General features: G+C 39.8%; 2 protein-coding genes across 5 annotated transcripts; both read left to right on the top strand.

The window, feature by feature from the left end:
* The first annotated feature begins 18349 nt into the window (after nt 1-18349).
* On the top strand, nt 18350-45298 carry ZDBF2 (zinc finger DBF-type containing 2). Of its 2 annotated transcripts, XM_081141882.1 has the most exons (7): nt 18350-18645; nt 23212-23268; nt 23960-24033; nt 25109-25211; nt 30017-30147; nt 33026-36749; nt 36861-45298. In XM_081141882.1, exons 4-7 carry the CDS (start codon nt 25152-25154, stop codon nt 40098-40100), a joined length of 7155 nt encoding a protein of 2384 aa, XP_080998008.1. In that variant the 5' UTR covers nt 18350-18645; nt 23212-23268; nt 23960-24033; nt 25109-25151; the 3' UTR covers nt 40101-45298. The 2 variants fall into 2 exon arrangements, with proteins under 2 accessions (XP_080998008.1, XP_080998007.1); XM_081141881.1 differs by having other exon boundaries at nt 33026-45298.
* Nucleotides 45299-113903: 68605 nt separating this feature from the next.
* On the top strand, nt 113904-249900 carry ADAM23 (ADAM metallopeptidase domain 23). 3 transcript variants are annotated; one of them, XM_081143479.1, is made up of 26 exons: nt 113904-114400; nt 115541-115758; nt 147614-147690; nt 182728-182791; nt 190993-191075; nt 192163-192226; nt 194602-194674; nt 195503-195579; nt 197290-197355; nt 202292-202363; nt 204434-204597; nt 205519-205603; nt 206541-206631; nt 208906-208954; nt 211159-211258; nt 214399-214470; nt 215076-215165; nt 216583-216663; nt 222618-222668; nt 223259-223322; nt 224566-224671; nt 226176-226295; nt 227817-227985; nt 229621-229732; nt 238956-239046; nt 246436-249900. In XM_081143479.1, exons 1-26 carry the CDS (start codon nt 114187-114189, stop codon nt 246482-246484), a joined length of 2502 nt encoding a protein of 833 aa, XP_080999605.1. In that variant the 5' UTR covers nt 113904-114186; the 3' UTR covers nt 246485-249900. The 3 variants fall into 3 exon arrangements, with proteins under 3 accessions (XP_080999605.1, XP_080999606.1, XP_080999604.1); XM_081143480.1 differs by lacking the exon at nt 238956-239046 and adding an exon at nt 235059-235149; XM_081143478.1 differs by lacking the exon at nt 238956-239046.
* Nucleotides 249901-262792: the final 12892 nt, after the last annotated feature.

Genomic DNA, 262792 nt, shown 5'->3' with positions numbered 1-262792 from the left:
CCGCAGGACTCTTTTATGATGAACTGGCTTTGCTTCAGTTGTACATTTTACTCAGGCTCGCTTCCTAAACTCCAACCCTCGTCTGTGCACTGCGTTGTAAAATCCAGTTGTAGCAAGCAACATGCTAAGCTAATTTCACCAGAAGCTTCATACAAAACCACAGGTGGACTTGGCACGGTTCCTGGTGTACCCCATAATGTACCGCTGGTGTACAACAGCGCCTTACCTCGGATGTAGCCGGCACCGTACTTCAGACCCACTGAGCACTGTGTCGCAGATAGACTTCAGCTTTATTCAGTGTGTGCACTTCAGAACCCAATTGCGATTGTTCTCAGCACCTTAGTACAAATGCCCCCTGCACCACACTGCGGGCGAACCTGGCGCTTCCAGGTCTTACCGCCACACTTTTATGACGAAGATTGTTTCATTATACTTCTTAGTCATGCTCACTCCTTAAACTCCAACACTCATCTGTGCACCTCCTAGTAAAATCGAGCATTGGCAAATATAAGTCCATTTCAGCAGGACCTTCATACCAAACCACAGATGGCCTTCTCAGGGTCCCTGGTGTACCCCATAACTGCACCGCGGGCGGACAACAGCGCCGTAACTCGGATGTAGTCGGCACCGAACTTCAGACGCACTGAACACTGTACCGCAGACTCCAGCTCTCTCTGGTGCATGCACTTCGGAACCTAACTGCGATTGCCTGTCCGCGCCTTAGCGCAAATGCACCCTGGGACTTACTGGATTACCGCGGCGCTCTTTTATGACAAAGATTGTTTGCTTCATTATACTTTTTAGTCGGGCTCGCTCCCTCCCTAAACCCAAAGGCTCATCTGTGCACCTCGTTGTAAAATCCAGTTTTAGCAAAAATGTGCTAAGTCCATTTCACCAGAACCTCCACAACAAACTGCAGGTGCACTTGGCACAGTACCTGGTGTACCCCAAAACTGTACCGCTGGTGTACAACAGCGCCTTACCTCCGATGTAGCCGGCACCGTACTTCAGACGCACTGAGCACTGTACTGAAGACTGGCCTCAGCTCTGTACCCTGCGTGCGCCTCGGAGCCTACCTGCGATTGTCCCTCAGCGCCTTAGTGCAGCTGCTCCGCTGCCACGCACCGCGGGCGAACCCGGCACTTCCAGGTCTTCCCGCGGCTCTCTTATGACGAAGATTCGTTGCTTCATTAGGCTGTTTATTCACGCTTGTTCCTTAAACTCCAATGCACCTCCTTATAAATTTCTGCTTTGGCAAAAAATATGCTATGTCTGGTTCACCATAACCTCCATACCAACCACAGGGAGGCTTGGTACGGTCCCGGTGCCCGCCATAACTTTACGCAGGCGGACAAGAGCGCCGCACCTCGGACACAGCACTGTACTTCACCCACTGAGCCCTGTCCCGAAGGCCGACTTCGGCTCCACACAGTGCATGCACTTCGGAACCTAATTGCAATTATCTGTCCGCGCCTTAGCGCAAGTGCACCCCAGCACCTTACTGCTGGCGAACCCGGCACTTCTCGGTCTTCCCGCGGCGCTCTTTTATGACGAAGATTCTTTGCTTCATTATACCATTTAGTCATGCTCGTTCCTTAAACTCCAACGCTCATCCATGCACCTCCCTGTAAAACCCAGTTTTAGCAAAAATGTGCTCAGTCCATTTCACCAGAACCTACATAACAAACTGCGGGTGCACTTGGCACAGTACCTGGTATAACTGGATTGGCACAGTACCTCGCACAGTATCTGGTGTACCCCAAAACTGTACCGCTGGTGTACAACAGCGCCTTACCTCCGATGTAGTCGGCACCCGAACTTCAGGTCCACTGAGCCCTGTCCCGAAGGCCGACTTCGGCTCCACACAGTGCATACACTTCGGAACCTAACTGTGATTGTCCATCAGCGCCTTAGCGCAAGTGCACCCCTGCACCTTACTCCTGGCGAAACCACACTTCTAGGTCTTCCCGCGGCGCTCTTTTATGATGAAGATTCTTCGCTTCATTATACCATTTAGTCATGCTCGCTCCTTAAACTCCATCGCTCATCCATGCACCTCCTTGTAAATTCCCGTTTGGGCAAAAAATGTGCTAAGTCCATTTCATCAAAATGTCCATACCAAACCCCAGGAGGACCTCACACGGTCCCTGGAGTACCCCCTAACTGCCGCAGGCATACAGCAGCGCTGCGCCTCAGATGTAGTACGCACTATACTTCAGGACACCTGAGCCCTGTACCGCAGACTCCAGATCTCTCTGGTGCATGCACTTCGGGACCTAACTGCAATTGCCTGTCCCCGCATTAGCGCAAATGCACCCTGGGACTTACTGGATTACCGCGGCGCTCTTTTATGACAAAGATAGTTTGCTTCATTATACTTTTAGGTCAAGCTCGCTCCCTCCCTAAATGCAAAGGCTCATCTGTGCACCTCCTTGTAAAATCCAGTTTTAGCAAAAATGTGCTAAGTCCATTTCACCAGAACCTCCACAACAAACTGCAGGTGCACTTGGCACAGTACCTGCTGTACCCGGCGTACCCCAAAGCTGTACCGCTGGTGTACAACAGCGCCTTACCTCCGATGTAGTCGGCCCGGAACTTCAGGTCCACTGAGCACTGTACCGAAGACAGGCCGCAGCTCTCTACCCTGCATGCCCCTTGGAGCCTACCTGCGATCGTTCGTCGGCGCCTTAGCGCAGCTGCTCCGCTGCCACGCACCGCGGGCGAACCCGGCACTTCCAGGTCTTCCCGTGGTTCTCTTATGACGAAGATTCGTTCCTTCATTGTACTAGTAAGTCATGCTCGCTCCTTCAACTTCAACGCTCATCCATGCACCTCCTTTTAAATTCCTGTTTGGACAATAAATGTGCTAAGTCCGTTTCATCAAAATGTCCATACCAAACCACAGGCCCTGGCAGTCCCTGGAGTACCCCCTAACTCCGCCGCGGGCGTACAGCAGCGCCGCGCCTCAGATGTACAGTCCGCGCTGTACTTCAGACCCACTGAGCCCTGGACCGCAGACAGACTCCAGCTCTCTCTGGTGCATGCACTTCGGGACCTAACTGCGATTGCCTGTCCGCGCCTTAGCGCAAACCACCCTGGGACTTACTGGATTACCGCGGCGCTCTTTTATGACAAAGATTGTTTGCTTCATTATACTTTTAGGTCAGGCTCGCTCCATCCCTAAACCCAAAGGCTCATCTGTGCACCTCCTTGTAAAATCCAGTTTTAGCAAAAATGTGCTAAGTCCATTTCACCAGAACCTACATAACAAACTGCAGGTGCACTTGGTACAGTACCTGGTGTAACTGGATTGGCACAGTACCTGGCACAGTATCCGGAGTACCCCAAAACTGTACCGCTGGTGTACAACAGCGCCTTACCTCCAATGTAGTTGGCCTGGAACTTCAGACCCACTGAGCACTGTACTGAAGACTGGCCTCAGCTCTGTACCCTGCGTGCGCCTCGGAGCCTACCTGCGATTGTCCCTCAGCGCCTTAGTGCAGCTGCTCCGCTGCCACGCACCGCGGGCGAACCCGGCACTTCCAGGTCTTCCCGCGGCTCTCTTATGACGAAGATTCGTTGCTTCATTAAGCTATTTATTCACGCTTGTCCCTTAAACTCCAATGCACCTCCTTATAAATTTCTGCTTTGGCAAAAAATATGCTATGTCTGGTTCGCCATAACCTCCATACCAACCACAGGGAGACTTGGTACGGTCCCGGTGCCCGCCATAACTTTACGCAGGCGGACAAGAGCGCCGCACCTCGGACACAGCACTGTACTTCACCCACTGAGCCCTGTCCCGAAGGCCGACTTCGGCTCCACACAGTGCATGCACTTCGGAACCTAATTGCAATTATCTGTCCGCGCCTTAGCGCAAATGCACCCCAGCACCTTACTGCTGGCGAACCCGGCACTTCTCGGTCTTCCCGCGGCGCTCTTTTATGACGAAGATTCTTTGCTTCATTATACCATTTAGTCATGCTCGTTCCTTAAACTCCATCGCTCATCCATGCACCTCCTTGTAAATTCCCGTTTGGGCAAAAAATGTGCTAAGTCCGTTTCATCAAAGTGCCCATACCAAACCCCAGGAGGACCTCACACGGTCCCCCTAACTCTGCCGCGGGCGTACAGCAGCGCCGCGCCTCAGATGTAGTTCGCACCCACCAAGCCCTGGACGGAAGACACATTTCAGCTCTCTCTGGTGCATGCACTTCAGAACCTAACTGCAGTTGTTTTTCCGCGCCTTAGCGCAAATGCACCCTGGGACTTACAGGTATTACCGGGGCACACTTTTGTGATGAAGTAGTTTTGCTTCAATTATACATTTTAGTCGTGCTCGCTCCTTAAACTCCAGCGCTCACCTGTGCACCTCCATGTAAATTCCTGTTTTAGCAAAAAATGTGCTATGTCTGGTCGCCATAACCTACATACCAACCACAGGGAGACTTGGTACGGTCCCGGTGCCCGCCATAATTTTACGCAGGCGGACAAGAGCGCCGCACCTCAGACACAGCACCATACTTCACCCACTGAACCCTGTCCCGAAGGCAGACTTCGGCTCCACACAGTGCATGCACTTCGGAACCTCACTGCGATTGTCCATCAGCGCCTTAGCGCAAATGCACCCCTGCACCTAACTGCTGGCGAACCCGGTACTTTCCCGCGGCGCTCTTTTATGACAAAGATAGTTTGCTTCATTATACTTTTAGGTCAAGCTCGCTCCATCCCTAAACGCAAAGGCTCATCTGTGCACCTCCTTGTAAAATCCAGTTTTAGCAAAAATGTGCTAAGTCCATTTCACCAGAACCTCCACAACAAACTGCAGGTGCACTTGGCACAGTACCTGGTGTACCCGGCGTACCCCAAAGCTGTACCGCTGGTGTACAACAGCGCCTTACCTCCGATGTAGTCGGCCCGGAACTTCAGGTCCACTGAGCACTGTACCGAAGACAGGCCGCAGCTCTCTACCCTGCATGCGCCTCGGAGCCTACCTGCGATCGTTCGTCGGCGCCTTAGCGCAGCTGCTCCGCTGCCACGCACCGCGGGCGAACCCGGCACTTCCAGGTCTTCCCGTGGTTCTCTTATGACGAAGATTCGTTCCTTCATTGTACTAGTAAGTCATGCTCGCTCCTTCAACTTCAACGCTCATCCATGCACCTCCTTTTAAATTCCTGTTTGGACAATAAATGTGCTAAGTCCGTTTCATCAAAATGTCCATACCAAACCACAGGCCCTGGCACAGTCCCTGGAGTACCCCCTAACTCCGCCGCGGGCGTACAGCAGCGCCGCGCCTCAGATGTACAGTCCGCGCTGTACTTCAGACCCACTGAGCCCTGGGTCGAAGACACATTTCAGCAGTATAAGGGTCATGTATTTCAGAACCTAACTGCAGTTGTTTGTCCGCGCCTTAGGGCAAATGCACCCTGGGACTTCGAGGTATTACCAGGGCACTCTTTTGTGATGAAGTAGCTTTGCCTCAATCATACATTTTATTCAGGCTTACTTCTTAAACTCCAACCCTCATCTGTGCACTGCGTTGTAAAATCCAGTTTCAGCAAGCAACATGCTAAGCTAATTTCACCAGAAGCTCATACGAAACCACGGGTGGACTTGGCACGGTTCCTGGTGTACCCCATAATGTACCGCTGGTGTACAACAGTGCCTTACCTCGGATGTAGCCGGCACCGTACTTCAGACCCACTGAGCACTGTGTCGCAGTTAGACTTCAGCTTTATTCAGTGTGTGCACTTCAGAACCCAATTGCGATTGTTCTCAGCACCTTAGTACAAATGCCCCCTGCACCACACTGCGGGCGAACCTGGCGCTTCCAGGTCTTACAGCCACACTTTTATGACGAAGATTGTTTGTTTCATTATACTTCTTAGTCACGCTCGCTCCTTAAACTCCAACACTCATCTGTGCACCTCCTAGTAAAATCTGGTTTTGGCAAAAAATATAAGTCCATTTCACCACAACCTCCATGCCAAATCACAGATGGCCTTCGCATGGTCCCTGGAATATCCCATAACTGAATTCCGGCCGTACAACAGTGTGGCACCTCGGATGTAGTACGTAGTATACTTTAGATGCACTGAACACTGTACCGCAGACTGACTCCAGCTCTCTATGGTGCATGCACTTCGGAACCTCACTGCAATTATTTGTCCGCACCTTAGTGTAAGTGCACCCCTGCACCTTACTCCTGGCGAACCCGGGCTTCTCGGTCTTCCCGCGGCGCTCTTTTATGACGAAGATTCTTCGCTTCATTATACCATTTAGTCATGCTCGCTCCTTAAACTCCATCGCTCATCCATGCATCTCCTTGTAAATTCCTGTTTGGGCAAAAAATGTGTTCAGTCCATTTCATCAAAATGTCCATACTGAACCCCAAGTGGACCTGGCATGGTCCCTGGAGTACCCCCTAACTCTGCCGCGGGCGTACAGCAGCGCCGCGCCTCAGATGTAGACCGCACTATACTTCAGACCCACTGAGCCCTGGACCGCAGACAGACTCCAGCTCTCTCTGGTGCATGCACCTCGGAACCTAATTGCGATTGCCTGTCCGCGCCTTAGCGCAAACCACCCTGGGACTTACTGGATTACCGCGGCGCTCTTTTATGACAAAGATTGTTTGCTTCATTATACTTTTAGGTCAGGCTCACTCCGTCCCTAAACTCAAAGGCTCATCTGTGCACCTCCTTGTAAAATCCAGTTTTAGCAAAAATGTGCTAAGTCCATTTCACCAGAACCTCCACAACAAACTGCAGGTGCACTTGGCACAGTACCTGGTGTACCCCAAAACTGTACCGCTGGTGTACAACAGCGCCTTACCTCCGATGTAGTCGGCACCTGAACTTCAGGTCCACTGAACACTGTACTGAAGACAGTACTGCGGAGCGTAACTGCGATTGTTCGTCGGCGCCTTAGTGCAGCTGCTCCGCTGCCACGCACCGCGGGCGAACCGGGCACTTCCAGGTCTTCCCGCGGCTCTCTTATGTCGAAGATTCGTTGCTTCATCATACTAGTAAGTCACGCTCGCTCCTTAAACTCCAGCGCTCATCTGTGCATCTCCTTGTAAATTCCTGTTTTGGCAAAAAATGTGTTATGTCTGGTTCACCACAACCTTCATATCAAACCATAGGTAGACCTGGTACAGCACCTGGTGTACCCCATAACCGTACCGCTGGTGTACAGCAGCGCCTTCCCTCCGACGTAGTCAGCACCATGCTTCGGACCCACTGAGCAGTATGCCAAAGACAGACCTCAGCGCTATGCCCGGTATGCGCTTCGGAACGGGAGTGCCATTGGCCTCTGCGCCTTACTGCAGATGCACCGCCGCACGTACCGCGGGCGAACCCGGCACTTCCAGGCCTTCCTGCGCCCCTGTTATGGCAAAGATTCTTCGCTTCATTATATCATTTAGCCATGCTCGCTCCTTAAACTCCATCGCTCATCTGTGCAGCTCCTTGTAAATTCCCGTTTGGGTAAAAATATGCTGTTTCATCAAAATGTCCATACCAAACCCCAGGTGGACTTGGCACGGTCCCTGGAGTACCCCATAACTGTACTGCGGAGGTACAACTGAGCCGTACCTCAGATGTAGTCCGCAGTATACTTCAGATCCGCTGAACACTGTACTGCAGGCAGATTTCAGCTCTATGTGGTATATGCACTTCAGAACCTAACTGCCATCCTCCGCGCCTTAACGCAAATGCACCCTGGGATTTATGGGTCTCCCGGGCACTCTTTTGTGATGAAGTATCTTTGCCTCAGCCATGAATTTTACTAAGGCTCATTTCCTAAGCTCCCATCCTCATCTGTGCACTTTGTTGTAAAATCCAATTGTAGCAAGAAACATGCTAAGTCAATTTCACCAGGAGCTCCCTACCAAACCACAGGTGGACTTGGCACGGTTCCTGGTGTACCCCTTAACTGTATTGCGGGTGTACAACATCGGATGTATTCACACTGTACCTCAGACCCGCTGAACACTGTACCGAAGACAGACTTCAGTCCTATACAGTGTGTATGTACTTCAGAACCTGAGATTGTTCGTCACCGCCTTAGGGTAGATGCGCCCCAGCACTGTAAGGCAGGTGAACCCGGGCCTTCCAGGTCTCACCTTGGCACTCACTGGTTCATTATAGGTTTTAGTCAGGCTTGCTGCCTGACCTCCTAGGCTCATCTATGCACTTCCTTATAAAATACAGTTTTAGCAAGAACTCTCCTAAATCATTTTCACCAGAACCTCCCTGCCTGCCTCCATGTCTGATCACCCCAGATATCTATCTGATCAGGATTCTCATCCTTCATCATTTCTCTGGTGATATATGATTACCCTGCCCCATCTTCTGCAAGAATATTGTTAGGTTTTTTTAGCCAGAACCTTCCTTTTCCCTGATGCAATTTTCTGTTCCTTGGCTATATATTCTCACCCATTCCTGCTGTATCTGGGGTTGAGCCCAGTCTCTTCCTCACAGTGAAGTCACAGTGGCAGTGGTCCCAATACCTATGGTCTGTCTTACTATCTTTAACAAGTGTCACTAAATATTTTTTCGTTAATAGTGGCACTTGAGGCACCACAGGTCAACACCATAGTCGGCACGAACCCCGCCTTCGTGTGCAACTTCATACACAACATCTTAAATGGCACCGTCCTTTGAGTGCCTCTAGTGGTACCATAGGTGGTGCCACAGTTTGTACCTTGGCCGATGTATCTTGGCACTATACCCTGTGGACTTTCCATAGCACTTCTTGTGAATTTTTTATTTCAACATATTGTGGTTAGGTTCCTGAATCTCTCCTAGGCTCCTTTGAAATCTTCCTTGTAATATCTAGTTTTAACAAGAATCCTGCTGAGTCAGTTTCATCACAGACACACACCCGTCATCCCTTTTTGCACAGCTTGGCACTCCTTGCAGCACTATTTTGGGCAGCTCTATGAGAACTTTTCTTTTGGAGCGCCCCCATTTTAGGCTGGGAAATCATGGCATTACCCGACAAAAAACAATATCATGCAGCAGCCATTGAGCGACATGTATGCTGATAACCAGAGGTGCCTTTAGGCAGTGGCAGCTGCAGTTGGGTCCAGTTGGTGAGCCCAAGCAGTACAATGGTGCATCATCTCCGTTGGGTGTCAATATCCTGCTTGCTGCACCAATTGTTCTGAAAGATTCTCTGGACTTCTGAGCAGAAATAGGCAGACGCAAAAATAATTGCCATGAAAGAAGATGGTTTTTATTATAAAGAAAGCATTCAGAACTGAAAGCAAGGCAGGCTATGCAAGGCCATCAGGGAAGTGTCCTGCAAGATTAGCTGAGCGAGAGAGAGAAAGAAAGGGATCCTTTATGAAGGTTTTACTGGAAAGGAATGAGCAAAGCAAATAAACATGGTGTATGATTTTACGATTGGGGAGTTTGAATAGATTTGGTGAACTCTGGGGTATAACATTGGTCAGTTGCTGTATAAGTCCTTGTCATGGGAAGACTAAGGATCTTGGAGTAAATCTTGAATCTTAGTACCAATTTATAGTGGCTAATTGCTGTTTCTCCTGGGCAAGTGAGCCTTAGATGATAGTCCATGACACAAACCCATACAAATTCATAGTCCCCTCATTCTCTGTCCATTATTTCTTTCCAATACAGTATTTTGTTGTGTAGAGGATAATGTTAATTCTACCGTCTTAGGTATTTTTAAGTGCATAGCTTATTAGTATTAACTACATTTGCTTCCACTAGATCTCTAAAACTTTTTGATCCTGCAATCCTGAAACTGTATAACCAATTAACACTAATAACACTTCTCTACTTCCACAGCATTTGGTAATCTTCATTCTACTTTTCTTTCCATGATTTTGACTACTTTAGATACTTCATACGGTATTTTTCTTTCTTATGACTGGCGTATTTCTTTTAGCATACATCCTTGATGTGGCTGCATAATGTTCCATCACGTGTATATACCCGATTTTCCCTCTCCACTTATCCAGGCATCGACATCAGATTGTCCCCATCTCTTGGGTATTGTGAATACTGTTGTGATGAACATGGGGTCCAAACATTTCTTTGAGATCCAACGTTGAGTATTGTCGGATAAACGTCCTGAAGTGAGATTGGTAGAGAATATAATATCCTCTTTTATATTTTTTGAGGAATCTCCATACTGTATTTTTGTGTTTTTGTTTTTTTATAATGGCTACACTGCTTTACTTTCTTACCAACAGTGTTCTTGGGTTTCAACTTCTCCATTTCCCTTGCAACATTATTTTTTTCTGTTATTTTGATAGCTGCCACCGATGCATGTGAGGTGATATCTCATTGTGGTTTCCACATATATATTTCCCTGATGATTAGTGATGATGAGCGTCTTTTCGTATACTCGCTGGCTACTTGTGCTATTCAATCGCCATTTCCCTTTTAAATGTGGTTATTTGTTTTGTTGTTTTTCATTTGTATAAGTTTTTTAAGTATGCTGGACAGGAAACCCCTTATAATTCACAATTGTTTTCATTCCTTCCATAGGTTACCATTTTTTCTATTGTTTTCTTGGACTTGCGGAAGTTTTAAAGTTTGATGTCATCCCACTTTTCTATTTTTCAAAAAATTTTGAGGATATATTTGTGAATTTCTTGTGTGATAAATATAATTGAATCCACAGTGATTACTGTAATAGTTTTCTATTGCTGTTTAACAAATTGCCACAAACTTAGTGGGTTAAATTAAACCCATTTATTAATTCTCAGTTCTGTAGTTAGAACTACTCATGCTGAATTTGGAGCTGAGCCCAGTCTCTCCCCCACTCTAAAATCCCAATTGCAGGGGTTCCCATACCTATTGCTATGGCCCTGAATAAAGCCTGTCTTGCTATTTTAATGAGTGTCACTGAATATCTTTTTCTTTGCAGTGGCAGTGTATGGACACTTCCTGCCTCTTTGTATCCAGTACTTTACCTCTGCTTTGTATGCGGCACCAGGAGCGCCATCAAATGCAGTACTATAGTGTACCCAGGCACTCTTAGGTGACAGACACTTTGCTTCACCATACTTTAGTCAAGGTTCCAGACCTCCTTCTAGGGTTGTTTATGTACTTCCTTGTTAAATCTAGTTTTAGCAAGAACTCTGCTAAATCATTTTCTTTTTTTTTTTTTTTCAATATGTCTTTATTTATTTCAGAAAGAGGAAGGGCAGGGGGGAGAAGAGAGAGAAACATCAATGATGAGGGAGTCATTGATCAGCTGCCTCCTGCACGGCCCCGACTGGGGACGAAGCCCGTAACCCAGGCATGTGCCCTGACCAGGAATGGAACCGGGATCTCCTGGATCCTAGGTTGAAGCTCAACCGCTGAGCCACGCCCGGCCGGGCTGCTAAATAATTTTCATCAGAATCCCCCAGCCTCTGGTTCTGATAACCTTGGTATCAGATCAGAAACGCACGCTTCACCATTCCCAGGCAGGAACTGGTCACCCTGGACTGCCTCAGCAGGAACGCTGCTGGGCTGGTTTAGGCAGGACCTTCCCTGTCCCTGATGTTTCCTCTCAGTCCTTTTTCATGCCCATCCTGCTCCTGGCCTGCACATTCCCACTTGCCCTTGTTGTATTAGGAATGAAGCGCTGTATCTCTCCCACCACGAGGTACTAATTGCAGACATCCTGGTACTATTGCTGTAGTCCTGAATAACACCATATTACCATTTTAACAAGTGCTTTTTCACGCTGCCAGGGTACCAAGGCTGCAGGGTACTGCGTCGTGGGTTCCGAGTCCTGTAGCCGAATCAGAGCGTCACTGGCACTGCGGGAGCCACAGTTTGGGCTCCCTGGCGCTCTGCGGGCGCCCAAGGCCCTCGCTCTTCAGAGCAGTAAAACAGAGGACTGCACTGTAGGAGCGCTCTCGTGTAGTCTGGAAGTCATGGCGATATCCGACAAAATAAACCCCAAGCCGACCAAACAGAACAATGCAGGACCCATCAAGAAGTTAGTATTGTACTACAGCCAGCAGTGCCCGCTAGGTGCGGTCTTTGCTGCAGGGTCCACGTGGAGAGCCCAGGCAGTCTCAGGCCCCAGCCTCGCCATCTGGGGCGCTCCGCTGCGCGCCCCGGCGCCCATGGCTGTACAAACGTGCCCTGGACTCGGTGCAGCAGAAGAGTGAGCTACGCAGACACAAAAATGATTGCCCTGAAGGAAGAAGTTTGCGTTATACTCACTGTCTCCTGGAAACCAGAGGCCTGGCAGGTCACACAGGGCCACCTGGGGAAGCGGCCTGCTGGGTTAGCAGGCAGAGAGAGAGGAAGAGGGGACCTGCGAGCGAGGGAGCGAGCGAGGGAGCGGGGCCCTCTCGGAGTTTTTCTCGGGAAGGAGCGTGCGAAACAAAGAGTTGCAAACTTAACGATTTATCCGCTTCTTCCAGGCTGCCCTGGTTTCTTGGTGTATATTGTTTTAGCAGTCTCTAATGGTGCATTTCCCTGGTAAGAATGGCAATGTTTCCTCTTTCACTTCTGACTTTATTATTTGAGTCTTGCCTCTTTTTATCTTGGTTGTCTAACTAAAGGGTTTCGACTTTATCATTTCAAAAAGGCAACTCTGATTTCGTTGATTTTTTTTTCTAATGTCTTTCCAGTTTTTATTTCATTGATTTCTGCTCTAATCTGTATTATTTCTTCCTGCTGCTCCTTTTTGCCTAGTATGTTGTTCGCCCTGTTACTCCTTGAGGTTACAGTTAGGTTATTTGAGATTTTTTTCACTCTTAATATAGCGGTTTTCCTTATAAATGTCCCTTTTAGAACTGCTTTTGCTGCATCATAGTAGCTTTGACTTGTTTTTTTCATTTTGTTTTTTAATCAGGATACCTTGTGATTTCTCTTATGATTTCCTCTTAGACCCATTAGTTGTTCTGGAGTTGTGGTTTAATTTCCACATGCTGTTAATTTTCCAATTTTTCGTTTGCTAGTAATTTCTATCTTCACACTATTGTGGTGAGAAAAGATTCTTGTAGGAGCCCAGTCTTGATATTGCAGTCTACCTTCCAGGCCCTCTGCTGCAGTGCTCCCACTGCAGCGGCATCATGCTTGGCTTCTCACCACAGCTTCCTGAGCTCCCCAATTTTAGGCTGGAAATCATGGCTATACCTGAGGAAAAAAACAACACAGCACAGCAGCCGGCAAGCAGCAAGTATGACCACAACCAGCAGTGCCCTTTGGCAGCGGCTCCTCTGTTGGGTCCAGTTGGTGAGCCCATGCCGTCTAAGGATATACTATCGTTTCCTCTGGTGTGAAAACATTCTGCTTGCTGCTGCACCAGTTGTTCTAAAAAACATACCCAGACTCTTTTTGAGCAGACAAATAAGACACACAGACATGAAAATTAATGCCATGAAGGAAAATATTTTCATTATAACTGTGGTCTTCTAGAAACAGGTCAGTCCAGGAAGGGCCACTACTAGGGAAGCAGGGAAGGAAAGGGCTAAGCAAGGTGAGCAAAGTGTACAAACTATAACAGGACAGTCTGAATAGTCTCTGCAGACTCTGCACTATAGATTTGATCTCCAGTTGTCTGGTACCTGGCCCTGTATTGAAGGGCTAGGGACAGGGTTCTGGACAGCTGAGTGGGCGGTATAGACTCAGGGATTGGTTCCTTTGCACATCAAAGCTTTGCTGGCAGGCAAATTGTTTTCTTATGTCTTGGAATTAGTTAATCCTGGGAAGGTAGGTTCCCAGGGTCCCCCAGGCTTCAAATTTCAGAGCATCAGGAATACATAAAATAAGAAAATATAGCTAATGCAATTGACCCTGTGGTACTCAGGTATCTTGTAGAGGCTTTGGTGGTAAGTGTGGGAGATACCTCAGCAATGAAATAATTCTGTATTGTTGCAAGTCAATCAGTGAAGACATTTGGGAGTTGAAATAGAGGGAAAACCTCAAGAATATAGTTCTCATATTGATGACTTCATTGTATGAAAACGGAACAATAATTACCTTCTTTAAAGTTAAAACCCCAGAGGACATAAGCTTTGAAATGACTTTTGAATTAAAGGAAGGAGCAGGTGTGAGGTAAGTAACATTGCCAGTCCTGATTTTCACCAGAAGTTAAAAGCACTATCTTTAAGGGCTACAAATTGTGTTTTTACTAGCAAGAAAAAAAGAAAGGAAAAAAATTTAAAAATGGGTGGGTAGAAACAGAAGAGGGGAAGGAGAGAAAGGAAAAAGAGAAAGGAATGGAAAATGGTAAGAGTTGGTGAAGAATTACGTATTGGAAACAAACTGTGTTAAACTATGCCCCACCTATGGCTTTTTTTTTTTTTTTTAATATGTCTTTATTGATTTCAGAGAGAGAAAGGGAGAGAGAGAGAGAGATAGAAGCATCAATGATGAGAGAGTCATTGATCCATTGATTGGCTGCCTCCTGCATGGCCCCCACTGGGGATCCAGCCAGCAAACCCAGCATGTGCCCTGACGGGGAATTGAACCACTATCTCCTGGATCCTAGGTGGATGCTCAACTGCTGAGCCACGCCGGCTGGGCCCAGCTATATCTTTGTATGTTGTATTATAGGTGTATCTACAGAATGTAAAAGTGGAAAGGAATTGGTTTGATTACACTGATGGAAGAATAGGATGGGAAAACTTTAACAGAAGTTAAGTCTCATTGTGCATAATTTTGTTTATTTATTTAATTCTCACCGGAAGATATGCTCCTTCTATTGATTTTCAGAGAGAGAGGAAGGGAGAGAGAGAGAGAGAGAGAAACATCTATGTGTGAGAGAAACATCTGCCAGCTGCTGCCTCCCACACGTGCCCCCACTGGGAGGCAAACCCGTCACCTCTTGGTGCACAGGACAATGCTTGATGCTTTAACTAACCGAGCCGCCAGCTAGGGCTCGTTGTGCATAATTTTAAATCGGAGTGCAGGCGCTGTTACTAGCATTGCAGTCGCCTGCTCCACCGCCTTGCCTTTGCTCACATTTGCTCCTGACAAACAGAAGCAACCATTAAAAACATACTGTCTTTAGTTCTGGTGGATCATCTGTAGGTTTAGTTAATAATAGGCTTATTTTGCTAGTTAGTGATTCTCCAACTTCACACGTTGTACATTAAATTCTTATGTGATGGGTGAGGATTTAACCCATTTACACAATGTCCCCCTGCACTCTCGCCTGTCTCCACATTTATACTGCCATTTTCCATACGTCCACCACTTACCTCTGCAACCTTAAGCTGTGTCCTTTAGCTTGCATTCTTTCTTCATGAACCTCTTTTTTCCTTCTTGTTCCAACGATCAGTAAGATGAAGACATTAGCATTACCATCCTTCCTTCTTTTGAATGAAATTTTTGTCAAGGATGGAGATCATCTTATGGGGAGGAATCAAGAACAAGACAAAATGAATGGAGATATTTTGTAATCCTTCTAATTTTAAAATTATGATTTGAATGGGGCATATGAGTGAATCCCTTTCCTTTAACATTATACTTTTTAAAGAGTTGAAGTGCCAGGCTAATGGGTAAAAGCTTCATAATGATCTCACCTGACTGTGAGTAGGTAGATGTGTACAGTAATAGAATTTTGTGGAAAAATAATCCAAACTCTAAATGGATGGAATCTAAATTCTTTTATGACTCAGGAATGAGACCTCACCCTGGCCAAATAGCTCAGGTGGTTAGAACATTGTCTGGCAAGGTTTCCCCAGTCAGGGCACATGCAAGAATCGACCAATGAGTGCATAAGTAAGTGGAACAACAAATCAGTGTTTCTCTCTCTTTCTTCCTCCTTCTCTCTCTAAAGTCAGTAACTAAAAATTAAAAAAAAGGAGAGAGAGGTTTTCCCTATAGCCTTTTCCCTTAAGACATTAGCCAAACGTTAGCTTAAACAGTTTACAAAATATAAGAATTATTGTAATGATTTCTATACATAAAAAAAGCAGTTTGTTTTTCTGTTGAAGAAAGAAGAATGTGAAATAACAAATACATAGGATCGTTTTTTTTCTCTCTGGGGGACGGAATGAAATGCAGATGAAACCAACCACGATTCCTAGAATGCTTTAAATAAATATTTGCTGAATGAATGGGTTTTGATCTATAATGGGTTAACAAAGGATTGGGGAGAAATTTTAACTGGTAGGGCTCACCCTTATAGATGATAAAACTATGCTAGAAAAGTCCCCAATGCCACCGGACAGAAATCTGGTCTGGAAGGACTGCTCATCTGATGCAGGATGGCACTTCCTCTAAGTTTATGATAATGTTGGGATAAAAAATGCTTCCAACTAAACTAAAATGCAATGATTTCTTGCAATTTAGTATTTTTGTTTCATACTTAGTGAAAGAACTCTTTCAAACTTATAAACAGATTATTATGTATCAATCTGGTACATACATAAAAAGGGAACTATAAAATTGGTTGGGGTGTTCCAAAAACTTGACATTTTTCTAAATCACTTTTTGACTCAGTTGTTGAATGGCTGCGGTTTTTCATGCAGTATTGTCTCCTGTGCCACCAAAAGTAGTGGGGGTGCATCAAGACTTAAAAGTGCTCCGCTATTGAACCCAGGGATTTTTTCCCAAGCAGCTGATCCTATTCAGAAAGTTTTCATGCCGGCACTTTCTTGATCTAACCTGAAGAGGTTAATGGATTCTTTTCAGGTTACATTCGGGATTCATTTTCCTTTTTCAACAATTTTCTTGATTAAAACTTAGAGGGGCTGTAATTGGCTAACCATACCATTGGGAATAATAACTCAGATATTTTCACTTTTTGGGTGTGTGTGTTAGGCTTACTATTTAAATGTTCAGATATAGGTTTCCAAATTGCATTAAGAACTAATGTACTTGGTGAGTAACTCAGGGGGCTAATAGCTTTTAGCCAGTCCCCTATCTCTCTTAGCTAGGTGCTGGAGGAATCTCTCTTTTTGGTCTTAGGAAAATCTTCCCTCTTCTCCTAGGAAAAACCCTCTTTAAATCAGAGACTCCTGTATTTGTTAACTCACCTCTCTTAGGGGTTGTGGGTTTTATTAAACACAGTGCACTTGATTCAGTTGAAATAAGGACAGTGTGAACAGCTAGCTATATCCAAGTTTCTATATGTGGAGGCAGTGCCAGCTACGATAATACAGCCCCCTGGCCAATGTTAAGAGCCCAGTTTGTAAAACGTATCCTGTTTTCAGAGACGTTAAAGTGTAAAAAATGTGTGTCTTAGCATCTGTGAAATACATTATGTCATGGTGGCTGGGTTAATGTATAATGAGTTCTCTTTCACCAATTCCAAGGTTGAAATGTGAAAAGAGCTCCCGCAAAAATAAATAAGTAAATAAAAAATACATTTTTGTGTCTTAAAAAAGTCTAAAAGGGGTGATAAACCAAACAGTTGCAACTGCACAGATTTAAAGTGGGAGAAAGATATAGTACGGAAGGCAGGAGCTGAAAAATACACAAAGAATGTAACTAACCTATGAATGCAGAAGCAATGGACAACTTTAAAATAAAGAGGGGGGGGGGCAAAGCCACACGTTTATAAAAAAAGTGTAATGATAATTATAGCAATAACCAATGAGCAGAGTAGCTCATTCTGTGATTATTTACCTAAGACATAAGCTCTCCAAACTGGCTCTCTCCATTTTAGGTGTGATTATTTTCCTTGCCACAGAGTAGAATACATTCAGTAGCGTGATGAAAACAGGTTTGTGCCGCTCCTTGCACTAAAGCTGTTTTTGCACAAAACTCTATTTGCAGTGGGTAGTAGAGTACCACTGAATAGCTGAGTGTATTTCGGTTCATATTCGTAACCCTTTCATGTGCAGTTAGGTTTTTGAATACCTAACCTTGCCAAGCCTGGTTTTTCTCGTTTGTCCGAAGGTATAATAGGATTCATCGCAAGGTCCTACCTAGAAGGGTGGCGTTGAGGATGAACCGCAGGCAGCCCACATGGACCTTAAACACAGCGCCAGCACCAACCAAGCGCTCATTAAACAGCAGCTTTTGTTAGATGCAGCTCACTGCGGGGAACACACCGGAACGGCGCAAACCGCGAGCCCCTCTGAGCCCCATTTTCCTTTCTGCAGCTCATGTGTTGCTTTGAATTGCAAGCGTTCTCTCTTTGGCCCCTCAGATAATAAAACCTCGGTGTCTCTCCCGCGCCCTAACTGCGCTATAAGCCCGGTCATTTTGCTCGGAACAGGTTTGATTTCACAAGCTCGGAGTGGGGCCCTGACCCTGGAGGAAGTGTTCGCTTTAAAAGATGTAGGGGAGGGGAGCGCTGGGGGCGGGAGGAAGGGGGCTCGGGCGCCGGGTGGGGGTGGGCTGGGGGCGGTCCCGCTCTTCCTGCGTCAGAAGGGGCCTTGTTTTCGCACCTTCCCTGACGTCAAACCTCCATCGGGGCTGCAGCGCGGCGTTGCCCCTGGAGGACTACGTGGGCTGAGTCGTGACTGGGGGCCCAGGTCCTGCGAGTGACGCTCTCACTTCGCTTCTCCGCTCGCACCGGCGGGAGAGGCTGGCGGCTCCTATATCTGGCTCTGCGGGCAGCGGGCAGCGGCGCGGCGGCCGCGGCGCTCTGGACGGCGCGGGGGTCCGGGCTCCGCCATGGAACCGGAATAGGAAGGGAGCGCACCCACCGGTCCTCGGCCTCCACCGGGGCCCGGAAGGAATCCGGGCGGCCTCCACGGAGGTGAGAACGGCGGCGGCGGGGGCGGGCGCGGGCGCGGGCGGGCCGGCCGAGTCGGCGCGCAGCCCTGGCGACGCCCGCGGGCTCCGTGCGCGCGGCCGGGGGTGGGGCCTGCTCGCCTCGCGCCCTGGGCGCCGTCTTCTTCCCGGGGGACCCGCGGACCGCTCGCCAGGCTCCCGCGCCCGCTTCGCAGGTCCTCGGCTTCCCCTCGCCCAAGCCCCTTCCCGGCCCTCCTGCGCGAGCGGGGCCGGCGTCTCCGGGCCGGGATCGCGGCGGCTGGGGCGCGGGGTGGAGGTGGGGCGCGGGCTGCCTGGCGCTTCTGTCGGGGGCCCGGGGTCGGAGGGGCCGGAGGGGCCGGCGGACGGGGCTTTGGGCCGGAGCCCGGAGGGGAGGGGGGCCCCGCGGAGGTCGGCGTTAGGGCTTGGGACCCGCGGGGACTTGCACGGGCACCTGTGGGACCGAGATCGGGAGCCACCTGTCTATAAAATCCCCTTCCCCCCGTGCCCCGCGCTGTGGCCAGCGGCCCCCGGACCTAGGCCTTCACTAGCCTCCTCCGATTAGAATTTGGGAAACGTTAGGTTTCTTGTTTTGTTGGCTTTTTTTGGTTAACGATCATTTTACTATCGCCGTGCAACAGTTGTGTAAATCTGGTCAAATTACGCCGGCGTCACTACGTGCTCCTAAAAAGGCCGTTTCCAGCTCCTCACATTGTCCGACGGGATGATTCTGGTAGCGCGTGGAAGAAATGCGTAACGAGATACTGGCTCTCAAGGAACTAAAACGTTTTTTACCCCCCAGAATTGAATTTCATATATGTATATTTTATAGCAAATATGTACTAATAGGAAAAAAACCCACTGAAAAAGCCCATAGCAACCTCATGTTCAACAGTGAGTCACTGTTAACAATTTGGAGTTCATAAATTATATTCGTGTGTTGCATATTTGGGGTCCTGATATGATCTTTTTGTACTTAATACATCGAAGACTTTTTCTATATCGATGCTTAAACATCCCTCCACTGCCTTCTCAACTTGCACTGATTTAGATCCAAAGCGTGGTAGGCAGTGATTTTCTCCCTGCACCTTGGCCAACGGGTCAGCCTTAGTAAAGACACTCGTTAAAGATTTGATAAAGTATCACTGTAATGGCCAAGATAGTGGATGGAAAGAAATTGAATTAAGGGTAACAAACAACCATTTTCTATAAAATATTGTTTGCTCTGCTTAAGAATTTGAGGCAGTGTTTTTACAAATTGCAGTTTTCAATCCATTGGTAAATTGTGAATTAACTTGGTGAGTCGTAACTAGCACTTAAAAAAAAAAAGGAAATAAAATAGCATAGAAAATACCAGAATGCTTTACATTACGCATCATGAAGGTATTGTTTTGCAAAACTGTGTGTTCGTGGGTGCCTTCATGTGTACCTACGGGAGCGTACTGGATTGTGGTATAAAATGTATTGCTTTCTTGTGCCACGATATTTAATTTTGAAAGTCACTAATCCAAGATACTGTCAGCACTCATCTCAGTGGGAGCAGTGATGCATTTAAGCTAAATATTAGCTTTATTTTACTCTTTTCTTTGGAATATGTGACAGTGTTTATTGCAGCGAATTAGATTTCTAATTATTTGTTTTCACCTAATATTAAAATAAGTAATTAGCATTCCCGAAAATACAGAGAGGAAGCATTTTATAACAGTTAAGAGGATAAGAGCATAAACTGCTAGGGTCAAATCCTAGCCACACTGGTTATTGGTTTGTGACCTGGAACAAGATACCGCTGCTTCTCTCTAAACCTCAGTTTCTTAGATTTGTAAAGTAGGAGCTATTATAACCCCAACCTCAGGAGGCTGTTTGATACTCAGATGAAATAACGCTTGTAAAACTGTTGACATAGTGCCTGGGTCAGATTAAGTACTCACTAAAAGCTAGCTATTATTATTTTAATACGACTGAATTGAGGTGTCCAGGATAATGCTTGTCACCAGAGCTACACCAGCATAAAGTGGATAATACAGAAAAATGGGAAGTTGAAAGTCAGTTTAACATTGTAAAGAAAGAGACACTGAATTACAATTAAAAAAATATTATTTGGCTATTGTTTTGTGATTACTTCTTAATCGTATCCGTATTCCTAGAGGTAATTTAAATTATTTTATTCAATAGACCAACTGCCCTTCTTTGTCTTTTCTAGTAAATCGGTGTCTGTCAGGCTGTTGACAAATATTTCCCACAGGGATTCTGGATTTTGTTAGCTTTTATTTCAGCACCAAAGTGAACTTAAGAAACTTACACACTACAGCTCTGAACTAATTTTAACAAAACAGGTACAGGTCTCAGGTGTGCAAGAAATAGCCTCAAAAAAACACACAAAACATTTTTAGTTTTTAAAGTCCTTTCAGACAATTCAGTCTCTGTTCACTGCCCCAGGTAGCTTTATGCAGTTTTTAATGTTACATAAACCAATGAAATAAGAGTGTAAGCATTGTCATTTTATAGCATTGTTATATTTATGAAAAATAAATTGAATGCTTTGGACTAAAAAAAGGCATTTACAAAAATACTTAATTGGGTATGACAACTTTAAAAGGTTGGACAAAATCCTAAACAGTCGTAAAGGTGCTCTCAGTTTTGAATCTGTCTTTTTAAAGTTTTTGTTCTGCTTTAGAGAATGAAAATGGAAACTTGTTGAGTGTAAGGGTTTTGAAAGAATGAAAAAAAGATGACTTGGAACTCTAGCTGTCCTATGTACAAAAAAAAACCCTCAGTGAAACAAGCCTAATTTGACCTAAAACCTATATGCAATTCTATATTTTAAGTTAGATAAAATAGTAAGATTATGTGTATATGTATTTTTTAAATCATCTTACTGGCTAATTTTTTAGAAGTTCACCAATTATTGGTTTCTGTCAGGTAAGAGGGCTTTTATCTTACACTAATAAAATGAGAGAAATACTATGCAACTATTAAACATTCTGTTTTGGAATTATGTAATATATAGAGGTGCTCTATCATGTATGGTTAGGTGACAGAGGAGGCTACAGAATAAATAGATCAAATCTATTCCATGTTTATAAAAACATGTTTAGAACAAAGAAGAATATATGGCAAATGTTAATTAATGGTGGATGGTGGGGTTGTGGCTGATTTTTATGCTCTTTATTTCTTTAGTTTTATAATTTTATTATAATAAGTATGCTTTACTTTCATAATAAAAATAAAAGTAGTTTTTTAAAGAAAAAAATTTGTGAGTGTTTTCCTAATTTGCAAGCATAATGGGACTAAATTTTTGTTTTAAGGGATAACTGATTCTTTGAACTTGAATATTTTGGGTATAAATTAATTTCTCCAGTATTTTAGGAAGCGGTGCTGAATAGTTTAACAGTTATATTCCTTACCTTGTGAAAAGCTCCTTTGAGTAGGAAAGAACCATTGTTCCAGAATTTTCTTAAAGTACTCTTTGAGTATAATACATTGCTTTCCAAAATATTACCATACTGCCTAAAAATATGGTCTTAGAGTCTTTAGTCTGCTTTTAAACACTATCATGTCAAAACTCAATCTACTCTTTTTGCTTTATTGCCTCTTAAATTCTTAAATGAAACCTTAGCTCCATCTGAACTTGTCAACTTAATATCTCCAAATATACATTGTGCTTTTCCTGCCTTTGTACTTTTGCTTTTTTGAACTTGGAATATCTTTTCCTGACCTTTGTGTAAGCAAATTCTACCTATTTTCCAATTTCCAGTTAAAAAAAACCTCGTATCTACTGTGCATCCTGACCCCTCTGGTTAAAACCTATTAGCAGTTATTATTTGTGCTTAGGCATTTCTCAGATACCACTTGGTATTTTTGCATTAATTTCTCAATTCCATTTTAAACTTCTTAAGGGCAAGAAAGCTTGTCTTATCTTTCTGTCTATCCCTTAAAGCTTCTACCTTGAAACCTTACACAGGATAGGTGCTCAATATCTATTCCTTCAATATACAGGGTGTCACCAGCTCTTTTGAGTTAAAGCATTGGCATTTTTTGTTAACCAGCAATTCTGGGCAAGAGTCAACACTTTGTCCACAGCTGTGTGGAAAAATAAAAAAATTGGTAATTTAGCTGAATTTTCAATAGAGATGATAAAGAATTGACAGTATCTTTCATTAAAACTAACACAGGAGCTAGGAGTTGGGCGGTTAGTGCAGAGCCTAAACTGAATTTCAGATAAATATCTCTTTTATAAGTTTCTCATGAAGCTTATTTTGGGTTTGATGGTATCTTTGTTCCTAACCTTAGAGGCACGGTTTTGCCTTACATTCTTTTAAAGCTGCTGTTCTCCGACCCCAGAGATCTGATGTATTTGATGGGGGTCATATGGGCTATCACAGTTAGTCTGCTCCAGAGCGTCTTAGGAGGCCATGTGGAGTGCTTTGTGTTCAAAAGTTAATATTTTTTCTTCTTATTATTGGGAACTTAATTGTGTCACTTTTTAAACTTAAATATAACTGGGAGGTGTTTATTTGACAAATGGTAGACACTTCTGGAGCTTATCTTTTAAGAAGATTGTTTTAATTTACAGATGATTGCCGGGACTAATACAGCTGATGAAATAAATACCTGCCCTTTTCTGCTGAAGGTAAATGATTTGCTACTTCTTAAAAATGTCAGGTACCAGTAGAATTCAGAGTGCAACATAACATAATCCTGGACCCCAAAGAAATGATCCCTTTAAGTAATAATTTTATTAGTACATAAAAAAGGTGATATGTTATTGGTTCAATCTATATCAGAATCACCCGGGAGCGTTTTAAATATGCATGATATGCATCGGCCTGTCTCCTCACCTTTGGATTTTAATTCAGTAAGTTTTTTCAGTGGGTCATAGCATGTGAGTTTTAAAAAAATACCAACAAGTGCTTCTGATTCATTGTAGCTCATTGTCGTAGCATGTATATGACCTTAGAGATGATGGAAATGGCAGGTAATAATGCCTTGGGAGTTGAAGGACATACGGGTTAAAGATTTAAAAAATATATAAAGCATTTAAATTTTGTGTATGTGTGATATTAGACTCATACTTTCACTTTGCCTTTCATTCAGTGAATGCTTTAATTGTATTTTAAATAAAGCACAAAAAGTTTTTTATTCAATGACTTTCATAGTTTAAGTTTAAGAAGTTCTAGGGTTCTCTCAATCTGAAAATGTTCATATCTATAAGTACAGCTTAAAGCTTGTTTCATTTGTTGCTTCAGATTACAAATGAAGTAAATTAATGGAAATAAAACCACATTATAAGTAAATAACTTCTTATATATTCTTTATTTCAGAGGCTGGTTTAATTGATTCACTTTCCTCCTAAGTGTGGGAAGTAAAAAAGTCAAAGTTTCTCAAAAAGTTATAGGTAAGTGAATGTTACAGCATTTTCACGATGAAGCTTTTTTTCTATTCTCATCTTACTGGTTTTAAGGTTCTGATACCATTTTTTAAACATTGATTTTAATAAGTAAACTTTTCCTGTTGGAGGGTCATCCCATCCTTCTTATCAGAAATATTCCTAACACTTGTAGGATCATTCTGTTATGTATTTAACATACAGTGTTTAAATAATTAGAATTAAAAATGTGATAAAATTGTTTCTTCCAATTCTATTTTAACATTAAGAAGATGCAGCAGAAACTGCGTTGTATTGAATTTGTTATTTAAAATAATCATAAACTATATACATATTGTGTTAGTGAATGCATTGGCTGTGTATCAAAATTACTTGGGAATTAAAAATTCTAAATTCTAGACTCTGTCTCAGCTCTACTAAGTCAGAATTTTGGGGGATGACTTTGTTACTCATTCTGATTTGAAAACCGCTGCAGTATGTAATGTTGAAGGAGTATAGTTTTAAGGGGTAGAAAATCGGAAACTGTTTGTAGAGAAACCTCATTACACCACTTGGGGGGAAAAAGTCCTTATTTATTTGGTTTATGTAATTATCAGAGAGAAATGTCTTGCGTTTGTTATTTTGATTTTTAGCAACTTTGTTGGGTAAATTATTTCAAAATCTGTCTTTTTCTGGACTAAGCACAAAATACAAGTGGTATCTTTCCTCTCAGGACAGAGAATTAGATGTTATATATGAACTGGCAATTCAAGTAATCTGGGATTTTGTATAGAAACATGGGAAAATTCATGCGCTTCATTGGTGTAGAGTAAATATACTATAGTAACAACTTAGAAATAGTAATTTGTCTTTAAAATGGAGTATGATATTCTTCAATACTGTATCAGTCCTAATAATGCTATCATCTCCACTCCAGGCTCACTGATTGATTCCAGAGCTCAGGGAAAGAAGCCTATCTATTTCCTTAATTGTGAGATATAAGGGTGGTTAGGACTCAAGAATGAATTTCTGTTCTCTGATATCATCATAGTACTTTCCTTGTGATGGTAAGGAATTATTGTGATTTTGCTGTTTTTTTTTCCAGTTTGAGCATTCAACGACAGTACCTTTTGACTTTGATCTTCAACATGCAGGGCAGACAAGGATATTGCAGCTATTGCTGTGTGCCCTATACTAATCTGGATCAGGTGAGAAGATCGTATTAATATGGTTACTATACCTCAAAGGACTTAGTAGTGACTTCCTCTTCTTTCACATTTTATTCAATTTATTTATTCACTCCTTGAATAGATCATAATAAGAACCTACTAGTTGATAGACACTTGTTTAAGGTTCTAGGGATGTGACCATGAACAAAACCAGGTCCCTTTATTTATGAAGCTTACATTAAGATACAATAAAACAGAAAATAGTCATATAAATTTAGTACATAATACGTCAGATTGTGATAAATATTATGAGGGAAATTAAGGGAGGGAGTTTAATTTTAGGTAGTGTGGCTAAGTAAGGCTGGGATTTGAATGAAGTGTGGGAGCCAGGCTTGCTTTTCTCTGGGGAAGAATTTCTAGGTAGAGGGAAGATAGAGCAAGCACAGACATCCTGAGACAGATGGCTGGTTGGCATGCTAACCAAAATCCAGCAGGCCATTGTGGCTATAGTAGAGGTAGGGTGCGAGGTGGGCGTGGGTGTTGAGTGATAGGCAAATAATTCAGAGCATTAGATTCTGTAAGACATTGTAAAATAAGGTAAGGACTTTGAATTTTATGCTTTGATGCACAAAAGTTTTATAAATTTTGCAATAGTTGAATTTAACTTCTTTTCCTTTTGCTGCTTATGTTTTGGGTGTCATCAAGATTGCCTTATCCAAGGTCATGAAGATTTATGCCTGTGTTTTCCTCTAAGAGTATTATAGTTTTGGCTCTTACATTTAGGTCTTTCATTTACTTTGAGTTCATTTTTCTATATGATGTGATTTAATTACCTCTTAAAAGCCCTATGTCTAAATATAGTCATATTGGCAGTTAGAACTTCAACATAAAAATTGCTTGGGGGGAGGGTAACAGAATTTAGTCTTATAAACAGTTACAATTGACTAAGTTTCAGATTTTAAACCAGTTTTGCATTCCTGGGAAAAATTTCACTTGATCATGGTGTAAATCCTTTTTATATGTTACTGGGCTCGGTTTGCTAGTATTTTGTTGAGTATTTTTGCATTTATCTTCATAAGGGAATTATGTCATAGGTGAAACTATAGTATAATGAAGTTCTGGTTCTACTAGTGCTAACTGTTTCACCTTATATCAAACACAGGTTTATATTTATAATGTGTAAAATTTCTGCTGTTTGGTAGCATTTGCTTTGTTTAATTATCTAATATTAATCACTTAAATTCACACTAAGGAAAAGTTTTTATTATTGTAATTTCCATACCTCCACCTTTTAAAAAAGAAATACTTTTTTAATGTTGGTTATAAACATGAAGCAGATAATAAATCTCAAAGCTCTTTTTAATATTTTTCTCAAATTATATCATCACTTGACTGGGAGATTATTTGTTGAACCTTTGATAATAATAAAACACATTAACCCTTTAACAAGTTTTATGCAATAAGCTTTCATATAATTTTTTTGCTTAAAGTTTAAAATAATTTTTAGACATTTGGATATTCCTGCACTAAACTGACATTTTAAAAGACTGTTAATGACAGCCAAGGTAATTTGTACTGACTGTAAAAGCTTGAAAATATATGTGTGTATAGATACATATTTTTACTTCAAGGCTTTGGAGAACTATTAAGGCAGTGAAGAAATAAGGGGCTCAGATGTAGCTGAATATTCAACAGAAACAGTGGAAGCCAAAAGAAAGAAAATAACACTACCTTAGAATTCTGTATTTAATAAGTATATCATTTAAAAAAGAAGGTTCAATAAAAACATTTTCAGAAGACAAAAATTAAGGAAATTTGTCCAGCAGACCCATACTAAAGGAAATAGCAAAAGTAGTTCTTCAGGTAGAAGGAAAGTAACTCCAGTTGGAAGCTCAGAGAGATAGGAAGGAATGAAGAGCAATGGAAGGGTAAATACGTAGGCAATGTAAATGACTAATGTCTGCCCGGCCGGCGTGGCTCAGAGGTTGAGCATCGACCTCGGATCCGGGAGATCGCAGTTCGATTCCTGGTCAGGGTACATCCCTGGGTTGCAGGCTCGACCCCTAGCAGGGGGCATGCAGGAGGCAGCCGATCAATGACTCTCTCATCATTGATGTTTTTCTCTCTCTCTTCTTCTCCTTTCCTCTCTCTGAAATCAGTAAAGGTATATATAAAAAAAAAAAAAAAAGACTAATGTCTCATGGGATTAACAGCAGTGGCATATAAATTGGAAGGAAAGTAAATTGAGTTAATTGTTGACTTTGCATTGCTCAAGAAGAGAGTAAAGTAATGAGTAATTTTAGACTTTGATAGGTCAGGTTGCTTGATATAATCTCTTACCACTAATGGAGCAGAAAAAGAATCTAACTACCATAATAGAAAGGGACAAATTGGAATAATAAAAAATAGTTCACAAGAAGGCAAGGAAGAAGGGAAATAGGGACATTGTATTAGCAAGAATAATAAAAACAGATTTAAAAATAAAAACAAAGATTAAATCCAAATGTATTAGGGGAAAATAGATTTGATGCTTGCATTAAACTATATGCAATATTTTATTAGATATCCAGTCAGATAAATAAGGAAAGGAAAAGAAATAAAATGATAAAAATTAGGTAAGAATAAATAAAACTATTATTTGCACACTATGTGATTGTGGAATAGGAAATTCTGAAGTTACCTAGATAAACAGAATTGAGTTGAAAAGGCTTGTTGGGCCAACATAAAAAGAAATTGTATTTTTATATACAAACATCACACAGAAAATGATTTAAAAAAAAATAGGTATGCCCTGGCCAGTGTGGCTAAGTTGGTTGGGCATCATTCCCTGCATGGAAAGGTTGCTGGTTTGATTCCAAATAGGGGGCATACAGGAGGCAGCTGATGGGTGTTTGATTCTCACATAGATGTTTCTCTCTGTCTCCCTCTCCCCTTCTCTCTCTCTCTAAAAATGAGTAAAAAAAAAAAAAAAGATATTTACAACAGCTTCAAAGGACACAATTCTTAAGGAATAAATATAACAAAATAAGTATATGATCTTTATAAAGCAAATTATAAACATTGAGAGAAATTTAGGAAAAATTACATAATTGGTGTGTTATACCATGTTCATGGATTAGAAAAATAAATATTGTAGCCCTGCCGGGCGTGGTTCAGCGGTTGAGTGTCGACCTAGGATCCAGGCAATCGGGGTTCGATTCCCGGTCAGGGCACATGCCCCAGTTTTGGGCTGCGGCCAATCAATGACTCTCTCATCATTGATGTTTCTCTCTCTCTCTCTCCCTCTCCTTTCCTCTCTCTGGAATCAATAAAGATATATTAAAAAAAAAAAAGAAAAAGAAAAAGAAAAATAAATATTGTAAACATGTCAGTTCTGTCCAAACTGGTATTGATTCAATGACCTTCCAATAAAAATTCCATCAAATTTTTAAAATGAAAACTCTAAAAATTTGTATAGACATGCAAAAGGCTAAGAAGAAGCAGAGTACTAATCTTAAAGATGAGCAAAGTCAGAGGATTTACTGTAGCAGATATCAACTTTTAAGCTATAGTCATTAAGACAGTGGTGCCAAATTAGGAAGACCATGGGAATAAACCAGAAACTCCAGGAAGAGACACATACATGCATATTTGATTTGTGACAGAGGTCGCATTAAAGAGCAGTGATGACTACTATACTTTCATCAATAAATGATCCTGGTTCAGTTGGATATCCATATGGGGGGAAAATGAAACTTTATTACTAAATCATCCTGGATATAAAAATCAATTCCAAGGACATTCTAGATGTAAATATTGTAGGTAAAACAATATAGCTTCTAGAGACAAATAGGTGAAAGTCTCCATGACTTTGCGATAGGAAAAGGTTTCCTAAACTGGTCACAGGAAGCACTGACAAAAAAATTGGTAAACTGGACTGCAGCTAAGAAATAATAGAAGATGATTAGGAAAGCAAAAAGGTACCCTGTAACTCTTCTTGGATGTACTTTATGTGGGTACACACCAGTAAAACTTTATTTATGAACACACACATGCACAGACACACAAAGTGAAAAGGCAAGCCACAGAGAGGGAGATAATACTTGAAACACATGTAATTGAACAAAAGAGCTCATGTTCAGAATAAATATTTTCTATAATTTGTTTAAAAAAGAACATCTATTTGAAACAGAGGAAGAGACTTGAAACAGACACATCATGAAAGAGGGTTATCCACATGGCCAGTAAATATGAAAAGCTATCACAAATACTGTAAATTAAAGCCACAGTGAGATAATATGAAAACCCCTCTACAATAGTAAAAATTAAAGAGACAATATCAAGTGTTGATGAGGAAGTAGAGGAATGGAGACTATGATACACCACTGGTGAGGGTATTAATTGGAATAACCCCTTTGGAAGATTAGTCATCAATGAGTACTGATCATATGCAAACGTCATGACCCAGATGAAAGCATACATGTGATTGTTGCATTTCCTAAAACGTAATAATTCGCTATGTTATTAAAAGTCTTTGTATTATTATAGGTAGCTGCATGATAATTTAAGGATTTGAGGAGATTTTCAGCTTTTTTGTTATCATGCTGTAATAGCATCATTTTTTGCACAAATCACCCACATTTAAGATGATTCTCTTAGGAGAGATTTAGAGATATGTAATTATTATATCTAAGGGAAAGATAATTTTACATATTTTAGATGCATATTTTAGAATTGCTTTATAGAAAGGATATTTCAATTTATACTTCTACCAGGGGTATATATATAAATGAATCCATTTTGTGAAACTCTCACTACTGAATATTACCCATTTAAAAATACTCAAGTTTCTTTCTTCTTTATAGCATATGTCCAGTCCTCAGCATATGTACTTGACCACACAGAATAGACAACGGATGGGTGGTTCCAATAGTTTGATGGAACGTTTCTTGCAGGATGTACTGCGGCACCACCCATATCATTATCAAGAAAGCAGGTAAATTAACAGTGGGATAATATGAGTACATAGTTATTATATGTCATAGTAGATATTTGTGTTAATGTTTCAGTACTTCTTAAAGTGCATCTTTGAATCTGGGAATATAATGTGAAATTTTATCTAGTAACTTCCCTTTGCAATTATTTTTTAAATTTTCCCTAGCTAAAGTAGCACATTTCACTATAAAAGTTCTGGACTGTATAATGCTTCTTTCCCAATAAAAGTTCTAGGCCAATATATAATTATATATCAAGATATTTTATAACTATGTCAGGATTATAGCACGGGAAAAATGTGGCAACAAAAATCGCTTTTAAAAGACTAGTCACAGGAAAACTGGTGACAGTAAGGCTGGTCAGTTTTGTGTATTTATAAAACTGGTGTTTAGACATACACACCAATAGTATATGAGAGTGCTCCTTTCTTGTCACTCCTGCCAGCACTGGGATTATCAATCTTTTTGTTCTCCCTAACATAATAGGCCAAAAAAGTGTCTCTCTTTATTTGTAAGTAAAATGGAACTTCTCTCTTTATGTAATTATTAGACATATATTTATCCTCTGAATTGTTATAATACTTTGCCTGTTTTTCTATTGAATTGTTTGTATATTTTGAATTTGTATGCAATATTTATGTATCCTATGCCTTTGTATTTTAAATGTGTTGTAAATGTTTTCTCAGAATTTGTTATATGTCTTTCAATTGTGTATATCTCTTATGATACAGAAATTAAACATTTTGATATAATTAGATCTAAGGGGAATTTCCCTTCATGACTTTTTTCATGTCTTTTCTTATGCCCTTGTTTCTTCTTTCAAATACTTTTAATCTTCCTGGAATTTTAAAAATATGTGCTGTGAGGCAGGACTTCTTATTTTTTATAAATGTGTATTAATTATCTCCACTGGTATAAAATGTCATCTGCAACATAAACTAAATTCCTAAATTTGCGTATCTGTATATTTGATTTTGAATACAGTTGTTTTCCTTGAGTTGTTTAATCCCATGCCAACACCGCATTATTTAATTATGTTTATAAGCTTTCTAAATTATACTTTTAAAAAAATTTCTCTCTTGCCTTCATGTCTGGACAGTTTAGCCTTCTTAAAAATCAGCTCTTGCTTTATTTTTGTTTCCTATTTTTTGGTTTTTCTTTTTCTTAATTTATTTCCTCAACTCTTTTTGGGGGAGGAATTTGGTTATTCTATCTTCTTGAATTAGGTGTTCATTTAGTTAACTTCTGTTTACTAATTCTTTTTTTAATGGAAGGTTTAAAAGTGTGAAGTTTCTATTTTGACGTCTCATAGATTTTGATATATAGCTTTGCTGTAATTATAGATAGTTTAAAAAATTTCCCTTTTAAGCAAAAGAGTTTCAGAAAAGCGTGGTTTTTAACCTTTAGTCATTAGGTTTTTGGAGGGCTTTTTTGTTGTAAAATTAGTTTTAAATGAGTATAAATACAGATAATGATTTAGTTGTTAACTTTAAACACACACACACAAATATCGATGCAAATCAAAGCATGTAAATGAGGATTCCTAACCTTTTTGGAATTTTGCTATTTTTTGTATTTTATGATTCTGCTTGTCTGTCTTTTCTTTCTCTCTTTTCATAGCCAAATGATACAAAATTGATTTTATTTTGAGAACGTTGTGAATGTTTAAGACAAATGGAGATACTCTACTAGGGTTCTGAAAAACTAGGGCAAAGTGATTATTGTACTGCAATTTTATTGATTAGGGTTCAGAGGTATGAAAAATTATGGAAATTTTTTGCCCATCATGATACTATTTTGATACCAGGGTTAACATTTTTATTTTACAAATACCAAAAACATTATCTTGATATTAATTGTGATATTTTTTTACGGGAAAGAGAACAATAGTAACAGCTATGACATGTTTAAAAAAAGTTACATGTGGACAACACATGTATGCGTATTCTCTCAGGCAATTATGACGTCTCTCAAATTTAAAAACGCTTAATAAAGGTATTTTTTAGGTGTCAATATATTTAAAATTTTTTATTTATCATTTTAAATGGACTATTTTTAGGTAGTTTTAGATTTACAGAAAAATTAAGATAGTGCAGAGAGTTTTTATATATCCCCTCATCCAGTTTCCCTATTAATAACATCTTACATTAGTATGGTACATTTGTTACAATTAATGAACCAATGTAATACATTAACTGAATTCTATAGTTTACTTAGATTTCCCTAGTTTTTGCTTAATGTCTTTTTGTGTTTCAGGATCCCATCCAGGATAATCATATTACATTAACTTGTCCTTAGACTTCTCTTGACATTTTCAATTTTAATAGGCATTGCCAAATTGTTCATAGAGATTAATCTATACTCCTGCCAATAATGTATTAAAGTGTCTGTCATTGCACCTTTGCCAAAACAGTGTGTTAAAATAATAATAGTTAATATCTGTGAATGATTACTGTTTTCCAGGATTTAAAAAAAATGCTCTTTACATGTAACAGCTAATTTATTTCTCAAAACAATCTCACAAGGGAAATATTATTATCTGCTTTTTTTTGGAGGAGGAAACTAAAGCCTAAAAGGTTAAGTAACTTGCATTAAGCTTTTTGCTATTTACTGCTCTGATAACTGAAAAATAATGTATGACTTTACATTTTTCTTCTGTTTAGGAGCCACTTCTGTTTATTGAGTAGCAATTGGTGGAGCTACCTCCATCTGCACTGATTACTTTCCTGAAATGCATTATATAGCCTTGTGTGATTGGCTTAATTCTTTATCCTCTAAGAATCTGACCCAGGATAAAAAGAAAACAACATTGTGTCTTTATTTAAATATTTTAAACAGTAATATTAGAGTATTTTTATGATTTTCCCCTTTTCTTTTTAGATCAAGACAAAATGAGAGACCTCTTAGGAATAATGCGGCACCTTCTGAAGTGGTTCCAATTGATGATTCTGTTTCTGAAGAAATGGCTAATAATGCTACTGGAGTCAGAGGAGAGATAGCCACCAGAAGTTCTGAACCTATTGAAGAGTTGTATTCTAGACCTAGTAAATCTCAGGAATGTATACAGGGTGTTCCAATTCGACCTTCAGTTATTCAAAAATTGGAGAAGGGGCAACAGCAGCCCTTGGAATTTGTTTATAAAATTGGGAGTGGCTTGAAAGAATTTAATCCAGTAGGTGTTGGTCAAGATACAAATAATGGAACAAACCTATTATGTCCCTCAGTGATTTCTACTGCTCCTGCTCGTCATTTACCTGAAAGTTCTTATGCTCGACCAGTTATAACTAGTACTACTAGCTTACCACTAGTGGCCAATTTGGATTCAGGTAACAAATGTGATCCAAACAAAGTTGACAGATATCTTGAACAGCGAGACGGGGGCTCTAGAAATCCTATGCTCTCATCCCATCTAGAAACTTCTTCACTTTTACATCTGAAACCTAAAGAATCAAATACAGAATCTATATGTATAAATTCAGATAAATTGATTATACAGGAAGATGTAAAATCTCGGGGTAAAACTTTGTCAACTGGCTTTAAATCTCATACATTAATGGGTACTGAAGGCTCCTTAAAAATTGAATCTCTTTCCAAGTTAGCAGATAACCCAGCAATCAATCTGAGTAAAACTGATATGCTTTCTAATAAAGGAATCTTTGAAGGTGCCATTCCAAAGCACCATGAGAAATTCTTTCCTAATATGGATCATACCCAAGAAAAAAAGCATTTGGTTTTTAACAAGCCAGCCTCTTTGGAACAGAAAAACGCAGTGAGTTCTAAAATGGAGTTTGCTTGTGGCTCTCAGTCAGTGTCTGTTCAACCTGAAGCGGCTGTACAAGACCTTCAGAGTGAGGAGCAAATTGACCAAGAAGATAAGACCTATGAGTCAAGAGGTTCTGAAATGAGTTTTGATTGCAGTTCCTCTTTTTATTCACTGACTAACCAATCTAAAGTGACTGCCAAAGAAACAAACCTTTCAAAGGAAGGATGTGCTGATTTGCAGCATAAGAATAATAAAGCTTATGTTTCTGAAATAAGTTCTGATTGCAATGGCCCTCTTCAGTTGGCTACCAACCGAATTCAAGTGATTGTTAAAGGCATTAGTGTTCAGAAGGCAGTGCGTGTTCGCCTGGTTGATGAAAGCTATGATTCTAGTGATTCTGAGATGAATTTTGATGGTGATACCTCACTTCAGCCAACTGATGACTATGCACAACAGCCTGCAAAAGAAGTAGACCTTCCTAAGGAGGCACACATTGAATTGGTGGATAAGAACTATGGATCTAGTAGCTCTGAAATAAGTGCCGATTCTGTTTTACCACTTCAGTCAGTGATTGACCGACTCCCAGTGACTGTCACTGAAACAGAACTTCAGAAGAAGGTTCACACTGGCTTGGTTGATAAGAACTATGGATCCAGTTGTTCAGAAACAAGTTTTGATTGTGATGTACCTCTTCAGTCAGTAATTGTCCATCCCAAACTGGCTGTCAAAGAAAGAAATCTGAAGGATAGGCCTGTCTACCTGAAAGACAACCACAAATCCAGTAGTGCTAAAGCACATCTTGATTGTGGTATCTCTCCCGAGGCAGTGACTGATGAACCTCAGAGGGCTGCTGAAGAAATAAATCTTCCAAAAGAGAAGAATGACCTTGTGGATATGAACTGTGAATATTATAGTCCTGAAATGAATATCCACTCTGATGCTCAATTAGTGGCTGATCAACCTCAAACAGTTCAGGAAGTAAACCCTCAAGAAGTAGCTATTGACCTGCAGAATAAGAGTGCTAAATCTAGTGTTTCTGATCTAAGTGTTATTTCTCATGCTTCTCTTTATCAGTCAGCTAATGAACAACCTCATGGAGCTCTGGGCGAAATAAATATGAAAGAAAATGTTGACATGGAAGTTAAGAGCTATGGGTGCTCCAGTTCTGAGTTGACTTTTGATTCTGATCCCCCTCTTCAGTCAGTTCCTGAGCATTCTGAGCTGAATGTTGAAGAAATAAGAAAAAAGCACATTAACCTGGAAGATGAGAGCTGTGGGTCAAATAGTTCTGAAATAACTTTTGATTCTGATATTCCTCTTTGCTCAGCAGTTGACCAGTCTCAAGTAGCTGAGGAGGAACATACTGATCAGGAATATAAGAAGAATGAAACTTGTGTTTCTGAAACAGTTTTTGATTCTGATATACCTCTTCCTTCAGGGACTGATCAACCTGAAGTAGCTGTTAAAGAAGTAATCATTCAGAAAGAAGACTATGTACCCTTAGGAAGGAAGAATGATGAACCCAGTGGTTCTGAAATAAGTTTGGATTCTTATGTCCCTCGTCTTTCAGTGACAAATTCTTCTGGAGTACTTATTAAAAGGCCGACTCTTCAAAAAGAAGAACAGGTGCCCTTTGAAAGTAAGGAAAATGAACCTAGTGTTTCTGAATTAAGTCTGAATTATGATAGTTTTCATTCAACAATTGGACATTCTGAAGATCCCATTAAAGAAGTAGACCTTCAGAAAGAAGAGCACGTGCAGTTAGAAAACAAGAGTAATGAACCTAGTGTTCCTGAAATCAGTTTGAAATCTTATATTTCTCATTTAGTGACCGATCATCCTGACAGAGCTGTGAAAGAAATAAATCAGAAAGAAGAACGAATAAACTTAGAAGATAAAGGTAATGAATTAAGTGTTTCTGAAACAAGATTGGATTTTGGTATTCCTCTTCAGTCAGTGATTCAAAGAACTGATGTAGTACTTAAAGAAATGTGGCTTCAAAAAGAAAAGCATGCTAAATTCAAAGGCACAAGTCCTGAATTTAGCAGTTCTGAAATAAATTTGGATTCTGATGTCTCTCATTATTCAGTGACTGAACCTCAAATAGCTGTTAAAGAAATTAATGTTCAGAAAGAAGAATGTGTTTTAGAAAACAAGAGTGATAAATATAGTGGTTCTGAAATAATTTTGGATTCTGATGTCCTTCCTCAGTCGATGACTGAAAAACCTCAGATAGCTGCTTTGGAGGATGTCCATGTTGACCCAGAAGATGAAAGTACTGAATCTAGAGATTTTGAAATAAGTTTAGATATTGGTCCCCCTCATCTGTCAGTCATTGAGAAATCTCAGCTAGCCCTTTTAAAGGAAAAACATGTTGATCTGGAAGACACAAGAAGGGAACCTAGTGATTGTAAAGTAAATTTTGAGTCTGATGACCCTCTTCAGCCATTGACTGAACAATTTCAGGAAGTGACTAAAACAACAAACCTGTGGAAGGTAGAGGATAATGGCCTAGAAAATAAAGTCGATAGACCTAATGATTCTAAATTAATACAGGATTCTGATGTTTCTCCGCAGTCTGTGCCTGATCAACCTGAAGCAGCTGTTAAACAAATAAACCTTGAGAATGAAGGTCATGTGTACTTGGAAGATAATAACAGCCAATATAGTAGTTCTGAAATGAGTTTGGATTCTGATTTCTTGGTTCAGTCAACAGTTGATCAATCTCAAATAACTATTTTGGAGAAGGAGCATATTGAGCTAGAAGATAAACACAATAAATCTTGTGGTTCTGAAATAAGTTTTGACTCTGATGACCCTCTTCAGTCAGTGGCTGACCAGGTTAGAGAAACTGTTAAAGAAATAAGCCTTTGGAAGGATGAAGATGTGGAAGAGAAGAGGGATAAATCTAAGGGTTTTGAAATTATGTATGATTCTGATGTGCTTTTTCAGTCAGTGGCTGGCCAAACTGAGGAAATTGTTAAGGAGATCAACCTCTGGAAGAAGCCTGTAGACTTGGAAGGTAAGATTGTCGAACCTAGTGATTCTAAAATAAATTTTGACTCTAATGAACCTTTTCATTCTGTGGCTAATGAAATTCAAGAGGCAACTACAGAAATAAATCTGAGGGAGGGACATGTCTATCTACATGATAAAGGCTATGAACCCAATGATTCTGCAGTGATTTATGTTTCAAATGTCCATCTTCAATCAGCAGTTGAGCAACCACACATTTTGGAAGAAGAACATGTCAATTTGGAAGATAAGAGCAATGATCTGTGTGTTCCTGAAATAAGTTTTGCTTATGATGATCCTCTTCAGTCTGTGACTGACCAGCTTGAAAAAGCTGTTGAAGTAAGTCTTTGGAAGGAAGACCATATTTACCTGGAAGATAAGGGCTATAAATTAGGTGATTTTCAAATAAGTTGTGATTCTGATGCTCCTGTTCAGTTAGTGGTTGATCAATCTCCTGTGGCTCTCAAACAAATAAACTTGGAAAAGGAGGATCATAATGACCTAGAAAATCAGAACTGTGAACCTAGTGTCTCTGAAATAAAATGTGATTCTGGTATTCATCTTCAGTTAGAAGTTGACCAACCTGAAATGGTTTGCAAAGAAATGAACCTTCAGAGGGTAGTGCATCTTGGCATGGAAGAAAAGACTAGTGATTCTGATATAATGTCTGATTCTGATGTCCCTCTTCAAATAGTAATTAATGAATTTCAAGTGTCAGTCAAAGAAGCAAATCTTCAAAAGATGCTGCTTGTGGACCTGGTGACTGGTGATAGTGATTGTGAAATGATTGCTGATTCTGATATCCAATGTCAGCCAGTGATTGACTCACCTCAAGTGACTGTCGGAGGAATTGACTGTATAAATGCAAAAAGTTTTGCTCTAGAAGGTGAGTGCTATGACTGTTGTGATTCTGAACTAGGATATGTTTGTGAAGCCTCTCCTCAATCAGAGTCAAACCAATCCCGAAAGACTTTCAAAGTGGTAAACCAGAAGAAAGACTACATTATTCTGGAAGAGTCAGCCTGTGAGTCTTACGGTTCTGAAGTAAATTTTCAAAATGATGCCTCTCATCAGTCTATGACTTACCAGTCACCAGGGTCTGACAAAAAAAAGGCAAAACATATTGATAAGAGCTGTGAATCTAATAATCCTAAAAGAAAATATAAAGGGAAAGACACTTCTCAGCCAGCGACTCGTCAACTGCAGAAAGCTGAAAAAGTAGACAACATTTGGAAAAATCGAGAAACTAGTGGCCTAAAAGATAAGAGCTGTGAAGGCAGTGTTTCTGCAATAGATTGTAATGCCTCTTCTGAATCAGCGATTCTTCAAATGGCTGATGAAGATAACCTTTTGAAGTCAAAACATACAGATCCAGAAAGTAAGAGGTGTGAACCTAGTGGTTCTGTGGTGAGTTTGCAGTGTGTTCCCTCTCATCAATCTGACGCTGACCAGCCTCAAGAAGGTGTTAAGAAGGTGTCTTTTAACCTGAAAGAAGTGAACCATGATTCCCATTCAAGCTCTGTTCCCAAGGTTGATTCTGTAAGGAACCTGAAAAAAACAAGGGAGGCCATAGAAGATAATACTGATGAACCAGTTCTTGAAGCCTTGCCTCATGTCCCTCCTTCATTTGTGGGGAAAACATGGTCTCAAATAATGAGAGAAGATGACATGAAAATTAATGCTCTTGTGAAGGAATTTAAGGAAGGTCGTTTCCACTGTTACTTTGATGATGACTGTGAGACCAGGAAAGTAAAAAAAAAAAATTTGAATGAAGAAAAAAAGATGACCTCGGCTGACCTTAATGATACTGCTTTCATTCAAGTCCTGTTAGAATGTGATTATAATATTGATGACTTTTCAGTAGCCTTAGATAAACCTAGCCATCACCCTACGGAAAAGAGGCCTTATGAACAAACATGGCGAGTGGCTTCTAGATGCCAGGCTGTAAAAGTCAGCCATGGAACTCAAACCAATCTCATGAGTTACCTAGTGACAAAAAGAATAAGTGGACAAGAGGAAGACTCGCCAACACTGAAGCGTTTACTTTTACACAACGACAGAAAACCAAAAAAAATCGAAATTGGAACAGTTGAATTTCTTGAATCATATACTAACATTTTGAAGCCTTTGCACCCCAATGCCTTAGTCTATGTTCTTTCTTCAAATATTAAGCTGAAGGAAGGTGAATCCTTCAACTTCTCTAAAATAAGGCGCCGTAGCGATAAAAACAATCAGGATTTTAGCATCCAGTACAAATACAAACAGAGTTCCTTTAATTATTATGACCCATTGAATAAACAAATCGTGATTAATCCTCCTCTGAACATAGAAGTATCAGAACCTGACAGGAATAACTGGGTTCAGATTCATTTTAGTGACCTGAACTCCAGTGCAGGAGATGACGATGCTCATGTACAAAGCTCTACTTCAGCGCCTTTTATGACAGTGTCAGTAAGACATGAATTAATGTCACACCAGGGGCCCAGTGGGTCTTCTGTGTTTCTGGCAAAATCAGAGACCTTGAATTCTGGTGAAGTTCCGAAGAAAAGTAATTTCCAGTTAACTCTCTTAAATGGTGATGCTGCCAAAATCTCGCCAAAATCAGTGAGAAATAAGTATTTAGAAAGTAAAAAGAAAGTTCAGAGAAGGAAGGCGACAACTGATAATAAGCCAGGTTTACTTAAAAAGGTTTACAGACCAGTTATTCTCCAGCAAAAATCCAGAATCACATCAGAAAAACAGTCCATTTGGATTCGGACCAAACTAAATGATATAATTAGAAAGTATATTTCAAAATACTCTGTTTTTTTGCGTCGCAAATATCAGTCCAGGAGGGCTTTTATTGGAATGCAACTTAAGAAGACAAAATCTGATGTCAGTAGGTTCGAGAAGGCAAAGAGACCAGCTAAAATACTTTCGAACTCAGTTCCATCAACTGGTGCTGAAGAGCAGTTAAGAGCTATAAAGAGCTCTTATCCCAAGCAATGTGTGCAGGATTCTTCCAGCATTGTAGGAACTAAGAGGAATGGTAATAAAAAACGCCCGAGAAAAAAGCAAAAAAAGCGTCCTAAGCCTGTTAGAATATATGAATTGAGAAGTTTATATTCTCAGGTGCCATATACTGATAGAATGATGACTCGACTATTACACAAATTGTTGCTCAGTAAGGTCAACTAGAACTGTTTGTGTTGAAGGTTGTTGAGGATTCAGGACTTCAATTGAAATATATTTGGTAATTAGTGAACATAGCTCTCCCAACTTTGGCAAAAAAAATTAACCTTCAACTATTTTGCTACAGACATCATTTTTCAGAACTTTTATATTATTTTAAAATTAGTGTTTAAGGTCCTTTTTGTTAAAGATTCAAAAGACCCTTTGTCCATTTGCTATAGAAGAACTTCATCTTAATTTATGTCACATAATTTAGCACAGTATATATAATTTTCTCCCCCAAATCAAGTCGTCCTCATTTATTCTTTATGATTGTATTTCATGTCAGCAGGTTATAATATTACAAGAATTAATATGGCAAACATTTATTGCTATCTTATTTTTACTTTTCAAAAATTGGAACAATGAATGTGTACTTATATTCAGTGTGTTTCAGAGTGGCACTATTAATATTGTATTCTGACTGGATAATTAAAAAGAAGAAACTATAATCTCAACTTTTGAGTGAGGTCGACTTAATCACAAATGAGATATAATTTATCTTTCTTTTAAAAGCATTCCAGATAATAAGATTCCATAATCTTTAATCCAGGTTTTAAAAACTGCCTGGTAATTTTATATACATAGCACAAACTCCTTCTGCTTTATTTAAAATGGATCTGCAAGTCTCTAACTTTCCACATTTCAACACGCACATATACAATCTCTGTAATATACAATCTGTTTTCCTTTAGCATTATTGTATCTTAAGGGGAAAGTGATCTTGCCAGTGTGAGTATACTTTTCTGTCACCTTTATTCCCCTGCACCTGAAGGGTTGGTGGTTTGATAGGAGAATCCAGGTTATTTTATGGCCTTATCGCTTTAAAATGTTTTAGGCACTACCATATTACTTTTTAATAGCTTGAGCTGAAATTATTGGTTTGGTAATTTGGGCAGACCATTGATTGTTGTCATTAACCAATTATTTATAATCTTGATACCAGAAAAGATCTAATAAAATTGACCCCTCAAGTGGGGGCTGGTTTTGCAAGTGAGAAAGTATGTATTTGTACATTATTTTGGTTTTCCTTAAACTTGTTATTTTTTTGTTGTTGAACTGAATGAATGAATGGGAAGCATATCCTGTTTTTAAAATATGTTTTTATTTTTAGAGAGAGAGGAAAGGGGAGAGATAGAGAGAGAAACTTTATCGATGAGAGAAAGATCATCGATCAGCTGACTCTTGCTCCCCCCCACTGGAGATCGAGCCCAAAACCCGGGCATGTGCCCTGACCAGGAATCAAACCGGTGACCTCTTGGTTCCTGGGTCGATGCTCAGCTGCTGAGCCAGGCTAGCCAGGCAAACTTGCTAACCATTTTAATGATCCAATAGAAGATGTTAAGATATGCAGATTAGGTCTGAGATACTCAGAATATGTTTAGATCCTTTATTCAGGGACACTGCTTGAGCTAGTACAGATGTGTCCAATAATCCTTAAGCCAAGGATTCTGGATTCTTTTGTATCGTTAATGTTAAAGGAAAACATGAATTTCAACTCTATTGTATAAACCATATTTCATTGAAACTATATCAGTGTACCATGATTTCAGAGATAAAAGTGTGTTGTTATCTTAGAATTAATGAAATATAGTGTTGTAACAGTTGATTTCTAAATGTAGTTTTATTTCAGGGGCCATTATTTAACCTGTGCGTATGTTACGATGGTGTTATGTTCTGATTTCTTTACTTCTAAATTTAAAGCAGTAATTATGTTGAAAAATGGACAAATGTTTATATTTTTAGTGGTAAAGCAACTTTAACCTTGCCTCATATAAAAATACTTTAATTTCCTTTCTTAAAATATCACTGTGGATTACTGGCTTAAAATAATTCTCCAATTTTAATTTAGGAAGAATACTGTCCTACTGATTAGGAAGTAAACAAGAAGCTAATATATAAAAATATTCTACTTGTGAGTATTGGTGTCTTTTTTTCTACGAAGTAGATGTATAATTCCCTTAAGTACTATCAGTAGGCATTCTGCACACTTTTAATGTAAATTTAAAAGCTAGGGATCATATGGAAATAATGTACTGTGTAATTATGATATATCGTATCTGTTGTGATTACATCATGCAAAGAGGACAGTTCTTATCATTCAAATGATCAAACACAAAAATTCACTAGCTTTTTCACATTGGAAACTCTTCTAAGTTCCATTTTTTTGAGAGGAAAAAGGTTTATATTTAAAAATTTATATTACTAAAAATATTAAAATATACAGTACTGATGTTTTTTAAAACATTTTGGAAATGTTTACTTAAGTTCTTGTAATCATTATTTTAGACAAGCTTAAAAACTTGAAATTGTAAAAATTATAATTTCAGTTAAATTAGAAATGAGTTGTTTTCAGAATTTGGTAGGTTACAAGATGTGCCCCTTTGTCAAAATACGCTTCGGCTTCATTTGCAGATTAGATAAAACAGTTGGATGTTTTTTGTGTATTCAAGAGTGCATTAATTTCTTTTAATAGTGAAAATTGAATTACCGCCACAATGAATATTTTATTAATCTTGTACTCGTTCAGTATCTTGCATAGATTTTTATTATAATTGTCCCAAGTTAAGTAGTATGTGGACAATATTGTGTAAAGTGTGTTTGCATTTGTGCATTTAAATTATTTGTGTAAGTAGGGCTTTGAGTGACACTTTTTTGGTAAAGAGAAGCTATATTTAAATATTCAAACAATTATATATTTCCATGTAAAATTAATGTGAAGACTAATGTATTTTTTATAATGCAATCTAAAGAGTAAATTTGTTTTCAAAGTTATCGAGATAAAATTTATCAAATATTGAAATTTGTCTCTACTTTCTCATGTAAGGAAATTTTTCTGGGAATACTTAAGGAATTAGAGAGTAATGAAAACAAGCTCATTTTATAAATGGTCTTAGAGATAATAAGAGAATGTAAATGTTGATGCTGGTGAGACAATATTGTTTAACCAAAGATATACAGGTTATGTTCAATGGAGTAGTTATTTCAAAAGATTAAAATTAAGCAAGTATTTACTTGTCTGGTGGAGTGGTGGTTAGCAACTTTTCACTTTGTATACCTGTATTTAAAGAGTCAATGGACAGGATTGAGTTCTGGAGGCAGTATCTATATCATTATTTGACATCTGATGGGAAGAGACCTTTGATTCCTCCAGTACCATAGTGTATGTTATGAAGGACAAGAAAACATGGAAGAGTGTATGTATGTCAATGAGGTAGGTGCCTTTGGCCTCAGCAGTAGTGACTTCTGGGTTTTTTTGGTCCAAGATTATATTAAGATGAATGACAGCCTGCTCTATAATAAAAAAATTACTAGAGTAAAATTATAAAATGGAAGTCCCATATCCATAAAGGACTTTTATGTATAGAAAAAATGTGGAAAGTACTGAAAAATTATGTAATTAGGGAATTGCACATCAAAATGTCAACTTTCGAAGATGAGAGGCTGAGGAAGAATCTCAACATTTCTTTATACTTTATTTAGGTCCTAAATATTAGGGAAATAATACATTTAGTGTGTTTCCTTTGTTCTTACCATTTATGTGTATATTTTAAAAGTTCTCCCAGTGTATTTTGAGCTATTTACCTTGATTAAGGGATAGGTCTAGGTTGAACTATAGTTTGTTGCTGAATCTTTTTTTAAATTCTAACCCGAGGATATGTTTTTATTGATTTTTAGAGAGGAAGGGAGAGAGAGACAGAAACATCAATGTGAGAGGGAAGCATCCATCAGTTGCCTCCCACACGTGCCCTGACTGGCGATTGAACCTTCGATCTTTTGATGTACAGGACAATGCTCCAACCGAGCCACCTGGCCAGGGCTGTTGCTGAATCTTTAAATAAGTATGAATTGACTTTTTTCCTATGTCTGTAATTTATTACATGCATGTTATGTTTTTACATGCATTTTATTTTTTAAGTTTTTTTAGCTGGACATGTGTGTGTACATCTTGAACCCTTACTAAGTGCCAGACATTGTTCTAAGCTTTTACCTGAATTATCTCATTTGATCTTCAAAGAGCCCCTGTAAGTTAGGTACTATAGTTGTTATGAATAGCAAATGAGAAAACTTGAGGCGTGAGCCTCAATTTTGGGATTACAAATGAATTGTTATGTACTGTAATCAAACTGGGATTACAGCTAATCCCCATTCCCATCCTCAGTCCCAGGCCACCAGTTACCTTCTGTCCTTACAGTTCAGCCTTTTCTGGACATTTCATATAAATGGCATCATGCAATATGTGGTCTTTTGTGTCTGGCTTTTATTTACCATAATGTTTTTGAGGATATTTCTTGTAGCATGTGCCAGTATTTTCTTTTTTATTGCTGAATAGTATTTACAATTAGTTTTTAATAAAGGGTAACAGAATGCAGGTCTTCTGTTAACAAATATGATTGAAGCTGTTAGGCTTGAGGCTCATGGTTTGTTTATACCTCTCATACCTATTGTCTGTGATTACTACCCCAGTTCCTAGGCCAGCCGGCTATCTGCCTTTTTGAGTGCTCTTATCTAATACTTGAATGCTTTATGCTTCCTCTGACTCTTACTCCCTTTACTGCCCATCTTGGCATTCTTTTTTACTGTGCTTTGTGAATTCTCATTTTTAGTGTCAACACATTACTTTGTGTTCTCAGTCCTTTCACAACTGATTGCTTGCAGGTGACCGAGTGGAGAATCATATCCAGGTTGCCTATTATCCTAATCTACTTGTGCTATAGAGCCAGGAAGTATTGATGGTACTTGTCATGGTGGACGTTCTTTCTTAAAATTACTCTCCTATATTACCACCATCACATCACCAAAATCCTTGATATAATTAACATCGATACGCTATAACCCTCTACTCTATATACCTTATTTGGATTTTATAGATTGTCCCAAAATGTCCTCTGTAGGTCCAGAATTTGATCCAGCATCACACACTGTTAAGACTTGAGTTTCTATCAGTGTGGAGCAGTTCCTCAGCCTTTCTTTGTATTTAATAACTTGACATTTTGAAGTGTACAAACCAGTTTCTTTGTGGAATGTCCCTCAATTTGAGTTTGTCTGGTGTTTCTTTATAATTAATGCTTTTTGTGGTGGGGGCAGTAATTTTGTGGACTTCTCAGTGTATCATAACAGCAGCCATGTGATGTCTGTTTGAATAAAAGTGGTGATTAAAGATATCCAGTCTTTGTCCTTATCTTAGAAGATGAGTGTTTAATAATCTGAAATGGGGGGCTTTCATGGAGGATGAGTTAAAAAATAGTTATATTTTCTCACAAATGAATTTTGAGGCAATTATTACTGAAAGTTTTATATATTTACTATCTAACTTGTCATAGGTAGGACAGTAGCTTCTTCATACATTTTATAAATATTACTTGTACCCCTACTATGTGCCTGGCTCTCTGGTGGGTGCCAAGGCTCCAAGTATCAACTAAATGGATCTCTTGCTTCCTTTCATTAAGTGGTAAGAGTGGAAGAATTTCAATAATGGTTAAGTCAGTGGACTTACAACATAATTCTTATGCTTTCAAAAGATCATTAGTAAACCTATATAGATAACACAGGATACTGCTATTGGGCACTAAAAAATTCCTCAGTGCACTGAGAACCATTGCAAGGCATTTCTCATCATCATCTGAATAGACTGTTATCCTGTGTTTGCATTATTAAGAATAAGAATATATGCACCTCCATGATCATAGCAGCGCTGTTCACAATAGCTGAGATCTGGAAACAGCCCAAGTGCCCATCAGTAGATGGTTGGATAAAAAAAGCTGTGGTACATTTACACCATGGAATACAACGCAGCTGTGAGAAAGAGGGATCTCTTGCCCTTTGGGACGGCATGGATGGACCTGTAGAGTATTGTGCTAAGCAAAATAAGTCAGAGAAAGACAAGTATCACATGCTCTCACTTACACATGGAATGTAATGAATAAAATAAACTGATGAACAAAACAGATCCAGAGACATTGAAACATGCAACAGACTGATATATCTCAGAGGGAAGGGGGGGAGGGCGGGAAGAGATTAATCAAAGAACTTATATGCATATATGCATAGCCCATGGACAAACAATAGTGTGGGGAAGGCCTGGAGTAGCGGCAGGAGCGGGGTGGAAGGGACCAACGGGGGGAGGGAAGAGGCATCTGTAATACTTTCAACAATAAAGATTAAACCTATTAAAAAAAAATCTTGTGGCAAAAAAAATTCACCAATTTAAAGAGTACAATTCAATGATATTTAGTATATTCAGAATTGTGCAACCATCACCACTATCAGTTTTAGAACATTTTCATCAATGAAACCCCATGCACATTAACAGTCAGTACAGTTATGTTCATTTGATTTATTATGTATTTGAAACAAAAAGGAAACCTGTACCCATTAGCAGTTGTCCCCACAACCACCACAACTCCCTTTCACTTCCTCAACCCCCCTCCATCTTAGCCTCTGGCAGCCAATAATCTACTTGCCATTTCTATAGATTTGCCCGTTCTGCCAATTTTATAAAAATGGAATCATCTAACGTATGGCCTTTTGTGAATGGCTTCTTTCATTTAGCATTATGTTATTAAGGTTCATCTACGGTGTAGCATGTATCAGTACTTTTATTTTTTATTGCCAAGAAACATTCCATTGTATGGATATGTCATGTTTTATTTACCTGTTCATCAGTTTGGTGGGTTCCACCCCTGATATTTAATTACAGTTCTGGTGTCACCTCCTCCAGGAGGTCTTTCCTGGCTCACCTCTATCATAGAATTGTGAATATTTCTTTCCTCTACCACTTCAATATAATACTGTAAGGGCAGGGATGTGCTTTTTTCGCATTCCTGCAACTTGGCAACTGGCCTAGCTTGGTGTTGCCCAACTTCAACTGTCCCTTCTGGAGGTCCCCTTTTGCACATTTGCACACCATCTATCTTATTGTTTATGTTGAGAGATTCATAAAGGAAAAAGCAAGAATATTTAGTAAACATCATGTTTCCATCCAGCTGCTAACACAGTGTTGTATTTCCTTCAAGTTACTTCCTCTTAAAAAAAATTAAAAAATGTGTTTTCCTTTGATCATCAATCTTAGCCATATCCTTTCTCCTCTTCCCTTTCCGTTTTTGAGGGAGATTCTTTTTAAGGAAAAGTGGCAAGAATGTGCCATGTGATTGTTTCTAAGCAACCATCTCTGAAGGCTTCTGAACAAAAACACAAAGCCCACAGAAGACATCAGGATGGGTCCTGCTGGGCACTTTCTATGATTCAGACAAACCTTATATTGGAAATTCTTTCTTTCAAATAGAAATGTATAAAGTTTCTGCTGAATTAAAGATGTTGAGAATTATTTTGAAGAAAAATGGCCACCTTAAGTGTTAATCAAGGATGACTAGGTTCTTCTCAGGTAATGTTGATTTTACTGTTTCCAAATGATGTGGCTTAAGTTATGTAAATTTAAACTCTCTGGAATAGGCACATTTTTTTTCTATGTCCTTTTCAATCATGAAGCAGCTAATTTTACTTGCCATAGGTGAGACTGGGCAAAAAAAATGTTTTTAGTTATGTGCAGGTGTACTGTGGCAACAGATTTTTTAATATAACAGAGTAAGTGCTTACAAGTATTTTTAGTGCAGATTCTATAAATTAAAATTACTCTATGGAATGATCATGAATCCTGACATCCTTTCTCAACCCCTTTCCCATGGGAAAACTTCTGATTACATCATCAGTATGTCACCTATCTTTCTCTTGGACATAGAGAAGGGTTTACATTATACAGTACTTAGGGCTTAGCATTCATGACAAGGTAGTTTTCCTTCTGAACCACAATAAAACCACATGAAAATAATTCAAACATTTGCTTGAGATGCAAGTGTGTGGTGTTAAGTGGAGGCGTTGAAAGCTTATCCTGAGTAAAGGAAGCGGGCCCATTCCTTAAGCAGAGTCCATTCTGGCTGTGAACCCCTCAGCCTCTGAATGAATGTAATGACCCAGCAGTTGTGTCAGGGTTGGCACCATCTCTGTCTCCCACTTCCTTCTTGGCCACCATGTCCTAATATAATGTATTAAATATTTACTTACAATTTCTCCAAAGTTGGTCATCTCCACTTCTGTGACCAGTAACCTGGTCTAGAACTTCATCATCTCCTGCCTAATTTATTCTAAAAGAGGTAGAGGCTCCTGGAATAATGGAATAAATACCTCTAAATCTTTCCCTTCATAAAAACATGGCAAAAATTGTCAAAATCAACTTTTCAGACTCTGGAAATTAACAAAGGCTTGCAACAATGTGAGAAATGTTTATTCAAGAAAAACTACTGGGAGATTAAAGATGATGGCAGACTGAGTGGAAGCTACACTGATACTCTCCCGGGACCAAACTGGAATTATAACTAAAATATAGAAAAACCGTCCTGAATAATCAACTGCAACTGAAGATGAGCTGGAGAGCACCCCCATAACGAAGGAGGAAAAGTGGAGACCTCATAGAGACTGGTAGGAAATGCTGAGGTGTGAGAGGGCTGGCTGGTGCTCCCACAGGCAGAGGCTGAAGCTCCGGAGGGATATCTCAGCTGTGGGGGGTTCCCACTGAGGTTTCTGGGGCCTAAACCACAGGCTGGACTTTGCAGCCAAGAGCACCAGACTGAGAAAGTTGCCCACATAACATCTGGCTGTAAAAAGCAGTGCGGTTTCTGTCTGCCAGGGAGAGGCAGCTGGAACTGCAGGCACCCTCTTAAAGAGCCAATGCACAGAGTTTTGTGTGCAGCAACTCACCTTGGGCTCCAGCAGATGAGGGCAGAGTGGACTGGAGCTGTGTGAGGAGAATCTGGGGTTGTGGACTCTGGAGATAGAGTCGCCTCTGGATTCCTGTGCCAAGTCATTCCCCCTTACAGCATGAAAAAAAATATGGAAACTATGAAAAATGACCAGTCAGGAATGAAGAATGACATAGCAGGAATAAAAATACATTGGAAGGAATAAACAGTAGATTAGAGGAAGCTGAGGATTGGATCAGCGAATTAGAAGACAGGGTATTAAAAATCAGAGATCCAAAAAGAGAAAAAACAACTAAAAAACAGGAGGACAGTCTAAGGGAGCTGAGGGACAACATGAATGTAACAATATTCGCATCATAGGAGAACCAGAAGAGGTCGAAAGTAAGCAAGGGTTTGAGAACCTGTTTGAAGAAATAATGGCAGAAAACTTCCCTAACCTGGTGAAGGAAAAAGTCACACAAGTTCAGGGGGCACAGAGAGTCCCAAGCAAGAAGAATCCAAAGAGGCCCATGCCTGGAAACATAATTAAAATGCCAAAAATTTAAGACAGAGAATCTTAAAAGCAGCAAGAGAAAAGCAATCTGTTACCTACAAAGGAGCTCCCATAAAGTTGTCAGCTGACTTCTCATCAGAAACTCTGCAGGCCAGAAGGGAATGGCGTGAAGTATTCAAGGTCATGAAAAGCAAGGATCTGAAACCAAGACTACTCTATCCAGCAAGGCTATCATTCAAAATAGATAGTGAAATAAAGAGCTTCCCAGACAATAAAAGGCTAAAGGAGTTTATTACCACCAAACCAGCATTGCAAGAAATGTGAAAGTGACTGCTGTAATAAGAAGTTGAAATAGAAACATAGGCATAAAGAAATAAAATGGCAATAAGTAAGGACCTATCAATAATAACCTTAAGGACTTTAAGGGAGAGATCAACAGCAATACTGTCATAGTCGTGGCCTTTAATACCCCACTGACTTCACTGGATAGACCTTCCAGACAAAAAGTCAACACAGAAACAGTGACTAAATGGGACACTAGATCTGATAGATTTAATTGATATTTACAGAACATTTCACCCCAAAGCTGCCAAATATACATTCCTCTCAAGTGCACATGGGTCATGCTCAAAGATATACCACATGTTTGGACACAAAACCAGTCTCTACAAGTTCCAGAAGATTGAAATCATATCAAGCATCTCAGATCACAATGGCATGAAATTAGAAATCAACTACAGTAAAAACACTCAAAAACATTCAAATGCATAGAGGCTACATAGCATATTATTAAACAATGACTGGGTTACCAATAAGATCTAGAAGGAAATAAAAAATTTCCTGGAAACAAATGAAAATGAACACACAATAACCCAAAATCTATGGGACATAGCAAAAGCAGTCCTAAGAGGGAAGTTCATAGCACTACAGGTCTACCTCAAAAAGCAAGAAAAATTTTTAGTAAATTATCTAACCCTACAACTTAAAGGATTAGAAAGCTCCCCTGTGAAGCCATCCAGACTATGGTGTTTGTTTGTTGGGAGTTTTTATTTTTTTATTACTGCTTCAGTATCATCAGTTGTTATTAGCCTATTCAGGTTTTCTGATTCTTCCTGATTCAGTTATACATAATCTCATTCATATGTGAAATCCAATAAACAAAATAGACTGAGGAAAAAAATAGACCCAGATACATAGAAGCATGGAACAGAGTGATGAATCTCAGTGGGAAGGTGGGTGTGTGGGTGGGGAAAGATAATCAAAGAACTTATATGCATATATGCATAACCCATGGACACAGACAATAGCGTGGTGAAGGCCTGGGGCAGGTGCAGATGCGGGGTGGAGGGGATCAATGAGGAAAGAAAAAAGGGGATATCTATAATACTTGCAACAATAAAGATAAATTTAAAAAAAAAATAAAACAACAACAACAAAGAAAAACTACTGAATCTCAGAACAATGGGCTTTGTGGCATTTAACCTGTCCTGCTCCCATCACCCCCTCTCCAGAAACCTTGCAGCTACCAGAAGGGACAGGCTGTGTGTGAAGCTCCTCAAAAGTCCTGTCTCCAGAACACTGACACTTTGATATGTCTCTGGAAAAGCTTAATGAGGGGAGCTGTTAATTTTGTCTTGGCTTTGAGTTTAACCTGTGGAAAAGCTCCATCATCAGGTCATTTGTTGAAAACAACCCAGTGGCAGTTGTTTAACATCACAGCTATGATATCAGTTGGGAGAAACAGGAGCCTGGCCAAAACTTAAAAGGCAGATCTGCAAAATGGGGTGTCCATAGGGGGATCTGAAAACTCTGATATAGTCCTGGGGATCTAAAGGGCTCTACAAATGTGCAAGGCTATGTACATTCCTGAGAAAACTTGAGAGGAAGCCAGTCTCGCACTTCTGGCTGATTAGAGGTTCTGCACAAGAAGGAAGCGATGGCTAAGGCAGAGCTGTAAACTGCCTGAGTGTCAAGGTCATGCCATAATATACCTATACACAGAGCTTCTCAGTGGAGGATGGAATACTTACCAGTTCAAGGCATTTAAGAAAAGTTCTGATCAATTATACTAAGCTAACTGATTAGAGAATTCAGTGACTATACCCTACAGAGAGTAAATAATTTATAGAATTAGTCCAGGATAGTCATCAAAGTAACAAATAGCAGCAGCAACAATAAAACAGCAATAACAGACCTGAGGGTGGGGGAAATCTGACTTCCAGAGTTGTCACATTATGTTATCTATAATGTCCAGTTTGCAATTAATAAATTTAAAATATGTTAAAAAAAAAAAGTATGGTTGATACATAGGAAAAAATCAGTCTGTAGAAGTTGTCCCTGAGGGTCCAAATGTTGTACTTACTAGACAAAGACTTTAAATCAGTCCTAAGTATAACATAGATATATAATTTATGACTTACATGTAGAAATAAATATTCATAAATATTAATTTTAGAAACATATAAAGAACTAAAGGAAACTATGTCTAAAGAATTAAAATATGTGAAAAATGTTTCACCAAACAGAGAATACCAATAAAGAGAAATTGGAAAAAATGAACCAAATAGAAATTCTGGAGTTGAAAAGGTTTTCATATATTTTCCTATAGAAGCTTATACATCCTGTCCTCTTTACTAGGTTATGTAGGCTCCTTTAAGATGTAATAATTATTGTGTGCATTACATTTTTGTCTCCCTTAATATCTCTAGTGTAATATATGATTTTTCTGCTTAGCACTTAGCATACATAATTTGTGAATATATGTTTATTGTGTGCCTGTCTTCCTTACTAGCTTGGAGATTTTATGAGAATGGCGCCTTGTCCACTTTACTCACCAGTATTTATCCAGTATCTGACTTAATATCTAGCTGACAGTAAGTTTTCACAAAATATATATTGAATAAATAAATTACAAATTAATGAGTGAAAGGAACTATCATTTGATGAATATAAAAATTAGTCTTCACAACCACTCTAGGATGGGTATCATTATCCCTATAATTCAGTTGCTAATTTACTTATCTTGGAGGTGGGAAAGAACATTAGTAAAATTGGTTTAGTTAGCATACTGTTAACAATCAGATGACCTTTAGGCCAGGAAATTCTGGACCTCATTGGTTCCCCCTACTGAGCGATTGGCTGAGTGGTTTCCTCCTAACCTTTGCAAATGAGCATCCACATAAATCCAATAGTTTGTTTGAGTCTTTACGTAAGATTCACAATAAAAGCCCAGCCAGTGTGGCTCAGCAGTTGAGTGTCCACCTATGATCTAGGAGGTCATGGTTTGATTCCTGGTCAGCTCACATGCCCAGGTTGCAGGCTCGAACCCCAGTGGGGAGCGTGCAGGAGGCAGGCGATTGATGACTCTCTCATCACTGATGTTTCTCTCTCTCTCTCCCTTCTAAAGAAAAAAAAAAAAAAAGATTCACAATAATAGATTCCACGTGGGGCCTGTAGGGGACCAATTCCTTTTGGTGTCCTGGCAACCTTACACATACCTACATAGGTCCTGCAGGCAAAGGCCTAAGACAGTTCATATGCATCTTGGCAGAATGTCTTATTTTTCTCCCAGAACACAGGAGGATAGAAGGTCTGTGATGAGCTAGTCCAAGTTCATCACCCTCGAGTTTCTCATTGCCTTGGGGTATTGCTGAGGTATGAAGCTTTTTGCCTTGCCCCTTTGGAATATAGGTGCAGACTATAAAACTACCCAGCTGCAGTCTAGAATTAGTTCTGCAGCAATGGGATGTCCCACAGCTTGTGTTGCAATAATCTGGTCTTTATTTTTGGGGGGGTCATCTCTTTTGTTGTGTGGGTCAAGGATAACAGGGAGCTGGAGTTTTGGCTACTCTTTTGCTGTCAATGTAAATAATAAACTGTCTAAATCTAAAAAGGCCTCCTGTGACTTTACCAGTTGAATCTGTCAGCCAACCGTGGCCTTGGCCTTCCTTGCTGCCATGTGCTTTACAAGGCCCTGATCCAGAGTGGGAATCTTCTCAACCCGACCTGTGGGGTGCATCTCCTTCACCTGGCTGTGCCTCCCCTCCTCTGTGGGACTCAGCCCATAGGCTGTGAACTGAAGATCTTGGTTATTTGCCCTAGATACCTTTTTGTTTTCAAGACTGTTGCGGAGTGTCACTCTTTTTTTTCAATTTTGAAAGTGTAGAAAAATATCGAGGACGGAGAGGAGAAAATTCATTTAGAGGCATATATATGGAGTGTCAGCTTGCTTTTTTTTTATGATTGGCCTTGAAAAAAATTATATGTATATAAAATAATTTGTATACTGCATATATAAATTATTATACATAATTATGTATAATAAATCATAATTTTAACTATTACATATAAATCAATAATTTATGTAATAAACTATGTATAGATTATATAACAGATTATGTTATAAAATGATGATTTATTATATATCAATATATAATATTTATAATATATATATTTATAAAAAAGATATTAAGATTCAAACCCTAGTATTGGGGTTCTGGAAGAGCTAATCTCTTGTCAACTCCCATGCAGCTTTTGGTTTATTATGCAGAAGAGGCTATTTTCTCCTTTCTTCCTTGAATTTCATTAAAAATCCTCTCTAATAAATTGCTATTGTAGGATCCTATGAGAGAGAGAGAGAGAGAGACAGAGAGAGCGCGAGCGAGCATATGTGTTCACACGTGTTTTTTCTTAACTAGGAGAGGTGGGGGGGAAGGTCCTATTATATGGGAGAAAATTGTGACATAGAAAGGTTAGATGGATTGTAGCTATTCAGTAATCACTAAGGGTTGAAGGAACATTGCTCTCAGCAGCAGCATTTCTTTTTTTTAATATATCTTTATTGATTTCAGAGAGAGGAAGGGAGAGATAGAAACATCAATGATGAGACAGTCATTGATCAAGCCTGCAACCCGGGCATGTGCCCTAGACTGGGAATCGAACCCCGATCGCCTGGATCCTAGGTGGACGCTCAACCGCTGAGCCACGCCCGGCCGGGCAGCAGCAGCATTTCTGATGTGCCTATTCTGCATCTGTGCATCCTGATTAGAGGCTTCTGAGGACACTGTGTTTGGAGACTAGTTTTCCTTTAGGCCAGTTACTGGGGAGCTAAGCACACTTTTACCTCTTTCCTAGCTAGAGTGCTGTCGGGGAGAGTTGTGGCCATCAAAATATTTATTTCCAGAATATCTCCAACTACCTGAAAGTCATTTGAAAAGTTTACTTATTGATATTCAAGTGACAGATAGTGACTTTTCCTAAAACCAAAACCAAAACCACAACTTTAAGAAATTTAAGTTAGCAGATAAAATTAATTTACCTGTTTATTGTAAAAAATTTTGAAGCTATGCCCTTGCTGGTGGCTTAGTTGGCTGGAGCATCATCTGGTACAGCAAAGGTTGCTGGTTCCATCCCCAGTCAGGGCACCTATAGGAGGAAACCATCGATGTTTCTCTTTCACATCAACGTTTCTGTCTCTCTGTCTCTCTGTCTCTCTGTCTCTCTGCCTCTCTCTCTTCCTTCCTCTCTTCCTAAAATCAATAAAAACATATCCTCGGGTGAGGATCAAAACAAAAATTTTTTGAAGCCATGGACAAACAAACTGAGAAAATTAAGATTATCCATAACCCCATCACCCAGAAATAACACACTTGGTATTTTTGTCTATGTCTTCCAGATACACATTTTAATGGGATGATCCTGTAAATGGCGTATGGAGTATTATTGCTTTGTAACTAGCTTGTACTCCCACTAAATACATTATGAACATCTTTCCTTGCCATAGTTTTCTACATTTTTAAGTGGCTGTGCAGTATTCCATTTCATGGATGACAAAATGTTTATTTAAATGGTTCTAGATTATTGTTTGCAGTTTATTTTTTCAAGTATAAAAACTCTGCAACTAATAATCCTGTGGATAAAGCTTTTGAATATTCATGATTATTTTCTTCAGATAAATTCCTAGAAATGAAACTGTTGGAACAAAGCCTATGTGCATTTTTAATAAGTGCTTTTCCTAGTATAGACTAAATTGGTTTTATAATTAGTTGTTCTACCAAAAAATGCAGCAGAGATTTTTCAAATGGCTATTTCTTATATTCATCCATAACCCAAAGCTGAGGCTTTCATATTGTCATGTCGTGAAAGGCAATTCATTGAAGAAAGAAAGCAATATAGTACAGATTTGTGTTTTGCTGGTGGTCTATATTTTAAATTGTCTGCCCCATCAGAATATAAGTTCCATAAAAGGAAGGACTTTTTAAATGGTGTGTTTATTTCTGTGTTTCCAGTGCCTGTATCTATCAGAGAGTAGATCCTCAATAAATAATTGGTGAATGAATAAATTAATGACTCTGGGCTTTTTATAGGTGCTGTAGCTAACGCAATACACAATTAGGTTATCAATGTGTGCTTGAATTGCATGGTGTTAGGTAGAGGTCCATTGGTGGGGTAGTGGTGAGACAGGAAATGTAAGTTAATTTTATTGTATTGGTTGGTAAGAAAATCTTAATTATCGCATGTGTCCGTTCAGGTCCTCTAGGAAGAAACACAGGGAATGAAAGAATCCAATTGTGAAACATACCTGTCCCATAAAATGCCTGTGTAATGTAAAGAGAAGAGGGAAGCAAGAGTAGGTAGAGTCTTCAGGTGCAGTGTACGTCTGATACCTGTGAAAGGAGAGGGGGAAAGAAAGAGGGTTGAGTGGGAAGAGCCACGGACTATGGTGCAGTCTGATAAACTCTTGGGCAGCCCCAAAGAGAACTTCAGTATGAAGATGACTCATAGAAGAGTTCCACATTGGACAAAAATGACTCAGTTATTGGCTGGGGGCTGTCCAGGAGGCTCACGGATCTTGAAGGTGTTGCAGCTGGAGGTTGTCAGCTAACTGCACTCCTAACTGTGGACCAGAAGCTTCTTCTTAAAGGGGGATCCAAGGGATGTGCCTCCATGGGTAATGTTTACGATAGTCCTCTCCTTGAACCAGGCAGATCCACACTTCTCCATATACATTTAAGGAACAGCTTCACCAGGGTTTGTTACAGGGTTACTACCTCTAAGCTTGTACCTTATCAGGCCATTTCATTGCTCTTGCAGGCTGGTTGCTTTCTGGATGGTATTGTGTATAACATGACCAGTGGATCCCATGGTCATGGGTCCATTACTGTACTTCCTTTACTGTGAAGGAGGTTGGATGCTATATTGTGTGATTTCATAGCTGCAGATTAGTCACTCTAAGCACCCAGATCATGACACTGGAAGAAAGGTGGAGGCAGGAAAGATGACCACTTACTTGAAATAAGTATCTATTCCTAATAGAATGAATCACAGGTCCTTCTAGGACATGAGACATCAAAAGTAGTTAACTTGCCATCAAGTGACTAGCTGGTCCCCTTGACAAATAGTGCCATATCATGGGTTCAAAATTGGTCTCTATTATTGGCAGGTTAGACATTCAGAGGTGACAGTACTTAGATTGGCCTTGGTAAGTAAAAGTCCATGCTGTAGGGCCCCTGTGCTGCTTTCCATCTCTGACATGGTGACTAATCTACTTAAGTACCCATTTTTAAGTTCTCACATTATTGATGCTGAAGGCTCCCTGATGTCAGCTGGCTGAGCCATTTTATTGTTTTGTTTTTTGTGTTTTTTAAAAAATTTATTTTTATTATTTTTAAAAATTTATCTTTATTGTTGAAAGTATTACAGGTGTCCCATTTCCCTCCCCAATTGACCTCCTCCACCCTCTCCCCAGACCTTTACCTTGTTATTGACTGTGCCCATGGGTTATGCATATATGCTTGTAACTTCTTTGGTTAATCTCTTCCCATCCTCTATCCCCCTTCCCTCTTTCCTCTGAAATATGATCATCTGTTCATGTGTCAATGTCTCTGGACCTATTTAGTTCATTAGATTCTTTTGTTTATTAACTTCTTCTTAAAGAAGACCCTTCAACATTTCCTGTAGTGCTGGTCTGGTGGTGATGAACTCTTTTTGCTTTTCTGGTTGGGTGTTTTTTGTTTCCTCATGTTCCAAATTGCTGATTTGATTCTCAGCATCCTCTACTCTACTGTTGATTCCCTGTAAATTAGTCTTCATTTCAGTTTGTGTAGCCTTCATTTCAAATTGGTACTTTATTATGTCATCGATGGTCTCAGTTGTTTTTGTAATACTCTTACTAATAAGGTTGAGCATCCTTATAAGCAAAATTCTGAACTCTGTATCTGTTAGCTTGCTTGGGTCTATTTCATTTAGTTCCTCTTCTAGAGATTTCTCCTGTTCTTTCCTTTGTGACATGTTTCTTTGCCTCCACATTTTGGCTGCTTTTTTCTATGTATTAGGTAGAGCTGCTATGTCTTCTGGAATTGGTAGAGTGGCTTTGTGTAGTAGGTGTCCTGTAGGGTCCAGTGGCTCAGCCTCCCCAGTCACCTGAGCTGGCCTTCTAGGTGCTCCCCTGTGTGGGCTGTGTGCACTGTCCTGTTGTACTTGAGCCTTGGTTGCTGTTGGCGTCACTGGGAGGAATTGACCCCCAGGCCAATCGGTTGTGAGGACCAGCTGCAACTACAGCCAGAGAGCTGCTGTGCTGGAGACACCCCTATGGAGCAGGATTTACTTCAGTGGAGCTTTGGTGTTCACAAAGTGCACCCCTTGAGTGTGTCACTCGTGGATGTGGAAGGGTTGTAATCCAGCATGCATCGACCACCAGGTGCACTGTCTCTGGGGCCTCCCAGGAGGTGCCTTGCCCAGGGCCACCCAGCATGAGCTACACAGCAACCTGTACTGCAACCTTGGCTGCTACTTGTGCTGGGCTTGTCCAGGAGAGGCCCAGCTATGAGCCAGTGCAGCTGCTGCTAGTGCCAGGCCTGGGGCCGCTGATCAAGCCGTATGGGGCCCGCTGCTGCTTGTTTGAGAGATTTTTAGGAAACTCCTAAGCATGAGGCTTGAGAGGCCACTTGCACAGAAAAGCCCCTGGAAATGGCCTGGATGAGCCTGCAGGTGGGGAGGGGCGGGGCCTCCGGGAATCATGGGGCGGGGCCAAAGGTGTGAGTCAGGTGCTGGCGATTCAAACATGGCGCCTGCCTGCGGCTGTGTGCGGGGAGGACTCGCCAAAGGAGCCATGGCCTCTGCCAGCTCTTCTGCCTGGAGGAAGCCGCCCCTCCAGCTCTCTCCCTGATCTCAGGCAGGTTAGTTCCTCCCCGAGTGTCCCGGGTCCTTTCAGGCTGCTCCCGGCGCTGGGCTCGGAGGGAGTGTCCGAGTGAGTCCGTGCCGGGCCCTTTAGGAGGAGCTGCTGGGGCTCCCACAGCCTCCAGGACCCTCAGAGACAGTCCCTGCTGGTTTCACAGCCCGGAGGTGTGGGGGCGTCTCTTCTCGGCCCTGGAGCCCTGGGCTGGGGGCCTGTTGTGGGGCTGGGACCCCTCCCTCCTCCGGGAAACCTCCGCCGGGGAGATTCCCTCCCGGGTTTACCCTGCGGCACTGGCTGTGGGCCCGCGGCCGCGTCTCCAGGATCCAGCCCCGACCCGCCCGAGTCTTGGCCCCTCCTACCGGTCTCGGTCTCGGTGCTTCTTCAGGTCCCTGGTTGTGGGGCTTCTGTGCAGCCAGATCTCAGGAGGCTCTGAGTGACGGTGGTTCTGTATTTTAGTTGTAATTTTGATGTGGTTGCGGGAGGCGGCGGGTGCAGCTGCTACCTACGCCGCCATCTTGTTTCCTCCACTTGTTTGTTTATTGCTGCTTTTGTGGTGGATGCTTTCTGGTGGACATTAACAGGTGATACAAAAATCTTTACACTTTGCGCTCATTCCCATATATCCATCCACTTGCCTCAACTCCAGAACTCTTTGCTCCAAACTCCCAGAATATCCCTTTTAGGCCCTTGACTAGATTATTAGGCCATTCATTACTGTGTTTGATTCTATGTATATTCTCATGGTGAACTATTTCTCCGGCCACACAAAGTAAATGATCAGGTGTGCCAGTTGACAGCTCTAGCCATTGTAAAGATTTCCCCTGTCTTTAAGCATCACCCCTGAATGGGACTGTAATGCAGCTTCCATCTATTTCAGCTTTCTCCCACATTCAGAGACAATCCATTTGTAAAACAAACTCAGGTTTTCTCCTCCTGCTTCAGTTGGTTGTGTGGGGCTTTCCATATGAGCATGAGGTGTAAGCTCAAGGAGGAGCATTGGTACCGCTGTGGAAGGTAAATTGGGGTCTGGACTGTTTCCTCATGCAGCTTACACATGCTCTCTGGTCCTGCATGAGCTTGATCCCAGATGTACCTTTTCCTTCTTATAATGGGCTTCTGCTGGGCAGTTATGTTCCACTATCTGGTGTCTACTGTTTCAGGGACCCATTATCACCATTGCTAATAACGAGCCATTTTCTGTGACTGCCTCTTCTATGGTCAGCCCTAACCTGTGGAAGAGGACCACCACTGAATTTCTTAGTGATGTCGGTGCCCCTCTCACCAGTACATTTCTGATGCCTTTGTGAATGATGTGTCCTCTAGGTCTTCCTGTAGAACTTGATTCTCTGATGGGTCTTCTGGACCCACATAATATATGCATCCCAGGGTGCCCAGTTCCCTGAGTCTTTCAATTACTTTGACCACCTCCTGCCATAGCAACTCATGCATTTCAAATTTACTTAACATGGGCCATTGCTTTGTCCAGGTTTTTAAAGACACCCTACCAGTGAGTTTGCCCCATTCCTTTGGGTTCTTCCTTGTCAGGTATTAACTGTTGTGTTCTGAGAGAGTGACCCTAAGTAAGTAAACTCTTGCTTGTACAGGAGTTGATCAAGCACACTCAAAATCCAATCCTGTGGCTTCTGCTAGTACATCCTGGTGAATCCTTGCAGCTCCTTTAGGGTGTAATCTCCTCTTCCCTCATTATTTCTGCCACATGCCCAGTTGTGTTACCCTGGGATTTCATCTTAGCGATTGATCTGGCAGCCACGTGAGAAGATGGAGTCAGCTTCTGAGGGGGGACCAGTTGTTTTGCAGGGGACAGGTGTCTGCAGTATCTTTCTGCACAGGGCAAGTCCCAATTCACTATAGGGCCTCATGGAGGAAATGCTAACTCTTAATGGGGAGGCATAGGTAGTGTCTGATGTTTTTAAGGGTTCAGGGCCAAAGTCTTTTAGGGATCCATCTCTATCCCATGTGTCAGGGTCCTGTATTTTTTATCCAGGGCCCTGATCTTAGCATAACACACTTGCTTGGCCGAGTATTCAATAGTCTTTAAAGTTTGCCTGTCCTGAATTTGTTCCACAGCTGTGGCTGCTCTCACTGCAGGAGATAAGTCTCTTTGTAAGTTGTCAGAGAGGTCCTTTGGCTCTCACACTTAGTTTTTAAGTATTCACTGCCTTCAGTTTCTAAATATCCCTTCATATCCCTTAATAGTAACCAGCCAAGTCCACTGTCCTTGTATACTTTGTTCACTCTTGAATGCCTGAGTCATTGCACTGACCAGAGAAGTGTCCTCCACCAGAACCCACTCCTGAGTCACCACTGGTAAAAGTTTAATGAATAGGCTGCTACCTTGTGCCAGTGACCATCAATGCATCTGGGGCAGAGGGTCATTCTTTGCAGCCAGGCAGTGAGTAACATAGTCCTGAAAAGTTCACCTTGCTATCTGCTGTCTTGGACCACTCTCAGTATCAACTGACTGAGCTTGGATCCTCTGAGAAGATGTCAGGCCCAATTTGGCAGCACAAGAGATTCATGGGAGTCACCCTGTGAAATATTAAAGGAAGAGGGATAGGAATGGGTAGGTAAGGAGAAGGAAAAGGAAGACGAATTAAGTAAAAAGAGCCAAAGCTCAGTCAACTCAATGGAGATCTCTGGCATAAAGACTGCTGGTAGAGGGAACCCATCCATGTTGTGCAGATGACAAGCCATGTCCTGAAGGTGCTGTAGCTGGAGGATGCCAGCTAACTGTATGCTTTATGCTGATTGGCAAGTTCTTTTTCAAAGACAGAGTCAATTGGCACACATCTATGGCTGCCATACCACATCAGTTATTTACATGTACACCCAGGTGTGGTAGGTTGATAATGACTCTGAAAGATATATTAAGCTCCTAATTCCTGGAACTTGTAAAGTACCTCTTTTGTAAAAGGAGTCTGTAGATATGATGAAGTTAAGGATCTGAGATAATATTATGGGGTGGATCCTAAATGCTATCACAAGTGTCTTCATTAGAAAAAGGCAGAGGGAGATCACACACACACACACACACACACACACACACACACACACCCCGCAATGTGAAAACAGAGACAGAGATTGGAAAAATGTGACCAAGGAATGCCAGCTACAACCAAAGCTGAAAGAGACAAGGAACGATCCCCTTCCCCCCCCACCCCAGTCTCCAGATCTCCAGAGGGAGTACAACACTGCTGACACCTTGATTTTAGACTTTTGGCCTCCAGAACTGTAAGAGATTAAAATTCTGTTGTTTCAAGCTACAAATGTGTGGTTGTTTATTATAGCAGCCATATGACACTAATATACCAGGTTTATAATATTTTATGTAATTTTTATTGAGATATAAATCATATGCCATAAAATTCACCCTTTAGAATGTATAATGATTTTCCAGTATAGTCACAAAGTTGTACAGCCTTTACCACTACTTAACTCCAGAACATTTTCATAACCCCATATCCATTATCAGCAATTCCCCGATTCTCCTTACCCCAGTCCTTAGCAATCACTAATCTACTTTATGTCTTTATGGGTTTAGCTGTTCTGAACCGTTCATGTAAATGGAATCATACAAATGTGGCCTTTTGGCCTGACTTCTTTCACCTAGCATAATGTTTTCAAAATTCATCCATGTTTTAGCATGAATCAGTACTTCATTCCTTTTTATGGCTAAATATATTCCTTTGTATGGGTATTCCACTTTTTATTTCTTCATCAGTGATGGATGTTTGGGCATAATTTCTTGAAATCAAATTTCTATAGGGGTAATTTTGCTGTTAGAACCTTGTGTTACCCAGATGTCAGTTTGAATCACCCTTCCTCTTAATATTTTGAATAAATTCCAAATCTGAGCATCCTCAATATTTCTACAGATCCTGAAGTAAGGGGAGTGAGGAAGGCTTAAATTTTCAGTCACCTCTGGCTTCTATATCCTGCATTGGCTGAATTCTTGCTCTTTGTTTTGAATATTGAGGCTGATTCTTATCTCTGTGTTGACGTGACACCACACTTGGAATGCAACTCCTCTCTTTTTCCTCTATTTCATATCTAACTTTTGTTGCAAGTGACAAAAAACAAACCAAAAAACCTCAAACTGGCAAAGCTTTTAGCATCTTGAGCAGTGGTTTTCAAGCTTTTTGGATCCAGAACTTCTTTATACTCTTAAAGAGTATTGAGGATACCAAAGGGCTTTTGTTTGTTCATATGGGTTATATCTATTGAGATTTATTGCATTAGAAATTAAAACTGAGAAAAGTTTAAGATATTTATTAATTCAACTGAAACAGCAATAATAATCCCACTATATGCTAACATAAATAATACATTTTAAACAAAAATATAACTATATTTTATAAAACAAAAACATTAGAAGAGTGGCATTGTTTTACAATTTTTCAAATATTTCGAGTGTTTAATAGCAGACAGCTGGATTTTTGTATCTCCTCCTGCATTCAATCTGTGGCTGTCACTGAATTATGAAGAAAATTTGGCCTCACAGAGATGTCAATTGGAGCAAAAGAGGAGTATTTTAATAGCCTTGTCAGGTAGTTGTGGATATTTGTCTTAGAAATTACATCAAAATTTGTCAAGTGATTTCTTAGAGGATAGTTGCAAAGCGGAATCTAAAACCATACCAATGATCTCTTTATACTTTGTTACATTAAGATCCATTGGCCTATTTTGCACTTTGAATTGATCTTTTACCTATGCGTGATTTTGCTACATTATGCATTGGTCATTTGGAAAATACCATGTTGCTGAGTTACGTAGATCTTTCAAATGTTTCATTATACAATATAAAAAAATCACACTTGTTTATATTGCTACCAGTTTCATCAGAAAAATCTTTAAGTATTGGTAACCGTTAAACTCACAGTATTGGATACAGATTTCCAAAATCCTAATTTTTACTTGAAAGCTTGTATTTTATCCTTGGCAGCAATATTGTCAGTTGTTTTCCTTGAAGCTAAAGGTTCACTTTATTTTCAGTAAAGTGTCTGCCAAAGATTCCAATCTGAATAAGCATGCTTTGCCTGCCAGCTGTTCTTTCAAATAAAACGGTATTACATGAAAAAGCAGCTAGTCCAGTTTGTAAATCAATGCACAGTCGCTCTTCTTAGAGACAACTATTTTACTTTATACAGTATACAGTAGTTTTGCATGTGCTTCTTGTTTCATCGTACAGAATATTTAACAGATATGTACTCAACTGCCCACGTTTAATAAACTTAATTTGTACTGATTTATCAAGGGAATTCTTAAGTGAAACCTATTTTCTTGTTTCAGGAAGTGCATTTTGATAAAGAATGTAATGACCCCTATTACAGTTTGGTGCCACTGTCTTGATATGTACTTAGGGGCCAGCAGATTCATTCACTGTTGTTTTGTGCTATCAATAGAAATGTTAACATAGTGGGGCAAAAAACTCAATGTCTTAGTAATATTATGAAATTGCCTTTTAATCTCATGGGTGCCACAAAAGGCTCTCTGTGATCCCCAGTGGTCCACGGGTCATGGTCTGAGAACTGCTGCCTTAGAGTATCTTTTTTCCCAAATGCAATACTCCTAGGAGCTTCCCTAGTCGTCTCAACCAAGGAGCCCTGATAGTGCAGGTAGGGGGCTTCGAACTTCACAATTTTGCATTGAAGTTAGGTGTGAGACAAAAAAGCTTTGACCTGTTTAATCTACCAGCTACCTATTTATCATGTTTTGCTTGCTATTTATATTGCTTGGTTCACATGGTTTATATTATAAGCTATAGCAGTGAATTCATCAATAGCGTTTTATACATATTTTATAGTTGGCATGAAATAGATTGATGAGATAAAGATAATCTTTCAGCTTGACAAATGAAGCTGTTCAGCTTCTATAGAGCTCTAGGTGGTCCAAGGATAAAAGTCACTTATAAAAGCAAAGAACACAAGCAGAAATCAATTCTAGGATCGCATACTGGCAAAATCCATGTTCATGTTCCAAAAGTAATTATCATTATACCAGCATCTAACAGGATGGCATTTTCCACATGAATTCTGTTTCCACGAATTGCTGTTCAAAATGGATAACATTTAGTATTGATAAGTAACTTCACAGGACTCAGAATTTCCTTGTTTTTTAAAGCATATGTTTCAATTTAGGCCAGTTTCAGTTTAAGCATCAAGATCAAAAAGCTGTTACGTGGGTGGGAGTTATTCTAGAATAATTCTTATTACGGCCCGAGGATATACAAAAAGGGGATTTCAGTGTTTTCAAGTGATATTAAATGGCTTGCTTTATTCCACCAGTAGCCACAGAGGAAAAAATAGAAATCCACAGAAAATACTACATTAAGGAAACAAAGATGTGATATGCAGTTGCCTTGAGAGAGAAATTGGAAGGTTTGATCAAATCCTTGCTGGGGTTTCTTAGAGATAAATTGCTCTGATCCTAAGAATTTAAAGTCTTGTCAGGGAACTGGTCTAAGACAGGGACCCTGACAATGGCAGGGTCATTTATTCAGGCACCATTTTGTAAAAAATTGAGGGTCTGCTATATTCCAAATACAGTGTACTTGATCTGAAGGAAAATTATGAATAGATGCCAAATCTGAGTGTTGGAATTTACCAAACATTAATGATAGTTCAGTAGTATAGTGATGTGATATAGGAAAGTAGACACATGGTACAGAGCTGAAGGCATACATACAGTCCTCCACTCTTTATTTACTTCCACTCTGACTGACCTGCACTTGACCCTCTTCTTAGTCTTTTGCCCTCTTTTACCTGTCTCCTTCCTTCCTCCTTCATTAATTTATTCCACAAATATTCATTGATCATTGCCTGCATGTGGGTTCTCTGCTAGGCACTAAGGGTACAACCCTGAACAAGGCAAATTAGTTCCATTTGGCTCATTGCAGTCTGGCTAAGGAGACAAAAATTAGACAAGTAATTGCATAACTAATTACAATTCTGATAAGTCTTACAAAGGAAAAAAATAAAAGGGCCATGTGGGTTGGGACTTACATTCTACCTTGTGTATAGGTCAGGCAGCCAGTGTGCAAGCCCAAGGACCAAGGGACATATGGAACCACATTAGGGTGACAAACTGTTGAGGTTTGCCTGGGACTAAGGGGCTTCCTGGGACATGAGACTGTTAATGCTAAAGCTGAAGTCCTGGGTAAATGCAGATGAGTTGATCACGCTAAGCAACCCCTCTCCCAGTACATTTTCTCTCCAGAAAAACTCCATAGGCTCCTTTGGAATTGATGAACCTAAAACAGGCACCTGGTAGCGATACAGAATTTCCCTTCCTTACCATCTAACGGGGGTGGAATACAAAGGGATGGGTTGTAAAATGTATGAAGTTTGTCAGAGCAGACCCAAGAGCAGGTCTCTGCCACCACAGAACATTGTTCAGTGTGGCGCTGGGGATTTCCAGTGGCCTCAAGCTCAGTAAGACTTCTTCAATTACAGACAGTGGTATGATTAAGTGACTTTGCTATGGTTACAGAGCTAGTTGAGAGAATAGGTGATGCGGGTCTGGTTTCCATGGAAACAGATTCTGCAATGAAGATTCTGTTGCCAAGGATTTATTAGAGCTAGCTAGTTCTTTGGGTGGGGGAAGCAGGGTTGGGCAGAGAGAGGTTGAACTGTGATGCAGCTGTATCACAGGCAAGCCTTAGCCAGGAAACTAAAGCGGGGATGAACCTTCAGAGATGTGTGGACTGAGGCAAGAGGTCTGGATCCACCAGTCATTATATGCAGCCTGACCCTGGGAAGAAGCATAACCTTTTGGCTGAGGGCTCTTTTTTTCACTCAGCTGAGGCAATGAGTGCTTAGTCCTGAAGAGGGGATTGGAGTGGCACACGGTCTAGCATATCAGGTCTTTGGGGTTCAGTTCAATGTTTCCATCACACCATGTGTCAATGCTTATCAAGAATTGCCTGTAGACATTTTTAGGCTTTTGATTTAGCATGTAATTAAATAAATTTTCTGCCTCCACAAAGATGCTGTTTGGTAATGTAAAATCATAAAGTTGTTAATAATGAATGAATCTGTAGGTGCAAATGGGATGTAATTACTATGTAGTGCTTTCACTGAGAAATCCACTGATTATTTCAGGTAGAAGCTGACATTTACAATATAAACTGTGATGTGCCCATGAGCAAAGAATCAGACATTTTATAATGCCAGCATTTGCCAGGCACAACGTGAGATGGCATTTCCCTGCTGCTTAGGAAGTGTTCTGTGGACTTTTAAGAGACCTCAACACAAAGTTAACAGGGAGTTGAGAAAATGTGTCTAAAAACTTAATTTTAAAAGATTAACATCAGTCCATTTTTTTGTAATAAATGAAGTGGAGGTTTTAGACTTTGATGTAATCCATTTGGGCTTTTCTTGAATATCAGTATAGCAATATGTAACGAAACAAACAAGAATCTATGTTTTGTTATGTAAAATCAGTACATTTAGAAGTCAAGTTTATTATAAACAAAATAATCACTGCATTGCCTCTAAATGTGAAATGGCAGAATAGTTACCGTCACACACAGCTGCGTCTTAGAATAGCCTGGGGGACATAAAAAATGTTCAGGCCCCACCATGCATATTATAAGTTAGAGTCTTGATGTGAGCCCTAGAGTTTGCATTTTGTCCAACCTCTTAAAGCATTTCCTATGTAGCTAGCCAGGCACTAGTCTAGTGTCCTGATAGACTTGTGGGAGGTGCTGGTGTAGCTGGCTACCGCTGCAGGCCATGTTTTGTTGTAGATGACTTTTTAAAATTTATTTTAAATATATCTTTATTGACTTCAGAGAGAGGAAGGGAGAGGGAGAGAGAGAAATAGAAACATCAATGATGAGAGAGTCATTGATCAGCTGCCTCCTGTATGCCCCCCACTGGGGATTGAGCCTGCAACCCAGGCATGTGCCCTGACCGGGAATCAAACAGTGACCTCCTGGATCCTAGGTCGATGCTCATCCGCTGAGCTATGCCCAGCCGGGTGACTTTTTTTATTATGGTAAAATATATAACATAAAATGTACATCTGAACCAACGTTACGTGTGCAGTTCAGAAGCCCTAAGTACGTTACCTTGTTGTGTAGACATCACCACCATTCATCTCCAGACGTTCTCATTTTCCCCAACTGAAACTTTGCTCCCATTGAACAGTAACTCCCCATTCTCTCCTATCCCCAGCCCCTGGCAACCACAGTTCTATTTCCTGTCTCTGTGAATTTGACTAGTCTAGGTACCTCATATAACTGGAATCATACAGTATTTGTCCTTTTGGGACTGACTTCACTTAGTGTTAATGCCTTCAAGGTTCATCCATGTTATAGCACATGTCAGAGTTTCCTTTCTTTTTAAGACAATAATATTCCATTGTATGTATGTACCACATTGTAGATGGACACTTGGGGTTGTTTCTGCCTTTTGGCTTTGTGAATAATGCTGCTTGACAATGGGTCTACAAATATCTATTTGAGTCCCTGCTTTCAGTTCTTTTGGTTATATACTCAGAAGTAGAATTGCTTGATCATATTGTAATTCAATTTTTAATTTCTTGAGGAATCATCATAACATTTTCCATAGCCATTGCATCATTCTACATTCACAGCATCATTGGGCAAGAATTCCAATTTTTCCACATCCTCACTAACATTTGTTATATTCTGTTTTTAAAATAATAGCCATACAAATGGTGTGAAGTGATAACTCATTGTGGTTTCGATTTACATTTTCCTAATGATTTGTGATGGGGAGCACCTTTTCATGTGCTTGTTAGCCATTTGTATTATCTTTGGAGAAATGTCTACTCAAGTCCTTTGTTTATTTTTTCCAGCTTTATTGAAATTTAATTGACATATTTAAAAAGTATATTTTTAAGGTATATAGCATGATGTTTTCAATAAAGTATACATTATGAAATGATCATCACAATCAATCCAATTAACATATCTATCACTGCACATAGTGAAGTGATAGTTATTTTGTGTATAGTGAGAACACTTAAGAGTAATCTCTTAACAAATTTTAATTATATAATACATTATAATCAACTATAGTCATGAGGCTGTATATTAGATTCTCAGAACATATTCATCTTATAATTGAAACTCTGTACCCTTTGACCAACATCTCTCCATTTCTCTCACCCTTCAGCCCTGGCAACCACCCTTCTACTGTCTGTTACTTTGAGTTTGATTTTTTTTTTTTTTTAGATTCCACCTGTAAGTAAGATCATGCAGCATTTGACTTTCTGTGTCTAGCTTATTTCACTTAGCACAATGTCCGTCCGTTTCATTCATGCTGTAGCAAATATTAGGATTTGTTCTTCTGCTTGGTCGAGTCTGCTGTTGAAGTTCACTAAACTTCTTTAAGAGAATAATTCTGAATTCTTTGTATTAGTTTCCTTTGGTGGTGTCATGTTTAACTGATTTTTTATGATCCTTGATTTCCTATCTGTGCATTGAGTAAGAAGTCCTTTCTTCCAGACTTCATAGGTTTGCTTTGGCAGAACAGTCCCTCAACTATTCAGCCTGAGGTTTTGGACTGGTCAGCTGGTAGCATTCTTGGCCAGGTGGGGCTGCTATAGGGTCTATTTTGGGCCAAAGCCACTGCTGGAGTTCTGAGGTGTGGGAACAGTTGGCTAGGACTGCTGGCTTGGTTCCCTGTCCAAGTGCAGCTATAGGCTGGGCTCTGCAGTGGCCTAGATTCCCTGGCCATGCTTACTGATTGGTGGGATGGCAGGGAGGGGTGGGTGTATTCTCAGCAGTGGGCAGGGTTATAAATTAGCTTCCCTTCCCTAGGTAGGGCAGAAGAGCAGACTTCAAGGTTTCTTGTTTGGGGTCTTGAATCAGGCAGGACTGCTCACTAAGTTTCCTAGCCAGACAGGGCCACTGTCTTGTCCCTGCAGATGGGCAAACCTCCTGGTTGGGATTTCCACTTGGGTGCAGCTGCTAGTAGAAACTCAATCTGCAAAGACCCAAGTGCCAGTTGCTGTAAGGCCTGTTCCCTTCTCCGTCACAATCTGATCTCAAGTACTCAAGTCCCACAGATTCCCCTTGAGATCCCTGTGAAGAGAAACCCAAATGGGCCTCCCAGGAAGTGACCCACAATGCTGGGGGAGCCAGATGGCTACTTTGGGGTCTCTATAGACCTGAGGGCCCTCTTGGTGTGGTGCTGTGCCAGCCCAGTTGAAGCAACCCCTCCTCTTACCATTCTAATGCAGTCCTTATCAGTCTCTGGTCTAGTGAGTGCTTTAGCCTCACTCATGCAATTTTTACAATGGTGTTTTGCCTATTGATGGTTGTTAGTTCACTTTCTTGTAAGGAAGACTGAAGTCAGGAACAACCTACGTCACCATCTTTACGATTACTTTTTTCTTTTAATTTATTGCATTCTTCAGTTCCAGAATTTCTATTTTATATTTTTTAAAAAGATTTCTGTCTTTGTTCAACTTTTTATTTTGTTCATGTATTGTTTCCTGATTCCCTTGGGTTGTCTATCCGTGCTCTCTTATAGCTCACTGAGCTTTCTTAAAACAATTATTTGGAATTACTTGACAGGCAATTTGTAGATCTCCAATTTTTTTTGGAATGGCTTACTACAAAATTATTGTATTCCTTTGGTGGTGTCATGTGTCCTTGACATTTCATATTCCCTGAGATTGTGTGTTGCTATCTTCATGTTAAGAAGCAATCACTTCCTCTAGTATTAGTGACTGGCTGTGGGAGAGAAATTCCTTTATCAGTCAGCCCCATTAGGGATTCTGAGGCTCTCTCAGACCTTTTCTATGGATGTGCCCACTCCACACCTCTTGCTCTTTCTTGGGGAGTGAGGGGAGAATTCTTAAGATCATATCCTTTTTCTTGATTCCACAAAGCCAGGCTGGGTGCTGTGAATCTCTTGTTTGTTTTCCCTAGGACAGTGCTCTGAATTGCTCAAGTTTGTGTGCCTTTTCTTAAACCCGATGATTCAGGCTGGCTTTCTGCATAGGTTTGCATGCCATCTGTAAAGGCTCACTCTTGCTATCCCCAGGGCATACATGGGAGCCGACCATGGTAAGGTGTATGGGTGAGGCATTTGGAGCATTCAGGGTGCCATGGGCCAGCTGAAAGTGTCTACAGGCAAAGTGTCCCAAGTGGCTATGGGCTGGCTTCTTTTTTTTAAAATCCTCACTGGAGGATATTTTTTCCATTGCTTTTCAGAGAGAGTGAAGGGAGAGAGAGAGAAATATTGATTGGTTGCCTTTCACACACTCCCCAACCGGGGCTGGGATTGAATCCTTCAGTCTGCAGGCCAACACTCTAACCACTGAGCCAAACCGACCAGGGCTATGGGCAGGCTTCTTGATGGAATCCATGAAGCAGTTAATACAATCCATGTTCCTTTGATGAATTATGAATCCCATGTGCTGTGCTCCCAGCTTCTTCCAACTTTTCACTTGTGTCAATCATCTCAGTATTCAGTGTGGAGCAAGAAAGAAGTGGGGCTCTTGGGCAGTGTTCTGCATAGCTAGGGAAACGGGTGCTCATACAGTATGCTCTCACTTCTCCTTCTGGGAGAATTGCAGACTGAGGGGTTGTCTCTTGGCACTGAGCTGAACTGCCTTGGGGAGAGGTGACAGGTAAAATGAAACTATTATCTACTTCAAAGCACTTATTCTTGGATTTTTTTCTCCAGTGGTGTACTAGAACTTCTTCCCTGGACTCCTGAACTCTCACAAAGGTACTTCTATCTGTGGGTGTTTATCAGAATCAATGTTCTGTGGGGGAATGATGGTAGAAAACTCCTATTCCATTACTTGTTGATGTACGGTGATCCTTTGGCCATTTAAAAAATGAGGTTGTTTGGGTTTTTGTTGTTGAGCTGTAAGAGCTCTTTATATATTCTGGATATCAATCTTTTATCAGATATATATTTGCAAATATTTCTCTCATTCTCTGAGTTGCCTTTTCATTCTTTTGTGAGAGTTTTTTTAATGAGCTAAATTTGACATTTTACGTAATGCTTGTGATTTCTGTATCATAGATAAAGGAATTAATATAAAATTGAAGCTGGGAAACACTTCTCTTCCTTTATATGGCTAGGCAGGACAGCCTTGGGAAAGAGATCACCATTTCTTGTTCAAAATATATTTCTATATCTCTCCCATTTTATTATTTTATTTTTATTTTTTGGTCAAGATTAAGTTATTAATTTCTTAAGCACCTCTTGTTTTATTAATGGAATTTCACAGTATGTACTCTTTTTTACCTACTCTTCTTTTGCTGGACATTTGTCTGTGAGAGTCATGCATGTTTTACACGTCATAGTTCCTTTATTTTCATTGCTATAAGACTTGATTACTTACATGCAGTCTTTCTTCTAATTTTTACAAAAGCTGAGAACTTGTTTTACTTATATCTCTTAAAAGCCACATATTTATCAATATGCATACTCTCTTGGCTTAGGCATTTGTAGATCAGTCAGAGTCTGTAGGCTTTATATATTCACAGAATTATCCCAGGCAACTGGGGAAGCCTCAGTCATGCTCAATAGAATACCTAGGCAGGAAGGTGACAAGATGGTCTGACAGTAGGTACCAGGCATAAGTACTAATATTAGCATTTTCCCAGAGGCCTTCCAGAGAATGATATAATTTAATGGAAGGGTTGTAATAGGATTTCAGGTCCTATGTCAAGCCGGAAGTGCAAAAATTTATGGGCAAATGGACCTTTTGGTATCTCTTAAATCATACAGTATAGATTGATGACTACTAGTTTTGAATTTATGAACAATTGGTTTCAAATCTGAAAAAACAATGTCTCACTGGGAGTCAGAATACTTCTCATTTTATGAGGAACACCAAATTGAGCTTATCTGTATTGAAGAGTTCATTGTGCTGCAGAAAAGCCAGTGAATGGGCCTGTGAACCCAATTCTGCTTCACACTCAGGGCCCGCCTTTTTCCCAGCTAATCCCCCCTCCCCTCCTCTTTCTCTTTACCTCCCTTCCCACTTGCTCTCACATCTGCTGGAACTATTTTCAGAATTCATTGTTCAGGCCAACTCATTTTGACATAACTGGCAGGTTGATGACTCATGTGACTAGTTAAGTTAATCACCGGTTAGAAGTCTGTCATTATAGTACCACATTAAAGCTATCAAAACTCAAATGTCTTTTGAACAAATTTTCTTCCCCTTGTCTTCAGCTTAACATCTCATTTCCATTTGAAATGAGAGGTTCCCTGAAATTGTCTTTTCTGTCTTGCTCACTATTCTGGCTTAATTCAGTATCTTTACTGCTGAGCTAATTGGACTTGGAATGTTATTTCCTCTATTTTGGAAGAGATATAAAATAGTTGGAATATGGTTTAAAATTAAATAATATAGTTTCTGCAAGATGTACCTATTTTACAGTAAACACAATTATCGTAATCATTTTTTGGGCATATAAACTGTTCAGATCATGGTTGGGTCATAGGTCTTTGGAGCTTAAAGAAGCTTAGTTATAATTTAGTTAAGAGACCAGCCTGTTCTGGAGCACAGTAATTTGGTTACATTGGAGAGCTTTTCAGTAGCTATTTAGCAGCTATACTATCTGATGGGACTAAAAGAAAACTAAAACATATTATGATGGATATAGAATATGAGATTCTTGAAACTGGAACCTATGCTTATTCATTAAAAATATATATATATTGGTTTATAGAGAGAGAGGAAAAGAGAGGGAAAGAGCAACATCGATGTGATTGGCTGCCTCCTGTACACCCCCTACTGGGATGGAACCCAAAACGCAGACATGTGCCCTGACCAGGAATTGAACCAGCACCTTTTTGGTGCACGGGATGATGCCCAGCCACTGAGCCACACCTGCCCAGGGCTATGTTTATTAATGTTGATGTATGTAAGTATTTGCTAAATATATTATTGATCTAAGGAAGTCCCCCCCCCTCTTATTTTAAATCTCCCTTCACTTATCAGTCACCTATGTATATGGTGTGATTTAAGAAATACTGGAAAGTTTATTTGTTTCCCAGTTTTTGCCGTTCCAGTTTGACATGGTACCTGAAACCCTCACCATGATATCCTCTGCATAAACTGAGTCATTCTCTGGAGGGTGTCTGGGAATACGCAACTACTGATACTTCTGATTAGTACCTACTGCCATTCATCTCTAGTAAAATTGCTACTACTCTTGATGTTACTCTCACTTTACCAGTCAAACTTTTCATACCTCCTTCCTCAGAGCCTTCATAGCACGTTGTATATTTGACCAGATGGTGGTTATCTCTGCCTCTGGCATGACTCTCATCAACCTTGAGTAGAAATTAGTATTCTTCACATTTCCGCAAGAAATATATACTCCATACAGATAAGGGATTTTATTCAGGATTTCATAAGGTAGACTGAGGAATTAAAAAAGGGAGATTCATAGGCTTTGAAGAAGAAGCCTCCCACTGGCTTCTGATATCTGATCGGAGAGGTAAAAACTGTGAGTCATACTTTCTCATAAAACATCCAATATTGGCAGACTATGATTTTCTTGAGATAATTTAAATGGGTTTTTTGGATGGATTTTATTTTTATTGGAGAAGTCAGTCATTGGATCTTAATCTTTTTTTTTTCAATTATAGTTTACATTCAATATTATTTTTTTTATTAGTTTCAGGTGTACATCATACACTGAACATCGTATACTGAACAAAGTGTCAGACCTGATACTTCTAAGTGGGTTTTAAGATGAACTATCAAATCTTAAATGAAAATGTTGTTCTATCCTCTCACCTCCCACATCTGCATTAGGGGTCCCTCTATCATGTTTCTGAATACTTCAGAAGTCCCACTGTTTGGAAACAAAAAGTCAGTCAAAGGTTCTCACTTTCCCATCACGAAATGCTTGTTGAGAGTTCAAAATGTTTCAACAGGAGTGGCAGAACGAGGAATTGCCTAGTAGAGAGTGACAATCAGAGAAGTTGAATTACAATTACAAGACTTTTGTGAGTACCCCTCCCTCCCAAGGATTTTTATATGCTGTTGACATCTCAGAATGTTCCTGGACTCCTAAAAAGTATGGATCATTTCTCTTTGTTTTACATTTCTTTTACATCTAACTCCACAAGCCTGTTATTCTAAAAATGCCAACATGGATCTTAGCAGCCTGTCTCAAAAGTATTCTTTCATTTGTCACACTGTGTCACTTTGTTCCTGCTCATAATTTAAGACAACCATTGCGTTTTCTTCTTGGTCATCTTTGGCACTTTGATTATAAACAGGTTGTGAATACAGTGCAGATATTACTGAGGATAAAGGGAGAAATGTAATCTGCATAACATCATTGGAAGAAATGTCATTGTCCCATAAATAGCCCCCAGCACTTCTAGTCTCATAAAGACTCATTAGGGGTTTTGAGATTGTTGAGATTTAATGTCATATAAAAGCCTTCTGATCCAACCTTAAAGACATTGTGTCTCTGTATCTTTGAGAAAATAGCCTATCAAAAAAAGAGTCAGACTACTATGAGCCATGTAGAAGGGTTGTAATCCTGGTGATGAGATCACCTTTAGCCATCTTGATAGAAGTGGCAAAGGCAATATCACAGCAATGGATGAGAGTGGCAGCTGCTGTGGAAGCTGCACCTGCTAGTTGTGACAACACTGTGGTAGAGCAGAAGGCTGGTGGGGCCCGGGCTACAGAAGCAGCAAGAAAGCTGTAATGACTTCTCATGAGAAAACCACCAGAGACTCTGCATTGTCAGTAGAGAAGATTAGAGGCACCTAAGGACCCTATACGTCGATTGGAGATGAGGTCCTCTGGGGTCCCTTCCACTGGCCTAGAATTTCCAGAATGCCCCAGAGTACTGACAAGTAATAAGACTTACCCACCATTTCCTAGTAAGAAGAAAGCCAACAATAACAATCCTGATGATGTGAGTAGCTAACACACTGTGCTTACTATGTGCCAGGCACTGTCCTAAGGGCTTCACATATATATTGACTTATCCCTACTACCACCCTCTCAACCCCCCAAAGGCACCTATTGGCTGCTGCCAGCCTCTGAAGACTGGAAGGGCAGTGAGGACTGTGTGAGGAGTAGAGATCTATCTTGGGGAGAAAGCCTATAGGTCAGGTCTTTGTTCCTCTGAATCTACTCTATCTGCTAAATTTTGAAAATTGCTAAGAAAACTATTTCTTTGCTCAATTATTCTCTTCTTATCTTAAATAAGGAAGTCATTCTCATTTGGGAATGGCATTTCTAGGTCCCAGTGGGGAGCAGCGAGGATAATGGAGCAGTGCTGGGCAGTCACAGCTTGTAGGACACATAGTTTATGCATTGGTGGTTTTCCACAGGAGTAACAGGGTTAGATGAGATCCACAAAAGCAAGCAGGCTAATCATGCTTCTAGGGCCATAGGCAGAGTTTTCAATAGTAGCTGGCCATTTCTGCTTCTATTCCTATACTGGGAAAATCTTTTGTTTTTTAAAGTGAAGTTTTCCCTACAGACTACTGGGCAATTATTCACTGCTATCTGATAAAGCATGACCCTTAGTATATTTGGCAAGAAAAGCAATTTTTGCATTTCACAATTTTGACACAATATCGGTCATTGCCTCCTTGTTATTTGATTGTCAAAAAAATGGTCAAAACACCATATTTTTCAATGTAATAAATCCTAGAGCTGGTGCTAGGGGAAAGCCAGATAAAGCCTGCGGAAAGTTAGCTGAAGAAATTGATTGTGTTCCTGAAGGTGCCCCACACTGCATGAAACTGAACATTTTAAGGGTGTGGAAGTAGATTCTGTGGCAGTGGGGGCAAAGCAAACATGAGGGAAATCATTGTAAAAACAGTCATTTCCATTTTTTTTACAAAAAGCATCACATATGAAAGAATCAATATAGACTGATACATAGGAGATGGATAGAAATAGTAATACCTAACGTTTATCCTGAAGAAGTGTTATTGTGTGGTTTCCCCATAGACATCTTAGATTTTTAAAAAAATCTTTAGGCAAATTTTCATAGATGTGAAGGATAAACCAAATTAGGTAAAACTATATAAAATAATCATCCTTTTTTTTTTTTTTTTTAGAAAGAGAGAGAGAGAGAACCATTGATTGATTGCCTCAAACTCACAACCCAGATATGTGCCCTGACTGGCAATCAAACATACCACCCTTTGGTATATGGGGTGATGCTCCAATCAACTGAGCCATACCGGTCAGGGTAGCATTCTTCTTTTTTTGAAGATTAGTATCATTTTGATGATTTTTTGATGATGGTTATTATCCTTTTTGGTTGAAATTGTTGCTGTAGAGTTAATATATCTAAGTTTTAATGACTTTAAATAGAGATATAAGTTCTAGTTAGTTGTAAGTGGACAATTTAAAATGATTGATACAAATTACATTTCTTAATCAAGTGAAAGGGAACTCTAGTGCTTTAACTACTATTTTTAGGTCTAAAATGGTCCTAAGGGAAATTATTCCGAGGTTGGACGGACTGTCAAAAAGACATTAAAGCTCTTTAGAATGTGGGACAATCAGCACACCAATTAGAAGTAGAGTGAGCTTGGCTTATTTTCACAATCAGAAACAAAGTAAAGGAAGTGTTTTGTTTTTAAAAGTTTGACTATAAAATATATTCGAGCATTTGTGTGCTTCTTGCTACTTCTGCATATTTCTGCATAATGCAACTTTATGTGGACAGAAAACATCTTGAGTCCTCTGTGCTTCAGTCATCTCTACCCAATGACAGCGGACACCACATGATGTCTCCACAATGGTAGAGGGAGATATGGCTCCAGGTTTCTTCAACTTTGTGGTTTATTTATGGTGATTGTAAGGCCTGTAGGGGCCTCGCTTCTTTTCTGGTTGTCTGGTGGCTGGGTCACTTAATGAAGCCTTCTCTCTACTTTTTACCAGGACCCTAACAGCTGCACCTGGACTGCCATAGTCCCATTTACCCAGGCCGAGGTATGACACCTGTCTTTCCTTTCTAAACTGCAGATTTGATTATGTCACGGCCTCGTTTAAAAACCATTCACATCCAGCCTCCTGGTGAAGATGCCAGTTTGTATGTCTTTTGAAAAGTGTTTGCCAGTATTTATCAAGAATTTAAAAACTATATCTGTCTTGTGACTCAGCTCTATTTCTCAACAAGTAGCCCTAAGCAAGGTGCTGCTTTATATAGAGATGCTTAATGCAGCATTATTTAATATAATAAATAAGTGGAAATAAACTTCAGGTACATACACATAGGGGAATAGTTAAGTAGCCCCTGGTATACCCAATGAAATATTTTTTAACGACTAAAATACTTAATTGCACTATTTTATAGTATAAAAAGTGCTTATGCAATAATGCTCAGTAAACATATTAAAATATAGAACTATGTTAAATACCCAAAAACATAAAATAGAGGAAAAAAGTTTCCTTTCCACGTCCCATCTCGACCACTGCACCCTCAGTTGAGGTAGGGAAGCGGTCTCCACAGGAGAGTGATAAACTTCACACTGCTTCCACCACTGACTGACAAAACAGTCTTGGAAACCCCCTGCATAAGAAAGCAACTTGTTATAATAAGAAAGAAACAGGGATTTGCAGGGCTTTGCCATTTCTTTGTGGAACCAGAGTGTGGCCCTCAGAGACGGGTGGCTCTGATGCGTGAAAAAGGCACAGGAGTGGTCCAGTTAAGCACCAGCAGGCCTCTGAGAAGAGGTTGGAAGCAGCAGTGTAGCAAAAAGTTGCGAGGTGGAGAGGTTGGTGCTGCTTTGCATCAGAAGGGTAAAATGTTATCTTCAATTTCCGTGAGGACCATGTGAACTCACATTTAGGAAAATGTTTCTCTAAACAGAAATCTGAGGAGGTGTGTGTGTGTGTGTGTGTGTGTGTGTGTGTGTATGTGTGTGTGTATTTGATCCAGAGGTTACCTGCTGAATCTACCAGGAAGAAAGAAGAGGCATATTCTTACCTCACAAGGGTAGATAGACACCTTCCCGTCTTTCATGGAACATTATTCTAGACAGAGGAGCTCAGGTTTGGCAAATGCTGTCCCGAGGGTGTGCCCTGTGGACTGGCTGAGGGAGGTGGAAGTGGAAGCAGGGTTCTGGGTCTGTGCTCAGATCCGTTCAGTGGTGATGGTTCATTTTCTGGACTGTTAGAGCATCACATCTAGCGCGTGGTTTGCATTTTTCTTTTGCTCTGTGATTCCCTTTCATTGTCTCCAATCTTCCAGAAAGCCCATTCTCCCGCCTGTGAGGTGCTGTTGAGGGAGTGTTAGGGAGTTGGTCAGTAAAGGCACTATGAGGCCCTTTTCACCTCACCCCATCCCCTGAGGTCAGTGGCACAGAGAACAGCATTGGGAAGGATCCGAGGCCTGAATCCCAGGCCCTGGCCGGCAGAGGAATGAGCCATGGACAGGCGGAGCTGGGAGTGGGGAGCAGTCCTCCACCGGCAGAGTTGGCTGCCAAATGGGTGGCTCCAAGGGGCACTGAGACCATTAGCTTCTCCAAATAGATTAAACAGAGGTCCCACCCCAGGTTGCTCACTGGAACCACCTGGGAGCTTTTAAAACTTATATGCATATGTGCATAAGCCCTGGACACAGACAATAATGTGGTGAAGGCCTGGGGGTGGAGTGGGTACGGGAGTGGGGGTGTCAGTGGGGAAAGCAAGGTGACATCTGTAATACTTTCAACAATGAAGATAAATTTTGAAAAAAATCACTACCACCACCACTACATCAACAAACATTAAAAAAATTTAAAAAGCTACTGGCGCCTGATTTACCTCATAACAGTTGAATCAGGATCTCTGGGGGTGGGGTCTGGCATCGGTGTTTTGTAAGAGTCCCCAGCTGATTCTGATGTGCAGCAGGCTGAAATCACTGCCTTAGAGAAGGTGATTGAGAGTGGGAGAAGCTGACCTTGAGTAGTAAATTTAGCATATAAATCTCAACAAAAACATTGCAAAACATTTCTGCATATTTAAAAGTCTAGAAGGAAACAGTCAATTCTCATGATGGTAGTTATGCTCTATAAAGTCTGGGAACCACTGAATGAGCTAATACTGATTCATTGCTCCTAGGGGAAATATGTACTATATATATGTAGCTCAAATTGATTATAATCTTTAATCCTAAAGACACATCATCCGGGTAGATTCTATTTTCTCTTTATCTTACAAAAGAGAAGAAATGAGGTTCAGTGATGTTAAGTGATTTGCCTGAGACCATCCCAATAATAGGTGCCAGGGCTGAGTTTGAAACCCTGTCCAGCGGCCCCCAGTGCTGGTGCTTCTTGCACTGCACTGCACTGCCCCCTACTGACTCCATCCTTGGCCACCTGTGCGTGAGAGCTGAAACAGAAGAGCTGCAAACAAGTGCAGGTCTGACGGGCCACTCAAAATTTTTCACTGCTGTGTGTATGTCCACAAGTATTGATTTTGGAGTTACAAAGAAATTTTAGGGAGTAGGTGAATTTGTAAATACAGAATCCACTAGTAGTGATCACCTGTATATAACTGACGGTAGTTGTATTTGGATAGAATTAAATGTCCTATTCTTCCCCATTTCTCTCTAGTCTTCTGAAATTCCTTTAATAAGCATATGTTACTTTTATAAGGAAAAAGTGTGAAAAACAAACTTAAAATCTTTTCCATGGTATCTCTCTCTCTACAGCCTTATTTCTTCTCAGTGTGGCCTTGACATATTTATATCAGAATCACTTTAAGTGATAATTGAAAAGTCATGTTCCTGTTTTGCCCCTCCCAAAACTACTTAAAAAGAATCTCTAAGGAACCCAAGAACATGCAATTGACAAATTTCCCCAGATAGTCTTATGCACCCTAATATTTGAAGAACACTTGCTCTTGCAGCCTCCAAAGAGTTAGAATGAAATAAAGGTATTTCAGCTAAAGTGGCTGAAAGAATTTACCACTCATAGACCGTTGCTGAAAAAGCTACTGAAGGATATACTTTACTGTCAGAAAGGAATGAAACCTAGAAGAAAGGACTGGAATGCAAGAAGCAGTGGCGAACAAAACAATTGGTAAGCATATGGTAAATCTGAATAATTGCCCAGAGTAAACAAACCAAAACAAAGGGAAAGGAAATAAAAATGAAGTTGAATTAAATTGAAATAAAGGACAACCATAGCACAGAGAAAGAATGTGTGGTTGGTGTTAAAGCATTCCGAAATCTTTGGCGTTTGGGAGAAGAAAGGAGATACTGATTAAGCTTTTAGGGGGAGATCATAAGTGTCACTTAAGGATAACTAATAAGTGAATAAAAATATAAAGTATAATTTTGAAATCAGTAGGAAAAAAGGAATAAAAAAATGTGATAACTATATAAGAAAGGAAGGAAGAAGAAACAAGCCAAAAGAGGAGGAAAGAGTAGTTCAAGCAAAGAGAATATGTGGGTAATAGAAAAGAACTGGAAAGAGGCTTCATTGTCAGGTCTGAAATTTGTTTTTACTCTACTTACACCCTAACAACTTAGCCTGTTATGGTTTCATGGATGTTAGCAGAAGACATAAAATTCCTGGGCAAGATACAAAGGACTGTCTTACGGTCTGGCAAGTAGCATAAGCATCAATCAGCAAATTTGTGTCAGTTCCCTTGTTTCCTAAGCCCCATGACAGTGACCCAGAGCACAGATGGGTGTTTGTGCCTGCAGTGAGTTGTGTTACAGGAGAACACTAGCTTGGGAACCTGTTGTGTTGTAGCAAGCAGTAAGCAAGCCTGCAACTTGTCCCAGAGAGAGAGAAAGAGAGAGATTGCCTCGTTTCCAAAAGTTGCTTGCTGCGGACATCACTCTAAGAATAGTCCTGGTAGAGATCAGTCAGGGCTTTGCATTCTTGGCACGTCCAGCACGATACATAGGAGCACAGGAGACCCATGGAGGAGTATCCCCCAACACTCATAAGTGAGAATCTGTGAGAGAATTGGTTTGCTGAGCCATATGGTGCATCGGGTTGGGGAGGAGGAGGAGGAGTGGGGAAGGAGGAGGGAGAAGTAGTTTAAAGCCCCATTGCTAAGGACCTTGTATGGCCACTAGGGATGCTCTAAAAAAATTGCCGCGGCCTGGGTGGCTGAAACAACATTAATTTCTCACAGTTCTGAAGGCTGTGAAGTTCAAGATCAAGGGGCCAATGGGATTTATATGGCATCTTAATAAAGAACAATAAATGTTTAGAGAAGTGGCAAGACAAAGGAAAAGGGCTTTGAGCTTGTAGGGGGTAGCAAATTGTTGAAATGTAAATATATGGGGGGAACTAATGGAAGATAAAGGCTGTTCAGTGAGGTTTGTTATGTAGCTTCTCTGAAGCCATCTCTGGGCTGATAAGAGTCTAGAGTTGTCTCCAATGATTAAGAATCATCTTGAACTCCTTGGTGGAGAGGTGGATGGTAGAGAGTCTTACTTGTGTCTGCGTCTCCTCAGTTGCTTTCAGTTCAAAATAATTCTTATGCTGGAGTGGCATATTCTGGGGTGCCATACTCTAAACCGCTTTAACCAGTACATTCATTCATTATGTACATTTTATTTATTTATTTATTTATTTATTTATTTATTTATTTATTTATTATTTAAAAAATATATCTTTATTGATTTCATAGAAAGGAAAGGAGAGGGAGAGAGAGATAGAAACATCAATGATGAGAGAGTCACTGATCGGCTGCCTCCTGAATGCGCCCGACTGGGAATCGAGCCTGCAACCTGGGCATGTGCCCTGACCGGGAATCGAACCACGATCACCTGGATCCTGGGTCGACACTCAACCACTGAGCCACGCCTGGCCGGGCTGTTATGTACATTTTAAAACATACATGAAAATTGATGTAAGAAGAATGAGATAAACTATATAAATATATATTCAATATTCTAATATTTTCTTCCTATAACACACTAGATCGTTTTATGTACCCCTGGTGCATAAAACTCAATTGGGAAACCATTGGAGTTTAGCATAGATATCTTTGGGAATGTATTCATGACATCATAATTTATTTTCTATAATCTACTTACCTCTTTGCCCCCCAAATGTTGCAATGAACATCCTTGGACAGATATCCTTGTTTAATTGTCTGACTAGGTCTGTAGAGTAGATTTTTTTGTAGTAGTAACGTTGAGCCAAATGATATGCACATTTTACATTTTGGTAAATACTCTCAAATTGCTCTACAGAAAAAGCTGCACCAATTCCCATTCTAACTGATTGTCTGTAAAAGCCTCTTTTCTCAAACTTTTTGCAAAACTAGGTATCAATCTTTAAAAAATGTGTTCAAGCTATGAGGTGAGAAATAATATATTGTGGTATCAAACAGCATTTCTTTAATTATGATTAAGTTCAAACATTTTAAACTGGACTTAAGCCTCTGAATTGCTTGTCAATTGACCATGTCAATTTTTCCTGTTTTGTGGGGGACATATATCTAAGAGCTCTGTGTAAATTAAGAAAATTAGATCTTTGTCACGTAGGCTATAAATATATTCTTGGGTTGCCCTTTGTTGAATCATTTGTGATCATGCAGAAAAAAGTTTTCTATAGGTACTTATGCCTGGAGCAAGGCTATAGACTTAGCATCCACTTTGAATGACAGTTTAGGAGCTAGTTCGCAGGGAGACCTTAGGGGTTATGATGTGAAGGGTCAGGATATGGAAAAGACCAGCAAAATGGAGGCAAGTTAGGAAACTCTTAGGATAGCTGGGGGGTTGGGTCACATGGGGAAAATGAATAAGGGCTTGTTGGGTCACATGGGGAATATGAATAAGGGCTCTGGGATCAGGCTTTGTGGGTTCAAATCCCAGGGCTGATATTTATAATATGACAGACAACACACATTTCTGTGCCTCAGTTTCCTCATGTAGAAATTATCAATATTTTATCTGAGGCTGAAAGGAGATATGGTACTGACATAGTGCCTGGCAGATACTCAGTGCTTCCTAGAAAAGAAATAAAGAGAACTTGAACCAGGTTGTAGGAGAAACAGAAAATAATAGACATATTGAAAGACTTGTAGAATGAAGGCAAGCAAGAGGGGAATGAATGGCCCCCTTTCTGTGATTAAAATCATGACCGTATTAATGAAAACAACAATAAACACAGTGATGCTGTGGCATGGATGTTCAACAAAGAGACTCTAGAACCAGACTTGTTCCAAATTCCAGCTCTACCCCGTAACTAATCACTTAACTTCTCTACCTTGGTTTCTTCACCTGAAAGTGTGGAATAATAATTATGCCTATCTTATAGATGAGGAAATGAAAAGTAAGCTAATATATATAAAGCACTTTGAACACTATCTGGCACAGAATATATACTTTTAAAAAAAAAAAATATTGATTTCAGAGAGAGGAAAGGAGAGGGAGAGAGAGAGATAGAAACATCAATGATGAGAGTCATTGATCCAGCCCGCAGCCGGGCATGTGCCCTGACTGGGAATCGAACCCCGATTGCCTGGATCCCAGGTCGATGCTCAACCACTGAGCCAAGCCCGGCCGGGCCAGAATATGTACTTAAAAATATTAGCTATTATTATTTATCTTTTTTGCACTGTCCCAGGTGCTTTTTTTTCTATCATCTCATTTGAGTTTTCTAAGATCCCTTTCCTTTCAATATGCATCCACCAATTGCCAAGATGCAATTCCTGATTTCACCAGGTTCTAAATTATGGGGCTGATTTAAGTCTGCCCTTCCATATTCTGGATCTTTCTTATTCCCTGCTAAACTAATAATATTCTATGTTATTAATATGCATCGATAACTTCATGTTATCCTTCTCCAATGACATTTGCATTTTAACAAGAATTTTCAAGGCCTTGACTCAAAGGAGTGAGTAATGTGGTTATTTTAGGTATCCTGGCAGAGAAACAGTCCTTGAGCTGGGAGAGCTCTCCTAAACTCTAAATTTATATCAAGCCAGCAGCTGCCTACACTGCTCACTCAGAATGTGGTGTGGGGGTTGTATTGGTGATCAGGGAGTGATTTAAATCAATTAACCAATATTTTTGTAACTTGTTATATGCCAGGAACTATATTAGTTAATGTGGAGAAGAATATAAAGATGAATAATTCTTGTTTCAAGAAATTTATAATCTAGTTGATCAAGATGTAGAAAAATGAAAAAGAGAGTTACTCTCATTGTCAAGGTCAAAATAGATCTGAGAATGCTGCCTACTGGTCTTCAAGGCCAGGTCAAACCAGGAAGAAAATTACCTAGAAAGCAGCCCATAAGATCATTTTTACCATAGAGTCCAAGCATGAGCAACTGCTTAGAAATGGAGCTGGCTTTACAGTCAGAATCATTGAAGGGGGGATACTGCACTGAGTTATGCATCAACTGGAGAGTCTGGATGAAGCATTAACAGAGATTGAGAGCCTGGGGCAAGGACTGGGGCCCAGGGCGAGTGAAGGTGTGGGAATCATGTAACCTAGCGGAGGGCCTCTTTCACATGAATTCTGCATACCTTGCTGAGGTGGGGATGATGAACAAATAATAAGGTGTTTCCTCATTTGCAAAATGAGGAAGGTTGAAACATGAGCACTAAAGTATTTTCCAGCTCTGATGTCTATAAGTCAGTCATTCTAGGACCAGACAAAAGGCAACAGTAAGCAGTATTCAAATGAGCCATATAGACTCATGTTTTCAGTCAGAGTTCTTTCATTTATTTCGTGAAATCATTCAGTTTTCTTATACTATCACTTGAATATGTTAAGAAAACATAGACACCTTAGTTCTTCAAAACTGAAGTGGTCTCCTTTACAAATTCCTGCAAGGTAGGAAAAAGAAGAAAAAAACAAATTTAGCCCAATCTGATGATTTAAATAGTCGTTTTGATCTTTGGTCTTTTAGTTTTTATCCCTGGCCAATCAGTTATCAGAGACCCCCAATATTTGATCTACTGGGTCCTTTTTACCCATCGTGGCTCCCAAGGCTTGCGTAAGTAGCTCTTAGAACAGGTCTAAAGCTCCTGCCATGGGGAGTGGGTAGCTGCTACTGCACCAAGAAACACAATTGACTGAAATTGACCAGTTTATTGTCCAAGATTTCCCTTGAAAGCTGCAAACCATTAGTAGGCTCCAGAGTTCCAAAATGGTGCATCAGATCCTGCCAGTGCAGTTGTTGTCTAGGTGAGGAAACTGACTCCTGGTGCTTCTTACTCTGCCGTATTTTCAGAGTCCTCTATCCAGTTAATGATTACTAAAATTTGGAACTCATGAAAGGGGATGATTAGAATTCCCATAATATTTGGAAGAACTGATTCTTATGAGTGCATCAGCAGTGTTGACTTGAGTTGGTAATGGCTTTTTATTGTATTCATTTAATACATATTATTAACATACATGAGACAGTACCATTAGATTTTTCATTAGTTAGGTTTTTATTTTATTTATTTATTTATTTATTTATTTATTTATTTATTTATTTATTTATTTAAAGTTTTTTTATTGTTTAAAATATTACAGATGTCCCTTTTTCTCCCCAATGATCCATTCCACCCCGTTCCTTCCCCCTCCCCAGTCCCTCTCCCCACCATTGTCCATGTCCTTGGGTTGTGTATATATGCACATAAATTCTTTGATTACTCTCTCCCCCTCCATCCACCCGCCCTCCTCCATCCCTCTGACATTCATCAGTCTCATCTATGCTTCCATGTCATTGAATCTATTCTGTTCATCAGTTTATTAAGTTCTTTAGATTCCACGTATAAGCGAGATCATTAATTAGGTTTTTTCTTGTATCATCATCTTGATTAATCTTCTTAAATTCTTTTTCCATTGGAAAGTCAGAATAAATGGAGTAAATGGGCTGCCATAAAAAATGTTTTAGATGAGCCAATATAGCCTACGAGTCAATGGCTGAATTGGCCTGGAAAAGCTTTATGGTAATTTAGGGTAGAAAGATGGTATAGAGACTTAAGCTACTATCTGATTAATTCACCACTTGGAAGAACAGTGACCTGGCCAGGCTGTGACCATAAGGTTGAGCGATGGAGTGGGGACTTCCAACCTAAATCTGTGGTGAATCTAAAGTCAGAGATGGAAATAAAGCTGAAAACAGTTGCACAGTTCTGAGATTCAAAGGGTCGTAAGGTAAGCCTTGGGGATAGTCACAGTTGAAAAGAGCTGGAGGCAGCTAGGGCAACCAGTGTTTAAAACAAGAGTCACCACTTCTGTGATTTCACTTCTTCTGGGTAGCAGTCAGAATCTCTGACTAGGCTGGGTGCTGTCAGTATATTGAGAGTAGAATTAGACAGTATCACCCAGTTAGTCTCCTTCAGAACCATCTGAGCTATCACCTTCTTTTGCTCTGTCTCCATGCCTTTGCTCAATTGTACTTAGAAAGCCAAGTTGCTACAATCAGGCTAGCTCTAGAAAGGGCAGGTAGACCTCCTGGCGAATTCTTTACCAACTTCACCACCTGACACTCAGCTTGCTGCTGACTCCCCTTTTCCTGGACTGCTGACCTATCTCCACTGGGTAATCAGAAATTCTGAAGTATTCCTATAGATAAAGACCTTAGATATCAGTTGGTCAGTTTCCAGAAAAAGCAAGACTCAAGAAAGGCCACTCCCTTGATCCTGTGTGTCCATAGGTAATTATAGTTAACCTAGAAAGCCTGGGAGTTGGCTAGTTTTCGCCTGGAAACACAGCTGCAGTCCCTGAACCCTTGATTCCTAATGCTGTGCTGAGAGTGAGGCCACCTGTCCCTATATCTGTATTTTTTTCTCAAAGAGCTGAGTGATTGCCTAGAACAGCTGTGGGTATTTGTGTTTTATTTTTATAAGCCCTAAGCAACTGAGTGAAAAGCAAAGCCAATTATGTCATCGAGTTCTTCAATATGTATGAACAGAATAGCAGAAAGCCGAGTGAGCCACGGCAAATATGAGGTTTACACGGAGGAAGAAACACTGAATTTTACTGGGGAATCAGTGAACAAAGGAGGCAAATGTTTGTTTTGGGAAAGACTATTTTTATTTTGCTTATGTTCATTTAGACAAACTCTCTTTAGACAAGATCTTTTTAAATCTTACAAATACTGAATTTATCAATACAAGATGGCAGAGGAAGCCTAGTGGAGGACAGACTACATACAAGTCTAGCAAAGAGAGTTAGGTTTTAGGTGTAGTAACCCGTACAGATTTGTTTGTTTTTAGGGCTGTTTAACTTTCCCTTTTTCTTTGAATTCTATGGCATTTAAATATTACCATGAAGTTCAACATTCACCCTGAAAACTCACTTGTAGAGTCATAGCATTAAGTCAAGAATTTGGATAGCTGGAGCTCAATTTCTGACAGTCATATCAAATGCCAGAGGGCCTTTGGCCACTGGCTCTCGTCAGAGTCATCAGGTCAGTGTAAGTGAGAAGGCAGTCTTACTTAGGATGTGGAGCATCTTATTTGGAATTACAAGTCTCTTGGGTCCTTGGACCCACCGCTACATTTTTAGTGGTGGTGGTGATGGTGAGTGGTGACATTTTGGGACGTTAGGTGGAATTTCTAGTCTTAATATGAAAACGCATAGAATTCTTCTACCAAAAAAAAAAGTCACAAAAATCGGGGCATTTTGCTCTTTTTCTTCTTATTTTCCTTCATATTTTAAGGTGAATACAGTTTGTCTCAGTTATGATTTTTTTCTTTATTATGGAAATGCTACTTAATTATTGTTTTTAAACTTTGGAAATTAGCCCATGGAATAAAGAATGAGATTCCAGTTTTGATGTTTGATTTCTGACAACTTTCAAATCATTCCTTTCTCTGCTCCTGCCCCACACCTGGGTAAGCTAATTTAAAAAGGCCAGATGATCACTCCTTTTGTGTAAGTGAGAAGTTAAAACCACACAACCCCTGGCCCTTGCCTGGGAACCATCACCAGAGGCCCCAGCCCTTAAACAAATAAAAGCCCAAACCAGTCATCCTCCAGTCAGCATTCTCCAGTCAGCTCTCTCAACCCATGCTTGTGAGCCTGCCCCACTCTACCCCAAAATGTGAGTAATAAACCTTTTTCTATCCTCTTAATGTATGTGATGTGTGTGTGTGTGATCATCTGAACCAACTTTGGATAGGTGATCCATCTCACCTCTAAAAATGTCTTGTCACCAGTGGTGTTAATTTAATATGGTTAAGACATAGTCGCGTCCTTAAAGTGTAAAGCTAAGTTTTCCCTTTTTGTAATCAATAAATATTTTTGGAGAGATAATTTAACTATGTAAAATCTCATTCATCACCTCACTTTTACCCACTAATTGTGACATCCATTAATGTTAATAATTACTCTGACCTTTACCAAATGGAGATTTTTCTATTATCATCAATTCTACCTTTAGTAACTGGCTTTCTATGCTAAGAAAGACCAGTCTTCTTATTTATTTAGTATTTACATATTTTTCCAACTTTATTGAGATATAATTGACATATAACATTGTAAAAGTTTAGGGTATACAAAGTAATGATTTGATACACATACAGACTGTGAAATGATTACTACAATAAGGTTAGTTAACACCATCACCTCACATAGTTATTTTGTGTGGGTAGTAAGAACATTTAAGATCTACCCTCCTAGCAACTTTCAGTTATATAAGATGGTATTAACAATAGCCAGCATGCCGAATATTCTATCCCCACATTTTACTCATAACTGGAAGTTCATCCCCCTCAACCAACATCTCACCATTTCCCCATGAGCTCTAGCTGCTGTGGTCCCCCTTGGCTGCCATCTCCCCCTAGACTACAGGGAAAACTCAGTCTCTATTCTGTCTTGTCCAAAAGCAAACTTTTCCTTAATGATATTTTGATGGAGAAAGAAGGAAAAATAACAACAAATACTTTTAAAAGAAGAGAATGGGAAGAAAGAGAAGGATACGTAAAAGAGAAAGAGAGAGGATTTTTAATAATATTGGAGAAAGCCTGTGACTTAATTTTTTTTAAGAACACAAAATGATTCATACAATATGGTCTCAATTATGAAAACACTCACACACACATACACACGCACAGGCCTGGGCCAGCACTAATAGAGATACTAATGTGAGCAGTGCCGAGTGAAAGCTTTGGGCACGGAGTCTCTCCTAAGCTTCCCGGTAGACAGTATTTCAAAGGCGTCATCACAATTCGTTGCTGAAAGAGTTAAGTGTGTTCTGTGTGACTGCCCTGGGAGAGCATTCTTGGAAACTTGCACATGGTTTTCCCTAGAGTTTGTCTATTATGCCTTTTTTTCTTTGCTTTGTGTCCTTTGGCTACAATAAATTATAGCTATAAGTATGACAATATGCTCAGCCCTATGATTTCTCCTAATTATTGACCTGGGTGTGATCTCGGGAATTCCTGACACATCCACATTGATAGACATTCTATAAAATGATTGCCCTATAATCTTAAAAAAATGTAAGCGACGGAAGTCAAAAAAATCATACCATCAGGGAACAATATGAGATCCTGGACTGCATCCTTCACTAAAAACGGTAGTTTTGAGATACAGAAATAGATACATACAGTGGACTTGTATATCCATACTTGGCCAAACTTGAATGGGGCTTCTGTGTGATGGGTCTATAGAAGTTCTCTGTGCCAACCTTGTGATTTTTTTGTTAAGTTTAGAACTGTTTCAAAATAAAATAAATCAAAAAATTCCGAAAGCATATTTATTGGCTGCATAATATTAGACTTAATCCTTAGCCTAGTGGTTCTCAATCCTTCACATGAGAATCACTTGGATAGTTTAAAAATATGTATACCTGCTCAGATCCCACTCCAGAGAGTTTGATTCAGTTGTTCTAAATGAGGTCAAAACATCATTATTGCAAAAATAAAATTCCAGTGATTCTAGTATAGTACCAGAAATGAGAAACACTAAATGAGAAAAGCTATGATAGTAAGCAATCCCTTAATATTAGGTTATTTCTATCCATAATATTTCAATACGAATCTTTGTACATAGAACTTTCCCCTTATTTTATATTATGCTCTTAGCATCAATCCCAGAAGTCCAAGGGTATGAATATTTTTAAGGCTCCTACTGATATTTTTTCAAATTGTTTTCAAAAACAAATTGTCCAGTGCCTCTTCTACTGTATGTAAACACATCATTTTAATATTTTAAACACCTTTGTTAACATGATATATAAAAGATGTGATCTTGTTTTAATTTTCATTTCTTTGGTTATTTTTAGAGGATGATGCATTTCCAATTCTTGTTGCCCATTCATTCTTCCTCTTTTGGAACTAACCCTCATATCCTTACCTGTCAGGGTGACAGTCTTTCTCTGATAGTTTCATGTAAGTGCTTTATCATTGTAGTTGCAGTATTTCCCCGGTTTGTGGTTTTCCTTTCAATTTTGGTCATTTTACTCTTTAAGACAAAGAACATTTTCTTGGGAATCAGAAAACATGCTGCTGCAGCAAGAAGAATTGCCAAATTCAAAGCTTGTTCTATATCTGGAAGGAGTTCCTAAGACAGAGGAGGAAGGAAATACTGCAAGCTGGAGCTAAGGGGCTGTGTTTTGTGTTCTTGAGGTATTTTTGGGGTTGAAGACAGGTATCAAACACTTTACGGTTTATTTGGTTCTTAATCGTAGGACTAGATTAGCCCTGTTTTGAGGACTACAGTAGAGTAAATGACACATACTAGAGCTATTTTTCTCCTCGGTCATAGAATAGTTGAAAAATAAGATACTAAATTAATTGCAACATAGTCCTGAAAATAAAAAACTTGCTCAAAGAATGAGTTCACATAAGAAGCGCCGTGTGGGTTGGCAGAAATGTAGGAATAAGCAGATTGTACTGTTTGTAATTGAGAAAGATATTCTGGGCTAACCCAGTCATAATCACTGCACTATTCAGTGTTTCAGGACAAGAACCTATCAAATAATGATGTTATTTCAGAAAACACTATAAAAAACACATCAAAAGAAAATCAGGATTGCACACAGACCTGAAAAATCTGGGATAGCCTGCAAAAAAAACCTATTCACCCCATCCTGGTTAGTAGAAGGCTTCAGCCACGTGGGGGAGCTCAAATCTCACTTCCCTTAGCTGTTACTCCACCCCCCAAAGAGGTGGACCACAGACCTTGGATTGGTCAAGTCCCAGAGCACAGTTTAGGGCACAGAGTTAGGACCTGGAACTTTCTGTGTGTTGAAGGAAAGGTTAAACCTGGTGGCAAAATTTCTTTTTTGCTCAGCATTTTGTAGGATTTTTCTCTTGAAGAAAACTGGTTTTCCATACAGTTAGGTTGATAAAAGAGGGCTCTGCTTAGATGGAGGTGGCTGCTGCCCCCTTGAAGGTCTTGGGGGGCAATGAATAGTTTCTAGAAACTAAGAAAAGCTTTTCATTCCTTCTTGCTTTAATTGTAGTTTGATTGGAATTGTCTTTTCCCTCCATCAGAGCCAAACAATGAGGATAACTGCAGGCCAGGCAACATCCTTTGGGTAATGAGACAGAACTGATTGTAATGGGTTAGGAATTAGTTCCAAGGGCAAAGAAAGGCTAGTCTCAAAACAGAGCATCTCTGAGGAGAATTTTGGACCAGTGGTGCTGGCATTTGTGGACAGGAGAGTGAATTCACAATCCAGGGGTTTGATTTTCTTTTTATCTCCTGTGTCTCAAGCTGGCTGACATAAATCCTGATAATGGTATGGATTTTGGAGCAATAGTAGTGTCCAATAAACCAGAGCTATGAAATTCATCAGTAACCAGATGAAGAGGGGTGAAAGCCCTTCTCCTTGTTACCTCCCTCTCCCTTCCTTCTTTCCTTTGAGCTAGAAAACACGTGGGGGAAGACCTCCTTTCTTCCCCTCTCTCCCCCCTCCTTCCCTCCTTCCTGCCTTCTTCCCTCCTTTCATTTTTCCCTCCCTCCCTCCCTCCCTCCCTCCCTCCCTCCCTCCCTCCCTCCCTCCCTCCCTCCCTCCTTCCTTCCTTCCTTCCTTCCTTCCTTCCTTCCTTCCTTCCTTCCTTCCTTCCTTCCTTCCATTTATTCTTCTTTTCCTTTTGGAGATAGTTCCTTGTATGATATATCAGTAATTGCTTTTCTATTTAAAATTATTTTAAACTATATAAGTGATTCTTGAATACATTCTCTTTCCAAAACACCAGACCCCTATAGCTAAAGCCGCTGTGAGGTCCTCTGGGGCACCCCCCACCCCAGTGTGGCATTCCAGACATTGCCAGAGTTTATCACCTAACTGACTGTGCAACTTTAGGCAAGTTACTTCACCTGTCTGTGCCTGAATTTCCTTGTTTGGAAAATGGACCTGTTATTAATACCTACCTCATAGGGTGGCTTTAAGGATTAAATGTAATAATATATGCAAAACACTTAAACACCATGTATCACTTAATAAATGTTAGCTACTATGATCTCACTTCTCACTGTGCCATATTCTTCTCCCCAGTTCTCGGAGCTAACCACTATTACGAGTTCTCAGGCTGTCGGTTTAGTATCACTTGAGTGTGAGTGTGTGTGTGTTTGACAAAATGCTGCACCATTATGCATATCACTCTCCAGCTTGCCTATTTCAATTAGCAAGGATGTTTTGAGATTTACCCATGTTGACACAAATGGGTCTGGCATATTCCTTTGAACTGCTATAAAATACACAGTGTGTGCCTATAATTTCTTTAGCTATTTCCTTGCTGACGGGAAGTTATGGTGTTACTACTTTTTGTCTATTATAAACATGCATGGAACCTTCACAAAGGCGTCTGTGCCATATTGTGCACATGTACCAGGGTTTCAGATAGAAATCTGTGGAGCCGCTGCGGGGCAGGGAATGCACAAATTGGTTGAACCAACTTACATTCCCACTAGCAATATCTGAGTACCCACTTTCTCAAAACCTTGCAAAAGCTCATTAGTAAAATTAAACAGTTTTGCCCATCTAATGGAGAGAAATATTATGTTATTACTGTTTTAACTTGTATTTCCATGGTTTCTAGTGAGACTGAGCATCTTTTCATATGAGCCATTTGCATTTTCTGTTCTGGAAATCATCTGTCCATAGCCTCTGTTCCCATTTCTGTTATATTGTTAGTCTTTTTCTTATAAGTCTGTGAAATAATCTTTTGTCAAATATGTGGCAAATAATTTCTCTCAATCAGTTCTGCTTGTCTTCTAGCTTTGTCCAGGGAGTCTTGGGTAACACAGGCCTAAATTTGGATGTAACCAAGTTGATCAACCTTTCTTCATGCTTTTTGTTTATCACTTTGCTCTTAGCATTTTATTTAAGAAACCCTCTTTACCACAAGTTGTTGAGGATATCTATGTATATAAGAATACACATGTACAAATATCTATATGTATAACTATTTTTTTCCTAATGGGCCCTTTCTACACAGGGATGTGTCATTCTCTTGGAAAATATAAAGGCCTATGGTGCTGGAACACTGTGATTCTAGTTATCATGTTGTGCTGGGAAGCTGGAGCTGGTTATTGAATTAAGAATGGGCAGGTTATAAATGCTGAATGAGGGGGCACAAGCCACCTACATGGGGCTGGCCAGTAGCTCCCTCAGCTCATCTGAGCTCCCACTTTGGGGAAGTGAAACCATGGGGTCATTTTGATTGAAGGCACAGTTTCAATATGCCCACATAAAGGAAGCAGTCACAAGATTTATTTCTTACAGATTCTAGAAGCAGTGTGCCCCCAACCCCTGTGCAATGAGCTGGGGAAGGGCAGTCCTCCATCCTAGGACATAGAGAGCAGGTGGCAAGCAGTTAGTACTTACAAGGTGATTGGGGTAGTGGTGACTAACTTTTCAGGGTCTGAACTCTAAGTGGTTGTTTTAAAAGTGCCTGAGGAAAAACAAAACAAGAACTTATGGCAAGAATTCTTAACTCAAGTCTTTCTCTAAATGTCTAGACTCTGCAATGAGCAGGGTTATCATATTGTCAAATATGATAGCAACAACTCAGAAAATAAAAGTTGTTTTTTTTCATCACACATGTTTGCTGAGGGGCAGAGGAAAAACTGTAAGACAATGAAGAAGAGTGTTTCACATCTTCTGTGGGATCAGAAAAGTATTGCTTGGCCTTTGGAAGCAGCAAGTCTGGAGCTTAGAGAGGAACAGGACTAACTCTCAAAAGCTTTTTGTTTTGAGATCAAGTGGGAAGTGAGCACATTGGTAAGGGTGACATCAATCAAACAAGCAGTGTAAGCCTACGTATTGTAGAGGAGGAATGGAATTAACTTAGGAACAGGTGGAAGTTTGGAAAGAAGATTGACTCTACTTAAAAAAAAAAAAGGGGATTCCTTGGGGGGACATGAAATGGAACACAACAGTGAGGAATTAGGCTGAGCTGCTGCAGAAAAAGAGTATTTCTGTTGGCCTGAAAGAAAGCTGAAATACGCATGGGGGAAGACATAGTGATTGCATTTCTTCTGAATGTCAGGCCATGGGGGTTGGTGGGATGGATGGATGGACTTTGTAGAGCCATATGGGTTGTCCTGGCAAGGTTTTTTTCTCTTTTCCTCCTTCCTCTTTCAAATGTGTCTGTATTAGTCGTATAGTAAATATGCACTCGAGCATTCTTCATTCCTCAGCTGACACTCCTGCTGCCTTTGGTTAAATTAGTTCTGTATCTTTCGAAGCAGGGCCATGCTTAAGCAAAACTCGAATGTTCTTCAACTTCTGACCCCACATTTATCTATAATTACGCCCTACCTTATTTTTATTTCCAGACTTCCCCATCAAGTGGTACTGTGAGTGTATCCTTAAAAATTTCCCCTCTGCTCCAAACTTAAAAGACAGCTATGGGGGGGGGAACCCCAAAACAAACAATAGCTAAACATTTCTATGGACCAGAAATAGAAATATTCAGCAGTAAGCTGGGACTGCAGCATAGGCCTGCTGGGCTGTAGCTCCAGAAATAGGCAGAGTTAAGAGTGTGACTCCTGCAGGGGAATGAAAACCAAAGTGGCCCACATGTGGAGGGGCACCCGGGCCAGCATCACAGTGTAAAAACAAAGGCCAGGTGGGCCCGCCCTGACCATGAAAGGAGATTGAAACAGTTCCGATATTTGCTTGAAGCTGTGACTTTATAAAGCCGAGTCCCTGCAGGGGACAGGAGGAAGTAGAGCAAGCCCAGCAACAAGACCTGTTTGGCACAGTAACTGGATCTAAAATAGCCCCATCTCTCTGTGCTTGGAGTTGTCCCTACTGGAGACAGTGTAAGACTAGGTTATAAACTTGGGTGATGGTCTCCCTGGGGGCTGAGTGAAGGCAACTGCAAAACTTAGACATAGAGAGGAATGATCACACAGAGAGAAAACAAGACAAAACAGCAAAGATCAATACCGCCCAAGGTCAGCCTGACAACCCAAATACAAATTCACCATTAGGAAAACTACCGCTAAGAATATTTGTAACAAAATTATCGATCAGATCGATGCACTGTGAACGGAATGCAAAATAATAGAAACATATCAAATGATTTTAATAAAATGATGCTCCAGATCTTCAAAGAGATTGAGAACAAGAAATTACAAAATAGAAGTAGGCAGATGTGATAGACTACAAAAAAAGAAAAAGGAGGTTGTGAGATTTAAAATAAAGTAAATGAAATAAAAAAACAGTGTAAACGCTATATTGGATACAGTAAAAGAACACTCTAGTGAACCGGAGCTAAATAACATTATGTTTTCCTTCTTTGTCTGACAGTCTTGAACGTGAAGGTGCTCTTTAGATCGATCCCTGTTTCTCACCATTCTCCCTGGGTTACTGCTCTATGTGTTCTTATACAACTTGTTTTCTGTGGCTTCAGTTTCTTCCTATAGACTAAAGACATGAAAATATTAGTCACAAGAATAATTGTGCAATTATATATAACTGCATCATGGTAGATGATACATGGGCCGCTGTAGCTTTTATTATTGCATAGTTTGCTAGAATAGTAAGGCTGTTTCCAGCCAATATAATGCATTACACTTGGTACAAATTGGCTTCCAAAGCCTCTCCTGACTTTCTGCAACAGGCACTATGATGAATAAGCTGAACAGGCTCCAAGTATTCATATGACAATAAATTACAGTTATAGAATTATTCTGACAAGCTCACTTCTCTTTACCAATGTGTCCCCTTCATAAAATTTTAAGTTTTGAAAATTGCCTATAAGACTCTGACTTTAACTGACACACATCTACTTTGAGGACACTTCATCCTCAGAATTCAATTAAGGAGGCAGACCAACTTCCAAGAGCTAAAGTGGTTGAGTGACCCAGAAAATAACTTCAAGTGCCAGTAGAACAGGCACAATGTGCTGGACCACATATTCACTTGGAGCTGACTAAGAAAAGGGAATTTGGTTAGCAGGTAGAGCTTTATATCAAATTAAATGAATAGGTGTTCTCTGGACTGTAACCAATAGTCTGGTGACCTGGGAATCTGTGGCAGATGATTCTGTCACCTTTCCAATCTTCCTCCTCCCTCCTCCTTTTCTAACAGAACCCTGATTTTGTTTAGGGAGGCAATGTGCTCAGTCTTAAGCAAGAAGGATTCCCAAATAAGACCCATTGTCTAAGAGGCCAGTTGTGACCATCCTGTCTCTGCTTTCCCAGCCTCCCCTACTGTTCCTTAGGGGTGACTATGTGACACAGTTCTAGTCAATAGGATGTAAACAGAAGCCTACTAAGAAGAAGAGAGTGGTTAGTGCTGCTCCTACATCTTCCCTCCTGCCTTGAACTTGATGTTTGAAAATGTGACAGCCATCTTGCAACCATGAGGCAAATACCAAGAAAACAATAGAAACACTGGCCCTGACATCAGTGAGCTGAGCAAATGCTGGCGGTAGCCCACAACTTGACACTGTGTTAAGTGAGAAAAATAAGCTTTCATCAACCTACTGTTGGCCATACACAGTTTTAACACAGTATAAAAATAAAATAGTTGGCTTCTCTAATCTGTATTTTGAAAGACTAAAATGACTCCATCAGTTCTAGGTTGGAATAAAAGAAGAACATGTTAACTGACCTGCACTGGAGAAGAACATCCGCTCATAGAGAAGAGAGTGGGAAACGCTCCCCTTGGGACTATGGGGAGGGGTTGGGAAACCTTCCCCTTGGGACTATGGCTAGAAGAGAGTTGAATGGATGTACCAATCAATGTGAACATTTGAACCCCAATGATAATAATATCATTGAATTAAATGAGTTTCTTAAATATTCAAACCACTATATTTTACAGAAAAATGTCCTTCAGAATGGGAGAAGCATATGATAACTAAAGAAATGAACTGAATGTAAATGTCCTGGGCCGTCTTCCTGGCCACTTCTTATGGTCACCTATTGGCTTGCTTAGTATTTTAGTTTTCAAACAATTTTAAGCTTACAGAAATGTTGCAAGATTAGTACAAAGAATTCCCATATACCCTTTAACTAGTTTCACTAACCGTTAACATTTTGCTCCATTTGCTTTACCATTCATTCTATATAATAGGATAGATATAGATGTGAATATTTTTTCTGAACTATTTGAAAATAAACTGTAGACCTGATGGTGTTTTTACCCCTAAATTGTCCAGTTTATATTTCTAAAGGATATGAATATTCTCTTACATAACCATGGTATAGCTATCAAAATCAGGAAACAACATTGATAGAATATTATTATCTAAACTATAGACCTTATTCTCATTTTGGCAATTGTTCCAAAAATGTGACAGATGAAAGATAGGTAGATACCTGATAGATAGATACTTTTAGTTCAGGATCAATTCGGGATCATGTTTTGTATTTAGTTGTCATGAACTTGCTAATTTTATAATTGAAAATATGCCAGTCAGCCCAGCCAGACGTGGCTCAGCGGTTGAGCATCGGCCTGGGATCCAGGCAACCGGGGTTCGATTCCCGGTCGGGGCACATGCCCGGGTTGCGGGCTCGATCGATGACTCTCTCATCATTGATGTTTCTATCTCTCTCTCTCTTGTTCTCCTTTCCTCTCTGAAATCAATAAAGATATATTTAAAAAAAAACACAAAAAAACACAATAGTACCTGCTTCACAGAGTAATAATGCATATTATTAAAAACAAAACAAAACAAAACAAAAAACAAAAACATGACAGTCATGTGCTTATTCTCTCAGATGACTATACATAACCATAAATAAGAAATGCCATGTTGAATCATATCCACCGTCCAGCTCATTGCTATGTTGAGGATTGAGGGAGATGATTTGTAAGAGTATGGGTATTGTCCTTAATGTAAGTTATAAATTTGCTCTGAAGTTTTAAACACATTTGTTTAAGGAGTCAAATAATTCCACAAGGTTTCTTATGTAAAAGCAGTGGCCTCTTCCTTGACTTTTTAAAAATCTTCTCCATTTCTCCTTTCTCAGAAGCAAATATGTTAACTATTTCAGCTGATTGTTTTCTCTTTCTTTCTTCCTTACTTTTTTGCTAAGATATATACTATTGTTTATGCTTAGGTTTTTACCAAATTATTATCACATTATTAAAGAATGAAATATTTTAAAGAATTAATGGAATTTACCCAATAAGTTTCAGCAGAATTAGCTAGAAAATATTTTTACTAAGCCAAATGAAGTATCTTTCATTTATTAATACAGAACCACAGGGCGTAGTTGGACATCAGAGGCTCATTTATCTAAAAAGAGTTCCTAGGAAAACAAAAAACTTTCCAGTTCTTTCTGTAACTGCTCCTCAGTGACAGAAAGCATTCTTTCATTTTTGACCTTCTCTCTACCCCAGGACATATGGACAGATGCTCTGGCTGCGTTACAGACATGCTAAAAGTTCTTGCTGTGGTTGATCAAAGTTGGAATGCCTGAGGAAATTACTCAACTTAGACAGCCCGGAATTACATCTCGCCAAATAGTTCCAGGGCTCTGCTTTTCACATGTGTTAAAGTAATATTGTAGCTATCCTGGATGGAAGTTGAGGAGCATTTGTTTGCCTCACGTTCTGTGAACACTTGAATTAAATAAAATATGTTGAATGCCCAGCTTTAGTGTTTGTGACAGTTCATTTTCTTAACTGTTCAATTACACCAAAGGTAACCTACTTCATGTTAAAAAACAAAACCTCACACACAACAGCATATGTATTAGTAACTAGACTTACATGACCTTTTCGAAGCATCCAAGTTCTTCCGGAAATGTCAGAATAAATGCCGCAAATGTTGATATTTGTTCATTAGAGCATTTGTTGATCTGGCATGCAATCCTCTGTCAACAAATAGAACCACATTTTCTCTACTTTATTATTAAAATTTTTAAATAAAAATGCACTGTACATCTGTCCTTACCTCTTTTCTATTGATCTGCCTAATTTTCAAATAAACATATAGTTAAGCAGAAAATGACATCATAGCAGTTTATTTTCATGCTTTTTAAGTGAAAAGTCACAGAACTGCAGTACAGAGACTTACACAAATCTCTAAAATAAAATATTGGCTTTGCTAGGCTTGCACATCTGAAATGGTTTTAAACTTTGTTTTAGTTGGATTCTTTATGATGTCCAATGAGAGGTTAGCACACGTGGTACCTGAGATTGTTTCTTCACATGCACTGCAGGAGAAAAGACAAATGCAGCTGTTTCCCTAGTAAAGCCAAATCTGGCATCCACTCACACTTCCCTCAACCTAAATAATGACACCTCTCACCCATGTTGACGAGAATATGGAAATATCACTAAAAAACCCACCCCGAACAGCCATGAACTCATAATAACTTAAACCATCCTTCTATCAAATGTGGGGTGAAGACATGGTCAGAATTGGGGAGGAGAGGGGGGTAATACTAACGTATTAGTAGTAATTTATAACTATGCTCCTTTTTATTAGATTGAGTTCTGCCCCACTTTAAAATGTTAACATTGGCACATACTCCAAGAAAGGATGATAGAAGTAAGTTTCTCGCTCTGCGCTTTCTGAGAAACCCCAGTGTGAAAGGGTTGATGGTCTGGGTCAGGGATCTGCACTTTAGGAACTGTCAGGAGACGCGTGCGTCATGCAGGAGGCTGGGCCGGGTGAGAATGAGGCCAGTGGGAACGGCCAGGAAACGCTTGGCTGCTGGGGTGCCTCGGATTCACTGTTCTGCTGTTCACTCTGCTCTAGTGAGATGCAGTGCCTCATGCTAACACTGAGTAATCACAGCCTGATACCCGCGTAAAAACTGGCGGGAGAGTGGCTGAAAAACAATTAAGCAATGTTTGTCCTTCTTTGAAGTGGTGTTTAGGAGGTGATCTTGATGGGATTCCTAAAAATTATGTAACTTCACTTTCTTCCTCATTTCTTTCCAGATTCTGAATAAAGGCCTGGGCGGGAGAGATGGACACAAACTTAGTCAAAAGGCAGTCTTTCAGAAAACATTAGCCTATGATTTTGCTGAACACAGAAATATCTTCTTAACCTAGCTCCTTCATTACCAAAAAAACACACCACCAAACAAAAAACCCACTCCCAAACCAAAAATGCAGTAGATGTTAGATTATAAAATTGATGCCCCAAATGATATAGATACACACACACACATTCAATAGTCATAACACTATAAATCCAAGGGCCAATAAATCTAATACCTCTATTAATATAGGAAAGGAAGACATTTTATACTCAATCCAAAAATCTAAGTTGCTTCCACATAGCCAAAATACAGGATTATCTACTTACCAAACTACTAAATATAGCTTTAAGTAGCTCAGAACTGAACTCCAAAATGTAATATATTCTTGGAGAGAAACAACTCCTAGAGCTAAATATGGCTCATATATAAAGCGATATGCTCCTCAGGAGCTATTAAGTCTGGACTTAGACCTGTCTTCGACCAGATTCAGCCAAGATGAACACATCTAGTCAGGTCCACGTAGGTTGTCAAGAAATGGCTAGAAAAGGGTGAAAAATTTTTCATGTTCCTGTCAGTACAAAGTAAAATGTAATGTGCTCTGTATTTAAGTGTTCTGACTTGGTTAAAAATTAATACAATGCACAGTTTTAATGCAGTGTAAAGTTAATCTAGAATGTAATCATTGATTCATTTTTCTTTTTTATTCTAAAAAAATTAAAAGGAAAAAAATCATGACTTTTCCATTGAGCATGTACTTTGTGCTGGAGAGCATGTCAATTTCTAGGGTGTTAGATAAGGAGGAGATCTACCCGATGTGTAAACACAAACAGTAAGTTATAAGCTTCTCCTTCCTACCAAAGACAAGAATCAGTATCAGTATTCAGAAAAGTGTTTTAAAAGGGAGTGTAACTTTTACTGTCCCCGGCTAACTGGGCTCTGCCTGGTGCTTCTTTGTTTGCGCATGCCCACCCACAGCCTGTCTTCTGATTAAATTAATGTTCTAGCAGCAGACCAGGCAAACAAGTTGCCTCCGCCTGCATACAGCTCTTCAGGACACATTTCCCTTGGTCAGAGTAGAAATTCTTGGGAGAGGTCATTTTCCCTGCCTCCTAACCAGAACATGGTTACTTGGCTGGATGCAACTCCATGAAGTGTAGCTGTGTGTGTACATCTCAAAAAAAACACACAACAAAAAATTCAGAGAAACATGAAAACTCTATAAACAGCTGGAATGCGCAGAAATACTTAAACAACACTGGAAATACTGCTGGACAGAAAGGCAAAATAGGATCTTTGATGGAAATAATATCAGGTTGGAAAAAAAGTAAAAGAACACCTAACGTCAAAACTCAAGTTTCATGCAATGAAAACATTTAAAGCACTACAAAACAAAAAAGGTAAAACTCCTTGCTTCACACAAAGAAAAACTGGACCTCGCCCTTTACAGAGAATTAAAAGGTATTATCAATAGAAGAGACAAAATCAGACTTTCAAAGGTAGTAGGTCTAAATTTAGACTCATTAGCCGCATTATGGTTAATGGCTCTTGTGTATATGTGAGCTAAATGCATCAAGCTTTCAAATGTGTTCAGCCCACCGGGGAGGGGAGAGGAGGAGAGGAGAAAGCAAGGAACCATTGACACTCAGCTACCCTCTGCTTGGGAAAAGACGGTTTCTGCAGAAGGGTGAAGACGCTCATTTATTTAAATACTTTTTAAATCTTCCAAATAAACAGAAATGACTGTAAAGCAGATGTTCCTACTTTTTTGCATTAAAAACCAAACACTGAAGTAGAGTAGGGAGCAGGGTGTAATTAAGCATCTACTCACGAAGAAACCCCACGAGGGAACTTGTTACAGGGTTCGTGAGGGAAAGAGGGTTATATCAGCCCTTCCTACTGTGTCTTTCCATCTAGAAATGCCCATATTCTAGCAACGAGCCACACTATCTCTAGGACTACTGCTAGCTGATTTTTTTTGTATTTACCTTCATATATCCAAATAACATGCCTACTATTACACATAATCTATTGATTCCCTGCTATAAAAGTTGCTATGGCACATGAGAACACACTCATGTATATATCCAGCCTCTCAATATAGTCATATTATAATTTTGGTTACATTAATATTTGTAGTTTATATTATTATTGCTGTAAAATGCTATTAGGCATGGACAGTGTGGCTCAGTTGTTGAGTGTCGTCCTGTGCACCAAGAAGTTGCCGATGGGTTGGAATTCTGGGCAGGGCACATGCCCGGGTTGTGGCTCCATCCCTGGTGGGCGGGTGTGCAGGAGGCAGCTGATTCATGACTCTCTCGCATCGATGTTTCTATCTCTCTCTTTCCCTTTCTCCATAAAATCAATAAAAATATATTAAAAATACTATTGGTAGCTGATATTATATGATGACTTTTCCTTTCCTGCCTTTTGCTTTTCTTGGACTTAATAATAATCTTGCTTTTCATGTTTGCTATTTTTTCTATGTATATGTTGCTAATTCAAGGCTAAACTCTTCCAGCTGTCTAAGTCTCTTTTTAATATATTCAGATATATTAAGTCTTTTTATCAATTCATCTTCTTGACAAAAATCTCCCCCACCCCCTCCACCAGCCCTCTGACCTTCTCTGATCTGGATCAGTTACCTCCCTCTATCTGGGCACCATTGTCATTCAGGCATCTCTGGACCTTAGTGAAACATGTTGCAAATGAAAAGGACAACAAAGAGACATTGTATTTTTACTGTCTTTATGTCTGTTCAACAGAATCTTGTTTTTAGAAATGTTTTAAATTAAAAAATTGACATAATTGAAGTTGTTTGGGAAGGAGAGAGAAGTCACTATCTGTAATAGTACAGAAAATGTCAAAGTTTAACTGCTGCTCTCAAGTCTAACAGTGACTGCAGCCTAGATTCTGAAAGTGGAGCTGAATGAAGCTTTTTCAAGCTTACAATGAATCTGTTTAGTCTCATTGATGTTTTTGCATAAGGTTATTCTCTTGCATGCTAGTCAGACCTTCCTCCGACTTAGCCTTACTTAACCTTCTACTTTGAACAAATTTTATCAAGTATTGCCCAATGGTTAAATTTTGAATAAAAAAATTAAAGAGTTTTATTGCTGTTATCAATAAAAAATTAATAAATTTTTATTGTGTGGAATTGAAAAATGCAGAAGAGTAGAAAGGAGGATGATAATTCCCCAATCTAATTACCCAGAGACAACCACATTTATCATTTGGGAGTTTTCTTTTCTAAAAATATACTTTTTTAAAAAATGTGCTTTTTACAAAAGTTAAATAGTTGTAATTATACTATACATCTTGATTTTTTATTTACTATTATAAGCACTTTACATCTCACCATAGATCCCAAAAATATAATTTTACTACAATATGTTATTATAAAAATATATCAGCATTACTGTAAAAAATTTAGAAAATACAGACAGGCAAAGAGAAGCAAACAAAAATTGCCCCAAATCTCATCCCCGGTGGATGAGATTTTAAAAAACACATAATTTTAAAAAACACACCTTTGGTCATTTTTGGATGTGAGCCTTAAACTTCTCTAAAAACATTGTCTTACTTTCAAAAAAGTCTCAAGTGAAGACTTGATTGACTGCGCTGAGCCAGTCAAGTGTACCTGGAAGATGAGACGCTGTGAGTGGTCCATTTGGAGTCAGGTTCCGGCTGAAATGAACAAGCCATTGGCTGGGTGTGGGGAGGAGCTGGGCGAGTAGGACCGTGAAGTACAGGCATAGTCATGAGGACCTGCTTCTCAGAAAGTTTTCAAAAGTGGGGAGGTCTCTGAAGGTTCCCCAAGAGGTGTCTACTACAAATGAATTTAACACAATATGTGGTATTATCTGCCCAAAATTTATCTCTCGAACTTGATGCTATCTCTTCATTAAAGTATTTTAAGATTTCAATGGTATGTTCACCTTATCTACACTGTTTATGATTTTAAAGTCTTAGAAAATATCCTTTGTCATGCTTTATCTTACCAGATGGTATGGTTCTTTATCTTCTTAGGTTGTTCTCATCTGGCAGCAGCTTGGTCATTTAAAATGCTTTTTCCTGGACCATGCCTAATTCATTTATTGTGCTTGTAGCTCATAGTTTGGTGTAATTTTAATCATATTTTCTATTTGGTCATCCATATTGTTTTGTTGACATTTTTAGATGAAGTTGTTTCATTCAAGGAACGGTCAACTCCATAGCCTGTTTCCCATATTGGTGTTGAAGGATTGTGTGTGTGTGTGTGTGTGTGTGTGTGTGTGTTATTGCCAGCTGTAATTTGGATAAAAATCTATGTGTACAGTGATGTTTGAAGGTGGTAGGATGTATGGCTATGTTGATATATAAATAGTTTAGATTACTTTTGCCAAAACTTACTTTTGATATTGAAATTCTTGTATCAGTTTTTAGGCCATGTCACACAGCCCCAGAAAATTTGTTTATAGTTTATCTTGGTTTGCCCAAACATTTTATTACACGGAAGAACTTAATGTTTTCTGAAAGACAGGGCATTTCAACATGCAATTTATCCTTCAGATAATTTATGAGAATAGCAAATAAAACTTCTTAGAACCGGACTCTGGAGAGCCCTAGAGTTTATCTTTTCCTTCTGGAGAAGTGCTCGTCTGTCTCTGTTATTTGTTTTCTATCTCTAAGCCATGTCTATATCCATGACATGAATAATCTAACAGTCTGGTCCCATGATAATCTAACAGAAATAATATGGCTAGTTCAGCTTTAACTTACCTGCTTACCATGTATAGTAGATGATAAAAGGTGTAGAAAAGCATGTTATATGATCTAAGGAGCTATAGAAATGTTAGCTGTTCTTTTTGCCTTAGAATAACAGAATAAAAATAATTAATGACAGCTGATCAGGGTTTAAGCTTTCAAAATATGTCTTCAGAAATCTGAACATGTTAATATGTTGGCAAAGGCCAATATTATCTGATGGGGTAGGTTAGTAAATGTTGCTAATTTTAATATGATAATTAAACTAAATTTAATGGGTAGCTATGTTGGCTAATTTAAAACTTAGAAAAAAGTAAATTATCTAGTAAGTGAGGACCATGGCCTTCTCTTGTGGAGCAGTACTTCAATGAAAGAAACAAATGTTTGGATCATAATTAGGTGGGTTTTTTTTGAATTATAAAATAATTGCATAAAATCTCTAATGGGAAGTTGGAAACATAATTCAGAACAATCCTACTTGTGGATCAACGTGTCAGACAAAAATAAAATTTAAAGTTGTATTTATAGTCAAGTGCCATGATATCTAAATATTATAGGCCCTTTGAAGACACTGTGCCCGGTGATTTGTTTTTCATCTCCAGTTATAAACACAATTAGTTGCTAATTAAATGTGGAATGAGCAGGGGATTAAATTTCAGTAATTTTGGGTGAATTTTATTTTTACACTTGATAGATTAATGGTGTTTGTGAGTCAGTATGGTGTGGTTGGGAGTTTATGCTTTGGAGTCAGGCAAACATGGTTCCTGGCTCAGCCCTGCTTCATAGTAATCATATGACCTTAGACAAGTTATTTAACTTCTCCAAGCCTCAGTTCCCTCAAAATGGGGGTAATAGTAGAATTATTACTTTCATAGAGCTGCATGAGGATTAAATGAGATCATGCAGAAAAAGTGCTTAACACAGTATCTGGTGCATAGTGGGTGCCGCATAAATAATTTCTCTTCTTCCTCTTTCTTGTCATTGTTGCTATTATTTCATTTTTTATTATTTCCTGTGTTCTTTTTTGCTTCTCACCAAATTTGCACTACCTAAAACAAGTATTAAGCAGCTGTAGTTGTTGAGTTCTTAAGATATACTGAGGGTATTACAAAAAACTCATTGCATGAAAAAACTGTCCCTTGGAAATATTTGAGACACAAAAGACAAGATAAGTAGGGGAACAATAGGTATTCCATGTGGATGGGTCACCTCCAAAGATGTGTGGGATGTCTCTGACAGTGCTTTTCTTTCATATTAGGCTTATGCTGCAGTGGGAGACTGTTTTATGCTGCTAAACTATGGAACTGGGCTTAGAGGAACCGAGGATGTTGGGAGGCAGACCTCATAGCTATAACCTTCTTTATCTTTACAAATCAATGTCATATGTGAGACCAGAAATGGAATTGTAGACTGACTAGAATTTTTGCAAGTCATTTTTTTATTTATTTAAAAAACAAACCATGTACAAAGCACAGTGGAAAGTACAGGAAAGCTGGAAAAGTGAACCCCGAATTCAGTCCCAGTTCTGTCACAGATGAGTGTGACCTCGGGCAGCAAGCATAAATTCTGCACTGTTGTTTCCACAATTGTACAACAATGCGTTTGAACTTATATGATCTCAAAGAACTTCTGGCTCAAATGTTTTCTAATTCTATATTTTCTTAGATCCTGAAGCAATTATACTAAACTAATTTTCAACTCTTTCCTAGTTCAAGGTTGACTTGTTATCAGAACAGAAATAGAGAAGAAAACCTTGGGAATAGCACAGGACTGGAATTTAGGGTCCCAGTTCAAGTTCTGATGTTGAGCAGCTGTGTGATCTTGGGAAATCTCTTTACCCAACGTATCTTAACCCTGGCTGCACATTTCAATTAATCTGGAGGATTTTAAAAACACTGATGTTGGATCCCATTCTTGAAGATTCTAAATACTCAGACATCAGTGGGTTGTCATTGCTCTCCGGGTGACTTGAACATGCAGCCAGGAACGTGCAAAAACCAGTGAGCTTTAGTGTCCTTGCATCCCACAGGGAGCTCCTAAAAAGAAAAGTAATAACTGCCCTCTCTGTGTCACTGAATTGAGGATCAAACAAATAAAATGGAGAAAAGTACTTTACAATGTGTAAGTGCACAGTAATTATTAAAGTAAGCATTACTAAAGGGCTTAGCTATTGTTAGCATGCAAATGGTAAGGATTAGCATTAGTATATTAATTCTGTTGCTGGAGTTCTAACCTTTTCAGATAAAATCCACTTGCTGTAAGCGGCAATTTACTTCTGCAGGAACTCCCAGTGCTGCTCTGTGACCCAGTGAGGACTTAATAATTAATTACATGTTGACTCTGATTATTCTTAATAAACACAATTTAAGTTTTTTGTACCACGTATCATCACCACAAATCATCCTGACGTACCTGTTTATCCCTTTGTGCCACAGCTTGTAAACGCATCAAACTGTGGGATAAACTATCCTAATGTTTACATAGTGGGGGGGAAAAATCAACTGTTTCTCAAATTTATCTTATCCCATCAGGAATTCCTAATTACCTTTCATATAACATAATATCTTTTAAGAACTTAATTTATCTTTCTCTTTCTGACTTATTTCATTTAGTATAATGCCCTCTAGGTCCATCCATAGGATCACAAATGGTAAGATTTCATTCTTTCTTACGGCCGAGTAATATTCCATTGTATATATGCACCTCTTATTCTTTAGTCAGCATCTACCGATGAGCACTTAGGTTGTTCCATATCTGGCTATTGTAAATAATGATGCAATAAACATAGGGGTGCATATATCTTTTTAAAGTAGTGTTTTGGATTTCTTTGGATAAATATTCAAAAGTGAGATTGGTGGGTCATATGATCTCACTTATATGTGAAATCTAAAAAATAAACAATCAAAACAGAAAGAGTTCATGGACACAGAGAACAATCTGATGGTTGTCAGAGGGGAGGGGGTTGGGGGCTGGGTGAAAAAGGGGAAGGGATTGAGAAGTGCAAATTGGCAATTACGAAATAGCCACGGGGATGTAAAGCACAGCACAGGGACTATAGTCAATAATATTGTAATGACTATGGATGGTGACATGTGGGCACTAGACTTATATAGGAGATGACTGTGTAAGTTATATGAATGTCTCATCACTAAGCTGCACACATGAAAGTGATATAATATTGAATGTCAACTGTAATTGAAAAATAAAAAATATTTTAAGAAAGAACTTAATTTTCGGTTTCTCCAGTGGTTATCTTCAGATATTTTCAAGCTTTGACACTTTGATACGTTTTTGTCTCTTCAACTATTCCACTAGAAATGCCTGTGACCCTTGCAGTTTGGATAATAAATACTTTATTATTTTCCCAGTAGTGTTGGAATAAGTCACATCTCGGCTTCTGAAATTGGCCCACTGTGGTCTATCCTTTAGGATGAGCACAGGCGTATTTAATATAGACTTGTGGACTTATTTTTCATGAACTTGAAGTTTGTCTGAGACGTCTCGGTGTCTAGAGAGTGTGCTGCTTCCTCGCAGCTGCTCTTCAGGATTGAGTTTGAGGAACACAGGCAGATGACCGATGGTGACAGGCTCCTGGAAGGACTGTCACTGCATGTGTTACTCCATCCTCTGAACTCTCACAACTTTGCATCTATTCAGCATCTCCGTGCTCACCAGAAAATACATGTTGGCAAAAGAAAACTCTGGAATCTTTCAGGATCTGTATTTTTTTTGGCAAATGATTGCTGACATTTCTCTCCATTGTCAAAGTCTGGGAATGATCCCTAAATGGAGAAATGCTTCTTCCCTTAGTAATCCTTTCAAGTGATGAACATCTACTAAGAATTAAGCAACTACTTATTCATTAAACAAATAGTTAAATTTCAATGAAGAGCTAGCTCTTGGAATTAGAGCATGTAGACTGTTGCACTTATTTTTCTGCTCACAAGCATAGGAGATAATGCAGCTGATGAAAGATTTTAAATATATATACAAGCATATATATATATATAGTTACATTTATACAGGGTGTCCCAAAAATGTATACACATTGTAACAGCTGATAGTTCAATTTTGAAAATGAAGTGTGTTTTAATAAATACTGCCTTTATAATCATTCAAAGTGTGTGTATACATTATTTGGGACACCCTATATAATTGTAATTAAAATGGAATGGTAGGTTCACAAATAAAATGGTAGGTTCACAAATGAGACCCTGGTTTCTACATTTTTTAAAGGGTTGCTTAAAAAAGCACCAAAGAATGTGTGTTAGGAACCACAAGGCACACAAGACCTAAAATATTTACTAGCTGGCCCTTTATAGAAAATATCTGCTGATTCCTGAACCATGTGGAAAGTACCAATAATAGAGCTCACTCATTTTTTACTTTCACCAAGAAGTAGTACATTGCCTTCTTTCCTTGGAGGTATTAATTTCCACTTGTAAAATCAGTCTTCACAGCCTTTCTAAAAAGAGAATGAGAAGCCTGGGGTAACTGAATCTGTAACAGCCTTCTCTGCCCGCAGCCAGCTCTGCTGTAGCTGCTCTTGAATCAGAGCTGCCGCCCTGGGCCCCTGCTCGCTGTTGCTCTCACTCCCCCAGGCCGCTCCCCAGCCTAGTGGCCAGCCACTGACGCTCCGCACACCTTCTCTGACCTTGGCTTTTAGCCAAAAGATGATTCCATTCTAATTGCTCTTGTGAATCTGCTTTGCTACATTGCCCTAATTTTCACTTGCTTTCACACTTTAGGGATCCTCTTCTGTAACCCTTTCTCACTTTCTTGCCCAGAATCTCAGCTCTGTTGAGGCAGGTCTCTTCCAGATCTAATATTCCTGTCCTTACCCTTCAATTGTTCTTGTCCAGGCCTGGTTTTCTTGCTGGTTTCAAAGCAGGTCCAGTCCTGTCCCCGGCAAAAGGTTATAGCAAAGAGAGGATTTCTAGTGGCTTCCTCACCAGACCAACTGAAGCATTTTTGTAAGTGGTATAGATACTTTCAGGACACTGCTTGCATACATCCTTTATTTTATTTAATTAAAAAAATTTTTTTCCATTACAATTTACATTCCTTATTATTTTGTATTAGTTTCAGGTATATAGCATAGTGGGTAGACAATCTTGTACTTTACAAAGTGCCCCCCTGATATTTCCAGTACCCACCTGGCACCATTCATAGTTATTACAATATTATTGACTATTCTCCCTATGCTGTACTTCACATCCCTGTGACTATTCTGTAACTACCAATCTGCACTTCTCAATCCCTTCACCTTTTTCACCCAGTCCCCCAACCCCCTCCTCTCTGGGAACCATTGATCTGTTCTCTGTATCTATGACTCTGGTTTTGTTTTGTTTGTTCATTTATATTGTTTAGATTCCACGTATAAATGAAATCATATGGTACTTGTCTTTCTGTGACTGACTTATTTCACTTAGTATAATACCCTCTAGTTCCATTCATGCTGTCACAATGGTAAGATTTCATTCTTTTTTATGGCTGAGTAATATTCCATCGCATGTATGTACCACTTGTCTGTTGGTGGGCACTTGGGTTGCTCCCATAGCTTGGCTATTGTAAATAACGCTGCAATGAACATAAGGATGCACACACTCTTTTGAATTAGTGTTTTGGGTGTCTTCAGATATAGACCCAGAAGTGGAATTGCTGGGTCATAAGGCACACACCCTTTATTGCATTCACTTAGTGTCCAGATCTCTTGGCGGAATGTCTTTCCCATGAACCTTCTGGCCTCTTGCCTTCACCTATGGTTGCAGCAGTTTTCCATCTCCAGCCCTGTGACCAGGCCCCTTCAGTGGTCCCTGGTGCCCCGGGGATCCAGCACACACATCTAACCAGAGCTATTGCAGCACTCAAACTTCTGGTTTATTCCTTTCTTCATTCCCTTCCAGCTTGCTGAATCCCCTCCTTCTTATCTGTGTGCATCCCCCTACTCAATGCACATTTACCCAATGGTAAATCCATTCCAAACTATTTAACGAGAACAGCACTAAATCTAACAAACACACCACTTAAAGAATATTTAATTCTGTTTTTAACCTCCCAGTAAATACATGGTTTAAGGACCAAACTCCCGGAAAATTTTTCTGAGCAATTACTTCTTTTTCTGACTCACTAACTCATTTACTGACACATTATCTTGGCTTCAGGCATGCCTATAATCGTTAAAACTCTGTAAATAAATGCAGCCTTTTGATTACAGTGCAGGAGACAACAGCCTTCTTTGTAAACACGCCCACATGGAAATCTAGCTTATAATGGTGGGTGGTCAGTTGGTCCAGGCTGACTCAGAGCTTTAATTTTTGGAATAGGCTTTGAGAGGTTGTCAACTGCAACAGATGCCTTTCAAATAACTTTGTATCTGGACATCTCTTGCCTTTCATTTCCTTCTTCCCTCTCATTTCTTGTATACTTCCTTTCTCCCAAGCCCCTTTTCAATATCATATCATTATATCAAATGTAATTTGGGAATACCTAGCCAGGACACACTTAGCGCCCCCAAGAACACTGACCTACTAGCAGGAAGTACAGGGAGGCGGGCGGAGTGTTCATTTATTCATTCATGACATATTTTCTGACACCCTTCTTTGTGCCACAGACACCATGCTTGGTTCTAGGGAAACAATACCGAGTCAAAAGGAACACACTGCTCCCTTCATTTGGGGGAGGTAGCATCGATTACAAGTTTACATTAATAACTGTGTAATAAATTAATATCCTGGCTCTGGTATAGAGAGGAAGAACTAATGGTAGTGTTTAGCTCCCTAACAGCTCTGTGATCTCTGGTCCCTGTCTGTATTTCTCTCTCTCCCTCCCTGCCTCCTTCCCTCCCTCTCCCTCTCTCCCTCCCTCTTTGTTAAGTAGGGGTAAAGAAAGTGGCTAAGACACCGAGTCCTGTCATTGCTATAGTGCCTTATACCGACATTCTTTCTTTTAATTGTGGAATTCTTGCTCCCTCAAACTAGATGTTATTATCTCCATTTTAATACCAATAATGGAGTAAGACAGCATTGCTATTGCTGAGACCGTCATTGGAAGGGTGAATAAACGAATGTTTGCATTATGGTAGTTTGGGGGCAGAAACATGCCACAGTCCCTAACTTGAAACCATCAGATTTAGTGGCTGCTAATCCACCTAAACCAGGGACTCTGGATTTCCTTTTTTTTTTTCCTACAACAGGGAGAGAAAAATCTCCCCTCTTCTCTGCAGAACTCAGGACTGGATCTCGAAATTGGAAATGTGCCCTCCCCATGCATGCCCACATCGTTAGAAAAACGAAGCATTTCCCAAGATGGGAACACGCTCAGTTTCTAATCTCCCTTCTTTCTCCCCCGCCAGAATTTCTAAATCCTTTACGAATACGCCCAGTCATACTTTCTGAACTTTTCAGCAAACCTCTCCCGCTTCTGTTTTCCGTAGAGCCCGGAGGCACAGGCCCCGGCGGAGGCCCCCCCCCCCCCCCGGGGACCCTGGGAGGGGTCCGGCGCGCCCCACAGCCCGCGACGCTGCAGCCACCCGCGGCCCTCGGGCCGAAGGAGGAGCCGCGCTACTTTCACCTCCCCCCGGCACTCCTTTATAGTTATTGGCAGGAAAGAAAGAAAGAAAGAAAGAAAGAAAGAAAGAAAGGAAGGAAGGAAGGAAGGAAGGAAGGAAGGAAGGAAGGAAGGAAGGAAGGAAGGAAGGAAGGAAGGAAGGAAGGAAGGAAGGAAGGAAGGAAGGAAGGAAGGAAGGAAGGAAGGAAGGAAGGAAGGAAAGAAAGAAAGAAAGAAAGAAAGAAAGAAAGAAAGAAAGAAAGAAAGAAAGAAAGAAAGAAAGAAAGAAAGAAAGAAAGAAAGAAAGAAAGAAAGAAAGAAAGAAAGGATTGAGAAGGAGATGCTTGGCCTTCGTCCTCCCGGCGAAGGAGGGGCTGGAATAGGAAGGGGCGCGAGGTGCGGGGTGTCGGAGGAGGCAGGTCGATTTCCGCGCGGATCGCCCAGGTCTCCGGCCTGGAAGCCGCCTTCTTCCCTCTGGCTAATCCCCGCCTGACATCTCCCCCTTCCCGCACCCCTGGAGGTGCCACGGTCGCCTCCGAAGCGGCCAGGGTTGCTGCATCACTCCGCTGCCCCCCCCCCCCCAAAGCATGCGCAGTGCGTCCCGCGCCGGGCAACAGCATCAGCATCAGCATCAGCATCAGCCCCGAAGCCGCGCTCGCTCACGCGCTCCCGAGGGGGGCGCTCGCCCGCCCGCGCGTCCCCGCCGCTCGCTCGCTCCCGCGCGCCGGCTCCGCATCCTCAGCCCCAGCAGCAGCCCCCGCAGTCGCCGGAGCGGCCGCGCCCGCCGCAGGGAGGGAGGAGCATCTGGGGAGGTTCCAAGTTGGCGGAGCCACTGGGACCCCCCCCCCCCAGACTCTTCAGCGGCCGCCTGGGGAGGGCCTGAAACAGCAGCAGGGGAGGGGGCGCCGCCTAGTCCCTAGTCCCCGAGCCCTGACCCCTGCCCGCGGCGGCACCATGCGCGCCGAGCCGGCGTAACCGGCTCCGCCCGCAACCTCCCGCAGCCTAGTCCGGCACTCTCCCCGACCACAGCGAGCGGCGCGGCGCCCGGGAGCTATGAGCCATGGAGCCGCCCGGCAGCAGCTCCCGGCGGCCGCCCCTCGCGGGCTGCAGCTTCCCGCGAGCCTCCAGCGACCCTCGCGGCGGCCCCGCCGGCCCGGCGCCCGCCCGCGCCCCGGCCCGCGCGCCTCCCCGCCGCCTGCTGCTCGTCCTGCTCCTGCTGCCTCCTCTCGCCGCCTCGTCCTGGCCCCGCGCCTGGGGGGCTGCTGCACCCAGCGGTGGGTATGGCCCCGGTGCCCTTTGCATTGCCTTGCCTGCGGGGCCCTGCAAAGGAAAACGAAGGGCACGCGGGTCCGTGCGCCCCGGACACGTCCCAGGCTCGGCCTTTCCGCTCCTCCCTGCCTGCCTCTCTACCTTCCTCGTTCCCAAACCCCTGTTTATTCCACTTCACTTTTTGAAGTTCGTTTCCGTTGCATTCACTAAAAACCCCTTCTAATGACCGTGGGTCCCGCTGGAAGGCATTTAGTGGATGCTGCGTTCCTCTGTGCAACTTGGCTGAGGGGAGCCAGGTGGATGGAAACGCAGCGAGGGAGCAAGTTGCTTCTTGGGTGGTGGAGCCTGGATGCGAATGCGGAAGGATGTAATGATAATAGTGATAATGTGTTGTTTCCTCAAATTACCTTCTGGGTTTATTCCCTGCTGGTGGACTAAAAGTGGGGAAGAGAAACTTCGGGGGATATAAACCTTTGGTTTGTAATTTCTCAAAATGCTTGTCATTATAACGAACAATTCAGATACTATAATGTCCAATACAATTGGAAATCAGTGAAAGCAGAAAGCTGGCCTTTGCAGGAACATAAAAAGGAATTGGAAAGCTGCCAGTGTCTGCATCCCTCTATGGCAAAGGAGTTTTGCTCGTCTCAAAGTTAGAAGAAAAGGGAATTGTCCATTTTGTTAAATGAATCAGTTAATAGGAATTCAGCACTCAAGTTATCTTAGGAGTGTTCTTAGCTCTCAGATGGGATACTCCTAGTCAGAGTTCCTTTGAGCTTCTGTAGACTCAGATGAGGGTCACAGCCCCTGAACAGGTTCATTTAATGACTCTTCCTTCAAGTCCATTCTGCTCCCCACCCCATACTTAGAAGTATAGATTTGAGACTGGTTAGAAATGTACATACAAAACATAAATCAAAATAAACAGTACATGATCGTGTAGGCCTTATTGGCTGTTAATTTATCCAGGCCATTTCATTGTTGCAATAACTTGCTTTCCTGTGTGTCCACTTCTTACCTGTTTATAAATAGGAAACTGTTTTTACTATTAATGGAAAAGTGCATTTTGGTATTTATGTATTTATACGGTATATATGTGTGTGTTTGTATATGTTTGTGCCCCCTGCCCCCTACCCCTCAACCAGCTCCACACTGGAATGAAACTGCAGGAAAAAAATTGGGAGTCCTGGCAAATGAAGACAACACATTGCAACAGAATAGCAGCAGTAATACCAGTTACAGCAATGCTATGCAGAAAGAAATCACACTGCCTTCAAGACTGGTATATTACATCAACCAAGACTCCGAAAGCCCTTACCATGTTCTTGACACAAAGGCAAGGCACCAGCAAAAACATAACAAGGTAGGCAGGGGGCTGGGTATACAAAAAAGTAGCTGCCACAAAGAGTTACTTTTGATTTGACTTTCTGCCAGAATCTGATTCCACAAATTTTACTGAAGCATTTTATTAGCAAATCAATTAATACCATGATAGGGGAGAAACTGGAGGGAATTAACCTGGGATCTACAGGAATAGGATTGCTATTTCTCTTCTCTGACTCTTAAACTGGAATTGGAATTTTCTCATGGCCTCATAAGTTGAACAGCTGACATGTGGTCCCTGTATCTTTCAGGTGCATTGGACACTGAACAAGAGTCAAGTGACTGTGTTTACGGTCCTGACTTACATCTGTGAGGCTTTATGTAAGGGTGCAGTATTCTCCCTCCCATGATGAAAATTATTTTTCATTCTAGACACAAGATTGCTAAATGAGGCTGTTTGGCTGCAGATTCCTCATCAGTCTTTCACTTAGAAATTGAATATTTAAATTTAAGCAATGTCTCTCTCTAATTGATCAATAAGAAAAAATACTTCCTGTTATATTTTCAGAAGGTAAACAGTTTGACATTTTAAAAGACTATGGTGATATAAACAAACCATTTATACAATATAGAGACCAGTTTGGGTCAGCATAATCCTTCAGACCTTATCTGCATTCATTGTAAGTGGTCACTTTACTTTCAGGTTGGTTCAGAAAGTGGCACTGAAGATGCAGAGGGTGAAGGTGCATAATATCCAAAGAGTTTAAGGGATCTTTTTTTCCTGCTTACTATTCTTTATTTGAGTTAATAATATTTTGGACATATTAACACAGTGGGTTATCAGTGCCTCTGTTCTTTACCAGGAACAGAAAATTGAGACTGTATAGAAAATATTTTACTTTAGACTATTCCTGTTTAGTTGAGAACAGTAACTGACTAAACACCTAGAACTTTAGAAAAGTATCTGTGGTTCACATTATTGTTTTTATTAGTTTTCTAATATATAGGTAAGTGGTAACTATCCCTATTTTACAAATGGGGAGTTAGAAATTTAAGGCTTTTAGGGAACTTCCCAAGATTGTAAAACAGCTAATATAAAATTCAAAAGGTCTGAATATTTAATTTTTACAAGTCAGGTTTCTGAGAAAATGCTTCCTTTGTACTGATTATTATTGGAGACGTTAATTTGGTTTCACAGTATTGTGAAGTGGCTGCTACACACCTTGGCTGAGATTAATGGGTCTCTGACCTTGCAGCCCTTTTCCCATTTACTCCTATGTAACTTAATGGGTTGACTCCTGGATCATGTCTACCCATTTGTCTTGTTGATAGGAGGAGTGGGTGGTGACTTTAAAGAGGAAGATTCCAAGGCCCTCTTGGTGAATGCTTTGAGGCCCTTTTTATGGCTTTCCTGATTCATGAGACCTATGGTTCAGTGGCAAGTTCTCAAACTCCAGTGCCTTTGCATAAGGTACTGGAGGAAAAAATAAAAACTGCCTCAAAGTCTGTTTTAAAGAATGCTCAAGCCCTCCTGAGCTGAGACAAGAGAAATTTCAATGGAATTTCTTTCTAACTCAGGTGTTGGAGGCTATGACTAATGCCTGTCTTATAGTCTAACCTTATGTGGTTGCTTTGTTGGTGAGACATGGTTTGACTACCATGTTTCTGAATTTCTTTGATAATAGGTTAAAACTTCACCCACCACTCACGTAGAGGAATAGATTTCTTACTGTGGAACTCATAGTTGCTATTGGAATGATTCTACCTCTCCACTTTCATTCCCCAGGATAGTTGAGATTCTTTTATCTTCAAAAAATGTTTACAAAGAAGTTATATTTGAAAGTGCTTTTCTTTTCTTATTAGTTTAATTCAATAAGCATTTGTTACTAATTTCTATATGCAAAGTAGTATGAAACAGATTCAGAGAGAAGAGTTAAAGGATACAGGAGGAACAAGACCTGGTCTGTTTTCCAGGAGACACAGAAATGAGATAAGTGAGATTCTAAAAAATGCTCCCATACAGGTATAAACAGTATTCTTCTTAAATGGTGCATCCCCTGAAATTTCCTTTTGTGTTCTGGGATTTTACTTTTACTTCTGTTTTTAAGCATCTCTTGAACTAGTTGACAAAAAGAGTTGCCAATGTTTTCTGCTTGTATCTTAGGATGACTTGCCTAATAATAGTGATGAAATATACTTGTTAGTTCAGCTGCTTTACAAATACTTAAGTAAGAGAGAAAGTATAGAATTTCATAATTTTTGCTTCTATAAGTTTTGATTTTAATATCTGTGTAATATGTACCTTTTTTCTTCCCCTGATTCCATTGCACTCAAGCACATTTTAATGAATGCCTGAGAAATGCTGAATCACTGTGCTATTCTCCTAGTTTGGGGGTAGAGGTGGAAAGGGAAAGTCCCAGATATAGGTTGCAAGGCAGAGTTTGTATTTATTTCATAAATATTCAGTGTTGATCAGGCCTTATTACTTTGCAGCTGCGAAAATGTTTAACTCTTTCAAAATTGGTGAGTTCAAGAGCAGATGGTACAAGTACCTCTATAATACCAGTATTTTTGAAAGCCTTAAAGTTTTCCTTGTGGAATTGTTAATGGCAAATATTAGAGTTAGACCTTGGTTCTTGAGTTCAATGAAGAAGGAATTCAGAGCAAAGAACTATTTGCAAGAGAAATGTTTATTTAGAAAGTCACAGAGGTTGAAGAAGTGAGCCAGTTGGGCTGCGTGGACTCAGGAAACAAGTTACAGAGGCAAAAGAGGAGCCCTGGCTCTTAGTAGAAAGAAAGCTAAGGTTCACACCTGAGAAAGAAGGGGTGTGTGTGTGTGTGTGTGCACGCACCCGTGCACATGTGAGAGAGAGAAGAGAGAGAGAAAGAAAGAGTGTGCCTTTCATCTTAAGCGTTTTTATCTGTTTTCCAAAGGTGGGGATTTTAGAGGAGGTGTCAGGAGGATCTCAATAGAATATCAGCTTTCCAGGTGTGTCCTTTCAGGGTCATGGTCTCTACTGATTGGTGGGCACTAAGGTAGGGGGTCATTAGTGATTGCATCTAGTCCTGATGTCAGCCATGGCATTGTTTTGTCTGGTTTTGCTGTTCTTCTAGGCGTGGAGTTAAAACACAGTGAGGCCTAGATGTTATCTCTAGCTTGACCAAAACTCTGTCTCTTTCGTCAGTAGACCCAAGGTTTTGTTTCTAAGATTATTTGATATTAATTAGAACCTCATTGTCCTGAGGGCTTAATGCTTAAGGGAGTGTTCATGCAAGGACTTGTATGGGAGTTATATGAGGCTATTTTCTTGTCCCTTGTTCTTCCTCTAAGGAGGTCTAAACTGCATAACTAGCGATGTGCTAGGGGAGGATAGGTTACCTTGAGGGTGAGGTCCTAGCCTGTAATAGTTGTTTTCTGTTGTTTTGCTCTTCGCTAGGCACCTAGGACTTTTCCTCCCTTGTGAAATTCCATATCCGGCCTATCGTTCCTGCTCTGCTCATGCATGCCTGTCTAATTGCCCCCTCTATCAGAATCTTTTTATCTCCACATAGGGTGATGGACTGCTTCTTGTCCAAACTACTCCATTTTTTAGAGTGAAAGAGGGCACACTTAATAATTATACCAGGGCAGTAGGCATAAACCAAGATAGTCCAGAGCAGATGGGGGATATGGTCACCTCAGATCTAAACAGCTATTGGCCTTTGGTGCTTATTCAAATTCCAGTTTCTTCATAGTTTATTTTCTTTTCTGATGATTTATTGTAAATTTTTTCTTACTAGCTAAGATGTCAGTTTACCACTGTGCAGAAGTATTAGGATCTAAAATGGAAAAGTTTAGTTTTGCTTTGTTACCAAACATATCTTCTTCACTTGTGGATACTTTTACAACCATAAACAGAATTTTATGGTTACTAAACACAAACATTTTATTAACCACTAACGCAATATATGCATAAAATTGAGCATACATTTAAAAAGAGGGAGAAATATTTAGATTCATTCATTCATTCATTCATTCATTCATTCATTCATTCTTTAATCTGAGATAATTCTTTGAGGTCTGTTCCTAAGAAAGTTAATAAATTTGTGGGGGAGGAAAAAGAATTTTTTCTCTGCTCTACTAGGTACTTGGCTGAGATACACCGTGTGTTAAAAGACAGATGAACAGCAGAACAACAGACAGAAATTTAATAGCATTGTAGCCCTCCAGTGTACACAGGAGAGGCCCAGGAAAACTGAGTAACTCTTCGAAATGGCCCAGACCATCACCTTAAATAACATCTCCAGTTAAAGACATAGGAAGGTGTTGGGAGCGGGGAGCCAGCTCTGGGAGGGTATAGGGAAAGCACAGTAAACAAGGTTAAGGTTGTTATGCAGGTTTAAGAATCTGCCTTCTCCATTAATAAAAGCTTCTAGAACTTTTAGTCATCCTGTTCCTGGTACGGAGAGGGAGACACCCTGACCAAAGGAGATTTCTTATAAATGTAAATGTCTCTTATGAAAGGGTAACTTCTACTCAGTTTTTCAGAGCTTCTCTTGTGTCTGCTGATTCTTAAAAGTAATCGGCCTAAAAGAATCCTCCTGCCGAAGAGGCATGTTTTGGTGTATTCTGCTTCTGTTCACACCTTTTCCCGAAACTTTCCTTTAGTCAAAAATTGCTGGCCCTGTATCCTACTGTCTTATGCTTGTCTTCCAGCTGAGAAGGAACGGGTGAGGTGCACCGTGCATAGCACAGCGTCTGGGGAAGAGGAACCGCATCTCCTTTGACTTTAGTCAGCCTGCTTGTGCTCAGTCTTTTGTTACGGATCTGCTGTGTTGAGGAGGTGGAGCTGGCGTTTTGAATTAAGAATATGCAGATGATGTCCCTGCTGAAAGAGGGGTACAAGCCTCTCACACCGGGTAGGGGGGTAGTTCCCTCAGCATCTGAGCTCCCACTTTGGGAAAGTGAAACCCACAGGGTCTTTTTGATTGAAAGCTCAGTTCTAGTACATTCACACAAAGGACATAGTCAAAGATGTGTTACAGATCACTAAAGCCAGAAGTGGGGGGCCCTGAGCTGGGGGAAGGGCAGTTCTCCATCCCAGGTCAGGAGCCATCAGGAGGCAGAGAGCAGGGTAGCAAGCCCTGTCAGGTGGTTGGGCCAAGGTTACCAACTTTTCTCAGGCTTAATTCTAAATGACTGCTTAAAAAGGTGTAAAAGCAGAGTGAGAACTTACGGCGGGAATCCTAAACTGAAGGCTTCATCTGAAAGCTCAGACTGTGGGTGTGAGCAGAGTGATACCATAAAATGCCTGTGCAGCAACTCGGGAAAACAAATGCTGTTTTCCTCATCACCTCAGCTCCACAACACCCAGGTTGGAGAGAGATGTTGAAATGAATTTAGATCATAATAATAATCGTTACTTCCTACTTTAATTCAGGACAAGGCCATTTCCACATTTCTGGACCATCCAGAAGCCAGCTGCTCCATTGTTGTTGGTGTGGAACAGCAGAAAGAGATACAGGGTCCTTTCTCAGAATTGGTAGAGTGGCAACTATTGGGTTATGTGACAATACAAACTTTTGTATTGGCTTCAACAGCCTTCCTCAATTTTTTAGGTCTTCCTAAGCATTTATTAGAAAATTGCAGTATAAAGAATTCAGGCTTGTAGTGGCTTGTAATGTCTGGCATATAGTAGGCTGCAGTAAATATCTGTTGAATGAATTGATGATTAAACACTCATATGTTAGAAAGAGTGCAGTGCTTTCTGTGAAATGTGTTATAATCAAACTGACATTCAAAAGTTGCTCTTAAGGATTTTTGGTACTGTGACAGATCAGTAGGAGAGAAAATTCTGGTTGACTTTTTAGCACTGCATAAATCACACCTACTGTATGGACACCTTACCTGAAATAGTGAAAATACCTATATTAACAGTTCTTAGATTATCCCTATCACTGACACCATCATTAATGTGGCTAATCAAGAGCTGACCATGTGGAAATTTTTGTCATTGCTATGGCTTAATTCTTAATATTGGAGCAAGTATCACATAGTATCTAGTTAATAGGATTTATATCTGTTAACAGTTAAATTCTGTTTGGTTCAGCAAACGTTTATTGAATACTTGTTTTGAATCAGGCACCGTGCTGGACTCTGGTAAAAGTGATGAAAAGGAACACTCATTCCGTCCTTTTGTTCATAACTCGATGGGTGTCAGAAATAAGACAGCTGGTGGTGCATGGTTCATGTCAGTGCAGTTGCTAGTTGTAAGAACAAAAGGTTGTGGGTACCCAGGAAAGTAAAAAGAAAAACTCATAGAGGGAGAAATAATTGAGCTGGCTCTAAAGAGCAATTAGGAGGTAAGTTTTTGGGAGAGGGACCCACATAGGCAAAGGCTCTGGCCTGCTGGGAGGCAGTAGGGAGTTTGGTGTGTTGAGTGTGAAAAAATTAAAAGAATTGGGCATTAGTGTTACATTTGTAGCCAATTTAAAAAACACCCGAGTTCCTCTGGAAACCCAATAATGTACATGTTTATAGATGTAGCAGGTGAGATTATAGTTAGTGTCTTTAAAAAGGACAAATAGCTAGTGTGAGTCAGGACTTGAACCCAGGTCTTGTCCTGGCAAAGCTCACGCTGCAGAGAGAATAGGGTGTGTTGGGAGTGGCAGGTGGTGAATGCGGAAGGCTGTGAAGGTGGTGAAGAGATAAGGGGTTTGGATTTGTTCCCTAGCTAATGGTTAAGTCCTAAGAAGTCAGGAGGTAAGTGCGTTGTTGATTGAGCATTGATTTATTGCCAATTCTGTGGCTCCTCCAGGAATTGATCTTCTAGTAGAAGGAGACACGCCATAAACACAACTAGAGCAACCACAACACAAAGATTTCAGGTACTGACAAGTGCTCCAAGAAGATAAAAGAGCAGATAAAAGAGTGCATATGGTAGAGAACGGTGGGTGGGATGATTTCTCTTGAAGAACCAAAAGGTTAGGCCTATGATTTTAGGCAGAAGTAACCCATCTACTGTCCCTCCTCTTTAGATGGGGTGGTCACGAGCTCTTCTCTTCATTTTCCTCCACTCCTTGTTGCCTAACGCTCACCCTTCTGGTCCCTGTAGGTGTTTGAGTTTGGAGCCATGCCTTTCATTATTTTCTCCCTAGAGTCTGGACTGTTTGTGATCATCTCACCCTGGATTGACCTGACTGCCATCGGGCTTTCCATCAGTCCAGAGCTGAGCTGTGCTGTTGAAAGTCTTACTTCAGCGTGTATCCCTACATAACATTTTCCGGTCTCTGCTCAGGGGTTCACTTCTTCCTGCTAACTATATAACTACTAGTGTCATTCTGTCTTGATTTATTCTCATGTTTTGTTTTTCTTAAATATATTTTTATTGATTTTAGAGAGAGAGGAAGGGAGAAGGAGAGAGACAGAGACATCAATGAGAGAGGGAAACATCAATCGGCTGCCTCCTGCACGTCCCATACTGGGGATTGAGCCTGCAACCTGACCGGGAATCGAACCGGTGACCTCTCGGTGCATGAGACGACGATGCTCAGTGAACTGAACCGCAGCAGCCAGGATAGGTTTTGTTTTTCTTAACAGATTAGGCCACTGTCCTTGTCTCGACAGCCAGTCAAAAAATGACCCAGGAGCATTTACTTACCTGGTGGGCTGCCCGGGGTTGGTGGCATCACTCCTCTGAGGAAGTCGCACAGGAAGAGAGCGGCCTGTCCTGCCTTGCTCCTTTCTCTCAGTGGCACCGCTGTTTTCCTAGCCATCTGAGCATGAACCTTCGGAGTCATCTTTGACTCTTTTCTCTCCATCTTCTGTCTATAAATAGTCTCTTATTAAGTCTTGACGTTTCTCCCTTGGATCTATCCCTCCTCTCTCTGTATTGTGTTCTCGTCACAGCCCGTTGTATCTCTCTCGTTGTCAATCCATCAGTCCCACTGCTGACAGATTAATCTTCCTGGAACACTTATTTCTCACATGACTCCCTTTATCCTCATGCAACAAGCATAATTTCAGCTAGATGGATTTTACCTGTGGAGTGAAGGAGAGAAGTGAAACGCTCTGGAGGAGCTGTCGCTCCCCTTTGTACACTACACATTTGCAGTTTTGTTCCTGTAGCATTTTTCCAGGCCTGTTTACCCAAAGGTCAGTCCATGGCAGGAGGTAATTTTGTCTGGATGAGTCCATTCATTTCTGTCCAAACTCTGGGACTAGTTATGGAAATCCCTTGTGATGTGTGGTAACAACCTAATCTGTCAGTAGTTATGTTCTTAGGCTTTTGTTTTAGGTTTAAATACTGTTAAATTCCTGCTTCAGAAGATCCTATCACCTTCGTCTTTAAGATCTGAGTAATTAGTTGCTCCTAGAATATGTTTGCTGAATGAAAATATTTTATTCCTCTCAAAAATGTACATAATCATAAGGCTTTATTCACACAAAGTACTTAATTCACAAGCAATGTGGGTACCCTTTAACCTTATGAAAGACTCATTGATTCACATAATTCACTCATTCAAAATCCACCGAGCACGTGATTTTTGCAATTTTTACAAAGGCGTCTTTGTGTTTGGAATTTATATAAATTCAGGAACAATTTTAATCAAGTCTAATACTAGGAATTCTATGATAAAAGAATAGATCCAGTTATCATATCATTACTCAGAATAATGAGCTGTTAAAAACAATCATGTTCATTCACAGCAAATTAGGATAAAGTGTTTATAGAGGAACGTGAGAGGTGCATTCCTCATCACTGGGCACCCGTCTGGGGCAGAGTCAAACCGTGAATTGGCCAGATGCTCCAAATAAGGTTTTGTTATTATAGGTGTCTTCTCTGGCTGAAGAAGAGACAGAGGCTACTTTGCTCATCTGGAAAATTACAAATTAATGAATTAGAGAACTACTTTCAATTTTATTGTGAAATATATTTATTTGTTAGCAAGTTCTACCTTAATTCGTAATGGTCTCTAAGCTTTCTGTTTAGAAATGAAAAGGGTGGGAATTAAAATAATCTCCTCTATGGACAGACACTAATTACAGAGAGTTAAATTCAAACAAACCAATGAACAGAATTGTAAATAGGGCCCTGTAACCAGTGACTCTTTAGCTTTGATCTATCATAGTGTAGTTGGGGACATCTACCTCTTTGTTATCTGCGTGGCAGTGCCCACTGGAGGGAGTCATCCTGACACATTTTTAACCCTAGGAGGGTAGTGGGAACAAGATAATCATATGCTCCTGGACCACCTCTTTCTGCCCTCAGTGGGGCTGAAGATTAATTTTATTAGTCAAAGCTAAGCATGCCTAGAGGCATATCATAAAAAACATTTCAAAGCCATGAAGAAATTGATTTTTGAGTATATGTTGAATCCCAGTATGTGCTCCAGTGCTTCCTTTCCCTAAGTGTGGACATTCAAGAATTTGCTTTATCTGGCCAAAGTCTGGATCACTTAATTGGGTGCTTTCTACTGTCTTTTAATTGTAAACAGGCCTGCTAATACCATATACTCCCAAAGTTAATAGTTGTATTGCAGATGGGCTCCATTAATAATACAGATCAATCAACACAGGGGTGTGCCCCTCCTCACGTCTGTCTCCTTGCTCTTTCCTTTTCAGCTAAGTGAATGCATTAAGTCAACCTGCAACTCACTCTGCAATACGCTGACAATAACAAGTATAATGTATTGCTTTTGCAGTGAACCTAAACAGTCTTACCAAGACATTTTCATATCTATAATCATACAACATCCTCACAGCAACAAAACAAGTTTAATTATTAGATGAGTATTATTTATGTGTTCTAGATCAGGAAACTAAGTCGAGAGAGGTCATGTCAATTGGTCCAGGTTCTGGGAGTTATTGATATGACCAGAATGACCAGAATCTTGGTCTGTAGACTTCCAGCTCCTTGTTCTTTTATCACACCACATCTATGGGTTGAATAGGAAGTTTCTGTCCCTTTTCGACACCTTTTCTGTCGATGATAAGGACCTATGAACTGATTACACCATGTGTACACAACCACACACACACCGCCCTGGCTTCCTCTGCAACTGGTTGGTTTTCTTGTCTCCTTTTTTCCTCTGAATGAGTACTCCAGACAAATAATCTTGTTTAAAATGCTGACATTTTCACAATGCTTTGCTTCCCTGCTTGCCTTTCCTTGTTAATCTTCCTTAACTTTCTTTTTCCTTTGTCGGATTCCCCACCTTCCTTGTTTTCTGAAGAAGGGTGTTTATGGTTGGTGTTTCCAAATCATCAGTCAGACATTTGACTAGTCTAGAAAAGCTTTTCTTTTTTTGGGGGAAAAATGATCTCTAATACAGGATTCTGCAGCCTGAAGAAATAGATCTTCAAAACAAGCTGAATTTAATAAGAAAGAACTGGTTAATTTACCCTCTGTTTTTTACTAACACTCAATTTAAACTTTTTGTCAGCATGCGATAACCAGTGTTCCACACAGACGTGCTGTTATTTCAGTGCAAAGCAGGGAAACTGGCATTTTAATGATGCCGTAGAGGCATTTACTTGTGGGGTAAATGTGATTTGTACTAAGCTGTTTAGAATGTCAGATATTCTTTGACTTCTGCAAACTCCTTTGCCACATAAGAGGGGAGTTGGGTTGGGGGTGTGACAGATCTGCTAATGCCAGCTATTTAGACTTGGGCAAGTTACCTAGCCCTTCTGAACTCCAGCTTTCTTATCAATAATGTGGATGTAATAATAGTGCCCACCCAGAGCTGTGCCTGACTGAAATGGCATCACCTGTGTAAGTGGTTTGCACAGTACCTGGCATACAGGAAATACTCAGTGAACTTTATTCATTACTGACCTAGGGAATCCAAGTTGTGAACTGCTCTTTTATGAATGAAGGATTGTTTTATTAAAAAAGAAGATAGAATTGAGAATAAAAGTGAAACTTCTCTTTTAAAAGAAAAGAAGGGGTTTAGAAGTAATTGTGAGGATGTTTGTGCGGAGGGGTGACTCAGGGTCTTCCCGGTTTTATGGCTGGAGAGGAATTGATTGCCTCGCATCGGAGTGAATCCCTGAGGATGTGGTGAGATGTTTTAGAGGCTGCAATCCTCTGAACCAAGTTGAGGCAGTAGTCTGTCAATGTGGTGTTTGTGCTCCGGGGATATTGGAGTTTTCCCTAAACCTTTGGCTGTAATCAGGTCACTGTAGAGCAGGCTTGGAATAGGACATTTTGGTGAGTTGTAAGGCGAGCTGTTTTCTTTGTGGAGCTAATGGCTAAGGTAGACATAGTGTGTCACCAAATACTATAAAGAGCACGTATTCATAGGATAATTTCCATAAGAAATGTCCCACCTCTCTTCCTTCTCCTGACAGTTCCCCAAATGAAACAAAACCCCGAAAATACTTTCATCTGCCATTGAAATTTTTCTGGCTTTGGAATGTAATGTAACAGTTGTAAAACCATGACAATTAGAACAGCACATAGAACCCTTGACCAGAAACACTGAACAAAGAGGGTAAAAATATCAGAAATAAAATTCTGTTTTTATTTACACACTGGGGTATTACTGCACATGCTATGACCAGGAAGTAAAATTTTGGGCATTGCATCTTAATTGTCCTAACCAAGAAGAGCTCATATGTACACTGATTCCCCTTCTCTTGTAAATGATGGCTGAAGACAGTGAACTCTATTAGTGAACACAGTTAGTTAATTACCTTGCTAATGACTGCGGTCTGCCCTGTGCAATGCAGTGAACTTTCATCTCTGTGGAATGTTCCGACTGTAGTGAAGGCATTTATCACTGTTGGGCAGCATAGACACAATCACTGTTCCCTCCAAAACCAGTGGGACATTGGGATGATGCTGTCCTGTTATTTTTGGCTTTGCAGTGGTAAGTAAAACATTTTTTGAAAATAACTATTATTCTCATCCTTCTTAACAAACTGTTTCTATATTTTTCTTTTAGTCTTTTATTTGGGACACTAATCCTTTTAAGACCTGCTGATTCATTTTAGGATTATTATTCCCAAAATGTATATATACACATTGAATAATTATAAAGGCAGTGTTTATTAAAATACATTTCATTTTCATAATTGAGCTGTCAGCTGTTAAAGTGTGTATACATTTTTTGGGGACACCCTATAGTATATTTATAAACTATCCTGTCTACCTATCAGATCTTAAATAGTTTTCGCATTTTAATTTTCTAGAGTTCTTGGATATCCCCTGACATGTTTTAATACCCTATTCTGTTAACATATGTAAACTTGTATGATTTAAGAAACCCTTGTTTGTGATGTAACATTTGAGAATCTTGGTTTATTCACAAGAGAGCACCACCTCTCCCTTGATCCCCAGGCTTACATACCCAGCTATTTATCATGTATCTGCACGTGGATACCTAACGTGTCCCAAACAGAACTCTTGACTTTCGTATCTCCTATCCCAGCCCGCCCCTCCCACATGCTCCCTCTGAGGAGGTGGAAGATCATCCTTCCAGTTGCTCTGGCCAAGAACCTTTACCATTTTCTTTATCTTAAATGTTATTTCACATCTTGTTGGTTCTCACTTCAGTACTACTTAGAATCCGACTAGTTCTCACTGTCTCCATTGCTGCCAACCTGGCCTAATCCACCATCACCCCTCCCTGGCATTATTAAAGTATCTTCCTAACACTGTCCCTGCTTTTGTCCCGCCCCCGTCGCTCTGGCTCCAGTCCGTTTTACACGCATCAGGCAGAGTGATCTATTTATATACTAACTTGGATCACGTCACTCCTCAGCTCAATAACCCGTATCTCACTCAGAGTGACTTTTTTCCCCTTTAAATCGCAGTGTGGTTACTGATGAAAATTAAACTCTGAGTATCACAGTTTTTATTTCCACGAAGAGCAGTGCTTTCTTACTTCTTGGTAGCTGGGGACATTGCTTGAAGCCAAAGAAGAGAAGCTTCTTCGTAGTGGCAGGAGTCTTCACAGAATGTTTGAAAGGGGCTCTTATGTCAGAGCTGAAGGGGACAGACTGTGCTGCACCCGCTGGGCCTCATGGGGAGAGGGCGAGCACAGGAACGTGGGCATAGCTGAGGTTCTGAAAAGAAAATTGCTGGAAGCTGAGATTTACTAACGATTAGATGAACAAAATGAACAGAGAATAATGTTTAAGAGAAAGAAGGATTAGTTTTTGCGTGTTTAAAAAATTTTTTTGTGGTAAAATATATTGAATATATGTGAATATACTTAATACCATCACCACCATCCATCTCCAGAACACTTTCACCGTCTCCAACCGAAACTACTCATTAAATGTGAATTCTTCATTCCCCGTCTCTGCAGCCCCTGGCAACTACCATTTTACTTTTTGCTTCCGTGAATTTGACTAGCTAGGAACCTCATATAAGTAGAATTATATAGTAGTGGCCTTTTGCGACTGGCTTATTTCACTTAGCATGTCTTCAAGGTTCATCCATGTTGTAGCATGTATCAAAATTTCCTTCCTTTTTAAGGCTGAATCATATTCCATTGTATGTATACACCACACTTTGTTTCCCCATTCATCCATTGATGGATACTTGGGCTCTCCCACATTTTGGCTGTTGTAAAGCTGCTATGAACATGGATGTACACATATATATGTGTGAGCCCCTACTTTGAATTCTTTTGGGTATATACCTAGAAGTGGAGTTGCTGGATCATATGGTAATTCTATTTTTAATTTTTTGAGGAATCACCAAAACATTTTTCCACAGTGGTTGCATTATTTTACATTCCCACCAGCAGTGAACAATGGTTCCAGTTTCTCTACATTCATGTCAACACTTGTTTTCTGTTGTTTTCCCTTTTCTTGTTTGATAACAGCCATCCTAATGGGTGTGAAGTGGTCTCTCATCATGGTTTTGATTTGCAGTTTTCTGATGATTACTCATGTTGAGCACCTTCTCATTTACTTATTGGCCATTTACGTATCTTCTTTGGAGAAATGTCAGGTCAGTCCTTTGATAACTGGGTTGTTTGATTATTTTATTGTGCTTTACACAAAACTTTTTAATTTTGATGAAGTTCAACTTATCTATTTTTCTTTTGTTGCCTGTGCCTTTGGTGTTATATCCAAGAAGTCATCACAAAATCTGATGTCATCAAGCTTTTCCCTGTGTTCTCTTCCAAGAGTTTTATAGTTTCAGTTCTTATGTTTAGGCCTTTATTTATTTTAGTTACTTTTTATATGTGGTATAAGTTAAAGGTCCAACCTCATTTTTTGTATGTAGATATGTAGATATCTAGTTTTCCTGTCACCATTGGTCGAAAAGACTATCCTTTCTCCACTGAATGGTCTTGGCACTCTTGTCAAAGTTCATTGACTCTGTATGTGAGGTTTTATTTCTGGGCTCTTTAGTCCATTGATCTATATGTCTATTTTTATGTTAGTAGCACACTGTTTTGATTACCGTAGCTTGGTAGTAAATTTTGAAATCAGGAAGTGTGAGACAGCTTTGTTCTTTTTCAAGGTTATTTGGACTATTCAGGGTCCCTTGAGAAAGATTTTTTAATTTCTGCAAAATTAAGTAAACAGGATGGATTTTTTAATTTCTGCAAAAAATGTCATTAGGATTTTGATTGGTATTGCACTAAATCTGTGGATTGCTTGGGGTAGTATTGACATCTTAATAATATTAAGTCTTTCAACCCATGAGCACAGGATGCCTTTCCATCTATTTGTGTTTGGTTTAATTTCTTTCATCAGTATTTTATAGTTTTCAGTGTCCAAATCTTTCACTTCCTTGGGCTAAGTTTATTCCTAAGTATTTATCCTTTGTGATGCTATTGTAAGTAGAATTGTTTTCTTAATTTCCTTTTAGGATTTTGCATTGTTAGTCTATAAAAATGAAACTAATTTTTGTGTTTCGCTTTTGTATCCTGCAACTTTGATGACTTCATTTATTAGTTTCAATAGGAATATTTGTGTGTGTGTGTGAGTGGAATTTTTAGGATTTCTGCATATATGATTGTGTCATCTGCAAACAGTAATAATTTATGTCTTTCTTTCTAGTTTGCATGCCTTTTATTATTTTTTTCTTGCCCAATTGCTCTGTCTAGGACTTTCAGAATTATGTTGAATAGAGGTGGCAAAGGTGGGCATATTTGTCTTACTCCTGATCTTAGAGGAAAAGCTTTCAGTTTTTCATTGAGTATAATGTAATATGTGGGTTTTTCTTATATGACCTTTATTATGTTGAGGTAGTTTCCTTCTAATACTCTCTGCATTTTTTTCCTCACAGGTTCCTTTAAAAGGGATACTGGAATATATGTGAATAGAATAATTAATTGGCTGCATATTAGGGTAGGCAATATTGGGTAAACCACTTCTCTAGATTTGACTTTCCTCATTTTAAAAATAAGGAAATTGGGTTAGATTTGGGGAATCTCAGGTTTTTGGGTACATTGGAACCACCTCCGGAGGTTGTTGAAAACAATTTAAGTTTGTGGATCTGTATGAGGTCCAGTGATTTGCATTTTTATGTCTCAGGTGACTTTGATGTGGGTGAGCTTGTCCTCTAGAGCTCCTTCCTACCCTAAAATTCTGTGAAATATCCTCCCAGAAGAGTTGACTGGGTGTCCCTCAGAGGTGAAGAAATACAGATGGAAGTGGTTGAGCTCGAGATTGTTCATTATTCCAGGTGATGGTTGCGTTTGCGGAGTAGCTGCTTCCTTGAGATTCTGGCGTGTTGGAAGAAGGGGGGGAATTATAAAGTGTACATCTTATTATTTGAAAGTGAGAAGAGTAGATGGCTCCAGAAGTAGTTGGTGTGAGGTAATTCAGGGAGAAAAGAGTTTTGAAAAATAGAGACAGAGGAGGGCCTAAGGAACGCTTTTCCACAGAGAGGCTGATGGTGGGAATCCCTCTGATTTATGACCAAGAAATTCTTGGCAGGGCAGTTTCTGGAGGGAGAATTCCAAAGAGCAGTGTTGGAATCAGAGGGAAGAAATGTTATAATAGGTGAAAAAAATGTGACAATTGGTGCAACCACAGTGGACCTCATACAGATCTACAAACTCAAATTGTTTTCAACAACCTCAGGAGGTGGTTCCAGCACACACAATTTGCATATACAAACATGCATACACTCACGTGTAAATTTAGTGTAAATTGTTGTAGCTACTCTACTATATTTATTTACATGGTCTAAGCATTCAGAGTTCCTAAAGGAATAAAATGAGCAGTGAAAGTCTCTCCGATCACTCCCCAAAGTCTGTTAAACTTTTATTTTTAGTTCTTTTAACATTAAATAATTTATATCTGCCCTATTTTTAGGTCCATCAACCTAAGATATTATCTTTTTTCTGCCTGCTCTGAAATGTGAAGTATATATCACACTATGTTTTGCGCTTTCCTTTCTTTCCCTACCTTCTGAGTTTTTTCTTGCATATTTTAAAATTTCTGGTAGTTTTATTAAGAACTTTGCAGTCAGAATGGACTTGGAGAGGGAGGGCTTAGGGTTAGGATAATGTGGTTAGTTGCTGTCTTCTGCCTTGGGAGAGAGAAGTGAAATCAGAGACTCAGGAAGGGGAGGTGAAAGTACCTCCCTTTGATAAATTGCTGAGAGCTCCTGCTCAGCGTACAAGGCCTTGGAAGGTTGATGGTGAGAAATTTCGTGGAGGAAGAAATTGCATATTTCCTTCTCCATTATTTTTTAAAGGTAAGAAGGGGCCAGAGGATGAAGGGCTTGTTAGGATTTCGTTCTGATTATAATGGGAAGCCACTGATGGGTTTTAAACAAGGAAATAACATTATTTGATTTATATTTTGCAAAGATCAGGGTTCTGGCAACTTTGTAGACTGTGGACTGTAGTGGGGCAAGAGTGGCAGCAAGGACACTGGTTAGGAGGCACTCACAGGCGTCCAGGGCAGAGTCTTTGTGGCCTTACTAGGGTGGTAGGGGAGGAATTACAGGGAAGTAGTTGATTTGGGATATATTTCAGAGGTAGAGCCTCCAAATTGTTGATGATTTGGGGAGTGGGTGGGCTAGAAAAGAAGAGGAATTGTGGTAGACAGAATAATGCCCCCCAAAGGTGTTCACATCCTAATCCCCAAAACCTATGAATATGTTACCTTATGTGGTAAAAGGTAGTTCTGATCACCAAATTTCATTGTGTGGAGGGGGTTCCCCACACCAACAGGCAATTCTTGGGACATTAGCAGGGTGTCTGAAAATTCAACTCAGTTCTTACACTATTTACTTAGAGATAGTGTCAGATACCACAGGTTAAGAGGTCAGACCTACAAGATCCCCCTCCTCCCTCACATTCCCCTTCAGAAGCCAGTTGCAGGTTTTTACCTGTACTTCTTACTGACTGACTATAAATAAGAGGTCCCCAGGACCCTCTCTTTGGGTTTGATTAATTTGCTAGAATGGCTCACAGAACTTGGAGAAAAACGTTTACCAACTAGTTTATTGGTTTATTTTAAAAGGATATAACTCAGGAGCAGCCAGATAGAAAAGATATACAGAGCAAGGTATGGGGAAAAGGCAAAGCTTCCATGCCCTCTCCAGGCACACCTCTTTCCACACCTCTCCATGTGTTCACCAACCCCAAAGCTCTCTGACCCCCTTCCTTTTGGGTTTTCATGGAGGCTTCATTACATTGGCATGATTGATGAAATCATTGGCCATTGGTAATCGATTGAACCTTGAGCCTCACTCCCCTTCAGAGAGGCCAGTGGGTGGGACTGAAAGTTCCAACCCTTTATTCATGGTTGGCTCTTCTGGCAACCAATTCCCATCCTCAAATGCTTTCCAAAAGTCATGGCATTAACATAGACCCAGCTGTGGTGGAAAGGGGCTTGTTATGCATAATAAGACACCCACTTCCCCTTCATGACTCTGAAGTGATTTCAGAAACTGAGGACAAGAAGCCAGGTGTGACAAAAAAGCTCCCATTGCTCTTATTGCTCAGAAAATTCCAAGGGTTTTGGGAGCTGTGAGCCATTAACCTTGGATGAAGACCAAATACATATGAGAAATATATTTTGGTCCTCTGAATGACCAAATAAAAGTATTTCTTATAAATCACAATATTGCACGTGGCAAAAGAGACTTCGTAGATGTGATTAAGTTAAGTATCCTGAGAGGGGGAGGTTATCCTGGGACAACTGGGTGGGCCCAATGTAATCACAAAGGCCCTTGTAAGAGTTAGGGTCAGAGAAGGAGATGTTATGATAGAAGAAGAGGTCGGAGCAATGCGAGGAAGGACCCATAAGCCACGAAACGCAGGCAGCCTCTAGAAGCTGGAAAAGATTAGCAAACTGATTTTTCCCCTAGAGCTTCCAGAAGGAACGGCCCTGCTGACACCTTAATATTGGACTCTAGACTTTTATTTTGGATTTTTGAACTCCAGAAGTATGAGATAATAATTCGTGTTGTTTTAAGTCACAAAACTATTGAAATGTGTTACAGTAGTAACTGGAAATTAACACAGAAGTCAAGAATGACTGTAAGGCTTTTTCCTATGGTGGGAAATAGTGCTGGGGAGGAAAGTTCAGAAGAAGGCTGAGAGAAATCTGAACTTGTCCTCTTCAGGCGGGCTGTTGGTCATCCACGTGGACATGTTGATGAGCGAGTTGTCTGTGGTCTCAGGGGCAGGTTGGAATGAGATGAAAATGTGAGAGCCACCAGCATATAAATGGTATTTAGAGACCTGGGGTTTTATACCCACGGAGGAAACATATTACATTAATCATGGAAGGACAGCTTATTAGCTTCCAAACTGAGACCACATACAGTTATTCCCCTTCATTTCTTGCTGTTTAAATTACAGTTATTCTCTTTTGAGTCACCAAATGACATTTCAAAAGATAATAAGCTGCTACTTTGGGAGGGGGGGCAAAAAAGCAACATTAAGTATACTTAAAAAAACAAAAATGCTGGACTGTTGCAGCATTTTTTAAATTATTTTTTTGAAGAATACATGTGAGCTCATTTAACAGATTTAAACTTAGAGTTTAAGTTGGGGAAATTTCAATGGGTATAAATTTTTAAGAATTTGTTTTTATCAAGCGGATAACATTTAACTTTAGAAAGAACCAAACTCCCCTTTTCTGTGGGTATCAGTTGCTTCCTGCTGTTTTGTTTCAAGGGCTTTGGTGACAGCTGAAAGTGAGCTTTGAAATTAAGGTTGAATTTTTTGTAAAGGCAACACATCTAGAGGAATCTATATAAAATCATACATCTGAACATACAGGTCAAGGTTCTCAACCAGGGGCAGTTTTGCCCTCCCCAGGGGGCATTTGGCAATGTCTGGAAATGTTTTGGTTGCCATACTGGGGATTGGATGCTACTGGCATCTTAGTGGGTAGACGTCAGGGCTGCTGCCGAGCATGCCACAGTGCACAGGACGGCCCTCCGCCCCCACCCCACCTTAAGGTGAATGCCGCCTAAAATGTCAATAGTGCTGAGGTTGAGAAAGCCTGTTCTAGAACTTGTAAACCTATAGATTAGGTAAATGGGAACTATTATCTTTCTGTCCCTTGACATATATGCTGTTTCCTCCATAAGCCTGCTTGAGCACTGAGCCAGCGGACTTTGTCTTTTGCTTGCCTAACTTAAGGACTATAGTATTCTTGCAGATTCCATACTTTTTATTTTGTGAGACACTGGCTAATTTAATGTTAACTGGAATGGAAGGCAGGAAGAAAAGTTTGCTTGAGGTCTTAATTTAAATGGCGTTTTCTTTTTTGGGGCTAAGAGCAAACAGTGTTAAGCTTATTATAGTTTTATATTTTTAGAAAAAATTTCATATTCATTAAGCAGTTTTTATTTTGGACTGTTGATCAAGTGTTACTAACATCGTCCCCTCTCTAGTCATAACTAATTAAATACTGCCCTGATATAGTTATTTGCTTACTTCAGGTAAAAAAAAAAGGCCATCAAAATAAGTAATTGAAATAGCTTTATTTATTACTCTTTGGCACTATTGAAATAGCATTGTAATTAAAAAAATATTGAAGAGAAGTCTCCTTTTTGTCATTTGCTAATTTAAGTAGGAGCCCAAGGAACAGCTGTTAGAATGAAGAGATTTTGTATAATTCTCTCAAATATTTTCATTCATAGATTTTGTAATATAAACTTTAATTACTAAATTGGTTAGAGATTTTGAGAAACCAACATTATTTAATAGGATATGGGATATGCCTTAGTTTCTGTGCCTTAAGATCGGGCCCCTAAGATGCTAGGTACAGTTAGTATATTAAAATCAGTAAGTGTATACTTTTAAAAATTCCTTAAATGAGGTGTATGACAATGTATGCCTAAAAGCAGTGACATGTTTGAAGTAATAAAAGCAGTTAAGATAGTATGACTTCCAGAATATGGAAATGGACTTTTAGGAAATCAAAGACAACATTGTGTTGTTTCTTAAGAATGCTTTTATATATATGTACATTCATGCACATAAGCCATGTAGTTTGTTAGAGAGCTGACGTCTTCATTTGCAGAGCATGCCTTTGTAATTTTAACACATACACAAGACATATGATGCTTTTGGACTTGAAATCTTTTGGGGGAGTTTGTAGTGCATAATATACCTCTTGGGTTCCAAAGTGACACTGTTTTAATTGAAAATGTTATTTTAAAACCCAGTGAGTGGGTTATTTTTTACTGACTTTACAGTTTTTCCTACCCAATTATCTTAGTTTTTTCTTTTAAGCTATAGCTATTTCAGACAATAAGTTGTCTGCTGCATTTGAATTATACTTTCCTCTTTAGTTCTTTTACTAGAATTTTTTTTGTATCTTCAATATTCATTCATTTGTTCAGTCAGTCATTCATATGCTTAATCATTCACTTGTTCATTATTTCTTAATTCACTTAATCCCTCAGTGAATGTTGATTAAAAGATGAACCTATGCATGCCTGACGTCTAACTGCCTATCCCACATCTGCACTCGGATGTATAATGTATATGGAACTTGATCGATGCCAGGCGGGAGCCCTGTGTTCCTGCTACCACCTCTTCCTCCCCCAGTGATCCTCATCTCATTGCTCGCATCTTCTTGCTATTCAGGCCCCAAATTCTGGAGCTTTCCTTGTCTCCTCTCTTTTATTCATAACCCATATCTGATCTGTAGGCAACTCCTATTGACTCTGCTTTTATTATCTGCCCAGAATCTGACCACTTCTCATCAACTCCGCTGTTACTACCCAGGTCCAACCCACCATGAACTTCTTCCTGGCTTATCAGAACAGCATCTTAACTGGACCCTCTGCTTTGTCTCTTAGCCTCCCATCTTTACTCTATTGTCAACAGAATGGCCTGGGTGAACTTTGAAAAATCAAAGGCAGATAATATCACTCCTCAGCTCAAAATCCTCAGCAACTTTTTATTTCATTAAGAGTAAAAAAGATTAAAATTTCAATACAGTGGCCTACTAGGTCCTACACAATTGACCCATCATTATCTCTAACTTCATTGCCAGGAACACTCCCTTGGACTCACTCCACTTGATCCAAACTGGCCTTATTGCTTTTCTTTAACATACAAGTATGCTCCTGTCTCAGGGTTTTTTGCAACTAGCTATTTCTTTTGCTTGGAATTCTCTTTTTTCAGATACCCATGTGGCTTATTCCTTCACCTCCTAATCTTTGCTCAAATGTCATCTTTTCAGAGTCCTTCTCTGTCTACCATATTTAATATTGTCATTTCTCCATATGATACACTCCCTGACTACCTCTGCCTCTTACCTACTTTATTCTTTTTTTACCTATAGCATTTATTACCATCTAACTTGCTTTAAATTTGTTGATTGTATTACTCCCCTCTGCTGCTTGAAACATGGTAGACAGAATAATGATTTGATGAGTAAATGATTTCATATCTGATGTAGAAGCCAATGAGGTAGCATATAATCTGAAGAAATAGATGTATTCCAAAGTACTATGTTTATTTTTATATGTCTCCAAGGTTCCGTGTAATTCTGGGTTCTCATTTGGAAATAAAAATGGAGTTTCAATGAGCCTAAAACATTTTGTAGACATGGTAAGTCTATCATTTGCTTACCAAAATAAGCAGGATAGTCTGTGTAATAGTCAATATTCTAAATGTTAGTTTAAAAAATTGTGTGACTATAGGCTGAGTGGTTGGCATTTTGCAGAATTCTATGGAAGCTGAATGTTAGAGAAAATGAGGTCACATCAATATTAGCTTTTCCACATCTAGCTTTGAGTAAAGTATGTACAGCACACATGATATTTGTTTTGAGTAAAATTGTGATACGCGACAACTGTGAACCTCTATGTCCAGGAACAGGCCTGAATAGTGTTCCTTAGGAAGTCTGTTGGCACCTGCATGTTTGTGAAATGGGGAAACCCATTTTTGTCTTAGCCCCCAATTTGAAAGTTACTTTTTTCATCCAAAAGGGCAGAATGCAGTCCATCCATGGCCATAGCTAAGGTCAGAATTCAGAGCAAAGGACAGATCCAGACACAGTTGAGAACCAAAAAACCGACCCTCTAATCCATAGCTGTAGACAGAGCTGGGTCCCTGTAGACAAAAGGACGCTCCACCCCAGTAACACTCAACTTGTGGCACACATCTTGCAAAGGGTAATTAAGGAAAGCAAAGATCTCTTAGGAATACCGTTGTCAAATAGCTGTGTATTTACAATGAACTGATAAGCAGAGCCTGAAAAATTTCTTCAGTTAGAAGTAACAGCACTGGTATAGAGATCTCAACACAGATCAGCTCTGGGCAAGAGCACTGTAAGATCCACCAATCAGGATCAGTAAAGTCAGGATATCTCAAGAGAAGAGAGATCTGGCATGGACAGGTCTGCTTAGCCTCTCTTGGTTGTCCATTTTCAGTAGTTTTTTAGTGAGAGAGAGCTGGAAATTAATATTTCAATGTACTTTATAGCATTTATGGTTTGCTGGATATAATAAGGCTCAAGTGAATTGGGTAATTACTGTATCATAAATCTCATTCATTCTTGACTAATCCTTAAAGATCCAAGTTAAAGAACCTTCTTTTGCTCTAGATAAGTATTTTTTAAAATAAAAAATTGAAAATATGTTTCTATTGATTTTAGAGAGAGGGGAAGGGAGAGGGATAGAGAAATAGAAACATCAATTAGCTGCCTCCTGCACGCCCCCTACTGGGGATCAAGCTTGCAACCTAGACATGTGTCTAGACTGGGAATTGAACTGGTGACCTCTTGGTGCATGGGGCGATGCTCAACCAACTGAGCCCCACTGGCCAGGGCTCTAGATAGCCTGAGTTGAGCTCACTGGGCTTTTGTAGCCAGCATTCCAAGGAACAGAGTGAGCAGACCAGGAAAGTCTCCTGGAGTGCAGCCTTACGGAGGCTTTCTTCTTTCAGGGTAGTACTAACATTATATAAGCAAATTTAAAAAATCTGTCTTGTAATGAGTCACAGACATTAGGTATGGAGCTTGGTGTCTTTTGCGTTTCAAAACCTATACCCTATTTCGATCCTTTTATATAAATTATTTAGTGGGTGTTCAATAATTCTGGCTACAAAGGGAAAATAGGTTCTCGCTTTATGACAAAAGTGTCAGCAGGGAGAGAAGCACTCCTTGGAGTTACGCAGTTTGGTGATGCAGGAATTGATGGGGAAAAAGAACAAGTGACTCACACCTCAACCACTAGATTAATGCATCAAATTAAATGCTACTATTCAGGAAGGCAGCAGAAAGGAACTGCTTCCATGGCAACTGTTGTCATAGTTGTATTTTTATTCGTCCTTCGGAAAATATATGAAAGCTAAATAATAGAGCTGTAGTGATACTTGTAATGCTTTGCCCGTTTTCAAATCACAAGAGCTCAGAAGCTTATGATTTCATCTCTCTTTTGAGTCGGCATTGTCGGTTTAATATCCAGCAAACATTAATCACCAGGGATAAATTTATGGAAGATGGTTCGTGTAAATGTCCAAAGAAGCGTTGTCAGTGAAAGTGTATTGTTACAGAGTTCTCCTGGGTTGCTAAGCGATCACTAAGGGAGATATTAGTGTGACCCTTTAGGGCTAAAAGACTCAAATAATATTAGATGTAACTTCTCTTCTTTGGCTGGCTATGAGGAATTTAAAAAAGTGAATTTTTTGTCCAGTTAACTAATGATTTATTCATGGGAATATCTGTTCGGGTGATCAGGGCCATTGTTGTTTCTCCGCAGTGTCTATCTTTTGTCCGCATCAAACTTCGAGAGCACTTCAGACTGAGGGTAGTTAAGGAGGGAGAGGAAGCTGGTTTCTCTTTAACATCGGTGTCTTTAGGAAAGAGCTCTTGTAAACGATTCGGTCAGATGTTAAAATTCAACATGCTATCCTTTTCTCCGTATCATCGGGTTGGATAATTGAATGTTGGGGGGACTTCTTCCAGAGTAGAAGTCTGTCTGTCTTGGCTGGCTGGCACAGAGAACACGGTGGGACGATGGCCGGCTCCTTCTCGGAGATGCCCGCCTGCCTGCGGCCTGTGAGGGGAGGTGCCCTGTGGACGTGTTGGTGGTGTGTCTGTGATCTCCCTCAGGCTAGGGCTCAGCTTCCCGGGTTAAGGCCAGAGGACAGATTGATCAACGCAATACAGTAGTATTTTTTGGGCTTGTATGTGTTCACATGACTTATTGATCTCGTGAAATGCTTTATTTTTTAATAAACTGCCATGTTTTAATTCTCACCGCAGTTCGAAATGTAGTTAATGCTCCAGAATTGAAGGCATCCGGTGTTTTACTTTAAAAGCATGTTTCTTAAGTCTCTATTTATTAGCTAACACTTAGAAACACTTTGAAATTTCATCCTACTCAGTCAGTCCCACAGCTATCTGGACTGTACCCTTAAATGATGAGAAAGACTTCCCCAGAAAGCGTCCCCTAGCGCTCTCCAGCCGCAGCATTTGTTCCCCAGACTTAAATGTATTTGTTACCCAGACCAGACCTTTGTTCCTATTAAATTGAGTAACTAATCGTGCTTAAATTATATAAAAAATAATATTTTTTATTATTATTAAATTGAAGTATTTCCTACTTTCTGTGGTTTCTCATCTCCTTCCCCTAGCCAGGTTATACACTTTTGGATATAAATACTAATCTTCCTATATCTTTACATTTGCCACCTTATCTCACACAAGGTAGGAGTTCAATGCCAATTTGTTACTGGGTTAACCCATAGTCCTGTTTATTGGAGCATGTTAGAAGGAAACGCGATGATACGCTCTCCTACAAGCTATCTACTTAAATGCATCTTGGAAAGAATGTTCAGCAAATTACCTTAATTTGCAAAATTGCCTTTATCTACCATTTGCAGCTGTTCCACTTCTCAGGAAAATGATTCATATTATTTTAAAGACATGATGACTTGAACAAGGTCAAGGCGTAATACCTGATGGTAATTAGCAATAAAAAAAAATTTGCACACATTTTGCAGAGGATAAATGCACATTGGATTTTCTAGAAGGTGATCAGCTATATTGGAAACAAACTTTTAAGGTGGAGCTGACTGATACCCTCTCCAAAACATTAAGAGTTTTCTTCTTTTTTCCCCTCTCTCCTCCTACTTTACCACCCGCCCTTCCCAAATTATCAGGCTCTTTCCACGTGGCCAACATTTCCCAGGAACTTTCTGTTGCGTTATTATATAATTTAATCCTCACACACATTCTATTGGTAAGTTGCTATTATTATTATTTCAGTGGCCAGGAAACATTGAAGTTTAAGGATTTCTGTGTGAACTTGGCATTTTTTCTCACTGAACTGAAGAAAACACCTTATCTCTCTTCCTTTGATATATGATCTTAGACAGAAGCATCATTTAACTTCTTGGTGCCTTGAAAAAAAATTTTTTTTTAAAATAAAAGGGTAATAAAAATATGTATCTGACTTAACTTCGCTGGGTGCTGTATTATTCTGGATAATTAAAACACAAGAGATATAGGGCATTATTATTTTTATCATATGGGAGATTGATCACATTGGTGATTACCAGTGTGCAAATTTAGAATAAGGAATTAGAACCCGATTATAAGAATTAAAAATAGCCTGTTGGTGTTTTCTTTTGGATCTCCTAAGTTATAGTTATGCATTTGAGTTTTTGCATTATATAGATAAGAGATCCACAAGCTGAATTTTTATGTTTTTCCAGCTTAGTGGGGTAGACCCAGATTCATTTACAGAAAAGCCTGTATGATCTAAAGAAAGTGACGTGTTTTACTCAAACTTCTTTCAATTTGAGCTTGACAGTTTATTTCTTACTGAAATCTAATTATTTGGGTCACTGGATTCTATGTCTCTTGTTTTCACACGAAGAGGGACACGTCCTGTGCAACCAAGCGGACACTAAGCTCCCTGGCGAGGCTCCTTTCTCCCGAGGCTCATGCTCAGCCCTTTCAAACAAAGCAGGCTCCTTCCAGTGTCTGATTCGCTGGTTCTCCCCCGCCCTTCTTAGCGGGCGAATTTCCAAATCTGCCTTCTCTGAAACACCGTAAGATGTCCTGAGTCTCAAAAGAAGGCAGTGTTGGAGATTCTGGGAACTTTTCCCACTGTATTTGAAGAAAGGGAGTAGAAACTCTTGAAGGGTCTATTGAAAAATCATGAAGCGTAGGAGAAAAACTGTAAGCAACAGGATAAAGGGAGGGAAAAGCACTTCCTGAGAGGTTATAGTGTACACACAACCCCTCCCCATACACACAGTCACAACATATGTATTTGATGTTTTAGTGAACATAGAATAAGCAATATTATCCAAGCAATAGGGGAAATAAAAACAAGAAAAATTGCCTACATTCTCACTAGTAATCAACTATTGAGTGTTTTACTTTCTCCAGGATTCCTCCCAGTGGAGAAGACACTTTCATTAATCCTGGCTTCTACCATTGCAGCATTTTGCTCTCTCTAGCACCTTTTTTCCTAGAAGTCCACGGCCCTCTTCTTTAGGAAGCAGGACTTGAACCATCCCATGGTGTCTGCTCAGGCCTGCTTGATAGCCTCTGAAGCTTCTGTCTCCATTTGAAAGCACTTTCTTGTCTCATTGAGATGCCACCCTGGATACATTTCCTTTGTTACCTAATGAGTGTCTCCTTAAATAAACAGAATATATGTTAAGAGCAGGGAAACTCCTTCCAAATTTTTCTCTGTTGCACAAACCATGCACATTATAGACCATTCTAAAGTAAAACCCGTGCTCAGAGGATGTTGTGGTTGTACATACCTCAATTCAAGTTGCTCACTTTCTACCGAATTATGAAATTCAATCTCATAACGTTTTGTGAAATCTGGGAAAGTGTAAACTTCTCATTTCCCATATTTAGTTCCAGTTATATGCCTGTTTCATAGAACTCACATATCCCTGCCAAGCAGTAAAGAAGACTTATTGAACACTAATTATGTGTGAAACATTTTTGCATGAAAACATATACCCTGCAAGTGCCTGCTTTTTATTTTTATAAGTAGATAGTCATCTTTTTTCTCATTTTCATCTCCATATTAATGTTAACTACTATAGAATATAAGTCTCAAGAAAATGTAACTGTGTCCAGCTTACTTAATAATATACCTTACACGAAGCTGAGCATGTATGTGTGATTGCTTCATATCATACCTTTGCTCCATAAGATGCAAAATCAGTCTAAGCTGAGGGACCGAACAGTCTTCTAAACTTATTTATTGTGATACCATTAGGTGCCGTCTACTCAAAGGAGGAAGCAGAACAACAAAAGCACATTGTTAGGATGTGTGAATTGTTTTCAGCGCAGGAGGTTTGTGTATATAATTGAGTTTAGTTGTTTTTGTTTATAGAGCTCCTGTAATTTCCCTGTGCCAGCTTCTGAGTCAAAAGAAAAATATCCAAGTGCTCAGGCAACAGCTGTTCTCAGTCTTCAGGGTGGTAATTCGGAGCCCAGGGCTGTGCTTGTTCTTACCGTGAAGTGACTCTGGCTATAAAACCCTGCATTCTTCTGCAGGGCCGCCACAGTGACTGTCCTTGTCAGAGCGGCCTGGTTAACCCCTATCTCGAAGGAGGAGGTAACGTGTCGTGACCTCCCGTGACTCATCTCCGAAGCACTGTGTTCCTGTGGTCTGTCTGGCTTCGTGTTATTGCCCACATTTCTGAACCGTGGTGCATAGTTCCTTTGTAGAAGAAAAGCAGTACCCAGGGTAGGCTTCGTATGTCAGTGAGTGGCAGTGATGCTGATCAGCCAGCCACCTGCACACTATTTAATAAACCCGAAGTGCTGTGGCTGGCTGTATGTTATAAAATTTTCTGCTCATCTCGGCCATGCTTCTAATTTTTCTATCATTTGGAAGAAGCGGGTTAATAAGTAAGAACAAATAATACCCAAAACTGTAATTTGTAAAACAACAATGATGACACATTTTACCTGATTTGAAAACATATTTAAAATGGACAGTCATCAAAACTGTATAATATTTTGTTAAAGAAAAAACGATCCATTGATATGGAATAACTGAGATTCCAGAAATTAAAAGCTATTTTGATTATGTCTAAAACAGCAGACATCACAGAATGAGAGGGAAAAGTAGCATTTGTCAGGTATTTATTTTGGTACAGAGAAGAATCTATACTCTATGCAAATGTAGAGTGTATAGCAACGGACAGGGAACAGAATGTAGGAAAAATAACATATACCACTGTATCGAAATTGCTTAAAATGGATACAGATATATTAGATGAATATTCTAATTTCATTTGATGTATGTGCAAAGAAGATGAATGCTGGAGGAAATCTTAAATCACTTTATAGGAAATGTGCTGCCTGTTAGTGTTAAATTAAAATGTTATAACATTTTTGTGATAAGTGTAATAAAATCAGACTTTCTCCACCATGGAAAAGCAGGAAGGTTGTCGATGACGCCATAATTGTTTTAGTTGTGGAGACCAGTCTGTCAATAGGTTTGAATCATAATGTTGTTGTTATTGATGATGATGATGGTGAAGGTAATGGCGTGTGCCCGACATGGTGCTGAGTAAGCGGGGGATCATTTAGAGGAAAGCTTGCTCTCTTGGCCAGATGTACGTACATGTGATCGGACGCATCACTGAGCATGTCACATGCAGCCCGCAGTCTCCAGCCCACCTTTTTAGATTCATTGTCTTTTGTTTCCTCCAAAAGCCATTTTCCTACAGGCCATACTATTTTTAAAAATTAAAAAAGTTTTCCCCCCATATTTATTTTTTACTCAGTTTTTGTCAATGTGTTCCCCATGCTCTGAATGTCTTTTCTTCTCCTGGCAGGTGGATTCTCATTCATGTTTTGAAATTTTGTTCGTCGCGTATCATCCATTGAAGGCTTGCGCCCCCTGACCCCTTAGATACAACACGGAGGCTGGCAGCTCCCCCGGCTTCCCTGGAGCCTGACTCCCTTGAGCACGGAGGCTGTGTCCTAACATTTTTTATACAGAGTGGGGCTTAACACGTATGTGTGGAATGAGTGACTGAAAATAAACTAAAGAAAATGCCAATATTAATATTATTTGCTAGCTCTTTCATTAAATTCTGCTAAACTGAATCTTGTCACACCAACTCAGTATAAACTTATTTAGCAGCGGTCAAATTGTATAACTCCCAACAATTCTATAAAATGGGATAAGCAATTACTACTAGGCTACTTCTGGGTTTTGTTGGGGTTTGTACTTGTCTCATTGTAAAATGAGGCTTTTACTGGGTCACTGTCAGATTTTCCTTAGTATTTATAAAGACACTCGAGGTACGTGAGGTACGTTTATTAGCACTTTTAGACAGGGTGCTATTAATGAACTCTTCTCTCCTATTTAGTATTCTTAAGAGAAAATATGCCTAAGAACTTACCTTATTCTCAGGAAGTAAGTTTTTTTGTTTTATTTTTAAGCTTTTGGGACCCAGAGCTGAAAAATTTCCCCTTGTACAAATTATTCATCAATATAAAAATCTTCATGCAAAAATTAATGTTTCAAGACACAGAATCAATTTAGATTAAAGACTATATATGATATATGTGTTAGAGAGAGAGGTTCTTCTGCAGATGATAGAGACCACACTTGACAAAACCGAAATTCCTTTCTACATTATTGTCTTGATGCGGGAAACTCAGGTCCAGTATGATGACCCTGTTCTACATGGCTGTTTGAAGTTGGGCTTGCTATCACCACGGTGTTAGGGATTCAGGCGCTTTCTCATTGCTTTGTGTTTAAAATTCAGTGTTTGTTGGTTTCCTTTTAAAGAAACATTTACTTTATTGTTGAAAGAATTACAGATGTTCCCCCTTTTCCCCCCTTTGACCCCCTCTACCCCTCTCAAGCCCCTCCCCAGGCCTTCACTGCACTATTGTCTGTGTCCATGGGTAATGCATATATGCAGAAAAGTTCTTTGGTTAATCTCTCCCTGACCCTCTCCCCCCCTTCCCTCTGATATATGTCAGTCTGTTCCACGCTTCTATGTTTCTGGGTCTATTTTGTTTATCAGTTTATTTTGTTCATTAGGTTCCACATGTAAGGCAGATTATGTGATACTTGTCTGTCGCTGACTGGCTTATTTCACTTAACATAATACTCTCTAGGTCCCTCCATGCTATGTCAAAGGGTAAGATATCCTTCTTTTTGACATTTGCATAGTATTCCATTGTGTAAATGTACCACAGTTTTTAAATCCATTCATTCCCTTTTTATTTTATTTATTGATGATTATGGAGTGACTATCTCATCACCAGTTGTGCTTGACAAAAAGTCATGGTTTATAATATTTTATAGGTTTTGCATGACGGAAGTCTTGACAATAAATATTTACTTAATTGAAAGTTCATATATTTCGGGGAAGGGTCATTAATCTACAACTGTTTGCAAGACACTTGTGATGTGGGTTGGATTGGAAGCACTCCTGCTGATGGAAGGAAGAACAAATAAAGTTTTCCTGAATCCTTGAGGATGAAGAGTTCATTCTCCTGGTGAAGGAGAGCTTCCTTGAAGGATGAGTAGGGTTTCAATAATCCCAATGGAGGAGGTCTAGGAGGAGCAGGGCATGGTGTGTGGGGGAGGTGGGAGCCTGCTGAGGGCGTGTGGCACTTGCCTGACGATTTGTGACACCTGCTGTGTTTTAGGAATGGAGTCTGGAGGAAAGATATTTGTGAGCAGGGGAGGGGAGAGGGTGTGAGTGTTGCAAGTACCCTTGTCCTCCCTCACCCCCCATATGGTGACAAAGGAGAGTCTTGTCTTGGGTAATACTTTGACAAAACGTCATTGATTTGTTAATTTACATTGTTCTAGATGATTCTGTGAGCTATACGGATTTTTAATATCTAGCACATATGATTTGTGTTTTGATGGGATTATCTTTGTATTTTGAGTGAAGGCACAATCATGACAATATTTGTAAACCTGTGACTTTTAAAAGGCGACAGAAACTCTCAGTCTTCGCAAAGGGCCTGGTTCTAAGTGCTCCTGAAGCTAAAAGGTTGTGCTATTCCATTTACTGTCACATTCTGCTGATACATCATTTAGAGAAAGTTCCAATTCCTGATGAGGAGCAGAGAGCTGACATGATTTTTCACTTAGGTGTGCAGAAACAATTGGTTAGCTTTGTGTGCAAAATAGGCTGAAATCAAGCTTTAATTAGTCACACTCTTGCATAATTCATCACGGTCACTTTGTGAGTCCAGCTGAGTATACTCTTGATTTTTATCACGATGTGTTCATTTTAAAGGACTCTGTCTTTCTATTAGTTTCTTGCTGCACAGATATTCAGGTCTCCCAAGTACAGCCATGACAATGCACCCAGTCTCCTTTTAAAGAAAAATGAATTGTTACGTAAGGGTCTGTACATAAGGGAATCAATCAATCCATAAAAAAGTTCTTATAGAGAAATATCGTTCTCTATATCATTATAATCAGCTTTAAAGGCAGGAAAGTAAGCTAAGGACTTTTTCTGTCTTTTTGGATCTGCAGGCTGTCCATCTGGCCCAGGCAAGCTTCCAGATTCAAGCCTTTGGCTCCAGATTTATTCTTGACCTCACACTGAACAAGTAAGTATTTAGTCATAATCCTGTTACGTGAGTGCAATAAAACTTCACTTCATGATAAATAGGTTAGTTAAAATAATGTTTGTTGTTGACGCTGATAATATGTCATGTAACACTTCAAGAAAAACAAAAAAGTGTGAAGTTAATTATTTTTTCTTCTCCTGGAAGAAAAGGCATTTAACATTTAACTTGTTAAGTATCTCAAATACAGTACTTAGATATGATGATTTTAAATGAAATAAATATTTGAAGTAATGCTAGTTAGTTAAATGTTAACTATAATCATTACCATATATAGGACGCATGATAAATTACTGACTCAAGTATAAAATTTTCTTCCATTTTACCTTGCATTATACAATTCTCATATTGTATTGCAATTCTGAATAAACAAAGAAAATGATGACTTATAAATATTTTGAGAAGGTTCTTTGCTTTGTAATTTGCTCTCATATAGGTCTTTTAGAAATGCTGGTCCTGATAAAAACTTACCCGATTTTCCTCTGAGCATTTTAAGTTTATGCTGATATTTAAATGCTGTTTTCTAAGTTGGAACCCATTGTACAGATGTCTTTGTACAAAGCATGAGCAAGAACCGTTGACAAAAGCAGGGCTCTTCAGCCACTAATTGAGCTAACAGTGAGCTTTCTTTGGTAAAAGGGATTTCCTGTGTAGTTTTCTTTCATTTAAGAAGCTCCTATCAGTATTTTAAACTATCATCAGTATTTTGACCAGGACTGTATCTTTGCCAGAAAAATACCATGTAATGCTATCAGACAGACACTATAATGTAGGTGACCACAATCAATATCTGAGAAATTGCAAAGGATTCTAAAGAAGAGCTATTAAATTTCTTGTATGCCAAATTCTGTGAACTCTGCAGAAAAAAAATGCAGCGTCAGCTTGGGTGCTCCTTACTCAAGTGTTATTGCAGCTTTAAGTCAGAGTGAATCAGCAGATCTCAGAACTTCCTTTGTTGAAAGTACTGCAGGTTTTCCTTTTTGAGTCTGCTGAGCATTGGTTGAGTTCCTTTCCACCAGGCTGTGTCAGCACTGTGCCTGTTTAAGAGATTTGTCTTGCCAAATCTTAGACTATGTTGAGAAGCTGGCTATGGCTAAATTTAGTGTTTCAGTCCTCTATTCCTTTAACTCTTACTGCAGTGGAGACTGTCATTCCAGACTGTAGCGTGGTGAGCAACCAACATTGCTAATGTGTTGGTTGAGGCTGACGGCCATAGCACAGCCTCCCAATCAGATGACTGAGAAAGGGTCATATTGGATGTCCAAGGCACTTAGAGATCTGGAAGCATATCAGAAAGTTATTTACCACTAATATTTAACGTGCAAAGGAACCAAATTGAGTACCTGCTATGAGCAATCCTTGCCTTTAGGAACTTGTAGTTTAGTTGGGAGAGGTTGTCAGATTAATACGTAACTTTTGATGAGTGCAATCTGTTGTACTAGAGATAAACATGGAATGCTACGGTAGCACCAAATAGAGGCAGCTCTCCAGGCTGGAGGAGTATGAAAAGGCATCTTGGAAAGGTGATGCTTGAGCTAAATCTTGGAAGCCAAGTGTTAGTGAGGAAGGGAAGTGTCGGGGATGGATCGGGGTGGGGGAGAGAGAGGGAGAGAGAAAGGAAGGGAGGGAGGGAAGGAGACAGAGAGAGAAAGGGGAGAGAGAGGATAGGGAACAGAGAATTACATTCTGGAGGACAGTGTGTGCTAGGTAGGCAGGGCCAGGTAGCAGTGTGGCCTGCTAAGGGAGAATGAGTCTTTTGTTGAACTTTATGGTAAATGACAAGGTTGAGGCAAGGGAGATGAGTCAGGAGGTGAGTCCAGAGACAACTTAAGTCATGGAAGATCTTGTATGTCATGCTCAAGTGCTTGCCCCTTATCTCCCTAGACCGTCAAAGTGAAGGGAAATGAACAGAAGTTTGGTTCTTGGGAAGTGTTGAGAGGCATGAAAGAGGATTCTTTCAATAAATCTTCAGCTGATAGAAATCATTAGGATTGCTTTGATATGGATGACAAAGCAGAAGGAAGGGTTAAAGTTAATAGGTGCCTTGAGTGGATAGCTGGGTGGAGGTGGCATCCTGCTGAAATGGGTAGCACAGGGAACACATAGGTTAAATGGTGAAGAGGAAAGGAAGTGAAATCAGAACAGACATAATTGATTTTAGGGGCTTTGGGACACACATGAGGCCACAACTAGGGGGCAGGTGGATATAACAGTCTGAAGCTCAGGGAAGACATGGGGGCTGGAGAGAGTAGAGTTGAGAGTCGTTTCCATGTAAATGTTAGTGACAGACATGGCTGTGAAAGAGATTGGGTAGCATGGGTAGAATAAGGAGAACATAAACTGGGAATAGTTAATGCTGAGGAGAGGAAGAGGAGCCCACGAAGGGACAGAGAATGAGTGGGATCTACAGCATCACATGCAGCAGAATGATCTAGTGAGGTAAGGGAGCAAGGATTTCCCTTTGGTTTTTCCCACTAAGTAATCAGTGCTGTTCTGAAGGCAGCAGTTTCAGTGAAGCTCTGGGGGCAGAAGCCAGGTTACAGTGAACTGGGAATGAATGAGAGATGATGTGGAGACAGCAAGTACCCGTTGGGAAGGTTTGAGAAAGAGAGAGAGCTAGAGTAGTAGCTAGAGGACATTGGGGTCAAGGAAGGGCCTTTTAAGGATAACAGAGCAAGATGATAGGCTGAGAGATGGAGCTGATAAGAGTGAGAAGTGAAGATACAGAAGAGAGGGAAGGTAATTATACAGCAAGATCTGGGAGAAGACAGGAGCAGTGGGCAAAATTTAGTTGTGAACCAGGAGAGACAGTTCATTCCCAACTTGTGCGAAGGAAGGTATTATCATGTGTGCAGGCAGAGGCTGGTTTGCTGGTGAAGGGATGGAGTTCAGGAAATGCATCTCAGAAGATTTCCTTCTGCTTGGAGATGGCATTTTCTGCCATGGGGATTAGGATGGAGAAGGAGAGTGGGTTGGGGCTTGAGGAAAATGATGGAAGTTTAGATTAATTGCTTAGAGGAATGGGTGAGTAAGCTCATCAAGGTCATGTTAAAGAATTTATAAGCAACCTTCATTAGAAATCATGCCTTATGTGTTAGTCTTGCATTCTTCCTGATGGTGTTTTTTAAAAAAATCACTGCAGTGTATGAGGGAAGGAGAAAGATTGTAGTATGGGTAAGGGTTCAGTTTTTCTGGTGGTAGCACAGAGGGAGAACAGTGGTGGCAAGCCTTTTTGAATACTGGTGAATAGCTTGGGTAGTTAAGTATCAGGATGTAGTCTGGGTAAGAAAGGAGATGAGATCAAGAGGAGGCTGATGGACTGGGAGAAAATGGAGGTCTCTGTAAGGAAAAGTAAATGCAGTGGGAGGGAGGCCCTGAGAGTCGAATCATGTGGTATCTCCCCATGCAGATTTCTGAGCCATCTGAGGACAACCTGGGTGTGCAATCATGACCTAGAGACAGGGGAATTGTACTCTATAATCGTGTGATATGTGTTGGCCAGGGTGGGTCTCTAGTTTAAATAACTTTCAGTGGCTGGTATTAACTAAAAAGTCTGGTCCACCTTAGAATAAACTTAAAGAGGCAAGGGAGTTTTAAAATCAGTCATAGAGGAATCAAAAGAGCTTCTTCAGAAAGAGGAATCTCATTCCCATTATAGGGTGGTCATTGCCACACTATTTACAATAATTTTAAGTTGCTAGAGGAGGGAAAAGGCAAAAGGTATATGGTAAATATATGGGCTCAGTGATGGAGTGAAAGCATAAAGATGTTAAAATAAATGAATCAAAGTGGTGGCCATAGAATCTAAATGGTAATGACCTCACCAGGCCTGGACCACCAGCTTGGGAAGATTACCCTGATGTGAGTTCCTGAGAGTGGAGCCTTTTTGAGTCTGTGCTCTCCTAGATTGAACACGGGAGGCCTTGGCTTGCTGAGGCATCTCATGGCAGAGGTGTGTGCTTCATTGACTTGTTCAGCAAACATTGAGCGAACATCTGCTGTATGCCAGTGACTGCTGTAGGGGCTGGTGCTGCTGGGAGTAGGATAGACAAGGTCTTCATTCCAAGGGAAAAGGCAGATGGTGAACCGCTAAATAAAGACAAGTGCATTGAAGGACTTACAACTGGGCTCTGCAATGGAGAGGGACTGCAGTGGGGATGGGGTGGTGGCCAATGTTATTTAGATGTCACAGATGCCAGAAGGTCTGTCTGAGAAGGGACAATGAACTGAGACTTGATTGTCACAGATGAGCCACCCCGTGAAGCTGGAACGCTGAGGATTCCTCATAGCTGGGACAGTAAGACAGCAAGTGTTGAGGAGAACGGGGAATGTTCAAGAAGGACAGAGGCAGGTGTGACTGGAGTGCAGTGGGGGGCAGGGGATGGTGGGAGACTGAGGAGACAAGACCAGAGAGGAAACATGTAGCCAGAACATGTCCATGGTGACGCATTTGGGTGGGAAGCCATTGGAGGGCAGGAAGCATGGACGTCACACCATCGGATTTACATTTGATTTGGCCCAAAGGTCCTAAGGGTGGCCTCAGAGGACCTTTAGTCATATTCCTTTCAGGTATACACTCCTTTTCAATTTTGTTTTGTTTTTCCTCTGGCATAACCATTGTTCCAAGTTACAGGAGGTTTAAAAAGGATTAGTAGATTAATAATCCTTAATGTGTATCGATCCTTGGAAGTCCCAGGCGGTCTGAGGATTGTCTTCCTTGTCTGTGTGATTGGAATTACGCCAAAGCCTCTGTTACCTGTAATTAAATTTGCTGGTGTCTTCAGAAAATGTTCGTTGGGGATAGCTGTGATCAGAGCCACATAATGGTTGAAAACACAGGTTCTGGAGTCAAACAGACCTAGGTTTGAATCTGGGGCTGCCATTTACTAATTGTGTGAACTTGACAAGTTTCTCAACTTTTTAAAAAATAACAGCATGAAATATAATTCACATGCCATAAAATTCCCTCCTTTAAAGTGTACCGTTCAGTGGTTTTTATTATATTCAGAGTTGTGCAATTATCACCACCATCTAATTCCAGAACATTCTTGTTGCCTCAGAAAGAAGGATACCTGACTGTAGTACCTTCCTGTAGCAGCCACTTCCCGTTCTCCTCTCCCCAAAGCCTCTGGCAACCACTCCTCTACTTTCTGTCTCTTAAGGATTTGCCTATTCTGGACATTTTGTATAACTTATGGTGTTTTGTAACTGACTTTTATTAGTGTAATGTTTTCAAGGTTCATCTATGTTGTAGCTGAATAATATGCCATTGTATAGATATACATGGTGGAGCAAACATAGGTTAAAGTTGTTCATATGGAAAATATTACAATAATTAGTAAATAAGAATAAACTTTGTGTTTCCCATACCTACAACTGTAAACCTAATTTTGCTCCACCCTGTATTCTTTTTAGGCTTCAGGTTCCTTCCTAAGCTCTACGTTGTTGTAAGGATTAAATGAGATAATGTGTGGTACTTATACAGGTCTGATAATTGGAAGGACATGTTCAATGCTATGGACTGAATATGTCCTTCTAAAATTCCTATGTTGAAACCTTAACCCCCAATGTAACTATTTGGAGATAGAGCCTGTAAGGAGGTAATTAGGCTCAATGAGGTCATAGGATGGAGCCATGAACTGATAATATTAGTGTTCTTATAAGAAGAGACACCAGAGAGCTTGCTCCCTTGTTCTCTCTTTCTCTGCTGTGTGAGGACACAGCAAGAAGGTGGCTGTCTGCAAGCCAGGAAGAGGGTCCTCTCCAGGAATTGAATTAGCCAGCATCTTGTTCTTGGATCTAGCCTCCAGAAGCATGAGAAATACATTTCTGTTGTTTAAACCACCCAGCCTATGATATTTTGTTATGGCAGCCTAAACTGATTAATACATTCACCAAATATGTGTATTATGATTCATTATTATTACCGCAGCAAGGCAGTTACTGGGCTGGAATCAGCGTTGAAGAAAAGAGTCATTGATCTCATGGAGCTTATGATCTAATAAGAGCAGCACAAAAGTCCGTTGTGCTTTGGTTTCAGTCCATATTTTTTTCTGACTTTTTGTAAATGAGAAGGGGGTGGTGTACTGTGTGATCTTTCCCCTAATGAAAGTGGACTGAAGAAAAAATAGAGACAATTTTATATGCCCATGGTTGAAATGCATTGAAGGTAATGAGCACTAAAAATTTAGACAACATACTTCTGTTGAGTTAAAAACACATTTGTAATACATTTGGTGCTTCTCCACTTGTCCTCTAGCTCTTTACTAGACATCCATTAAAGAATGGGACGCTGAATAGTTGGATATTTAACTTTCCGGCCACCTGGTTGTGTCTGATGCGATTGCTCAGGCCTCAGCGTGCTCTCCTGCTTATTGCGAAGTGAATCCCTGTAATCCTCTGACCTCTGCCCGGTGCAGAGGGGAAGCAGTCCAAGGAGGCATCTGATGTGAAGCCTTGGTTGATAAAGCGGCGGCATGTTCTTAAGAGAACAGTACTCTAGTGAGAGAATGTGGGGTCTCACGAGCCTCTCCTGTACATTTGTCTGGAACAGTGTACAGGAGAGTTCTGACAGGGTGAAGTCAATGTAAGAAGATATCAGTATGAGATGGCTAGAGCCTAAAACTGAGGAGCGGACCTGAAACCCGGAGAGGAAGGACTGCTCCATCAGGGACCAAGTGGAGAGAAACAATTCTGGTGTTCGATGAGGGGGTGGAGAAAGTGCTAAAAGTTATATCATTATCATTTTCAAGCCTGTGCCAAGCTAAAATAATTGTGCATGTGTAATTATCAGCTGTATATGGTCTGAATTCCGCAGTGCAGTGTGAGCAGAGATTTCTGCCACGAATGGGCTGTTCTAGGAGAAATGCAGGGAAGGTGTGTGTTTGGAGGGTGTTCTTCTCTAGCTCTCCATTTCCCTGAGAGGGGGATGGTTGAGGAACAATTCCCTGGCAGTGCCTTGGATAATGTGGGCACCACTGGAGATGTGTAACCGTATCATGAAGACACTCACTGTTCCTCTCCCTGGGAACCTTTCTGCTTTCTTTGGAAAGTTCTAGTGAAGGACTCCCACCCTTTTCTATACCGATGCTTGTTCCTCCAAAGGGGGAGGGATCGATAGGCTTACTTTATTTAAAATGATGGAATTGTGCTTTGATGGTGTCTCACACTAAAACATCTGCTCCTGGGTGAGGTGGAAATCCCTTGGTGCCTGCAGAGTCCACTCAGCAATCTGAACATATCCAGTCTTTCTAGCTCCTCTACTTGCAGTGGGTAGTGAGGCTGAATCAGTTCTGCCTCTGCAGGCTCACTGGAAAGCCTCTTTAGTCGAAGGTGCCAGCCATGTTTTCCAGTCTCACTTGTTAGGAAAGTTGTATTTGGGGTCTAAATCTTGTCCTACTCGGTTCCATCATTTTGTGCACATACTTTTTAGGCTAGAACATAGACCAATGACTGGTATCCCAACAAATATTAAACATTCTGTAAACTCCAACAAATCCTACGAGGAGACACTGCTAGACCTGAGTCATGTCCAAATTTGGCTTTGTGTTACATATGTAGATAATGCTGACATTGATCTCAGAAATCTCAGAAAAATAAAACTGATGGAGCATCCCCAGTTCAGAGAAGTACACAGACCTCAACTACAACACTCTTCTACGTAGAGATGTTTGCGCTGACCTGCAGTGATGTTTCCCTTCCCCCAGGGATGGTGTTTGGAGTGTGTGCAGGAAAAGGTGGGGTAGTGCAGGGATTCAGGTGACTGGAGTGGCCTAGTGGCTTCATCTGGAGAGGGATGGCCTTAAAGAGGTGTTAAGAATAAAGTCATGATGAAAAAGCTTGAAGTAATACATCTAGTAAGGTAGTTCTGGATTTAGGAAAAGATCTTTGTTCTGATTTTTTGGGGAATCGGGTGTTTGATTTATGATGAATATTTAGAAAACGCTGATTTAAAGAAATACACACACAGTAATTTGCTCATTAAACGCAGTTCATGTAGTGCTTTTGAAAGAAGAAAAGAGCCACATGGATGTAGTTTCGGTAAAGAACCTGATTTTCAGTGCTGATTAGCGTGGTTAATTCATTCTTCATTCAGTCAACAAACATTGAGCATCCGGTGTGTGTCAGATACTGTGCCAAGCAACCCAGGGAATTTCTCCTCTCCAAGAGCCGACAGTAGAGAACTGAGATGAAAACATATGCAACTAGTATTAAAACATGATAGGAGGTGACTTGTGGGGCCTTGGTGCTAAGGAAAGTTTTCACGGGTAAGGTGGGATTTGATGTTTCTTGTGAAGGATCCTGTCTTGGTTTTGGTCTCCCTGGTAGCAGATCCTGAGGCAAGGATTCTAGGAAATACCTTTAGGGAGTGGGGAAGTGAGATGTGGGAGAGGAGGAAACTAAAAAGGGGTGTGTGCCCATCTGGGGCTGATCCCACTGAAGATCTCTGGGAGTCTGTTGGTTTGTTCTCTATAACACACCAGAATGTTTTTCAATGGAGGGGCCAGGAAGCTGCAGTCTTGTCCACCAACTGCCAGTCTGTTGTTGGTGGAGGGCTTCTTCTTGGAGCAGTAATTCAGTACCTCCCCCATGCTTCCTTCTGGGTACCTCCCACTTCTTCTTCCAAAGGCCCTGAGGCCAGCAGTCTCAGGTTGGTCCAGTCAGCTGCCTCCAGTGTGTGGAGGTGAAGACTGAGGGCCTGTGGGCAGAACATGTCAGAGTCTGCTAGAGATGCTTTACATTTGGAATGATGTGGGAGGGAGAGAGACACATCCACGAGGGGAAATGACAGAGCAGGGGGGTGGGAGCGGGAGAGCACCGAGCTCCCCGGGTGAGTGAAGCCGGTGAACCCTTCGCTCAGATCAGCTTGAGCTATCAAGCAGCAACAGGAGGCAAACTGCCTGGTTGGTGTTTCCCTGGGTCCCAAGAGGGAATTTCAGTCTCATCCAGATGACTGTTATTTCTGCTCTGCAAATTTAGAGATTTGAACTTAAATTTGGCTTGGAAGAGGGCACATGTGGAGAAGAAACAGCTCTGCTGCCTTTTGTGAGTGAACAGGACTAGGGCTTAGGAGCGGTGGCCGGAGATGAGTGTGAAGCACACGGGCCTGTGCTCCAGCCCGAGGCTGTGGTGTCGCCGTCTTGTGTGGGTTTGTGAGTGTGCGAGAGTCTTGAGCCGAGATTGGCTGGCCACGCGCGTCAGTGCCGCCGACCTCACGCTTCTCTCCTGCCAGCGGCCGCCCATCAGCTTCGCCGCTGAGACTCCGCTTACACGTCTGGGCAGGGAGGCTGGGCTGGGGAGGCGGTGGCGTTTCGGAGCGCAGGTTTCCGTCTCAGCCTTGCTGCTGAGGTTGCCGGCCAAGGCTGCCCTCAGGTTTTAGTCCGAAGGAGTTAGGGGTGATGGGTAACACTGATCTCCATTTCAGGATTCTGTGTCTTTAAGATGCTACTAACTCACAGGCTAAATGCTCTATTTCCTAAATTCAGGGATCTGCATTAGGAAGGCTTTCTATTACAATCGTTATGGTGGTGATAGAGCCTGTGCTAAGCCCTTTACCTACATTCTTCAATTTAACTTCCTTTAATAACCCTGCGAGGAGGCTGTGATAATCTCCGTTTTACAGCTGAGTAACCTCAGGCCTGGGGAGATTCAGTCACGTGCTGGGATTCAGCACGGGCTGTCCATCTGGAGTCTTCTTATGTGGCGGCTTTGATCGTGGTGTTGGACTATCAATTTACAAGTGAGCAGGCATAATTCTAATGATTGCTCATCTGTTCAGATTAAGGGAGAAAAAAAGAAATGAACAATTTTAGTCATTTTTAACAATATAAAGAAAATGCAAAAGGCCCCAACAGGACTTAAAATAATCCTATTTGTTGAGCAGACCATCTGTTATGTGCTGAATTATGTCTCCCCCTCCCCCCAAATTCATATGTTGCCGTCCTAACATCCAGTACTTCAGAAAGTAACTGGTCTTGAAATAAGGACTTTAAAGAGGGAATTAAGTTAAAATGAAGTCTTTAGGATAGGTCCTAATCCAACATGACTGGTGTCCTTATAAGAATGGGAAATTTGGACACAGACGTGTGTGCACAGAGGAAATACCATGTGAGGACACAGCGAGCCCACATTTTGATCTGGGATTTCTAGTCTCCAGAACTGTTAGGAAATAAGTTTCTGCTGTTTAAGCCACCAGTGGTACTTCGTTAAGGCAGCCCTAGCAAATTTATACACATTCTCATTTTCATTTATTGCCTACTTATTGCAGTGAGACATTCAGCATTAAGCGGCTCCTTGGTAATGGGTAAATCTGTTTGTCTCTCATAGTTAATACTCTTACTATAATTTCCTAGTGCATTTTGAGAGATTATGGCCTCATTTACCTTTATGTACTTTAGGAAGAGTGGAACTATTTTGGTAGTTTTGGTATTATCTGTGATAATAAGGAATCTTAAGAGGTAAAGATCCCCAAAGTTGCCATAAGTATTGATTGCCACTGTGACGTGCAATATGATATAGATGCTTTTTATTTGTCCTAGAGGCCCAGTAGTTGTCTACAGTTTCCTGTGCTGGCAGGGATGAGTTGCTGTGGGGTTTTCTCTCCTTAAGGCATCCTTTCCTGTCTAGTTCTAAACATTTTGATTCTATAGTGCTGGGTAGCTCTTCTATTTGCCATATTTTCTCTGATCAAATGGATACCTATTAGGTCTCCTTGGGCATTTCTGGTTGAAGAGTTAACCTATATTGAGTGCTTTGGATGTTTTATCATTTGCTTTTTTTTCTTTCATGTCTCAGCTTTTTTAAAAAAAGATTTTTTATTGATTTTTAAAGAGAAAGGAAGGAAGAAGAGAGAAACATTGATCGGCTACCTCCTGCATGCCCCCTACCAGGGATCAAACTTGCAACCCCGGCATGTGCCCTGACAGGAATCGAGCCAGCAACCTTTCAGTGCATGGGACGACACCCAACCAACTGAGCCACACTGGCAGGGCTTATTTGCTTTTGATGACCCATCTTTATGCTGATAGATGGGATTCAGAAACCCTTGAAAAATTTTATAATAGATTAAGGATTGCCTAAATAGGTTCTAGTTCTGTTTTGGGGGGGATGGTATATCTGACCTATTTTCAAAGTGGTTTGAGAATGACCTTCGTAACTATAAAACACAAACCATAATTATATATGTAATTATATAATTATGAAACAATAATAGCAGAGCAGTAAAAATAAAATCGCAATGAAACCATTGGTACTTAAGTATTGAGTCTTGATTTTCATAGGTAGACGAGACCTAGTATAACTCTTGGGTAGTGAAGGGCAGTGGATGTTTGCCTCTGCCTGCAGTAAGTGACTTGCTTACCCCCATGCCCTCTTGCCTGTTGATAATAATTATTGTGGATGAATGCGACCTGGGAGATTAAACACCAGGCTGAGGGAATCAGGAAGACCATAGGAACTGGATTGAACTGGATTCTCTGTTTCAAGAAATGAGAAGACTGTGATTGCCTAGAAAAGGGGAGTCTATGGCTATAGTCTCTAGCACCAAGGAGGTAAAAATAGGACATCTAAGAATTTCTAGCAAAATCAAAGATATTTAATTGTCATTGGGATCACATTGTACTGTTTCTTTAATTTAGGATATAAAAGACATATCTAGTGAATAAAGAGACTATTTCTTGGCCAGTGGATTAAAAGAAACCCCTATGCAGAATGTAGGCAAATAAAACTTGAACTTGATTTGTTCTTCAGAACTCTTGGCCTTCTGAAGACAAATTAATGTATAAAAATTGCAGCAGAAGTTAATCATGGCAAAACATTGAAAAGCACTTAGGATTTGGTGTTACTAGCCATCTGAAATGAGTTAATTACAATAGTTCCTGACTTTAGATCTTATTTTTCTGACAGTTAAGTGAGAAAGACCACATACTAGAGTATATAATTCCCATTATCTGATAAAAGAAGTTTATCTGTCTGTTGAGAGATATAAATGTTTTCCTGCCCAGGAGACATTTATCTCTTTAGTTTGATGTAGCAGGACATTCAGTAGCATAATGGTTAATGTCCATAACCATAGTATTGTGAATGACCAGAAATGTTACTTAAATGGACTTCTCATATTGACTTTCTGTGAAAGCCAAATGCATAAAGTTCTTTCTAACCTCAGTGGATTGATCGATAGATTTCCATTGATTGAAACCTTTTATGAACCATTCCAAATACTTTTTATTTCAGAAATGTTTATTGAGAACTTGCTAAGTGCCAGACCCTCTTGAAACTGCCAGAGAAAAATGCTTCCCTCCTGAAGCTTACAGAACAATGGAAGACAAAACAGGCCTATAGGCATTTAAATTATAATATGAGAAGTTCATGGTGGGCTTTTATCCCTAAGGGGGTGCTTTGCTCTTTAAAGCTATTCAGACTATGGTAAAGGGTTTCTTTACATGACTATTAGGACTTGCCCACTCTCCCTCCTTCTGTCCTCTACATTATGCTAAATTATGAGGAAACAGAATGAGATGGAGTCTCTTTAAGGAGCCCACAATTTAGGGTGGGATCAGGGAAAGCTACACAGAGGAGGGGATGGTTGAGCTGAATTTTGAAGGATAAGTAATTTAAGGATGAATTACTTTTCAATACTTTTTAAAAATTATTTTTTATTTTTTTGTTGTGAATCCTTACCCAAGGATATTTTTCCCATTGACTTTTTGAGAGAGTGGAAGGGAGGGGAAGAGAGAGAAAGAGAGAGAGAAAGAGAAACATCACTGCGAGAGAGACGCATGGATTGGTTGCCTCCTGCACACGCCCCGACCAACAGGGGCAGGGGTTTGAACCTGCAACCCAGGTGTGTGCCCTTGACAGGCAGTCGAACCTGCAACCCTTGGTCCATGGACCGATGCTCTAACCACTGAGCCAAACTGGCCCGGGCTACTTTTAATACTTTTAGATGGGGTTCGAGTGGGGGCAGTAATTTTTGAGCACTCTTTATTTTTACTGGTGAGTCAGTATTTCATATGGAATGTTCACTGGATGTTTACGAGTGATGGGTTGTTGACACAGGGTAGTTATTTTGCATTGTTTCTCTCACTGGTATCTAATAGCCAGGAGCAGTTTTATGAGCTGGAAAAATGAAGTACTGATTTTCCTGAGTTTAAAAATGCATATGTGCCCTTTTTACTTTGGAAGGTTTAGTTAACTCTTATTTCTATGAAATCATTAATGTACTCATGAGTCAATGTGTAAACATTGAGTGAGAGTGGTGCTTTCAGAAGTAAATAATCTACCTTTCCATCTAGCTTTGAACACCTTGGCTCTTTTTTGTGCTTTTGATTTGGCGAGTTATAAAAAATGAGTGAACCACGAGACACCGTTAGGTATTCTTTTTCATGAAAGCAGTTTGAGGCAGGGTTTCCAATCCTGTAGATTAAAGGCAGTAAGCTGTTCCTGTGCATGGCATCGTCCACAAAACACCATGTTGTATTTTTCTTGTTTGGATTTCATAGCTCTCTTCAATATAGGCTGTCAGGAGCTGCTTTCTATAATTAAAATATTCCATGACTTGCTTGAAAAGTTATTTTTTTCTGTTTTACATGCAGGAAATTCTTCTTTCGTCCTGTAAGGCTCAGTATATAAGACTTACCTAATATTCGATCAAATACTAATAGTGTCAGTATAGAGGACTCATAGCGCTGTACGCGTTGTCCTGAGAGCCAAAAGAAAACCAGTCTTTTTGGGTCTTTCTCTGAAGGCCACTTCCCGGTAAGTAATTATTAAATTAGATGGCTCTCAAAGTACAAAACCCCACAAATCCTTAGATGTTATTCAGCATGTGTGTAGCACTGGTGTGTGGGTGGTCGTGATCCATGATAATTGATGATATTACTACATTCATTAAAAATGGCCTTTAGGAAGGAAACAAAACCTTTTGTGTGACTAAGCCTTATCCACAGTGTGGATGATACTCTGGAATCAAATCAGAATGTTTCTCTTAGTATAATTTGACTGACAAGCAACTGTAGCAGGGCTATTTGTAGAGCAGCATAGACGTCCGTGTCCTCTCCTTCGTGTGAAATCCAGAGGGTCCGTCTTGTCTTTGCTCTGTACTCTTGGCATCAAGGGAAGTCCAAGAACTTGAGAGGGTGGGTGTGAGCAAGATCTGTTGTCATCTGCCTGTGCCTCTATCTGTGAGGGAGCCTGTGATTAGCTAGGGGATACATTCCTGCCACACTTTTCTTCCCACCATGAATCCCTCTGTCACCTTCCACTTTTTTTTTTTTTTTAATATGTCTTTATTGATTTCAGAGAGAGGAAGAGAGAGAGGGAGAGAGAGAAACAGAAACACCTATGATGAGAGAGTCATTGATTGGCTGCCTCCTGCACGCCCCCTACTGGGGATCAAGCCCACAACCCGGGCATATGCCCTGACCAGGAATCGAACCTCGATCTCCTGGATCATAGGTTGATGCTCAACCCCTGAGCCATGCTGGTCAGGCTCACCTTCCACTTTTGATTTAGGGCTTTGAATGTAGCAACCTCACACTTTTTAAAAAAAAGAAAGGATGTTTTCATACTATTTGAAGAAAGCATGATCCGAATTATCTTTGAGAGTTGGATGCAATCGCAGAGTATTTCTTACTCTGGTGCTTTTCTGAGTTTAAAATCAAGATACAGATTTCCTTTGTAAAGTACTAGTTTCTTGTATTAAGGGAGGCTGAGTTATAGGTGAGCTTCCCAACTTTTTTGGAATTGGTTAAAGTATGTAACTTCTGAATCTCCACTTTGAATTTGGAAGAGTTTATAAAGGCTGATGATTTGATGAAAAGAGCTTTAATTTTGACACCCAAATGAAAACTATTACAGGAACGTTTGTGTATTTAGTTCCTGTCTCGAAGAACAACCTGCAGCTTCTTTAATGAGCTTCCTTTGAATCACGAGAGGCTGGGGTTAGATAAATCCTTAAACTCCATGCAGTACCGCTTCCTGGCTGACTCTTAAATCTCTTCTTATCCTCATTGAGTGGTTTCTGCTGCATTCCAGAACACCTCTAGGCCTGCGGTAGCTGATTCTTAGACTGTGCTGACTTATCAAGTCCTTTTTTTCTATCTTTCAGTAATTTTTTACCTCCCAATCTGAGTTTTGTACTTAAAAGTCACACACTTATGGAGACTGAATATTAGGCTACTCCATTCAATTATTAGCACTTCCTGTCCTGAGAGTCTGTTGTTTGCTCCGCTCCTTAAATAGCCAAGGTTCTGTTCACAGGTGTTCACCTAGAACACAAAATAAGAATACAGATTATTTTCTAAGTAGAAAAGACTGGAAAGTTATAAAAAGAATTTTTCTAATACTTGAAAAGTACGATTTTTTAAGCATGTAAGAAGTTATTTATAGTTTTTCTCCCTGCCAGTGTTCAGTACTTTTAAATAGTGGTAGCTTTTTGCAGTCTAAAAAATGGTATTTTGAAGTCAGTAAGAACTTTCTGCAAGGTGAAAGCAATCTCAGGCTGAATTCTGCTAGATTTTAGATGAATTTACATGCAGTATAGATTAACTTAATATAGTGTATTAAGAGAACAGTTAATAACTACTCATTAATACATAAAACCCAATGGTTAAATATAATTTAGTTTTATTTCTAAAATTGCATTGAAATAAAAAAAAAATATTTTAGTATTCTGGCTAGAATTCAAATGCAATAACTAAATATGTTTTTAATATCTTCTTTGGAGAAAATATTAGGCTACTTAAAAAATGAACTTTGATGCCAAAAGTTAATCTGTTTCTGATCTGATTATTTTGAGAAGAAAAATATCAAAACCACGCTAACTTCCCTTCATTTGGGTAGTAATGGTGGTATATAGAAAAATAATTTAAAAATCATCAGTATGAAATATCATATCTTTGCATTTATTATATATATTACTATTAACACATCCACCATTTAAATCTGACTGACAGTTCTTTTTTTGCATACACACAGCAGGCACCTGTGTATAAGTGTGTGCCCTTTAAGTCGGCTAAGTATTTAGCCAATGTCTTTGTTCAAAACAGGTCACCTTCTAATGAATTTATGTAAAAATATTTTATAAATAGCTGTAGTTATTTTCTCCTGTGTTACCTGTGAGCCAGCAAAAATGTTTCCTGTGATTTCAGGATTAAAATTTTTCCTTTTTTTTTTTTAAAAAAACACACACCTGTATTTTTAAAATAATATGTTTATTGAATCCTTACTGTGTAAAACAAATATCAGTGGTAAAAATCAGTATTTTTCATTGACTTTGAAGGAAGGTAGGGAAGCAGTCAAGCACTTGTAAATAGCATGCCTTATTTTGGGGATTATGACTGATATCCCTTTAATTTTCACAGAACTTCAGGCGGTTGCTGTGGCACAAACATTCAGGCCATTAATTGTCATTCTCATTCATGGCACACATAGCACTGGTCTGGGCAAGGCCCCAATATTGTGTAATGTTTTCATACTTGTCATTTCTAGTCCCCTTTTTAACTCTCCACCACTGTCCTAATGAGGCAACCATCCCAAAGTGTCCTACATGATCTTTTATTTGTATGTGTTATTATAAATAAATAAATGAAAATAAAGAAATATATACATACATATATATTTGTATATGATAGTTTGGGGAGCATATAATTTTATTATATGTAAATAGTGTTATGCCACAGATCTCTACACAGCATCTAAAAATCTATGCCTTTAACTGTATACATCTAGTCCATTATATCTGAATGTGGAGAGGGCCCTGTGGAGTGTTTCTAGTGCTCTTCTGTTTTCCCCAGGGGGAGAAGTCTAGATTCCTTTTGGCTCTCTACAACCACAGTCCATATTGTAATGTACCTGTGGACTTGTTGCCTGTGGACCTGTGTAACAATTTCTCTGGTGCATGTACCCAGGAGCAGCATCCAGGACACAAGGCAAAGAGGCTCATGGAGTCTGTGAAATCACTATTTTAAAGGCAGGACATCTCTTACACTTGTTTAGAGAAGACCTCAAGTCTTTATTCAAGGTTACTAAATCTTGATTTGCATAACATGCTAATAATTTTGGTTATTTTTCCCGCTATCACATTAAAAAGCAACAGATTAGTAAGAGCTGGCCTGATAGGTCAGGTGTATACTTAATTTGATGAAATACTGCAGAATTTTCTGTGCAAAGACTGCACTAGTCTGCTCTTGAGCAAAGCGCAATGCTCAGTAGAGTGTTCAGATCCCATTCATTCGTGGGTTGGAGCAAGTGACATTTTTTCCTCCAGGCATAGTTAGTTATTCCCTGTATGTTGGGAAGCTAATTGCTTATTTTTATTGGATAATGATTTCAGAAATATAAGATTAAACTTTATGAGGTGAAGCAGTGTAAATTAGTTCCCTTGGGATTGCATTAATTTGGTCAAGCTACTATGATCCTTAGGGAAATGGAGTTTTACTCTTCTAGAACACTGTGTTGTCTGATGTTGTCATGGTGCTAATTTGAAAAGTTAGCGTAATTAAAAAGGAGAAGCATATTCACTTTGCAGAATTGTATTTATATTTCTTTAAAGCCAAGGGTCATACCATATGCCAAGAGAGAGACTGGTACTTGTGGGATAAGAAGGAAGTTTATGTGGCTGATTTCTTATAGTAGATGAGATAAAAAGGCATTGTCTGAAGGTTGGTTGAGAGGAGACAGAGGTGAGAAAAAGAAGCGAGACGAAGGAATACATGGCCCATCAGTGCCTAGAACTGTGCCTGACACTAGGTAGAGGGACAGTCATTATTTGTGTAATGAATAAATTACTCCTGTGTTGTGGTGGAAGATATGATTTAGGTTTATAGCATTCTGATTCTGCCACTTGGGGAAATCATGGAACTTCTCTGAGCCTCAGTTTATTAAACTGTAAGCTGAGATTGATGGGAGGCCTAACCGAGGTGTGGTACATGCAGGAGACTGGCATGTAAATAGACACTTAACAGGTATAATAGACACACTATTAGTGCACTTTCTATTTCCTGCTCATTAATAATCTTTTATAAATATCCTGTCGTAAGTTGATTCTGGTCTTGGCCTTTTTTATGGCTAGGGTAAGGGTTTCTAAGCAGACTCTATTTTCTATTTTTCTATTCATGGAAACACTTGATTGAAAACTATAGTAAGGTTCTATTTAAAAACCACTCAGATTTATCACAGCTCCACTTGCACCTTTATGTTTGCTGAAACTATGTAAATTTTGACTTATTTTTTCCCATCTCCTAAAACCTATAAAGGGCTATTTTAAAGGTCTTATATTGTAAATTTTCATTTATATAAGGTTGCTGGGGAATGGATTGTTTAATACTAAGTGCGTTTTCCAGATAACTAAAGCTTATTCCTTGATATAATAAACTTAAAAGAGTCATTTTTGAAAAAATCTTAAAATGGGTTAAATATTTTCCCATTTCTTTGATAGAATATATATTAGATATAATTTAACTTTAAAAAAAATATGCAAGGTTATGTTTCGCCTGGTTGACTGGCTGTGTAATAGATGCCATGTCTGTTTTTTTGCTGGAGGCTCTAACTTTTGCTATTGGTGACCTGTCCTTTCAGCCCAGCTCTTACTAATTTGTTGCTTCTTAATGTTACAGCCAGAAAAAGAAATAATCAAAACTATTAGCGTTTTATGCAAATCAAGATGTAGTGACCTTGAATAAAGACTTGAGGTCTCTCTATCCAAGTGTAAGAGATATCCTGCCTTTTAAAGAGCGATTTTGCAGACTCCATAAGCCTTTTTGCCTTGTGTACTTGATGCTGGCCCTGTGTCAGGTGGTCAAGAGTCTCAGGAATCTGAGGCCTGGAGAAAAATAGGTATTATTTCATTTTATAACAGAATAGCTACCTTTTAAAAAGGTAGCTATTAATTTGATTAATACTTAGTAATTTGTAGAGTCTTTGAGTTTGCACCAAATTCCACCATTGACAGATGAAGACCCTAAAATTCGGTAATAGATCCTTTTGCCCAAGGTGACCTGGTTTACATCGAGTCTGAGACCCTAGAACTGAGAAATTCCAGCCCATAGCTCTGGTCATCCTCCTTCCCTAGAAAGGAGTGTGTTGCCTATCGGGCTTTTACATATATACCTCTAGGCTATGCACATGGAATTATTAAACTTTATACTTTGTACCTAAATATTTTGAACTATTTAAATAGTAGAGATTAAGTAGAAAGAAGAATGAGTGTATCAGAAATTTGATGAGTATTCTGGGACTGAGAATGTAGGTTTTGAGGTATTAAATACTGAACTTGATTCCCATAAGGTTTCCTTTCCAGATGTTGGTGGAGCCAAGTGGCTTGCAGAGCAAGAGACTATCAGCCCTTCCAGTTATTGAATTTGCAAGTGGTATATATTTGCAACCTAAGGCTTCCAACAATGATGGTTTAGATCTGGTTTTCACTTTCGGAATTATCAGCAAAAGGATACAAATTTTTTAAAAATATGTTTTTATTGATTTCAGAGAGAAGAAGGGAGAGGGGGAGAGAGAGAGAGAGAGAAACATCATTGATTGGTTGCCTCCTACACGCCCCACACTGGGGATCGAGCCTGCAACCCAGGCATGTGCACTGACCGGGAATCGAACCATGACCTCCTGGATCCTAGGTCGACACTCAACCTCTGAGCCATACTGGCTGGGCAAAAGGAAACAAATTTTGACTCAAAGTTAGCAGGACTTAGAATATAGGTGAAAATGACATTAATAACTGACTTACCGATCACTAGCTTTCCCTCTTCAGAGAGCTTGCTTTTTATGTGGTTTTTCCGCATCAGTAACTTCTCCAGGCTGAAGAACACTGTTTAGTGCTAATGGCACTTTATGAAGTTTTACAGGAACATGGTTTGCCTTTCTGAACTGCACCTTTAAGTCTTCCTTTGATTTTAGGAAATTTATGTTCTGTTTTTGCCTGTTTCTTCTCTTCGTGTGTTTCATTCTGTTCTGCAGGAATATCAACTATGTATATATGCTGTCTTCTGTATCATCTTTGTCATTTTATCACCAATTCCTCTTTTTTCTTTTTCTGTTTCCAACTTGATTTGAATCCTTGTAATGTTTATTTTTTCATTTTCCTCTGGAGCTTTGCCAGCTTCCTTTCCCCCCCATTCTGTTCTTTTTATGATGTTCCTTTGAGCTCCCATTAAAAAAGAGGTCGTTTCTATAATTGTTTTGAGGCCATAGAGAAGTATTTATCGGATCGTTTCCTCTGTTTCCTTGTGATGTCATCTATCCATCCTTCGGTGTCCATGCTCACGTCCCTGCTCATGTCCTTTCAGTTATGTGGCTCCGGGCGCGGAGCTGGATGTTTGCTGAAGCGCCGCGTGGGGAGCAGAGGGCAGGGCGGCTGCGGGGAGGGCTTTGCTCATTCCCGCCAGTCCGTAGCTCCCCTTTGCAGAGGCGCATCTCTCGGTGGGGCCAGGAAGGGGCCCGTGGAGATGATCGCAGAGCCCCCTGGAGCCTGGGTGGTGAGCAGGTGTTGGCACCTCCACCCGCCTCCTCCATCTCCTTCCCGTCCCCTCTGAAAGGCTTCTCACCTGTTCAGATTCTGGGGAGATAGCTGTTGGCTCAGATTTCCCAGAATTTAGCTTCACAGGTTTTAGTGGCTTGATATGAGGACCATTTCTTTTCATAGGGAAAGGGTAGTAGTTTTTATTAATCTATTGTTTTTATCCCCCTGCTGTGATTTAGGAAGAGGTTGTAATCTGTGTCGGGAATGTGAACATGAACAAAAAACCAGGGCGAGTCAGACGGAAGGTGAGAGGGCAGGAACACTTCCAGCCTTTGGAAACGTTTTCTCCGTTCTGCACTATTTCTCGGAGGTGGGCGATGGTGGCGGTAGCCTTGGACTTACGGAAGGGCTGGCTTCGTAAGAAGGAGGGCCTGGTAACTAAGCACTGTCACCGAGTTAGCCAGTGTAGCTAGAGATGACAGAGACTTGGGGCATTTAGATCATTCTTTCAGTGACACCTGTGGTGAATTTAAGCAACTCTCGAGAATGGTGCACTACCTGGAATCCAGATGAAAGAGCTACAGGAACTGATACCCACACGCTTGTTATCTAAGGTAACTGGATAAAAAATTAGAATTACCTTTCAGTTTTTTAAACAACCTATCTGGTATCCTTTTAAGGGATAAACAAACTAAATTTCTTTTCTAGTTAAGAATTATAGGAATGATCGGGCATGAGGCACAGAAAGAAGGAAAAAAGCCTCATTGTGCTATTGCTTCATGCAGTTCTTTCCGATTTGGGATTGTAACTTCATGTGGGTGTTTAAATTATTAGTCATCTCAAAAATATCCTCTGGTTTGAGATAATAGTTATCCATACAGGCTGTTGAGTGTCATTACTGGTCCCAGGATTTTAAAAATTGTGTATAAAAATAGAGCAATTTATAATATTGATCTGACCCTCTGAGCTTGCATGTGAAAACACTCCTAGAACAACCCTTTCCAGAATTATTGGATATTCTAAATATCTAACAGTGTAACACATTGTCTTTGATGAAGAATAGGAACTCTGGAAAAGGTCCTATCTCGTTGAGCATGAAACGTACAGAAGCGGCTTATATTGTATAACATGAGTCTACCTTAGTGTAGTTACAACACAGCTCTTACTTGCCCTTAAACCCACTGTTGGTGGTGTCATCCACAAAGTCCACCTTCCTGTGTACTAATAATTCTTTTAGACAATGGGAGAACGTGGGAGTGAGATTGGGAAGACATATGTATGCATTGTGAATTCATAAATGTTTGTAAGTGATTATCAGAGCAACTGAGATTGAAATTTTCCAGCCATGGCAGTTTTGAAAACAAGGATTTCTTAAAAAAAACAAAACTAAAGCTTGTAGATTACTCCAATGAAGGGTATGGGATGGTATTACCTGCCTTTTTTTTTAAATCCTTACCTGAAGATGTGTTTTTATTGGTTTTAGAGAGAGAGGAGGGGGGAGAGAGTGAAACATCAGTATGAGAGAGAAACATTGATTGGTAGCCTCTTACATGTGCCCTGACTGGGGTTCGAACCTGCAACCTGAGCATGTTCCCTGACCGGGAATTGAACTCGCCACCTTTTTTTTTTTAATCTTCATCCAAGGATATTTTTTCCATTGCTTTTCAGAGAGAGTAGAAGGGAGAGAGAGAGAGACATTAATGTGAGAGAGATGCATTGATTGGTTGCTTCTTGCAACCTCTCTCGACTGGGGCTGAGGATCGAGCCTGAAACCGAGGTTCATGTCCTTGGCCGGACTCAAACCTGGAACCCTTCATCCCAGGGGCCGACAGTCCAACCACTGAGCCAAACTGGCTAGGCCTGCCACCTTTTGGTGCACCGGATGACACTTCAACTCCCTGAGCCACCTGGCCAGCGCTGCCATTTCGTTTTGAAAGTGGTTCTTTGCCATGGCACCGTGCTCTGTGAGGTTTCGTTAACCCTGCACCACCCGCGTTCTTCACTGGTTTAATGTAGTCCGTGGAAAATCAGTGCATGGAAGGATTTTGTTTGTCTCACCCCTTTAATCTTTTGTTTCTTTAGCTCTGTAGTTTGAGAGTTAAAGCTTTTGATAATAAAGTCACATGTAGTTCAGATCCTGTCGGGCCTATTGCATTTTGTTACGTTCCTGTACCTTTCTTTTTCATACTTTGGTATCTCCCAAGAACTTTTCCCTTTCTAAGTTTTACTCTTTTAATAGAAATGGGCTCCTACATGAACACTGGAGTCTAAAAATGGCCTAATAAGCCTGCTATTTTTAGAGAAGGAGACAGGTCTTTGCCTTTTCTCGCTGCTCCTTTCACCGCCCACGTATCCTTCAGAGGCTTTCCCTCCTGGTCTGAGTAGCGGTAGCCGGTGCAGCTAGCTGCCTTTTCCGCAGTCCATTTCTGGCTCAGTTTATCTCAGCATTTTTAATGTCAGAATTCTACTGGGCTCTTCTGTTTCTATTACTCATAGATATTTTGGATTCCTTTTTCTCTGATTTATTAAAATTATGAAATATGCTACGCACATAAAGGAGCAGAAATATATTTTTACAGTTTAAAGGACAATAATAAAATGGACATTCATAAATACCCACCATTCAGGCTGAGAAGTAGAACATTACTGCTGTCTTAGGAGCTCTCCATGTGTCCTCCATAGACATCGTTCCTCCACCCGCGTCCCCCACCCAGGGAACTGCTCATCCTAAACCTTGTGTAGGAGATTTAAGATTTTTTCCTTTTAAAAAAATCAAAATAGTAATAACATATAATAACAGAATTTCAGAAGAAAATGAAGAAGATGTGAAAGCATGTTTATTCTTTGCATTCTATAGAAGAAAAATTTGTTTTGGATTGTAAGGAGAATTAATAGTCCTTTAAAGGGTTCAGCTGTTTATGCTGTCTTACTGAAATTAGAATTAGGGTAAAGTGTAAGGTTCAAACATACGTAATGAAAATATTCAGTGCGTTGTCACCCAGCATACCCTTGTGTGATGTTACAAGGAACAACTAGAAATGTCCTCTTATGGTCTGCCATTTTGATAGCACACAATTTCTCATTGCCTCATTGACTCCTGGTCCTTGAGAATATACACTAACAGCATTTCCATGTCTTACTGTTGTTATGGGTGGTCCATTAAGAAATCACACACACACACACACACACACACACACACACACACACACTCTTATAAAGTTCTAGGTAGGTGTTGAAATTACAGTGAGGACTGCCCTTAGAGTAATCTTACTGTCACATCTGCTCTCATCCTTCATTCTTCTTTCAGCCATACATTCTCACTCTTGACCAGCTGATTCCTTGGGATTGGCTTTTGACTTCATGGACACTTATCTATGGGCTAGAGACAGAAAGTAGTCCGAGTCTCAGAGTTTTCTTCTCACCTTTGCCATGTCCTGTCTCAGGCTCCACTTTCCTTACCTAGGGGCTAAGCTCTGCTAGGAGGACCCTGAGCTTCCTGTGGAGCCCTCAGACTGGAGTATGATGTATCATTTTGTCACATCTTTCATTTCTTCTGAGTTCCCTGGATTGCTGACTCATCATCAACAAAACTGTTAGAATGGCCCCTCTGTGTAAGCAACAGTACTGAGAACTGTAGATACAACAGAGTACCTGCCCTTTCTATGGGATGGTGGTTTGGAAAATCTCATTTTCTTGTCTGATGTTCACCTGCTGGTATGATCTCTAGCCTCCATGTGCAATTCAACTTCTGCTTATTCTCTTGACCTAGAGTTTTGACTCCACCAGACTACTCGGTTCTGGATTTTTCTCTGAATATAGTCCCCTCCGTTTTCTACCCTTGTTGCAAGTTACTAACCTTTGTATGACCTTCTTGGATATGAATTAATTCACATATGAAGGACCTTTCTCCTTCTTCATCATCTCCAGTCCTACCCAGTAATGATTCTGGAACTTACTATTGACACTCAGTGAATTTGCCATTGTGGATCACATATAGTTGCTAGAATTTCCACTAAGGTTCTAAAAATGTCTGGTTTTAAGATTAAACTAAAAATAGTTTCTCTGAAAGGACCTAAATAGATTCGTTTCTTCTTCTTTTCTGTGTCAGTCTCCCTGGGATTTGGCTGCTTCTAAAATCTTATAAAAGTTTTACTTTGGTCCAAACATTGAGAGGCATTTTAATGGTGAATGGGTAAGACTGTCTACATAGACTTAAAATTCTAAGACAATTTAATGAAAGTTGTTTGGTTGGAGGAAAAGCTTATTTATAAAAATTTTTAAATCCCTGATTTATAGATCTGCTTTTTCTACTGCCACTGGTTTGATTTTATTATTGGCACGCTATATACATTAAAATAGAAGGAAGTTGTCTGCCTATAAATGATTTTAAATGACTTTTGAGATACATTTAGAAAATCAAGTGCAAATACTTAATGATCTGATTAGCTTTTAAAAGATGAAAATTCAGTTGTTCTATTATACAAAATGTCCAGATTATATAATTAGAGTGCAATAGATTAGACTGATCACCTGTAATCATTATTTTATACATATTTTTCAAAGTGACATCAAATGTCATGAAGTTTGCTACTTATCATAAGTACTTATTTTTCTCTGTTACCCTTGGTTTTTAGTATCTTTATGATAAAGCATGTTAGTATGACTTTAAGTTTTTGACTTATCTTTAGTTATAATTAAGTAACGGTTTTATAGTTGTGTTGTCTGATTTTCAACACACCACTTAGATAAGTTGGTATTAGCACAGATGTAGCTTTAGCAGACCTTGATTGTTAGCACTCAGATTAGTTTCTATGAAAATGTTTTTTGTTCATTATTAACCTAATGTGTAGAAAGAGTTCATCACTTTACACCTTAGAAATGGAGGTGTTCTTTTTTTGGTTGAGGTACAGAGAAATATGTAGAATTAGAAAAAAATTATAAAACAGCTCTTTGCAGCATATATGGAGCATAAATGGAACTGTTCTTTCAGCACCATTCTGGAAGGGGTTGACCTGAAGTCCCAGTATACTGGCCTAGATATGGACAGTTGATTATTTGACAAATGGCAAATGGATGCGATATGTGCATTGACAGTCTCCAAGTTCTAGTTTAGCACAGGTATGTGTATGTATGTGTGTATATAAATGTATATATATGTACACATATACATACACCCACACATAGATAGATATATTTAAATATATCTTTATTGATTTCAGAGAGAGGAAGGAAGAGGGGGAGAGAGATAGAAACATTAATGATGAGAGAGTCACTGATTGGCTGCCTCCTCCATGCACCCTGCTGGGGATTGAGCCCGAAACCTGGGCATGTGCCCTGACCAGGAATTGAACTGCAGTCTCCTGGATCGTAGTTCGATGCTCAACTGCTGAGCCACGCCCGGTCGGGCAGCACAGGTATATTTTTAGGGCAGGAGATGATTGCAGTCAAAGATACATTCACTATTTTAGAGTTGAAAGTTTCTTTAGAGATCCTATAATCTAACATTCTTATTAGGAAGAAAACTTATTCCACAATATTAAGGACTTCTCTAAGATCTCAGAGACGATCAGTGTTAGAGTAAGGCTAGGAATTGGATTGCTTGATTCCTGTTTACCCATTTATTCATTAATTTATGTTAATTCATTCAACAAACAAACAGCTCTGGTTGCCTGTTTAGTTCAGGCACTCTTCCATGACAGGCTGTAACAGTGAGCAAAACGAAAAAGGCCTACTTAGCACCTGGTAAACCACATCAAACCTGAAAGGACACACTAGTTGGAAGAAATCCCCTTTCCAGAGAAGCTACACATGAATGGTAGTTTTTCCAATACATTCTATAATTTGCAGAAGTCTGTTCTCTTGTTATTATCTTGAAGTGCTACATAATTTGGAAGAATGAAAAATTCTCTTTGGTTGGAGAAATTCGTTGGCCTTCAGGCAAATTATGACTTTTTTTTTAAACAATCAAAGGCTCAGTGAATAATTTTCTGATACCATGAAATGTGCTCAGAAAGATTGAAGATCATTTTTCTAAATGGTAGTTTAAAAAAAATAGGTGCTATTTTGTATGATAATCATTTTGTCCTTGCTTGAAGAAATCATTAAAAAGTTCTCCGTTTTCTTCATCCCCTCTTCTTTTCCTTCTCTGTTGTGCTCTCCTCTGCCATGTCTGTCTGGTATTACTGCAGCATGTTTCTAATTGCTACATTGGGAAAATTTCTTAAACATATCTAATATTTAGGAAGGACTATGGTTACCATCTCTAAAGGTCCCTGTGTTGTATGTAGGAAGGAGACCATAATTGCACAGTGTTGTTATTGCTTAGTACAGAAAATGTAGGGTGACAACTTCAAACGCCTCTTCCTTTAGAGGGCTGTGCAGGCTTGTCTTTAGTGTGTCTCCTGGGCCTTGCTCTGCAGAGGATTTGGGTCTCGGTTCAGCCAGCAGATACCACGCACACTCCAGTTGTGGCAGCACAAGAGAAACAAAGGGTTAGGGAGGAAAAGAGCACACAAAAGACAGTTGTGGTTGTTCCGTAAAAATCTTACTCTTTATTAATAAACCACATAAAATTGCAAGTTTATATTAGCATTTGCATAACAAGTTGTAGGACAAAAATCTTTAGTTTACAATGAAAATATTCAAAGAAATAGAAACATTGAAGTAAACACTAAGCAGCCTTGAATCTTGGTTAATCTTCTCTTTGACTTCCACGTGCTTCATTGTTTTCTCCCATTCAGTCTTCGGCCATTAATCGAATGAGTGAAGGAGTGAAAGCTACAGGTTTTTACATGTGGAAAGGCCTTTTCATAGTGTCTTTGCTGGTCTCTTGCCATCTTCTCCTGCTGCTAACATTAATTACTTTGCAGATGGCTCTAATTGGCCCACTGAAAGAACCTCATCTGTGTCCAGCCCTTCCCAGGCCCCGAGGCCTCTGCAGTACTTGCTCTCAGCTCTTACAAAGAGGAGAGCCTCGTTTGGCCTTTCAGGTTCTGAATCCTAGTTCTAGACTGCCCTCTGCTTTCAAAGTTCCAACGCCTCGCTTAGAGCTGTGTACTATCTGGCCCCAGATTTGCCTCTTTAACACCCCCCACTCCCCCTCCCAGTGACTGACGCCCTGGCGACACTGGACCTGAATATGGCTCTCGACCTTTTCCTGCCTCATGTGTTTGCACACCCCAGTCCTTGTCTATATGCCCTGCTCTTTTCTGTCCATATTTTCCTGTCCATATTTTGTCATGAACCTGCCCTGACCCTGCTTTCTTTTTGAAAGGTTCCTGATCATCTTAGTGGAAATTAATTGCCCCTTTGGAGCCGCTTGATGCTTTGTTATGATATTAGGGTACATGCTGCCTTGTCTTATTTTAATTATGAGATTATAACCACCTTGAGGCTAAGGACCATCTTTTGTTTCTCTTCCTGCCCTCATCCCAACCTCCTTCTGGTGTACAGGGAATGTTGGTCACATTGAGCTGAGGGGGCAGAGGCAGCCAGGCCGGCTCTGCTCCCTGTGTGGTCGGTGGTGATACTGTAAAAGTCTGTGGCTCATTTTCTTTTCTGGGTCTGAAATTAGTTAATTCCCTTCCTGAAGGAGCTATGTTTCTCTTCCTTTAAAAAGCATAACTTCTAGTTTCTTATTTTAGTAAGTAAAAAATTCATTGTAAAAACTTTAGGAGTTATGGGTCAACAAAAGAAAATAAAAACCATTGAAAGTGTTACAGGAAGCAATAACCCACTATTATATTTGTGTGTATATCTTTGCAGATATTTGACTCTATGTGAACACACACATATAAATATATTTTTTAAAGTTACCAAACAGAATGTCATAATATTTTCTCACTTGTTTTTTCATTGAATGCTGTTGTGAACATCTTTCCCATCTTTCCAAGTGCCTGTGAAAACATATACACCTACTCAATTCTACATCATTGGCAGAGAATAGCCGAGTGTGTGCATGTAATTGTTCTTGTCTAATTATTTCCTCAGGAAACCTTTATAAGTAGCACTTATAAGATTATGAAAACTTATGGAATTAAAGCACAAACATGCTTTCAGGACTTTTGATGGCTATTACTAAATTGCCCTCCAGAAAGGCATATTAATTCATGTTCCCAATAGTAAGTAAGTGTGAGTGCCAGTTTTTCCTCTATTCTTGCCAGCTTTGGCCACTATCATTCATTTTTACTTTCTAGACTGATGGGGGAAAGTGGTCCCTCATGGCTATTTTAACTTACAGGTCTTTTATTACTAATAGAGTTGTAGATTTGTATATGATTGATCACCATTAGTATTTTATTTTTCTGTGAATTGCATTTTGTACATTGTAATTAGTGAATCGTCTTTTTCCCACTTTCTGTTGGTTTATTTGTTTTTACTTGTTTTTGGCTCCTTGTGTTAAAGACAGCAACCCTTTGTTTTTCATATACTGTATTTTTAAATGTTTTTTTCCCCTCAATTTGTCTTGAACTTTTGTTTGTGGTATTCTTTTAACTTATAAAAATTTAAGAAATTTTTATAGTCATCTTTTTTATGATTCATGGGTTTAATGCCATGCTTAAAAGAGTGTCTTCTTAACATTCAGCTTATTTTTATAGTAAATTTATGGCTTTATTTTTAAACATACATTCCTTTAATGCATATATTCTATATTTGGTGTAAGGTTTGATGTAGAGATTTAATGTTCCCAAAATGTTTAGTCACTTGTTCCAACATATTTATTCTCTCCTCTACTAATTTAAAATGCCATTATTTTCATATTTTACACTTCTGATGTGAACTTGAATCTCTTCTCAACTTTTTGTTCTGCCCTTTGAGCCGTCTGTCTCATCAGATCGGTGCTGTCTGTATCTTGGTTACTGTGGTAGTACATAAAGTCCTATTGTTAGTCCTCTTTTTAAAAAAATGTTTGGGTAGTCAGTAAACATTCATTCTTTAAGATGAATGTAAGAATAATTTTGTCAAGTTAAAAACTGTGTGAGATTTTGTTTGGGATTACATTAAATGTAAGAGTATATATCTATACATATGTACATATATGTATAAATATTCATGTACATCATAAATATATAAAATTCGTTGCAATTGTCATTGTTACCAGAAACTTTCCCCCTAGATTATTTGTAGGTTGTTTTACTGGTGCACATAGAAACGTATTTTATTTTTGCCTATTTATCTTATAACCATTCATGCATACCTGGGAAGATGGAAGCTGCATAAACAAATGTGCAGTTTTTCTATATATACTAAAAGTGATAGAAGTAGGGAGCTCTTGTTTTAGGATGTGGTAAGAACTGGACTTGGAGGAGAGTTGTTTCTCTGGACAAGGTTATCAGAAGGCAAGGTTGGTAATAATGGATCCACATCCATTCCCTATAATTTCACTATGTGTGATGCCTGGTTTCATAATTGTATAGACAAATATTGGGCAGATCAGAACATACTCTAGATTAGCAATATTTGACAAACTATAATATTCATTATTTGAACATTGCTCATCAAAGCGTTTCAGTTATGTGTAACTTATGCAGTTTTCTTTGTGTTTAAAACTTTGTGTTCCATAACACATGGGGGTAAAACCACCTATGTGAGAGTAGCTACAATTCTCTCATAGAGGGATTTCAAAGTTACTGGTATACTTGCAGAGATACTGGCAGTCACATGGTGTGGTTTAAAAGTTGGAGAAGAGAAATTAAACATCTTTCATTTTTATTTAATTGAAAGTGTTTCTATTGATGTCACCTTCTCAGAAGGGAACTCTTAATTGGCTCTTCCTATTGGCTAATCAAGCCAGCTTGAGTTGGGGTGCTCAGCTTTTATGTCACTTCGGGCTTATCCCTTATCTCCCTCCTAAATTCTCCTTTCTTTCCTTCCCTCTCTATTAATTTACAGCCCACCTATATTTCCTGTTCTTATTATACTAGAGTGTTCTTAACTGTATTATGGTACACGGGACCGTCATGAGATGCAGGAGTAATTACACATTAAAATTTCTGCTGCAACCTCTTATGTGGTTTAGAAACTCATTAAATTCCCATTGTGACCCTTAAAGAAGCTTACACCCCTCCATCCTGCTCATGCTAGGAGTGTTCTCCACCTGCAGCTCTGTTCCTATGAAGCAGGCCCACATCCCCCAGCCCTTGCCTCGCAGGCCATCTTTGTTTGGCCTAACACAAAGCCTCAATTCAACCTCAATTACTCGCATTCACTTAACATATTTCTACACTCTTAAATCCCAACCTCTCCATGCCTACGCTATTTTAATACAGCTTAAAAGTCTTACTGTATTGTTTACACTCGAGTATATATTTTCTAGTTGAAACAACTTTTGGTATAAAAATGTTTTTAGGTGGGATGAGTTTAACTTTTTCTTAAAACTTGAGAAAAGTGATTGAAAAACCATTTTACTTTTAAGTCTAGTGTTTTGAAAAGGGAAAGTAATGTAAGGATAGAGGGTTATCGTAAGGTTACAGGCTTATGCTTGTATGAATATACTGAGTTTAAATTCTGTGTCTCTCTTCATTACAACTTGTAGTAAGTATTGAATAAATTAAAAGTATTTATGTTAATAAAAGGAAAAAAGAGAAGCCTGTAGCATAAAGAGGGAGTGGGCCTGGCGCTGCACTGTACCATGCTGTCATGCTTGAAGCTCCATGAAGCTGAGAATATCCAGTGACCAGCCTTTGTTGTCGTTAAATGAATAAATGTGAGACCTGGTGAGGAGGGTGGCGGGAGACCCCTTGGGTGACTCTGTTGAGGGCCATTCGGAACAATCAGGGTTTCTAATATTGAGAAATTAAACACTGTCAAACAAAAGATAATCAGATGAGTGAATTATGAAAATGGCCATTAGTGGCACTCTTTTTTCCTTGATTTAATTTTTCATTCTTTGTTCCCATAAATATTAACTTTTGTTCCAATTCCAGTTTGAATACATACAGAAACTAATTAATGTGTTTTACCACAGAGAATTGAATTAGGATATTTGTGCTACTGTTTACTTAAGAACAAAGGCATTGTGTGGCAAGGAGCATGGCTGGCCAAGGCCTGACAAATCCAAGGTACAGTGGTGATCATGGACTCACAGCTTCCTAGCTTCCACATCTTTGACTACTGACTCTTCCCCCGATATCTACCTCCTGATGTTATGCATCGAGAGAGAGAATCTAAGGTGCCTGCCAACTCAAGGTTGTCTTAAAACAGTCGCCATGTAAAACAGTTACAGAACCCAAAACTCTGGCAGAGGAGACATACTCACAGACTGCTTGCTTAGTAGCATCTCAGCTTTAGGGTATTTTTCACCCATAGACTCACCTGACCTTCCATGTAGCACTTGATGTGTATACCTTAAATTTCACCTTATGGCCCGGCCGGACGTGGCTCAGCAGTTGAGCGTCAACCTAGGATCCAGGCGATTGGGGTTCGATTCCCGGTCAGGGCACATGCCCGGGTTGTGGGCTCGATCAATGACTCTCTCATTGTTGATGTTTCTATCTCTCTCTCTCCCTCTCCTTTCCTCTCTCTGAAATCAATAAAGATATATTTAAAAAAAAAAAAAATTTCACCTTATGAAGAGCAACCATGTGTCCCACTTTCCCCAGGACAGTCCTTTCTAATTTATGTTTGTTGTCCTAGCATAATTATTAATATATCTTTTTTTCCTCCCAGAAATGGCCTGATTTGGATAAATTACATGGCCACCCAGTTGTTAAGCCTTGGTGCTTGCTGCGCTTGTAGATTTTCCTTGGCTCTGCAGGTAAAGGAAAACTGCCCTATTGGCCTTAGGTCCCTTCAGAAGTTTGTTCTGCTCCCAGCCATCCATTCAGTGTCCTAATCAGAGATACAGCCCGAGGGCTCAACATGTTCATTTCAGAACTGGACGTTCTACAGACTGTAGTTCAACTATTTTTTAAAAAGAAGTAAATTATTTTTCACTCATGTAGAACAGATGGTGTACCTGGGGACCAGTGTATGTCTTCCCTAGGAGTCTTCCTCATAGCCCCAGGCCCTGTTATCTGTGCTGTCTCATTCTGAACAACGGCTTGACTATCCCATTCACAACCTTTCACAACAAGGTTACCTAAGAGAAAGCATATGGTTCTCTCTTTACAGCAAGGGATTCAAGTTATTTTCCAAAACACTAGAAGTCATTCACCCTTCATGGCGTGGGCCTGGCACCTCGTAGATGTTGGGAGATGTTTGCTCACACAGCAAATGTTGAGTAGGCTTACTGTGTGCTAGGCATCATGCAAGTGCTGGGGACACTGTGATGACTGAAAGAGACAGTTGTGAGGGTGGGATTGCTGGGGTCAGCCAGGAGGAAAGGATGGAGCAAGTGTGTGGCGGGGGTGCTACTTATAGGAGGTGGGGAAGTGGAGTAACATGGTGATGGGGAGTGTGCGGTGTTATTTTATGTCCATCTCCGTGTCTGTCACAGGCTCTTTTTTTAGTATTCCCAAATACAATCGGTATTAGAAATAAGTATGTAAATTGGGGGGTGGGGGTGGAAGAGCGAGATCCTTTAAAAAAAAGAAATAAGATGATTAAAGTGACCTTTATCAGATCTGGCAACTAATGGTTAGAGAACTACCTGCCTTTGTAATTACAAGCAAAAGTAGCAGTCTAAAATAACTTTTATTTGCAACTCTTAGACATGCTCCAGTGCTTGTGTGGTTGTGAGTTTTGAAAATAATGAATTACCTGCAGAGAGGGGTAATTAGAATGCAGTTAGCGAAACCCCTCTGCCTCTCCGTGTTACTGAAGCGTTCCTCAGAGAAGTGACTACCGATGGCCCTGTTTATGTGTGCTCACAGTGCTGCCAGCTGACTTCATTAACCAGATACGAACGAAGTTTCTGCACCCTGTCAGCTGTTCCCAAGCACATAGAGTTAAGAATTGTTGTAATTTTGACTATTATTTAGATTTTTAAAAGGGAATGACTATGTACCATAATTTAGTTTTGAATGTAGAATCAGCAATAGATCCACAGTGGATCAGTAACTTCATTAGAAAACCCTGTCCAGGGCACAGGCACGTGCTTTATTTCCGTGCTGTGAAAGCTGTCCTTCGGCTCATGCGGGAAACCACGCTGGGCCCGCACAGGCGACACCCAGGCCCTCCGCTGACGGGCTCTGAGCCTCCCCCAGCCTCCTCCCTGGCTCGTTTTAGAACCGCACCCGGCGCAGCCCTCCACATGCAAGGCCACCGAGTCCTCCCAGACGTCAGTTAAAGTAGGGTCGAGAGTTCCTAACAAGAAAACCTACGGCTAGGCAGATGATAGAAAACAGCCTGTCAGAGCAGGAAGGGGCCTGAGGACTCGCCTGCTCCAGCCTTCCTTTTGCAGAAGAGGAAATGAAGTCCTACGTCTAAGACACACGGTCTGGCTCACGGTAGAACCTACTCCTGTCCTTCAGTTACCCTCAGGATTCTGAGTTAGCACCGCTTCAGTCCTCAGAACAGCGCCCGGGACATAGTAAGTGTTCAGTAAATACGAGTTATCACCTGTTGTTATTTCTAGTGGCAGAGTTCAAATGAGAATCCAGATGCCCCCAAACAGCCCAGTGTTCTTTCAGATGCTCACATTTTTATGTCCCGTGTTGTATAGGGGAGAAATGTGTTTGACGAAGTTGAGTTAAAATCAAGAGTGACAGCCTCAGTGCCATTACTGAGCATATGCTCGGTGCTGACTTCTGGACTAAGCACTGCCTATGGTTTTTCATTTAATCCTCACAATGTCTTGTGAGATTCACATTCTTGTCTCCATTTGACTCACATAAAGGCTGAGCTAGGTAACTTGTCCATGTTCACACCACTATTAAGGGATTGGGCTGGGTTTTAAATCCTACTTTGTCTGACTTCAAAATCTATATACTTAACTGTTATTTTATTTCAGGAGTTGGCAAATTATGGCTCTTGGGCAAATCAAGTCAAACCTGTTTTTGTACAGTTCTCAAGCTAAGAGTGTTTTTCCCATTTTTAAATAGCTGAACAAAAATAATGAAGAGTAACATTTCATGATGTGTGAAAATGATGGGAAGTTCTCATTTCAGTGGTCATAAATGAACTTTATTGGAACACAGCAGCGCTCTTTTGTTTGCATGTTGCCTGTGGCTGGTTCTGTGATGAAACAGCAAAGTGAATAGTTGTGATAGGGACCATGTGGCCTGGAAAGCCTACTACCTGGCCTTTAGTCTATCTTCCTTCTCGGTGATTATGTTATGAGATTCTAATTATTTAGAGCACTATAGTGGGATTTTATAGGGCCTGTCTCTTGCTGAGCCCTGGCTCTTTAGTTTGTTCTATATTAATTGACATCAATCAAATGGTGAATAGTGTGTATAAAGGAAATTCACCCTTAAATTATCTGTATCTTGTGTTTTTGTACAGACTGAGGAATGATTTGTTGCTGGGTATCCTTGAGACTTGATGATGACCTTTTTTGGACTTTGGACTGTAGCTGCTTATCTGTGGTGTACACACCCCTCACATCCATTTTATTTCAAATCTCCAAGTATCTTAGATGCAGAAATCACTCTATTTTCTTTCCTTCGTAGTGGTTTGCTGTCTTCTGATTATGTGGAGATTCACTATGAAAATGGGAAACCACAGTACTCTAAGGTATGGTTAACAGCATATGGAAATCCTGTAGTATAAATAGACTCAGTCATAGGACTGTTCAAGGCACATTGCATTGTTTTGATGTCTATCTCAGTATAATCATCTGTCCTCTTATACAATGGTATAAAATCTTATATTTTTAAAATTAAAATACATTTAGAATAAATTTATTAAAACTTACAAATGTTTAAGATAACAGTAGAGTTTCTGTGCATTTAGATCAGAAAAGAAACGTTTACTGTTTTGGTTATACATACAATATCTTATGTAAGTGAATAGTAGGAAGAGCTATCTAGTTCCATATCAACATTTTAAATTAGTAGATAACCAAGTTATGGTCATAGAAACTGAATGATAAGGCTGAATGGGTTGTTAGATTGAGCATTTAATCCGAGTGACTTTTGTGCCCCAGAAGGGCAGAGGACAGGTGGGGGAAGGAAGAGTTAGGGAGCACCCTTCTTCCTAATCTTCACAACAATTCTTTGAGGTGGATATTATTATTCCTGTGTGCAAAGGAAGAAACAAAGGCAGAGAAAGGACAAATAAACCTGCCAGCAAGCATTGCAATATAAAGGTAATTGGGTACTTGATTTCCTTTATTTGGAGGTTAACTTTTATTCTATTCGTAGAGGATCAGTAAGGAGGAAGTGGGTTTAGATTAAAAAGAGAAGGAGGTTATTTGTATGTAAGGAACACAGTGATCTCTACCAGTGAGGGTAAAAGTCCGTGGAATGGCTGCATCTAGACTCCCACCTGTAGGAAGTCCACAGAGTGCTATTGAGCCGAAGCACTGTCCACGGATACCACAGGCACAGGAGAGGACACAGGGAAACAAAGCAAAGGAGGGGACAATGATCAGATTCTTTTTTTCTAAATTACTGAAGAGTATCCGCAGAAAATTCGACCTTTCATGTGTCAGTTTGCTGGGTTATGCAGCATAGAGAACTGGGTTTGTTAATCCAATAGCCTCACAACAAATATTTAATTCTAAACACTGCCCAGGGGGACATGGCATTGCTCAGGATTTATGACTGTCCCATTAATAGTGGGCACATTTGTAATTTGATATGTGTTCCAAACCTTTGAATTTTTCCACTGCAGATTAAGAACTTCCATGTATTATTTTTACCAGTCTGTCAGTTCTTGCCTTAGGCTGCATCTGGGGTGGGGTTGAATCTCCCTAAAAGTTAATGCTGTGGAAAGTGAGCAGAAATGCTAAATCAAGCAAGGTAACGGTGCTTCCTGGCACTTGTACAAGCTACAGCTTCTGTCCCTGTGCCAGTGCCGGGAGCACTGCGGATGCTGAGTCATGAGTGTGGAGTAGAGGAGATTGCATGAGAACTTTATAGACTCAGCAAATGAACCACCTTTGCAGGCTGCAGTAACCTGATCCAAACTAATCACTAAGAAGTTTATATATATATTTTAGAAGCAGAATAGCTAATGACCTTTAGAGGTCATTTGAGGTCCCAAAAGAGGCCTTATCATTAGTAAACACACCAAATCTTGTGTCAGTTGAAATGAAATTTTAAAACAAAGAGTAGTTCAACTCTGGCAAAAGGAGTATTCATTGCAGTTTGTTTGTGTTCATTGCTTTTCTCTTATTTTTGACCCATTTTCTCCAAACAGGTCATAGACCCAAACTTGCTTCATGTGTAATGAATGAATGATAACAGTCTGTTTTTTTTGTTATTGTTTTTTGTTAACCCTCACCTGAAGATATTTTTTCCATTGATTTTCTGAGAGAGTGGAAGGAAGGAGGTGGAGGGGAGAGAGAGGAAACATCGATGTGAGAGACACATCGACTGGTTGCCTCCTGCCTGCTCCTCTACTGAGGCCGGGAAGGGTTGGTTGCCCCATGTTGTCTGTGCCTGGGTGGGCAAGTCTGGCCAACTTGGGGTGCAGCATTAGAAGGCCTATTGGATTCTCAGCTAATCCTTTCCTCCAGTATAGTGCTATAAAAAATGAAAGTGATATGTATTTTTAAAATCTCTGTTTTCAGTCCTGTGTCACTCTCTTATTTGGTTCTAACCTTAATTGAGTACCACTTCCTGTATGCCCATGGAAGAATATTATCAATATGTTTTGTACACATACACTTAGTATGAAAATAATCTTCATGATGCATGTATAAAGTGGCAGCATAGTCTAACGTCAAGCATCTGGACTAGAATCCAGCCACTTATTTGCTCTGTGAATTTACAAAAATTACTTAATTATCCTGAGCCTGAATGCCTTCAACTGTAAGGGGGGAATAAGAACTGTAAAATGGGAATAATAAGCTAGTTTTTAGTGATATTGTGAGTATTAAATGATGTGTAGTATGTTAAAGTATCTACTGTATACCAGATTAATAGATGTATACAATCAATAAATGCATTCCCGTTTCTATTAGGAAAAACAAAATTGGGTACCACTTCACATCCTCTAGGATGGCTATAATAAAAAAGATGGACAGTAACAAGTGTTGGCAAGAATGTGGAGAACTGGAACCCTCATATACTGCTGGTAGGAGTGTAAAATGGTGGAGCTGCTTTGGAAAATAGTTTGACAGTTCTTCAAAATGTTAAGCATAGGGTTATGTTATGACCCAGCAGTTCTAAACCTAGATATATATCCAGGTGAACTGAAAACATATGTCCAAACAAAAACTTGTGCATGGATGTATATAGCAGCATATTTATAATAGTGGAAAATTGGAAACAACCCAAATGTCCATTAGTTGACCAATAAATAAACTAAATATGGTATATTAACAGAAAGAAATATTATTCAGCCATAAAAAAGAATGAAGTACTGATTCATGCTACACCATGGGTCAGTCTTGTTGACATTATGCTAAGTGAAAGAAGCCAGTCACAAAGGACTACATAATATATGATTGCATTTATTTGAAATGTCCAGAATAGGCAAATCCACAGAGACCAAAAGTAGATTAGTGGTTGCCAGGGGCTTGGGGGTGGGGGCGGTATAAAGGAGGAATGGGGATTGACTGCTAGTATATAATTTCCTTATGAGGTGATGAAAATATTCTGGACTGAGATAGTGGTGATGGTTTCACAACTCTCTGAACATATTGAAAACCACCTAATTGTACTCTTAAAATGTTTTATTCCTTTTATTTTAAATACAAACAAGGTTTAAATACACATATAACTCAAGATTTGTTGTTAGATAAAAATATTTTTAAATGCTAATAAAAATTGTTCATTGAAAAAAAAAAAAGTGAATTTTATGGTTTGTCAATTATATCTCAGAGGGAAAAAACCCTTAGGTGGGGACTGGGGGTTAATTTACCTAAGTTCTCCATGAATCTTCTGCTCCTTTTTTAAGATTGGTCTTGCCACTTAGGCTCATGAATAAGCCATTCTTATTCATTTATTAAATAGTATTGATTTCACTTACTATGATCTGGTCACTGTTCTAGGTGCTGGATATACATCAGTGAACCAAATAGATAAACATCCCCGCCTTTGTTCTTTCCTTTATCACTGTAATCACATCACCCTCCTACAGTGTTCTTTGTGTCCTTTCCTTATCAAATCATCCCGTGCCCAGCTTACGCTCCCTTCTTCCCTGAAGACTTCTTGGCAGGGATTGTTGTCAGAGGGAATGGGCCTCGGTGGGCTTGGCTCCTGGCCTGAAAGTGTAAAAAATTCCCTATAAAATCAAGAAAGAAGACAGTACTGGCTCCTCTCAAAGCTATTTTACGTTTGAATAATATAATTTTGTGTGAACTATTAAAAATTTATATAGCTTTGGTACAGCCAAACTGTTCTCATACTTGAACATCCCCCCCCCCCCCATTCAGTTTAATAAAGGTAAATAATGAAACTGGTGTTGGGGTCACCAGTTCTCTGATTCTCTAAAATATTTTTTTTCATTTTCTTATTCAGATTCAGGTAAATGTGTCTAATTATAGATATCTTTTTCTCTTTTGCTACCAGCCCACTGATTTATTAAATAGGATTGATATACCCTGCTGGCTGATAAGTTTGAGGTGTTTAAAGATATGAATATAGAATAGTGAATATATTATATTTTATTATAGAATCTGGAATATTAAGTATGAGCTAAGGCCTATGTAGTTTCTTTTCAGATGTTTATCCACATGTTCAGGAATCAGTTGAAAAAAATTAGAGCTTAGTCACCATGAACAGCCAAGTTTCTGAGAGTTTCTTAAGCAGTGAAAATGATAAGAACTGGGTGACAGAACTTCACTGAAGCAGATGAGATAATTAAATGGGCTCAAAGGCGGGGCAATTTTAAAATAAATTAAAACAATAGGCTCTATTTCCAGTGGATTCTATTTTCCAATAGGTTGTATTTAAAGTGAGTAGAATGAAAAAACATTCTTGCATTGGTCAGTAATACCAAGGAACCAAATCTTTCCCCCTCTGTGCTGTTATCACTAGACTCACAAAGTTGCTACCTCAGCCACTTCTGATTAGGAAGAGCCTTAAAGCATGCTCACGGCTTCCCTGTTTCAATATTTGCAGGGTGGCCTGGTGGCTTCCAATAGGCTTTTTAGCTTGGCTGCCTTGTGGAGCCTGGTTACCATTATTTGAGCTTTATCTGTCTGTGGGGTGTTCAGCTCTGTGCAAGTGGTAGGCTGAGAAAGTTGGGCGCATACTTACTAGGATTTTTAAGTTCCTTTGACTAACGAATAACTTTCACATATCAGATGCTCCGTTTTGTTCAATTTAATTAACTGACTGACAGTTTTGAATCCCAAAATGCCCCTGGGGGCCCACATAGACTTGTGTCGTACAGTGAATGAGCCCTTTTGGTCCTCCTGCCTGCTGTTTGCCTAGTCACAGATCTGTGTCCCATTCTTAGGTGTGATCTCTAATTCACTGGCCTGCACTCTTGAACTATGTGAGGCTTCCTGACTGGAGAAACACTAGTTTGAGAGCCTGAAGATGTGGATTCATTATGGTTTTTGCTGTTGTTGCCAGACCGTTTGACACCTTGTGACTGTCTCCCTGTCTGTACATGGAGATAGTAATTGCTGTGAGATAGTGAGTTTCAAGATGGCCAGTCCTTGTGTGGAAGGCACCCCAGAGCTGGCTGCCCACTGTCACTGTTAGCAAAGCCGTCTAGAAGTGGCCTCTTTGCCCTGGTCCACTAAAGTTACCCCTGTTACCCAAGAGGGAATGCCTCTTTTCAACTGGGTTATTTAATACGAAATACCTTGAGATGTTACTTTGCAGTAGTATTTACAAAATGCTGCATAGATCCGGAGAGTTGCCAAGTAGTATTTTTCTTTTAATACTTTCTTTAAAACTTGGTATAAATTTAGTAATTAGCAATGCAGAAAATCCTCTAATACTACTAATACCAATACTGAATTAGAACCTGCCAAATTACTTATAGTGCTTGGTATAACTACACAATTAGATAGTAACACTTTTTTATGATGATAGTAACAATTTTTTTAACATCAGGGATTGGATGTTACCTCAAGTCTCATTTGAGGTTCAGAAAATATGGTGCTCCACATTTAAATATACAGGGAACTAAAGTAGTTTCCTTTAGATAATATCCTGCCTTAATTAAAACAGATAACAATGACCTTTATACTGAGAGCATCATCCTTCAGCTTCCATTGCAATTGAATGAAACTAAAATCTAAGACATGGAAATATCTTCTGGGGAAAAATGAATCTTTTTAGGAGTGTCTGGAAAATACAGTTTTTCTTAGAAAGGTCAAGTAAATATGACAGTGTTCACTATGCACTTCTAATAATCACCTGACTTAAGATAGCTTTTTTGTATGATACAAAGCACTAAATAACCAGTTTTGATGGAATTTACAGTTACCTATGACTGCTTTTAGAATCATGTGAAGAGTCTGAAGTTTAATGGCAGACCTGGATTCTTAAAATGCTGAGATGTGTGGTATCATTTGTCCTTATAAGTTCCAGAGTTGAATATGCAAATGAAATTTGACATATTATATACAAGTCAATATTTATATACAAGGTTGTTTTTTGAGAACTGGAAAGCAACGCTTTATAAAATATCAACAAGGTTATATTTCCAAATTTAGACGACCAACATTGAAAATTTGTATTATACTTACTAAGAGGAAACAAATTGAGTTGGTTGGGGAGTGGTCATTTGGTGCATGGAGAAACACCATTAGTCACTTTAAATAGCCTCTGAGGCTATTGTATAAAGAGCAGTGACCAGAATGGCTGTAAATCATTAATAAAAAGTCAAAGTATGTCCAGTATACCCTGTTTAAGAAAACAATTAGGAAATTTCTGGTTAAACAGTGCTGATTCAATGCTTATATTTATCTACTCCCATAACCCACTTAATTAGCAGTTAAGAAATAAAAAAGGGCAAGACAAGAGAACAAAGACAGCAGATGAGTAGTGTCCATAAAGTTGTAGGAGAGGGAAAGCGGATGGATGAGTAATAACTGTTGGAGGTTGAAGCATTTTGTGCTCTGCTAAGTTTTTCTGGGCAAGTCCAGAAGAAGCCAGGCAGCTCGTCACGTCACCAGAAAGGCTCAAGAACTGTAGGCACATGAAAACAGAAGGTTGGTTGAAAGTCTATATGGAGTCTATTTAAATCCCTGATCTACTCCATACCTCATGTGGCCAGGCAGCCATATCTTCTGTACTCTGGTAGAAGTCAGTTTTTAGAGAAATATGGAAAGGCGGGAATTACCAGAGAAATAATAAAAGCTTCCCAGAACTGAACTGCATGCATTTTCTTGATTAAAAGGTATAACAGAGTGCCCAGCATAATGAATATGCAAAGACTCATATGAATGCATGCCATTTTATGAAAATGGTGATAAATAAAATTTCCTAAAGTCTTTATGATATGGGAAAATAGATGTGATAGAAAATATCTAACATTGGAATTACATTCAACTCACAACAGCAACATTAGAAGCTGTAAGACTATGCAAAATGTCATCAAAATGCCAAGAGAAAATAGTTTCCAATCTAGAATTCTCTACCCACCCAAATGATCACACAAGTGTAAAGATAGAAAAAGAAATTTTCATTTGTGTAAGTTCTCACCAAATTTATCTTCCATGAGCACTTTTTCAAGAAGGTACTAGAGGATGTGTGCCTCCAGAAAAGGAGAGGATGAAACCATGAATGGAGAAGACATGAAATATAGGAATCAATATAGAAGAGGGCCTAAGGGAGTTCCCAGGGTGATGCTACAGAGAAGTCCTGGTTGGCAGATGTTCATCAGGCCTAGCAGGAGGTTGAAGGGAAACCATAAGGGTCTCTCCAGGAACAAAATGGGTCTGATAATTTACCTGATGTATATGACCAAAGGAAAAGAGTTGTAGATAACACTTTAGATGATGGGGGCTATTAAATACATGGGAAAATCAGGATATAAGAAAACGAAGCAAAAATTCTTGAAAAAATTAAAAATGGACTAAAAAAGAAAATGTAATCACAGTGACACAGCCATGCACAGTATTTGCATAGTTGTAATATAAACACTAAATATCAATTTAACCCAAAACTGGTGATGGGTATTGGAATGTATTGGCGGCAAGAGGGGTTTTTAAGATTCTATAGTAGGAAGATAATTTCTAAAGTGAAATAATCCAGAACACAGGAGTCTAAATATTCCATTCAGAAATACATAGGTAAACAACAGAAGAAGCAGCTAAAGGGGTTTAAAATGATTGCTGTGAAGGTGAGGAGAGAGGGAGAAAGGAAATTGCTATATATTTTTAAAAATAGGTCTTGTAGTTACTATTTGACTTTGAAAACTAAGTTGTATGTTATTTCCAAAAATTAAAAAAAAACCTAATTTTAAAAAGTAGGAAAAGAAATAATAAGGTTTTATTTTATTTTTCGTAAGAAATGATTATAAATAACAACATTGGGTCTCTTCTCAGTTAGGTAGGAGACCTTATTCCAAAACACTATCAGTTAAATGTCTGCTCCCTTAATGCTTAGGAAAGGTACATAAGTTGTACCAGTTGCACTGGTGTCTTATTCCTGTAAAGCTTTTTCTCCTTCATTAAATTTTATATACACATGCTTGTCATGGAAAAGTTGAAAAATTGCCTAGCACTCTTTGTGATTTCATATTAACCGGGAGGAGTTTCTAGGACCACCCTGGCAGTCCTTTTTGCTTTATAGAAGCATCTCGAAGAGTGAATCATGATGTAGAAAGCATAATTTCTCAAACCTTCTTCTGCATTGTAGGGTGGAGAGCACTGTTACTACCATGGAAGCATCCGAGGTGTCAAGGACTCCAGGGCAGCTCTGTCAACCTGCAATGGACTTCAGTACGTGGGACTCGCATTGGGAGAATGAACTTGCTTTCACCATTCATTCTTTCCAACTTTTCCTTCACAGATGTGCATTGTAGTGACTCTTCTGTACCAGTCTCCTGTTTGGGCCTGGATGTGGAGTGATGAACAAGGAGGGCATAGTCTCTACAACACTTAGGGTTTGCAGGCAATTCTGAGATTAAATAAATGATACACAGATTAATATTTAATTTGCCTTTTTGGGAAGTACTGTGAAGGGGAAGGGAGGACAGAGACTTATAGGGTGACCTAATCTAGATCCAGGAAGGTTTCTCAGAGGTGGATGCCAGAGGACATACCAGTCAGATTAGACCTAAGGAGAGCTGGGAGTTAGCCAGCTGAGGGTGGGCGTGAAAGAGAGGAGCTCATGCATCAGCTTTGAGGCAGGCTTAAAAACATCTGTAGGCACCTTTAGCCCCAAACACAGAATGTCACAAACATGTCACTTAAAGATCTATTTGTGCTCAGGTGAGGAAAAAGGATCTTGAAAATCTTAATCTTTGCACATAATAAAAAATCCTGTATCTCTGAAAATTGAATGTAATTTTCAGCACAGAATCATAGTACTTAATGGAAATTCACAACTTGCAAGCATGAAGTTACTTCTACTTGCCTTTTCAGAATCAGATGGTTTTAGATTTTTGTTATATATGAAGAACCTATTTTCTTATAGATGATATTGGATTTGCATAACAAGAAATTTGGACTAGTTGTGCATTATTCTGGAATAATAACCAGCAATACTGGTACTGCATGAATGGTCCAGTCCCAGATTAATCTTCTAATCTGTCCATTTAATTTCAAAAATTAATTATATCACATATAATTTGTATGGTCTTTGGTATACACTTTTTACACACTGTGTAGCCTATGCGCTGTCTAGTATAGTGTGGGGACCATTGTGGGATTCCATACAGATATATGGTTTAGAGTTGCGGCAGTATAAAGGTATTTATTTAGATATATTCTTTATCTTTAAAGATGCAATTTGAAGCTCCTCTGCTGTTTCTTGCTGTTTGCTATAGTTGTTAATTCTCTCCTCATGCGGTTTCTTGCGTTGCAGTGGTATGTTTGAAGATGATACCTATGTGTACATGATTGAACCACTGGAGCTGATTCATGATGAGGTAAGTCTGGCTGTGACATCAATTTCCTTATGGTGTTTTATTCTTTCAGTATCTTTGCTTTTGAACAATAAAGAGAACATAATGTAGGTTTTGATGTGCATTTTATACATAGTACCTGTTTCAAACTTAGAATGACATCATGAATTTTGAAGCTTACGTTGCACATCCCAGGCCACACACCAGGAAGGGATGGTGAGACCCAACCAACCTAGGTTTTCTGAAGTGAAAGACAGTTCTTCCCAATCTACAGAAAGGGCAGAGAGGACATTCTGTAGATTTGATGAATTAGTAAATGTATGGGATTGTATCTAATAAACTGAAGGGATTTATAAATATAAGCTGCTATTATCCTAATGTTCATAGCATTGGTTTTGCATTGTTATGCCCATAGTCATATTCTTCTGGGGTTGATTGTTACATACTTAATGCCTTTTCTTTTTTTGCCTTCTTTCTTACTGCCTACCTTTCCCCCCCCCCCAATTTTTATTATGTGTTTTTTTCTATTACAGTTGACATTCAATATTATATTAGTTTCAGGTGCATCGTGGTTAGACGTTTATATAACTTATGACGTGCTTCGCTTGATAAGTTTAGTACTCACCTAGCACCATTCATAGTTATTACAATATTATTAACTATATTCCGTATGCTATACTTTAAATCCTTGTGACTATTTTGTAACTACCGATTTGTATTTCTTAATCCCGCCCCCTTTTTTACCCTTCCATCTGGCAACCATCACATCAGTCTGTTCTTTGCATCTCTGTCTCTGTTTCTCTTTTGTTTGTTTGTTTGTTTTGTTCTTTAGTTTCCACTTATAAGGGAAACCATATGGTATTTGTCTTTCTCTGTCTGATTTATTTAGTGTCATGTAACAATTTGTTCTCATCTTCACTGCTAGTGGAGGGAAAGGAACAGTACTTTGAATTAGTCAGTTTTTAAAATTGTCTTGCTGATCCAGTTGTGAGTCTCATATCTCTAGATATCTTTTCACCTGTTACCAGAATTAAGAGTTTATTTTACTCAAATTTAGATTTTTTTGGATATTTTGTTTATTATTATTAATTTTGGTATGCTTTACAATAAGTCAAATAATAAGGATGGGATATTTCTAAAGAGAATTTGTTATCTGTTAAGTAGTAAGTGAATAGTAAAACTTGTAATTATTATAAGTCTTTTATGGAATCTATTAAGAATACTCTTTTTATAAACTATTTTTCTGCTTGTAAAACTGATACAGTGTAGGAAATTGGAAAAGCAAAAGAAACAAAAACTTAACTAAATAGTAATTACATATCATCCCATCCCCCAGAAATAACTTACCTTCTACTTTTCAGTGCACATTCTTCCAGTTTGCAATGATATATTCCCACATGCTTAAAAATAAATTGGGTCATTATTTTGTAATGTAATTTTAATTCAGCAATGTATCTCTCTGAGCGTCCATGTCTTTATTTGTGAAATGAGGATAAGATACGCACCGTATGGAGTTCTTATGAGGATTAAATTGCGTAACGTGGTCATTAACAGTGCCTGGCACATACCATGTGCTCAGTAATGGGAACTAACAGTAATAATAGTAATGGAAATAAGATGTTTCTAGAAGTGTAATTTCTAGGGCAAAGGATATTAATGTTTTCAAGGCTGTTGATAGAATTGCTAAATTTCTCTTTGAACTATGCTTCCAATATTCTCCTATCAGCAGTATATAAGTGTGCTTTTTGCCTTGTAGCTATAATTAACTTTGGTTATCATAATTTTTAAACCTTTGCCAATTTGAAGGCACAAACTGGTGTATCTTTAAAAAGTTTTTTCATTTTGAAGGAATATTAAATATTCATTACTTCTTCATATATTCATTGATCATTTGTGTTTTTCTTGTGAATTTCTTATTCATGGCTTTGGAGAAAGCTAAGACTTAAGAGTAGCTAATAAAATTACTGCTTTTATTTAAACTGGAACAATTGGATGATGCTCTATTTTATCTAAAATTAAAGTTTCAATACAACATATACTTTTCATTTAAAAAAGAATATTTTTATTGATTTTAGAGAGAGAAAGGGAGAGGGAGAGATAAAAAATCAATGATGAAAGAGAGTCATTGATCTGCTGCCTCCTGCATGCCTCCTACTGGGGATCGAGCCCACAAACCGGGCATGTGCCCTGACCAGGAATCGAACTGTGACCTCCTGGTTCATAGGTTGATGCTGAACCAATGAGCCATGCTGGCCGGGCTACTTTTCATTCTTGATAACTAAAACATTAGCATATAAATGTCCCCATTTTAGGAAGGATGTTAGGAAAGTTCTAACACTATTCCATAGAGGCATACTCACATCTTGCTTTTCAATTGTCTGCAATTGTTTTTGTTTCAGAAAAGCACAGGTCGACCACACATAATCCAGAAAACATTGGCGGGACAATATTCTAAGCAAATGAAGAATCTCAGTAAGTTTTAATTCAGATAGCCATTCTATTTTGTGTAACAGGACCTATGACTGGGTGGAAGTTGGGAGCCAGGCAGGCTTGGTGGGAAGCAGAACTGACTTGAGATATGCGGTGAACAGTGTGTGTGGGCAATGGGTGAACGGTGGCTTTCATGTAGTGGGGTATGCATAGTTGTTTCCGATGGAGAAAAATGAAGCCTGGGAATAAAGCTGCGTTAGGAACCAGAGATTACAGCTGAATTTAACAGTGATCTACAGTGAGGTTCATCCTTAAATTTCCTTGGCAGTTTACTCTTCTTCAGCCAACTTACATTGACTCTCTCTTGTGCTCTGGTCCTGAGGCATCTTAAGCATGCTGATTTGCAAAAGCTTCTTTTGGATTATTGCAATATGTGATGTTACTACTGCTGTATACTGATGCTAAAAGTCTTTAGTAATTTATAAGCAAAAGCTTATGGCATACATTATTTTTAATTCTAAAATGAATGAAGCATAGTAGAATTATCTTAAATTTTCAGATATTGAGTGTCAGGTGCTTGTAGGTCAAATATGCATATTCCAATGAGTTTTGAACAACTTGTGTTTTTGTTGATGCTTGGAAGAAAATTATGTTTGAATTATATTATAATTTATTAATTACAAATTGAATTATATTGTGACTGTGAGAATGTAAAGTGTTTAATGATGAGTGTACATTTTTCACCTTAATTTTGGTTTGAGATGAAACATACTGTCCAGGCTGCTATTCCTTCATATAATATTTGAAAAACATACTCCCATTGAAGTATAGTCGAGCATAAATTCTGGCATTCCTTTTTCTTTTACTCAGGTGTGGAAAGCAGTGATCAGTGGCCCTTTCTATCGGAATTACAGTGGTTGAAAAGGAGAAGAAAGAGAGCAGTGAATGTGAGTGTGGCATTGAGCCGCAGGGGGGCCATTTCACTCCGTTAAATTGTTGCCTGTGATCACACAGTAGCTAAGTGTACCTAAAACACTTTGGAATTGGGCAACTTCCTCTTACACACAAAAACAACAAACCAGAAACCCCCAGAACCCCTATATATTGAGTCTTATAGGCATATTGCTTTTTATTCAGCTTTCCCGATTAGCAACAATAAACTGATTATGGTGTTCTGTGAATCCTGATGTCACATAAGGAACGTATTGTTTTAGCTGTATTTTCAAATGAAAATTGCAGTGCATTTTTCCCTACTGATAATATACCAGACTTTTAAAAATATGGCTTATATGACATTATATAAAACATTTCTGTTAACAAGAGAAATAGGGGAAGAAGTTAGGTTTTTAAATGTTGGCTAGTCATACTTATTTTTATTTCATTCAAATTAAAAACTCTGTTATACCAGACTTTGAAGCTGGATGTGTTTTTCTGAACAGAATGGATCTATTTGACCATTAATATTGTGATAGTTACTAAATAAGAATCATGTAATTATATAATCAACAATTGTCTTTTGGCTCACATGTATTGATACATGTATAGAGGCTTTGTAACTGAAATTATGTTCCTAGTCTTTTTCATAATAGATTAGAAAGCTGTAATGATCGGGACTATCTAGTAATTACATGGTGAATGCTATGTAACCAAGAATTAATTCCACAGCATATAGATTACATGGTAATTTACTAGATAACTTAATGAGTAATTATACTGGAAATTGCACATTTTAGGTAATGTTTTGGTGAATGTATTTTTTTGTGAAAAAAATTACACCTCCAGACATCAAAAACTTAGTTGCAGGTTAAATCATCTTCTTCTTTATAATCCTGTCTTTGTATTGTGGTGATTATGGATGAGGGTGTATTATTTTTTCTTTCAATTGAAATTAGAGTTATATTTTTGCTTACTCTTGAAGATTTAGTTGGTAATAATAAGTTTTATATAGGCTAATGACATTTCACTAAAGTCCACCCCTGGCAAACATAAACTGATCAATGATCTTGTAGTTTTCTACTATGAAAAAGAAATAGAAGTCCAAATAATGGCTAAAATATTTAGCCCTTGCTCTTAATGGATTCTATAGTAATAATAAAAATTTGGAAGAATTTAGAATATTGTCATTGTTAATGTTTGTTCCTGTGAGAAGTTGTATGTTTAAGAATTAGTACATTATTATTAGAATTTCACTCCACTGAGTTAAGATTTCTATTTTACTACATTGGTACTTTTTCTAGATATACTCTGCTATTCTTGTTAAATGAGTTTTATATAGGTTCTCCTTGACCTTTTAAATAGGTGTGAATTTTTAATCGCATCTCAATGCCAAAGAAATTGAGTTTGTTTATTTTAACAGAATTATAATTACATTTTTCTCTAGAATATTTATATGTATAAATCATATAAAAACAACACGAGCCATTCTCCATCTTGATGAGTTCTTTAATGGTAGTTAAATATAGTTCTTTTATGAATACTTGAATGTTTACTCACACTTTATGGTCATTTTTTCCTATTTCCCTGAGCAAGTTTCTTCAAGGGTGTTGATACAATAGGCAGCAAAGAGTCCTCCTGAAATTCAGATTCAATCTACAACTGAACAGTCATCCTCAGAGATGGTGCTATTACCTCTGACCATATACTTTTATTTTCCACAGCCATCACGTGGTGTGTTTGAAGAAATGAAATATTTGGAACTTATGATTGTTAATGATCACAAAACGGTAAGAGCATAGATTCAATGGGTTTTGGACCCAACAGCTTACTTGAGAAGGAATACACTTCACTTTATATTCAATTATTATTTGTTACTTATTAAAGCCAAGATACTTAGATGCTTTATTTTTTGAAAATATTAAATAAGTTCATTTATTTCATGGTGTTCTGGAACACTGGGTTTTATAGAAATTTCAGAACTCTAAACTTTTCCACTGTTTAATAATGATTGTAATTGATGGATGTAACTTTGTGTGGCATCTTTCACTTGTCTTCATGTAAATTCTTACTCTCTACTGATTCTCCATCTATGTATTTGGTAACTGCTTTCTAATTTTATTCCATGCCTTTGCTCTGTTATTTTTTCTTAACTCATTATTATGATTTGTAGCAGATATAATTGCACGAGATAAGCGTAGTAAGCATATGCATTAAAGGTATGCCCAAAGAGACTATCCTTAAATACTGGAAAGATGAATAATCTTGTGTTACTTCACTCAAAGTAAAATGTGATTCCATGTGATTTTCAGTAACACTTAAAAGATATCTGAAAAGACATCTGAGAAAAGATATGTGAAAAATAGTTATTACTCTCCATTGGCTTCTCTTGAAGGTAAAGTAGAAACTTAACCATATTCTACTTAACCATTACTCTTTTTTTTTTTTTAATCCTCACCTAAGGATATATTTTTCATTGATGAAAGGGGGGGCAATGGGGGAAACATTGATGTGAGAGAGAAATATCTATCAGTTGCCTCCCTGATGCGCCCCAACCGGGATTGAACCTGCAACCTAGGTGTGTGCCCTGAGCAGGAACTGAAGTCGCCACCCTGTGGCGCAGGATGGTGCTGTAACCAACTGAAGCACGCCCGCCAGGGCTTGGCCGTTCCTCTTATAAAATATCTTGGCTGAGTCCTAGAGCATTCTAGAGTTTTGGTCAGTAGGCTGTTTGGCAGTATAGCCAATACGCTCGGTATGCTGGTAAATGTTTAACACCTGGCTCTTTGGGGGAAAAAAAAAAAAGCCTAATTTAAAAAACTGAACTATAATAATTTACATCTGTTCTTCAATATCTGTATAGTTGCTTTTGGGTTTTGAATAATCATCCCACTGAGAGTATTCATCTTACAACCTTTTGTGCCAGATGAGGCAGCACAGTTATGTTGATAACAGTCACCCTTGGCTTGGAAATCAAGCTCTAATTCCCCCCCCCCCCCCAGAAAACAAATTTCTTAAGGATTGTATGTGTTTAGGAAGAAAAGGCAAATTTGGCACTTTAAATGTAAATTATTTTCAGTAATCAGAACCTGTGAGAGTAAGTTTTATCATAAATGGAGATTGAACATTTTTCTTTGTAGACAAAAGTAGTTCTCATTCAAGCAGGGAATAGAAATATTTCCCTCCATTTATTCAAGCTTACCTCTTTAATTCAGAGTAACCTAATATTGGCTTCCTGAAAGAAATGCTGATATCTTATTTTGATCAAGCATCATATTATCAGTGGATTTCATTAAACCAAAAAAAAAAAAAAAAATTCCTCAATTTTGTAGAAAGCATCTTAGATGCTGGCTGGCGGACCCTAATTTGTGAGCCAATTATAGTCTTGATAAGGGTCAGCAAATATTTCTTTGAGCCAGTAATCTAAACATAAATATTAAAAACCTTATTCTAATAGAAAAGGTTGAAATATTTTAAAGTGCATGAGAAACAAATGCTTTGCTTACATTTTTGCTCTATCCTTAGGTGTAAGTCAGTAAGTGAAAATGTAGTAACTCAGCTATTTTTCAATTAAACCTTATTTTTTTTTTTTTAAATTTAAAAATCACTAGATAGCCCTAGTTGATCTGGCTCAGTGGTTAGAATGTTGGCCAGAGGACTGAGGGGTCCTGGGTTCAATTTCGGCCAAAGGCACATGCCTCAGTTGCAGGCTCAATCCCCGGCCCTGATTAGGTGGGTGTGGGAGGCAACCAACCAGTGTGTCTCTCTCACATTGATATTTCTCTCTCTCCGTCCCACTCTCTCTGAAAAACAATGGAAAAAATATCCTCGTGTGAGGATTAAAAAAAAAATCATTATATGTTATTTATTTATTTATTTATTTATTTATTTATTTATTTATTTATTTATAATTACAGTTACATTCAATATTATTCTCGATTAGTTTTAGATGTACAGCATAGTGAAAAACCACTGTATTTTATAGGTACCTAACAAATGAAGAGTTCTCATTAATCACGATTTATAAGCTCTTTAATAAAAACTGAACGAGTTTATTTTCTATCTCATCCTAGAGTGGGCACTGAATTCCAGTTGTGTGGTCCCGGCTGTTTTTATTTGTCCTCTCTGAGCCTCACTTTCCACAGTTACAAAGCAGGGCTAATAAACCCCGCCTCACAGAGCTGTGAGGAACAAAGGTTTCTTGTAGGAGAAAGACATCGTAGATCCTAGTAAATCCTATGCTCCCAACTAAGTGACGGTCATGTGAACACCTGGAGGGGGCGCTGTGCGCACCCTACTTGCCCGCGCCCAGCAGCGTTGGCCACAGGTGGTTATCGCTTCCTCTTTGAAACATTTTCTTCACCTCTCGGCTTCTGTGACGCAGCAGCTCTCCCACCTCACTGGTCGCTTCTTCTTGTCCTTTACGTCTGGCGTCTAGAATTACAGGAGTGCCTGCAGCTGGTTTGGGGCTCTCTTTTCTTTCTATAACTCTCCCCCAGAGTGGCCCCTTCCAGCCTCAAGTCCTCAAAGAATGTGATGGCTTTAAACTCGTCACTCCCTATGCCTCCAGCCTTCTGAGTCCCACGGTTCCAACTCAGCTGCCTACTTGACATCCGTACTTCAGTATTGACTAGGCATCTCACACTGGACATTTCTAAATCAGAACTCTTGGTTCCTGGGTCCTAAACTTCCTTTCCGCTCGTCTTTCTCATTATTTTAGATGACACCACTATCCCCCAAGCTATTCAAGTTCAAAACCTAGGAGACATCTTTCTATGCTTCTCTTTTCTCACCTTTCACAGCCTAGACAGATGTCTGGCCTTCATTATCTTTTACATGGACTGTTGTAATAATTTCCCCACAGGTCTCTGTTTCCATTTTTGAACCTTTCTAATTCACTCACCTCAGAGCAGGCAGAATGATCTTTCTAAAAAGAAAATCAGAGACTTGGAAATTACAAACATGAAATAAATGAAAATCTTATCACGTTTTAATAGACTTTAAAATTACCTTTTTTTTTTTTTTACAACTTGCATTTCATATTTTTCTTGACTATTATACTATAAAAGGAGGTTTCCAAAAAGGACAGATTAATATTCAGAAGGAAAATAAAATATATCTTAATAGATGTGTAACATCACTGCATAGAGGAGGTGTCAACGAGTATTTCCTTTCTGTGATGTGTGCTTCTTAATGTCAAGTCTTTTTTTTAAGTGTACAATTCAGTGGTATTTAATACCTTTACTAGGTGGTGAACCATTACTTCTATCTAGTGCTCAGTATTATCAAAAATAAATATCAGATATGTAAATAGTAAGATATATTTTCTTTGTTTAAAAAACATAGTAGCAGAGAGAGAATAAAGTGGGGAGAGTGATAAATTTATAATGTGAAAGTGGAAAGGGAGAGAAAAAGAATATGGTTTTCTAATGTAGAAATATTTTTAATCTTTATGAAAGATGCATTATTTTAATAATTATAATTGAAGACACATTTTAAAAACTTATGGTGCAAATCTGATTTGGTAGTTTGGGAATGTTTTTCTTTTTCCCCAGTACAGCTCATGATCCCCCTGTGATAGACTTTTGCTTTCAAATGTCCCGTCAAAGACGTATTAAGCAAAGTACTCCTTGCTAAAACTGTAGGACTTCAGACGTTGCTTTGCAATTATTCTATTAATTTATTTTTTCTTATTTTCTTAAATAATCATGAACTATCATCATATTTCACTTTTACTTTACGTCTCTTCTTTGTTCTAACTCGGGGCAGTCAAAAGCAAAAGGCTTTATTTGGAGGAGGCATTCTTCTGAAAGAATGTACTAGAATGTATGACAGATACATTCCATATCATGGACAGTATTTAAAGTGTTACCTAAGAAATTTTATTGATCTGTGTATGGCCTTGAGTTTAAAGTGAGGAGGGCGTCCAGTTGGAACTAAGTTTCTTGGTGTAAGCCCTTTATAAGCTGGGAAGGTTGTTTAATTGAAAATGAAAGGGTTGCGTTTACAGACGTTAAGACTGAAATAGCTTCCTTCTCTGGAGTAAAGCTTCTCACCCATATTTCTATAGGCCCTCTCCATTACCTGGAATATCGTGGGTGTTTTAGATCATCAGAGTTTTGCTACCTAACACAGAAATAAAATAAGAACAACACCATATTCAACATGGCACGCACTAAATTCTATATTTTTAATCCCCAATTTCTATTGTTGCTATGAGATTTCTGCTTTTACAGAATTTTGAAATTTACCATTAAATTATGATTTGGTTCATTTTGTGCATTAGATTCCACATATGAGTGAAATCATATGGTACTTGTCTTTCTCTGACTGTGTTGCTTCACTTAGCGTAATGCTCTCCAGGTCCATCCATGCTGTAGCAAAGAGTAGTGACAGACTCATAGAGAGCACGGGGTAGGGAGGGGGTGGAGGGATTGAGCAAAAGGGGGGGGAAAAAGAGAACAACTCATGGACACTGACTACAGTGTGGTGATTGCCAGGGGTGGGGGGTGGAGGGAGGTGGAGGAGTGTGTGGGGGGATAAATGGTAATGGATGGAGACTTGACTTGGGGTGGTGAACACACAATACAGTGTATAGATGATGTGTTGTAGAATTGTGCACCTGAAACCTGTATAATTTTGTTAACCACTGTCACGCCAATAAATTCCATGAAAAGGAAAAAAATATGATTTGGCAGTGACTGGTATATCTTTTTCCCTCCCCAGTATAAGAAGCATCGCTCTTCTCATGCACACACCAACAACTTTGCAAAGTCTGTGGTCAACCTTGTGGATTCTGTAAGTATCCCGGTTTTCTCAAACCTCTTTTTCCAAGACAGAACAGTTTCTATCTCTGTGCTTACTTGCTACTTGAGTTCTTTCTTGAGAAAAAGTAAAAATGCCATCCTTAAGCTCATCTAGCAGAAGAATTATGGAGCGGTCTGCTTCACAAGGGTCGTGTTAGTTTCAGGGGACTGCTGAGTTATCCCTGGAATTCCAAAAATGCTTGAGTAGCTTCTAAGTGATGTCTGGACCTCATTGTCACCAGAGCCTAAGGGGGACAAAAATATTGGAGAAAATTAGCTACCAAGAAGAGTGTAGATTAAACTTGACAAAGGCGACTTTGTTAATAATAATCAGTTGAGCTTATTGACTTAAATATATGGCAGAAGCACTAATAGATTGAGGTGAATTCTGTTTGAAGGGTATAGGAAATACAAAAGTATTTTTTTAAAAAAGAACCTACATTTATCTTCTTACTGTTCCCCTTATTGGAATGCTTCAGACTTCATTTCTAGGGGACAGAATTAAGTGTGTCCCCAAATAAAACTAATTCTAAACAGTAAAATACATATCTCTTTACAAAGACCTTTTATACTGATCATTTTTTCCTCCGATTTTGTAAGTCACGGGGAATGATGGTTAAGATTTTCTTGCTTTTTTCTGTTTTTGGTAGGAACACCATAGATGTGAATATTATTCATTATGTTCCAATAAATTGTTAATTAGACTAGTCGTAAATTAAATATAGCATACTACTTTGTGCATTCTAATGTAAAGTGCCATTTTGTTCAGCTAAATATATTTTTATCTGATATTTATTATATATTCCCTCTTAACTAGGGGAAAAAAAAACTTTTTATAAATTGTCGAATACTTAAATGATACTTATTTCCCCCAAAGAACTGCCTTTTTTCCTTCCTTTTAAACAGTCCAAAACCTCCAATCATATAAAGACTCATAACCTCGAATGCCTGGTAGGCACAGCTGGATGGGCACAGAGTGTCGTATGGAGTTAGGATTGAAATTCTGAAAGCCACTTTATACCTGGTTTTCCTTAATTTTAGCTCTTGTCAGTCTTCTGAGAGGAAAATTATAAGTGAATATGGAAATGAGAATATTAAACACACCTTTTCCCCTGCCAGAGCTGTTTACTTGGCAGCATTCCTGTGTTAGTCATTTCAGCATGATTGAACAGAATCACATCTTGCAAAGTGTAATTTGTATTTTGGATTACCATATAAGGTTCTGCAGCTGAACAATTGATTTTTAAAAGACATTACATTTCACTTGCTCCTTGTAAAAATCATTTCTGCTTCAGGTTGATTTAGGCATGCTGCGATTCCCTTTCTTCAGTGTGTTCAAAGGTCAGCTGTTATTTTCTTAATTAGCTTGAAAATAGGACAAAACGACAACATTCATTGAAATTGCTTAATTATGTGAATTATTTAGCCACCGGGCCAAAAGCAGAGAAGGAGAGCAGAAAGACACAATAGAAACACCGTGAGTGATGCCACCCCGTGGTGAAGGTGAACCTGTGATATAAATCTGCTCTGCCCTCTTTTGGCCTCAGCTCTGTGATTCTCCCCCTATTTTACTTTTCATATAACAAAGCTTCCAAGGGCAAGCCAGTCATGGTGACGGTGCTTCTCCAAGGATTTAGCGATCTGTTTCAGTCCTGCAGGAATAACTGGCCATACTGCACTCCCCGGAGCTGGTATATTTGGCTTCAACCTGTTACCTCCTGTGAGGTTTGGGAGCGTGTCTTTTCTCAACCCCATTTTGAATTTATATCCAGACTTTAGAATCTTGACATTCCTACTACCTGTCCTGAAGTGAGATGCCTGGCCATTAAATGTGCCGATCTGAGATTGAAACAACCTTGCAGGAGAGACCAGATTGTGTGATTGTTCGTTCTTTATTTTTGTTCTTGGAAAAGAGAAAGGTAGCGAAGATTCTCTCTGGTGAGCTCATTACGGCCTCGTGTTGTCCTCTCGCCTCCCCTTCTTTCCGCTGACTCTGAATCGCTGATGGTGCATGTTTGACCCAGTGTTTTCCTCCTGCACCTGTCCTGTTGTGTGCCCTTAGATTTACAAGGAGCAGCTCAATACCAGGGTTGTCCTGGTGGCTGTAGAGACCTGGACTGAGAAGGATCATATTGACATCACCACCAACCTTGTGCAGATGCTCCATGAATTCTCCAGATACCGGCAGCGTATCAAGCAGCATGCGGATGCTGTGCATCTCATCTCGTACGTACCCACGGGCTTTGCTTTGACATGTACCTTTATCTCTTTATTTTATGAGTTAAATTATATATCAGTATATTGTTTTGGAACAAGAGTGATGTTGATTCCTCTCCCTGTTATAGAAGAAGCATGGAGGCAGGTTGTCTGGTGCTGGGGGGGAGGGGGCGGGTTCCGCAGTCATTAGATCTGCCTTCAGAGCACAGCCCTACCTTCAGACCTTCCATCCACAAAGTCAACTCATGATTCAGGATGGTTGCTGGTGCTCCAGCCCTCACTGCAGGACGCAGGAATGACGGCCCTGGCATACGGCAAGAGGGCATTCCTCCAGCTGAGAGAGCTCCTTAAAGCAGATTTCCTGAAAGCTTGCACACCTCAGTTCCACCAAGAAGTCATTAGCTAAATCTTACTCATGTGGCCACATTGAGCTGTAAGAAAGGCTAGGAAATACAGACTTTTGAGGTGAACTATTGAATAAAGTTGAACTTCTATCACTAAGGAAAAGGGCACCATATTTTCTGGTAGGTAATAGGTATCCGCCACGTACGATGAAGCTGTTTTCAGACAGTTTTCTAAGGTTCTGTCCTGCAATCAAATGAATCAAAGTTTCCTTCCTTTCCTCTCACCTTTACTACTTACTTTCTTTTCTTCCAGTCTTTACAACATTTTATAATATATGCCCTCAGTTCCTGAGCCAAAACATGATACTTAGTAGGGGCTCCTTACTATTTGCTCAACTGAGATTATTAACATAACATAAATGTAAAGGTTTTTATGACAACATACATTTGAATGTTTTTAAAAGGCAGTTTTTGATTTTTTTTTTGAAGGAGGATGATTTGGGGTATTCAGTGTAGAGTGTAGACATGTTTTGGGAGAGCTTACATGCTGGTCGCTACATTGGTTTCCTAATGCTGGTTTCTTAAGGCGCGTGACATTCCACTATAAGAGAAGCAGTCTGAGTTACTTTGGAGGTGTCTGTTCTCGCACAAGGGGAGTTGGTGTGAATGAGGTAAATTTTGTCAATTTTCTTAAAGTAGAGCTTTATCTTTGCATCTGATCCGATCTCTTTTTTTCCCCTATGGCCCAGTTTACATCCTTTCTCCAGCTTGTTTAGAATGATAATGACATTGAAAATATAGTATGAGTGTTTTATAACAGTAAATAGACCCAAAGTGGTTCTTGATGTTAGAAAAGAGGTATTGTTTCATTTCATAATGATAGTTTTCATATTTACCAGACAAGTACAAGACAAAGAGATTGTTTTTTGGTCTCTATAGATAAGTTTTTACAAGCTTATGAATCCTTCCCTTACAACTTTTTTTTTGGAAAGTTATAATGCTCTTTTGCCCATGTTAGCTTTAAATTATTTATATCAAAGAGTTTGTGATTGTATCTAATCAGTATCTCTGTTTTCTCCCTATGTAAATTTTTTATCTTTATGCGTCCTACCTACCTATCTGTAGAATTAATTGAAACAATTATTTCCTTAATCTCCTTATCTTCACTTATATAAAGAAAATTCTTATAACAGTTGGCAACAGCACCCAAAAAGCAAACTAATTCTATCTAAACCCTGATCAAATACCAGAATATACCAGGTTGTCCTCATAGCCATCCTTCAGTGGAGACCTCTTGGCATGTTTGTAGGAAGTTGAATTTACTCTTGGTTTGATGTGAGTTAAGTTGGGGCACAGCCCCTTATGACTTGTATGTTATAATTCCATGTGAGAGCATCAAGTTCTGAGAGATGCCATGTAGTAATGGAGGCTTTCTGCTTCTTGGGCCCAGTTGCAAGGAAGAAATGATGAAGGAGCATGTGCTGCTTTCTGATGCTGTGAGGCTCTACTTAGGGTACTGAGATGTTACATGGTAATGATTAAGAAATAATAACTAGCTTTGTGCACTCTCTCAAATGTTTCCCACACACTTTCAACTTTGAAAAACAGTATGGTGTTCCAATGGCAGTGGCCCAAGTATTATCGCAGAGCCTGGCTCAGAACCTTGGAATCCAATGGGAACCTTCGAGCAGAAAGCCAAGTATGTATGCTGACCTTCTTACTCACTTTCATGTGTGAGCCATTCTGTCTGTGTAATGCATGCCCAGTCAATGAATACATAGTTTTCATTTCTCAGTCATTGTAGTTTAATTGCAGTATATCTCTTTCCTCTAAAAAAATTGTAAGATGAGCAACTTAAGGTAATTCTTAATATGCTTGGGTTGTAGAAATCTTTTTTTAAAAATCCCTAAAATCATACTCGCTTTCTCAGAGTATGACCAGCATTCTCATACTATGGAGTGTTAGGGTGGTGAGTTCTAACCACCTGAGTATAGACACACGATGCCAGGGAGGCTCCTTTACACGTTTAATAAGAGTACAGGGGGACCAGGGAATAGCTTAGATCTAGAGTCAAAAAGGAGCTTAGAATCAGCTTACCCACCTACCTACCTCTAATTAAACTCATCCACTAGTCCCAGCAGAAACGACAGAGAAGCCTCCCCTACAAGCTGGCCCTGTTAGGGCCATGTAAGCATGGGGGCAGGTGGCGGAGGGTAGCACTCTAGTGGGCGGGCAGGACCTAGGGGAGTGCAGAGCCATAGGTCCTATCCAGGAGGAAAATGCAGCCAGTGCCTGCGGGATGTTACTCTTCTCATGATCAGATGAGAGGTAGATGGAAAGGCAAGCCTCAGTTTCCAGTGGCAAAGTGTCTAAGGCCCAGGATAGTTTTAGGGGTCCATGAAAATTTTTAATTTCTTTTAAAATCATAATAAAATCCAATGTGGATTATATTCCTCTTTATACCAACACAATAATAAAATATAAATTCTAATACATTTTGTGGTGGAAGGCAAAAGTGTCTTGGACTCACATAATGCAATCCTGTGGAAAGAAAGACCGAGGTGTTCACTCTTAATTAGGAATTAAGTGGAAGTTTCTTTCCTCTGAAAATATCAGACACTAGGTGTAAAGGTTCCCCCCTCCAACCTCCCCAAAGAAGAAAATGATGGAGATCTACCTTAACGTTACTTTACATTTTATACTTTTTGACTACAATTAAATAATTGTCACTAATGCTTAGTATTGTGGAAACTTGAAACAAAATATATATCCAGGGGCTTCTCGATTCTCTTTATAGGCATATTAAATCATCACATTACGGGCGTATTAAGTCTAGTGGCATTTAGCAAATCTCCACAAACATTCATTTATCAATATCTTGCTCAGAGTATTTGCTTTCCCAAGGAAACATAATACATATTAAAGGAGATGTTTTGGGCTTCCTTAGATGCCTTAAAATCAGAAAGAAGTAGGACCAGGTTTATTTACGACCTTGTTTGAAAACTCTGGAGCCGGGAAGAGGCCAGTGCTCGGGTCATCTGAGAGATGTATTGAGTTGGATGTTGGGATAGGGTGAGAAATTGTGTTCAGCATACTCCCTTTCTTCCTAAAATTCTTCATTCCTTTGTAAATTGTTTGGTTAGCTAAGTAATTATTGGCTCTGAGCTTTTAATTCTAAAAATTTCATTTGGAAGTCTTTCTTTAAAATGATCTATGATAGAAAGAGAATAGGAAAAAGTGAGAAAAAAAGCCCATCACAATATCAATATGTCAGTCTCTGTTACCTGTGTTAACGATTATTTAAATGATTATTTACGCTTCTATTTTAGATTGCTCTCTTCTACTGAACCTTTTAGCATAGTGTTCTTCAAGTCTCTGGCTGACCTGACTCTGACTGTAGCAAACTGAAGTCTCTCACTTCCAGTCTGCTCTGGGAGCAGGACGGTGGTGAAGACTCTTCGCATTTGTGCAGTAGCGCAGTGCAGTTCCCAGGGAGCACACAGGCTGCCGCCTCACGTGAGCCCCAGAACCACCCTGGCATCTACGCAGGGATGCCTTCCCCATTTTAGAGGTGGAAACACTGAGCCCCAAGACAGGCCAAGTCACTTCCCGTGGGACTCTTTCACCAAGGAGAACTTGGACCGCAACTGGGGCTTTCTGATTTCTAAACCAGGGCACCTCTCATTATACATCGGAACTAAGGACTTAATTGAGTTCTCTGAGTTTCGGTAATGAGGAGAGGCACAATTGTATTTCTTGCCAGCTGTTGTCTTAGGAAGGGACTTATACTTCTGGAAAGAACAAAGAAATATTGATTTAAACGAAGCCGATTTTGTTCTGTGAGGCTTTGCCTTCTCCACCTCTGACGTGGAATTAGAAATAAGAAATTATTGAAGAGCTGTGATGCAAATGAAAGATGTGACTTTTGTTGTTTCTCTTTTCTTCTGTTGCTTTTATTGTTTCCTTGGACCAGAATGTGACTGCACAGAATCCTGGGGTGGCTGCATAATGGAAGAAACAGGGTAAATTTTCATTATACATGCATTTGATGAATGTCTTTCTCTGAAATTGCTGCATATAATTAGATACACAGTCTCTCAGGTACTGGTCTTTTAGGCTAAGCACTTAGTATAAATTCAATAATTAATTATCTGATATTTTAAAAATGAAAGGACTAATTTACTTTATATTTTAATTTTTTATTTAAAGTTGATAAGTGTAAAATATAGTAACTACTTCAACTTCTATTAACCCTTAAAGATAGCACAGTATTAAATGCTTCTAAGTTTAATAGAGGCATTAATTTTTTAGTACACTTAGAATAAAAGCTGGTTGTCTACCTGAACCAGTCAGTAAAAATCAATTTAGACATCAATTTATATTTTAAGGAACTCTCCAATAGATGTGTTGCTATCATAAAAATTGTACTATACTGCTTATATAATCAATACATTTTTTTTTTTATTAAGACAGATTTATTGTGTCTAAATTAGGGAGTCTACCGATAGACATTTGAACATTTCCTCACCTGTCTCCTCCCTGCCCCAGAGCTGCCAGTGCTGCTGTGCACCACGGCCTGGAAACATCGCCCTTTCCCAGGGAGCCCTGCCCCACGGGGAAGCGCTGCCCCAGGCCCCTAAGCTAGCGCCGTGGCTTTTCGGATGGGAGCGGCCCCTCTCCCATGTGCCTCCTCCTTTCTTTGCGCTTGTCAGACACCTGCTCAGCACGCCGGCCAGTCCTGGTGCTACCCTCGTTCCAGGAGCCCAGGCTGCCAGAAACCCGGACCCGCTTCTGCAGAGCCCCTTCCGTGCCCTTCCTCCGGAGCCCAGCTCGTGCGGCGCGAGCGCGAGGGTTTGCAGAGAGAGGCAGGCGTTCTGCCCGCTCCTTTAGAACAAATGGTTTTTAGAAATGCAGTTTAAACAGGAAACTTAGGTTCATGGTCCCCCTGCCATTGTACCGTAGTTTAGTGACACAGTGGCTTTAAACACGCTTTTTGGAGGACTGCTATAGGAAGGTAACACTATTTATAATACTGGTTCTATAGGGAGGTGCCTTCTAAACTCCCAATTTCTAAATGAATTTTTCTTTTTATTAAATTTATTAGGGTGACATTGGTTAATAAGGTTATATAGGTTTCAAGTGTAAATTTTTATAATATATTATCTTCAGATTGTATTTTGTGCCCGTCATCCAAAGTCAAATAATTCTTTTGTCACCATATATTTGACTTCCTTTAAATGAATATTTGGACTGACTACCCATAGGATATGATAAAACTCTTTAAAGTTAATATGTATTTTCTCAAGTATACATTTCTGCGTAGTTCTTGTAAGAGATCACTGTCAACAACGGCAGTTTTTACCTCCTTCCATACATTGCCCTCATACATCAGGATGCGTAAACTGTTGGGTCACATCCTAGCATAAGTGGCCTTTCAGATCTCAAATCAAGTACTATTACAAATATACTCAAGGAATTAATGTGTATGATCTAGTTTAACCTGGCTATGTGTATAACATTCCTCTATGTACTCACTGACATAGAGATAGTAATTTTATTAATTAAACTATAGAAGCTCATATTGTAGTTCTACTAAATCATGAATGTCACCCATTAATAGTATTTGTGATTGAGAATAGGGAGCTGTTATTCATGGCAACTTACCCTAATTCTGTTTGTATTGTGTGTATATACACTAAAAACTATGTATATGTATATTCTAATACATCCTTTTAGGGTTTCCTTGTTTATCTGAATTGTTTTGCTGAGGCTTGCATTATATGACCTTTAATAAATTGACCCTTACAACTCCCTCCTCAGAATAAAATCTAGTGGGTTCCTGAGCAATTTTTATTCAAGACAGAGGCAAAAAAGTGCTTCCCTTTACTGAGGCAGAGCATAAAAATGACTACATTTTAAAATACAGCCTAGACGAAGAAGTTTTGTGATCTTTTAAAAAACTCTTTCAAACCTGGGCCCAAAAGACTTGAATGCTGAGGAGGTTATAACCTAGCCCCCAAATCTGTGATTTTCTTTGAATTTCTATTTTTATAAACTTTATTTCACATACTTATTTGCCAATTTGAATATAAGTGCCTTGTCAAAATTTGTGTAAAATCATCTGAGTCCAGAGTGAGCATTTTGTTCTAATTCCAGGGTTTTAATTTTCTTCTCTGATGACTGCTTTTGGGAAGTTATTTACATAATTGATTCTTTATTTCCTCAGGGTATCCCATTCCCGAAAGTTCTCAAAGTGCAGCATTTTGGAATATAGAGACTTTTTACAGAGAGGGGGAGGAGCCTGTCTTTTCAACAGGCCAACAAAGGTTAGTAACTTAGAAAGTGTAATTATTTCTTTCTCTTTCTCTCCCCTCTCCCCCCCTTACAATAGAACAGTGCCAAGTATCAGATAGTTGTCTTGGAAAGCAGATTTGTTGTCAGTCAGATTAATATTTAGTTCCCAAAGGTTTTATCATGTTGAAGACTGAGATCTGTTTAAATGCATGATTAAACTATAATTTTACTCTTCTGAATCTCTGGTTTTTCAGTGCTAGCTACACCCCCTTCCCAACCCTCCCCCCCAAAGCAAACAGTCTTTTAATTAAAATATCTTTGAAATTTTCATATTAGGGTTTTTACCCTGCTGTTAAGAAATAGTGGGTTAGATTAAGATATATTTCTTTAACCTATTTCTCTTACAGAAATTCCATTTGCCCTTAACATTCTCTCTAGGGGTATAACTAATGGCTCCCCTCCTCTCCTCCCTCCCTCCCTCCCTCCCTCCCTCCCTCCCTCCCTCCCTCCCTCCCTCCCTCCCTCCCTCCCTCCCTCCCTTCCTTCCTTCCTTCCTTCCTTCCTTCCTTCCTTCCTTCCTTCCTCCTTCCTTCTTCTCTCATGGTCTATTCCCTAGAAAAGAAGCATTTCTAATATCAGCAAGCTAAGAAATGGCCCAAGGTATTTATGGATCCCATAAATACATATATGTATTTATATTGTACAGTCTCTTTACTTGGGAAGGTCTACATTGTCAATTGACATTTCATAAAATTTCTTATATACAGTGTCATAATCCTTATCTGCAAATTCCTTCATTCAAACAGCTCTGATAATTGGAAGTGTTTTTTATGAGTTTACAGAAGATACATGGGACAGTGAAACTTGTCCTGAACTGAAAATCTTCATTTATCCTTCATAGTGTAAATATTCATAAGTCTTACTGTGGAAATGTTAATGTCTTTGATTGTAGGGCATGCACCAGGCCCCTCAGGGCTATTACAGGAAACATGGTAAATACATCATATTTCCCTAAAATTCAGGAAAGCCAGAATTCTTGAATTCACCAGCTATAAAGGTTTTAGATGAGGGACTGCAGACCTGTAGTAAGATGTTTGGAAGAACTTGCTCAACAGACAAAAAGGCAGGGCCGATGCTAATTAGCAGATGGTATAGAAATTCTAACATTGCACATTTCATATTTCCTTTTAAGTCAAAACTAGTCCATTGCTATAGAAAATGTTTAATACTCTGTAAATTGAGAAAACAGTGAAATCATGTTAGTCTTTAAAAAAAATCAGTGCTAGTGTAGATAACTGACAGAATAATTTATTCCTATCCCCATAATTGAGTGATACTGCTGTAGCCAGGGGATGGTAGTTTGATGCCTGACATTTGTATAAAATCTCAGTAATGCTGCAGAAAAAGAAACAGGAATTTAAAAGTGAACTTGCATCATTAAAACTTGGCCGCCTGCCTTTTATGACATTCATCTCAATGCAGCAGAAATCTGAAAACTTCAGAGTGTATAAAATGGATGAGATGAGTAATGATGAATTAATGTGAGTGACTGGTATTTTGAATTGCAATGTACCTGGCCAGTTTTACCTGTCTTGCAGCTCACCAACTAATTATAAGCATCACACATGAGGAGCAACTCTGAATTGTGGGGAAAGGTTAAGATTTTGAATGTGTGTATAAGGATCCATCATTAGATTTCTGACATTGCCCGTGAGTAGAAAGAAAATGATTCCAGTAACTTGGAAATGAAATAAAAGTAACTATATGCTTTTAATTTTAAAAGTTAGTAAATATGAAATTGTTTTCTTTTAAAACTGCATATTAGAGTGGTTTAAAAAAAGCCCCTTTGGCTCCCAGTGAAAGAGTTTATATGTATTTAACAAAGAACTGACTTCTTTCAAGTGTTTTAGTCAATGAATGTATGGATGAATGTTTTGTGTTTTTACGTAACCTTTGTGCATCTTTTCTGTGCTGTGGGAACCTTCCCAACTGCCGTGTTTTCCATGTGGTTTGCCACAGTGACCTGCCTCAAGAGGAGAGTCCAAAGGATGAAATCTAGCAGTTGGTTGTGTGTTCCAGTCCACTCTTCCCTTTTCCATTTTCTCCTGACTTCTGATCACAATACCACAGACATTAGAACTGTTGATTTCATCCATTGGACTTGCCCACTGGGGATTCCCACCCAAGTATCCTGGAAATCTTCTTTGTTTCTTATAACAGTTCTCCTTCCTGGAGTGGAAAGAGGGTCACATCTTTCTCAGGTGGACTCAGTGGAAGATGCCCCTTTCTTGGGTGTGTGATGTTGCTGGGGAAAGAGTCTCTTTCTCTCTCTCCTCCTCGTGGCTCTGAGATTTAGATTGGGATGTGCTGTTCCAGTCTCACCTGGGTGTGGTGGACATGCACAGAGAAATCTTGCCCCAGGTTAAGGGAAATATGAATGGTTCCCATAAACAATCAACTGCCTCCACAATTGGTTGCAATAGAGCTTATCTGGCAGGCAAGTTCGTCGCATCACAGGATGGCTTATTTTAGACATTTGACCCTTCCATTGCTCCAGGAATGACTGAGAGATTTCTGTACATCCATGTGTATGTCTGCACATGTACTTAATGTGCTTTAGGCAGTGTGGATTTATCTCCAGTGAGAGTGATGGGCGTGGATTTCCAGCCACATTTTTTACTAAGCTTATTTTCATTTACTTGATTGTATATATCACATTTGTCTGTGACTAAAACATTTTTATCTTTTGACAGTTTTTGGTATCTTCTCAGCTGTCTTGAGATAAGTCAGCAAGTTAGATATATGATTCTTATTAGCAATGCACCTTAGCTCCATTAGCAAATATGAGAAGTGATCTATTCTTCTTGACAGCTTATCTCCATAAAAAGTAACTCTAATGGTGGAGGTCATCTCTGGAGCCCACCAACAGAGAATCCTTCAACAGATATTACCCCACTTAAAATATGGTTTTTAAAAGTGCTATTAATAAGTGAACAGTATTTCCCACACAGACATCATTTATAAGATGCCATTACAACATATCACAGAAGAATATCCTGTGATAGCTGATTGAAGGGTCATATATGTGGCCTGATTTTTTTTTTTTTTTTGGTGTGCTGATTTTCTGTGATAAATTAAAATGTTTTTCCTTTCTCTCCCTAATTTCTTCCAGTTATTTGAGCCCACAGAATGTGGAAATGGATATGTAGAAGCTGGGGAGGAATGTGATTGTGGTTTCCATGTGGTAGGTATAAGAGTTCTTTTCTACCTTCAGCATAGCTCCTACTCAGAGCAAACACAAACAGCATTAGTAAGAAACCTGCACGAGCATTCACAGTGGGCTCGGTGCCTTTCTTTCTAATCTTGCTCATCAATGCTTAATCCCAGCTCAGACATGGTAGAATTAATCATGTCTTTATGGCCCCGTCTGAAAAACCTAATGGATCCTTCTAATCAAATTTCCTGCCTCTTAAAAATTCATAGCTCACATTTATCTCAGACTAGTTTTACCAAATCACGAAACATTCCTTCTGTGTTGTGTATTATTTTTGTCTTTATAAAACTAGATTGAGCATTATGAATGTAATAGAGTTAACCAAGGATGGGGTACCTGCTAAGAAATAAGCTGACTTTTTGGTAGAGAAGGCCTTTCATAGAAGATCATGCTTTGTTGAGAAATATGACAGGAAGGAATCTATCATTGGTTAAGTGGTTAATTCTTTCCTAAAATATTTGCTTACTATTGTATAAATCTCCTCATCTGGATTATGTGTAAGTCACACCTGGAGAGAACATTGAATGACCAGGGGGTAAGCTTCCTCGTTTACTCATGCAAAGTGCTTTTTCTAGGAATGCTATGGGTTGTGCTGTAAGAAATGCTCTCTCTCCAATGGGGCCCACTGCAGCGATGGGCCCTGCTGTAACAACACCTCCTGTCTGGTGAGTTTCTTCACAGTTTCATCTTTCTTCTCATTGACATATTAGCCAGATATCTCAATGTATACATCAAGCATTTGTATAGCTTGCCACAAGTTTGTTGGTTGACAGAGTGCATGGCAATTTTATAAAATCAGTAAATCTACCCAAATTCCGTGAGTCACAACATTTACCTGATGATTCACTATCAACCATCCTATCCTCCAATGTCTTCTTAAAAATATATACTTATATTCCTTCCAAAATAAACATTGAGAGTTGCTCCATTAATGCAGATGAAAACCAAGTTAAATGGTTGAATAGAAGAGGGACAGTTCCTGTGGTCTTTTTATTTTAGACCCTGAGTATAAAAGCTAGTGCTCATATTTTTACCTTTGGCAAAAAGCTAGCTAAGGAAGTAATATATGAATGTATGTCTATATGTGTGTAGATACACACATCTTTAGAGACCAGTTAATTTTTAAAAAGTCATTTTTTAAATCTTCTTTCTTTTTAAAAAGAATATGTTTTTATTGATTTTAGAGAGAGTGGAAGAGAAAGGGATCAAGAGAGATAGAAACATCGATGAGAGACAAACATTGATTGGCTGCCTCCTGCACGCCCCATACTGACAATCGAGCCCATAACCAAGGCATGTGCCCCGCCTGGGAATCGAACCAGTGACCTCTTGATTCATGGGTTGATGCTCAACCACTGAGCCACACCGGCTGGGCTTTCCTTTTCTCATCTATAAAAACCTCTAATATTCCTTTTACCTATAGAATTATATGATTTGATTATTTTATTCAAATTAATGGGTATTATACATTATGGCATTGTAGAAGATTCCAGCTTAGTTTATACTCACCTTATGTTTCCTACCAGATTATAAGTTGCTTGAGGGTAACAGGCTTTCTTTCATCTTTTTATTTACCTCTTCTCAGACCAACAAAATGCCTTGTATACAGTAGGCATTCACTGATGTTGTTACCAAGGGGCACCACTGAAATTTGATTATACATATTTAGCTAAAGCAAGATTAATATCCAAGTAAATAAGTTAATTAGTGAACATCAGGTATGTATACATAAATCTTCAGAGAAATCTTAAATGTTTATATTTTGGTGTTTTGTTGCTCTTTTGTCTTAAGCCGCATCAGTGTTTCTTCTTTGCAGAATTGCCATTACATTGTCTTTTAAAAATAATACTCTGAGAGAGTGGGTTTTGAAATCTGAACATTTATTGCTTTGGTCAATGATTCATATTTACTACAAAGAATGGTAACTGGGCCTTGCCTCTTTTCTGCAACTATCTTGCAAATTTATACAAAGAGCTTGGTGATGGTCATGAGAGAGCATCAGAATTATTGGTGAATATCAGAATGCTAACTCTTAGAAATATTCATTAATACTAGCTCCTAACATTGAATTTGGATTTGCAGTTTCAGCCAAGAGGATATGAATGTCGGGATGCTGTGAATGGGTGTGATATTACCGAATATTGTACTGGGGACTCTGGCCAGGTATGGCAAACTGAGTTTTAGGTAATACATTTTACTTGTAAATACACATTTTAAATCCTTCCATTTGGATTACATGTGTGAATATGCTTTGACTCCTTTGTTTTTTGTTTTGTTTTGCTTCGTTTTCTAGCAATTTCTAGTTCTCCAACCTGACTATATTTTAATATTTGTTGTGATTTTTGGACCTGAATCTCTTTTTCTTCCAAGTTTCCTTTTCATAATTAGTTCCCTTTATATGGTTTATACCCAACTAATTGATTTTTCTTTCTTGGTCCCCACATCTAAAACACTAATGAAGCACTAATGTACTGTTTTTAAACATTTTTAAGACAGAAACCCCTTTTTTTAAACAAAATTTAGATGGAACTCCAATATAGAAAGCAGGAATCAAGTAGCACTGCTCTGGTTGAAGTGAGGTTGGAAGCAGAAGTCCTGCCATCTCAGCTCTGTGGCCATCTCCCAGGTGTCATCACCCATATGCTTTGACACGATCTTCTCACATTAAAATGATATAACATTATAATTAATGATGACATCTAACATCCCTTCTTTATGTAAATTTTATGGTTTTAAAAATTCATGCCATGTTATTTAAAGTCTTTGTCATTCAAATGAACACTCCTGGAGCACTTACTATATGTCAAGCACTGTGGGAAATGTTGGGATATGGTACCCAACACTTAGGGATCAAGATGGGCAAATCCTTGCTCTTCTGGAATTTACATTCTGTGGGATGGAGGAAGGCAAATGAATGAACAGAAATATCAGATGGCGATAAGAGCTAAGCATAAAACAAGGTGATGTGAAAAAAATCATGGAGTGGGAGCTTTAGGTCAGATGCTCAGGTATATTTTCTTGGAGGAGTTGGCATTTAAGTAGGAACAGAATTAAGAAGGAGCTTAGCAGAAAACAGCAGGTGCAGAAGCTTGGATTCTTCTAGAAATGGAAGGAAAGCAGGGATAGCTGGAGGGAACAATTCAGAGAGAGAGTCAGGACTTGGGACAGGTAGGAACTTGGTAGGAATTCTGGGTTCCATTCTACCTTCATATTCATTCCGACGCTACTTAAAGAGCATTCTCTCATACCATTACACATTTATTACATGAATATCCTTTTTACTGTTGCAGGAGAGTCTGTCGTGTATTAGTTGACTTCTGCATTCATTGGTGGTTATTTAGATTGTTGGCAACTTTTTATTATTATAATTAATATGGCAGTGAATGTCTTTATGCATTTTTAAGAGTGCTTCTTGTTCGGGGTCAGCTAATTAGGATACGTTCCCAGGAGTGGAGTTACCTATTGCCAGGTTTTGTGGTTTCCAAGGGGCTACCAATAAACAGAGTACAGATAGAGGCCAGGGTATAACTTTTGTTATTAAAAATGGACGAGTTAAAAGCCGTAGCTTAATGTGAGGGCTAAATGGGCCTCTTTATAGATCCTAGATTCAGGCTATAGCAACAGGTTATTGACAAAATTGGATCTGGAGTGACCCCTCCCTGCAGAACCTGGCCCTTGCCTTGCTTGTGTGCCATGGGGGAGCTGTAGAGCGAGCATGATTTACGTGAGCAGGCGAGCGAAGAATGACGGGACTGAGCCAGACCGCCCCGTTGTCCCTCCCAAGTTTCCCGGCCCTCTACCTGCCTGGAGAAGAAGTGCGTAAAGAAGCAGAGAGTAGCTGGAGTTATCCTGAGTTTCCTTCACTGCAAGGACAGGAGGAGAGGGGAAGAAAGGTTCCCAACTGACCTCTGTAAGTCCTTGATGGATATCATCTGAGGGTCAATCCAAATGGACCCTTGTAAGGATATGGTGTAGTTGAAATGTGTTTAGGCTTTTCTTTTGTGATTTTTATGCCTATCTGTTTCTTATATTTAAATATGTAAATAGGGCTTTTAGTAATTTTCTTATACTATAGTGGCAGAGTGTAAGAATTGTGGATTCTGTGTTTTATGATAAGTATACTGACATTTCTGATAAACTGTTTCACTGAGTTGTATTTTTAGTTTTGTAGACTAATACTATTTTTATACCCATCATATATTGTTTTGGTTCTGTGTACTCAGCTCTTTTAGAAGTACAGTTTTTCCATTTCAACCTTTAATTCCTGAATTGCTATACAGTTTACTGGAAATGAGGCTTTTAAAATGAAGGCTCTATGTTCTATTGTCTAAATTTTTAAAATGTTCTTATTTATCTCATGTGTTTGAGGTAAAAACTATGCTGTTAATTTTTCAGTGGCGTATTAGAATAGCATCTTCTTTTAGTAATAATTCCCTTATATGACCAGATTAAACCTGAAATAGATAATTGGCAGAGAGGGAGTTAAGTGCCCTCAAGTTCTTTGGCTTTGTAAGAGGCAGTGAATTTTGAATTTAGTTGATACTAATAATGATTATGAAATTGTGATCTTCGAGAATTTCTGCATCTCTGAAAGTCAGTATTGTTGGCAACATTATGACTTCATTCTTTTATCTCATAGTATGTTTTTGCTTAATTTTGATATTAGCATTAACTGACGCTTTTGAGCTACTTTATTTTATTTATTGAGTTTAGAGAGAGGAAGAGGGAGAGAGAAAGAGGAAGAGAACATGGATTTATTGTTCCACTTATTTATGCGTTCATTGGTTGATTCCTGTATGTGCCCTGACCGAGGATCAAACCTGCAACCTTGGTGTATTGGAACAGCGCTCTAACCAGCTGAGCTACCTGGCCAGGGCCTGAGCTACTTTTAAAATTCACAGTTTATTACAGAATAAACAATACTCATGCAACTGAGAGAACTCCTTGGCAAACAGTACGGAATGATACAATAAGGATATTTTAGAAAGATGTGGGAAGTGTTTTTGTTGGCACTATGAAGTATGTCATCTGAATGGTAGTATGACACAGTTTAAAATAAGCCCCTTTAACCGCTGTTGTACTGTTGGAGTCTGCCTCGAGTGGACCTTCTTGTGCAGCGTAAAAGTGGGGCCCACATGGCATTTAGAGACTGAACCCAGAGCTGCACTTAAAGGCATATTACTGCACAGGCAGAATAAAGTACGCAGATTTATGGTTCTTCTGCTTTAAATGTCTCCAGAGACCATAAAACATTCCGTAATTTCCCTTGTTAAACATTTCAACGATAAGCAACTGGCTTTTATTAGCCTAAACTAAACATAAATTGATTGGAAATCTTCTTGCATGTAGCTATGACAGCTTATAATTAGGTAAAGATTTTTTTCACTAGTAAAGAATTCTATGAGTTCTTTCCTATTGAAACATCACAAAAGTCAAATATGACAAATTAATTTTAGACCCTGATGTGCCTATTATAGGAGCGGCATTTCTTTTTCGTTTTTGCTCAGTGTGGTTGTATTTGTCTTGGAGTAAGTGAATAATTAATGTTAGTTGATTAATGCGATAATGACTGTGTTTTGAGTGGATTTGGATGGACGAAAGAGACCACAGGGATTTCTGTTTTTGTGTAGTTGGCCCAGTATGCAGGGTTTTAGTGCTGATAATTATATCCTTTGAGTAGTCGCCATCAGGTTGAATGAAAAGCTGTGGTGAATGAAAGCTCATATGAGAGTCAGATAATCTGTGGAAGGAGGTAGAACTCAAGCACTTTGTCTCAACGTGTTCCTTAGTAAGTTACTTCTTATTAGCAATTTTAAATTAGTTCTGTTAGCTTTCTGTGGTGAACTTGATAAACAGCTTGATATATACAGAATAGAATAACTTAATTATACCTGTATGGGCCGTTCATTTATTTTCCCAGTCAGCCAATAGTGATTGAGCATCTACTCAATAATAATTGAGCCTAGTTTTTTATAGGCTTTGGGGGAGGCAGCAGGGAACAAAACACAAAATCTCTGTCTGCATGGAGCTCACATTAGGATGGAACAAAAGACATACAAACAAGTAAGTTCTCACCTAACATTGCTGATAGGTTCTTGGAAACTGTGACTTTAAGGACCTATAACAACCAAGTTTACCAGACACTAATTGATATGAACAAGAGTTAAGTTCCTATGGCCCTTTTCTTGTCATAGAAGCATCACCAAACTTCTAAATAAAAACCCAAAATACTTCTAATATTAAACATTGAAACAAATGTGAGCTACACAGATATTGAAGAAAAATTAACAAAAATGCATAAGATCATTCTTTTCCAACCCACTTATTCCCGTTCAGGGTTATGGGTGGCCGGAGCCTGTCCCTACCCTGGTTGTGCAAAGCGGGAACTCTTCTGGACTGGGCACCCTTCCACCCAGGGCGCACTCACGCCCGCCGCGCCCACTCATGCTGGGATACTTGAACACGCCAGTCACCCACGTGCACATCTTTGGGACGTGGGAGGAAACCGGAGTCCCCAGAGAAAACTCACGCAGACATGGGCAGAATCTGCAGACGACACAGACAGTGGCCCTGGCTGGGAATCAGCTTTTATTTTTCTTTCTCATCAGCATTATAAGGAAATGACGTTATTTGAGGGCCTGCTGTGCATGCACAGCCGGGTGGTGACAGGTGCCATGGAGAAGGAAACAGACGGAATGGGGAGCCGAGCACGCCAGCATGGGCGGGCTTGCAGTTTTGAAGAGCATGGTCAAGGAATGCTCCTCTGAGCTGGTGCTATTTGAGCAGAGCCCTTAAGAAGGTGAGAGAGAGCAAGCCATGCCGAAATCGGGAGGACTGAAGGAGGAGCCAGGGCAAAGGCTATGGGGTGGCAAGACCCCTGTCGCATTCACGTAGAGTCAGATCAGTCAGGGCAGAGAGCAGGGATGGAGTCAGGGAGATTGTGGGGTTGGCGGAGGAGCGGAGGAGCAGATCATGTCGGACTTTGAAGGCCAGTGAGTAAACTGGGAAGCCATTGAGCAGAGAGGCGACATGATCTGGCTTGGGAATTTTAAAGGGACACTCTGGTGGCTTTATAGAGTATAAGGCGACGAGGGTGGAAGCAGAGAATTAATTGGAGACTGTTGCATAATCCAGGTGAGAGACGATGAAGGGGTGGATCAGGCGCTTCCAGGGGAGATGGAGAGAAGTGGCCAGGTAGTCATGATACTTTGAAGGTAGAGCTATTGGGATTTTTGACAGACTAGAAAGAGAGAAATAGAGGATGCTTCCAATTATTTGGTGCCTGAATAATTGAAAGGGTGCAACTGCCCTTTACTGAGGAGGTGACAGAAAACTGAGGGAGAACTCGGAGCATATTGCTGTGTTCCTTACTCACCTGTCACACTTGTGTATTTTTTCCTTTCCACATTTGCTTTGAACACTGTAGCAGAGGCTTTAAATTGAACTATTTTTTTAGTTCCCTTACATGTGGTAAACACTTTAACTAAATGTATTCAGGATAATTGGGGTTGAAAATGAACTGTACTTTGAAATAATTATTTGATAAATAGACCCGAAAAAAAGAAATATCCGTCACATTCGGATTGTTCTAGTAACAGGTCTCTGGCTTGGGAGGTCAGAAATGTAATAGAGATACAGTAATTACGCTGAGCTGAAAGACAGGATGTTTCTTCTTTGTCAGTAATGTGGCCTCTAGGTGCGCATCGTGGGTGTCAGATATAGATTTGACATTTCCACAGAGCTGAGCCAGTCTGTAAATTAGCTCCTGAATGTGTCCACTCCTACATCACAAGATGACTCATACCCCTTCATTGTCCACTTTAGTCCCTCTGCTTTCACTCTGTGGGCAAGTGAATGCAAGCTATTATTCTAGTCTACTTCACAGAAAACAGAGCAACATAAAAAAGCACCCATTGCATGGACCTCAATTATTCATTTTTACCAATAATGGGAGAGTTAATTTGGAGAATCTGCTATAGGAGTTAGTCATATTTTTCTAAACATTTCCAATTATATATTCACCGTGGTTGAAATTTTTTTACATTTTTCTATATTGTGCATATAACCTGAAGGAACTTAATGTGATGACCATTAACTAAAAAGATTGTATTTTTCAGTGCCCACCAAATCTTCACAAGCAAGATGGATATGCATGCAATCAAAATCAGGTATGCTGGGCTATAGGTTTTAAGTGTAATTTTAAAAGGATTAGTTTGTGAGGTTTTTTTTAAAAAAAAATAAATGTAATTTTGAAAGGAAATTGCAACTCAAACAATAGTAAATTTTTACAGTGGTCTTCTGATCCAGAGTTGTTTTGTGTTATACCATATACTAACTGTATTATATTTAAGTCTGAAGACAAATTGTCCAGATTAAGGGCAAGAATTAGGAATCCAATTAATTGAGTTGTGACTATCTTTAATAATACCAGTCCATTAATTCTGAAAAATATGACAATCTGTTATAACGTGGGTTTTCCCCTCCTCTAAAGCCATGTTATAACCTAACTACTCACAAACAAAAAGAAGCTAACAATCATTTTGGTGTCACCCAAAGAAATTTACCAATTGCTCTTTACCATAACATTTAAAATTTTAGATGATTAACTTAGATTTAAGGAGCTGTACTGTGAGGTCTTTTCTGAGTTTTAGATTTTAACTATCTGAAGATGTTTGCAATTCTCATTTTCACTGTGAAAATTTGGGGGGAAATGGATCTGACTTTATGTACCTCATAACGTGTGTGTTTCTGTCCCTAGGGCCGCTGCTACAGTGGGGAGTGCAAGACCCGGGATAACCAGTGTCAGTACATCTGGGGAACAAGTAGGTTGCATTTTCCCATTGATGGTCACGCACAGGTTTCCCTACACATTGTTCTTGCTGCCAGACTTGCTGAAAGAGATGTGTAGCTTGGAGTGATACTGTTTAAAAAATCCAGAAAAGGGTGAAATAAAGACAACTGTGAATCTTAGTCACAGAACCACAGATGACATCATCCCGGGGGACTTGTCATCAGAACCAAGCAGTGCCACTCAGTGCCTGTGGCTGTAACAGAAGGGACAGTGCATCCACTTGGAAAGATCGGGTTGAGTGCGGTGGTCATGTTCGTTACCCAGCCACCTGCGTCATTTATTTTGTATCTTGGATTTAACATTTACTCCCCAAAGTTAGCTTTCTGTTCTTTTACCCCAGGAAAGTTCTAGCCCTTATTTTTTAAATTCTGTAATTTGCTATCCTCAGTTTGAGGTGAAGAAATGCAGGTACTGCCTAAAGTGCAGACATAGAGATTTGGGTACATGGGCATGATTCTCAGTATGTTCCCTGAATGTTAATACATGTGTTATCTTCTGAAATTTGCAGTGCCTCTCCAGTGAACTTCAGTTCATGAGGGCCCGACTAGTGGAGAGAGAAATGAGTCTGCTATACTGGCTAAGGCTGGTCACCCCCAAAGAAACAGAAAGCACACGAGGGGAATAGAACCCTTGCACAGTGATTTCAGTGTTTGGCAAATACCATCTAACTGAAAGATTTACTTCTGGTGCTTCAGTTTTGACAGAGGAAAGATAATATTTCTTTTAAAAGGTTTAAATGTCAAAACCCAAATGCCAACGTAAAAAATCTCAATTGGCTAAGCCTTTATAATATCTCCTAACATTAATATAAAACAGGACTAAGAATGTTTATTAGTTTTCTGTGTGCCAGTTCCCTAATTTCTGCTGATGATCATTCCTACCTCCTATCCTTAAACCCACCAGCAAGAATTGGGAATAAATTTGTTTCTCAAGTTAAAAGTAGTGGTGTGTTGGAACTGTCTTATATTAACTTCCAAGAGTTAAAATTTTAGGAATTTTAGAAGCCATTTGACATCACACTGGTACCTTGAAATTAGCCATGTATCACATCATGGAAATTGACACAGTGGTATTTACACCATGGAAATTGGTAAATGATGCAAATTAGGATTTTTTTTTTGGAAAATCCATCATCAAACATTTATTGGCACATTACTGGTTATGGATAACGACTAGAACTAAAATAAAATTTCTTCTCTTGCTATCTCCAAAAGAGGCTTCAGGGTCTGACAAGTTCTGCTATGAAAAGCTAAACACAGAAGGCACGGAGAAGGGAAACTGTGGGAAGGATGGAGACCGATGGATTCAGTGCAGCAAACAGTGAGTGGTCAGCTTTGGGGCCTGATGAGTGAATGGGAAGCCTTGGTTCAAGTGTAAAATGGGCACAAAATCAATGTTACTGATTTTTATGAATGTTTAACTATTTCAAATTTTTAAGTAGACATTTAAAAAAATGTTAGTATATCTAGAAGCAAAAGGCCACAGGCTACACTGTTTTTATGGCACAAACTCTCACAATTTCTGTAAAATTCAGAAAACTCTCACACGCTGTATTTTACTTGATGCTTGTTTTGAAGAGATACTTTGCCAAGGTATTACAAGTTAACATTAGTTTTTGTTTGTTTTTTAATATATCTTTATTGATTTCAGAGAGAGGAAAGGAGAGTGATAGAGAGAGATACAAACATCAATGATGAGAGAGTCATTGATCGAGCCCGCAACCCGGGCATGTGCCCTGACTGGGAATCGAACCCCGATCTCCTGGATCCTAGGTCGATGCTCAACCACTGAGTCACGCTGGCCGGGCTGTGAACATTCTTTACGTGCAACTCAGTGCACATTTGCACACATTTATCTAAGGCCCGTGCCTTGAAGAAAAATTACTAAGTCTTCAGATGTATATTTTCAGTGCCACCAAGTGGTGTCACACTGTTCTCTTTTTAAAATGGTTATACTAGTAACCCTACCAGCAATAATATGTATATGAGAATTTTGTGCTACATTCTCACCGATGTTTGGTATTATAGGCTTTTTACTTTTATCTATTCTGGTGGGTGTGAACTGCTATATGATTGTGGTTTTAATTTGCATTTCCCTGATTACAAATGGAATTTAATACATTTTCATGCCTTTTTTGGACAATGGATTTCCTTTCTTTGGGATGTGCCAATTCTATTCTTAGCCCATTTTTTTTTTTTTGAAATTTATTGTTTGCTTAACAAATAGGCTGGAGGTAGGTGCTGTCATGATGGGTGAGCCATTTAATAATGTCATTAAGAACCCAGATGATTTCTGCCCCTCTGCTCTGTAATCCGTTGCATGTTGAGTTTGTATCCTTATGCTTGTGAACTTAACAGTTGCAAGTTAGATGTAAAGGCTCCACATTCAAAGCAGGAGGCAGGGGTAGGAACAGTGATCTTCCTGTCTGATTCTAACCTTTTATCCAGAAAGCAAAATTCTCCCCAGAGGCTTCCTAGCCAGCTTTCCTCACTTCTCAACACCCAGGGCCACTTTCAGCTCTAGGAGGATAAGAAGGAGGGATGGCTAGGAAAGAGGGTGTAGGAAATGTAAATGAGTGAGTAGCCAAGACACCAGTCACAACCATCTTTCAGGGCTGAGCACTTTGCTACCCACAAGCAAAATTGTGATCCTGTTTGTAAGGAAGGAGGGGCATCGTGGCCAACCAACAATATTTGATCGAGTGTTTTTGTTTAGAAGGAAAGAGAATATTTTCTTATTTTGAATATATATGGACTAAGTAGTTTTGATTTTTTGAGCATGGTTCCTCCTATCTTACTGTCTTTTTTTTTTTAAACATGTTTAGTGATGTGTTCTGTGGATTTTTACTCTGTACCAATCTTACTCGAGCTCCACGTATTGGTCAACTTCAGGGAGAGATCATCCCAACTTCCTTCTATCATCAAGGCCGGGTGATTGACTGCAGGTAACATATTAAATATTGGAAAACCTAAATAATAAGAATTACAAATTTAGAAATATTAAGGGGAATTTTTCTATTTCTCACAAAAGGAATTTTGACTGAGATTTATTATCACCTTTCATGTTAAGTTATTTAAAAAACAAAGTTGTATCTAGAATTGCAAATTACATTTGTTCAAAAATTGTACCAGTTATTAGTAGTGAGGCATTCCTTGTAATTATAATCTTAAGAGTAGAATTAGGTTATATGTTTTGAATTAGGTTAAAGTTTTAAGCATTGGAATATGTCACTGTTTGAACACTGTGTATGTTTTATTTTTTATGATAAGGAGTTTAAACTTTATTTCATGCAGATGTGTCTGGTTTAGAAGATGGTTTAATAAATACTTAATCACATATAGAAAATATTTATTAAAATATTATTTATAGCTGTAGGCAAACATTTGATTTCCAATTACCTATGAGTACAGGCACAGAAATATGAGGCTTATTTTTTAAGCCAGGGAGTTGCATAATATTCTAAATAATCATCGTTCCCTTCAAAGTAGTCGTAATTCTAAGATGCGGTGGCCTCATTCAGATGGTATTGTCATTGCTTAAAACACTTTTGGGATTTCCCCTACAGAATTGCCTTTAGCATCTGCTAACTTTTATCCTTAGTATCCCCAGAGTAGCAAACCTTATCTTATGCGAGTGAATGTAAGACCGGGAAACGTCCAAAAATAATTTTGAGCAACATTTGGTTATTTGAGTAACCAAATTGGACAATGCTGTTTTGGTCAAATGATTGCTGTTTTTCTGTCTTTTAAATGGCTCTGAAGGCAATTCTAACAGGGTCTTAGACAGGAAGATCCTTCCTGGAATAAGTTTATTGCCTTCAGATATAGTTTGATGGATACAAGCTTCCTTTGAATATGTAAGTTTTCACATGTCTCTAGATATAACAGCCTTGTTAAGTTATATTGTTATATTCTAAATTGGTATATCTGTAAACTATTCGGCGAGGTACTCTATTAGCAATTATAGCATTGATTATTACTTAAATTCAACTTGTTTCTAGCTTTGAAATTTCAGAAGTAAATATCAATAGAGAGGAACCAGTTTATTTTTCAATCACGAGTAATCCAATAATAATTTTCAAAATGTCTTTATTGCTATTTTTGCTCAACATCTGCCTTTTTGTACTATGGCACATCTGAAAGCTGTGGAGAGCTCATGAGATCGCTTCTCTTATGCACTGCCCTCGCCGCAATGTTGGTCTTGAAAACAAGTGAAGATTTAGAATTCACTTGGTACAAATGACACCTTTTCTCCTGATGATGTGTGGTATAGTGATAAAAAGTAGTTTCTTTTGTCATGCCCTTTTATTAAGGGGAGGTGGGGAAAGGAGGAAGGGAAGGGGAAAGTAGAGAAATCCATGTCCAAGGACAGCCTTTTCAGTGTCATGAAGAGCAAGGCTCGCTCATGTTGAGGTTATTTTCCGAGTATGGGGCTGATGGCTGTGCGAATATCTTTCTCCCTTTAGTGGTGCTCATGTGGTGTTAGATGATGACACGGATGTGGGCTACGTGGAAGATGGAACGCCCTGTGGCCCATCCATGATGTGTTTGGATCGGAAGTGCCTACAGATTCAGGCCCTGAATATGAGCAGCTGCCCACTCGATTCCAAGGGTAAAGTCTGTTCGGGCCATGGGGTAAGTAGGCCCCCGTGCTCCAGTTCAAGCCTTCATTATCCGGCATCCTCAGAGTTCACAGTGGCTAGATCGCCAGTTCAGCCACTTTCCCTCTGTGGCTATTGCCAGTATCTACGTGTTGACTATGATTATTTTCTTAGTCTTATCTGTTAACAGTCACATCCATATGTATTGATATGGTGTATTTTTACTGCTTCTTTTATCACTGGCTATTTGTATCACCACATTCTCTAGCTATAGCTTAACATCTAAGGAGTTGGAAGAGATTGATACGATTTTCTGTGAAGACCCAATGTGATTACTTTGTACCATTTGAAATAAGTTAAGCCCTCTCAGTAAGTCCCTTTCAGCTGCTCAGCATGCATGCTGGGCATCTGTGTGTGCAAAGTCACACCCGACTAAAGATTGGATCACTGGTGTAATCCACATGTTACAGTTCTGTGGTTCCGTTTGCATCATTGCCCGTCAAAGAGCAGATGCTCCCTCTACCGGTGTGTATCTTTAATTCTGTGAACAAAGTGTTTGGGCAGACACACCTGGCTAACATAGGCTTAACCTGCTATCCCAGTGACTCTGGGCAAGTCAGTTAACCTCTGTCATTCATCAGGGTGCTTGTGTGAATATAAATGAGATGCTGGGCATTGAACACTTAGCATAGGTGCCTAGCACAGAGAAAATGCTCAGTAATTGCTGCGTGAAAAGAAAAGCACGGGGCAGACCCTTTCATTATTTAGATCTTGCTTCGTGCGCGTTATAAAACTTAATGCAGTGAAAGGGCCCTTGACTTTACTCTCCTTCCACTTTTTCGCCTTGTTAAAAAAAAAGGCCAAATTCAATCTTGTTAACCATAATCACAGTATTCTAACATTTCCGATTAAAAAACTTCTTACACCGATAGGCTTAAGTTTGATTTTATCACTTTTAATAACCCGTCTCTGAGTGTATTTCACAGGCAGATAAGGGTGCAAACCACCTTGCCTCTAGTTTGCAGACAGTTCTTTATTTCGTCTAAATTGCAAGTCCATTCCAGCCTGCTGCTTGGTCCCTAGAGTACGAGAGAGGAGACAGTCACTTTCGGAGGGTCTTACTGAGAGAAGACCCTGACTGAGAGAAGAGCTACTAAGGACAGGCAGGGAAGGTGGGAAGGGTGCTCGTTTGGCTGAAAAAGTGTCACCAAATGAATTTGGCGTTGAGTGTGGTGAGGTCTTGCAATGCATTGGTGATTTATGTCTCCTGGTCTTTATCTCTGTCAATGCCTCTTGAGCCCAGTATCTATTCATTCCTTGAGTTAAGCATATATATTTCTAAAATATGGTTGTAGAGACGACTACTTATAAAATAAACTACATTGTGAGACATTTGTGTACTTAAATAACAACATCAATAATTAGTATTTAGTTGAAAATTTTCTTCCTTTTCATCTTTTTGTTGTTGTTAATTAACTGAAAAACCACCATTCAGCTACCTGACCCATACATGGTTTCCTCTTGTCCAGCACCTGAAACTGTGGGAGACTTTTAAAAAATGCCAAATGGTTTTTAAGTGTCTGCCTGGCCCGTGTCTCTTTCACGTCTATCAGCAGTGTTCCGCAGAGCGCAGTGAAGATGTTCCATGTCTGTTGTTTGTTCTTCACAGGTGTGTAGTAATGAAGCCACCTGCATCTGTGACTTCACCTGGGCAGGAACAGACTGCAGTATCCGGGATCCGGTTAGGAACCTTCCTTCCTCCAAGGATGAAGGACCCAAGGGTTTGTGTGATTTCAGTTTCAATTCCCAGCACACTGAATTCATTGGTATTCTTCCGATGGAGCCAATAAAACAACTTAATAAGTTTGAAAGGGGACACAGTTTTTAGCCATTAAAATGTATAGTTCATGTTACTGGATTCTAGTATATCATATTGAAAAATATTTATTATCCTTTAGTCTAGAATGGAGATTAGGAAGAAGTGAGTAAATATACCAACTCCCTTTCTTTCCTTGAAACCTCACCCTTTTTTTCATAATCACAATGTTAATGATTTTATAGTTTGTCTAAGCTATGCCAGTTTTCTAATAGATAAATCTTTTTGAATGACATGCGACTCTGGCCATTCCTTAGTACTTGAAAAGTGAGGGGCATGGCAGTTGTCGTCTTCCGTGCTGTGTTTTAAATGCACTTTTGACTTAGGAAGATGTTGGAGTTTTTCATGGAACTCGAATTCTTCAAAGAAAGCATGTAAGATCTGGACCTTTGTTTTATTCAGCCATTAGAAGGAGAGAAATTAGAATTTTAGAATTAGAATGAGTCTCGGTGACCAACTGATACCACCCTCATTTTGTGGATGAGAGCACCCAGGCCCTGAGGTCTGGTGACATGCTCTGCTTACCCAGGTAACCAGAGGCAGGGCTGGGACCGGGACCCAAGTGCCTGATATCAGGCCCGTTCTCTTCTGTTACATAATGCTATAAGGTTGTCTGTGTCATCCTAAATATGGTAATCACTATGCCACTATTCTCTCTAGTCCCAACCCATCATATGATTTTCAAAGAGCAAGAAAAGTCAGCAGTTGCAATAGGCTTATGGTAGCACCTATAGCACTGTACATACCTGAGAAGCCAACGAGTCACTAGAATGATTGGCGTAACCCAGTGACACCATACGTACATCCTCATGGTACTGCTAACAGTGTCTTATAATTTTCATGCTTTTTTCCTGCAGGTAGGAAAAACACATATAGAAATAGTATCATTTTGATCTGCTTAGTTTTGGATAAAAGCTCTTTTAAACTCTCTGAACTTCAGTATCGCTCATATGGGGAAATACGACTTCAAAAGCATATGAATTCCTCATATGAAAGCCCTCAATTCCTGAAGAGATTTAGGCTGATTCAAGTGCATGCTTAATGTTCAGTAATAATGGGTATGTTAAAACACTTTTCATACATTTGCTTAATATGCCCATGATATTAAAATTCTCTAAGAATCATAATCACACCCTTATGGTCTATTTCTGGTCTTCGTTTATTACTAAAAATGAACCAATTCCACTTTTACATGTAGTCTTTTGCTACTTTAAAACTAGAACAAAAAATTCTTGGATATACTTTCAGAAGTTAGATTTAGAGAAGGTTTACACTCTGACAAAAGATGCAGAGGTTCATTTTTTCCAAATGTTCTATCCATAGCATGCCTGTGATCCTCTTAAAGATCCAGAGGGTGTTCCCTGGAGGTTTTGTTCAGACCCTTTTATCATGCCTGTAGTCATCAAATCAGAGATCCCAAGGCCTTAGTGGCAATTTAGTCCAGACCCATTGTTTTACATATGAGAAAACCAGCTTAATTATCAGAGTTAACAGATAGGTATGGGCAGAGCCAAGAATAAAAGGAGCTCAGTGCTTTTTCTGAGCTGGAGCTCAGTGCTTTTTCTGTTTCCGCACACCGCCTCATTTAGAGCTAAGCATGTATTAACTTATTTTATGCTGGTTATTATAGCACCGTAATAAGTACAAAGAGTGAAACAGTGACCAAGTAATGATTAAGCTCAGCTGACACATTACTTGTGGAGGGGAGTGCTATATTATTAGCATTTAGTATTTTGAAAACAACAATTTATGTCTTAATACCTTGAGGAGTAATAGTTAATGTTTAGTTTACCTTCTGCATATATCTTTTTAAAAGCTGACTTCCTTTGTAAGTGCACAAATCTGTGATTTTGTAGTTCAAGTGATTAGATATGAGATGTTATGATTATCATATATGATTATGCTCGTGTTTGCTTATAACTCACTTAGGTATTTTTCTCACTCACAATAGCCTCATGAATAATGTAAGGATTTACCAAATTTAAAAAATTTTCAATAACTGTGAGTTTATTTTGTTTGGGTTCAGAAAAATGCCATGATATTTTTATTGACAGCTAAACTGACTGAATTAATATTCTTATATAAAATAATTTGTTTTTCATTCCTTTAGATATTTGTCTCTATGTATCCCCAAATGAACTTTTTATTATCATTATTTCTTGGGAAAGAGTAAGGACACCTGAGTGTATGTCTGACATATTGAATTATGGAGCTAGATAAAATACTTGTTTGTAGTGCCAATATGATAATTCTAAAGTATAAAGAATATATTTAGTATTTATTTCAAATCTTAAATTTTAGCAAAATAATAAATCCCTGCAGAAAGAACTTTGGTCCATAGAGTAGAAATGATGGCTTTGATGCCTCCTGTCTTTGAAGTACTAAGGGATATAGGATTATAGCCCCTTTTGGCTCATTGGAATCACGTGGATTAAATAATGCATCTTTCTGTTTCAGAAACTCTCTAAAAAGTAAGAAAGGAAAAGAAAAAAAATTACCTCTTAGTTTCTAAAACACAGTGTCAGAATATCTGAAGCATGCCTTGTCTGTGGAAGAATTCCACATATCAAATAGAAATTCTTAAGAAAAGGAGAAAATTCATAGTTTTATTCTTGCTACTATATACTCAAAAATTCTGCCTTTGAGCACTTGTGGACCTAGATAGCAGGGGCCAGTACTAAAAGTAATAATAACAAACCAACAGACAACAAAATAAAGAAGGAAACAAAAATGTAAACGTACTGCCAGGTAATGAACAGATTTCACAATCGATCAAGTTACAATGAAAGGTAGTGTGTCAGAGAGTGAGGGCGCAGAGCGAAGGTCTGACAGGATGAGCGCCTTACTACCTAGACCCTGTAAGGGGTCCATCTTCAGGCCTGGTGCGGCGAAGGTTTGGTGCCCAGCATAGGTCCTGGAAGAAACAGGCAGTTAGTAGACAATGAATGAATGAGTGAACAAATACAGTTACGTAATAAATAAATTAGTACAGAAGTAAGACCAGGGCATAGCCCTCCAGAGGTCCAAGGAATTTCCTTCAGATGAGATGATAAGTTCTTGGTAGCGGCGAAGAACGGCTGAGACCTCAGTTTGCAAGCACGGCCCCTGTCAAAATCTGCCCGCCTGTGAGCCGCTCCATTAATTCATGTCGGTCTGAAAACAGATCGAGAAACTACCTACTGGAAGAGAGGACTCTGCTCAGTGTCCTGATAAAGAACCAAATGGATTTCACAGATATTTTCAGTACCAGAATTTGAAGTCACGGGAGGGAGGGAGAACACGGAGGGGTGAGGCTCCTTTGGAAGAAGCTATTTCTGCTTTCATCGTGCTTTGAGGTTAAGAGTACCTACTTACCGGGTAACCATATGGAGGTAATTTTCTTTCTCTGTGGCGACTGCACACTGTCTGTTTGTCTTGAGTACATACCTGAAGCATCTGTAGAAATGTCTCGTTCCTCTCGCTGCGTTTCTGACACCTACACGGCCAATTGCCTAATTCTCTGGATTCTGCAGTAGTAAGTTACATCCTTAGCAAATACAAAAGCCGTATTAAATAGTTATTTTTATTCATCATTCATACAGCTACTATAATTTTTAAAATATTAACAAATTTTCATTCAGGATCACATTTTATAGGATTGTGTTTCCTATAATTTGGCAATATGTGGCTTATATAAAAATTGACGAGGTAATAGGACTCTTAGGTATCTTGACTTTGAGAGCCAATGCCTAAAACTTAAGCAAAAAAATTTTTTTTAACATGATGTATCCTAGCTAACTTAGTATTCTGAAAGCAAGTATTTTCTAAGGTCTTAGAAAGAAAATGAGGCATTATATCCGGTATTTCATCCCAGTATTTGCCTCTACAATTTAGAAATCTTGAGCTATGGTTTAGGCTATTTTGCATTGTTATTGTCGTATTTGGAAAACATTACCACCACCTTATATGTTGGTCTTTTTTCCTTTCCCCTGCATTCTCAGTAGTAGCCTTTCTCTGTTTTCTGTTGTGTCCCCATCTATTTTTTTTTTTAGAAGAACAACTCCGGTTGTGTTTAGTTAATGATGAAACTAGACTCTTTCATGCATATGATTTGCCCTGGGGTAAAAGAAAGTAATTATACAGTTGGTCACGTGGGTTAGAGATGGAAGGTTCTCTCTCCTCTGGGATAATATTTAGCTGAAGAGGTCAGTGATCCCAATATTACGCCTTAAGAAGTTGCAGCTTCCAGTCGTGGTCCTCTGCTTTGTCTCACTGTGCCTCGTGGCACAGTCTGGGTGAATGCAGCTTGTGACACTCATCTCTGCTTTCATTGGCAAAGCTGTAGGAAGCCAGTACTTTCCATCTGCTTGGAAAGTGAGATGAAGTGCTTATGTGTCCACACGTTTGCACGCACACATACAGACACACAGACACACTCAACCCTAAATATTCTGCCTTCCTGCTTCAACACTAAACTCCTTCTTCCCTGTGCAGAGAGAACCCTGGGGGCTTGGTCTCGTTCCAGGGCCATTTTGCAATGAAGGCTGTGCACAGAAGCGGTGACGGCTCCTCAGTAATTTACTACTTGGTGGTCTGAAGGATTTAATACACTTGCCAGAGATCCTTACTTTCTCTCAGTGCAAAGTTTATACACTGCAGACTATAAACAAAAAACCGAATGTCCAAATACTGTGGCAGAAACACAAACATTGCAGGGTTATTTGAAATATACTTTTCCAGGTAAAATAATTTCCCAGGTAACAATGCTTTTAATTTTAAAGATACTCTCTTTTTAAATTTGTAAGGATTTTCACTGAATTGAGTAAGTTCTGGATTTAAAAAAGATGTAGCTTCTTAGGCATATTTTCTAGTTTGAGGATTCTTTAAAAAAAGTATACTAATGGTTTATAGCTTTTGTAATTAAAATATAGATTTGCTGTTCTGCAGTTTAAATTACATTTTAATTTGACCTCACTCTTTATAGGAACTATAACTCCAATAGGATTATTTACCTGTTTAAAAGTTTAAGAGCTTATGTTTTTAAGTAGGGTTTTTGGAGATGGAAGGTAAATTTAAAATTGTCCTTGAATATTTTCCATGTGTATATAGAGCTTAATGTCAAGTCATTGAACAAAGATTTTAATATTTAACTTTGAAAGCATTTCCTGAAGAGGTGATTTTGTATGTTAGTGAAATCAGTGTGTAATTAACTTCCTTTGTTAAAAACAATCTCCGTTTCTCCCTCCGCACAGTGAACATGGCCACAAGCAGGCTAATAGGTGCTGTGGCAGGCACCATTCTGGCCCTGGGGGTGATTTTTGGAGGCACAGGGTGGGGAATAGAGTAAGCATCTTTTTGAGTTTCAGAGTGTTTCTGTTTGGTCCCGGTGTGTGACTGACCCCCGGTCCCTGACTCCCTGTGTTGTCTCGTTGACGTGTTTCCCGTGGTAGTGCTACTTGTGCTGTGATTTGGACGTGTTTGTGTCGTGTGGTTTTCTCGTGCACTGGAGAACCTTCTCCTGTCTGGAACAATGTGGGGCATGAAATAACACTGGGTGCTGACGATGTCTTCACAATGGAGGCGATGGTCCAAAAGTTTCCATTGCTCCTCCACTTGTAAAAGTAATGTTAAGACACAGACCTTTTTGTTTTTACTATTGTATTGGCAAAAATGCTTTTATATGAGTGTTTTATTAGAACTCTTATAACAAATTTAATCACCATTCAAATATATTCACATATACAACTAGGAATATCAACAGTTGCAGCTCTTTTTAAATATAAGCTGAATGAGAGAAATATTTTGCACTAATATTTTCTCCATTGATTGAGAGTGATATAAGAGACTTTAGCTTAATTTTAATTTATTTTTAAAAAGAAGGTATTTAGGATACTGCGTTTTCTTCTTATAAAATAGGTTAATAATTCAAATTTGAAGTTTATATAAGTATTTGGGAGCAAGCAGCATTAAGAATGAAGATATACTTAATCCAAACCTGCAAAACTTTAAGTGAACAGTTGAAAATTATCTGGTGCGTTTGTCTTCAGCAGTGAGTGTGTAACCATGACCTGCGTGCCACTTGCCCGTTGAGCCCTCACAGAAAAACAGCTTTCCTGGTGCCTTTATTTAGGTTGCTCTGCACTTGAGCCACATCCTCAGAATAACTGTCAGTTCTCCATGGGCTATTGCTTTCATGAGATTGCTAATCTGCAGACTGAAAGATTATCATGATTTCCCCCCATCTAATTCTGGAGAGAGCATTTGCAAGTAACAAAAACACTCCTTTACATGCCGTCTTTTCTACTCACTGTGGTGGTGATAACACTTCACAGCAGCCCAGGGACAAATGACTAGTGTCTTATGGAATCACCAGACACCTTCCACTCAACCTGAGAACATCACACACATTCCTCCTTAGTCCCATCAACACACAGATGCTCTCCTTTCATACTGGGCCTGGGAGACCCAGGACCGAAACAGCACTGAGAGGGTGGTCCATAGGTCACAAGCTGTGCTGATTACCTTCGCCTTCTCCCCTGGATTGGAGGGCTTTCACTAGATGTGGATCTTCTAATTCACGTCCCACCGGTCTGGACTGTGAAGCTAGTTAACCCCCGGGAAGCTAGAAATACTTGAAAAAATATTTTGTTTCTCCATACCTACTAGAAAATGAAGTATATAAGAAATAACTATTTAGAAAAAATGAACTTGTATAAAATTTCACCTTGGGTCTGTTGACTGGATTATGTACAAAAGTTATGTTTCTTTTCCAGGGAAAATTCCATACATACATATGTGAAATTCCTCCTTGGAAGGAAGGTCATTTTAAGAAAACCATTCCGGTTCCATTTTTTATATAATTTATTGACTGTGCTAACTGAAGGGGCAAATTTTAATAATTTTCCCATTGAGTCTTAGAGCTAGGCAGAATCCAGACCTTTGTTGTAAGCACAGTCCTGTCATCCATCCCTTCCAGTGTTGTTGGTTTGTGGCTATTTCTGGTTGTGACAGGTAAGTCTGTATAAGTGTATTATATATTTTTCTAAAAATAGATGTTATTACTCTTGGTTTATACAATGTTTTTGTCTATTAGTTTACTGATTAATTTTCCTTTAAATTCTAAATTTTGCCATAGTTGCTAAAAAAGTAAATACAGTTAAAAAAATAAGATCCACACAGTACAATGTAGTTTTAACACTTCCTAGTTTAACTGGGGGTGTAATGAAATGTCATTTCATCATTAAGGACTCCAGGGGCAGAGGCCTTGTTTTGTTTTGCCTTTATTTTTCCTCCTTAGTTTATCACTGTAAGTCAGGAATCATTTCTCATGGGTTATGTATTGATTCTAATTCCAGCCTGTTTTCTGAGCTAGTAATGTGCAAATCGTGTCTAAAGCATAGATTACGTATATGGCAATATAAACATTTTTAAATGTTTGTTTTAAAATCTGATTCCCTATTAAGCTGTGAGGAAGAAATTCATACATATGGAATAATGTTTTGTTAGCGCAGGGCTTAGCGAACTCTGTAAAAAGCCAGATGGTAAATAGTTTGCAGGCGACAGGATGTCTGTCACAACTGTGTGACTGCTGTCTTAGCATAAAAGCAGCCGTCAACCGTATGGACGTGAATGAGCGTGGCTGTGTTCCAATAAAGTTTCTTTGAAAGCACAGTCAGCAGGGCCAGATTTGGCCTGTGGAATGTAGTTTGCTGACCCTTGGTGTATGCCATAAACTTCAGAGTCTAACAAATCTGGGTTCGAATTTTGCCCTCGTCACATGTTGACTTCTAGAAGCCTCTATTTCTCCATCTATTAAACAGGGGTAGTCATAGTCCCTACCTTTTATGGTTTTGTGAGGATCAAGTGAGATAATGTCAAGTGCTTAAAAGTGCCCCCACATAGTAAGGACATAGTGTATAGTAGTGAACCTGCTTTTACTGCTCTCATTATTTATTATTATGGGTGATTCTAAAGGCCACTGAGATTTGTGTTCTGTAGAGAACCTCAGTGTGTCCAAACCCAGAAGCCTGAAGAGACCACATTGCTGAGCTCTCATAACTGTCCTCCACCTTTCCATCGCACCCACAAGCACTTGTTGGTCGCTGAGTAAAAACATGACGTGGCACACAATTTTAGTGCTGCTACAAGTGGCATCCATTTATGTACACAGTCGAGGGCACTAATGTGAGCAGAAAAGAGAATTTTTTACACAGCAATGAATGCATACAAACCCAAGGATTTTAGGGCAACTACCAAAATTGGCCCTGTGACTTCGGGAACAGGGACATAAAGTTAGGCCAGAAAATCTTTTGCCATTAGGGGGCGCTGTACCTGCATATTAGCATCCTGTAAAATGTGACATTTAAAATAATCCTTGTACTAAAGTGAATGTTGCTGACATTTGAAAAGCGTGAGCCCAGGTGTTTTCCCTGTGAGTGGGGAGGGTCAACCCTTCCTCAAACAGTCGATAGCAACTCCGCTTTCCTTTTTCCATTTCCCTAAAATTACCCAAATGAGTTTTACGCTTTCTTTATATCTTGCCTTTGGAACCCCACGCTGCTTTTAACGCACTGTACTGGTCCGTGCAGTGAAGAAATATATCTTTGAGAACAAGGCTTCAAGTCAGATCTCTATTGGTACCCGCCTCCTGACCTCTGAATTTTAACTGTCTCCTAGCGGGGGAGAAAACATTTAGCGTTCAGACAGCTTTCTGTGCTGCTTGCAAGGACACTCGGGTAGATTATGTTTCCTTCCTGTCGTGCCCTCGTTTGCCGCGGGGTGAGCTCAATTAATGCAGTGGTGCACTTTATGGGCTTTACTCGTTTGGTTCGTGATACTGGGAAAGGGGAGGAGAAAGACGGGCACTGACAGCATTTGGGGCCTCTTTGCTTCACATTCTGTGAAAGGTGAATGGAATGGAACTTAACTGTCAATGGTGCAGAAGCTTTAGATGTAAAGGCATTCAGATCCCACCAGCAGCTACCCACAGCACGGAAAGTGAAATTAAGCTAAGTCAGTAAAGGTGATTTGTGTGTTTAGCAATCTTTTATGCAGGGTATTGACTTCCTGAAACCGCTTAACTGCCTTTCCCTTGTGGTAACGAAAGTGGTTGGCTCATATGACTTTCTTCCCATGATCCTTTGTCACAGGTCCTAGTGCCACCAATCTCATAATAGGCTCCATCGCTGGTGCCATCCTGGTAGCAGCTATTGTCCTTGGGGGCACAGGATGGGGATTTAAGTAAGCAACGCCGCATGCCTTCTTCTCAGTGGCTCTGGCACTTCTCTTTTCTGCTTACATAACCAAGTTTTGAGTTCCTGCTACAAGTTTTAACAGTAAGACTGAGAGAAATAAATATTTTTATTCACAACTGGGTCAGAAAAGAAGAAACACGGAAACTCCAATGTTATCATCAGGCAAGTGCGGAATCATGAAATTGGAAGGAATTCACATGCACCAGTGAGAACAGAGTGAAAGCTCTTTAACAGAAGACAATCTAGCATTTAGGGGCAAGCATTCTGAGATACATTTACTAACATACAGGTCATCCAGGAAACTGTGTAGTTGGGAATAGTGGACATAAATTCCTTGCACCTGTTTCAAACTGGTCGGTAGTCCATTGGCATTTGCCATTTTCCCAGCCTAAGTAACCCCCGGCTCATCTTTCACATACAACATATGTAGCTTTATGATTTGAAAAGCTTCATTATTTTATAAAAACAGATTTTCAAAAACATTTTCATTAATTCCCTAACCAACTGGATTGGTTTCACATTGGAATTTAAAGTCTGTGGCTTTGCGATGCTATTTTCTAATTAACTGCTAATATTGACGTGACTGGTAGGCCTGGTGTGTCTTCATAGTACCTTTTTAATTTGGATTGTGCATTGATCGTGGAACTGTTTAAATAGATGTGTCATATAATAACAAATAACCCTTAATTAAAATAAAAAATTTCAAACCTAATTGATTCAGTTTGGATGTTTCCATATCTCAGATTCATTGGATAATGGCTTTATATAGCTTTTCATGCTGTGGTGGCTTAGGATTTGTAAGTAAAACCTCCTGTGCTAAGTATTCCTCGTGAAAAAAATTGAACTTCAACCAGATATATAGAAACAAATTTAAGTGGGAAATAAGACCATTACCCAAATTCAAAACCCACTCTGCCTTCATCAGGTTACTCAATAGAACAGGGTGGGGAACCTTTTTTCTGCCAAGGGCCATTTGGATATTTATAACATCATTTGTGGGCCATACAAAATTATCAGCTTAAAAATTAGCTATGAAAAAAGCTCCTAGATTTATTGAATTTCGAGTCCCACCTTGGCAGGACCAGACCATATGATTTCATGGGCCAGACATTCTCCACCCCTGCAATAGAGGAAGCTTTTGACCTGAATTGTCTGAAGTTGCCTTAATTAGGATGTTTAGTTGGTTTTATATTTGGAATCCTGAATTCAGTATATTTAAACCAGTTAAAAATGTTATGATTAGAAACTGATTATGGAAGAAAAACAACCCAAAAGCTGATTTAAATAAATTCAAGCCTACGAGCTTTTGAGTAGTTTCAATTTGGAAAGCTGTTATCAAATAGCACCTCTTTTCCACAGAGAGATTTATGAACTTGAACTTGTTTGATTGAACAGTAGTTTTGGCATCTGTGTGTTTTCAAAAACGCACTCCAAATGGGCAACTCATGTTTGAATTTCTCATCATAATATTAACAAGGCATTGCCCAGATACTGAGTCACTCATGTGGCACATGACAAAATAACATGTTTTTGTTTGGACTGGCCTAATTCAAGCAAACATTTCCTTAGTGCCTCATTACTGTAAACAGTCATTGTACATTACAGTTGTCCCACGAACTGTTGTTTTATAGTGCCCCCTTGAACTTTTTTACAGATATGCCTCAAGAAAACTTGGCTCATGCTCAGGCTTATGACTCTGGCATTAGGAAACCTCAGTTTCCAAGGCTTGGAAAACAGCCTACTGTGCATCTTTGCTATCCAGCCACATGCAATACCAAAATTTCCGTCTCAACATTTGGAGATAAGAGCACAATTCTGTAGCAGGACCTCAAAACAGCGGCCTGGCCTAGCTCACAGCTTGAATTGCATGTTTCTTTGGGGAAAAACGGAAAAGCCTTTATCACTGTGTATATAAGTGGATTAGACCCTGCACAGATTTTTGTATCTGAGACAGACGTCTAATCACCTGAAGATCGGAACAAAAAGGGCCTCTGGAGAGATGGGCATTTAGTGAGGTGAGAAACAGCTGTGGGACACTGCAGGGAGCAGCACGCTGTGCTAGGTCAATGCCCTTCCCTTGGCCTGTGACCCTAAGAAAGAAAGACATTGGAGAACAGTGTGAAGTAAATATTCTTTTTTTAAAAAAAATATATATTTTTATTGATTTCAGAGAGAGGGAAGGAGAGAGAGAGAGAGAGAGAGGGAGAGAGATAGAACATCAATGATGAGAGAATCAGTGATCGGCTGCCTCCTGCACGCCCCCTGCTGGGGATCGAGCCCGCAACCCGGGCATGTGCCCTGACCAGGAATTGAACCCCGATCGCCTGGATTCTGGGTCGATGCTCAACCGCTGAGCCACGCCTGGCTGGGCATGAAGTAAATATTCTTATGCCCTAAAAAAAAGTGAAGGAGTGAAATAACTTTAGGAGTTTAAATGTGGGGAAGCTGCTGCTGTTCGTGCTGACTCTTGGTTGCTATATGAGGACCTGAATTCGCTTTGGATTTCAGTAGTAGCTACGTGGTCTGTGTTCAACATGAAAGAACTACACTCTGCAATAAAAGACCCTGGGTGCCGACTGCTCAAGCTGAGGTTTCTGGCCACAGGGGCAGCCGGAGAGGTGGTTAGTGTGGACATGCTTTGGAAGTGTAATGACTCGCTGGTTGAATGGAAAGTCTGAGTTTTTCATTGAGTTCAATGAAAATACAAAAGAGGTTCTTTTAGAATCAGAAGTTGAAAAATAATTCATAAGAAAGATCGCCCTAAATGCCTTTATTGGAAATCCCTCCTGAAATCAGGTTTTTATTACCAGAAGAGACATTAACAAAGTAACCTGAGGAATTAGAGGGAACATGAACTTTCTGTTAAAGGGAAATGTGTAACCTGCTCAGGGGAAGTGTTGCTTTTCTCTGACTCACGTGTGTTCAGGTGGAACACTGCGTAATGTCCATGCAGAGGAGGTGTCCTACCATACTGACTTGTTCAAGTGTAAATGAGGAATATGGCTCTGCTTTCACCCTGATGCTGTCTGTCATTTTTTATAGTTTTCCCTCTTAAACTATATTTCCTCTGAAATAGGTGGGGAAAAGCAAGAGTACATGTGAGTGTGCATGCATGTGTGGATATATGCACCTTTGTGTGTGCAAGGTGATAATGAAGGTTTATCAAGATTACTGTGATAAAAAATAATATAAATTTAGATTACTTCTTAGCAGAATAGTAGAATCTGAAAGCTTTGCTTAATGAGAACAAGACTTCCATAAGCAAGGTGATAGAATTCCTGAAAAGAAATAAAATGCTTTATTTGGTAGGTTATTTTATTTAACTTATTCTGATATATTGGCTAATGTGGTAGACATACCTTAGTAACTTCAGTTAATTTCATACCCCAAACATATAAGGTTTCTCAGGGATGATTTAGTCTATGGATTCCCAGTCTTTCAGGTGTAAGAATTTTTCTCTGAGAAATCCTGTGAAAAATGAACATAGGCTCTTGGCTCACCAAATTGTCCAACATTTCCCCATATCTGCATTTATTTACCCTCACCTCATGCTCCGTATCATCTCCATCACATACACACGCAGACTAATGCTGTGGTGCAGAGGCTTGCAAACCTCTGTCCTGGTTGACTCACGGGGACTCGTGGCCTCTATCCGATGTTGAAGAATAATCTACTTGATTAGATCATTAGAGCTGTTGCTTTTACTAGACTTTGGAAAAAATCATGTAGATAAAGGGTCATTTTAGTAGCATCTTCTCTAAAGCTTAGGAAAGGTGACAATTTCATGAAAATAGAATTTTGTATCTCCATTTAAATGAGCAGAATTGCTGTCATTATTTTGGACATGGCTGTTTATCTGACATTCCCTAAATCTGAATACAGGAAAATCGATGTGAGTAATATGGTCATTTACATGCACATAAACTGTATGAACACCATCGTTGATGGTAGTAGGAAAGAGAAATTCTAGGTAGTGGCAGGAAAATTACTTGAAGGTAGCAGTGACATAATTTCGTGACAATTCAAATAGGATGAATATTGGGCCTTTCCAACTATATTGTAGTTTAGGATGAATATTGGGCCTTTCCAACTATATTGTAATGTCTCAGTCTGTGGAACCCCCTCACCATGTCCCACTCTCCCACTGCTTGCTGTCTCCATGGGATCCAATGGCAATAACGGCTATACTAGCCTTGTGGAGCTGCTCTTGACGTTAAAAGAGTTAATTTAATAAGTGTGTATGTAAATATCATGCGATTGCTCCTCTATGAGAAGTTACTTGGGTTGCAAATTCTCACTGAGCCTGACTTTGTAAGCAGTTCTGTTTGGCCTGTTTTACTTCACTGGCCATGCTAAAGAAAAGGCTGTTAGGTGCCCACATAAATGAGAATTCCAAGGACCCCATCTGGGTTATCGAGGGACATTAATGTCAAGTTGGATGAAATTTGAAAGGAACTTAATATTTTCTCAAAGAATAAATGTCATCCTCGTCGTGGTCTTCTTCTTCCTCCCCTTCCTCCCTCTTCTTTCTCCCCTTCCCCCTCCTCTTCCTCCCCCTCCCTTCCTCCCCCTCCCTCACTCTTCCTCCCTTCCCCCTCCCTCTCCCCTCTTCTTCCTCCACTCCCCCCTCCTCCTCTTCCTACCCCCCTTCTTTTTGCTTTTGGGTTTTACAGAGTTAGGAAATGGGACCCTGTGACCTACTCTTTCGATAAGGAGGAGACCAGACTGCCATGACCGAATCCCAGTGCAAAACTCCCCTAGTGTCTGCCACCCCTGAGTTAGGCACTTTCTCATGCAGGCTGGCCCGGAAGACCCCGTTCAGCCCCCTGACTCAACCCCTGGGGAGGTGACCTCAGGCTAATATCACCTAAAGAGGGCTGGGTGAGGGGCCCTTGGCGGGCGCCAAGGACTCACTGTGGAGAGAGAAGAAGGCGATAGCGATGGGTAAATACGCCCTTGAAAGATCTAAAGGCTTTAGAATCTGAGATGCTTATTGTCACTGGAAGAGCTTTGTTTTAATTTTGTATACATGTCTGTGTGTATATTGCGGACAAAAGTACAGGTTTTTCAGAAGTAGTAAAAGTTAATGAAAACTGGGTCAGTGCAAGGTTTACGGTTTATGGTAATATTTTATAATGATCCAGAAATACCTTACAGGCTATGATGAGAGAGTTAATTGCCTTCACAGTCCTGGTGAGCAGAAAATATTCAGATGAAACAGTTGTGGAAGGAAGACAGCAGACATGTACCCATGATAGTTGTGCTCTCACATTACAATTGGACAAAAAGACTTTGTTCATAGAGAAAATTCAGGACAGGCAGTTGTCAACATACAGGAGCCCATAGTGGTTACAGCTTATATGTGAGGGACCCTCACAGTGAGCCTGCCATAGGAGTGTCCCTCTTGTCCTCATTTGGGGAGGAAATACAGTCCTGGAGTCCCCTGTTAGTATTCAGATCCTATTTTCTCGTAAGTACATGGTTCTACAGCATAGTTTAGCCTCCTGGTCTGGGCTGAGACCCCGGTCACCCTGTCGAACATTGTTTCTATTTTAAAAAAAATAATGTAATTTAAGCTTCTAAACTGACTTTTAGAAGGAGCACAGACTTGGACACTGGAGGTTGCCTGTATGCCAGGCTGAGCTGGATTGCAGTTACGGCCTTGGACATGGCTGTTCCCCTCTCATTCCCTGCACTTGAATAAAGGAATTTAGATGTGGGCAATATAGTCATTTACATGCGTAGCGTTAGCTGGCTTGCTCTTTCCTCTACGTTCATTTTAATTGAGAAGACATTAGTTTAACATTTCTCTTGAGTCCCAGTAATGCATAGCTAACTAGTAGTCCTTCAGAGTCATTTATAATGTCAAGCAGTCCCTGCTTTGCCCCACCTGACTCACTGAAAGTGTGGTTCCTTATGTTTGTACCGTCAAGGGCTATGAACACAGGTAGCAGACACCCCCCCCCACCCCCGTGCCCTGAAGCAAACTCAGTGACGGGTACATTGTGGGAGACGCCCCTTTTGGTCTCATCTCTGTTTCTGGGGCAGCATCAGCAATGCGTGCTTTCAGGAACGCTGACTCAGAGGAGGGCCGTGGGGTGGTGGGGGACAGGGAAGAAGAGGAGGTAGCACCGTCGCGAATAGTGTTTGCTGCTGTGGGTGACCTGCGAGGTCAGCCAACCACGTGCTTAGGCCATTAAAGATGATGTTTTGATGAAAACTTTCAAAAGGAAAAGGGAAATTTTCTTTAAAGATTTTTATATTTGATATTTCAAAAGAGAAGCATCAAAGTGGTTGTCTAGGGGGAAAGGGAGAACTTTGCAGGATGCCTTTACACCTATTTGGAACATTGGTGGTGGCCTTGTTTTGGATTACCGAGCGGTGAGGAGGAATGTACTGTGATCCTTTTGGTACTTAGGGCTGCAAGGGCACCAGCTGGCCCTGAGTGAGTGGGCAGGGGACTGAGGGCGCCTGGGGACCCCTCGGTCTCCAGTTTTGCATGATGCCTCGGTGGCAGCAGGGTTGCACCCGCCCAGTGCGCAGAGTAAATGCATGAGCCTCCTTGCTTGATGCCCCACATGAAACCAGACCATGGGGAGGTTGCAACCAACTTTTGTTGTTGCCTTGTACAAGTGTCTTGCTGGTTCTTTCTTTTCTCTTTTTAAACATAGGAACCACTTTTTAGGAGACTGGACACTGTGAGCGAGGCATTTTAACTTGCTTCTTTCAACTAAGCTAATCTGCTGCATTTGCTTAACTAACCTGAGCCTGTGTCCATTCTCCTCTGAGTGTACTGTCTGCCTGTGCACTCTGATTTTAAACTTTCTAGACATGAAAAATGCTTGTTCCACTGTGAGGTAAGAGCTCACACAGCCAAGGCAGCAAGATAACTGAGCAGAACAAGGCTTTTTGCCATATTGGCAAAGGCTGATCCACTGATAACTGGGCTCTCAGGTCCTGGGAGGAATCAGCTACAAGACCTTCAGAGGTTTTCTTAGTTCTGATAGCCCCCTAAATGGAAGAGCCCTCCCTAAAATAATTTTCATCTAGTTACAATTAGCTGGGTCAGTGAATTCTGAAATAAGAGAAAAATTGGGCTGCTGAGACTTCCAGTGGTTTAAAATGAGCAACTTGAAACTTCTCTTGGTTTTCACAAGTGAATATATTCTAGTGGAGATGTTGTCAAGACATTCAAGAGTGTCAGGTGTTCTGTGTTTCCATTTCGAGTTATTTTGGAAAATCTGCCTCGGTGTGAGTTGATTACTTAGCTCTGGAACTAGTGTTGTCATGATCATCACCCTTGTCTCATCACGATCTGACTAATATTGTGGATTTCCCCCCTCTGCCTGCATCTCCTTTTGACGCACTCGGGAAGAAATGTCAAGAAGAGGAGGTTCGATCCTAGTCAGCAAGGCCCCATCTGAATGGGCTGTGCCAGAGGAACAGTGCCTCGCACTGTCGGATTCCGGATGTGACACTTTCAGCGATGTTGCCGGAACTCTTAAGCCTGTAAACAAGAACACTGGGTGGTCATGACTGCAAACTCAAGTTGGGGTGCCAGGGATGAGATCAAAGAAAAACTATCCTTTTTGGAAATCATTTCAAAGAACTCCTCCCACCACCTGTCAATGAAAGGGGGGCAAAAGACCATGTTATAAAAAGAACTCTTTCAGAATCTTTTTTTTTCTAACGAAAGGAAGAAGGAACAACAACAACAAAAATTAAGTGCAATAAAAGAACCGTTAAAAATAGCAAATGATTTTTTTTTCTTCTTCAGCCTGCTGGCACTTAGTATCTTCTAAACGATCTGGCATGATTTTTTTTCTTTTCCTACCAATGACACACTCCAGTGGCATGAAGATCTAATTTTCGAAAGGGTGAAACCTGCATGGCCTCTCTACAACAAGCAGCTAGCAGCCAATCCGCAGCCAACCCTGCCGCGGGTCCCCGAGGCGAGAGGCCGGCGAGCGCGGGGAAGCTGCCCGCCCCCCAGTCCGGACCAGGCCACGAGCTCCGGAGCCCGCTCCCGTCGGTCCCCGTCCCACTGTCTCCCCCCCGACGAGCAGCCTTTGGACACGGGAGCTGGGATCTGAGCGGGGATGCTGCTGTACAGCTCTTTTATAAATGTAAATATGGAAATAAGGGGTTTCGACACATTGTACTCACCTGTCTGTACCGAAATATTTTTCTCGTAAAGGTTCTCTGTAAATTTGAGTCTCTTGTTTGCTCCCGTCTTTTTGGTTCTTTTTTTCTATTTCTTTGTCTCTGTCCTACTCTCTTGTAACATGTTGTACAGTGACTGTTGGGCTTGCTTAAAAAAATAAAAAGACAGATGTAGCCACAGATGCAGGGAGTTTGGGCACAAAACAGGTGCCATTTAAGAATGAAATGCTCGAGTGAAATGCAGGGCTTTGAAACCAAAAATAAACAAACGACGGGGGGACGCGGAACGACAAAAGAACCCATATTAGAAACAAAAACTATGTAAAGGCAAATACATGTACCGACAAGTCTCTAAAATGTTTTGTCGTCATTATAAACGTATGTATATAATGTAAGGAAGCAGACACCCTCTCAAGTTAATCACAAAAGTGCCAAGCTCATGATGTTAGTGTTTGGTTTTGACAATTTTTTCCCTGTCTTCAATGTGAAAGGAGGGTCAACTTAAAGCCTTAAATTAAAAAAAAAAAAATACTTTCTCAGTGTTGAAAGCTTGGAACAGAAAGCAGCTTTCCATTTTTTTCATCTGTGCTCCTGTCCGCATTCCATCCCTGCTCTGTCGCCCTGCCTCACGCGGTGGCCCGCTGCGCCGGGAGCGTGTGTGCGGGGAGCTGCGGGCCCTTCCTGCGCGGCTCGCATGGGCCTGACCGCTGCGGGCTGTGTTGTCAGCGGGCCTCGAGCCTCGTCTGCCCAGGGCACGCGGCTGGTGTGTGGATGGCTGTGCTGCGTTACAGCAGGGTTCTGCTATGTACGAATTCCCCCTTTTTCCTCCAGGCAGATTTGCAGATGTAATCTGGGTTCCCAAGTCCCTCAGATTTTAGGTCACTGTCACTGAGGCTGCTTCTTCCACAAATATGCTCATGATCGCTTCAAGTATATAATCAAGTATTAATTATATATGTTAATAAAGAAATTTGGTCCTGGCTTTGTTTTGAATGTAAAACTTGTACATGGTCCATTCAGTGAGCGTCCATCTAGAGACGAATTTTCCTGAAGGCCCCCAAATGCCCACACCTCTCTAAAGTCCTCCTGTTAGGAACAGGACATCAGTTATCCTATGACTTCATGACAGCCAAACCAGTTAGCTTTAAGTCCCTTTCCAGCACGATTCATGACACTAGTCCCACAACTTTGGCTATGACTTTGGAAATGATTATGTCCTCAAAATGTGCTCTTAAAACAGTGCAGTTTTTCTCACCTATTTTTAATCGTGGAAGTATCAGTCATGGAGCAGAAACCTTAATTTCTATATGCTACAATAGACCATAACCTAACATCTTAACCCTGCTGTTGCTTTCCGAGTACTAGGTGCTACACAGGTGTGCAGTCTTTCTCTCGAGCTAGCTGTACGTGTATATTGTGATGACAGGGTTCTCTGCAGGGTGTACCGGCCCTGTTCTGGGCTTCGTAAGACAGGTTGTATGTATCCCTTCCCTCGTGGCAATGGCTCTTGACCTCCAAAAAACTCAGATTACTTGGCACCTCTTCCTGTCACTGCATTGTTTCTGTCTCTCTGTTGCTGGATCCTACTCACTAGTGGACTCCAAGCCACTGCTGAGAACACCATGTACATTTCACTGCTCTTCCAGAGGCACCACGGTGACTTAATAGAAACAAAACCATGGTGGTTACAAAACAAGTTAAATCTTTATTGTTAACTTTTGAGCATTTCACAAACGACATTGTAAATGTGCGATGTTATGTTTTAAATCAGACCACAGTGGTCCCCAAATATTATGTACATATGGCAAATGTCAGGGTAACTTTTTGTTACCCTGGCAGTTTCATAGGTAACCAAACCTATGCTCCAATGTTAAATTATTTGTGTGAATATGTAAAATACACAAGCTTTAAGCTCTGTGTGTGTATGACTATGGAAGATTATGCAACCATACCAGTCGTAAACAGTGGATTATAATTATTTTTGATGGTATTAGGTTACGTAGTTTCAAACTCTGCTGTGTTTTCTCTTGCATATGCCATTCATTTGCTGATTTTTGTGGTGTGATTAATGCTTTTTTTTATTAATTTGAGCTCAAAGCACAAGCATATCACTGTTTAATGTTACCCAACAAGAGTTAGTGTTAAGTAATGACAAGTTCCCATCTCACCTGCTATACGTTTGCTGCATTGATGAACAGCACATGGATGAGATGTATGCCTACTTCATTGCTCACCTGGGACACTGCATGAGCCCACTGAATTAGAGCTACTCCTATTAGATAAATGAGCAGTACACATAGGTGCATGTTATGAAACATGAATCACGTAGAGCTGTGGAGTTTTACCAAGTGGTATGTGTGTTTTTGGTTCTCTTTTTTGTTTGTTTTTTTCTTTTACTATGCAAAGATTGGAAATGCACAAACTTTTCAAAGACTAGTGTCTGAAGAACTTTACAAACAATACTTGAACTCTTTCTTTAAAATCATCCATCGTATTTTATAGTCGTTCCTCCCATCGTTTGATTTTCATTTTTAAATGGCTTGTAATTTTTAAGTGCACAACATGGAGTTTTGTTTGAAGTTAATAAATTCATTCATAACTTTGTGGGCTGCCTATGAATGGAGATTCAGTACTCATTGTATGCATCTTTTAGTCAAGTCTGTATTAAAACTTTTGTTAACATAAATGTTGTAGCTTTATACTTCGATTATTTTTCATACCCCCTTTTTTTGTGTTCTCTTGCATTGTTGAATAAATGGCCATGTGCTGATATCAAGAATTTTAGCACAGGTCTCTCAATCAAAGGCTCCCTGAACATGTAAGCAGTCAATGGAGCAAATTAAAATCTTTGATTAGTGATAGATATATTCCTGATTAGGACTCAGTTTCATTGGATTTATTGCAAATGCTTTGCTTTTCATAAATTAGAAAAAAACAACACACCTTAGAATTGTACCATGATCAATTTTTTTCTTTAGTGCCTCTCTCCTGAGTTTAAAGGGGGGTGGCTAGCAATGACACTCACACTTTTGACCTGGTACCAAATTTACAATCAAGCTGTAAAGAAACTAGAAGTTTGTGTTATACAAACTGTGTTATCAGAAACATCGTAAGGAGGGTGTTTCCTCACACCTCATGTAGAATTGTTCATCAAGTGACATTTCTTCATGAATGTCTTCTAGAATGTCTCCTCCATTCCCACTGCCGTGGCTTGGCTTGGCTTCAGTAGCCACAGGTATCTTATATATCTACTGCCCGACACATGGAGAGGCCAACCTGACCCCGTGTTCCATTGATGAAAGTTTAAAAGGACTTTTCATTTCCTGTAGGATAAAGTCCAAACCTAATAATGAGACAAACTTCTGCCTGCCTTTTATGACCTCGACCTTGTTTATTTAGCCTTCATTGGCTCTCATCTTCTCATGGCCATGCTACTTAAAGTTCCCCTCAAAGAGCCTCTTCTACCCAGGTCGGAATAATCTTATGTAAATTTGATGTCCACTCACCACCATTCATTTGTTTCTATGTCAGTTCAGGTAATAAATACAGATGCGCTTAAAATAATATGAATATTTTATTTAAGAAAGCATGTTAGATTATCATTTATGTTTGATTTTAAAAGAAATATCTGATTTTTTATAGGTTTTTCTTTAAGTCTGTTTTTGAGGTTGACATTGAAATGAATTCTACTCTGTCATCCCTCGGAAACTGACTGAGAAAGGTGACCCAGAAACCAGAACTCCCCAGATAATAAATAGAACAGCAGCTCTAGAGTTAAAACTTTGATGTGAATAATTAAGTAGATAATCCATATGCTCACAATGGAATTCTTAAGTAACTTTGGAGATTTAAGGTAGGTGCACCTGTTAGGTTAGGTTAATTTATTAATTCAGTATTTATTAAGCCTGTATGTCAGGAACTCCTCCTAGGAATTACAGGAACAAGACAGTTTTTGGCCTAAAGTTGCTCACAATTTAGCTGGGAGATACGTATGATAAATATGATAAATGAAATTGAACAGGAGTAAAAACTTATAGGGGCAGGTGGGAGAGGGATGCAGGAAGGCTCCCTGAAAGAAGTGATTTTGAACAATCTTGAAAGATGGCAAGAGTTCACCAATCTAATAAAGTGGGAAACACACTCAAGGCTCAGAAAGCAATGTGTGCCTCGAGCCAGGAAGAGGAGTTCAGACCGTTGGGGTAAGTAATGCTGAGCATCTGACCCGTCCGGTCTGTGCTTCCATCCATCCTTCTTCCTACGCTCCCTCCTCTCTTCAGTACTGTGCCAGGTCTCAAGAACACAACGATGAACTCTCAGCCTTGTGAGCAAGATGCGACATGTAAATACAATGTGGTAAGTGCCCTAATAGACCTAAGTATTAGGTGTTTTGGGAGAAGAGAGGAGGGAGACTCTATCCCTGCCCTTGAGATCAAGGAGGGTTTCACAGAGGAGGTGGCATTTGAGCAAAAAGCTGTGCAGTTGGCCCCAGTATCATGCTCACTCATTGTTCCATTTAACCGGGACTCGTTGTGGTTGGTCGAGGCCCACAGATGCCTTGGAGGAAGAACCACCTGTGAGGCTGTCTAACGTGCTGCTTCAGGTACCGGGATTCCTTTTGCCTGAGTGAAGATGATTACAAGGTTGTCTGGCAGAAGCTTATACTTATATTTTTAAAATTTTTAATCCTCACCCCAAGACATGCTCAGAGACAGAGATCAGTGTGAGAGAGAAGCGTCAATTGGTTGCCTTCCATAAGTGCCCTGACGGGGGGACTGAACCCACAACCCAGGAATGAGCCCTGACGTGGAATTGAACTGGCAAACTTTCGGTGCTCAGGATGACGCTCTAACCAACTGAGCTACACCGGCCAAGCAGAAGCTTCTATTTTTAGATAATTTCCCACTGATGTGTTCATCATGGGTCATTTTTTAATGTTTGGTGCTGTCAGTAATGACAAAGAGAGCTTTTTGACCTGACCTGTAAACTTCTAATATTTTCTTAACATAAAGATCCCTGGCTAATTTCAGTCTGGAGTGAGGGGGTGGAGAAGAACCATCAATGCTTTTAAAGCATCATTTAGTAAGTCCTTCAATTAATGAAGGGTCAAAATCATTTTTCCAAGCGCAGCTGCATTTCCGGTCCACTAAAGTTAGTGTTTATCTGTTTTATGCCTTGGAGAGAAGGTTACCTATCAGTCCTCAGTCTTCTCAGAAACCTATCAGTGGACCTGGCTCTTTGGCTAGAACAAGTTGTGGGCCATGTGCATGACTTCTGGAGAGAGAGGAGATGCCGTGATCCCTCATTACCTGAGAACAGTTGTCCAGCTGGGACCTGGCGGCGCTCCTTTGCTAGCTGATTGCCCTGTGCGCATTCGCTTGCCCTGGCGTGGCTGCAAGGGCTGCACTTGGACCCCCCCCCCCCCCCCCCCGAGTCCACTCTGAGAGAACATTCATTTGATTGTGATGATCACTGAAAGCCAAATAAGCTGAGTAAATCGATTCGTCCTACAAAAACAAGGAAAAACAAAGCAAAACAAAAAGCCAAAAAAATCTTCATCCGGAATGATCAGGAGTATATCAAGAGTTCTTCAGATCTCTTTGGAGCTTTAAATAGCTTCCAGCCTTCAGGAGGTAAATGAGCTTGCGGCAGAGCTCCTTGCTACGTCAGATCTCAGGGCGAAGACAGCAAAAGGTAAAACGTGGATTGTAGTGACATCAGGGAGGCCTCTGTTCCGCAGCAGCAGACGCCGGCTTTGCAGAGTCATTGTAACTCCCGTAGAGGTGGTGAATGGTTTGTATGCAGTGGGTTTAAACTGCTTTTCCTGCGTAGGTGGAATTGCTATAAAGCCTGGTGACAAACCCTAGGGTCTACAGATGCCAATTACCAAAATGAGCAGAACAACCCAGGACAGGGGACAAGACGGGTAAGGGAGGCGGAGTAATGCTGGAGAGGACACACCCTGTCTCTACTCAACTCCGGCCAATTGTCACCATGTGGAAAATTGGGTCCTTCATTGCCCCTTCCATTTATTTTTCTAGAGAAACCAGACATCCATATTTGTATATAAAACTTTCTATTTTTTTAAATTATGTAGCCAATTCACATTTTAAAAACACTGTGGATCAAGGAGGTGCAAACAGAACCTGTCTTTGGGTAAGATTAAGCCTATTGGCCCCTAGTAGGTAACTTCTGCATAAATTAACGAGACATTTTCATGTGTGGCCCCCTGGAGTTGTCTGATAGCTCCAGTGAGTGTAAAGACGTAGCCTTGCTCCCAGCCAGGTTGCCATGTGAGGAGGTCTTCCCATGTGTTGCCACTTGCAGTGTTGACCTGCTGTTAATCTGTGTGGAGGGGGAGCAGTCTCTGCGAGCAGAGTAAGGCAGGCTGCCTGAAGGTGTTTCCCTTGGGTGGTGCTTTGTGTGCTAAGCTTATTCAGATGTGCTCAATTGAGGGAGAACAAATCCTGTATCTGCAAATCAGCTTTGTCTCATGCTCATTCCTCACGGCTCACTAAGGCAGCTTCGGGGCTGCCTGGATCCTAGGCCGTCTATCATCGCTGACGGGGAGCGCTGTGATGGTTATGGATGCCTGCTACCTGGCAACCAGAAGTATCTGACTAGATCCGCACAAATCTTAAGATGGTCTTTCTTTTAGTCTTTGACTCTCAAGGCCAGTTGGATATAGGGATGAACCAGCCAATTCAGCTAATCCAGAGGTTCCTATGTAATTTTCTGGATCCTGGGAAATATGGAAAAGAGTGTTGAGCTAAACAATGCAGAGGCTGAAAAATCCAGCAGGAAGAAACCATTTTTAATTTTTTTTGGTTTGTTTTTCTGATTAATTATGAAAATCAACCTGTTGATTGCAGAAAATTTGGAAAACAACAAAAAATTAAAACCGCTACATTCCAATCTCCAGGATGTAACTTCCATTAATAGTTTATTAATTTCTTGAATCTTCATTTTGTTCCCCCCCCCCACAGAATCAGCCCACAAAGGTAGGCAGCAAGTGGCGCTCTCTCTGAGGATCAGTGTTTTTATTCTCCTGCTTATTTGTGTGTGTGTGTCCTATGTACCATGTTCTATGTTTTACTGGCTCCAGAAATGCAGAAATGGATGGGACAGTCAAGTCATTAAGGCAAAGAAGTACTTTCTAGCCTCTTGGTCTTGGCTCAGCCTGTTTCCTCTGCTGAAAAGACCTCCTCTCTCTCCCAGTGCCCCAAATTCCTATCCATCCCTGAATGTCACCTCAGGTATTACCTTCTTCGCAAAGTCTTTCCTGATCCCTGGACAGCTTTCTAGGTAGGGAGTGTGGGGGCTGCAGTTAATGGTGGAGCCGGGATGAAACTCCAGGTATTTGGAGCTCCAGAGTCCATGCTCTGATCACGTCACTTTATGGCTTCTCTTATATTTCCAGTTGAAAAAAATCAAATTTGAAGAGGTTTAACGCCTTCCTCGAGATCACCATTCTAGTAAGTGCCAGGGACAGATTCAGGACCCAGACAGTGCAATTCAAGATCCTTTTCTGAACCTAGGAGAACATGAAACTTAGGCTATTCGGCACAAGGAAATGAGCAGGAGGGTGGAAGCTGTAGATCCTTGTAGAGAACCACTTGCTGCCTGCTTACCTTTGTGGGCTGCTTCTGCTAGAAATGCTGCTGGAACCACTGCTCGTGGCCACCACTAGGAGGCCGAGGGAGTGTCCAAGTTTAGGGGGTCTGTATTATAAAAACTTGACTCTCTGAATGTAATTTCTAACCTTTTGTTAGAACTAGTGAAAGAGAGGATAGCAAGACCAAAGGAAAAGGCTGAAAATTTATCCCTACGGCACTCCACCTGAGAGGCATTATGTTAACCAATTTGAAATATCTCCCAGGTGTTAAGTGAGAGAAGAAATGGGATTTTTCTGTTATCTCTGATGAGTGAAACAGTTTTCCGTTATAAAATTGATAAATGAAATATACAGAAATGCCATTTTCAATCCCATATTAAAAAGAACTTTAGTCAATGAGTAATGCACACATCTACTAAATAAAAGGTCCTTGCTAGATATAGTGGGTCAGAAAATATGATGCCCAGGTGCTGCTCTACAGGATATTTAGAGTTTAGTTAAGGAGCTGAGAAATAGAGAAAACATGGCCACTTATGACGAAAGTGTCATAGTAGGTAAAAAAATATATATACAGGTAAACTACTATGGAAGATCAGCAGAGTAGAATACTAACTACTTCCTGCTGTAGGGATGTAGGAAGGAGATCAACAAAATTCTCTAGATGAGATGTATTCCACTTTGGATCTGTTGAATTTGAGGGGCTTGAAGGAAATCTAGCTGCAATGTCCAGCAGGCTATTAAAAAAAAGAGTAAAACTCTTTAGAGAAGTTAAGATGAAAATATTTATTTGAGAACCACTTATAGATGTAATAATTTAAGACCTAAAGTTAGAGGCAATTTCTCAAGGAGGTAGAAGAAGAAAAAAGGAGGAGAGTGGGGAGAGAAAGAGCTGAAGATATTGAGAGAAAATATGGGATGAATGCAACATTAAAAGAAGGTTACCTTCATGAAACCAGGACTATGTCCTAAGAGATTACAATAGCAGAACTGAATTCTGTTGGTCCCAAGAACAGAACTTAGCGTGAAAGGGTGAATCTGATCTTCCTGCTGTAGCCTGATTTCAAATGATGTGGGACCAATAATGGCAGGTCAAAAAGGGCAACATATAACTCAATTACCAAAAAACCCAGGAGTTGCACTAGGATACCTGAAAAAATTTTGAGAGAAACAGGGTTGTCCACACTGAAATTTCACAGAATCTCTGTGTATCAAAAGAACAAAAAACTCAGCCCTTGTGGCTCAGTCGTTGAGCATAGACCCATGAACTAGGAAGTCACAGTTCAATTCCTGGTCAGGACACATGCCCGGGTTGTGGGCTCGATCCCCAGTCGGGGGCGTGCAGGAGGCAGCTGATCAGTGACTCTCATCATTGATGTTTCTATATCTCTCTACATTTCCCTTCCTCTCTCTCTCTAAAAATCAATAAAAACATTTAAAAAAATTTTAAATAAAAGAAAAATTTTAAAAAAACAAAACCCCAAAAAACCCTGTACTTCCATTACTATAACCATAATTGCACTTTCTTTAGTCCAAAACTGAAATTATGAGCATTTGGCATTCCAGGAACAAGAGGTGAGGACGGCACTCCCATACTTATTAGAAGCCAAATATTGATTTATCATCAGAGCAGTTGTTTATTAATAACTTCATGATAGCTCTCCACAGGAAAAAATATTATTCCTTGACCACTATGGTATCGGTGTAGACAATTGACATAAGGTGGAATGCAACAAAGTTGGTCATTGTTCTTGAGTCTCAAAATTACATTCTCAGTGCCACACAGGAAAGAGATGAGAAGCTTAAGACATCTTAAGAAATAGGAATTGAACATAGAAATAAAAGGAGCCAATCTAAGTAGAAAATCATGGTTATGGGTGACTCTGTATTTCAAAATAACTTTGTATTTCATTGAGTTCTCAGAAATTTGTTAACCTCTCCATTCTTGGCCCAGAGCCACATTTCATTAGCTATGGTTGAAAATAAAAAAATAAAATTTTCTTTATTAAAGTTAAGAAACTCTGAGAAGGTCTGTACTCAAATACTCATGAGACCAAACACTCTGATGGATCGAAAATTCATCTTTCGATCATGAAATAGATCTGTACAATATTTGTATGACAGATCTCCTGCACAATTCTCTCACTTATTCCTGTTGCCTAATGAGAAAGAGATCTTGAACTGGAAACTGAAGAAATTTATTCCAAAATAAAATTTCTTTCACTGCTAGGGATGACAAAAAATTTTGGACATCAGCAGATGGCATGTTGAAGAGAAGAGGTGGTGAACTTTCTGACAGTAACTCTAGATCAGATTTACAAGTTGAAAAAAGATCACAAGCTTATATATAGAAATTTGTAAGTTTCTCACTAAGATTTAATCAATGCATTGGCTGCTGTCACAACTTTGTTAGAGTCTAGAAGTTTTCAGCATGATTATTTATTCAAAGCCACATATGAATGGGTACCCCCAAGAAGTGTGTTAGGTATGAAACTTCATCTGACTATGGTATCCGAAGATGGGATGGATATACATACACACACACATATACACACATACACATACATATGCATACATACATATATACATATATATTTGAATATGTAACATGCTTATATAAATTATGTATAAATTTAAATTCCCTTAGGATATAAGCCTCAGATAGGTCAGAAGCATAGTCTCCTTTGGAAATGAGAAGCCCCCAAAATGAGACAATTCTGAAAGCCAATTCTTATAGTGGTCACTCTTGAAATGTTGGGGTTATTGCAAGAGATAAACTCAACTCTTTACAAAGCCATAAAAATTCATAGGGGCTCTGCAACCTACTGGAAACAATGGGCCAAAAATGGTACTTCTCAAGAAGTATGCTGGAAAGAAGCTACCACTATACCTATGATCCCAGCTATAGTATCTTCACTTGTATAAGCAGAAAAAATATGAATGAGCTATTCCTGTATCCCTGAGTAACTTATCTTTTTCCTACATTTTAGAGTCAATGTCCAATATCATCTGACTACTTCACTGCAACTTGTCCTTACGTATTTACTCACACTTACTGACTCATCACTTACCCCAATGGGCATTCCAGGAAATTGCCCTTGTTTATTGCCATCTTCAAATGATGAAAAAGCATAATAGAATGAGAGAAAGTAATTATTTTTACTATCTGATCCTAAATGTTAAAGAAGCACCCTATTCTTAAAGGCTGGCCCAACCATTTGCAAGTTAATGCGCTGCTGAAGATGCAAACTATCTATATAACTGCTCTTGAATTTCATTAAAATTAATCGGAAGTCCTTTTTAATGTCTTTGAGAATTGCTTCAAGTGGCAAAAATCAGAAAAGCTACCCATGGGGCACTTTCAGCTAATTGCAATTTACTTCTCAACTAGTCATTCTTTCGCCCCAGGCTGCAACCACATAAAACCAAAGCAACTCTTTGGATGACAAATGCCAGTCAAACCAGTTATTTAGTATCATGTAATTTTAAATGACCCACAGGTGCTCTGAATATTTTTTAACAAGTCAGAACGGCGTGATAGATTGACTCCAGATGTAACGTGGTAAAATTATTCTCTCCGTAAGTTGGACCTGCCATATGCTCCCTCGCAGTTGGTGTCGGGGAGCGAGTAAGGTTAGGCTGTACAGTGAAGGGAGTGCGTGTGTTTGTACGAGAACGCCATCTACAACGGATAAATGACGAGTAAAACTAAGTTTTGGAAACAGAACCATGTTCTCTTACCAGCTAAGAGAAATCCCCCAACTTAAGAGCAAAATGGGGGAAAGAGGAAGGTAAAATGCATTTCCTTAGGATCACATGAGACCATGTGTATGAAAATGATGCTCTGCAAAATGCAGGTGCCGGCCAAACGTTTGTCATCGTTAGAGTCTAGTCTGTGGAAATGAAACCACAAGATAGGCTATCAAACCAAGCATTCTTATATGTTCAACAGTATAAAACATTTCTTTCAAGTGATTTGGTGGTGGCTTTCTTTTGATCTAAGTGCAGGACTTAGTATGTCATGTTCCTCTTGCAATTATTAAGCTGATAGTAATGTTCGGATAAGAGATACACATTTCTTTCCCAAACTCTCCAATTGCCCCATAACCAAGGAATGCTTAATATACGTTATAACACAGTATGTAGTCCTTAGGATCTTCTAAATAAAGATATCCAATAAAACGACTACTTAATTTTCAAGTGCAAGTTGATCAATGCACCTATGTGATGTGTTTAATGAGGGCATAATTTTCCAGGGTGGCACTACGAAAGTTTTACTGAAGGTCAAAACTTCTGGTCCCAAGTAATTACATTGAAAAGAATCAAAAAGCATATAAGCAGACAGGAGCTAGGCTTTAAAAAACAATTTTAAAAGCCTTTACTCCCATTGGCAAGAGCTGCTCTAGTGCCTCTCCCTCTTCTCGCCTATTTTCTCTCCTCTTCAATGATTATTCCAAAGCGTTTTCACTATCCCATGTTCCTTGCTTAACACCTCCTCTCATTTGCCTTTTGTGGATGACTATGCATCTTACTTCCTTAAGAAACTGAGGCCACTGGTCACCATCTCTCTCAATTTCTGCTCCCTGACCCCCCATACTACCTACAGGCGTATCCATGTCCCTGAACCCCCATACTACCTACAGGCGTATCCATACCCATCATTCTTTTCTAAACCTGCTTTACTTTTTGTTGATGCTCTTTCGCTTTTTCTTATCACACCTGCCATGTTACGCATACGTTTCCCCTTGGGTTTCAGAATGATAGGTAGACTCTCGTCATTGACCCATGCATGTCACTGTTTACTTATACAATTAGCTAGTTATGTGTCTGTAACTCATTGTTCAACATGGAAACTAGAAATACAAATCGTTATGCATGTATAGAATTTTTAAATTAAAATAGAAATTCTGTTTCTCCACCCCCAGTAGAACATAAGCTCCATGAGTACAGGCACTTTGTTTTATTTGCCACCTGTACACACGGCGTCTGGAATAGCGCCTGGTACATAGGCACTAATAAGTGAAGTAAGCACTGCATATTTTATACGGATGATTTCAAGGGTAATGTAACTATCAACATGTCTCAAGCCAGAATTAAATCCCCACACCCCCTACCTACCTCTGTTCTCCCTTCTCTCTCTACACTCCTTTCTTTTGAGTGCTCCCTCCATGCCTTTGCTCATGCTGACTTCTCTGCCTGGAGGAGACGGCTCCTCCCTCCCTTTTGGCCTCGGGACACCTGTATAACTCCTTCAAGAGGCTCGCCACTCATCTCCTCAAAGATGCCTTCAGTGTCCCCTCCTTTCCCTCTCCCATGTCACACTCTGTCCCTGTGCGCACACACTGTGTTTCTCTAATGACCTTCTCCGAGAAGCTGAGGGCTCCTTGAAGTTCAGGAAGCAAATCCAAGACCTCACCTCTGATCTTTTCTCACATCCTTAGGATGTAATTTAAAGCGGGCATTAATGCACCCAGATGACAGACTGAGAAACAGAAGGACACTTCATCCAGGTTCAGAGCAGGAGGGTAAGCCCAGAACCCTCAAGCAATCATCTGCAGAGCTCTGTCTTCCTAGCGCTTGGATGGGGGCGGGGTCTCCCGCGTCTTCGGGTAAACGTTGTAAGTCTGGTTTCTCCCTTGGCCCCTCTGGAGGGTAACCATGGATACTATTGAGCTGGCACAAAAGCCTTCAGCTAACTGGGTACTACAAGTGGTTTTCAGGATGCTTAGAGGGTTTTGAGGCGAGGGGCAAAACCTGGGAACACTTGCAAAGGCAGGACTGTTGCCTCAGGTCTCTGGGCTGGGGATATTTCAGTTAGGATGGACGCTAACGGTGCGCAGAGCCCCGAGGGGGCGTCAGGACTCTAGCCGGGGCTAGGGTATTAACTAGCTGTGAGTCCAGAACCAAAGGCAACCCCAGCGGGTTCCTCTTCTTGGAAAACAGGGACCCCGCTGTGGATCAGGAGCGGTGGGCTGGCTCAAGCGACGCCGGACACCACCGGGGCTCCCGAGGTGATCCAGGCCACAGCGCCTGGAGATTAAGGGATCTCCTGTCCCAGGTCAGGGGGAGCTCCCGGATCCCTCAGTCTCCACGCCCCTTCCCACGTCCTCGCCCCAGGGGTGTCCACTCCTTCCAGCCCAGGACCGCGGGCCAGCAGGAGAAATTCACACCAGCGCCGTCTCCGGGAATCGCCCGGCTGCTTGCAGCCCTTCCTGAGCGCGGGGAGGGCGCCCAGGTGCCTCCCCCGGCTTTCAGAGTCCCGGGTCTTCTCTCGCATCTCTCTGTTCTCAAACAAGGCACGGCTGGAGAGTGGGAACCCGGAGCATCCCTCTCCCTCCCAGACCCGCTCGGGGCTGGGTCCCAACTTTCCAGTTCCCGCGCGCAGCGACGCGCCGCCCCAGGGCGGCATGCAGGCTCAGTTCCGCTGGGTGGAGGGAGGGTGGGTCACGGTCAGCGAGGCGGTGTGTGGCCAAGCCTGCTGACTTCCTGGAGGGAGATCTTCAAGGGAGGGAGGGAGGAGGGTGTGGGAGACGGACTTGGGGGCGAGCGGTGGCGGCCGTTGGCCGGCGCTTTGACGTAGACTCGACAGGCGCGCAGCACTCCCACCGCTTAAGAAGAGGCGCCCGAGCCGCCGGGGCGCTGAAGCTGGGGCCCTCCGCTCGCTCCCGGAGCAGCCCGCGCCTCCTCTCTCCACGCGCTCGCGGGGACCCAGGCAGGGCTGAGCAGGTACGTGCGGAGGGGCGCCCTTCTGTCCCCTGGGGGTAAAGGCGTGGAGTCAGGCTAGTGGGGCGCAAAGACGCGCAGAGGGTCCCCGGCAGCTCAGCTCCGAGGAAGGTGAGGCCGTGGGACCAGGTGCGGGGGCGAGACGCACCGAGCTCCGCGCGGGACTCAGCGGGGCGCACGGAGGACCCCGGGGCTGGGGAACTTCCAAGCTCCAGGAGGACTCCCCTAAGGGAACCTCTAGGAGCCAAAGCGAGCGCGGCGGCCCCGGCTGGCGGGGAGAGCCGCACAGCGCCAACTTCAGCACGCTGGACAGCGCCCCGCCCTCGGCCTGAAACTTAGCGGGGACACCTCGGACTTGTCCCCTAAGGAAAAGCATTCTCGGGGACCCTCGACTTTGCTAGTTTAGTTCAGAAGAGGGCATATCGAATATAATTTTGCTCAGGTAGTCATCTCGTGCAAATTATCTGAAATATAGAGAGCATTTTTGAGTCATGTTGTATCTCAACGTACCTCTTCAAAACAGGAACGTACATATATATTCAAATACCGATTTCAGGGTGTCTCAATACGTCCTCCTGCTGTGCAGAAGAAAAATATTCTATATTATGGTATATTATCATTGAATGTTTCAATACAGATGTATTCCCATGAGCTGTGCCCTGCTTACCTTCATGATACTAACATCGAAAAGGTTTGGAAATATAAGATAAAGTTGAAAGTGAGCTGGATAAGCCCTCTTGGGTTTTTTTCTTTACATTAGAGTTGTAAAATGAGATACATTTTGTATAGTCTGTGAAGAGTCAAATAACCTTTTTTTTTTCTGGGAAAAATTTAGGTTACTATTATAAGAACATTATTTCTCATTGCACTTGTCTGAAGTGTAACATAATTTCAAAGAGGTATATGGATGCCTTGATTTTATTGCAACAGGGCTTTGATAGCCAGAAAAGTTCAATAAGAGGAAAATTATTTTTGTTAAAATTCTTGAGATTTATAGCAAGAAGAGAGAAATGAAAAAACATCATCTTTATAAAAGTTATATCAGAATTGGAGAAGATTTTATCTGTTGGTAAAATGTCTATTGAGTTTACTCTAAATGAGTTAAATATATGTCCCTTGGCTCACATACTTTTTTAGCACACTATGTCCTGTTTACTTTTATTTACAGCGTTTTACAATTCTTATACCTTTTTAAAAAAATTAAAATCACCCTGAATAGGAAAGCATCCAAGGGTGA

The sequence above is a fragment of the Miniopterus schreibersii genome (genome assembly GCF_964146895.1).
Source record: "Miniopterus schreibersii genome assembly, chromosome: 7".
In the NCBI taxonomy this organism is placed as follows: domain Eukaryota; kingdom Metazoa; phylum Chordata; class Mammalia; order Chiroptera; family Miniopteridae; genus Miniopterus; species Miniopterus schreibersii.
The sequence above is the reverse complement of the archived record's forward strand: the minus strand, read 5'-3'. Positions and strand labels throughout refer to the sequence as shown.

Coding starts and splice junctions, on each gene's coding strand:
- ZDBF2 (XM_081141881.1), top strand. CDS start 25,152: ATGCAGGGCAGACAAGGATATTGCAGCTATTGCTGTGTGCCCTATACT. Junction 25,212..30,016: donor CCTATACTAATCTGGATCAG/GTGAGAAGATCG, acceptor TCTTCTTTATAG/CATATGTCCAGTCCTCAGCA. Junction 30,148..33,025: donor TATCATTATCAAGAAAGCAG/GTAAATTAACAG, acceptor TTTTCTTTTTAG/ATCAAGACAAAATGAGAGAC.
- ADAM23 (XM_081143478.1), top strand. CDS start 114,187: ATGGAGCCGCCCGGCAGCAGCTCCCGGCGGCCGCCCCTCGCGGGCTGC. Junction 204,598..205,518: donor GATGCTGTGCATCTCATCTC/GTACGTACCCAC, acceptor TGGTTTCTTAAG/GCGCGTGACATTCCACTATA. Junction 215,166..216,582: donor GTAACAACACCTCCTGTCTG/GTGAGTTTCTTC, acceptor TTGGATTTGCAG/TTTCAGCCAAGAGGATATGA.